Source organism: Plectrocnemia conspersa, unplaced genomic scaffold (assembly GCF_051122295.1).
Source record: "Plectrocnemia conspersa isolate PC_06_02 unplaced genomic scaffold, ASM5112229v1 ptg000013l, whole genome shotgun sequence".
Taxonomy (NCBI): domain Eukaryota; kingdom Metazoa; phylum Arthropoda; class Insecta; order Trichoptera; family Polycentropodidae; genus Plectrocnemia; species Plectrocnemia conspersa.
Genome location: NW_028277177.1, coordinates 29,643,399 through 29,931,756, shown reverse-complemented (window position 1 = coordinate 29,931,756; position 288,358 = coordinate 29,643,399). Strand labels below are relative to the sequence as shown.

The 288,358-nt window shown below is 28.7% G+C and overlaps 6 protein-coding genes across 13 annotated transcripts; 3 read left to right on the top strand and 3 right to left on the bottom strand.

Moving 5' to 3' along the window:
• Positions 1-58,936: 58,936 nt before the first annotated feature.
• Positions 58,937-192,256, top strand: Eip93F (Ecdysone-induced protein 93F). Of its 3 annotated transcripts, XM_088201434.1 has the most exons (8): positions 58,937-59,533; positions 113,108-113,263; positions 175,422-176,062; positions 179,198-179,344; positions 181,964-182,100; positions 182,175-182,372; positions 188,126-188,343; positions 188,408-192,256. In XM_088201434.1, exons 2-8 carry the CDS (start codon positions 113,170-113,172, stop codon positions 190,342-190,344), a joined length of 3,372 nt encoding a protein of 1,123 aa, XP_088057560.1. In that variant the 5' UTR covers positions 58,937-59,533; positions 113,108-113,169; the 3' UTR covers positions 190,345-192,256. The 3 variants fall into 3 exon arrangements, with proteins under 3 accessions (XP_088057560.1, XP_088057561.1, XP_088057562.1); XM_088201435.1 differs by lacking the exons at positions 58,937-59,533; positions 113,108-113,263 and adding an exon at positions 125,152-125,246; XM_088201436.1 differs by lacking the exons at positions 58,937-59,533; positions 113,108-113,263 and adding an exon at positions 125,152-125,601.
• Positions 192,257-205,573: 13,317 nt separating this feature from the next.
• On the top strand, positions 205,574-212,685 carry LOC148227814 (cilia- and flagella-associated protein 206). 2 transcript variants are annotated; one of them, XR_015811908.1, is made up of 13 exons: positions 205,574-205,749; positions 205,830-206,240; positions 206,372-206,502; positions 207,267-207,393; positions 210,259-210,474; positions 210,540-210,778; positions 210,836-211,013; positions 211,073-211,440; positions 211,526-211,841; positions 211,903-212,045; positions 212,105-212,229; positions 212,287-212,396; positions 212,462-212,685. XR_015811908.1 is itself a non-coding variant. In XM_088201437.1 (12 exons), exons 1-12 carry the CDS (start codon positions 205,967-205,969, stop codon positions 212,597-212,599), a joined length of 2,319 nt encoding a protein of 772 aa, XP_088057563.1. In that variant the 5' UTR covers positions 205,845-205,966; the 3' UTR covers positions 212,600-212,685. The 2 variants fall into 2 exon arrangements, 1 of the variants encoding a protein (XP_088057563.1); XM_088201437.1 differs by lacking the exon at positions 205,574-205,749 and having other exon boundaries at positions 205,845-206,240; positions 211,572-211,841.
• A 1,170-nt stretch (positions 212,686-213,855) lies between these two features.
• On the bottom strand, positions 213,856-217,139 carry LOC148227812 (uncharacterized). The gene is made up of 3 exons (XM_088201439.1): positions 217,002-217,139; positions 214,582-214,970; positions 213,856-214,514 (listed from the first exon to the last, which is right to left on the bottom strand). Exons 1-3 carry the CDS (start codon positions 217,081-217,083, stop codon positions 214,326-214,328), a joined length of 660 nt encoding a protein of 219 aa, XP_088057565.1. The 5' UTR covers positions 217,084-217,139; the 3' UTR covers positions 213,856-214,325.
• Positions 214,995-216,652, bottom strand: GatA (glutamyl-tRNA(Gln) amidotransferase subunit A, mitochondrial). The gene has a single exon (XM_088201438.1). It carries the CDS (start codon positions 216,556-216,558, stop codon positions 215,035-215,037), a length of 1,524 nt encoding a protein of 507 aa, XP_088057564.1. The 5' UTR covers positions 216,559-216,652; the 3' UTR covers positions 214,995-215,034.
• A 720-nt stretch (positions 217,140-217,859) lies between the features above and the next one.
• On the top strand, positions 217,860-224,329 carry alphaCOP (coatomer subunit alpha). Of its 5 annotated transcripts, none has more exons than XR_015811906.1 (14): positions 217,860-217,918; positions 217,977-218,247; positions 218,305-218,421; positions 218,485-218,718; positions 219,698-219,999; positions 220,066-220,866; positions 221,005-221,401; positions 221,462-221,659; positions 221,731-221,912; positions 221,976-222,382; positions 222,452-223,080; positions 223,140-223,315; positions 223,380-223,595; positions 223,663-224,329. XR_015811906.1 is itself a non-coding variant. In XM_088201431.1 (14 exons), exons 2-14 carry the CDS (start codon positions 218,020-218,022, stop codon positions 224,124-224,126), a joined length of 3,690 nt encoding a protein of 1,229 aa, XP_088057557.1. In that variant the 5' UTR covers positions 217,860-217,918; positions 217,977-218,019; the 3' UTR covers positions 224,127-224,329. The 5 variants fall into 5 exon arrangements, 2 of the variants coding, with proteins under 2 accessions (XP_088057557.1, XP_088057558.1); XR_015811905.1 differs by having other exon boundaries at positions 222,448-223,080; XR_015811907.1 differs by having other exon boundaries at positions 217,959-218,247; positions 222,448-223,080.
• Positions 224,330-227,442: 3,113 nt separating this feature from the next.
• Positions 227,443-230,758, bottom strand: Nop56 (Nop56 ribonucleoprotein). The gene is made up of 5 exons (XM_088201430.1): positions 230,686-230,758; positions 230,241-230,445; positions 229,999-230,166; positions 227,885-228,855; positions 227,443-227,823 (listed from the first exon to the last, which is right to left on the bottom strand). The coding sequence occupies exons 1-5, from the start codon at positions 230,689-230,691 to the stop codon at positions 227,683-227,685; spliced, it is 1,491 nt and encodes a 496-aa protein (XP_088057556.1). The 5' UTR covers positions 230,692-230,758; the 3' UTR covers positions 227,443-227,682.
• Positions 230,759-288,358: the final 57,600 nt, after the last annotated feature.

Here is a 288,358-nt window from a genome sequence, read left to right as displayed (position 1 = left end):
CACAAATGAAAATAAAAAATAAAACGCAAAAAAAATCCTATGATAAAAAATCAACTTTAGCAAATCACGATTTCGATGAAAATCACAATATAAACTTTGATACAACTAAAACTTTAGGTAAAATTGTAAAAAAATATTGAGATGCAATTGAAATCGAAATTAAAATAAAATGGCACAAAATAAAAGAGACGATGCGAAAACACTTTGAAATACCTGGTTACTGGATTTAAACCAAGCATAATTAGATTCTAACAAGATTCACACAAATATGAATACATTTAAATGTACCATTTCGAAAATTAATGCATTTGTTGTTCCCTTAGTAACAAACAAACAAATAAATAACAATAATAACAAATTACAAGATCGAGTTAAAGACGACGTAGTTGAAAAGTCTGTGGCGGCTGAGATAAGATCCAGATTACACCCAAGATGATGACCCCAACATCGATGGTGCGAGAAAGACAAGGCGCGATACACAAGCCCTCACACTTCAAAAAGCTAAGTAACGTGTTAATTAAATCCGTTAAAATTTTTAACAAAAGTATACAAATACGCGTTAATTTAAAATTGATATATATATTTATAAATATATACGTTTTTCTCTGCGTTTGAAGTTGATTTTTCTGTTGAAACTGTCTCTTCTGACATCTTCAAAAGTAAAAAGCTTGTTGTGGAACGCATTTTTAACAACGCATGGAAAATATTTTTTTATAAACACAATTCATAATTATTTCTTTTTAATGGCAATAAATTTTAGAATTAATCCCGAAAATACTTTTTTAAATGTGATTTCCGTAAAATCATATCGAAATATATTTTTATTGGTAGATTTAATTTTGGGATTGAATAATCTGTACATGTATATGAACAAGGTATACAACAATCTGCACAGTCTGTTAACCCTAATGAATTTTTTTCGATCAGGAGAAAGCTGTAACACACATGTGTTCTGTGTTACATCTGTAAAATCCAAAGTTTGTTTATCTATATATACTACATATATAAAGTAGCGGTCAATGACAGGTGTCTACCTTGAAAAATCTACATTTCTTTCTATTAAAATGCTGAATATATTCTTTTATATATTTAATGTGTTTGTGATATTTTTAAGTAATTAAACTTGCAAAAGCTTTAACACATTTTGAAATAAACAAATTATTGAAGTTTTTCGAAATCAGTGATATTTGGGAAAATTTAGTAGTGCAATGAAAATTTTTCGCTGTTCGACGAAGGTTGTTTCTTTTGGGTTCTTGCTCCTAATATAGCCTAAAGGTTCTCGATGGGGCTCTGTTATTTTTTTTCTCGATAGCTTGCAATTTTTTTTATTAATAATAAATTATAAATACTGGCATAGAAATATTAGTAAGAAATATGTATATTTGTGAAGTAGGCTTAACTAACAGATTAACCTATAACTTAGGCATAAATGTATATAATTATACTAGCGTTAGAACAAAATTAAAAATATGAATATTTATAAAGAACAGTTTTCAGAGTTACAATTTAATTGAATAGTTTATTAACCGAAACAAGTAATTGTATATTTTAAACCGTTTTCCGAAACATGCATGACTGCCATATGATTTTGCCGAGTGCAACATGTCCGATTTGAAATAACTCAACACTTAACTAACGGGTTATAGTGCGTTAGTTAATTATCTGATTTATTGCTTGCTTTATTGTGTGCTTCGTTAACACAGCGTATGTAAACGTAGTTACTTAAAATTATTATATAAACCTAATTATTATGTTTACAATAAAAAAAACATTATATAAAACTTTGGATAGTTCATAAAATATTGCTTAGGATTTCGCGTAATATTTCGTTGTTTTTTAAAAATATTTTTCGTTTTGTGCTCGGTCGCTTTATTTTTCAATAATGGTCTTGGGCTCTTAAATATTAAAAAGCTCAAACTTTTGGAAATGTTATTCTAGATATAATTTAATTCCCGATTTCATTTTTAATAAAGCTTGTATAAAGCGTATTTTTAATCTGATTTTCAAGACGTAATAATTGATCTTTGAAAATGCACAAAAAGGGTTTAAAATTGTGGGTTAAAAATACAACAAATATAGAGTAATTGCAGTGTTGTCAGCTACTGCTAAATTATAAGAAATAATTATCCAAAGTTCTGTCTTCAATTACTTTCGGCAAGTTTTGTTGGACCAACTGTTTTTTGTCCCACTTATTCCACTGTTATTAACATCGTGTTTTTTATTTTACAGTGGCAAAATTTCCTGATAAGGTAATATAAGTATACGTTGTATTTATGCATTTTAATATATCGGTGATTTTCTTTTCTCGAGAAATGAGAATTATCGAATTCACTTCTTAAAAAACTCGAGATCTTAAATGATTTTGAAGAATAACTAAAGAAGTCATTATTTTTTTGACTGGTACAAGATTCTGGATTTTTGAAATAATTAATTAATGACATCAATGTCTGGTTTCTTCGATTATATAATTTCTCTTTAATTGCCCGTTGAAATTTGGAGCTTAGATCAGAATTGATATTTTCAAATTGTTTTAACAAAAAATTTAAGTCCCCTTCGGCTGTCAATAATAATCGTGAGACAATCGTCAATAACAGCTATTGCTACTTTACTAAAACAATATAAAAAAACCTTTTTGGATTATCGAAAAATAAAAATAGGCCTAAATTGTTTACATTTTGCCGATTTCCATACGTTATTTATTCTTATCGGAGTGGGTTCTTAGATCTCCAAAGCAAAGATAAAGCCGCCGGCCGGTTAGAGTAATATAAAATTGCAAAACAATTGTTTGTCATTTAAATACCTTTGATCTTCCGAGAAAGTATGCATATTTTCAAACATCTGGCACGAGCACATTCGGGAAGGTTTCTTATCTAAGTGTCTTTTTTTATTACTTAAGAAAAAATAAAGTATTGAAAAATTGCCATAAATTTTTTGTTTATTTTTGTATATCATTACTCGCATATGAACTTGCCTTTACTTATGCAGCATTAAAAAAGGGCAGTGATTATAAACCTTCTAAAAATATTTCTACAAATATTTTGTAAAATATGAAATATTTTATAAAATTTCTCGAGAAATGAGAATTCTGGATTTGACATTGTTTTTAGAGAAATACAAGTTGTATATAATGATTTAAAAATGCTTTTGAAAAATTATTAGTAAGATTATTGTCAGATTTCGGTTGTTCAGATGATCTTTCTCGATTATTCTTGGGTTATTTAAGTTCTTAGAGAGTCCGTTACATATGGCGTCAGATTTAAAATATATTATGCCTTCAGAAGTTCTTTATTTTATTGTTATTCATTATTGACATAAATACTGATGTCGATGATATAAAATTGCCTAAAATAGTGATTTTTGTAGAATTGTCTTTCATCAAATGTCGTAAAATATCATAGTGTTATTTTTATCAAATTAAAATATTCCTATGGTCTTGGTGGAAAGGCTTTGTCTATTGAAACTTCCACTAAAGATCTAAGAATTACTTTAGAGAGCAGGTGAATGTTCTTACTACTCTCTTTTAATTGAAAAAAATCAGAAAAGCTTCTTGAGATTGCTTTGTGGATATTTAGTTATGATTCATTTTTTTATCCTAGCGCTTTTATTTTAGGAACGTTTGGATACGATTCGCTGAGTTCTCACGAAAAGTTTTAAGTCACCAACCATTTATTTAAACTACTGAAGAGTGCTATTAACAAACCAATTATTCTCGAAGATTCGCATATTTCTGTCGTCATCCAGCTCTTTTATAGCTGGTCCATATTTTATGATCTTTTCTTCTTACATAATATGTATTATTTTTAGTGGGCCTAATTTAATTTAGAAAAATACATGATGGAAAATCTGATTCATCTTAAGCATTTTCGCACATTAAATCAGATCTAATCGCATCAGTATCTTATCACATACTAAACAGCAATAAAGTGGACGTGCGTGCGTTTATGTCGTCAATTAGGTTCGATGCAATTGAAATCTACTTATCGAGTACACGACGATCGAGATTCTAATTGTATCGTTGTAATTCAATTCAAGGACTATAAACATTGCGTTCAACAACTTGAATGTCTTAGAATTTAGTCTTGCATTTTTAACAGCTAAGGTCATGCATTAAAGATATTAAGTAAACATTTTTTTATTGAATATCATGAACCTGGAATAACTTTAAAAGAGTCAAAAATATATTATTTTAATACTCTATATATGATTTCTTTATCTTTGATGACATAATACTAAGCAATAAATGTTCAAATTTATTGTTCTAATGATGTCCATTAAATTATAAAAAAATATTTTTTGAGTGATAGTAAAAATCACTTTTGCTCTTTATCTCCCCCAAATTTTCAGTATGTATTTTTTTAATCTGTACAAAAATCTTTTGTGTTTGAGATCAGACTGTGACCTTGTCCTTTCACTTGCATGCATTCGAACAATGGCGATGCAACGGCAACTGCATATGATTACGGGCCTCGGCGACTTTGACTCTAACACAATTGTCTTTTGTCTTCCAACTGCTTCCAATTTTTTTCGCTACCTCCAAATAAGACCTTGGTTTGCTTCCAGAATTGTTTTCTACATATGCGAATTTTTTTGGTCGCCTGCACGAGCCGAGCGAATGCATTACGCATGCGCATTAATTTTCACGCGTTTGTTTTTCCTGTTTATGAATTTGTCACGGAAAATTCAATCGAGATTACTCATCGATTTTTATTTACGTCATTATTATCATTGTCAACAGTGCTTGTTAACGATATAAATCGAATTGAAAAAATGATTGAGGAGCTGTGTGTTTGGAAACTGCAATTGCATCATTGCTAATTTGAATTCTGCTAACGCAAATCATTACTATTCATGATCGTTATTAAAGAAAAATAACATAATTGGAGAATACACATAATCGTTAAAGTATCGATGACTGAAAAATGCTCTAAGAATATAAGTGATATATTGCAACATTAAAAATGTATTTAATTAATATATTATGACGATAAAAATAATTTATCAATCAATAGAATGAAGTCAAAGTTATATTAAATTATATATGAATATAGTGGTTTTTCCGGAAAAATATTTCTGAATTTAAATGTAACTGCAATGAATCGCATTTTCTAGGAATATACTTAAGTACAATATTTTCAGTGGAAAATTGATCTTGTTCAGTTAATAAAAATTGATTTTGAAATTGAAATTGGTACATATGTTTAAGTTTAGTTGAGTTACAGAATTAAAGACTAAGTTAATTTTCAGTATTAAAATACATATTAATTTTTAACGGGAATATACATTTTATATAAGATTGTTTGCTTTGACAAAAGTTTAGTTTAAATTATTTATTTAATTAAAATGTAACTTGAGATAATTTTTATATATATAAATAATACCGACATTATCTTCTCACTTAGAAATTTATCTCGTTCAATTTACTCTACTTACTTCATAAATTTGATCTTAAGATTTCAATATTTTATGCAAAAATGTTAAAATATATATCTGGCACGAATTTTTTCTATGGATGTATGTATTTTTATTTTTTAATGCTTTTATCAACAAAATAAAATATAAATATACATAATATTTATGTTAAATTAATTTTAAAAGCAACTAATTATATTCATACTTCATACCCCTAAAAAAACATTTTAAATCTTGAAAAGTTTTTATCCCCATCGTGTTTTATATGTGTTTTTAATTAAAAAAAAAATATTGTATAATTTGAGAATTTTCTAAAAATATATTTTAATAAACCTATAAATTTAAAGGTATAGATATTCACAAGAATTTATAAAACATACTAATAAAATTTAGTGAGTATCGATTCATAAGCTTATAAAAATATAGGCTTTTAAATTTTATCCTGCATAATTAGGAATTTATTAGGAAAAATTTGATATTTTCAATTTACGTTAATAATTTTTACTTAACCAAAAGTAATATATGTGATATATCCAATAATCCATTATTGAATAAATTTGATCCATAAGCGAGTCTTAATCAAATACAAAGTCTTATTAAAATATCTTTCCTAAAATATAAGATGTTAGATTCATACACAGTCGTCTTGTATTGCTAGTAATATTATGCAATATCGTGTCTTAGTATTTATATGCTAAAGCTCGATTTCTCTAGTCTCTGTATAATTAATATTCTAAAATTTACATTGCCAAAATCTAATTGCAGTCTTTGATAGATTCTTTCATAGTTTTTTCATTTTAAAGAATAGTCATATCATTCACAAATATAGAGTTTTTTATTTCAACACACTACTTTTAGGTAAACAACTGATTTTTTCTAATGGATGTAAATGTTACTATTTGCTTATCTTTAAAGTATTTCGCTATTATGTAATACTTAAACGATAAATTTTATGGTTAAGCTAAAATTTCTTTGTTTGAATTTGAGTCCTATATGCCACATCTTATAAAAGGCGACGTCAAGAAATATTTCTGAACATATTCTTTCTTAAGAATGTTGTGTCCAGCACTTATGATTGCAAGCTTTTGATTAGTATTACTAATTTATCGAGAATTCTCGAAAAACATATATATTAATATTATTACATTATATATTTTTGTATATAAAAAATCTTATGACTGATTTAATTTGCAATTTGGGTATATTATAAAAACGAAAAGAATGCTAAAACATTAACAAGTTAATTTATTTTAAATTCCCATATTTATTATGATTCTTATTAAAATCTTGAACGCATGTTTAATTAACACTCACTTTTAATTACATTATATTTTTACTCGTGTTTTGAAAAAATCACAATATTGTGTTAGCGTTTATCAGAAATCTTTGTCCCTTTTTTAACTACCTGCTCTGTATGCAGCTGTAAATTTAGCAGATTAAAACTAAAAAATAAAAATTATATGAATTATTTATAAATGAGATAATAATATATATCATTAGTTATTGATAATCACATTCTATAGCATTTGTGTAAGGAATTAATAACGAAACGAAATAATTGCAACTCATTATTCGTAAAATCAGTCATAATTTTATTTTTTATTTTTAATAAAATGCAGAAGTGCAAAAGAAAAATATGCTCTATGGAAGCAGTCTCTTAATTTAGTACAGGGTGCTAAACTGGTCAAAAGCCTAGGTTATATCTACGAATATGGTAGAATATAAATTGCTTCTGCAAGCAATTAACGCGGTGGTAAATTGCTGACGGTGAATTGCGGGCTAAAACTTTTTCTTTGAGATTTTTAAAAATTGTTTTTTTCCTTTGAAGAGGTGCATTTAAAATAACATTAATTTTATTGTCACTATTCTGATCGGTTGGTAAATGATTTAAATTGTATTAAGTAAGTGATCGCCGAAAGCTTCTATTTTATTTTCCGTTATTGTTTGATTTAAATGCAGCTGTAAAATTATAGGATTAAAACCATTGCTTGTTTTTAAAATTACAGTATATGCAAACCATTAAAAAAATATACAAATACATTTAAATTTTGACAAAAAAACATCTAATGAGAATTTTTGAAAAACCTTGAAATATTATCATTATGCATTTTTTTAAACATTTTTTTTGTGCTATTATGAAGTAGTTTGAGATAATTTAGGTAATGAAATATATAAATGATATTTTCTATCTTTCAATGCAAGTTCTACTAAAATTGCCATACAGACGAAATTTCAATAAAGGGGGTAAAAATAATCTATTTTGGATATATTCAAGACGAATATTGGAACCACACACTAAATATACAATAAATGTCAGGATTGTTTCAAAATTGTTTCTTTATGTCCGCACATCTGTTAGCTCCATAGTTTAAAAATACCGTCATATTGCTATAAACGTAATCTTATTATTATAATTATTCTTTAAGCCTTATATACAAATCTTGTTACATGAGAAAACGACATAAACTATACTAATGTTTTGCATTGACTTTTTGCTTATAAAATTTTATATGCAATCTTGTACAATTCCTTCCACACAATTTAACGTGTTAAAATCAATTATGTTATCGTTGTGTCCAAAGTGCGCCAGTGCCGGAATCGTGTTCATCATGTTCATCATTCGTCGCCATGATGACCGTTCGTGTTGGTCTTGCGCTTAGCGGAAACCTTGAACCAGATGCAGAACGTATTTGTGGCCGAGCTCTGGACGTTTGGCCCAGCTCGAAAACCGGTTTCCTCGTTCGGCTTTACAATCGACTTTTTTTTATTCGCGTTACAAACGCGAACACTCGTCCTATAGAACCAATGACGGAGTGTCTCTATAAAAAACGTGAGGCGGCCATCTTGCGATGGAGTTTTTCCGCCGAAAGTAGGAAATGTACAAGATAAAGCGCAATACAACCGTTGCATGGACGTTTAAAATGAATTAGAATATTGGCTTGAGTGAAAAAGGTTATATCAGCCATATTGTGACAATGACAATAAAAAGTAATATACGTTTTTTTCATGTAAGATATTTTCTATGAGCAGAAATTTAAATACCTAATATGTAGGACTTAGCTCAATTTTAATTAATCATTATGATATTAATTTGTGAGATTAGGAAAATCTATATATGATCTTTGCTTTGATTATAGCAATTAGCAAACAAAAGTAACGATTCCTGGGAATTCCGGTATTTAAAAAAGGCCGAAACTTAAATCAGAACTACATACAACAATTCGATAGCTTTAAATAAAAATTATAAGTTCATAATTCAATACTTCTGAATCTCTTAAAACAGCTTTAAAAATATGGGTACCGCACGAACTGAATAAAAACTAAAATAATTTATGTAATGAAGTTTTGCCTGCGCTTCTTTCACACAACAAAAACGATCCAATTTTTGATCGCATTGTAACATGCGAATAAAAGCTTTAAAAATATAATTAAACAGAAAAATTAAAACTGTTTCATTGTATGTGCTCGGTATTATTTACTATTTTAATAAATAATTCTGGCGAAAGAATAATTTCTAATCTCTGGATTACATATTCTTGTAATTAAATTCTGGATGTGCTTATTTCTAAAGATTTAGATTCTGCTAGCCCGAGTCACGTTCGCCTATATCGATTTGAAACGTCCTAATTTTAGTAAGCACATGTCACGCTCACTAGTTTGTTTTCAGTTGTAATTGATAAAACCAGAATATTCATTAAATGGTGGATATCCGAGAAAAAATCCAAATCTTCTATGCCTGATGGAACGGTACTTTTTGGAATTAATTCAAATGACGGAAAATAAATCGGCTAACACAAAAAGGTGCGTCGTATGTTGTTCAAAAAAAATAAATAAACAAAACAGGAAAATAAATACAATGGGTAAGTTGATAGCATGGTTCTGACTATAACGTATGTTTAGGCTTAATGCTTTGTTTTAAAATTTACTATGGCAAATATTTATTTTATTTTTTTTAAATTAAAATATCTATTAAATTGATATATACCTATTAAAAATAATTAAATCAAACGTTAAATAATAATACATATTATAATTATTTTTACTTTCAGTATTAGTTATGTTTATATAATATATGCATTGAAAAAATATAGTAGTTATATCAGAAAAAAAATTAAAATAAAATCCAATAGCGCAATACTGCATAAGAATTAGCTGATTTTTGATCTTTAATTTCTGTACATCAATATTAAATAAAATATGGATGAATAAAAGTACTGCACAAAGATTGATGAAGTGTAGTATAATGATTTACTTAACAAATTAAAAAATAGTCTTCTATGTATTTAAACCATCCATAATCGTTGGGTTAAAATTGTTAGGTAAAAAAGGAACAAATATTATCTATCGCACATCCTAAAAGGTGCTAAGTTTTCTCATAAAAAATCAAATTGCATTAAGTAAATGACATATTAAATAAATTGCATTTTTTATGGAAGACATATATGTTATTTATCACAAGAATATGTAAAACTGTGACATATTAGCTATGTAGTTTTAGCAGTCTTGAGATAAACGTGTACAGAATTAGGTGGTTCATGAATTTATTTACATTAAATATTACTAAACCAAAATAATATGATAAACATACCTAAGCTTATGGTAACAATTTCCAATAAAATATGATATTTTGAATTTTAAAAAAGTGTTTTATATTCTAATATTTAGAATACATAGTATATTATAATTTAACTGTAGTTTTAAAATTAATAACAGCTAAAAAAGATATTATACTTTACAATAAACTTTTATATTTTTGTTCTGATTTATAAATATAATGTTATTTTAGTTAGCATATCATAGAGCTACTTTAAAGTGCTAAATATATTTCTTTGAAAAAAAAATTATTTTTCAAAACATTTAAATTTTATTCTTATACGTCTGAAATTACTCAAGGGAACTGAGTAAATTTAAAAATTACAATAAGCTTTGTGCAATACAACATCAAAGACATTAAAGCAAAAATTAAAAGCTTAAGAATAAAATTTAATAAACAGAAAAATATAAAATATGTGAGTGACGAAGAATCACATTTATTAATTTTTTTTAAGTATGCAATATTCTCAAACTGTTGTTGATATCAAAACGTATTATATGATTAGAATAGATGTTTTATTAAAAAAATAGAATACTTAACTAAAATATGAACTAAGATTATCATAAAAATGCCATAAAATTATTATAGTATATACATTATGTAAAGCAGAGTCTATTTAGTTTTTTTGTAATTTTATTAATCGTACCCAGCATCATATATTTTTTGCAATGATAATAAACTGCATTAGTTACGACGTAGAAACATGAATCACGTCGTCGGAAACTTCCAAACTCCATTTATATATAAATAAATAAACGAGATGATGAAAATTAATACAGTATCCACAACGTGACCGTGATCACAATTTGCATTAAATAGTAATCTAGCCATGTAAAAATGTAATACATCTACATACAAATACACACACATGACTACAAATAGACTACACGTGATATATGAAAAAAATATTTTAAAACTTAGTTTAATATTTGCGAATTAAAACGAATATTGTTTCAACTAAATCTGTGAAGTTAAAAATACGTATTTTCATTAAAAATCAGCGGAAAAGCTTATTTCTTAGAACTTCTATTTCGCTGGTAAACAACCTGTTTTTCTTAAATATAATTAAAAAACACAAGACATGGTAATATAAATTCGTTTATTTTTAAAGTGATAAACTATGGCTTCTAACCGAATTGCTTTTTATAAAAATATAAATAAGCAATAAAATTTTGCGACCAAATATACGTTTTCTGCGCAACGTAAATTACCCATTGTTTTGCGATTCACATTATATTTAAGGTAGCAATACACGTTTTGCATTTCATGTGTGCATAAACACATCTGCGCAAAATTACATGGGGTCGTAAATTACATAAATCGTCGTCACAGTGTTCGACACACGCGCTCATTGAAATTCGTCTTGGTTTGTTTTGTACAATAGAATTTCATTTTATTTTTATTTTGTATATAAATAAATTCAGCTCATTCTGAAAAGCAAATAATCTAGTAAAGAAAACCAAATATAATAAAGGCTTTGTTTGCTCTTTAAATATACAGTTTCGTGATGCAATATTTGATTGAAAACAATGCTGCATTTCATAAAAAATGATGTGTATTGTTAGGTTTACAAAATAGTCTTGAATACCATATAAGGCACAGTGGAAAATATTATTGACCATAAAAACTGTTAAATTTAAATTTATAAATCAGGTAAAACATATGTATCGTTTAAAGTACTGCAAGGCTGAAAATTACGTCCTTTATTATTTATTCTGTAGCAATGTACACCTTTTTGCGAATGAAACAATATTTCTAATTTATTTATATTGCATTATATTTCTGCAATGATTTAAATCAATGTGTCAAAGGTGTTTTTTTTGATACAAAAGGTTATTTTTGTTTTTAATTATTGTTTGTGCGAAACTATGTTATGTTGGATATTAAACAAGTTGAAATTAGTCCTGAAAATATGTTTGGAACGGCTGTTAAATTTTTTGAACAAATGTAAGATATGGCAACTTTGTGACAAATTTATTTGTTCTCACAGTATTTTCAGTTGTTATAATATAGAATTTTTGTGCAGAAAGTTCATTCCGCTTATTGTCACGTATGGTCTGCACAAGCTGACATGAAAAAATAGTGGATTTATGGCGCTCTTAATGCGTAAGAAGTTTTGTTTTTGTCAATTTCAATACAAGCTTTACACTCACAAGTGGTCACTGTAGACCCTACAATTTTATTAAAAAAAAAAACATTTATATTACCAAATATCATATTCTATCTGTAATCATCATTGGATGAGATATTTCGGAACCTTAAATAATAGATTAGTAGCACCTACTGTGTGTAAAAAATGTCTATTTGTTGTTCAAACCAAAACCTAACCTAATGAAAGTTCCAAAACTAATTATAGTTATAGGAGCCAAAGCATACGCGAGAAAAGCTAGTTACAATTTATTTTATGAACATATTTAAATTACACAGGCGGTGGAGTTAATTGGCAGTTGGAGAGTCTGCTGGCGAGTCAAGTTGCATTATTGTCAGCTGTGATTTCGTGGAGCAACTATGATTTGTAAATATATGTTCCCGTGATTAAATGTCTCGTGTCCATGTAGTACCCTGGCTCTTCTTTCCTCTGTGACAAAATATCTCATCACTTATATCGTTAGCTCGAGACAGCTTTAACGAATCACACATGATGATATTTGTGGATCAATTGCACCGTATTTTAAACACACCAATGAAATATGTTTACGCCTTAAGTTAAAATGATCCAGATGATAGTCACTTTAGCGATCGGTAACAAAAGAGTAGAGAAACAATATTATTTATTTAGCTAATATAGCAAAATTTTACACTTAATATTACAATTTATTTCTTAATGAACGAAAGTGTTTCTTTATTCAATTTAGAAAACCCGTTACAATTTTATTTTTTCGGATTGTCCTAGAAATATTATTATATAAATTCACATCTCCTTACATATTATGCACAGGATAGAACGTATATTTTATCGTGCATCCTTTCCAAATAAAGAGTAGCTATTTCAGCATTTTATTGTTAATTAATGTCTAAGGCTATATAGTGTTCCATGCAATATTTATAATTATTAAAGCAATTGTTTGGTCAAATAATCTCTCTTTTATTGTCTGTAACACGACTCTCTTTTTGCTTGTTAGATCGACCTCAAAATTATAAGAAATTATGTAGGTGGTTACAATCCTCATAAATCTCTTGACACATTAGAGCACATGTGTGTTTCATATTATAATGTAAGTGCTTAAAGATTGCCATAAATACTCGCCATAGGACTAGCCTGAATCAGTATTACTTATAGAGTTGGAATTTGGAAACTGTAAGAGATTTCTGCCACAGATAGACGTAAGTAAAAATATTTTGAAAAAAATAATTTATACGACTTACCATTTAAATGAAAAACAAAAGTTCCCTTAACACATTTTAAGAGATGAAACTACCAAGCAGGTTAATTATATGCAGCTATGTAACTACTGTTGTGACACCTGTAAGTTTACAGAGCGTCAAAGTCGTCGTTAGTTCTGGCATTTTTCTTTAAATCACTTGAATCGATTATTCAACATTTTTTTTATATATAAATGTTATTAATTAGCTGTAGTTTCTTGTTTACTAAGAATTGTATTTTACTTCAATTAAGATATTGTAATAAATTATCCAAAAAGATACGTTTAAAACTATATCTTTATAAATAAAAGTCATATACAATTAATTTTATTAAATTTTATATTTATTTAATGATTTTAGTTGAAGCTCCCAAATTAGATTAGGAACTTTATATTATATAGCTAGTCTGTATAAATAAAATTGAAATAGGAATGTCTTTTTATCGTATTTGGTGTTAACTTTTATTTTTGAGGGAAAAAACTAATGATTTAAATAGTTTATACAACTAAATCATTTGTGCATATATTAAATATATAAAATATATGATTGACTTATGTAATGCTTCGCACAGAACCAGAATGTACCCCCATAGTTGTCTCTACTTAACTTTGAAACCTTAATGACCAAGTTGCCTCTTTTGCAATTTAATTTACGACTCATTGTTAAATTAAAAGTTAAAGAATCGAACCCACGTCCAAAATCGTCTGACGAAACTCATGTGGGTAGCCTTTCATTATCCAGCTGACCCGCAAACACAAATAAAATTAGAAGGCAAAAGCTGCTCTTGATTTTTCTCAAAAGCTAGATATAAAATTGATGGCGTTACGTCAGCTGACACAAATTCAATTCGCCACTCGCGCCTGCTCATCTAGGATCACCTTGGCATTTATAAAAGTTTTCCTTCGGTTTCCACCTGTCCATTTTCTTAGCCACGCCGACCATGAAAACGTATCTAGAAGTTAGTAGCTAGAGAAAAATGCGGCTCGAAACGATCGAGCCTGCGGGCCGCATTCTAATCATCGATTCGTGCCTGCGGCTTTTTTTGGTTCGTTTTTAATTTATGCAACAACGCAATTCAAGGTGAGCAACGCGAAAACTTAGCTAGGAACGTCATCGTGAGCCTGGCTAAGATTTTCCGACCGAAGTAGTTTGAGATACTTGATGTGCAAGTATCACAAACTTCTTCGGTCTTGCAAGTATATTGGAATGAGCGACGTAGATGATAAAAGATGAAGGTGGAATTTTATGTTAAAGAAGCATAACTAATACACAGGAAAAACGTAAATTATCACGTCTTACCTATGTTATTACGTAGTTGGTAATTTTACTTACTAGGCTAGATTTAATTATTAATTTAAAACATACATACAAAAATAATAAATAATTTAAAATTCTACAAACGTATGAGTAAAAAAATTTACCACTGGACTCAAGTGTCATTTAGGTGGCAGATTGTTAAGCTTAAAATATATGAAAAATATGTTTTTTTGAATATTCTTCAGAGACATTTCTTAGTCTAGAAAATTGAAGATGTATAATAAATTTAAAAATTATATTTTCTGGGATTTTCTGAACATTTTTATTTCTTCTCTGTATGTGATGTTTAATAACTATTATATAAGTAGCGTGCCTTGGAATGTTTGAACTTTTTTTTATCTAATTAACTTAATATGCATCTTACTCATTTTTTCCCCTAAAATATATAAGCGATAAGACTAGAGTTTTTTTATTATTTATTTATTTACAATCTGTTTATAAATGTATATATATTTTTGGCATTTAAAAAAATATTTAATTTAATGCTTCTTCATATAAATTAGAACAAAAAGTAATTTATATTATACGTATATACTTATATATTTATTTATGTTAATTTACTATTTTTAATAAATTATTTTAAATGTCTGTCAGATAAGTAAAATGGTCTTAATCAGTGGTGTCAAACACGCGGCTCACAAGGTTTAAGAGTATGGCTCGTTTCCTAAAGCTTAAAGTAACTTTAAGCTAAGGAAACTTTTACTAAAATATATTTTTTAAATAAATAATAATTCAAGCTATTTAAAAAATATCGATTATATTTTTAACTTTGCATAAAATTATACAAGCATGTAATGACCACTATTTTATGGTCATTGGTAAATATATTTACCATTACATACCATATTATTAACAGAAAATAACAAGAAACGATACTTGATGAATGTTGTAATTAGGCATTATGGTTTTTCGATTTTTTCATTTCTTGAGAGATAATTTTTTTTATTTTCACTTCTCGTTTTTCTCGAGAACTATATGTAATATATAATAAAACAGTATATTATTGTAGATAGCATTATATTACTAATGAACAGAGAACTGAATTTCAATACAGTGTTAATTTGTAATAATGAACGCGAATATTCGAAGGACCAGAATCTACTTTGATTGATTACTGAGCATTCGGGCTCCTATATTTGTATCTGAATTGTCAATAACAGTTTTTGTTATTTAATATTTTTACGAACAAGATATACTGAAAATAATAAGGAAAAGTCGCATTGAATTTAAAAAAAATTTTAACGTATAAATAAACACATTTTAAAATAATGATATATGGTAGAATGTTCCAAGTGCGTATTTTTGCCCTACAAGTATATTATCTAGGCGTATAGGCTTCTTGGGAAAATATATACCCTAAACAGATGTTTATGGGACACCTTGTATATCGATCCTTACGATTGGCCTATGATTACGCTTCGTGTTTGTTATTTTTTATGGTTTCGTCGCCAGTGATATTAAGTGGTTATCAATTTTACTTGCGTGACTGTGGGCGCATCCACGTCCGATGCATTGAGGATGAGGAGAGGTTTCGAGGAGTGAGGTGTACCTATATAGGTGGTACCTGCGATTCTGCAGGCTGGCTGCCATTTGCGGGAAAAATGGCGCAAAAAAGCAATGTGGTCTAGCAACCACCTGCCGGCCTGTTCCTTGTGTTGTTTCTGAAACGACCACAATTATACCAGCATTGTCGGGCTATTTCATATCTTTCTATAAAGGCGCACTGCCATTGCATCGCATTGCATTGCCATGAGGTAGGTACTTATTTAAGTGCGATTTTTTAAGCTATTAAAATGGTTCGTGAAAAATAATAATGGTAATTTGGCGAGGCGGAACGAGGAGACAAATTCGTGTATTTGTGTGGATGAAATTATAAAGGGTCGTTTTCAAGAGTTTTATGGCGAAATAAAATAATGTATAAACTGTACTTTTTCCGGTTGTGTGACTGTTATTACTAACAAACAAATAAAATTCTATATCGTATATGAATAGTTATTTATAGAATAAAAATAGGGTTAAAAATCAAAATAAAATGTATATAGTGCAATTTTTATAAGTATTTTAGATTTTTATGTTTAATATTATATATGAAATAATTACAAAACCACCAAATAATTTTAGCGAAAATAGTAATATAATAGCCACCATTGCGACATATTTTTTAACATCATATTTTATGCAAAATATTATAAAAAACCGAGCGTTCCCACTGCGACGGCGTCGACACAATTTTATTGCTTTTGACGTGAATTTTTGACTTCTGAGAAGTGATAATTGTTTTTTCGCTCTTCTAATAACCAAAAATTAGTTTGAAAATAGTTTCATCAACCCTTTTATATTAGCTATCATATTTTTAAAACATAGTGTAATAGCAAAATGCAGACAAACTGTGGAGCAATATGTGAAATGCGACATCTCTCTGTACTTCTTCTTCCGCTTTTTTAATCCTGAGAGCTGAGTTGGTTTAGTTTGTATTTTGAACTTGACCTGATGAAAGTTCTAATTTTATAATTAGTTCAGGAACTTTTATTAGGGCAAGTATCGTTTTGTTAATTCGTGTAGGTTAGGTTTGGGTTTTAACAGCAAATTTTGTTACATAGACATTTAAAACAGCGTATAATTTTTTCTAGTACTAGCAATTACATTTTCGCTAGTATAAATATGTATTTTCTGGTTAAATGTAATTGGGCTTAACTAGTGAAATATATAAATATACTGAAAAATTCACTGTAATATTTAAACATTGCTTGAAAATAAATAATGATGAGTATGTAAATGTTTATATTTCTATATGTTGCTTCTTATTATTTTAAAATTTTATAATAATTATTTTAAGTGTACTTAATATTTATTTTAAATGTCTACGTATTACATTTATAATTTTAATGTAACAATTATAACCACAGAATGAGTTATTTCTTACTCATGCATAAAATACGAATAATATATTAAATTCCTATTTTTTATTTATTTTTTAGTACATCTTGTGTGCTTGCTGGGTGTGGAGTAACACTGTTTAAAATTTAAAAAAGTAAGGTCATTATAATAATACGCGCAATATTTTGAAGCATTTTTTTTATAAATCTAACATTGCTTATAAAATTTAGTTTTTAATTAGCAAAATAAAAAAGTGCTTAATGACATCAGTTAATTACGAGATAACGTTGTTTATGCAATAAATGTGTACTACTTAAAACAAATTAAAAATAGGATTTAATTTATACATAAACACAAATAAGAAAGTTTGTGCAGACAAGCAATCAGCTTTGTAATACACTTTACTGTACTTTATAATGTTTTTATGAAAAGCTTATGCAAACTATATATTTCATTTTATTCAACATAAATAATTCGCTGACCGTGCTTATTTTTTGATAAGGCTCAGTAATCTCCAAATTACTATTTTTATCATATGGTACATTTTAAGCAAGTTGTACCTAAATTAATTCCTAAGCTTAATTTTTAAATTTAATAGAGACGAATTGTATATATGGTCTTAACAAATATAAAACAAGCCAAGTCGAATCAAATATCAAAGTTCTTACTACTGTTTTCTTTGATTATTTGTAGTTTTCGCCACTGCTTGAACCGGCCTTAAGGGGTTCCTCAAGGGTTCACCCTGGGTTCTTTGATATTTATATTATTTATTAATGATACAAATACGGCAATTCTACAATTAATTAATAACAAATTTAAAGATTCAGTTTTCCATGTATTCTAGATGTGTATATTTGAAATTATATTTTTTACCTATACTGACGCTACATAATTCTATTATAGTATACAATTAAAATAATAATAATGAGCGGCTTTTGTGATATAGTACCATAACGGACACGGAGCATAATAGATTTCGATCAAAATCCCAACGATGGCCTAATAGTTTTCATGCGAAGATTCCGCACCGAGATAGCGAATCGTGTAATATTTCAATAATAATGGCTTTTGCAAGGCAAGATCGGCGTTTTCGAGCAATAAATCTCGCTAGAGATGAGCACTAAAAATATTCTTAGAACACCATTAATATTTTTATCTCTTTTACAAGAGTATCTAGACACACACACAATGAGACAATTACGGTGTCAAAGGTATTGTTTATGGCCTGAGTCCCGAAGGAGGCTCGTCAATGCGAAAGGGGGGGCCCATTCGAATGTCCTCACTCTCCGATTCGATTACCCGTCAAACGTTTTTCAGTGTTGCCGTATATCAAATGTGGTTTTCTCTCCACCATCCCATATATCCACGGTTGAGTGGCTTTGAATGTCGAACGGGTCAGGGTTATGCGAAGTTCTCTCGAAACCTTTCGTATTGCTCAAATGCCAACACTCGAACGATTGTTTTAGCGCCAATCAACATACACACAAAATGGCCGCGAACGTGTTCGATTCGTATTTTGTTAGGAAAAAACGGCACAAGGTTTTGCGAAAAAAACGTGAGATTGCCGCTGAAACATCGATAAGTGCTTAGATTCTAAGGTCGTCAATTAAATCATAATTTAAAAAATCATCAAGATTCTAAGTATTAACAAGCATGTGACCCAAATAACTTTATTTTAAATTTTAATATCTCTTTTAAAGGTTAAAATGGCATTGAAATTGAATTGAAAAATAGAAAAACTGATCATATTACACTCTAAAAACTATGACTATTCGATATAAATATGGAGTCTAGGAAAATTTATCGCCCACAATTCACTACTAGCAATTAATCGCTAGCAGTTTACCGCCACATCAATTGATCGCGTACTGTTTTTAGCTTACAAAATGATAGCTAGTATATTTTACCGTCTAGAAGCAATGAAATATGTTTATAAAAATTCGCTTATTGACTGGTGGCAAGTTTAAATAATTACATTTTTAAATCAATACATATTTTATGGGGTTTGAGTTTTATGCTGTTCTAAAATGCCTATGAAACGCAATTTTTATAAATTTCATTAAGTAAGGTTTAAGTTTGAAAAGCTAATGAATGGGGAATTTCCCCCCCCCCCCTTTGAATTTGACCAGTAAAATGCATGTAATTTAATTAAGCACTATGTATCTTAATGAAATTAAAATATTAGGAACAGTTAGAAAAATCTGAAATAACGTTACTGAAAAGAAAATCTAAAAAAACAGTCCCGAATCTATCGAAAAAATATATTTTTAAATTATATCATTTCGATAAAATCATATAGGAATACATTTTTACTAGTGAAAATGTGATTTATCTGGCATTTGCTAGTAATTTGTAATATAAACATTAACATATTAACAATTATATTATATAATGATTTATGTAGTATTTATTGACATAATTTTATTTGATTAAAGTTGCATAAATTCATTTAAAAATATTTTTTAATTTCTTTGCAATTATTCCTAAATAATTTTGATGATAAAGAATTTGAGACAAACTTTTTATAAATTAGATCTGCCGATAGATTTAATTTCATAAATATTTATATATTTCATTGAAAATCATATTTTACTCATTCAAAAAGATATAGAGGTAACATCAATATTTTTTATAAAAAGCATTTTTTGCAAAAGTCATTTTCATAAATACCATGTGCACAAATCCAACTGTTATCAAGCTTGAGCTAAAAAAATATTTTTCGAAGATATTAATCACATTTTAAATATAACTGGTTTTACCCATCTTACTAAACAATATAAAAAGTCCAGATATATCCGGATATGTCTGGATTTTTCATGATTGTTAAGTGTGGCATTAACCTAATATTCTGGCATTTAGTTACTTAGGTCTATCAAAATAATTTTCTAATAATAAAACCAAATATCTTATTAAATCAATAATCTATTGCGTTACCTAATATATGAGTTGTTTAATTATTTAGGTTTCTTAGATACCATTTTATTTAATGTCATTCAAAATATTTTTAATTTTATTATAAATATTTTTCTTCAGGATTTAAACTATTTATACATATTCATATATACTATTTTACATATATGTTAATATAAATATCTTTTTATCAAAATTTATATGGTGGTTTTAAGATCGGTGCTGCATTAGAACTTTGCGAATAAGTCAATTGACTGCTTTTATTTATTTTTAAACCTAATATTTTCATGATGAATAACCTTTGGTTAAGCCATTTTCTTTTAATTACTCGGTAATAATAAAGTGTCATTTGCGAATATAGTCCAGTGATTTCCTCATTATATATTCTCCGCTAATATACACTCTTTTTTTTTAAATAAGGGTTTTGAGTAGTTCTAATGTATGTATGTGTTTATGAATTAAGAATGTATTTTATATAAATTAATATTTATTATAAGAAGTTCATATTAATTTGTTTAAATATACATTTTTATTCAAATAATTATGCATTAATTTATTATTTTTAAAAATAGCAGTAATTAATTAAATTATCACGATTATTAATTATGCTTTAATCAATGTTTTGTATATTAACTACGACATTATGAAATACTTTTTATTTATATAACTATTTTAAAACTAATACTTTATACGCTTTTCAATTTCCAAAATTTAACTAAATGCTTATTTTAACTTTAGATAAGATCAAAGTCTAATTACAATAATCATTCACATCTTTTTAAGCTAAAAATCTTCTTTTTGTAAAATAACTTTCTTCATACTTAGTTGAATATTCTCATACACAGATCGATAGTCTTTTTTACAATCACATACATGTAAGGGTTATAATGGGACCCAATTGGTTAAAAACGCACCTATGATGTTCAAGGCTGTAACGTGTGCGTGTGTTTGTGTGTATGTGTCCAGTTTGATAATTGAGAATGCAGACTTCGTATGGCCAGTGTTCGAGTCTTTGACCGGGGCTACTCACGAAATATACACTTGTGTGTTTGGTATTATGTTACCGACAAAGCCGGCAACGTGGAAGATTACAGGAATGTCTGGACATGTGCGAAATTGAATGCCCGCATTGTCTAATACTATTAGACTCATTAGTTTGGCGAAAACGTCTTTCTGTTAGATCCTTTATAAGTTTTAACCTTTGTTATCACTTAAATTTGGCTTTGAGATCATTAAAAGTTTACTGCTGAAGCATTCATAGAGAGATATTGTGTATTCAAGAATTCTATTTAAAAAAATAAATTTAGTAATTTAAACCAAAATGTAGTTATTAAATTATTTTTTCGTGAATGCATTAAACAATTGGAATGTTTATTTGTTTTAATAAGTGTGGGATCATAGCTGATAATGTATTGGTTATGCCAGCACTCCTAATCTTGAGCTTGTTCCTTTCACTGACTCAGTTTCTCAAAAGCATTGTATTCAGTCTTCTGAGCGTTTTGTTAGAACAATATTATCATATGTATATTCTAACACAAGATTCAGCCGCCTATGCCTTTGAAATAAAGAAACGTTTAAAAGCTCTGTTTTTATAAGAAGTAATGAGTAATATTTACATATTACTTATTTAAATATTATTCAAGAAACAAGATTGTGATTTATTCTATATTATTTATATTGTATATGCCGATTCAATATTATTTTAATATTATAAGTACTGAAGCTATGCTAAAAACATTTAAAAAGCAAGTCATTCATTTAATATCTAATTTAATCATGTAAATAATATTTTATGTAAGCTATATAAAAGTAATATGATCTATTATTATAATATTATTTATTTTATTTATAAATTTACATAAAATGGTTTAATTATTCATGAAAGATTTTATTTATAGATTTTTAGATAGGACGATCGGTGGTTACGGACGTTAACTTTAATGGTAGGGGTGGATTAATAAGTAAATGCGTTAATAGCATAGAGTTAATATCATACAAACCGGTTTTGGTAGTGGATCATTGACGTTTATTTCGTCCAACTGAATTTCTAAATTAATTTTTAAACACATACGTGAAAGTATTTTTTAATAAATACTTCCGATAAATGGAAGTTTCTATATTTTTTGTCATGTTAAGTGAAATATTTTTTAATATGATTTTAATTTTACGAAAATATATTTATAATTTTTTTAAATTAATCCCGCGCTTTTTTGTCATGCATGCTTTTGACCGCACGCTTTTGCCGGCACAGTTTTGTTAATGCACATTTTCAAATACATATTTAACAGAAAAATAAATGAGTGTGGTTAGATACTGGTTTATAATTTATTTATAATATGCAACAATATCTAGCTTATTAGTGTTTACCCTTTAACACTTTAAACATTTATAATTTTTGCTTTTAACATAGTAAAATCAGTTAATTTTTCTCATTATTTTTATTAAAATTTTTATTAGTTCCTGTGTATTATATCGCAATGTCTTTATTTACCATGTTATTAAAGAAGGATTTTTAAAAATCAATTATTAAAAAGCTTATGAAAAATAAATGCGGCAAAAAATTGTGCTTGAAAATTAGTGGATGAAGAGACGCTGTTTTTAATATTTTGGCATAAATATTTCATGTAATAGGCAATAGGCATCTTTTTTATTTGCTTAATTGCTAACAAATTTTCATACTCAAAATATATTCATTCCAGTAAGAAAAAATCTGAGGTAATAAAATAGAAAATATATTTTTTATACATTAACTGTGACAAAAAATGTCGTTTTTAAAATCATTATTTTTAGAACATTGTACTTTATTTATTAAAAATGATTTTCTTAAATCGTTCCTAAATATTGTTTAAAGTACTGCATGCAATAACAGGAGTAATGGACAACTTCCCAATCAGGACAGATAGTGTGTTATACATTTTTCCAAAAAATTCCCAGCAGGAATTATTATTTTGATTATCGTTTACCGGGAAAAAGCAGAGAACTGCAAATGAACGTTTAGCAACTGGCAAATTAATTTTACAGACATTTTAGATCAGCATTTTTTTTAACCTACCTATAGTCAATTAACCAACGAATAAGTGAGTTTGTATAAACACATTTCACTGAGCATTTGTAGGCTATAAATTATTTATGCGATCAATTGACGCAGCGCTAAACTGCTAGCGATTAATTGCTGGCGGTGAATTGCTTGCGATAAATTTTCCTAGATTTGTTTGAAGTACTGCATGTAATAAAAGGAGTATTAGACAAATTCCCATTAACAGAGCTATCTAATTCTTAACCATCTGCCAAATAGTTTTGATTTGTTTTCATCCAGGTACTCAGTTTTTGGATACATTGTTTTGCAACCATTATTAAATATAAATATATCTATTTTTATTTGTTGTTTGGCATTAGCTGGTATGCCCTGCACGTGTATTTAAATAAACAAATAAATAATGATTTTCTGATTAATTCTGAATGCTATTATTCATTACTATTATCAATATTTTAGAGATTGTTATACTTGAATATATAATATAGATTCTACTACTCATATTGCATAAGAAAAAAAACAATATTGTGTCTTGGAAAGAAGTAAACCACTGGTATCTGCCGTTTGACCGAGTGATTGCCAAAATTGGATCAAAAAAAATCGAGAGTGCAAAAAAAATCGTTGGTCCGTGCAGCCGCAACTGTGAGTGCATGCGAGCGCATTGTTGCACCAAATGCAATTAGTATGCATTCCGGTGCAGCCGCGACCTATCCCAAAGCCGAATTCGTTGTCCAACAACGAACAAGCAACAGGTTCCGGCTGGCCCAATCGGCCGGCCCAAAACTCGCGGCGCGTCGCGCTCCTTTTTTGTCATACCGCGCGGAGCCGTGCAGAGGACGCGCGGCCGGACTAGTGCACATGTGGGTATGTTTTGCATTAGAACCGTTTTTGTTTTGGATCGTTAGGATATAATTTGTGTAATGGTATTTAAACTGACGCATGCAATATTTTTAATATTTTTTTATATATTTATATTCAAATATTTTTCTTGTCACATATAGTATAATAAAATCTTCACATAATACTACTATTTTATATTAATATACAATAATTAATTAAAATTTAAAATACGTAGTGAATTTACATTTTTAAGCTTAACTTAATTTACAAAATTATTATTTTATATAAATTATTGAAACTATTTATTTTATTTTATATTAAGCAATGTTATGAAAGAAGTATACCTAACAAGTACACAGTTATATCAAAATTTAGATACCCAAAATTAAATTAACGTAGTCCTACTTATTTTACATTAAAAATGTTGTGTAGATACCGAAATTACACCTATACACAGTTACACACCTGTAATTATATCATATCCCCAAACATACATTCATTATTTTTTTCTGAAAAATCATAACATATTAACGAGCTTTTTGTCGCACATTTATTTCATACATTAGTTGCTTGCAATAAATTAAAATATGTATAAAAATGTTGGAGTGGTCCAATTATTTTGTCACACCCCTTTACGTTCAATCTCAAGAAGAGGAAAGCAGAGATTTGATGTTTGTTTCATTTGAATATGTAACAGATGTATTTTCCTGACTATTATTTCCGTTTGCTTTTGAGGATTTCTCAAAATTTTTCGTATATTAGTAAGTTTTCTAAGAGCTATTATATCGTTGTATTCAAATCTTTTTTATTCGACGTAGCTTAGTAAAGTTTCAGACTAATGTAATTGTTAGTATCTTCTTCACTTGTATTTTTACTATCACTACCTTCCTCTTCTGTTTGAATGACAATAAAAAGAATATCATTTAAACATTAAAAAATTGGATTATTTGAACCAGCACGGTTAATTGTATTTTGTAGAAATCTGTGACTTACCTAATTGTCATGTTGAGTATCTCTAAAAGTTTAGAGTCGGCTTATCTAATAGATGTCCATTCATTTAAAGGCAAAGTGAATGCTTTATTGCTATGTTTATGCTGTAATATATTGCTGAATGTTAATAACCGCTTGCGAATTGTGTTTAAATATATTGAACGAAGATAGAGTAACTATTTTCGTATTTATGTTTTTATTTTTGAGAAATATAAAAAACAAGCAGGGCAAAGTTTATCTTTAGTTCGTGTTTCAAAAAGTAAGAAGCGCTTAAACAATTATCCTAACATTCAGGTACTTCTAAAAATACTTTTTACGCTGATCTTTATTGTGCTATCTACGAGTATACAACTGTATAAAAACCTATGTTTCCATTTATTTATTTTCTTTCATTCATGGATTACATTGTTGCGATAAAATATTTTTTAAAAATGCGGGTTACAACCCTTATTTTAGAACAATAAATCTAGTGAAACATTATCTTTGACAAAAAATCGTCTTTCATCGACCGCTTCTGGATGCTTCCAAAGTTCTTAAGCACCACTAGCCAATTTATTCCAATAAAATATATTCTTATGTCACTCATAATGTACCCCCCCCTCTTATTATGAAAATGGGGGGAGGACCAGCCTGGGCGGCACTTGCTTGGGGGCGGCATATTTGCGATGGACTCGTCTTGTGTGGTTCTTAATCCTGAATGCACTAAAATATATATAAATAAATGAATAGTATTTTAAAAAATGCTGATTTTAAGACCTTGCAAAAAATGTATGGGGGTGGGTGGGCAATTTTAAGGATCGCCCCGGGCGGCACGTACCCTAGCTACGCCACTGAATTTAGCTTTGATTTTTCATCTCTATTGCTTCAGATTTTTTTCCATCTTGTTGCTTCAGATTCTATAGCTTCTTTTGCGGTAAAATAAATTTAAAAATTATTTTTTTCTGATAATATTTTTAAAAACAGAATGCATGAAAATAAATTTGAAACAATTCATTTTATTTTGAATTCTAAGCACTTCTTAGCGTTCTGTTTTATTTTTCGTCTTTTCAGAATAAATTATAATTGCTTAGTGTAATAAAACATATCGTTTTTAGTTAAATTTAATTGCCCAATTAGTAAAACGGAAATATTTTTATTAATTAGTTTATGGTATAATAAAAATTACAGTGAAAGTAAGGATAAGATAACAGTAATGTGTTTTTGCATGATAACAGATTACTTTGAGCCTTTTTTTATGTTATCCTAAATAAATATTCTTTTTTTGATTATCTCACCTGAATTTACAATAATTATATGATAACTTTTTTTATTAAGCTAATTCAATTCAACTTTATATATTATATTTGTTTCCACGATGCATATACTACCGGTATTTCTCAATCTTGATTTTTGGCCGAAACATTAATAAATCATATCAAATGCGACTACATGCAAGTGCTTGAATATTTACACGTGGGTCGAAGTTTCAGCGTGTGCGTCGTTAGTGTCGGTCTTTGGTGTAAATTGGGTCAATCTTTAGACCTTTGCCTTTGTTAAATCTTTGACAAGTGGGTGCAAATGTTACTTTTCGTTATTAATACCGAATAAAAACCGGCATCGACCTTGAAGCTCAATAAACTGTTCATTAAACAGATACTATCTGGTGAACATTTGAATAACGAGGTTATCGCAAACTTTGCCTCTCTGTATAAATATAGTATTATATATACAAACGTAGCGATTGTTGCACTACGCGAATTAATTAAGCAGCAAATTGTTAACTGTATATGCTTTTTTATTTTAATTCATTTCCTTTCTTCTTCGTCGTTATTTCAATGGTGTTTTAAAAACATTCTTCAGCAACAATTCTCCACCATAAAAATTTTAAAAATGTATTTTTGATAAACGTGTTTAAAATTTTTCTCTACGTATAATTCTATCTCTACATATATTAAAGTATACGAATAATTCTATATCTACAGATGAATATAAATAAAAATAATAATTTTTTTACGTACTTTACATTTAAGATTTTTAAGTAGATAAAGCATTATAATATATAATAAAATAGCTATAGCTAATATTCCTAAATTAGGCACATATATAAAAAAGTGGTTTTAAAAACTTTGTTTTTAGCAATGTTTCGTATATATTTTTAGAATAAATTTAATTAAAAATAGTATTAAAGATTCTACTTTAACAGGTATATTTTATTTCTTTTCAATTTTTAAATACTTGACGTTCATGATTTTTCTTTTAGCTATAACTAGCGGCTGGACGTTTATTTTTATTGAAGGCAAAGCTATGTTTTAAATCATGTAAAAATTGTGTGATTATTATAAATACGTAATGTTTTCACAGCCATGTCTGCGTCGGTGTCAAAATTATCTGGTAAAAGTGTATTCCGGATCATGTTAGTTATGTATGCTGATCGAATTTTGCTTTGCCTACTATAGACGTTTGGGCTAACGTGACGATTTGCGGGTGGATACAGATTTGCTAGTGTCATACCTTTTCCGTACGGTCTTGTCTAATAATACGGAGGGCGCGGCAGCTAAGGTTCTCAATTATTCGTAATTTTCAACTATTTGAATATTGAATAAAAAATGGCTGAAGTATTCGAATATTCAAATATGTTCGTAATTTTTTTCTCGGTTTTACCGATATTAATTTATTCAAGCAATTAATTTTCTGTAAAATATTATTTCATTAAAAATATTTATAGGTTTTTGAGATAGCGTTAAACAATAATAAAGAGTGCGCCTTTCGAACATTTTTTTGTTCAATTCTGAGAATTTCGGTCATAGTAGAGACGGCCGTCTCATAGTTTTGAATTTCAAAAAATGATGCATTTTAATAACTAAATTAAGGGTAGGGCAAATACCAACCCCTTCTCACAAATGACGTCCCTATTTTTGGTCGTAGAATTTTTGTTCAAAAATTTTATGTACGATGTTTTGAATATACATACTTTATATTTAACATTTTGAATTTATGATACACTTAGATGTTTGTTTGAGAAACAGATCGAAAAAATGTTGAATGTTAGCTAAGCGACTGTTTGTCGATCAAATATTAGCAAATGGATAATTAATATAGAGGGAAAGAATAAAGGCGCACAAAGAACCATGGTTTTTGCGCGGCACTGTTGAGAGAAAAAATGACTACCTGCGTTGCTCAATTAATCGAATTTTCATAGTCTAGTAAAAAACACATTTTATTTAACTTTTAAGTTTATAGATTTAAATGAATAAGCACAAATTTAATAGATGTCATATTATATTATAACATAGTAATGCATATTATATATAGTTTCACGTCGATCATTCTCGGCCATTCATTAATTAACAGCGTATAACTTTACGATCCATCTTCTGGCAGCACAATGGTGTCGATGGGCATTATTATCTAACATATTGTTAGCTCCAGTTAAACTAACCGAGCGACTGCGTATTTTCGGTCGCATTATGCAGGGGATGCAATGTGCTGTCAAAACGTTATTCCATTTCAGACAGGGGATGACAGAAATCGATAGTTACAACACATCCATACCATCTTACTGACCAAAATATATTTAATAATATGTAATTTACTATACAAATCGAATTTGTTTACTACGTAGTAGTACTACATACAACCGATTGTATACAATAATATATTCAACCAAAACATACGTTACGTATCTCGCAACCTGTTGCGCTGCCAAATTTATTTTGGCTAACGTATCAAAACCCCCAAACGACTGAACTTATTTTAGGAATATTTTAAAAATAAAAAAATATGATTCTTAAACATGTAACTTCAATATTAAATTTATAAGCATTTTCTATAGTCTAGTTTTTAAAATAAAGAAATTTAGTCTTTGTTTATTTTTTAATGTTATAAATCACTTTACAAGTCATGTGTGCTAGTAAAGTTCTAGAGATATTTCGACCACGTCCACGGGTTACTTTTAAATGCGCCACCCTACACCGCTCTGCTTGTGATTCAGCAACGACTTGCACATGTATGCATACGTAAGTCGAGTAACTTAATTATTCATTCCTCGTTTTGAAATCGCATCGTGGAATCAAAAGATATAGTCTACTACTCATCGCAGAACTCAAAAAGTTTGCCGCTATCAATTTGAAATTGGAAAATAATATAATATATTAGTACTGTTGAGCCCAGTTAAACGAACTCTTGTGTTCATTCTAGACTTTACATGTTTTTATTTAGCGCAACTAAATCATCCAATCTATAATGTATATTATTGCACTAGTTCTATAAGTTTATTATTTTATTTTTATATATTTTAAAATTTAATATTCTTAACCTTTTTAAGATCAAACACATATTTCATTATTTCAAGGTATTCGACCCTATCGCAGTAAAATATTACTTTAAATTTGCATCGGAATTTGTAACTTGGTGTTTCTCCCCTTGATTGTGTGTACACGCAATTTAAAGCGTTTGCATACTATTTTTATTGCACATTGATTTACTGGTTCTGGAAATGTAGTCTCTAGCAACCGCTCAATCTGTTAAGAGGAAGCTTTCTATATATTATATTGCGTTAATTATCCGCCATTGTGGTAGGGAAAAAACTTTACGCGCTTATCATTCATCAATTGCAACTGAGTGAAATTTGCACAAAATTCTATCTATAAAAAAAGGGATTCCGTAAAAGTAGTCCATTTATCATTAAAGAGTTTGCCTCAAATTGCATTATGTAGCGGAATCGTTTACCATTATATAGTAGCATCACTTCTATGAAACAATTTTCGATTAGTGTCTTGTATATGATAAGTGGTTATTTTACGTATTGCATCTGTGCTACGAAAACTTATTATTATATTCTAGTTAGTCTATTTAATTTATGACATGTTGAGTTCACCAACGAAATTTATTACATGAAAATTGTATCATATTCTGAATGTTGTCACCATAGCACAGTAATAAAATTACATTTTAACTATAAATTAAATAAATAAAGTGTAATGATCAGTTGCTGGAACTACAGGATCATACAGTTGTATTATTCACGGAGTATCCTTACGGCGCAACAGACATTTTTATGTAGTAATGTTTTTATTATGATGATTATAATAATATATATAATTATATTTATAATAATGAGGTTTAATCTATGCGCATTGATAATTTTCTACATGTTCTGTTGTAAAAATATTGCGTAGTGACAGCGTAAGAATAATGAAAATGCCCACCGTCATTTTAGGGTTGTCGAAAAAATACTCTGACGATTTGGGCTGACGTGTGAATATGTACGCGTGTGTATATGTATGTATATGTGCGTTCATGAATGGAGCCGAGCAGTGTCGGGATGAATGGTCGGCGGCGGGCCCAAGTTTTGGCCAAAAGTTGATCGACCTGGATGCGCCGGGGTCACTCGGTTCGTTGAACTCTCGCCAACTTTTATGCAACGCGCATTTCGGCCGCCAAGATGACGTAGCGCCACTGCACATGCACACGGACGCCGAACAAAAGCCGAGCGATTTTGTCGTGTGTTGGTCTTAATTACGATATCGAACGGCCGGCCATAACCCCATACCCATTTCAAATCGCATTACACATCAACGTTGAAAACATATTTAAATTCAAATAAAATTCGCATCGATATATTTAGACTTGGATCGCTGGATCCATCAAGGATGCATTTTAAAATTAAAACACATTACTTCTTTAATTCCGTAATCGTTGATTGGATCTTTTAGAATTGTTTACTACTTATTTAGGGGAATGTATATATTGTTTTTGAATGATCATATAGCCGATTGACCGTCAGCATTCGTGATGAAAATATTTATAAAAATCGTCCACAATTTAGTGTGAGAAGAATTCGATATTATTGTGTGTTCCTAATTAGGTTATCGACAAGACATATTTTAAGGACCAATAATCAGTTCAAATAATGTGTGCAATAAATCGGTTTAAGGGTAAAAATAACAGTTCTTGGTGAAGATCGAGTAATACTACAAATATGTGATTTAATTTTAATAGTTGGTAGTAGCAAAACATTTGAAAAATATATTAATGTGGACAATTTTTAGACGTGTTTTAGAGGGGAGGGGGGGCGTATGCAGTCGTGCCAAAAGAAATGCGTCTAACACGCATGAAATGGACCAACAACAAACTATATGTAATATATGATATATAAAAAAACAGAAAAAAATAGATTAGATACTCTCTTTATTTATATTATATTATATTAATGAATTTTATCACTGTAATGTTTGAACAAGCAACTGTTGTTATTAAACATATTACATGGCATTTTATTGTGATATCTCAATCGTGACAAAAACGCTTGAATCATCAACACCGCTTGTGATTTGTTTAGTAGTCATCATTTTTGTTGGATGAAGGTTAACGATTCGCCTAACCTTTCGTGAATAATATTTTATTGCTATTATATAATAGTTTAATTAATATTCACATAAAAACGCCAACACCGAGTCACGGATGCAATTACTTGAAAAATCATTAAAATAATCAATAAACTGGAAGTTTAAATTGATAAATGACATTTAGTGCAAAACAAGCAATTATATTTGTATTGAATATTTGTATTTATTGCACCTGAAATTTTGATACTCATCAGATTTTTTATTACAATAATCTTGAAATAATACACGTGCTAAAAATGACTAATTTTCTATTTTGATTTTTTTTACCTTTGCCAATTAATTTTATTAATTAGTGTTTACTCCGAAAAAATAATAAGAAATTCACGACTGATTCATTATATCTAGATTTTATTTTAAAAACTATTATTTATTTTGCCCTCTGTTATAGAAAAATGAGCAATAGTTTAACACGTGACTTATATGAGATTGTGCAGTTAGTCATCTGTTAATCATCAAATTATCATACTTAGAAAAACATGTTTTATCATAATTAGCTCGATGTTTTTTTAACCATGACTTTTAAATTTGTATATGCTTCTTTGTCTTTGAAATGTGCAAACATATTTTTAAAATTCTATATACCTAGAAACTGTGTTTGAAATTATTTAAATTATTTATAATTATTATATAAATTATATATTAGCTCACCCTTTTTGGCGAATACAGTTATTTCATTTTTATTTTTATTAACGGATTGAAACAGATTAAAAATGTGCAAAATCAGCAGCCTTAAATTTATACGATAGCCTGTTAGCAATTTTTTTTTATCATTTTACTTTAAGCATCAGAACTAAAAAATGAGACAATATTTATTTTAAGTAGTGTCATCTCTAAAAAAAATTAGAAAAATGCAAAATTATGTTTTCTTATTATTTGAGAAATAAGTAGGTTTCTCGAGAATACTTAAATATATTTTTTCTTTTTTGTTAAAAAAAACACCCGCTGCAAATATCAAAACAGTTAGTAGTTGTAATCTGTTTAATTCCCAGCTGCGTACAAATCAGTTAGTTGTAAAAATGTATTAAAGGACAGAAAATTCCGATTAATACTACGAAAATAAAGTTCGCTAATGTAAGTTTTATGACCGACTCTAGGGATAACGACAAATTTTTCCGAAAAAAAAATGAATGCAATGCTAAATGTTTTATGTAAATTCATATAAGTCTTACGAGAATTGCTTGCCAAAATATTTAACGCGTTAATTTATTATTTTGGCAGGAATTAGTTTTGTCGGGTTCATTATTTTACCTAATCACTGATTTAACAATTGGACCACCCAATGAAGGGATTAAATCGGTAGGTCTCAAAAGTTAAATATTTTGCTATTACATCGCCAGTGGCAAAATTAGTTTTGCATGTGATATACCGTGACAGGTATTAAAAGCATAATATTAAAAACGCTTAGGTTTAAAATGGGACACCACCTTAAATATTTTTTCTAAGTATGTACTCGTCATAAATCTCAAAGAATAAAAGTACCTCTTGCAAACGTATTGAGAAAAAATAGCACGTGCAGTTGCACAAATATAAATCTCCAAGCATATGATCCTAATTGATCATATTCGTCAGCTGAAAGGCACATTTAGAGAATTCCGTTAGTTTATTTTCTAAAAATTTGCATTTTTGCATATCATCACTTTGCAGATTAATTACTTTCAATTGAAGGTAAAGTAAAAGTTTCTTAATTATACAGTCGAATGAATTTTTAAGAATAGAAATGTATTCTGCACTTATATTTGATTTAAATAGTCGATGTTTAGCACAAGTGTATGTGAAAAAATATGTTTTTAAAGATAAAAGTAAATACAATTATAATTTTAAGTCAGTATTAAATATTTGAAATACATTTTGACGATTGGTACTGAAGTAAAATGTCATCTACAAACAGCAAAAACAATATTTTCATAATTAAAACTTATTACTAGAAACAAGTATTTTGATAAATTAGCGATAGATGCCAAAATTCATTCGATTTGAAAAATAAATAAAATATGCAAATTTAAAGAAAATTACTTTTTATCAAAACTCACTTAAATTTTGCTTTCTAGTCTAATAAATATATAAGTCTACAATATTGTTTATTTAACCCTTCACAAAAAAAATGCTGACTCTTGCTTTGGAGAGTTGCTATCGCGTCCCTTATTCTTGACTGTCGCGGTCAGGATGTCAGCGCTTAGGAACGCTTCCCTTACTCGTGCTATCTTGTTTCTCAATGAACTTACCAAGAACAAACTATCTTCGGCGATAGTTTTAAGGAGCTAGAACAATTTGTGTATATGATTGTGCCAATATCTTTCAGATAAGCACCACAATTTTTTTTTAAATATTTATTGCTATAATTCAACATTTTTTGCGTATTTTTAATATTAAAGTGTGTGTGTATGTATACGTATGTATGTGTATAAAATGTTCAACGTGAAGTCTATCATGATGCATAGTGAAAACTAATCAAGGCATGACTGCCAGATTTAGGGGTACGGAAAATATTGTTTTTTCAAATGCGCGCTGATCAAATGAAGTTTCTATGATCATGTTTAACCACAATTAAGAGGTTTAACAATATTTTTTTTATTTTAATGCTTTGTAAATGATCTTTAAATAAATAAGTATATAAAAGCGAGTGCATTAAACATATGCTGTGTTCTCTCCGTGTCGGGGCCGACAACGTGTCTAACACCGAAAACGTTGTCGATTTCCCACGTCTGGCGACTGGCAATCGGCCAAAACAAATTCGTGTTGAACACGATATGAACCGAAATTTAATTGAATCATTGTTCAATGCTCTCCGTGTTCATTCGGGCCCGATAACTAACCGTATTCGCTCCAGTGTCCACCTGTTGATAGCGCACGTCGCGATTCGATTAATAAACGAGCGAACACTCAAATATTTACCTGTGCCCGCGTTGAACCGACCTTTTACTTTTATTTTTGCTAGTCGTGGATTTTATGGTTTACTTTTTTTTAGAGAATATCACAAACATGCATTCTAATTTAATTGTTTATAACTATTTTGTCGTATAGTATGTAAAATTGCACGCTTATACGCTTATAGTCAGTAGATGTCAAGTGACATGAGAAATCAAGACATATTTGAGTATATTAGTAAATAAGAGATGCTAGATATTTTTAAATGAAAGTTAGTAATATCATTCATAAAAACCATAAGGCAATCTAGAGTAGAACTTTGGATTGCGAGTAACTTGGTTTTTGTAATACGAACTTTTAAAAAAAAAATGACTTGATAAACGAGCGATATTTTGCAATACGAGCAGTACATATTGCGTCACTTTTTCTCCATCAAAGTTGATGATTCTTCTCGACAGTCGATGATACCTATTTGAAAATAATTTGCCAATCAAAATCTGCTCATCATTTATACCTTAATACAACATACTTAATAATTTTGAATTTATTAAGAGCTACGTCATGAGCTGCCTCATAAACATCTATAGAGTACGGGTTTGTGTGACAAAGAAAATCAGAAAAAAATACACATTGGTTTTGAAAAGGTTATTATGAAGGAAAAAAATAATTGAATATAAGGGAGTCCAAATCTTTGTTTAAAGAGTAAAAAAATTATTTGATTTCAAAATAAAAAATGAGTCCTCGATATTTAGCGATGGAGTAAATAATAAATAAATATAAGACTGACCCGTTAAAACTGATACTTAGCGCAATTATTAACGCAGATTTTAATTCTGAAACGGAAATAAAAATAATAATAGAAATGGTAAGGAATTCCTTCAGCAGCATAAAAAACGTTTTATGTTGTCGGAATATGGTTTTAAAATTACGTTTGCAAATTTTACGCTGCTATGTGTGGTCCGTATTAATGCATGGATGCGAAACGTGGATACTTTTAGTGGTAGGCATTAACAGGATAGTCTTTTGAGATGTGGTGTTACCGGAGAATGTTGAAGATTTCCTAAAAGGAACGCGTGAGAAAACGTACTTGCCAAAAATAAAGAGATTCTTAGTGCCGTAAAGCACAGTAAACTACAATATAATATTTTAGCCACATAATCCGTGCTCTCAAGTATTGCCTTTTACAAGTAATAATGAAGGAAAAACGTGAAGGCAAAAGATAAATAGTCTCTCTTAGTTCTGGAACTTAATCGTTTTTAAACAGTAAAAAATGTATTTTAATTGTAATAAACATTTAAAAAGATTTTTATCTCGTAAAGACGAGAAAATAGTTTTGCGTTACCTTGTAACGCAAAACTATTTTCTCGGAACTTAAATTAGGTCTTTAGTCTTGACTAAAGACCTAATTTAAGTTCCGCGTAGAAAATATAATGCGCTTCTTTTTTTTAAATATTGGTTGGAGGCCGCAATGGCAGCAAGCCTAAAAGACCTGAGTTGCTTTGCTTAAGTTAATTTTTAAATTTAAATAAAATAATTATTTGGGTTTTGTAAAGATTTTTTAAGAACTAGTTATGACAGCTTAATCGTTGGCGTACTATTTAAAATTGGAGTGTTATCAGTATATAAAATTAAAAGAAACGGTCCGAGAAATTACCCTGCGGGACTTCAGTTAGAATTTCACATAGTATTGAGAATTTAATATTTTGAAAAACAACGCTTTCTGGCAGTGTAAATAAATTAAACTTTTGATTTTATTATAATTTATAATATTATTGTGTATAGCATAAAATATTTATAAAATAAATATAACCGTGGTTACTCTAATATTTATAAGAGATTTAATATAATATATTACATAGCATGATTATTTTAATATACGCTTGGTTGCGATTTTCCACTCGACGTTTCGCCAAAAATGCATTCAGTATTATGAGGAGAATAACTTATATAATCGCCGTGTTTCAAAAAAAGTGGTTTTTATTAAAACTTGTATGTACTATGCGGTTAGTTGTGTATTAAAATGGTTTGACAGGGTTTATATTTATTACGTGGATATATTCTTATTGTTAAAGCATTATTTTGGTTTTCTTTATAGTATGATAGTTTTTTTAAGAAATTTAAAAATATATATATTTACATAATTAAAGAGCCAAGTAATGAACTTCGTGAAAAAAAATCACATTTTTCCACCCACTTTATTGATTAAAAAATAATGTTATCTTAGAAAAACAATTTAGCAAAGTTCAATATATTGAATAAAACTTTTTCCTAAAAAAGACAAAAGTTTTAATTGTTAACACAAAACTGTACAATAACTTCGAAAAGCGTTATAATCAAGTATAAATAATCATGTGTATATGATTAAATTTTTCTAATTATCTATAAAATAATTTGTGATTAGTGAGAGTTTTCTACTTGACGTTTCGCCAAAAATATCTTTCAGCATCGTCAGGAGAATAACTTTGGTTGCATAAAATTATTATAATCTGTTATATAAGAAATCAAAAATAATTGATTTCTTATATAACAGAAACATGGTTTAAGAAAACTTGTATTTACAAATATTCTGCTCTGTGAACCCATCACATTCTCACCTTTATTTGTGTTGCCAGTCTAATTTAGAATGGTTATCTGTCTTCATAAGCAATGCTATTCGTTTATGTTATATTTTTGTTTATTTTAATAAAAAAGTTTTATAAAGCGCAGTATTGTTAATGGAAATGGTTTATTATAATACGAAATTCATACAACCGTTGCTAATTTAATCTCTATTTAACCGAGATAAATTTCCTTTTGTACCGGGCAAACACTTGATTTTTAATTATTTATCATAACTACAACAAATTATTAACTCCAAACATGAATAATATACGTAACTAAACCATATAGATTATTTATGATAACTTACAATGAAGTATAAATAGGAAACGCTTATTTATTCCGAGACCGATTTAATTTTTTGAAATAAAAATATAGATAGACTATCGTAATTAATTCATATATACACAATATAAAACGGCTCCGCGTTTATTTATGGCATAAGTAACGAACTCGAGAAGGCTTTCGAGGGTCACCGAGTCGAAACGAATCCATCGTTAAATTTGTCGTTTAGTTTTAGAGGTCGATGCGTATAGTTGTTAATTCCGAATGACCGTGGCACTTTTAGCGTTGCATATGGACATGTCACTACTACATCAAATACCGTTATCGATCTCGAAATGTGTTTGAATCAACGGAGATCAAACGATACTTGGCGACGAAATGATCTAGCTAGAAAAATTGCGAGATAAATAACTGTAAAAACTCTATGTCTATATACTTTGTCTCCTCAACAAATTACTTATACCTTTTACGGTATATTCTACTTACATTTGTAGTATCTAATTTTGCTTTAAAGAAATTCTTAGGAATGACAGATTATTATCGACATCACATAGTACTACTCATGAGTGTATTAACTTATGTTATAAATTAAGGTTTAGCACGAATCAAAATCGTTACCTGGTCAAGTACTTAAAAGGTGAAATTTTAAATACTTTTAATTTGATAAGATGCTGTAAAGATTATGAGCGAAATGTATTATAAAATTGAGAACAGCTGGATTTGTTATCGCAAATTTACATCGTCGCCGAGTGACCAAAATCGGTCGATGCAGTTTTTTTGCGTTTATATAGTCACGGTCACTGCATATCATTATGTCTGTGACTGACGTTGAATATTTTTTTAGGAGAAGAAAGTAGTGATCAATAACCAAGGTAGCTATTTTCTCAGATAAACGTTAAATTTGTATGTATTAAATATTATGTTTTTAGTTTGAGTTTGAGTTAAACTTTTGTTAAGAATAAATTTCGATGCGATTGCAAATTTAGGTCAGATTCGAGATAAGATTATATTAAAATTTTATTGCAACTCAACTTTGCAGTGAGATTAACTTACATTATTAACAAAGTATTTCATATCATCTTTCATTCATGTAAAATCAATACTAAAAATAATATATTTAAGCATCCAATGGTTATTGAGGTTAATGCATTATATTGTTGCACTTCACATTTAATCCATAATAGATACAAAAAGTGATATCAGTCATTAGGTGTATTTGATATGCCATGCTTATGAAAATATGGAAATCGGATTGGCACACAATTAATTTTCATTTAATCCGTTTTTCTGATGAGCGTTCTTAAGGATTAGTTTTATTTATAAAATTATATTTATTATCTTACTTTTCACACTATATTCTATTTTTATTATATTTATGTTAGAACTTGATTTGTTTAAAAAGGCACACTATAAAATTATGATATACTTAATGTGAATCTGTTCCTTTAAATTACACTCTAATATATAACTCTATAGAGTATTGTTCTTTAACTTAAGAAAATCGTAACTTATTGAGAAATAATATGAATCTTGCTGTAAAATATGCACAGAAGTGAATGTCCTGCTAATGAAAAATAATATGTTGCTTTGCTTCATTTCATGCAATGTTTCAACTTTTCATAGCTATTCCCAAAAATTCCTTATGTCTGGCAAGCTCCTTAAGAGCTGGATTATTCATGTAAAGAATATTTTCGAGCGTCAACATTCTGACCACAATCGTCTAGAATAAGGGGTGCAATCGTGACTCTAAAGACAGTGTTGGTAAACATTTTAAGTTCGGTATGTCATAAATTTAAAAATATCTAGCTTAATTTGGGTGCAATTTACAGCTAAAAATATTTATTTTATTTTTGATATGTTTATTTATTTTTCTTGCTTAATCTTTAATTGATTAATAGTATATCGCGAACTTCAAGATCATGCAAGCATGTCAGTTGCTTTCTTTTATTGGTTTTAATAAAATTTAACGCTGAGAAATTTAACTGCTTACAAAAGTACGTACAGAGAAAAATTGTGAGTAAATCTAAAAGTGTCCGTAATCGGTTTTAATCACTCCAAATTTCTTGTTCGTTGTTCTTCTTCATTCGATTTTTTACAGATTTTTAAGGGTAGATTTCAAGTCGACAAACTCTTGCGTTCCTAGTCTATGATAATCTTTGACAATACCAATTCATAAGATGTTATTATCCATTTTAAAATGTCTATTCCAAAATTTTAAAATAAATCCTTATTCACAACAAATATAAATTTTTGTTCCTAAAATATATCATTAAACAATCATTAGCAGAAATTAGCAAGCATTTATCATTTGGCTATATAGTCATTTTGTAGCGTTGCCTTAACTTAAGAGCTGTTAGGCTGGTTTCACACGTGCCGGATGGATTCACCCGGCACCGGGCCGGCGCCGTGTAGTGAGGGTGGTGTTGTAAGGGCTGGGTACTTCTCGGGCACCACGCCCGCGTCCCGCAGTTTCAGCCCATGGGCAACTGAAATCAAACCCAGCCTGGCGTTCGTTCCAGAGTACTGCGCACTCCGGCGCTAGGCCAGACCTCCTTCCTTGGTTGTCACGATTGACGACCGTGGACGGGTCTACCGCCGCGAAGTGCTGTTGATGGTCTCCGGCATCACTAACCGTTGGAGACGGAGTTGGATAGTGGAAATGGAGGGGAGAGGGTGGTTTGCGGGAAGAGAATAATAAAAGACAACCTGAAAGAAATAGGGGTTCTTTTCATCATCTACTCTTTATTTTTAAGTTTCTTAGTTTGGCGGCTTAGGCATGCTCCGATCTAAGGAGCACGTGCGGAGGCCCTAAAAAGGGGCTGTTTTTGAAAGTGTCTCGCATTAGGACATAGTGAAGTGGTTAAAGAAGGTTTTAGTGGTTCTTCGGGTCTCCGGGAGATGTTCCTAGCGGCGCCCTGTTGAACCATGTATGAGCGCTGAAAGAAGAAAGCAATTAATCGGAAAAAAAATTGAATTATATAGTATTTGCGACGACCGCTCTAATGTGGGCGAACATCTTCGCGGGCATATTATGCCTCGCAGAAGCGCTCGAAAGCCCGAAAGTTCTTTTTAAACGCAACGAAGTCTTGATGGGTTAATAGTCCAGTCAAATAAGGGTTTAACCTCGGAATGAAAGATAACAAGCTGAAATTTTGCACAGACCATTGTTTTGGCGTTCTAAATATATGGTGAAAAGTCTCAAAAGATATCGTGTCTGCTAATCAAGATATTAAAGGTTAAAGGTCATAAAAATCGTTTTTTTGCAAATATCTCGCCTCTTTTGCGTCGCATGTCATTAAATGTTTAACAAAACTTATAGAAAATAAAATTTTTTACAAGTTTGTTTTAATTTATTTCTTCGTATGGTTAATTGTTTTCGAGATATAGCGCTGGGAGTGGGAAGCGCGCATCCGTTTATAGGATAACGCTATGTAAACTACGGAGCCAGAGTTACCTGTACATTCTTCCACAGTTTCGTAGAAAACATCGCAAATTGTTATCTGCTGAATGAACCCATCTAAAGCATTATAACTTTCAATCTCCATATCTTCAAAAATCATCATCGATAATGCAAAAAGTAATACGTATGGCCTCTGATACTTCTTGCAAAAGCGGGACCATCCAACATTTTGTCGACAGAATTCGATGCATAAATTGTACTGAGAGCTTCCTTGATTCCGCTTCCATTCATTATATACCCTATGCATCCAATAAAAGACATAAGCATATGAAAGCCTCCTAGTTTCACAACTACTCTGGACAAGTCTGAGCTAGCATCTGAAGCTGCTACGATTTCACGTGCTTTTATGTACAACGGCTGATCAAAAGTTATTAAGCATGTTCTTTGTTCATGTTTCTTGGCAGTGTTTATAGCACACTGTAATGTAGTGTAAATTGTGTCCATATTACTCACAGGATGATGAATAAAAGTAAGAAACAGAATCCGAGAAGTTACAAAGTTCTCATTGTTTTTTGTAAGTTGTTCAATAAATCCATTCCACCCTGGCAACGGTGAGATATTTTTCCACTTTCCGTACTTCCACAACAAATCAACTACATTAAATATTTGTTCGGTTAGTCCTTCTACATCATTAAAATTTCGAACTTGAATCTCTTGCTCAATCCGGGTACGACATGATTTTCATACACTAGAAGGGGTATATGTGATAGTGCTGCTAACTCCTTTGCACTTGGTTTTGTTGTAAATTTCTTTATGCGGTCATCAGATATAACTTCAGATTTTGGAGTTATTATTTTTATCATTCCCATTATATGAACAGTATTATAGCCTACAAGAGTATAAAAATTTTCTGCATTATCTGCTGCATACTGTACTAAGGCACTTGACTATGATGGTTGATTACGAGGCTGTGAGTGATAAACAGCTGAAATTTAACATTTTACAGTATCACTATATGAATCGAAAAAACCTAAACTTGACAAAACATCCAAAAGTCTTTTTGGATACAGATAGGCCAAAGCCTATCTGTATTTTTTCTATGAAGAAATACAGATAGGCCTATTAATAACTGCGAAGAAAAGGACCGTTTTCGTATGGAAGTCATTATAGCATGACTTATAGCTGTGTATTTCGTTTTAAAATGCCCCGTCTTTCCTTTTCTGTTCTTTATAATAACTTATTGCAGAAAATGTAATAAAGTTTTCGGAATTTCTTCATTAATATTTTACTCGAGGGCAGATAAGACTTGGTCTCAACAACAGAAGATCGAATATCTTCTCTAATCGCCGCCAGCTTCCACTACGCGCAAGTGTTCTTCTTCCGAAGTGCCTTTTTTATTTCCATACCAAGCTATGGATAAAACTTAAGCTTGAGCATCGCGAAAAGAAAAAATAGGGAATGATCCAATCTTCGTTATAACTATAATATCAGTTAAATATTTTTCTCTTAATTTGGAAATGATCTTCTTATCATCTGGTACATACTCCGTAAGGATATCTCTCAACTCTTTCAATTTTTTCGCACAAATTTCTTGTCGATCAATATTTCATTTTTAATTCTAAATAATACAATGAAGAAAGTAATAAAATTATGGTTCAAACGACTTGCCAAGACCACTTTTTTCACGATTGTTTACTTTTTCAAAGCTTATACCAAGTTAAGCAGGTAGAAATACTCGCTGGATTCTATAAACGGATGTACGCCTCCCACTCTTCGCGCTATATCTCAAAAACGGTTAATGATACAAAACAAATATTAGAACTAAACTTGTAGATAATTTTATGTTTTACAAGTTTTGTGAAGCATCTAATGACGTGCAACGCATAAAACGCGAGATATTTGCAAAAAAACAAATTTTGTGACCTTAGACCTTTGATATCTTGATTAGCAGACACGATATATTATGAGACTTTTCACCCTGTCCTTAGAACATCAAAACGAAGGTCTGTGCAAAATTTCAGCTTGGTACCTTTCATTCCGAGGTTTAGCCTTTATTTCGCCTTATTTGACTGGACTATAAGGGACTTTCGCCCTCTACCTCAAGAGCGGAGTGGAGCTGCGTACGCTTCTCGTCGAGGAGTGGGCAATCTGTTGTATGGGCTAGTACCTACCATTTCAGACGTGCCGGACAAATCCATCCGGCGCCGGCCCGACGCTGCCCATACAACACCACCCCCACTACACACGCCGGGCTAATCCATCCGATACGTGTGAAACCGGCCTTATGGCTGTAATGCCAGTGTTGCGTCAACTTTTCCATTGACAGTCATTTTGCATCCTGCGTACCTTGCCATGCTTGAGATTTTTTGCTGCGCGTATCATTTTTAATACTACAATATCTTATGATATTTTGGTTATATAGCGTTATTGTAATACAAATTGTTTAACCTTACAAAATTAAAAATAATAATAACAAACAGAAAAACTATTCAATTGTTTTTGAAAACAAAAGTCAATAAAATTTAAGTTTATTATAACGAAAAAAATTATAATAATATCTTAGCACAGAAACTAATTTTATTAATACTTAAAAATGTGTAGTAAAAATCAAACAAAAAAAGAGACTTTGTAATGCGTTATGATAAAGAGTATCAAAGCTAGTTTTTACTATATAGCTAAGGCAAAAACCACTATTTTATTGATAGATTTGTTTATTTTTTCGAAGAAATTTATGCATTGCTTAGTTACGGTTTAAATGTTTTATATTTAAGATCATATAACAAATACTTGCCTATAAGAAATAAATATAATATTTGACAAGACATATAGTTAAAATCTTCTTGCTATAAATTCGTTTGGATATCAAGACAAAATTCTCTATAGGTATAGGTAATTACATGATATTATATTATAGTTACTATTAAACATAAAAAGAGTAACCGCATTTTGGCACCCCCTAGGCATGTGCCCCCTTCTCCCCCCATGCTATGGTCCTGTAAGGCATGCAAGAGCAAATCTGTGATTTCTTCGTACTAGTTGAATTCAGATGGAAGGTTTAGCTCGATCCAGCGGTCGGTCACTATCATAGGCGTTCAAGTGATACTTCTCAACACTCGTCTATTCGGCTCGGCGCATCAAACAGGGTATTGAACACGGCGATAACTGTTTGTTGCAAAAAAGTGCATCGTACCGTGCGTTGACCCGGGCGCCATTTTTTTCCTATCTGTAGACCATACCATGGCATAGTGCGCTCAGTAGGTGAGCACAAACATTTGCGGCTTTTATCACATCGTATTGTGTATGTGTGTATGCACACGGATTTGGATCGGGCCAATTTGAAGCCAGCCGGTATAATTAGTCATACTCGGCATTTTGATAAAGTTCCGTTAACCCCGAAATGTGTTTACTGCCGACAGACCGACGACCGCAACCGAATAAACATAAGAGGCGAACAAAAAAATAATATGCAAACTTGCTGCTAATTGCGCTGGGAGCAGAGCTGCGAAGTTGGTGAAAAAGTCCTAGCTTCAAATCTACATCCTCGTGAAAATTCGACTCCAACTCGAATTTTTGCTTTACATTTATTTAATATTTTTTTTTTTTAAGAAACATCATTCACCCTTTGATGTCCAAAAGGTTGAAATTACACTACATATTCACTAATACTAATGAAGTTTCAGCAATGATCACTAGATTAGATTGAAAGGCTCGTCTTTTCAGATTGTCAACATTGCCTGCCATGATATTGACATGCTGTTGGAGCCTTGTTTCATACTTATTAGACAAACATTTCATAATATTGGTGACGTCTTTGACACTCATCTCGTGAACATTGACAATGTTTCGTAGGACTTCTTTTTGGAATCTTACAATCATTCTAATGTGGCAATTTTTGGTAAATCTACAAAGTATGCAATATATTCAAACAGGTTTCAGGATTTCGTTGTATATCTTGATTTTGTTTAATTTTGATAGTTAAGAGTGATTTCCAGTATTTTTTTCAAGTTTTTTTTTTTTTATATGTTTCTTTGACCGCAGTTTGGTGTCCAGAGTCATAACAAAGTATTTATCTGTATTTTCTAATGTATACTGTTGCCATTTATAAAAAAAATGCAATTGATTAATTATATTTTTATTAGTTAGTTTTTATAAGTTATTATGAACCGAAATAAAATTTAAAAAAAATTTGACAAAAATACTAAAAAAAACGGCAACTTAAATACAAAATTAATATATAAGAAAAGATTTGGAGAGATAGTGATAGTTATGTTATTTATTAGTTTTATTTTATTAATTTATTTAGCTTAATTGCTAATTTTTATATTAAACAAATTTTAACTGAACATACATATAATGTATAACATAAACAGAAAATAAAAAAATACTTAATATTATAATTTATTTATTAATGCACGAAGGTGTTTTTTTTAATCTATTTTGGAAACCTTTTATAGTTTTATTTTTGCGGATTGTCCTAAGAATATTATTATACAAATTCACACCTCCGTACATAATACCCCTAGTCGTACTCATTTTGTTATACCTAACTATCCTTAAATTTTCTCTATTTCTAGTATTAAATCTCTTATATAAATTAATCCAATGTAAATTGTAATTAAGGATTGCAGAAATACCGGTATTACTGAAAGAAAAAACAGTCAATACCGGTATTACCAGTATTACCAGTATTACCAGTAGTAACATTAATAATATTATTTTATTTAATTTGTAAAAAAATAATCCGAGTACATCTCGCATGTTTCACCTTGTTAAGTAACTATTGAAACCCAAACATTCAAACACCCCGGCAATTATTATTTAGATATATATATATATATATATATATGTATATTAAATATTTTAAATATATCAGTATCTCTTTCACTGTTTACAACTATCCAGCATAGTTATTATGATCTGTAAAAAAATGTGTTTTATACATTTTTTTACTTGACTATTACATTACAACTATACGTAATTGTAATAATGTGCTTAGTATCTTTAAATGTTTCTAAGTCGTCAAATCTGATAGATGTCCATTCGCTTAAAGTTTAATTTATGCTGTGATATATTGTTAATACATGTTTGCGAGTTTTGCGAAAAAAGCCAAGGATTAAATAATCTGAAATTTTATTTAAATATAATAAATAAAAAGTAGTATTATTGTTGTCTTAGTGTTTTTTTTTTTTTGAGAAAATATAATTTAGAAACAGCGCAAAATTTGACGTATGCTTCCAACATTTATGACCAATTATTCGACTGTCAATTTATGCATATTTCACGTTTTAAACAATAAAAAGCTTTTAAACAATCTTCCTTATATACTTTTGTGCGTGATTTTATTCTTGAAACTCGCGTTAATTGATGTGACCAAAAATGATCATTCTTCAACAACTAAGAAAAACAAGACAGTAAAGTGCAATGTATGGGACCACACAAAAGTCCTCGTTACGACTTGAAAAAATAGTCACATAAATAACATTTTACGGTGCATTGACAGAATATTTCTTTGTTGCGAAACAGTCACAGGAAACAATATACCACCGGAAAACAAAATGCACCATAAGGCTACAACATTCCCGTTGCACAATCCCATCAAGCAAATGTCACTTTCTAAAGGCGTATATTTCGTTGTTCTAAGAAGCGAGTGCAACGATTGGCTGAATGATCACTGTGTAATTGTGATTCGTCTGCAAGCTTTGCTGCCCTGAATATTTAGGGCTGGTCTTCAATGAGGAGAGAGCAGACACCCGTAGACAATCGCAAACATGGCTCGCCCGCGGACAGCAACTGACCTCCAGACACTGTCGCTGTCACCTACAAGAGCACTAAAGATCTTCCACTGAGATCATCCCTCCGCCAGTTTCTCCACCATCGCTCGGAGAAAACGATCTCGCCCATTATAATAACTCGCAATATATATATAACTTTAACAAATAAATTCTTACTAGTTTCCACCTGCGTCTTACTGGCTGCGAAGTCACACCCCTAAGAGTTAGAATACCCGAAACTTTATAAGCTGATCATTAGAATGAAAAATCAATAGGACTACTGTACACAAAAATATTTTTATTTAATTTAATTCTTCACTTTCATTAGTTTATTACATTGTCAGAACAAATATTTTTGAAAATACGGACGCTAAATATTTTTTTTTGAGCAAAAATTATAAAAAATATCAGATTTAATAAAATATCGTTTATAATCGACTGCTTCTGGATGCCAGAGATCTTAAACCAAAGGCCAGAGAACCACTCGCCAATTTATTCTAATGTATTTTTTTTTCTTTTACGAGTATCCTAAATGTGAAATAAGTGCCTAGAAATACATACATAAATTCATCAGATTATTTAGTTATTTGATTGAGATGTGATTTATTTATATAATATAATATAATTTAAATTATTGCACATTTAATATTTTTTTTAAAATATCTCAAAAATATTATGTTTACTCTCGAATAAAAATCGAATCAATGTTTAGGTAACTACATAAGAAGATTAAAAAAAATATTTTCTCTGAGATAGACAAACTAAGTAAATAATGTGCCATAATCTGTAGAGTATCTATATATAGTATAATAATAAATAAATAAGTCCAAGAAATATTATTATTCGAAATGTCTGAAAATATAAAGGAAAATCATCCTTAATTCATCTTAAGAAGCAAATGGTGTTACTATATAAATACAATCTATAAGTAGCGTTCGTTAAAGTTTAATAAATTGTAAAGAAATCGAATAAAGCAGTGATTATTTTAATCATCACAGGAATGACCAACTTTTAATTACAGCGTTCTATTTATTATTTAAAAAAAATTAAAATTGATCTATATCTAAAAAATATTAAATTTATTCACTATAATATTGCTTTATAAAAAACGTGAAATAACTTACACAAACTTAAGAAACATCTACAATGTATATGTTTATCGTGTAATCGTGTCAAAGCAATAGTGTTTAATTAGGGTGTAATATTTTATATAAATCAAGATATGTTATCTTTGTAGTAAAAATATTGTCATTATTGTTAATATTATATAGTTATTTTAATTTAAGTTCGTTGTTCAATAATATAATATTGTTTATTATGAACTACCAAAAAGATTTCCTTATTATTATTATTAATGTTTACATATAGTTTATTCAACAAAGCTAACCACAATTTCTCCAGTGACATTTCACATATAGAAATTCACATAAATAATAAAAAACATTATCTGAACGGAAATGATGCCAAGCCGCATATTTGGTTATTTATTTGCATAAGCCTGTTTATTTTTTTCGCTGCACATCTTCGATAACTCTTTTAACCTCCAACTCGATGAACTTTGATAAAAAATAATAACATCGTCTACTATTCCACGTTTCTTATAAACTAAATCCGTTTTATATTTTTATTATATGATAATCAGACAGACGGTTAGTAGGTCTACATTATGTACGTTTCTGGATTTGGGCAAAATGGCATAGCATGACATTCATTCGACACTAGGTAGTTGGCCGATAAATCTGACCTCACATCCGTTTATCATTCCAAAATGTGGCCGATAACGTATCGCTCGAATGGATGCACTCTATAACCGAAATGCAAAATTTGCCCAAAAAAGCCGCAGATAAGGAACGAAAATATTTGCACAACAACTAGACGTCTTTGAATCGTGTGAATTAAATTTTACCGCATAACTATATTTTATTTGTGTTGTAAAAGTAAAATGATATTTATTTGGATATGATATATGATATATACATATTTATAAAGTATTTTAAATAAAGATATCGATTATAAAAAAATATTTCACTATCAATAATGATCCAATAATACAAATAGAAGTATCAAGATTTTCATCTCGAGAATAAATTTACATTAGAATCTCGATCAAGCATTATTGATTTTTAGATATTTTGAGAATTCCGAGAGATAAAATATTCATCATCAGTTTTTACTGTATATATTAAGTTATGGTTTCAATAATTCGTGAATTAAGGATGATTTCATTAGAAATATTTAATATAAATAATATTGCAGTAATTATAATTATATATAAAACGTTTTTTTTACTAAATCCAAGAGGCTTCAAACTAGCGTAGTTTAAATCATTTTTATGTTTCTTAGCTAGATTAATCCACGATCCTGTTTTTAAAATGATAGCCCTTTAATAATTCTAGAAAATTAAGTAATATAATATAAAATGTTTAAAAAAAAGGAGTAGAATATGTCAGTTTTTGTGGACATAATAACAGCGGTATTTATTCAGAATTGATTAAAACCTTTTTTATGTTATTTTAAAAAGTATTCTATATAATATTTATTAAAAAAAAAAAATTACAAAAATCTTGCGATTTTGGTTAACCATTTGAGGAGTATCGCCGTACATGTACGGCGGTCAATCTTTCATTGTTTTGAGGAACCCCAGTTATAATTACTTATATAATTGAAGAAATAAAAAACATTATGATAATATCTTTTTTTTTAAATTTAAATATTTGTAAATGATTTCTATACAAAATAACACTAATAAATTAAATATTACGAAATAAATGAATATAACATAAATATATTTTATATTAATTTTATTAAAAATATTGAAAGCCTCTGTATGGATATAAATAAATCATATATTAAATAGTAAGATAAATTAAACAAATTTTATAACAAATAAGTGTTAAATTAAATTATTAAAACATACTAATTCAAAAATGTAGTGAAATAAATCAAAGCAAAACTAATAGAGTCACTTTTTTTTATTATTATTATTTACTATAAACGCAATATTAAATAATAATAAACAATATAAATAATTATAGAAATTAACATAAAATTAACTCACTCCCTGGCGTATACTAACAAATTTACAAATGCTTACAAATTAACTCAGTACTCAAAGGGTTAATGATATTTATATTAGTAATACGTATATATACCGTGTAGTTATAAATTCGCTTTTTAGAATATATTTTGAGCTTAAAATAAAAATATGTTTTTAAATGCGCAAAGTGCTAAATTATTTTGTTAGATAGAAAGACAAACTTAAACTTTGTTAATTGCAATTTGATGATTGTGCAAAATTGCAAATTTTTATCTAATTTACATCAGATACACCCTTTATGTACACATGAAAATGTGACATGCAATGTAATACTTATCTGTTTGAATAAGTTATATTTTACATTAAGCTTTATCTTATGAAAATATATTAAATATTATGGTTTGAGAAGTTTTAATATTTAAAAAAACATCAAGAAAAACTTGAGGGCATAACTTGAAAGAATAATTCATAGCAAATATAATCACTAATAATTTAAGGATTATCGAAATAGTTAATTATTATAGCACATATGGTTAAACATATGTTTTATAATAAAAATAAAAAGACTAAAATTGAGTGTAGAATTTAAAACAATATAAACGATAAGAGCTTCATATTGAGCTTTAAGCTATAATAAAAGCACACATTTAAATGGATAATGAATGTTCAAAGTAGTGACTAATTTTTTTTATAAGTATAATTTTTTAGTTAAAAATCTACCATTTTAATATATTTATTTTATTCTTTCATTTTAGCATCGATTCTAAACCACAACCTTTTTCGATTATTATTAGGGTGCGAGCGACTCGTACGACACACTTATTGATTGACTGAGTACTTGTTACTCAGAACTGCCATTGTTCGGTTTAGTATATAGTCTGTGTGTGCGCGAGTGTTTATTGACCCGAATGTTTTTTTGCGTCAAATATATTTTTACGCTCTATTGTTACGGAAAGAAGAACTCAGAAACGATGTCGATTTTTCACGAGAAAGAAACGCAATCACATAAAAGCGCTTTAATTATTTTCAATAACATCACACGCATACTAATTAAGCAATTGAACTATACGTCTATTCGTTTTGAAGCCAATTCGTTATAATCTGATGTAATGTTAATTAAATTAACAAGCATTTCGTTTTGCGTATGCAACTGAAAGGGTTAATGCGCTTTTCTATTGTTATGCATCGTGATGTGATTATTAACACTTTACGGCGCGTTGAATTTTATCGTACTTTCACGGTGACGCGTCTAAAAGTATCCTGCGAATAATAATATAGACGTAATATAATTTAATAATCATAGGATGAAATTAAACTATTAAGATTAATTATATATGTAATAAAACACCAAAAATTTGGATGTGAAACATTAAGATTGCCGTTTAAGCCGTTATTTTGCTGAAATAATATTGTAATTAGTAAATCTTATTAATATCATATATAGGTTTGTTTGATTTCCGGTTTTCTCTATTTAATATCGACGTAAATAATATTTCAAGTTTGGTTATTTAGGTCTTGTTTTAAGTCTAAATTTAATTAAAGTAGTAAAATGTTCAATCTAAATAAAAATAATAAAAGATTCTCAGTCTGTTTGTCTATGATTATTGAAGAATCAGATTGTTTAATTGTTATTTTGCTTTCCTAATTAAAATGTAAGTTTCATTATAGGCTTATTACTGTTTAGTGCTGCACAACATCATATATATAAAATTTTAAAAATATCAATTTTCAGTAACTTTTTTCAGAAAAATTTGCTACTGAAAATTTATCACCATTACTGGAGTATTTTACGTAGCACATTATTAGAAGACGCAGATCCTCGGCAACGCGCCACATAAAAGCTATTGTCGGCTAGATGCGCTCTGGTACTGTCATACCTCTGAGGAGGAGCTTACCCCGTATAAGTAAATCAAAAGGCCGTCATCTGGGTGGAGGCATTAAAAGAAGTAAAATCTTCAATGGAGAATGCCAGCCAGGAAGGCTTTGGTGCTGATCTGCTATGAAGTTCTTTCTGCTGCGGTTGACGACACAAGATCAACTGTAAGTGTGGCTTACAAGAACTTTTAGTATAAACGTATATTATATTTTATAGAAACGTCTCATCATGATTTATATATGTTCCTAGAAACATCGTTATTACTTTTCGATAGCAAACGGTCGCCATAATAATATTATTTATTCAAAATAATTAGTTGTTAATACTTTGTATCGTGATACACCATTGCTGTAAAAAATATAAAAGTATTATTGCTATAAAAAATGAGTGTAAAAAGTTTCTTTGGTCGGATGTCGGTCACGGCGACAGGACGCGTGCTCCAGGTCAGGATTTAACGGCGGGTTGCGTGCTTCGCGGCCCAATTGGGGAGGAGAGTGGGCGGCCCGGGAGACTGACCTGCCTCAACCGGCCCTGCATTCGGACAGATCGCGGACGCTTCCTTTCACCGTTGATGTTTTCGGCTTGAGCAAATTTTCGATGGGCGCACGAAAGCATCGAAAAGTTCTCGCATAAATCTCACTTATAAAACATTTATTATTTTATTTATTTATCTTAACAGTAATAAATACTACAAAACCAATTTAGAAAATGTATAATTTATTATGATAATGAACATTTTATATTTATTTGCTTACTATATTGCTTTATTATATTAAGCTTAAAATGATTCAGATTATTTTTAAGAAACTATATTTTATATTCAATACATATTTTCTTTACCATCGAACCGATCAATAGATTAGCATTATAATAACCGTATACTATTCATTAAATAGCAAATGCATAATTTTAACTTAATTCGTATTGAATATTTATAGCGATATGAGCATAATTTTGTAGATTATTCAACTATAATATTATTTATTTATGCTGTCTATAAAGGTTTTTTTATCTTATTTTCAATCTTTATTATCATAGCTACAGGCAAATTAATATACTGTATTATTTTAGTTGGCAATTTATTATAAAGCTTAATATCGCTGTTGAATTCCCTTCTTACATTTTCCGTTTAAAAATCCTCTTACTGTACTTTCTGGGGCTTAAACCTTTGAATATTACATATTTTTGAACAGTATACTTATCTTTTCTTAAAACACATCACTACTAATTTATTTTTAATGCTTCTGATACCAATTAATTTTTATTAAAAACTGTTCTTATTTTTTTAAATTTTAATTTAAAAAATTCTTTTTGCAGAAAATAGAATAAATGAGACCAAATTTTATGATATATAATATTATTACACTCTTTATTTAAAATAATATTTTCACAGTAGTATTTAAAATCAATAATAACACATAAATTATTTGTGTAAGGAACTGATCTTTTTTCTCTATTTTGCAGTTTTTAATTTTTTTTTTACATAAACTTCATTGAATAAAAATAAAATATTTGCACAATAAAATAAACGAGGCAGATTTTTTTTCAAATATAATCTTATACAGAATTTATTAAATAAAATATAATTTATCATCAATAATTACACTTAAATTATTTGTATTAAGAACTAATATTCTTTCTCTATTTGGCAGTTTTTGTAATTATTTTATACAAACATTATTGGCTAAAAATAAAATAATTGCACAAAAAATGAGGTGGAATTTTCTTTAATATTTTTAATAATAATACACCATTAAAAAAATTGATCATGGTGGTGATTATTAAAAATATTTACACATACATATCTATGAACTATATTTAAGTTACAATCTCCCATTTCTATTTTTAGTATACACTTTACTATATATAGTATTCTGACTGTCGGCACAAATTGTGTGAATACATGTGTTCATATAATATTTTAACACACATTATATTTCCTTCATACGATTCTTATCAGAAATTTCTAACTATTCCAAAATAATATTTAAAAATTAATAAAAATACAATTTGAATGATTAATACATTTTAATTCTATGTTATTGTAGATTGTATTTTTCACACGTAAAATATTTCTTTATCTGAAATAGAAAGTTTTATAACATACTTTGTACTTATAGGGCTAAAATTCGATTTTAATGGTACAACATTTAATTCTGTGAAAGAAGTCCAAAAACATTACTAAATGAGGTTTCGCCCTGAAACTTTGTGTAGGGGTGAGATTTTTAAATTGAGTAATAGACAGGAATATTTTATATATAAAATTAAAAGTTATATATTATAATAGATTTCTTTGCAAACATTAATTAACAATTTATTTTCATAACATAACATTGGTTGTAGTATATGAATTATTAAAGTTTATTTTGATTAAATTGCAATAATCAGAATTGTTGAATATTTCATTTTATTAATAATTAATATAACTATATTTTATCAACTGCCTCGGCTCTGAATTAATTTTGCGGGGGCCCAAAAGGTCCCCAAACATCTGAGCGGCGCGAATTGAGGTCACGCGATATGCAAATCGGTACTTTTTATGACGTTGCACCATTGTCGTCATCTGTTCCGAAAATGCAGTCATAACCAGGGCTTCCTAAACTATTATTTTTGGAGACTTTTCACTAATTTTGACTCCGTCGTTTTCTAAATAACGTCGTTGGTCAAAGTGTGCCGGGGGCCGCTTCTAAGGTCAAAGGTCCGACCCGACCCACGCGAAAAGCGGTTTCGGTTTTTGCAAAACGCGCGAATGTAGGCCCGAGCCAGTTCGGTACTTGTCTATATACCGTAAATAGTGAGCCCGGCCAATATAGGCTGTGAGAACCGGCCCTGTAGTTGTGTGCGCGCCTCTGAAATGCATCTACTGTGACCGTGTGCCGGCCTACGTTTGTGTGTTGTACTTTTATGTGTGTATGTGTGACTGTTTTTGTGTGTGTATCAGTAGAGCTACTGACAGACCTTCGTGCATTTTATACTCGCCGCGTACAGATTGATCAGAAACGAATTGAATGTTTTGACGTCGGGTGTCTATGAAACTTCGACCGCAATTTATTTATTTTTAGTTTTCAATATAAAATCAGAGTTTTTCTGAAAGATGGAAAATCTGACATTGATAAAAAAATAAATTCGTACATGTGATGAAAAATTTCTCGGTGCACAGTAATGTTTACATGAGCATCTAATTGCACATAATAAATAAATAGAATAAGACACCTTAGCACAATGTCCCAAAATCGAAACATTTTATAGTTCATTTAAAACGATGACTACAAAATAAATTCGCTAAAATTAACGTAATATTCGACAAAAACTGCATTATTAATAAAAAAAAACTGTTTTATAAATTAAGTTGAATTCTGCTGCTAAAATTAGATATATTAATCCTCAAAAGCAAGTGCAAAAATATTATTTAAAAATATGATGATTTTTGCAGTTTTATAAAAACATTGTGCAAATTAAATTTACGCTCCGTCGGCTCCAATTTATTATAAAAATAAAAAATAGGAAAAAACACTTTTTATATATAATTTTTTTTATTAATTCTATTTAGGCTATAGCAACTCAAAGTTAATTAGAGAAAAGCAGAAATAGACAGATAGTAAGCACTGTTTTATGAATATATTTTTGAGAAAAATGTACTTACGTTCTATTGACTCTAATCGGTTAAAGAAAAGCAGAAACAAGCTAAAAGTAAGCACTTACATGATAATCAAATTTCGTAAAAATTCTATATACACTCCGTCAGCTCCAATTAAATATTGAAAAGTAGATATGTATAAGCTCCTTTTATATTTTATAAAATTACTTTCCCTGTAGCAAAAATTTGACATTTTGCAGTCAAAGTTATGAAGCCTAAGAATGTACAAAAATAAGAGTATTTATACCATTATTGTGTAGATTGATAAAATCGTCATTTCTTTATTACCTAAAAAGTACAGCGTCTCTGAAACTGTAGTAAAACATAAGCGTTATGCCTAAAACAAATTGCTAACAACTCTCAGTTATGAATTAAATTCATGATTTAGAAAAATCTTAGATTCTTCGGCTAGCAATAAAACATTTTTTTGGTTATACTATTTACTGTTTTTTTTTTTTAAATATCTTTAGCAAGAATAAATGACTTAAGACAGGTCTGTCAAACTCGGTCACTAATATGAGCTAATAATATAAGATTCAATTTTATGTGAGCCGCAAAAATAATAAAAAAAGGCACCTCGGAAATTTATGCATGTAAAATGTCACGAAAAATTACCAAGATTACATTTTTTATCCCATGCTTGTGATTGTTTGGGCTGCAAAAGAAATTACTGTATGCCGCATGCGGCCCGCGGGCCTCGAGTTTGACAGGCTTGTCGTAGAATAATAAAACTGCATTGGTTTTAAAATCTTATCTGATTTTTTTGTAACAAAATAACATTTTTAATCGTTAAAAAGATGTACCAAAAATAATTATCACATTAATAATACACAATCGCTCTGTATTATTGCTTAAATGATATTTTTTGTGAAAGATTTAAAATTAGTTTGATAAAATTTCTAAAAAAATACATTTGAAATAATATCATTAAGTAAAAAAAAGGTTTGGTTTTTTTAATGTGTTTAGTGATAGTTAAATTTATTTCGCATATGCAATTATATGGATTTTTAATTTAAAATTATGTGTATTAAAATACACATTTTTTTTACAAAAATAAATCCCTGTTAGTATTTTTTTTATAAAACTGTTTTCACGAATATTTCGTATATATTATTATTTAAAAAAATATAATATCGCAACACAATTTTTTGAAAAAAAAAACAACATATAAGATCACAGGGTAGAAATTTAGAAGCTCATGATGATCACGCCTTAAATTTATCTTTAAAATATCTATAAAACCAAAATAAAAAAATTATAAATGATTATGTGAAAAATTATCTACTAACTACTTAGTCGTGTATACATAACAATAACTAACAAAATTAATACAAAAACTATATTCTAAAAACCACTGTAATTCTTAAATATGAATCTTTTTAGAATTCCTAATCCCAATACATACAATATATCTAGTTTTCAATTCTTAAGAATCTATAGTAATTGACAGTTTAATTCAAACAACAATATATATGTGTTGAATCATGTATTCAACATTTTTTATTTTTACATATTTTTATAAAACAGAACTCATCAATAAAAATATATTTAAAGACAATGCATTAATAAGACAAAGGACTTTTCAGAAAGATGTCCATAAAGCATTCAATTCTAGTGAAAACTTTTTTTAATTGCTGTTTACTAATTGTGATTTCTGATCGCTGTTTTACCAACTAATGTAGACTACCACCGTGTAAATATAAAAAAAAACAGCTAGATATTGGGTGAAAATAAATCATTAAAATTAAAATTATATTTTTAGTATCACCGCAAGCAAATTGAGTATCACTATGTGGCAAACTGAACATCAAAGTTTTTTTTACACTATAAGACATTGATCGACGTAGAAAATCAGTATTTTCAATGAGATCATTGCGTCTACCCCCCATGCAATCATTTAATACAAAAATCTGTAGCTTAATGCATATCTTAATACCCTTCACATGTTATATTTATTTTTATAAAAAATGACAATACGCGACGACAAAACGAGTATCAGTAAAGCAATGAAATTTTAATGAAAGTGACCAGTGGGATGGTTTTGTTGAATGCTGTTTACTAACTATGATTTTTGTTTTAGCATATAAACAAACAGCTAGATATTCAGTAAAAATAAATAAATAAAATTTAAAGACTTTTATCATTTTCTCCGCAGGCGAATTGAGAATATTTTTATTTTAAAAAAACGCATGCTGTCCACTGACTGTGATTTCTAAATCCACATGTTTTCTAAGATACAACGTATCTAAAATATTTGAATATTTATATTAAAATAAATGCTTTTTGTCATGTTTTGTGAATAATTTGTTAATTAAAAGTATTTGCTAATAAAAATTATTTGTTATTCTAAAGGTTACAGTTTTTAACCGTTGAATTGATTATACTATACATGTGATTGTATTTGTTACAAAGCTATAAACCATATTTTTTAATGATTACTAGCATGTAAATATTAACAAATAGCTAGATACTCAATAAAAATAAATAAATAAAACTATAATGCCATTATCATTTTCTCCGCAGGTGAATTGAGCATATATTTATTTAAAAAATGTATGCTGCCCACTGACTGTGATTTCTTAATCTGAATGCTTTTTGAAATATAAATATGTTGAATTTTTAAATATTTTTAATCAATAGTTTTTGTCATGTTTTGTGAATGATTTGTTAATTAAATTAAGTATTTGTTGTTCTAATGATTGATAAAAATGCTGGATATTTAATAAAAATAAATATATAAAATTAGAACAATATTTTCATTACTACCGCATACAAATTCAGTATAAATTTACACAAATATGAAAAAACCCGCTTAGTTTTTTTATATTAAAAAGCATTGATCGATGGAAAGAAGAAGTATTCTCAAATATGCAACTTTTGAGTATCTGTAAAGCAATGCAATTTTAGTGAAAAATGATTCATAGCAAAATAATCATAAATTTACTTAAATATTTAAAAAAAAGCAATATTTTTTGTTTAAAACAAATGTATACTAACTGTGATTTTTAAATCAAAATTCTTTCTAAGATATAAAGTATCTAACATATTTAAATAAATATATATTAAATCAATTGTTTTTCTTCGTGTTTTGTAAATAATTTGATAATTAGAGTAAGTATTTGTTATTCTAAAGGTTACAGTTTATCGCCGTTGAATTGATTAAACTATAAATGTGATTGTATTTGTTAAAGCAATAAACCAAATTTTTTTTATCGATTCACAGAACAATCTTTACGTCATCGGCTGAGGCGTTTACGATGCGACTCGCTCAATTTCTAATCACCGTGTAGATGGCTGCATACGTTGCTATGTACAACCACACACAGAGGTAAGTAGCGGTTACTTGTTTTGATACTATCGGGTGCATTTTCTCTAAGGAGAAAATTGCGGAACAATCGATTTTTCGATATATACGTATGAATTCATTCTTTGCCTAAAAGAATGCCGAAAAGAAAACGTGGTAGTGCTGTACATCTGTTGGCATTGTTTTGTTTTAATTGTTGCCATGAAGCAGCAGATGTGTTTGTTTTCAACGCGATTATTATTTTTATCCAAAGTGTTTTGTCATTTATAAGCCTCCAGGACACCTTTCCCCTTCCTTTTTATATACATATTTTAAGGTCAAGGGTCTTCAGATAGCCGCTTTGAGTGAACGAACCTCCTTGTCGTCCTATCTGCCGTTCGGTCGCCCCCACCGCGCGGCGTCGAGAAATTGCATTCCCATTTTTCCGCGTGCAACTAATATGCACAGTACAATGACGTGCAGTACACCGGGCTCCATGTATAATCTCAGTAGTACAGCAAGGCTAAAAATGGCCAGTCCACTATTTGTGCAACTCGAAGACGTCACTCAAAAATAGTGCGCCGAACGCAACGTGCGTCGATAACGAGCGACGCTAAGCGTCGTACCGTCAAACAAAATGTGAAACAGTTTAAAAACCACCAAATTTATTGATAAAAAGTGAATTTTGACAAATATATTTTGTGAAAAAATCGCGTTGTGCTAAAAAACAATAATCGATAATAACGAGAATTAACAAATATACCAAAGCGTCGAGTGATATATGATACATACGATCGTGTGACTAATAGTGGAATTTTTACCTAAAAAGAGGATCACGTGTCTGGTGTGTGTTTGTGTGAAAATTAATTGATTTTATTTTAAAACGATAAAAATCGACATTAACCGTGAATTGACCGACAATCGAGTGACATTCGTGCGGCTCCATAGATAAGGTTATAGAAAAAGTTGTTCGGCCATTTTGAATGGCTGCACTCTGGCGACACGGTGGCGACGGTGCGTTCAAAAATTCGGCAAACATCAAAAGTAAACCCACCAATCAAGTGAGTCAAAGAATTATTATTATAACTATATTCATAGAACCTCTAATTATAATTAAAACTTAAATAACCATACCTCAAATTTTTCTTAAATCAAAATAAAAAAAATCGCTCAATATTATTATTATTATAATTTATAAAACAACCTTAATATGATTAATATAGATTTAAAACATTAAGCGCCTTACGCACGTCATAAGTACGGCATTATGGCCGTTGCAAATGCTTAATTGCAAGTCCTTGACAGTTGCTCGAAAGGACTTTAACCTTGATTACGCCATCTTGAGTTCCATATTTTTATTCATTTAATAAAACAATTATTGCGACACTCTTCTATTAAAATTTAACATCATTGCAATAATAGTAAAGTCACAGCTTCACAAAACATTTTATTTTCCGCGTGGCTTCCATCCGATTCGCAGCCTGTTGCTTTGGCCCACAAGGAGCAGCGCTCGTCAATCTGTGTTGCTTTATTATTATCATCGAAATAACATTTCAACATATTAATTCAACGAACGCAATGAATCATATCGCAACTTCAGTAAAGTTCAATGAATTTTTTATATAAATAAATATTTTTTTATCTTCGTTTCCGCAGAACGTAAAGTTTATTCAACTCTTATGTTATTTTTGCAACTAAATTGATATGATTTTTTAATTGCGGATTTTTAATTTGAGGTTATCTATTGCAATTGTGTTGTACAGATATTGGGTCAGTATCGTATGTGAAATATTTTTAGTTAAACCGATGCTTTTATTGACTAAATCGAGCTAAATGAAAGTCTTATATATTATGTAACATAAGTTAACTTTTAATGAGATGTATTATTTATCTATAATATTTTATATTTTAAAAACATAAGGGTGTAGTAATATAAAATATATCTCATTATATTTTCAAGGATAACTATGCATATAAAGACAAGTAATAATATATAATATATTTTATTTTTTATTTGTATATTTTATACAAATCAGTATATAACATATTATCTATAATACTTCATAAAATACCTAATATAATATATTCATTTTGATTTGACAAAAAAATTATAAAGTCAGTATTTTAAAATAAAAAGATTAGTAATATTATCAGTTTGTGGTCAGTTATTATTATTAAATATCCAGTTACTATGACATACAAGTTAAACTTTCAGCATTTATTGTAAATCTATTTTTCTTAAATCAGTCAAAATTTAAAAAAAATAGTTTAACATATTACCTATATAATGAAACATTCCCATTAAATATGAATTCTATTTTTTATCAATATGTTTAACTGAAAAATATCATTATAAAAACTATATACTATTTAAAGTCAGTATCTTAAATTAATTTATTAAGCTTTTACCATTTTAATAAAAATTGTTTTTTAATTAAAGTTGATGAAATAATACATATCTTATATATTTATAATATATACATAGATTATCTATTATATTTTATATAAATATTTTTAATTGATATATATGTCGTTTACATACAAAAAATTAAGTTAAACGGTCAATAAAATGTCTGTGCTTATTTAATAATAATAAATGATCAGTAACTGTGTCAAACAAACTATATCAACATAATAAACTAGCAATATTTATTGAAAAATCTTTTTTTTCTTCTTAATTATATTATATTATACAATATTATATAATACTAAACCTTATATAATATATATTCAATATGTTTTAAGTAAATCTGTAAGTAGCATTATTTATTTATACTCGTTATTGTTAATTAACAGACAGTAACTTTCATATACAAATAAAAGTTATATAATTACCTTTAAATAATAACTATTTTTTTTTGTTTTCTTTGCTAATCAGTTTTTACTATAATATTAACGCAATATATTATATAATTTAAAATAAATTTTATTAAAAGGCAACAAATTTAATAATCAGTATTTTTAATGAAACGATCAGTAAAATTATTTATTTATGTTCAGTTATTATTAATAAATTGACAGTAACTTTAATATGCAAATTAAATCTATATAATTAAACTTAAAAAAATATTGAAAAGGTCTTTAAGCCATTTTTTTCGTTTTGTTAGGTACTAATCAGTTTTATTTAAAATTATTTTTCTATATATTAATATTATTTGATGTAAAATTAAAAATAAATTTAATTTTTATCTGTATTATTTGATTGACAAATTACAATGTAAAATAATTTATTATTTAACGGCAACAAATTAAATAATCAGTATTCTTAAAATTAAGTTGAATTAGTTATTATTAATAGGTGCACAGTAAGATTAGTATACAAATTAAATCAATATAATAAACCTTAAACATTTATTAAAAAGCTTTTTTTAAGTACGTTTCGTTTTCTTGAGTTATACATTTTAATTAAAAATTGATTCTAACATACTATTAATCTTATATATAATATAATATAATATAATTAGAAATGAATTCTTTTTTCTATCAATCGTTTTAATAGACAAATTTTGTCAATAATTATAAGTAGTTAGTAACATGATTTTTTTAAATATTAAAAATAATATTTTCCATTTTCTATCAATATTTTTAATTGATAAATTGCCAAAAATATATTATCAAAAAGCAACAAATAGTATTATCAGTATATGATAAATTATTAATTATAACTAGTCAGTAATTTTGCTAAAGAAATATTGCTTATTAATATAATAAATTTATTGTAAAGTATAATACTAAAAACGAACAATTTGTTTAACAACCGACTGTTAACTAACAATATTACTGAAATTCAAAATTAATTAAATTTATGAAACAATCAAATTAAATATTTATTATAAGTTTGAAAAAATATTCGAGCAGTGCAAACATTATAATATGATACAAAACAATTGTAGGATATGCTTTTTTTAATTATAAATTATGATAAATGTATATAGTATTCAAAAGTAACATTTTTTTTTAATATATAATATTTCTTTGTAATATGTGCTAGCCAAATCAGAGTTTTTAAATCATTGCCATATATTTTGTTTAGTATACATATCATATTTTAAATTAATCATAATGATAATTATTCGTGAGATTAGCAAAATATATAAAAAAGTCGAGCAAAATCAAATTAAATTAAAATCATTAATTACGATTTTTTAGAATCGATACAAATTGATAAATAGAAGGTATTCTATCAAATGCTATATAATAAAATATTTATTGTAGTTTTTTATTATTTTATAATTGGTTTCGCTACCTGCTCGGTTAAGCTATTTTGCTGTATTGTGTATGTTTCTGAGAAAAAATCTTAAATTATTTAATTAATTCGCAGTTTTAACTTTACCAGTCCATCAAAAAATCTCTATATAAGGAATATAAAAAAATATTAAATAATCCGTTTTTTTAAATGGGATTTAAACCCAGATATTTTATGTATTAGTCATTACTGATCTATTGATTAAATATAATGTATATATTTTCTTTAGACAATAACTGTATAGTTTTAAATAAACGAATCAGTACAATCGATTAAAGTTATTCTGTCAGTTAATTTGTTGCAATTATCACAAATCAAATTTTGTTGCAATTATCAATTATCACAAATGAAATATAAAAAAAAATATACCAAACAAATCTTTTATTTTTACTCATGTCAATATAATTTTTATATTAATATTGATGATAAAAAAATATATAGAGATGCTTATTTGTGCACTTTATAAGCGCATATTTCTGACTGTTATCGCATCTTGTGTTTATTGTCCTGATCTCTATGTACACTAGTTATAATAAGTTTATGTTGATGTTATATGCATTTCGAGCATTTAAAACAATGTTTCTCGCTCACGTTGCGTCTGTTTACTCAACAAGTTTTCCGTTTCTCGCGGCGGTGCTGTAAAGGGCGCTGCCGCTCATACAGTTTGAGGATCGCTGGCATAGAATGCAGCGCAAGGAAGTCGACTGCATCACGGTTTCCAGGTTAAGTTCGTCGACGACGACTTTGGTCTCGCTCATGGAACACTCCGCACGAACGTTCAGACGATGCAACACTTATACTATTATATATTATACTTGGAAATCATTCAGATCTAGATCCCCGTTTGCACGCGGAGAAGCCTAATTCTGACTGACAAAGTTGTTATGTTAGTTATGTGCCATACGGTATGAAGTACACGTTGTATATATATTTAGGTTTGATACATACAGGAGCATATTATTTGCTTACACAATATTCTCTGTTTATTTACGTTGTTGCTAAGGTAGTTGTCATAGCATATGCAAGCAAATATTATTACGTTATTCATTTAATAGACCCTATAGCAAAAACATGTTAACCAGTTTAGTTTATTTTTATATATTTACAGTTTTGTAATTATTAAAATGATACATTCACCAATATTATATTGCAAAATATTATAAAATATACACAACTGTAAATATATAAAATTAAACTAAGCTTATCTTCAAAACTATATATATATATATATATATATTAGAATTTTGAGGAATGTTATGTAAAATAATAATGATAATTATAATAGACTTGAATATCGTAAAATATATAAAGCTGTATATAGAATTCTTCTCTCATACACCACCACTTAAAAACCTGATTTTTACAGTTGCTATAATAATGCGTTTAGTTAGCTTTAAAATTGATCTTAAATTGTTAACTATATTTTATTTGTCAATTATTTTCTATAAGACTTATTTTATTTTACTTAAGTTGCAAATATAACAATACTTATTTTTTAGCAACAAATGTACGAAATAGTTTTAAAATCCAACTTTTTGTGGTACATGTTTTTAAATGGCTATCATATTTCAATAGTCATATGATCCTAAATCGAGTTTTACTTATTTTTAGTATTATAAGACCGTATTAGTGTAGTTCATTAGGCGCTGGACTAATAATTCAAAAGGTTCGGGTCTCAAAATTTATTTACAAAAGTGCGCTATTATTTAAAAAATATGCATTTAACTGCAAAGAGAAGTACTTATATCGATTGTGAGCTCTAGTACTAATTTTTTAATATATTAATAAAATAATTGTCACTGATTTACAGAAGCCTGGTCTTTACCACTTACTTGTACATTGATTGTGTTTATTCTGTTGTAACGCATTGGGCTTATACCTGTCAAGTTATTACGGAAGTTAGAAAAATATTGGATTATTAGAAAACAAAGAAAATCATATCTTTGCTGCTAATAGTGTTTTTAAATTTTAAGGATAGGTTAAGATTAATTGAGTTTAAATAATTAAACTTTTTGATAATAATAGTGCTATACTAATTATTAAAAATATATTCTGCAATAGAAAAATACTATAATATAACACATCAAAGGAGTCTCAAAATTAACGCAAGATTTGAATTAAATAGAAAACACATTTTTCAGTCATTAAATTGTTATTTTTTTATTGAATCATAAAGTACATAGGATAGGATTATTTATGGACAAATGGCCGATGTGTTATTTTTTTTATTTTGTCGAAAATTCAAATTAAAATTCAAATCTTGCGTTAATTTTGGGACACGCTTTATATTATTAATACCTAAAGTCTTATTATCAAGTTATTTAAGATGTCAGCAAATAGAAATTAAATTTGACATGACACAAATGTCGTTATACTGCAATGGAAAAACTATTTTGGTAATGATATTTATGCCATTGGACTTTAATGGGTTAAATATGATTAATGTAATTGTGTCTTTTATGGCGTGCATGAAACATTGATAAAACACAGCGAATTTCAAAACATGTTCAATAAAATTTTAGTATAATATACCCTTTGATGAGTTCTAATTAAATTGTTCGAAAACGCTGTGTAATTTTCATTCATAATTAAACTATGTAACACTTTGTGGTGGAAAATGTGGCTTGGAGCAGCGAGGCTGTAAAAATGTATTTTTAAAACATCACCTCTCTTATATAGGTCACCTTATTGTGCTCGGTTCTCCCTCAAGGCTTTCGAAAGCCGGTTTGGAAAAATTGCCGAACTTTGCCGAAAACCGACCGCAAAAAGCAGTTGGTTAATGTGCAAACGTACGTACGGAAGGTCCATTGCATTCGTCATACCCGACATCTGTCCTCGTTTAAAGTGCACATAATGATACCAAACAAAGGGGACCTTGGAAAGCTACTTGGATTCACTTCTCGAAACTGCAACTCTGGGATGCACTTTCGCGTGAAAATTTTCAATTCGAACGTTGAGTCACTGTCTAAAAATGCGCAAAATACTCGAAAATTTAATTGTAGACAAGTTAAACAAACATTTTCGTGTGTTTGCACAGACACTTCGATATGTGTGCAGCTGTTTGTTGCACTCGGCAACGACTGCATTTTGATTGTGTGTGGAAATTTTGCACAAAGTTATTAGATATATAGTGCAATGCAACTAACGGTAGTATGCGCGGCTCTTAACGTGTACGGAATGTTCGTTTTATTAGTTTCAAGGTGACCTTTTCGTGAATGAGACCAAAAAACAAAATGGCGGTTTTCGTGCAATCGATCCACGCTCGCTATAGCTCTATTCACGTGCGCCGCGATCTTGCTGCTATTAAAATGCGTTTTCAACGTAGTTTTAATAGCAATCAATTTAATAATTTACTTAAAATACTTAAGATTTTTAACAATGATATAACGATTTGTAGACATGAATTAAGGCTGTGTCAGGGTTAGCGTAGCCTCAATCGTGATTATAATGATTCCTATGACGGGTTTGATGCAATTATTTCAATGCATATAGGCTAAATTTTCATGCTATGTTTTATTTACGATTTTACTAATCTATTTCAATGACATTTTCTTTATATATAGAATATATGAAACAAATAACACAAATAACATGAAGATAAATATATTTTTTAAGTTAGAGGCAAATATTTTTTTGATATCTAACAACAAAAAATAAACACCAATTTTCTTTAGGAGATGATTTTTTTTCAAATATTTTCATAACTTCTATATTGAACATAAACCAACTCCTGATAAAGTAAAATATATAGGTGATTATATATGAAGCCCTTAATAAATACCCCAAAACCTAATTAACTATGTTTTTAAAACACATTATTTATATTCATAAAAAAACTAAAATAAAATATTTTAATTAAGGACATTTTCAAGAATATGTATTTCTTCTTAACACATAAACTATCTATTTTATAAAGTAAAAGTTAATTGTGTTTATTTATCAAGCCCTAAATAAATACCTCAAATTTACTTTTACTTTATAAATATACTAATACTATGTAACTTAGTTAAGAATACTTATAAAATGCATATTCAAGAATTTATATTTTTTTTTTAAATTATTTTTGCGTAATTTTAAAAATATATTTTACTAAAAGGTGTCATTTTTTACAATACTAAAATAATTTTAAATTTATGATATAATTATTACTTTGGCATGATATTTTTACATGCCAAATTAAATGGACTGTCCGTTAAGTTTTGCTATCACGCGAAAACGCGTGAACAGACCGTAATGTGTTAATATAAATATTGCTAATATAGATTGAATATAAATTAATATATTGAGCTAATATACACTCAACAAATTTAATCAAAACATACATATAAAACATAGCATAACATAAACGGAATATAAAAAACATTAATGTGTTTTTCTATTTCATTAAGAACATATTTATTTTTGCAGATCTTTCTAGGAATATTTCAATAGAAATTAACATCTTTGTTCAATATTCCCTTAGACGTACTCGTTTTCTTATACCTAACTATCCTTAAACTATTTTTAGTCTTAAATCTATGTATATATTAATTTTTTATTAAAGACTTATTAAAATATTACTTGCTACATATTTGTTTTTGCAGATTATTCTAGGAATATTAAGCTACAATTTAACACATACGAACAATATTCCCCTGGGCGTACTCATTTTATTACACCTAACTATCCTTAAATTATTTTTAATATTAAATATATGTACATATTTATACTTGATTGAATATTTATTAGAATACTGTAGTAGCTTATTATTTTCTAACTTATATATAAATAATGAAATAAATATCTTCAATATTTCTTGAATATCCAACCATTACAATCATACTTCTATTACTAGTAAAACTATATTTATTAAAAAAATCGTTTCATCTTATTTATTGTTCATATATAATATTTTCGTGCAATAATTAAAGAATGCCAATATATTATTACTGTATTTTTTTGTAATAATACTTAACATTCAAGATAATATCCACATTTTTATGTTTCTAAGAAAATATTTTTGTATCTACAATTATCTGTATTTATTTAAAACTACTCTCATGTATCTATTTTGTATTTTTGCAACATCGTTTTATCCAATTTATTAAGCATATATAATATTTGTGTACAATAATTAAAGAGGGCAATATAATAATATTGTATATTTTTTTATAATAATACTTAACATATTTCTCAACCTAGATAATATACCTATTTTTTTATTGTGAAAAACGTTTCTAAAAATTATTATTTTATCTACAATTATATATCTTGGAAAAAATTTTATATTATGAACTATTTATATAATATCTACAATATAAATATTTTTTTATTAATATTTAACATATCTTTATAATAAATAAACATACATTTAGTTTAAGCACTACATTAATTTTTAACTATCTTTCTATTATTGTACATACTTAATTTAATATTTAAGTTATACAACTTTTTATGAGGATTTTGGTCAGTGCAGAATCCCTTTTTATTGATTATTAATAAACAGTTTCTATCAATCGTATTCACTTTTGCTATTATATTCAATATATTTTGTATTAATACTATCTTTGGTTCAATACTAAGGCGTGTAGATCATAGTAAGCCAATATTATGCCTCTCTAGATTATCTCTGCTTTAATTTCTGATCCAGTCTATTTTTTATATTATCGTTTATTATTGCGAAATTGTTTAGCTTACAATAAAAAATTAAATATTAAGATACATAATATTTATTTAAGATTTCGCCTTGTCTCTCAATTAAATCTAAAAAGTATAGTTTTTCTACATTTTAATACGTGCAAATGCACCTATTGCATAGTTACAGTTTTCTTTGTTGGTACAAAGTAATAACACTGCCCGTTTTTTGATTGTAAGCAATATTTTTATTTTTATTACTTGTAGTATTTTTTTTATGGGTTAAGAGGTTCGGTGATAATTACGAAAACAAAAATTGCGTACAGCGAAAATTTCAATTTATAATTAATATACATATAAATGTATTTTTAAGAATACGTAAATCTATATAAAAAAATAGTGTCTATATATAACATATGTTAATATGATTATTATTTATTTATAACAATATTAAGCAGTTGGAATTAAAATAAAAATATATTTGACAATGAAACAATTACATATATTCTGAATTTTCGTGTGAGCAATTTTCGTCTGTTTAATAATCCGGTCACTGAGTTAAGGTCTATATGAATTGCGCTTTTAAAAAAATGAATATAAATGTTTAATAGGGAGAGGATAAAAGTGGAGGAAAGTGTTTTTGACGAATTGCTTAAAAATACTGGGATAAAATCGTTGAATAATGTGAATTAAAATTAACTTATTAATTAAATTGTTTTTTTACATGTATTAGTTATGTGGGATTTTTAAGATATTATGGACGGCATATTGTTTCAAAATGGCGGCCATTTTTTTTAAAATTTTAAAATGTAATTAATTGTAAAAAAAATGTGACGTTATTTGAAAAAATAGTAAGTTGAAAAGAAACTAAATTAGAAAAAATAATTATATCTGAATCATCCTGAAATTCGTTTAGCGTTATATTTTCAGTAGTATCATAAAAAATGTTAGATCTAAATTAGCGTATAAAATGAACTATGTAACTATTACTTTATTTATTCAAAACAATTTCTGAATAAAATCAAATCACTGTTTCTATTGCCAAATTTGATTTTATACTTTAAAGCTCTGAGCTTTGAGCGTATTTTTAAATAAGGAAGACTCTTATTTAAATTTTCTGTTTGAAAGTCGTGCAAAATACGACTAAATAAAGGGAAATCGTTGGCATCCCTGTTTTACAACCAATTGCCGGTCCCGATGCGTCGGCTACAGGCGCTCGTTGAAAATCAATTGATTTTTTGTTCCGTTCGTCGTTTCAGTCTCCTCGCCCTCGCTTTCGAGTCGACAGTGATCATCGCGATGATGATAATCACTATATAATGCATCGAATGACACCATCGTACATCTCGGCGCAACATCCTTTCAATTTTTATTATTGGGTCATGACGCAACAATCGGTGTCAAATATCTTCATACGCATCGATTCGATCACGTGTCTAATACGAACCGGTGATTGTTTACGGCCTTTTGGAAAATTTCGTTATCGCCAACGTGTGTTTTCGAATTTCGATAACCTTTAAACCCGTCTGTGATAAATTCGACTGAAGTTTTGCTAAATTGATAGCGAGCACTGAATGTGTGCGGTGTATCGTTTCAGCAGCTTGGAGACGAGCCAAAAATTTTCATGAATGAAAGCGTAAACCGTAACATGGACTAGTACAAATCTGATAAAGTAAAATGTGGGATGTAGTGATTTTGAATTAATTCTAAATGTATAAATGAAGAGCTCAAAATAAACATGTTCTGATATTTTTGTGAGAAATAAAATCAGACATAATAATCAATACATTAAGATTTGCGTGTTATTATAAAAATTATGTAAAAGCAACAAGTAGAGAATATTTTACTATCATAATAAAACATTGGTATAAGTCGGTATAAATCTGAAAGACCAAGGTTCGGTTTTTCAATTTCTGTCGTGTCTAGGAGATTTAAATTCCAATCGATCATCACAGACCTAGTTTTTCTAGATTTATTGATTGTAAGCTGTAATAAGTTTATAATTAATAAATGTATTTTTTTTTACTGGTTTACATAATTTTATTTCTATCTAACTAGTTACGTAGTGGTTGTTGATTGTGTTTACCTGGTTGAAACGTATTAGGCTAACGAAAGATTTATAGTAAATAAATATGGATGAAAGGCAAATCTATATAAATGTGTTAATACAACTAAAATATTATAAAAAACATCTACATATGTGTTATAATATTTTTCTCTGTAAGTTTAGACGTGTTTTATTTTTTGTAATTTATAATAAAATTTAGTATATTTAATTTAATAAATTAGCGAAATGTACTGACTGACCAATATATAAAATAATAATTTAGCTGAACTTATTTTAATTTATTGTAATTAAATAAACAAAATATATAAATTAAAAATAAACATAATTTCAAATACATCCTTTTCAACATTAGAATCAGTAAATATTTAGATTAGTTTGAATGTTTTTCTTTAGTATATATAATATATTAGTCGTATTTCTTTTATTGAGTTTTATAAAAAAAAATATTTTATTTAATTTCTCTATAATTAGAAATTTTATGTTTAATATCATATTTTATTTGTTATTCTTTAAATCAAAATTAAATTTCGAATTTGTGTCAGTGAAAATTTTTTTTTAGTTTATTCTTAGAAATTTTAGCATAAAAATATATCTTTTAAATTAAGAAATAGGAATTTCATATCTAATTTAATATATGATTTTTTAAATATCAAAAATAAATTGCAAATCCATGTCAGTTAAGATGTTTTTCTAAGGTATAAAGTAATATTTTTATAGAAAATTTTCAAAAATAAATAAATTCATTTATTTCCTTAGAATTAATATTTTATGTCAAAATCTTTATTTAACATTCCTTAGCTATCAAAACTAAATTGCAAATTTGTGTCAGTTCAACTTTTTTCAAGTATTTAGCTATGTTTATCTCAGGAAATTTATAGAGAAAACAAATCTTTATATTACTTATTTCTTTTAACCCTTTATGTGCTAGGTGCGGATAAATCCGAATCACTGTGTACCGCTCTAAAGTGGGTTCTTAGGATTTATTCCACGCTTAATAAAAAATTCAAGTGCTAAATTAATTTTAATAAAAAGTCACATAATTAGTCAATTATACAATAATTAATAAAATAAAAGATTTGATCTTGAAGGTGAATATAGATGCAGCATAGAATAAATATATATAAAAAAATCTTATGTAAAGAGTAATTACGTGACTTTATTTATGAAAATTAAGAATTACATTTTAAATATTAAAACTAAATTAAAAAATTATGTCAGTTAACATATTTTTTAAGTATAAAGTAGTGATTTTTTTAAAAAAAATTTCAAGATAAAATATTATTAATTAATAATTTCATGTCGAATATTTTATTTGACGTTCTTAAGAGATCAAAACTCAAATTAAAATTTTGTGTCAGGTAAAACGTTTTTGTAGCAGTATATAAATAGTAGTGTTTATGCTCAAGAATTTTATAGACAAAACAAATATTTATATTTCTGATTTCTTTGAATTAAAGTATTAGGAATTTTATGTAAAATATATTATTTTAACTTTTTAAATATTAAAGCTAAATTGCACATAAGATGTTTTTTCTTAAGTAGTGTTTATATAGGTAATTTTCAAGAAAAAATAAATTAATTTACTTAGAGAATATCAAAATTTCGTGTAAAATATAATATATTACTTGAATATTATAAATATGGATACTAAATTAAAAATTTATGTCAGTTAAGACGATTTTTCTTGAATATAAAGTATATTTATAGAGAATTTCAAAATGAAAACAAATTAAGTAATTTATTATTTCTAGATACCAAATTAAATGTCAGTTAAGATACTTTTTTCTTAGTATATGGTAATGTTTATTCTATATATTTATAAATTCTTTAAAAATAAGAATTAAAAATTTCATATGAAAAATAATATTTTTTTTTTAAATCAAAAGTAAATTGCTAATTCATGTCAGTTAAAATGTTTTTTCCTTTGCATTAAAAACTGATTTTTAACGAAAATTTTATAAAAAGCAGATATTTTTGTTCCTTATTTCTCTAGAATAAAAATATAATATTTGCCATTTTTCAAACAATAAAATATGTCAGTGTTTTTACTCAAAATTTTTATAGATAAACAAATCTTTTTATTTCCTATTCATCTAGCATTAAAAACGAAAAATTTGATGTTATCTGTCTATTTTACATAAATAATATGCAAGAATGTTAAAAACCATAGTTTCGATATTTAAGGAAAATAAATACAAAATAGCAATAGAATAATAAAAAAATACATGTCATATAGATAATCGTGATGTGTTACGGTGTAAAACTAAAGATTTTAATATCTCCAAAGCGACAAATAATGTCTTATCTACTATTAAATCCAAGTTTATTTAAAACTAGGGAAATATATTTTGCATATCATTTTATGAATAAAATCATTACTTTTATGAATATATAATATTTTAAGGCAATAAATTAAAATATATTTTTTTATTATTATTCTTTATTGTTTTGAGAATATTTAAGATTACATATGACTATATTTAGAGTGCTAAATTAAAAAAATCTTAAGAAATAAAATATGTAGAGAAATCAGAAACAATAGTGTAGTATTGAATAGTGTCATTGGACTCGTAAGAGGATTAGCTTAGCTGGAAAAAATGTTACGCTGATAGTAAAGTTTGCTTTTTGATAGTAATGTCTGACTTTCAAGATTATGAAGTCTCTTAGAACCTAATATAATAGAATGAAGCCTACAGACAAATCATATGTTTTTTTATTGATTAGAAAATATTTTTATTTTGGAAAATTATTTAAGCACTATTAACAATTCGGTGTTTGTTTAAAATAATATAGAAATGTACTTACGATAAAGATTAAAAAGTAACTCATGACCTAGTGGTGAATACATGAAATATATTAGAACATATTAAAATGCAGTATATAAGTGTATTTGAACAATAGGACCGACAAAAAAATCATAAGTAATACAATAATTCGCGATAATATTTATAACCACAGATTTTTTATCCATAAACAGTACCATTTGGAAATAATTAATTTTATTTGATTACTCATAATATCACATGACAAAATCATGAGGAAATTTTATCAATACACACATTTTTAAATGTTTAGAATTCCTTACACGATAAATAATGCATTGTTTTATGTTATTATGAAATTTGATAAAGGAAACTTTTATAAACACAAAGATAGGGACAGTTAAATTTATACATAATATAATTTTATACGCAGCACACACTCACACATAACTTTTATAATTTAAACAACAATTTTATTTATGTGTCAAGGTTTTATGGTATTATTTCGTTGTGAACAAGCGTGACTAACACATTTGTTATAACAAAATATAATATTTAACGTTTGTGCCATTCAGCGCTTATAACAATGTTTTATTGCGCTCAAATATTATTATGATCATGGCCAATTGTTGCCATGTTGCTTTTTTGTCGTCGGTATAATAATTATACGACTATTAGCTATCTGTGCAGTATGTAGCAGATTCAATAGCATCGTTGCCAAATCTAGAAAATAGTTTTGCGACTAGCTTTATCGGCGTTTCGCTATCAAAACTGTTATCAGGCATTAATTTTATATACATACCTATTTTATCTAATTAATTGCATTAAAACGCAGTCGTCATTAGCTGAAAATACAGCAAAACTACACGACGGAAGGTCACAGACGTAATGAAATGCAATCCAGTTTGGGTCAAGGCGTCGATTTTGCTAAAAGTTTTAGCCAGCAACACAAATGACAATTTAATCTTATTCATTATACTTCTTATTAACTACTTGTGAATATGTGTTAATTATTAACATGTGTTTCAGTCAGTATATAAAATAATATTAAAGGTACAATAAACATATTTTTAATGTCATGTGATTATAATATATTATAATAAAAATGTTTTTGATACTACTGTATCATTTTATGAGAGCTTTTGGTCATTATTTTTAATTTTTAAATTTTTATCTTGTTGTAATTTAGGGATGTTCTTGATTTTTACTTAGAATTTTCATATTTAAATACATATCGCTAATGTAAAAATAGTTCAAAATTAATTAGACACGGTTAAGCGAGTTCGAGCACGATAAAACCATTATTTGGTCAAAACAAGGCCATCTCTAATGCGAATTTATTTACTGTGACCCTTGTGCATTGATAAACTGCATAAATGCATTTCGGCCACGAATTTAAATATAATTGACCCACATACGCTTTTTTCAAACGCAAAAAATGGACTTTCGTGAATTATTTAGCGGCGCAAAATTTAGATTTTCCTAAAGCGGTACGTGTTTATTTTGCGCTTTTCTAATATTGAAACGTTAAATAGCGCTAACGAAAAAACAATAACGTAGACATGACAGAGGCGACCTCGAGATTTTATGTTTGTTTCATTTTATGTGCCATTGTTTCAACGTGATTTTTCACAAAAACTTATATGCGATTGATAGGTGCTGGACTTTTTAAGCATATGTATGTATTTATCGTATATTGATAATAATAAGTACAGCCTTTTCTATAAAACAAATTATTTTTAATTAATATTATCTCTAACTGTCTGCTTCTTGTGATTTTCTTATGACTATATACATTATTAAAATTTCATTATCATTTTTTATTTTAGTATTTTTATTACGGTAAGATAAAGAAATAGAAAATGTTTATATTATGTTAAAAAATACGTGCACTACTTATTTTTTTGTTACTCTTGATAAATCGTGCGATATCCATTTTATAAGTTTGAATACTGAAGGGTAGAAAAATATATGTGCTTACAACCTTGAATACCTATTATTCTAGAATAAACATTCTTATAAAAAAAGTCAATAAGACTTAACAAAACTAAAAAAGACTTAAAATTCAGCTTTAAAATCGGTTTTGACTACAAAATTAAGATAAATCAATTTTTACTTTATATTATGAAGTAGATGCAGTTTTTTTTATTTATATGTAAGTTTTAAAAATGTTTTGCAAAATTCGGGAACTCAATTCTTAATATTTAAATAGCGCATTTTAAAATAGCTGATTTAACAAAAAAAAATGTTTTTTTTTCAATATTAGTTATATTTTAATTAAATACCCATACAATAAAATTCAATAAAACTAAAAAATCATAAATATCAATAAAAATCTAAAATTGAGCTTCATATCAATTATTAATTTAATTAAAAATATAACAATTTTTTTGTTATGAAGATAAAATAAATCTATTTAAACATATTTTTTATTTAAATATCTGTTTTTTCTATTTTGTATATATTATATATATGTATATTTTAGTTTTGTACATATTCTGCTTATTAAATATTCAAAATGCACATTTAAAAATAGCTTATTGCGATTAATTAGGAAATATGACGATTATAAAAAAATAAACCATTAAAACTTAACAAAACTTATTTTCCTATTAAAAAATATTAATAACTAATGTGTTAAATTATTAATTGAAGTAATATACTGCATAAATATTTTAATCTCATATCAAGTTTATTTTATCACAGAAACAGTCAAATATTTTTTTAGTAAATATTTTGAAGACTAAATTAAAAAAATGTGGATATTAATTGTTATATTTTTCTAAAATATATATTAGTCAAATTTATTAATATTAAATTTCATAACAATTTACCACAGAAGCCAACTAAAACTATATGGCAATTACAAAACGGTATGTTTTATTGTTATTCATAAAAGTTGTTGCTTAAAAATACACAGATGTCATAAATACAGCTAAAAAATAAATTAATCGACTACATCAAAAAAGCTGCATTTACTTCTATATTATACATTAAAACCAGTGTTAGCTTAGTATATATTTTTGTAAATTTATAAAATGGTTATTTTATTGGAAATAATTTAAAAATGATTATATATTAAACATCTAAAGTATTACAGTATAAACAATTAGTAAAAATGTATGTTTTTCGGCTTATCTAAAATAAATGACATTTGTATATCAAATACTTTTAGACGTAATTAGTTAATAAACTAGTTTATTAGTTTTTTTGGTATGATTGTAAAAATAAGAACTGTTAAAGACAAATTACTATTTATACTATATTGTATTAAAATTAACTATCGAGAAATTTAAAAGTATAAGCAATGGTAGAAATTATTATGCATAATAATTTTTCAATTAAAAAAATATGTAGTTATGTAATATTATAACAAAGGTTATTAAATGTTTTTTATACATTTTTTATTGCATTGATATTTGTTGTATATAAACCTTTTAGCTATATTTGCAGAATTCATAGAAAACAATAAATAAAAAAAAATATATTCAATTCTTGGAAACAGACTCCCATAATAAAAAATTCAGAGAAATTTTAAATAAAAGCAATGAGATAAAATAAAGCAAAATAATATATAATAATATTTGAGGAGCCTGTAAATAATAATATTAAATCTGATTTAATATTATTTAAAGCATATCAATAGAAACAAATTAAATAACTGGTAAAAGGGCATTTTTCATTTCAGAAATAAAAGATTAATTAATGTTTATTCAATCTGTTTTAGATATTTTAGTTAATTTTTATTAAAATATATGTTTTACTGTTTACACTGAAATGTAAAAACTTTATTTTTAAAAATTAGTTCTTGAATTTTAATTATAATATAAAACTTTTTCTTCTATATATTTTTTTTATCCAAATTTGCTATTAATTCGATGATATTTAAAAAAAATTATTTTAAGGAAAATCTTATAATGCTTTTAATGCTGTAAATGCACAATTTCATATACAAACATTTTTATTTTATATTCGTGAAAAAAAATGTTTTTATGTATTGTATTATATATTATTATTTACATTTAATCGATTTTTTTTAAGATATAACTTAAATGTCTATAAATTATATTAGCTTATTAAAATAAGTTTTTAACTTCTTTAACATAATTTTTGCATATTTACATAAGTGTAGCAATTTGTTGCATTATTATTGTAATTTAATTTCACATATATAATATGTAACCTGGGTTATTAAAATTTTATTGCACAGTGAAATTAAGCAAAACTTTGAACACCAATACAATTCAATTCGAATCGCAATTATTTTAAACAGCACTGTTTGAAATGAAATTAACGAACAGCGCATCATATCGCTAAATAATTGCTTTATTGTGTCGTAACGTTTTACTGCTTTACAGCTAGGCTGGCTGGGGTAGGGTCACGGGTCGACATTGTTATGGAAACGTTTTAGAAGCGGCGATTTGTGTAGCGCTCATTGATTAAGTAATAGCCGACACAGGATCATAAATCTGCACTTGAAGGTGTTCACCTCGTTCGCTGGTCGAGCGTGTTCTGCGCATGCGCACAGCAGAGAAAATTTAGTGTAGCAGTCCATTTTTTGCATTTATTGTAGCTTTATCTGTAGGAATTTTCCAGTGCGAATTGATCGCGCTAAAAACTACCGGAAAATGGGTTGCGTCATCGTGTCGTTCCAAGGCCAAAATATAATCGCAAGCGCGATTGAGTGGTTCGTGCATGAAAAATTAGTAAATACCAACTCAGTTTTTAATGTTGAATAGATAGTTAGAAATGATTACAATAAACATGGATTTGATCATATTTTTAAAACACATATAATAATATAGCAACTAGTTAAATAATCATTTTTAAATAAAACGGTTAGTAATAATAATCAACAGATTAATAATATACAAATATAGTTTTAATTTAAATTTTTGTAGAGCTATTGTATTTTTTCAAATATAAATATTTAGTAAAAAAATATATACGTTATATACTTTTTTTTATAAAAATTTTCCAATAAATACAGGCCTATTATTATTTCATTATTCGATTTTTTCTTTCCTTCAAACGTATTTTATAAACACAGTATTAGTTGTAAAATATGTTTACAAAATCAATCGTTTATAATGATACTTTTCAACATATTACAACTATATTACATTATTGTTTTACAAATTTATTTCAATACTTAGTTATGCGCATAATTTTTAATATATTTTTTTCACATATAATTGTAGCACGTAATTGGTCGTCAGCACGTCGCTGTTCAGTTTCTTCATTGCTTTAATTGCCACGTACTGCAGTAGCATGTAATCATATTTAATAAATAAAAGTTAAAAAATGAAAATAGCACAGTTGATTTAAAAATTACAGCTATAATGACATATGCAAATGTCACGCCGCTAATTCTAGTAACAGACAGAAACGTGTATCTTCTGTTTTATAGTATAGATCATGATTTATAAATTGCATATATTATAATTTCAGTTAAATTATATCAAAAAACATTTTCATTGCGAGATATGTATTTCCACTAAAGAAAATTTAATTTATTTAACTATAGTTTTTGAACCATTATTAGGCAGATCAGCAAATGGACGTTTCGCAACTGTCAAATTCATTAACAAAAATATCATGTATCCGATTGGCGCTAGTGAACCTACCTGTAAAAATGTATGCGGATAGAATTTTACTGAAAGTGTTAGTGAAAATCTATATACGCTTGTAAAAATATAACCTCACTGATAAATATACATTTACTGTAACATATACAATTGCACTTAAAAAATAATAAGAACGACCGTTCCTATGCTTTTAGCTAATCCGTTGGAATTTACGATTGGTCATAAAAATTTAGGAATTAGTTTATGGCGCTTTTGTGTATTTTTTCGGTATAGATAGCTTTTTGACTGAAAATTTTATTTAATAAATTGGATAAACATGTTAATAAGTTTTTTTGTATTATATTTTATGTTTTTTGTATTATATTCATTACTTAATTCAATTAATTTATACTAAAGTATATGCAAAATATTTAAGTATGTTAGTTTTTTTAGCACATATATTTTATTAACAGCAGCATTTTTTTCGAATAAAAATAGTTCTGTAATAAAAAATTTAAAAAATATTTATACCAAAAATTACAAAATACTTAATTATATATTGATAATTTTTTTTATAAAAGTAGCTACAAAATGTAGCTACTTTTATATTCAGTTGTATAAGCTATTACAAAAAACCTAAGGTAATAAAAAAACTATTGATGTTAGATTTTATATGAAATCATAATAATAATCATTTCGTCTTAAATATATTATTTAAATGATGAAAATGCTTTTAAATAACATAATTATATATTTATTTCTTAGTTAGGCGTATGTTTACAAAAAAATTGTATTTACATATTTTTTTAGTCTAATAAATAATAAACATACTTCTTTTAAAAGCGCAATTTTATTATAATTTAAAATATTAGGTATACCTAATATTTTATATTATAATAAATATTATATAGATAATGTTTCTTCCGACTATTTAAAACTCACTACCTTGATTTTCTCATATATTTGTAGTAAAAAGCTACATAAATAAATATACTTAAAACATTATCTAAATTAAATATATTTATATATAAAATTAAGTATGTCACGTATTTAGTTATTCATGAATGTAATAATAAATATTTATTGTGGGTAAACATGTCACTACTTTTCGATTTTTAACATTCATGTAAATATATGTATATTTTATATAGAAATGACACTAAAAAAATATCCATTTGACAGATTTTAAACATTTTTTTATAATTACATTTATTTATTTTCAATACTTAAATGATATTTTTCTATATAATATTTGAGCTATTTTAAATCACTATTGTTATTCACCCATTTATCTATCTACTCAACTAGGTCACCCACAATCTGACCAACCCAAAAATTAGGTTGTTTTTGGTTCGTTTTCCGGCAACGAGATTAGACGCAAAGTGGGCGGTTTTGCGCCAAGTAGTAATCTCGCAGAATTACTGACCCAGACAGATGACCCACAAAACGACCCTTTGATATAGAAGATTGCATCAAAATTACAACACAAATGTATAAAAATAAAATTGTGAAGATTGATACCTACAGTTCGTATCAATTTCTCTGTCACTATGTGCGTTAAGAATTTGAATAAAATAGACTTTGAAACAACTGACCTTTCGTCCATAGTGTGCCATATACATTTTTTGCTGCATGCGCATATTTTCACTTTGTCTATTTCGTTATCAAATATATGGAATGGACATCACGTGAAAATGTCGCATGAACGAATGGTAGGATAATACAAAAACATTCGTTTTTTAGACTTAAAAACTGCACACGTGTTTGTGTTATATAATGAGTGATAATAAAACGCGTGATCAAAACGCAGCAAATGTTCGCATGAAAGCAGACTTCCGGTAGGAAACTGTTGTATTTTTTTGTGCACAAAAAACGGTCATTGAAAGTTTTTGACGCGCAGTGTTGACTTTTTTGTCCAATTTCCTGTCATTGATAATCTATTCTATTAAAAAAATAAATACGACATCTATGATATTTGTTTCATATACATTTATTGATAGAAAATATTTATCACAAAAAGTGCATACATACAAGATTAAAATAACTTATATCACATTTGCTCTTGATCATGATCTACTTTACTCATTTATTTATAATACGGTTTGAACTACATATTCATATAAAAAAATTGAATGATAAACTATAATAAACAATTATTAATAGATCGTATATTTCAATCAAAACATCATTAATATTATAATATCGCACACATTTTGCATTATTCATAAACAATAGACTTTTCTTTATTGATATTTTATCCAATTATTTTCTATAATGCTTTTTTAACATAACATTTTTATCAACGAGAACTATAATATAACAAAAACATACATATGTTTAATTACATATAACATATATAAGCAATGGATTGTAATGAGTAGCGATTTTTTTTATTATAACTAATAACACTACAGCAATTTTTTACTCTGCTGTATTACTACTTTATTAATAAGTTACTGCCTTATAATATGTATATAAGACAAAGTATCTTGGTAATAATTATTATTCTGTAACAATTTATGTAAGATCTAAATTTCACACGTTGAGCTGGTCTAGGTTTGACGTGAAGAGAGAAGCGACTGCTTCTTCGATCTTCTTTATCTGTCATATGTTGGCGGCTCATATTAGTTCAAGTTGGTACAAGCTCACGTGAAAATGCTTTAGTTAAAATTATTGATATTGTATCTACTTTTACACACATGAGCAAATTATTATGGCTTTGGGCTAGCTTACAATCACGTTAAACTGTGAGTGTGATTGGATTAGTTTTAGATAAAGTGTAGTAATGCGTTTAACAATTGCATGGGGTTTTAAGCGTGTGTTTCGGTATGCAAATTCTTATTAATTTATGACTGACACAAAGGAATTATTATTTCTAATAGCATCTTAAGAGTGCTGTTAATACAATATATACTAGCACTTACCATTTAAAAAAATTCAGAAATATTTGTTTTATGCGTCCGCTTATTGTCACGTACGTACTGCACCAAGCGCTAATCCCTTAAAATTTATACCGATTAATAAGTTTCTGCTTTTAAAGTTTACGCTTAATGCAATAATTTCATCAAAAGCTTTAAGAATTGCATAGTTTTGAATTTGCCATTGTACGCTGTGGATTTACATGGTAGTTTAATTAAGAAACTAGTGATTACTTTTACATGTATTTTTTTTTGTTTTCAAAGAAGTTCATGAATTTAGAGTGCATAATAAAATTACAATAATAAGTCAAAAGCATATTGTTATGAATAGTAATGTATAGGAAAATTGTAATGTAATGTTTTTGCACATACAATAATAATAATAAAATGTAGCACAAATAATCAGTTGTGTAAATGATATGCGATTATTTATTTTTCTTTTTCAATGCTTATTATAGCATTATTAAAAAAACGCTCTTTTGATTCAATTTTTTAATTATCTAAATAAATTAAATTTTCATGTTTTTTTATCTCTTCTTCATAATTTTTTTTTATTATCTATAAAAAAATTAAATGTCCTTTCCAAATGACGATTAAAAAGAGCAAGGTCTAGAGTATATGGTGGATGCTTAGCAAAATTATATTCTTTCTGTTCACCAATTAAGAACAGTGTTTAATTTTTTTATTTATAAACAATCATATTCGTCTGTAATTCTTTGGTGGTGTTTATTACGCTAATATTATTACTGTACGGATTTACATGGATTTTACTTTTGTCACATTGTTGTAAGCATTGTCACATTGCTGTAAATAATCCATTTTTCTCTCCAGTTACTAATTAATACAAAAAGGGCAAGTACTTCTGTCTTTCACTTAAAGTAATACGGTCAATAAGATTTGCGACTCACAGCTGACGAGGAGTCCAAATATCGTACCGCAAAATTATTCCAATACCATCGAAATTCTTCAATATATTCAGTGCATTCTCCTTTAACATGTCTTTAAAATGGCTTTTAAGGCCCTCCGGTACATGATTAATCATCTTTAGATTAGAATTTTATAAACCACTTTTGTATTAGTTGATTTTTATCCTTTACGCACACATTATTTTTTTTATTACTACAGTGAAATTAGTGCTTTTATTGACAATTATTAAAAAAAATATAACAGCACTTCATTTTTGATAGTTAATCTTGAACTGAAGTGAAAAAAAGTGTCACAGTGAAATATGTAGTTTGAAAACAAATATTAAAAAATATCTGCGTCAAAAAATACATATCATTTTTTGCATCAAGCATAGATAATATAATTCCAGAAAATAATGCATATATAAAAATGGAGATCATAAAAAAATAAAGTGAATTAACTTTATTTTTACTTGAAAAATTATAATTTTAGTCATACTGTACTTAGTTTTGAATTAAATTCCTATGTTCATTGTATCATAGTAGTTTATAATCAATAATGTAAGCAAAACTATTTTTTAAGTAAAAGTATTAAAATACGATTTTTTGTGTCTACAATTTTTAAAAATATTAGGGGAAATTTAATGAACAGTTTAATTTACATATCAATTATGTTATCATATCTTTGTGGCAAGTCAGTCGTAATGTATCTTTTTTTCACCCCTTATTTATAAGACAAATTTATACGTGACTTTCCCTAAAATAGCGAGATTTTAAGACTGAAATATCACTACGACATTGTATATTTAAAATAGCCCTTAAAAATATTTTTAATAAGTTTACGTTTAGGTTTAATTGAATACAACTTCATGTTGAATTATCATACGTATATAATTATATATACATAAATGTGTAAAATGTAAAAATAATATAAACTGATAAGAAAACACCATTACTTTTAAAAAGTATTACCGGATATTACAATTTGACCTTATGGCTTGTTGCCGAGCATAGAAATTTATCAAAATATTATTTCCGACTTATCGTTTAATAAATATTTTTAATTTTTTTTGCAAATATATTCCACAATTACCGCAAACTGATTAGAGTCAAAGCGTCACTAATTTGATTGTTGTGCCAATTTGTCTGATACTGCACTTGACCTATGCCGTTTTTATCTACGAAGCGCTTTTAAAATATCACAAAAAATAATTTCACACGACATATAACAGTATGTGTAATATTATAAAATATCCTAACTCTTGTCGCGTAGCAAGTTTAATATTTATGCACTTGTGCTCAGGGTTTTCGCTAAAACGATATTAAATCTTCACGTATTGCATAACCGCGCTTTCGTTGCAATGCTTCACGAGTGCGCCAGATGTTACATCTTATTTTTTCCTATCCTTTTGTATCATTTTGTATTTTATTTTATCTTTGTTCTCTTAACGAGTGCATTAACTTGTTGCGACATTGTTTATTTCATTTTTTTCTAATTTATTTTTGTACCGAAATAACACAGACGTAACGAATGCGTCGGAAAAATGCTTCGGTTTTAATTACTTTTTTAATTGTTTTAAAGAGATAAACATGTTTAGTATTGTGCCTCTATTAAAACATGTCGTAATGTATGTTTTCTTTAAAAAATAATATGTGTATGTAGATGTATATGAAGTTGTGTAAAAACTTCGAGCTAACAACTACATACGCGGCTAACAATATTACTTCCTAAAATTCCCGTTTCACACTTTGTACTCCCGGTTATTTCAGCCAATCGTGCTACTCTCAAACTATGGGTTTGAAATATAGAATAAAAGTTACTTGAAATTTAAAGCAGATTTCAATTAATAACATAAAATAAATTTAAATTAGTTCCCTTATGTATTTAACTAATATTATTATTGAAACACATAAAACATATTTGAAATTTTGCTTTAACATAACCGTTGACATTGGAAAATAAAATTGTGTACATGTGTTGAATTTAAAAAATAAAATAATCAGCATTGAAATGATGTAGTCAATCATGGTTAAAAAATATATCATTTAAAATGAAATTGATATGATAGTATATTTACAGGATATTGTATAAACAGATAGTTAATAAATTGAAAAAAAAATTAAAAAATTGATATGATATTATTACAATGCAACAGTGGTATTATATCAGGCTTATCGATTATCCTTCGACGCCCTGTAATGTACATCAAGTGTACATGATATTAGTATGTAAAATCTGTGTATAAATGCCGAATAGTTGCTTGATTTATTTAATATAATCGCCATTTAACGTTTTAATTTTAATTAATAATAATTTGTAAAAAAATTCGCGTCTAGAACTATTATTTTTTTTTGTACACTGAATGTACATCACCGGAGCGTATTCATTTTTTGTTGCACTAAAATAAAATAGAGTGAGTTTGAACTCAATTTTTTCTTATACTTCAACAATGTGCTATTAGGCGGTCCGTGAAATACTTTAAATTTATGACGCAATTGTTTAGTCACAAGAGCAATTTTCAATTGTTGTAAAAACTTTCATAACTTTCGATATTAAAATAGTTATTGGAATGATCTCTAAATTATAACAAATTTTACATGTGGTTGAAACATTCACAGCTATATCAGTCTATTACCTGTTTAACTCGTTAGAACATATGCTTTGTAATGAAAATATCATATCAATTCAACTTAATTAATATAGACTAGCTGTACTTCACTGTCATGAGGTATCGAAGCTAGCAAGTGTGCGAGTACCGGATCATCAACTTTTGGGTTTTAAATATTATTTTTGCTTCGTTCTGATTTTTGTTTAAATTAGACATTTAAACTATAGAACTTACATTATAAATGTAAAAAGATCGCACGTGCGTGTAAATGAAAAACAACTGGGATTTTAATGGCGATGAATTGTAAATACGTGCTATATTGTACAGTAAATTAATTAATATTAGCATGTATATTTGTTTCGAAGCAGAAATTTATCTTTGAATATAAAAAACTTTCTGATATTCCTGATGACGTTTATATCCGTCATTGTCTAATATTTAATAATCCAACTGCACAAATTATAATATTTACATCTTTGACCACACAACATTCATGTGTTACTCTCTTGTGATGATTCGGTGACTGCCATTTTGGTCCTATAGTACCATGAAACAATGAAAATGTAAAAAATCCACAGCACCCCCTAAAGTTTGGCAAGTGCCTCGCGCGGCGATGGACCGTTTGGAAACTATTGATTCAATCTGGGGGGGCATAGCAACAGTTTGCAGTGTGCACATCGAGAATCGGGCGCACATGCACCCTACGCCCGTAGCAGTCGTAGCTACGGTCTACGGTCTACGGTCCTTAACGGCGCCGACTGTGCACGGGAATGCCACCTGTGGCGCTGTAAATTTCGCCTGCTTCTTCCACTCCACCTCCACCCACTCCCCCTCATCTACTGTCTTCTCCTACCACCAGCCATCTAGCAGGTCTCCTTCTTCTTCCAGCAGCCGACAGACTTTCCGGCGTTTCCGAACAAACTCGCTAAGGAGAGATGGCTGCCTTTAAGACCGCCGGGAAATTCTTAGCCAAAACAAAACGATGCACCTATGTGTGTATACACCAGCGCAATATCCACTCATTTTCTTAAAACTAACTATAATAAATATAATAAATATGCTTTTGCTACTGGGTGTGTAGTGTATTGGTATAATTGGATTGGAAGGCGAAGGTCACAAAATCGCGATTGCAGCGTAGCTAAATGGATCGGTGGATGTTTTTATTTACACGCTAGTATCGTCAACGGAGAGTATATAAAAGTATGTACTATAAATTAATCAAAAGCTTTTAATGTATGATACCCATTAAAATAATTAAATATATTTTTAAACTAACAAATTAAAAACAAAGCTAAAATTAAATTCAAACATCAAACTTGAGATAGTTTTAATATTAGAGATAAAATTAGTTTGATTAGAAAGTAGATAGTAAATTATTTTTAAATGTATGTTGCTACCCTTACTCATTAAAAATCAACAACAAGGACTTCAATTTGTTAGTTTTAAATATATATGCATTACAATAACTTTTTAAAATATTTAAATAGAAAATTTAGGCAATCGTGAGGCACATTTAATTTGATTATAAGTACAGTATGCTTGATGTTTACTAATACAATTGATTACTAGTACCTGTATACTTAAAACTTTGATTATTGTAAACTAAATAAATAATTCAGGTTTGATTTAAGCATAAAAAAAACCAAAATACATAATCTGTTTAATGTCAGCTACGAGGAGCTGGTCCAGTTCATAACATTTTATTTTAAAATTTATGATTTTTTATTGTTTCTTGTTATGTTTTATTTTTAATATATTTTTTGAGTAATAAAATAATAATGCTATGTATTGTTTTTGACGCATTGGGGTAACCTGATAGATCACAATATTCTTAATTTATATAAATAAATAATATTGTATAGATATATAGATTCACTATCAATATACAATTTAATAATTTTTTTACACATGTACATATATGATATATAGAAATAAAAAAATATATTAAAATACTAACAAAATAAATTAATTCAGGTCTAAATCATTAATTATTTTTTTTTATTATTTTTCTCAATGTTAATTTTTATATTTATTTACAATTATATTTCTGGATATTCTAAAAACATTGATTTATTTATTAATTAAGGAAAATTACATTATCCATTAGACTTAGAGAAATAATTTTAACTATAACGAATATTTTAATTAAATAAATGTATTAAAATTATAGTTCTTCTGGTTATTTTTAAAAACATATTATTATTATATTTGACGAGATTTAAATATAATATTATTTTTTTAATTAATAAATCTTAAGAATGTCGTTTTTATGATTGCCTTCTTATGAACATAGAATGCGAGATTATAAGCGTGTATTTGTCAGTGTCGATTATATTATAAAATTGGTATAATTAATATGTTAGGTTTTGATTATACTATAAATATTAAACTACACCAGGTTAGGTTAGATAAATACAATAGTCAAATTATTAATTAAATAAAAAAAAATTAAAAGTACAGTTATTAAGTTTATCTTTTTATGAGTGAATGATGCGAAATTATTGGCGCGTATTTTTAATACTATATATTTTTTTTTTGTGAACAAAACAGGAGAGATTACGTTGATTATATAATAAAATTGCTATAATATGATAGTTAGGTTTTAATTATGTTATAAATATTGAGCTACACGAGGTTAGGTTAGATTTTATTATAATAGTCAAATTTTAAATTAATAAAGAGTGAAAGATGTGAAAATATTAGCGCGTATTTTATATATAATATTATAATATATATAGTTAAATTTTAAATTAATAAATAAATAATAAATGCAGTTATTATGTTTGCTTTTTAATGAGTGAAAGGTGCGAAATTATAAGCGCATATTTTTTATGATATTATATACTTTTTTTGTGAGATTATAAGCGCGTATTTATCAATGTCGATTATTATATAAAATTGATATAATAGCTTAGTTAGGCTTTGATTACATTATACATATTTAACTACACAAGGTTAGGTTATATTTTAATATAATAGTCAAATTTTAAATTAATAAATATGTTTGCGTTTTTATGAGTGAAAGATGTGAAATTATTAGCGCATAATTTTAATATTATATATTTTCTTTTTGTGAGATTATAAGAGCATATTTATCAGTGTCTCTTATATAATAAAATAGTCTAGATTAAATAACTTTAAATTATTTTATAAATATATAACTACCAGTGGTTAAGTTATAATATAATATATAATGGTTAAGTTTTCAATAAAAAAATATATTCAAAATGCAGTTATTTTGTTTGCCATTTTATGACTAAAGAGTTATAAGAATATAAGCGCATTTTTTCAGTGTTTATTATGTTTCAATATATTTTTTATTAGATAAGCTTAAATTATTTTATAAGCAATAAACTACAATTAGGACAGATTTAAATTTTCAATAAATAAATATATTTAAAATATAGTTTTTATGAGCAAAGAGTGCAAGATAATAAGCGTGTATTTGCTAGTGCCTATAATAAAATTGTTTGGTTGTTATTAATTTAATAATATAAAACTATTCAGGGTTAGGTTATATTTTAAATGATGAGCAAATTTTAAAATAATAAATAAACAATAATAATTAATTTATTATATTCTCAATAAATTCATAAAAACTAGTTATTAAATATTTTTAAATTAAAAAAAAAATCCAGTCGACTTAGATATCAACATTATTAAAAATATGTAAATAAAATAATCATTCATAGATTTTTTTATTTTTAAATAAAAACTGTATCTAAAAGAACTCTTTTTTTAATAAAGAATCTATTTATTACCATATTAGATTAAGTTACTATATAAAAGATTACTAAAACTACAATTTATTATAATTTTACTACACTAAAATTTATTCTATCGTATGTTTATTGCAAAAACCTCTTAAGTAAATATCACTTTTACATTTTTTCTCTCAACTCTTAAACTCAAATTATATATTAAACTTTAGTAAAATTCATTTTCTATATTGAAAGCAACTAAACACAGACTATTATACCTTAAATGTTAATTCAAAATGAAGGTGTAACACAAATTCACATATACGTACAACTTATCTGGCAATGCAACAGGCAATAACAGCCTTGAGAGCATTATCCAAAGCGTTTCGTTGCCGTGGAAACGGAATTGCCTATATACTTTTTGACACGTTGAAAACCTTCTATATGAGTTTGCTTTTTCAGGAAACGCTCTCATATGTAAAATTATAAAACGTGACATTAGCAAAAGCTTTGAAAATCAATTCCAATGACATCTTGTTATATTTTTAAAGATTAAAAGATTAGAATATATATATAAATATAATAGTATTAATTTGATACCACTAAAAATGTTTGCAATCGATGCCACTCAAGTCCATTGGAACGGATGATTTAATTTAAGTTTTTTCTGAAAGCTCATTTGGTTAGTTGGTATGAACTTTGGGTGTAATTGAGAATCCGCTGGTTACAATGGCGGACGTAAAGGGCTAATCTGCAGCTGATGCGGTTGGCTTTGTGTGCGAATAACGACGGAATCGTTCCATACTGCGACTGAACAGTCATGCGACTAATCGCACGATCGATAAGTTGCCTTTGAGGCGTAGACATTTTCGGCGATATAATATGTGTATGTGTTGGGGTGTTATGGGACGTTCCGTCTGGCCAGACTTTTCTTTTAAGTGTGTGTGAAAAACGTGCTTTAGGAAGCTATAAAGAGTAACATCTGGGAAATATTGTGAATCTTACGCTTCAATATGCCTGATTTGTTACAACGACGTAAACACAATCAATGACCGTTAATTAAGAGTGATATATCAGTGACATATATTTTATTTATTAAAAAAAATATTTTAGCTTGCAATAGACAAATTCTAATATGCATAATCTATATTGAATTTACTTTAATTATTCGTTACAACATCTATCTGTAAAATTATAAAAATTAGAAAAACGTTATCGATTGGTATTATAACTATATAATAATCACTAATTTCGATATTCTAGACAAGATAGTGACACATTAAGTTAGCTTGTCAGGTTACGATGGTCATTATTTTAATAAATAAAAAATAAGATAGAAATGTAAAAACACTAAGGTCCATATAGGATTCAAATTTGCGTCACTGATTTAAACCAATGGTATTTTGTATCGGTTATGATAAAATGATAACAACATAATTATGTATTGAAACATCTGTGTCTGTAGTGTCATATTCTGTCACGTTTTTGGATATGTGAAATTTGAGATATCATCACAAGCAATATCTATTTTGTTCAAATATTTGCAACATGATACTTTTTATTTTGATTGTATATATTATAAATTAATGTATTGCTTGATAAAATTTAAAATAATATACATATTTTGCATATGCTTATATATATAAAAAAAACAGTTTTATGTCTGAAATTCATACTTCAAATAAATAATTGAAATATTTAGATTAATTTTCATTTTTTTCAATTTATTTATTTTATAAATTTAATATTAAACAAAGAAAACGATGCTTAGATTTTCTAGAAAGCTTATTTGCGGTGGCATCGGACCGTAAGCCCGAATATCCGACATTAGAGGTCATCGTTCCATTGACTCTGTTTTCTACACTCGAATCGATACTCAAGTTACGTCTCTTCGCGTATAGACGCGAATTTGCCTTAATTTTCAACCCGATTGCACAAATCTTCGTCCCATGACAATTTTTGCATAATCGACTTTACGATTTAGAAACGCACTCGCCAGAAATTCGAAACATTTTTTTAGAAATCGACAACGCCCGCATATGAAAGCAAAACTGAAAACCGATAACGGCCGGGAAAACACATTTTTCCAATTATTACAAACGTTAACGACGCGTTAATTTCAAAATATGATTTTTTAATATGTGACGTCACGATATGATAGTGTTGCTTAAAATAATCTGCTTTAGCTATCCTGACTCAATTATTATATGAAATTAGATTTTTATGAATAACGTTTGAAGCTTCATAGATATTAAATTTATTGAAAATTGGGCCGTCGAGAGCGAATTAGGGCCCTTGGAAAACCTCATGACAAAAATGGCCCTTTGTATATATTTTTTAACATCGTAATATAATTTCTTGAATAAATAATATTAGGTACGAGTTAACCCTTTCTATGGCGCAAAAAAATATAAAAATCAGCCACCGTTGCGACATATTTTCTGTAAGCATATTTTATGCTAAATATTTTAATTAGGCATTAAAAATTATTAAAATTATTAAATTTGCTACTCAGTGTTGCCATATAACGAATTTCTAGTCCAGGTCAAAAGCAATAAAATCGTGCCATCGCTGTGAAAACGCTCGATTATCAAGCGTTTATAGTAAGACTTTTTATAATAATAGCGCTTTCCTATTGACCAAAATTTGGTTTGAATATACCTTTATCAGCCCTTTTATATTAGAAACATAGTAATATCGGTTAGGATAGCTATCATATTTTTAAAACATAGTGTAATATCTAAATACATACAAACTATGAAGCAATATGTGAGATGCGATGTCAGTCTGTACTTATTCTTCCGCTTATTTTCCCCTGAGAGATTAGTTGGCTTAGTTTGTATTTTGGACTTCCAAATGAAAGTTTTGAAACTATAATTGTTTTTAGAACTTTCATTAGACTAGTTTTGGGTTTGATCAGTTAAATTGAATTTTTACTATTATAAATATATATAACTGGTAAAAATGTATTTGAAATTTACTAGTGAAAATATAACTTTACCAAAAATATATATTTACTGTAAAATTTATACCTCGGACGTAAATAAATAATATAATATTACATATAAAAAAGTTGAAATCATATAATTTTACTAGCACCTGCCAGATAATTTATATTTTAACTGGTAAAAATATATATCTACTAGCAAAAATATATTCCGATATGATTTTACTATACTATTATTATATAAGTGCAGGTTAGGTTTGGATTTGAACAGTAAATAAACGTTTCGCAACTGTCAAACAATACAATACAGTTTCCGAACAATACAGTTTCACCATAGTTATTACTACTAGTAAAAAAATAATCAACTGACAAATACACATATACTTCAGCAAGGGTTTTTTAGCTGAGATCCAAAATCAGTGATTTTAAAGCACGTAATAACGTTATAGAAAAAAATTAAATTAAATAAATTTATATCGGCTCCTTGTTTTTGTTCGAAAAAATGAACGAGAATAATCTTATTATCTTATTAAATGATCTGGTTTAGCTACTTATATTAAGCTTCTTAAATCAAAGTTATCTTAGCATTGAATACATTTGGATATTAACTGTACAAATTATTATTTTCATCAGAAGTAAAAATATACTTTATATAAACCTGTTCGCTTATCTACTTTATCATTGTTATCCTAATTCTCAATACTAACTAATTATTGCTTAATAATTTATTGCATAATATACAAAATATTTTCTAATGACATTATAAATTATAGCTAATTTATGTTAAGAACTTGATATTTTTGTAAAGGTGAGAGGCAAATAGTAATGGATTCTAATAGTCAGATTCTTTTAGTGCCTTCAAGGAGAGGCTCCATTTGCTTCTTTGTGTAATAACTAATTGTCTATTAAAACGTTCAAATAAAGAAGCGCGCTCTTCAATAACGATCCGACGTTCTCAAATTCATCCCTCATCGGAACAGGGTAGCGAGGCACACGCTCCACTTATGCACTTTTAGCCTATTTATCCGCCCATCGGATACACACAAACGCACACGCGCCCAGTAACGTGCATAGTAACGCGGAAGTGCAACGATAACGGTAGTCGAGAGAGAGAAAAAAAAACAACAAAGGTTTTCCCGGACGGCGGCCCCCGGCGGGCTAGATAGGGGGAGCCACCGAAGGCCCCCGACCACCCACCGCCACCGGGTCGGTTGAAATAAGATAAAAAACGCACGAAAAATTGATATGAAGGGGGCGGAGGGCGGAGGGAGGGGGGAGGGAAGAGAAAGGGGTGAGAAAGAGTGGGGGTTGAAGAAGTGGTGGTGCGAAAAGTGCAAGGGGGGCGGCTGGGATGAGACGGCCGCCGGGAAACTATTGATCGGCTACGAATTTTCGGTGCGCTTTGGTGGTGCATTTTCGTCTTACTTGCACCGGGCGCGGGAGGAAAAACTCCCGACAACCCCTTCCCCTCCCCTCCCCCGCGCCCCGCTCGTTCATTTTCAACCCTCTTCGTGCGTCTCCGGTGCCGGAAAACGGGTTTTCGGACTAGCGCTGGGGTCATTGGTGACCCCGACTGTGCGTGCGTGCGGCGCCACGTGGATATCCCTCTCTGTGTGCACGTGTCGGCCGATTTCAGCTGTTGCGCCTTCTCCGCGGCAGCAGCAATGCACGTATGCATGCATGCATGCATGCTGATCCGGCGAAACTGCTGCTTGCTCTCCTTGTGTTAAGTGTAGTTTTCGCTCTTGACAACTTGTTTCTAAATTTATGCTAAATAGTTAAGCCTCGAGTTTGACCAGCGCGATAGCTCGTGCTATATCTATACGCACTAGTTGCCAAACTGTATCCGTTTGAAACAGTGAAAACGATATTTTTAAATACTAGTTATCTCAACCTTTAAGCGTGAAACTAAATTTGTCACAGACTTTTAAAAAGCGTAATTTTGTTTATATTTATTATATAAGCACGCGTGCTGATCGCATATTTGTGCGGATTAGGACCACTTGAAAGTAGACCTTAACAAGATGTGTTTTTTTATAGGTATAGAACTTCAAAATGCAATAAAACACATAAAAATCACGGCAATGGGCATGGATATTATTATGCCATTGGGACTTAGGCGCCGCAGCTGCCTCAAATAAAGCGTAATCTAGAAGTCTATGTTTCGACCACTATTTCGAGCAGCTAGAGCCGTATATCGGCAATAACGTGGCGAATGTTGGCTTCCAAGACGATCTTGTAGACCAATTCACATATCCATTACGCGAAATTATGTACTCATCGAATGTTTCCTCCAATAAATTGATTGTAGCACGCACCGTGTGGCATTTTGCGCCGTCTTCTTTAAACCAAAGCTCTCCCACAATAATGCCATTCAATAGGGGAACGATAAAGTTAGTAATCATGGATCTATAGCACTTTCCATTGACTGTTACTTTCTGGCATCATTTTTAAAAAAAATATGGAGCAATGATGCCACTAGCCCATAAAATACACCAAATAGTGACTTTTTATGGATGTAATGACGTCTCTTCTTCTGCACTCTAAATGCGAATAACCATTCAACCATATATAAGCCTCATCGCTGAACAAAATTTTGTGGTGAAAATGAGAATCAAGAGTGGTATTATTTCCTCAAAGAAAACATATAAAAGTAGCTTTGAATAATTTGTCTGCATGCTTTTAAAAAAGGTGACTAGATGTCTTTCTTTTAGAAGGATTGTCCACCTAAAAATTTTTGTTTTTTGTCATTCTTGAACAAAAATTTCCAAAATTAGTTTTTAAGATCCCGTAGCAACTTCTCGTCTTCCAAAAAAATTCCGAGAAATTCCTTCGAACAAAAATTTTAGTAATGACCTTTTTTGTAAGCAGGCCTGCATATTTTGTCCTCCTTAAATATTTTTAAAAAGTGATCATTAATTATTCAAGACATATTTATCTTAATTACAATGCAAATTGATGGCATAATGTTCTTAAGTTTATAAATTATTTGTCAAATTAAATATAAATATAAGCATTTCTGAGATTTAAATATGTAAAACACTTTAAAAATTAGGTTTACACTACAAATATTTATTAAACCAATTAATAAATAATCAAATAAATTATTTTATGATAAATAATAAGCTACTTTTAGATCATAAAGGAATTTATTATTATATTAGTAAATGTGTGCTGTGACATAGATGCGACTAAATGAAACATTCGTGCAACAAGTGGCGCGTTTAAAAGTAAACATAGTACTGTAACACAATTATATTAATAATAGTTATAAACGTTACAAATCAAGTATATTTTATATAAAACCTTTTAAATATCTCATATTAAATAAACTGTTACTATATATATATGAGTATTTACTAAAAATGTTGATTAATTATATGTTACTTATATAATATATTATACTTACAGCTTAAAATTATTGAAAATTATATCAGTAATTGTAATGAATTTATATCTTAAGAATTTTTAGTTGATTCGAAAAATCGTAGTTTTGTAAATGAATTACAGGTTGCCCTCGATTTTCAGATAATTGGTTTCTGAATGTTAAATGTTCAAAAGTAGAAGGATGTAAAAAATCCAGCAAAAATTGTATTTTAAAATATTTATTTATCAATAATTTGCTAAAAATATTTGCCATATACATAATTAAGTTAACGAGGTATGTTTAAGTGCTTTCAGGTCTTTTCTTTATAAACTTGTTAGTTGTAAATTAAAATTTAAATAAAACCCTTTTTTCCTTTTCTTCATAAAGAACATGATGTGTCTTTCTCAATCGCCATATGTACTTAATATATACATACGTTCTCCATTGGGATCATATTCTTCAATGATAGGCATCAATTTTTCATTATTATTCTGAATTAATATTTTTGATTGTCAAAGTCTTTCCGATTTTATCAGCTTCTTTTACTCACTTTCATTGTGTATATTTTTAACTCTTGTTGTTTTATTAACTATTTATTAGATTCAATCAACTCATTAACATATTCAGTGTTGACATCCAAATTTATTAATTTGTTTCCAGTAACCTTTCATTATTGACTCTTTTATTTCAGCCCATGAGTCTCCAATATTGTTCTGTATAAAAATCTTTTAATGTATGCCCATCTTCCATGTCAATTGGCTTAATGACCTGATTTATTAGTTTCCTGATATAATATCGTTTATTTTTGCATTACCGACAAAAATCTTTAAAAAATTGAATTTTTAAAAAGGTGCGAAATAGTTAATTGTGCAAAAGTCGAGGGCCGCCTGTATCTTGTTGTAGAAAACATACTTTTCATCTCAAATCTAATTATTAAGAAATAATAACTTTAAATAAAAACAACATCTAAGCATCTTTACGATTTAGGTTCTCTATATTATAATAATATAATAATATGTAATAATGCATATATTGAAATAAATATTTCTTAGAATATAAGTAAATATCAAATTTTAATAATCTGTTCCTTAAAAATCAATAATTTTTAATTAGACAGGATATGTTAAAAGCCAAGGGATTGCTTATTTTTTTTTCATTCTCAGGATTATTTAAAAATAGTAAATATTTAAAAAAATATAATATGAAGTAAGAAGTATTTCTCAAAATATAAATATCAGCTTTCAATAATTTGTTTTCTTATAAATCAATAATTTTTTTAAATTTGACAGAACATCTTAAAAAAATATTTTTATTTTTAAAGTATTAGGTTCATTGAAAAAGCACTAAATATATTATAAAAAACAATACCTCTTAATGGAAATAACGCCATTTTATTAAAATATGTTTTGTCTATTAAAATATGTCTTTACAAAAATATTTTTTTAAATCCTAAGATTAGTATCTATACAAATCGACTCTTGAACTCCGACTAAGAATAGATTGAACCTTGAAACGTGATTTGTCACACGTTAGAACAAAATTCTTCTATAAAATATAATTTTGGAATTGTGAGCGATTTTAAAAATATTTATATAGAAATCTTAATATTTTTTATTAATTATTTCATATCCAAGGACGGAATAGTATAGTCAGTAACGTCTCAGACTAGTAACTTTGAGGTTGCGGGTTCGAGCCCCAGCAGCGGCACTCGTATTTTGATTTATAAAAATGCGCTATTAATAAAAAAAAACCCGGCCCCAGATGCAGTGACATGTATTGATTATAAATTGTATAGCACATAATAATTTGTAATTAATAATATAAATGTCATGAATTCCCAGACTTTTAGTCTGGCAGTTAATACTTACTTTTAGGTATTCATTATGTCTGTTGGTACAGATTTGTCTGTTTTAACGCATTGGGCTTACGTCTGTCAAGTGCAATGGAAGATTTAATAAAAAATAAAAAATAACATCAGCTCATAAAAATGTATCGTTTGCAATTTACCGCCAGCAAGTAATCGCATAAACAAGTTATAGCATACAAATGATCGCTAGCATATTTTACCGTCTAGAAGCAATGAGATGTGCTTATAAAAACAAGATTATTCAATAATTGATTGAGGATGTGGCAAGTCTAAAAAAATGAATTTCTAAATTAAGACGTAATTTAAAAAGTTTAATTTATATACTGTTCTAAATGTCTATGAAACTCAATTTGACATTTACAAAACGTTCATTTAATGTTTAAACCCAAACCTAATATAAACGAATTATTCCAATGTAAGTTCAAAAACTAATTAGTTTTGGAACTTTAATTAGGTTAGGTTTGGGTTTGAACAGCAAATGTACGTCAAAATTATTGTTTAGTTTACAACCATTTTATTATTTTCCATTTTTAATTCGATATCATAATTTGAAGCAAAATACGTAATAAAATATAATTTAATGTCCAAAATACAAACTAAAAAAATTCACATAATATTTATTAGATTTTTTAAGATGGGTTTCATCAAATTAGGTTAACCAAAAGTAACGAGTTTAAGCTAAATCGACCATAATAGCGAGCAGGTTCAGAGACCCACCCTTATAGATTTTTAAGCTATACCCCAATACGTTTTACATCTATCCGCCAAGAGTGTAATGAACCCCCGAAATAGTACCCAGACGATCTGCCGAAAAGCCGGCACGGGCCCTCGACCCCACACCCAGATCCACCCCGTCCGTTTTCGCCACCCGCCCACACAGCATCTCCACCTCTTCGTCCCTAACTAGTTTTTCCCACCAACACTTCCTTGGACACTCTTACACATCCAGCGTCTGGGCGCTCACATGCATCGGCGCCGCGTGCGTGAAATTGCAGTTTTCCCAGTTTCCCCCGGCCGGTTTGCCGACCCCGGTGTCTCTCTCTCTCTCTTTCTTTTTCTCCCACCTAGGTGGCTGCGATACCCCAGCCGGGTGGGTTTTTCAGGGGGTGGTGGCGCTCGAAGAATAAAGGGGCAAGAAAAATACAAAAAAAAGAACCGAAAGACTTTGAGGAGCGAGAGAGACGGCTTGTAGTGCACAGATGGTGTGCGTGATGCTTTTGATGCAACACGTAGAAGCCGGCTTGTGTGCGACTTTGGCCCGATATAACTTTACAATATCCTTTCTTAGAATGTAATTATTATATAGTTGAACATTCAAATAAATAATTTAGCAATAAATATATTAAATATTTTTTAAAAAAAAATATACATATACATTGCTTTTACTCAATTAAATTATTTAGTTGCAAATCATTATTATTGTACAACTATTTTAGAGTCCATACAATTTGTGTAATTACTATAAATACGCCAAAACATCGTAGTCTTGTTTGCGATTAAAGACGTGAAGAGGGAATCGGCTGCATTCTCTGTTTATGCTTACCATAGCTCGACTTGGTAAGAGTTCAGCTAAGCTCTTGTGTGTCCTAAGTCGGGAGTGACTAGTGTAACTTATTGCTTAAGCTATTGTTGGAAATCAACTCCGAATGGAAGTGAATGAAAATGTAAATATGATATGTATGCATATATACATATCTTAATCAAAATTAAGGTTACCTTAATCGCCCACTCTCAATGCGACAAGCTATAAATATTTGGGTCTGGAATTAGATTTGTTTATTGTTGTGTGTCCGTTGAAATTTGAACAGGTGTATATTTGGCAGCACCACTTTTCGTATTCCATTTACAAATCATTTGTAAAATTTTAATTGTCACGTATAAAAGCAGGTTATAAAAACTACTGGCATTTTTGTTTATTCCGCTTTTAACACGTTTATGTAACAAGTATTTTTTTCAGCCTATGCATTAATTTTGATAACATATTTTTATCTGACCAGATAGTCACTATGATTAATTTATTTTGTATTTATATATCATCCTGTTTTATTGTGAATTTATTAAATAGCATAAGCCTAATATTTCTTGTTTCCATTTCGGTGATTTTTTCGGATCAGAGTTTTTAATTACAAAACTTTATAAAACACTGTTTTCGCCTAAATTAACAAAATTTAGAATCACTTATTTTTATTTATTCAATTACTAATAACTAGTAACATCAGGATACTTTAACTGATTTTTGTCTGCTATCTCTTAAGTTAGGTAAAAACGAGTCTAATTGAACAATAATATAAATCTACGAATGTTTTAATGAGTAGTTATTTTTAATTTCCGTATCATTAAGCATTCTTAAAAAATAATAGTTTAATTCATATTTATTGTAACTTGAGAAAGTTAGCGGAGCGGTAACGAGTACTTTATATATTAATATCACAACGTATTATTTATGTTCAAGAGATCTAATTCAATTAATAATACTACAATATATAACATTTAATTTTAAGAAATTCATAATAAAAATTAAAGCTTGATTAATTAAGAATGTTTTAAAAAAAACTATATGGTATCTTAAAATATGAGTGAGTTCATATTGTTTTATTTATATAATATTTCTTTATTCAAAAAAATGCTTTGGTATGTGTATATAAAAATTAAATTAAATGAAAGTCGTGTTTCTTACTGTTATATAAGCATTTTTAGCTATAAATTAGCCTTAAATTAAATTTAAAATAGCCCATAGTAATATATAAACAGCCTCGAAAAAATAGCCCAAGCAAAACATTCATGGCATAGGGTTATTCTAAACAATCTCAAGACAATTTAATATATTTTCTTACTGTTTTATATATTAAAAAAATTAAAGCGTATAAACTATTTATATATATTAAAAATCGAATAATTTTGATTGAATTATGATATAACTAAATATATATTACATAACTAAAGAAGACTGGATATTTTATTTAAATAAAGCATAATTTTGTAGATAAATTTGCTTAATACATTTTATGCTGCGTACATTTTAATTTAGTAAAATATCTGAAAAGTTTGTAATGCATAGCTCAATGAAATTGATTTTAGTTGAAGCTAGGTCGCCGTATATGTACGGCGATCGATCTTTCACAGTTATGAAGTACTACAGATATATTTACATATATAAATAAGTAATACGAAATAAAAAACATTCTATTTATAAAATAAAAAATTGATTTAAAGTAAATGATTTTTATAGAAAATATAGAAAGTAAGGTAAACAGTACGAAATAAATAACCATAAAAATATATTTTATATTAATTTTGTAAAATATATTGAGAGCTTCTGAATTGATACAAAAAAATACCATATTAAAAATATGTTAAATATATTATCGAAATTTAATAATAATATTTTGCAAACATAATTATACAAAGGAAGAAGTGAAATAAATCAAAGCAATAAAACGTTGAAAATCATTGTTTTATTCTCTTTTACTATAAATGCAATATAAAATAATTATAAAGAAATAACGACAGAAATAATTATGGAAAAATAGGTAAAATTAACTCACTCCCTCAAATATTATTTTTAATGATTTTTACATGTACACTCAGTGTGCATCACCGGAGTGGCCGTAAGGAAAATTTACAAAATATTGATTGTGTGAAACTTATTTTATTTGGCTTTATACATCAGTTTTATTGTTAATCCATATTTTTTTTATCAAAGAAGTTAATTTTCAAAACCAGGTAAATTACTCATGGTTCAACGTTTCTTGTTCAAAATGGGCCCGTTAAAGATCTTTCATAAAGTGGAAGTTTCCGGTCAGGGCGTATCCTGGAAAATATTAAACGTTTATAATATATATATATACACAATTTATGCTTCCTGTTATATATAATATAATACACCTGGAATGTTGTTACAGTAAAATAAGAACCATTCAGCATGTGAGTAATAATTTCTAGGAATTATTGGTACAGATTTATTTTTGCGGGGATGTTTGAAAGAGCTTGTATTTATATTCAAACCTCGATCTTTTTTTGCGCTCTAGTATTTTTTTTAATATAAGTATATATATTTTTTTTAAATGTAAAATTCCGAAAAGAAAACGATGTGTCATATAAGTCTGTGTTTTTAAATTTTTTGTCGCATATGGTCGATACATATTTATTTAAGACCCATATTTAAATAATATATGTATATAAATAAAATTTTGAATTATTTAAATTATCATTTGTTTTTTCAGTATTTTGTTTTGCTTTGTATCACTTTATACATTTAATGTCGATGTAAAACCTTTTAATCTACACTGACAAAGCATCGAGAGTAATTCACGTGAGTGGATCTTTAATTTTAATTGTATTGACATAAATTTCGTTTTGTTTCTTCAGACGAAAAAATACAAGGCAAGGTCTAAAAGGCTGCCTTCGCTCCACAAAACCGCTATCATTTATGTAAAATGAGTCGTAAAAACATCGTTTGATTATGAAAAAATATAAATGAAGAAATAGAAAAAACGCAACTATATTAAGAAAAAATGCAAGTACTCTCTTTGTAGATTCAAATTTTTGTTTAATTAATTTATAAAAAATCTTTTCACACAAAGCCATGCACATCCACAAGCAGGAAACCGTTTATTTATTTTTACTTTTTTTTCGAGACCTCACCCTCGAAAAACGCTTTTAACTCCAACCCCCATCCCCCGTCGGTCGCTTCGAAGAAATTTTCATCGGCGAACACAAAACGTACGCAATAACGAACGCCCCAACCGTATAGCGCCGGTGGTATACAGCGATCGTAGTCATGTTCGTTTTTTAATGCATTTCAGAGAAGATCGTTATCGCGGTACGACAATATTGCAATATGGGTGTGCTGTTGGTGTTGGAGTGATTGATTAACTCGCGCAGTGATGACACACCAGTAGCGCACGCGCCCTGTCGCCGATTTTTTCCCTTGTTTCGTTGCAATTTTTCTTTCTGCTTCAGATAAGCCTTTTGTTCTTACGTGAGACAAAGCACGTTTTAGGGTTTATCTGTGATTAGTCAGAGTCCAAGTGATAAAGTCTGTAGATAGTCAACTTATCAGATGATTTGGACAAAGTTCACATAGTACACAATAAAGTAAAATAAAAAAATCACTATGTCATTACGAAACCTTTCATTGCGAAATATCAATATTAATACAATATAAATACTGTTTGGACTATATAATAAATCATCATTTCTATACACATTATATTAATTGTTTCGTCCATACTAATATATACATATATATGTATGTTTTTCTGCAGTTAAGATTAAAACTAAATCCAAGAAATTAAACAAAGGATTCTTACAAATGTTTTTATGTGTATTTTTTTAATTGATAATTTATTTAATACACAAAATTATCGCGATGTCTATAGCATTAATTATCTTTAAGTACTTATATTACAATAAATGACACGTTTTGACTTTGTCTATAATTATATTAACTATTAGGTAAAAATATTATTTTTATCTTACATGTACACTCAGTGTACATAACCGGAGTGTCCGATTTTTTTGGCACCTTAAAAAAATATGTGTGTGGAATATTGATTTTATTTTACTTTGAATATTAGTTTCGTTATTTATTCATATTTTATATATTAGTTTCATTGTTAAGTATAAAGTTGGAAAAATGCTACAGCAATGCCCTTAGTAATTATTATTTTATTTTAATATAAAAAACCTATTGCAATTAAAAATCATATAAACTTATCCAGGGTTTTTTTTAAATAAAAAAGGTGCCGGAACTCACTTCTTGTCTAGCGTTTTACTAAAAAAACAATATTCAAATATCATTTATATTAAATTGTAAGCAGCTTTTTCTATACCACAAAACGAAAATTTATATGAGAGATTTATTTATTTAAAATTTATTGCAATGAGAATATTGATCAAAGTGTATAAAAACCGAATTTTGGTCAATAGGGGAGCGAAAAAATAATTATTACTTCTCAGAAGTATAAAATTCACGCCAAAAGCAAACGGCGACGGCACGATTTTATTGCTTTTGACGTGAATTTTTGACTTCTAATAAGTAATAATTGATTTTTGCGCTCTCATATTGGTCAAAATTTGGTTTAGATGTTCTTCATTTGATTCTTACTCATTTAAAATTGTAATATTGTAAATAAATCGTAATTTAATTTGTAGCTTTATATCTTTCCATATTTTTATATCCATACTATATATAGCTTCTTATCATTGGTTTTCTTGGCTGAAACCCATAAACTGGTTTAGCTTCTGTTATATCATATTGGTTTAGCTTCTCCTCCATTAGATACATAGTTTGAGTAGTATTTGCTTTCATTTCTGTAGCCAAGACATCATCGTCTATCTGTGTTGGTCTTCCAAATCATCAGTATTTATTGGCAAGCCCTGGGTTGACAAAAAATACTTATTATTGACTACGGTATTCTATATTCTATTCAAGATTTCTTTAATCTAAGCCTAGTCATATTTTTTTTCTCTATAATCATTTAAAATTATCTTTTTCTTGTTAAGCTCACTAAATAATAGGATTAGGTTATTTAATATACCATTAAACCTTTATCTTTTATCTACATTACAATCGTAAACTTATATATATGTATATATATATATATATATATATATATATATATATATATATATATATATATATATATATATATATATATATATATATATATATATATATATATATATATATATATATATATATATATATTTTGAGACATACGACACCAAAATATTATTTCTTCTTCTTCTTCTTCTTATATAATACTTTCAATATTTATGATATTTACAACTTTTTCTCTTCACCTTTTTTACATGATTACTTTAAATATGAATTTAATAATATTAATAAAAATATATAGCAAAAAAACATTAAAATGCGTTATGCCCTCCGCTTCGCCCAGGCTGGGTTAATTACAAACATGTTCATCTTAACCCATGCTAAAAAATAAAAATCATACAAATTGTATGAACATATACAATATATATATTACTATTTTCAGAATGCATTTACAAGTTTGTTTAAATAAATTTATTAAATAGTTCGTTTATTTTTATACATATTAATAAAATAAGGAAACACCTTCGTATATTCTTCATATTTTGTAAGAATGATTTTGATGTTTTGTTATATTATTATAAATAATGTTTAAGAAATAAAAAATCTTGCAATCTAGTAATTCCAAAATGTTATAAAAGTCAAAACTCATAGTACCAACCTTTAAATATATTGTTAGAATTTGTGGTAGGCTTTCGTTTATTCCAAAATGATTATATATTTTTATTAAAACTTTATTTTTTTAATTAAAAGCGTATTTAATGTTGAGAAAATTTATTTGCAATGAAAATGTGATATTATAATAAAAAATAAAAATTTACCGATGTATATATATAATTTTTAATTTCTTCAATATTTATAATTAAAAAATAATGCACTAATATAAATATCTATAAATGATATAGTAAAGATAAATTATATAAAATTTAGTTGAATTATATCTAAGTACTATAAAAATTGATTTTATAAGGCACCAAAAGAAATCTCTTTTGCTTTTGCTCTATTTAAAAATATTAATGGTAAAATAATTTCTCAAACGTTTTAAATTAATCATAAAATAGTGAGATGTGCCTCGAACTTAATAATAAAAAACGACAATTTGCAGTAAAAATATAAATAGGTAATATTGATTGAACTTTATATTGCTTTAATTCAATAAATTTTGCTTTTTTGGATGTACTTGATTTTTTTGTTAGATTTATTCTAAATTTTTTGCATCACTTCATTATAAATTAAAGTCTTAAATATATAGTATATTAATTTCTCAACTGAATTTTATGTCTAGATTATTTTTATAAATTTAAAAAAAGTATTCACAATACTATTGTATTTTAATGCTTATAAATCATAGTCATAAAAGAATAAATTTTCGCAGCATTTAAATGCATAAAAATATTAATTTTAAAATGTTCATATTTTGAATTCTAAATACATCTTTCTCTGCGGTTTTTCCGGCTTTTCAGCCTTGTTCCACAGTCAATAAGCTGTCAAAAATATTTTCACGGTCTAAGTTTTGACTATAGTTTAATTTGTTGTAAACCAGTTATTTCATTATATTTTAATAAGAGCAATCACAAGTCTTAAAACTCTTTCCGAATACGTCTCTCACGTTTAAATTTATAACCACTAAACGCTTCTGAAATATCTGAAAACGTTCGTTCTGGTGGTTGGGCAATGGTGCTAAAGCCGTGATACATATTCTAAAAATTGAACATAAATTTCACGATCCATATACGATGTAATGAGACGTCTCAAATAATGTGACAAATCGTTTGCGTCATGATTCATACGATTGATATTTTAACTTTATTTGGGTTACCTGAGAGTCATCGTCGATGATGACAGATCAGCACGAAATTGGGTTAATGTAAATGAATAAAATATTAATAATTAAATCCTTGCTTTGATTAAATGCCGACTCATGTCCAAACGAGTTATAATGGGCTTTTATAAGTGCAAAATTTATTATTAATGTCTTAAATTTTATTGCTATCCGATTTGCATATCAATGTATCACATTCTAATATTATTTTTTTAGTATTTATCTAACTATTAATTTACATATTATGCTCTTAAGATAAATAATAATTTAATTTATATATTTATTTTTTATTTTATGTTTAATGCGTGACATAATATGATCAAAAAAGGACAACAATTCTAATCAATTAGTATTGATTTTATTGTCTTGGATTTTCAGGGCGCTTTTATTGAAATGAACTAACCTTTGTCTTCATTCAACAGTTATTCAGAAATTTCTTTACAATACTGATATATTTTTTCTGCTACTCCACAAGCCTTGTATTATAACAAAACATCTTCGCTATTTCACTGACTACTTATCAGTTTTAATGCTTTTTTCAAACGTTTTCTATGAACATTACAATAATTATACGACCTTAATGTGACTTTAATTAAGCTTTTTTACTACTTTTATTTTTTATGTATTTAACATTATTTATTTAGTCATAAACTTTAACGTAAAATTAGTCAAATTTATTGAATAAACTTATGCGCAATTAATTTAATTTAAAAAAATAATCAAAAACTTTTTATATATATTTAATAAAAAGTCACTTATTTCTATATTTAAATACTTTACAAATATAATTTATTAGATTAGGTATTATAAATGCAAATAATATATTACATATTAACCACTTTCATAAAAATAAAAAATTGTATATATGAATTCCAAGTATTTTCAATATAATTTTAATTTAAAAACCTTTTTTGATTAATTTTCTAAAATTGTAAATAAAATTCAAGATAATTTGTTAGTTACATATATTATTGCTGTGCATGATATAACTCATATTAAACCATTATATAATTATGCATAATTAAATTACTTCACTGGCCAATTTCGTCCTGATTAATGAGGTGTTATGTCCGGCGTTGAAAATTCTCGCGTTGGCACTTTGAGTGCAGTCTTTTATTGAAGATTTTTTAAGGGCATTCATTTGCATGTCGCGTCATTGTAGTAGGTGCGATACACGGAGAGGGCTCTCATCTTTTTGCACCACTCTCGTCGTTTTTGTGCGCCCGAAATCCTTTGACGTCACCTCCGCGAGAGAGCGGAGCAGAGGACAAGATTTTTTTGAGCACCGACTCGCCCTTTGTCTTTGGAACGCCCGTAGACGCGGGCGAAACTTAACCCAACCACCCCCACCCCCAAACGGCTGCCTCCACCGCCAAATGCAGCCTGCAGACACATACTTGTAATTACACTTTTATTTGGTCACATGCCGTAATTACATGGCTTGAAGTTGATTTGGTGACAAACTCAAGAAATTCGTGTACAGTCATAATATTTTTAATAAATTAATATTTAATTTTGATATATATTATAATTTTATAACTTAATATAAAACTATACATAACACAAAGAAAGCTTACATACATTAATAGTTTCAAAAGTCTATCTAACACTATTTGCTTAAATAAAAGCAATTAAATCACTTATTTTTTTTAATGTTTCCTTAATTTTTTATTTACTTTTATTTAAAATATTTTTAGCATATCAAAATAAGTTTTGATATTTAAAAAATATTTTTTGATTTTTTAAGTGCGTTTATTATAATACGTTTAAAAGCAAACCATTGAAAGTCCTCTTCAAAATAAAATAAATAAATTAAATTTAAATTGGAAACCACTATTTTAAAGATAAAATACTCTCCTTCTCTAGTGTTTTTCGAGACAGTATTAGCGAATCGGGGATAAAGATGTTTGCGAGCCAATTGCATCGCTTCTTAGACACCTTCCCAATGGGTTTACGCGTAAATTAAAACGATCCAGATCACTACTTATACGATCGGTAATCAAAGAGTAAAGAACAATAGTTTTCTTACGCACGATATAGTGTATTGTGTAGCGCGCGTCTTTTCCGAACAAAGGGTAGTTTGTCCACTGTACTTATGGGTAATTAACGCCTCAAGACTGATGTGATATTATGTATTTGCAATTATTTAGTTATGAATATACTGTATATGAGTACACTTTTTGTACTCATATACAGTTGAATTGATCTATATTTTCGTTTGTTCTAAATGCTTGTTAGAATGATCTCTAAATTAAAAAAATGTGTAGGTGGTTAAAATCCCCATATATTTTTTTTAATTTGCCTCTTAAATAATGTGACTTTTAAATGAATAAATTAATTTTCACTTTTAAATGAGTGAATAAATTTTCCAATTGAATAAAGCTCTATTTTTATCGGCACCTTAAAATTTTGTTAAAAATTTATAAAGCATTATTAACAAATAACCTTTCTTAATATGATATTTTTATATTCGTGGGTTTGTGATAAAAAGTATATACAATATAAATCACAACATTTGACTACGAAAACTATTAAATATAATTTGGGTACTATTTTTTGTGTATTATTTTAATTATATAAATATAATTATAAGCTCCAAGTTTGCTACGAGCTTTTGAATCTAAAAATTATATGCAATTATTACTATAAAAAAAAACGGAAAACGCTTTAAAAACATGTTTTTTAGGACAATATTGTATTTTTAAATATTTTATATTTATGTTAATATTTTCTTGTTATAAGTATTTTTATATTAGTAGTGCTTTACATATTTAAAATAAATTTTATATAATAATTTAGGTATATTTATAGCAATCATGTGGATTTTTCGTATATTTACTTTTGTTCATTGAATCTTAAGTTATCAATATGTGTATTTAAAAAAATAGGCGCCTACCCAATATAAAGTAATGATTATCAAAACATAACTATGAATAGATATTACTTATCAATATAGCGAATACATATTTATGTGATAATATCAGACACAAATGAACTTAGAGATTCTATTTTTTTATTTTATCTGCTGTTGTGAATTATCAATTCAAAACCTTATGGACTACAGTGATCCATTCAGGTATTTTAATAATAAATTTAATAATGTTTTTATCAATAATGGTTTTCATGTAAAGCCACAGCAGATATTTTTAATTAAAAGGCGTTGTAGAAACATCACTCTTATTCACTCATCATTGTTTCGGAAAATCTTTCTTCCATAAGCGCACACATTCAAACGGTGTCAAACTCTATCACACACATACATACACACACACACACACGTGACTTCAGCTCAAAATAGCGCCACATCCTATCCACCAGTATACATAAGAGAATCGATAATAAAATAAAAATAATGGCGCGCAGCGTGATTTCGCCAATACATTGTCGTGGCACCCACACACACGCCGGAGGAAAATTCTCGCGCGCAGAAAACGGCGCCGACGCCCCGGAAAAGCTCCGTACGCTCGTACTCAATTATTGCGCAAAGAAGCGCAAGAAAAGTGCAACAATCGCGCCGAGCTTTTCCGACTGCAGCGTCACAGAGCTGTGGCAGAAAGGGACGCAACTAGAGCTCGCTCGGTACTCGCTTCCAATCTTCAAAACGCCTTAAGTTTTTTACCCCGTTTGATGCACAATAATGTGCCCTAATTTTGATCCGTTCAAGTGCGAATTTCCCGTATTTTTCATCAACTCTTAAGGCTCACGATGCCGAGGCTTTTAGATAATGATTAAATGCCATTCTTGTTCAATTAGAACGTTGTTTTGGTTTTTGAGTGTCTGCGGTGTAAAACAAAACATAATAAAATATATGCTGAATAAATACATTCACATAGTGTATATTTGGGATTCTCTAATAAATTATATAACCAGTAGAATTATAGCCTTTAGCAACAGGTGCTTTCACAGTAAAGTCTTTGTATATCTAGAACTTAAACATATTTTTACAGTCTACAAGTCTAAATATATCAAAATACAGCGCTTCGCGTGAACCAAACAAATACCTGTATGAACCATTCAAAGTGGTTAACGCTTAGCATTATAAAATAGAACTGCGTATCAGAGAGTAGTGCATAATTTATGACATTCATTGATTATCTTAGCTTATCTACAAAAACATTTATAAAATGAAAAGTCATTTTGATATAAATTAATATTACCGTTCGATAATTTTTTAATCACGTACACTTTGTATTATTATAATAAATGATATTCTCATAGCCTTGTCTATGTTTGTCAAATTTACGTAAAAAGGGAAGCGGCTGCTTTCTTGATTTTCTACATCTCAGTTAATTCTTGCGTAGCTCCGCAAGAGTAACTAATATAAGCGAATTACGAATATAAGCTAATGATTAATGATAATAGACATTGTTGAGATAGAAGTTTCTTTTCTTTGCCTTCTTTTGACGTGTACCAAATGTGACGATTTGGGAACAGAATATAATTTATTTTTATCCATCGTCTGTCTTATAAGAATGATTGCTTATCATTATAGGGCAATTTGCTACACGAGGGCACTAAAAATAAAAATAAAACGTAAAACTTTCTTTAATGTTTTTTTTTAATATTATTGTTTAAATGTTGTTCACATCAGATATCACTTACAATTATTTTGATATTTAAAAATAACCTTTATTTATATAAGCCTTTAATTTTTAACACACCTAATTATACATTAGTAAAACCATAAAATAGTTGTTTTTATTTATTTTATTAATTTTTTTAAATACTACATAAAAATAATATTTTAGAATTTTTAAAAAAAGATTGCACTTGCATTAAATGATATATTTTTAATTATAAAAAGTGTAAAAAAAACATCTTGTAACCATAAATTTTATTTTCCAGCTACTGTTATATTCTTTGTTCTGTGGTTACCATACAGTTGTTTTTACCATTATTTTTTTGGCGTTGATCTTTTATGTCTCTAATGTGTAAATTTATTAAATTACTAAAATACGACAAACAATCACTATGTATTTATTTTAAATTACTATAAATTGTTAAGTGCATGTAAATTTCAAAAGATAATTGGTAGTGAAGTAGTATATGATTAATATATTTCATTGTGTTTTCGCTAATGTTTTTTATGTAATGGGTTAATATTTTTTTGCCAGGACCGGCTCTGCGTTGGTTAGCATATTCAAAAATCTGTCCACTTTGACTATACAATATTATTATTTTGTGATAACTAAATAATCGTCGTTGATGTATTTGGATAAAATAATTGATCATTACCTATAAATACACTTATCAGCGAGTCATAAAACCAAAATAACTTTTATTGCGCTTTTAACGCGTATATGCGAAGAGTCCTTTTCTCAAAATTAATGCATATTTAAAATAAAAATTTTCTACCTAATTGAATAGTACTTAAAAAATCTCCATAACTCCTTGTAAAGTATGTTTGAACAATATAATGATGTTGCTTATTGTAACATTAAATAATAAAATATGACATATTTTTTTTAAAATAAATAAAATAAAAACAAGCGGCTCTAAATTTAGATCTCAAAATTATTCCAATGGATCATTACAAATTATGTTTTCTTAGATTTTCTTAATCTGGCGGGTTAATATTGCGATGATTTAAATCAAGCTGGGTCTTTCATATTTTGTATTAAAAATTCAGCCTATTGAGATTATCATATATGTATAAAAAAATAAATGGGCTTGATATCTTTAATATTTTGTACGACAAACTTTTCATTTCTATATTTGCCTCAAAGATAAGATACCCATATCATTAATCATTCAAATTTTAACCATTGTATCCTAACAGCTTCACGATGTCCTAAAAATTGTCCATAATTATAAGTTCTTTGACTTATTGTTTATAAACAAATTAAAATAAATATATTATTACAATTTAATTTAGATTTATAAAATTGCTGATTTTTTTAGCAGATTTGTTTTTTAAAATACTGAAAAAATATTTTTACTTTATTTCAATAATTTATAATAATATTGTAGTTGCAATTATATTTAATATATTTATTAATATTTTTAAGTTTTGTGCTTTTCATGTAATATATAACAAAAAACTACATACAAAAAAAACATCATTATGTACTTAAATCTTTGTATTATATAATATATATTAAACATAATTCTGTATATTGTTATATACAAAGTGTTCAAAAACAAAAATTAGAATTGCCACTAAAAGCTACAAATAATAAAATATTACTATAGTTAAAATAATAACGAGTATTATTGTTGATAAATAAGCTTCATAATCAGAAGTCAGATCATAAGTTAAATTTACTTATGTTATCACTTGCTCCATTATTTTATTCCATGAAGTTATAACCACTATTTTTTTATTTTATATTTTTTATTTTTATTATATTGTAGCAAATAACAAAATTGTGAACGTAAAGATGGCCTGTAACATACATGTTTGTTAAATTATTTATCATTTTTAAACAAACGTTTTAATAATAAAAAATGAGTAGAGGTAAAATCCAATGTATTAAAACAAAATAATTTTTTTATTATTAGCAAAAAAAATTAAATGAAACTCCTCGAAATAATCATAATGAGTTTGGATTTATTTTTCACTTTTCACTATATAATGTAATTTATTCAAGATGATTCATATGACTCATAGCCGTTTTTAAGATCTCTTGCCATCGTTTATTACTTAATTCGTTAGCTTTCAATGTCTAATGATCACTATCTTTGAAACGCTAAATTAATGTATCGATGTGTTATACTTTGTAGTTAGTCATATTGGAATGCATTGTCAAATATTTTAGTTAAATCTTTGTAGTAAATTGTAGTTAATCGTATGCGAATGCATTGTCAAATTTAGTAGTATTTTTTATCATGATATATGATTATTAGAATATGCATAATTTATTATAAATTAAAAAAATTAACATATATGAGGTTTAATACGAGTTATAATCTAAAGAAAAAACATCCTTAATTATATTAAATAATATAAAATGTACATATAGTCTAAGAAAGTACCAAAATATTAACTTATATATTGTATATTTATATAAATATATAGAGACGCATTATTGAACATTTTTGTTGACACTTACGTTTACATGAAATAAAGCTCAAATTACCAAAGCTTTCATACAATGTTTAACGTCGGTTTTGATTTTACAGTATGTCTACGGCGTAGTCCCAAATGTGTCATTGTGCATGTATGTATCCATATGTGTCGGTGTGTTTAAATTTGATTTATCCTAGCGTATGAGCCGCTTTCGACGGACCAGGTGCTCGTGGCAAACACCTGTTGAAAGCCCTCTGTGTGGACTTTGCATTCGGAGCTTTTGCTCCGCTCTACCATGACCATGAGCTCGTTGAGCGCTTTATTGTTTTCCCATTCGGAGAAAGCCGAACGTGCGTTATTTTATTCTAATAATGTGCTAGAGCAGGAGTTCTTAAACTTTTTGTGTCAACTTTGCAAGATGTGTATATATTATTAGTTATATATACATATGTCGATTCAGATTTAAGCTAGCTCTATCTATGTCGTGTTTGAGTAACACCTGTTGCGTTCTCTCAATTCGGATCAACGGTAGCAATAGATTACCACAAAATTGCATATGTGTTTATTGCGACCAATGAACCTTACCGAATTGCTTTGCAAAATCATACATTTTTTTTGTAAATAAAATAACGATTGACTTATACAAATTGTGGCATTAAATTTTTTTTTCTTCAGATAAAGTACGCAAACGTCACTGCAGTAGCTGATGCTGCAGCTGATGCCCGGAATTTGGGCAGATGGCCGATTGCTCGTACGCGCGCTGTCTTCAAGAGAGACGCAGCATCAAGCGCGAGCTGCAGCGTTGGACCAAGAACATGGTCTACGTAGTAGGTGAGTCTGAGCACTATATTGAATCCTTATTTAAGTCTATCGACTCACTATCTTAATATATTTAAGATGACTATGTATCCCTCATCCTTGTGGACAGTCACAAAAATATGTTATATTGTATAGTAAATATATTTATATTAGAGCAACAATTTTACATAGATTGATCATAATTTTAGAAGTCTAAAGATTAGGAGTAGTGAGAGAGAGTAAACTAAAATATATTAGTTAAAATTTTACAACTTGTTGCTGAAAAAATATTTTCTTTTAAGGACTATTGAAATGTTTATTTGTAGAATATATAAGAATTTTTTATTGCGCGGCTTAGATAAAACAAAATTTGTAGTAAACAAATCCAAAAATTTCTCGCTATTTTTTCATTATAAATTGTATGATTTTTTAGTTAAATAACGGATTTATAGTAAATTATCTATAATAGAAATAACATAACCTAACTTAAAAGCATTAGAAAATAATGATTTATTTAACATTCATTTGTGAAAATATTTGTTCTACATATGATTTTGCTTACAACCCTATGGTAAATTTACCACTCACATGTCACGAGTTAGTCGCTTTTTTAAGTTCCTAATAATTCTATATTGCTTGATGGATGTCACAATCGAAAATAATTAATTTAATAGTTCGTAAATTATGGTTATCGTATGAGAGGCGTTGTGGTGCGCGTTTAGTAATACATTTTTAAAACAACTAGATAATACACAATCCAATATTTTTCGCCCAATAAAAATAGAAGGGGTTAGGTAAAACATTTTTGTTTAATGTTGTACATATTTTGCGGATAGTATTAAAAGCGTTATCATGTCCAGCTAGTAATACATTCTTAAAATAACAAAAATATATTAAGCACATTTTTTTTCTTGCATAAAAATAAAAATGGAAAAGTAAAACATTTTCGTTTAATATAATTCAATTCTTTTTGGGTAAAGCTTATAATATATTTTTAAATAAAGTGGACTATATATAATGCACTTTTTTTCCTGAATAAAAATTAAAGTCAGAATCAAACATTTTACTTAAATTTAATGCTATGTGCGGCTAGTAATATATTCTTAAAACAACTAGGCTATTCATATTGCAATTTTTTTCCTACATAAAAATAAAAGTAGAACGGCTAAGTTAGTTAAAATGTGAATATTTCGCCTAGTAATACATACTTAAAATAACTAAACTATATATAACGCAACTGTTTCGTAAATAAAAATGCTAGTTGAAATGTACAACATTTAATTTATTTGTGATGCAATCATTTTAGAGATATTATGAGAGGCGTTATAGTGCATGGATAGTAATACATTCTTAGAACAACTAAAATATACATAGCGTTATTTTTTTCGTATATAAAAATCAGAGTTGAAAGGTATTTTTTTATTTGAATGTAGTGTAAATAAAGTAAAAGTATTGAAGGCGTTATTAATGGCGATACATTCTTAAGTTAACTAAACTATACATTTTTCCTTAATAAAAATAAAAGTGAAAAGTTTAAGTATTCTTGTTAAAATTAATATGAAAATTATGATGTTATTATAAAAGGCCTTATCGTATGAGGCTATTAATACGTTATCATAACAACTAAAATATACACAGTGCGTTTTTTTCGTAAATAAAAATAAAAGTAAAGGAATTTAGGTTTTAAGTTTTAAGCACCTGCCAGATAATTTATATTTTCACTGGTAAAATTATATATCTACTGGTGAAAATGTATTCCGATATGATTTTACTTAAATGACATATTTCAAATAACCAGATGAATATATTATTTATTTATTTTTCTGCAATAAATCCAGTTGTCAAATTACTGATAATACAATCTATAGAAACATTTAATTTATATAATTCAGCTGGTACTGTTATTATTTTACGGGTTTTTCTTCAAATTGAATATCTAAATTTTTTGCTTCTAATTTAAATAATAATGTTTATTGTGTCTCTGTTCCGTTAAATAATAATGGTTATTGTGAAAGTACTACATATAAGGTGGGTGCTTTTGAAGGCAATGTTCCACTTCTTTTATTTATTGTATGTGTAAAAAGGACTAAATGAACTTATAACTGAAATATATCACTACATATATCTCAAACAATTATACTTTAGTTCAGATTCATTTCAAATTAAAATATACATATACCCTAACCTACAGTTGATTGACCACTAACAGTTCGCGAGTCGCTGGGTTTTTGGGCTTTTATTAAACTTATATTGCTAGAAGAAAATAATTAACTTTCGCCGGTGAATAAAATTAGAAATGGAAAGAAAAATCATTGTAATGCGTTATCGTACATGGTTAATGATACATTATTAAAGCAACTAGACTATGCATAATTCAATTAAAAAAAATTCTAGTAATATCATATATTTTTTAATTAAAGCTGTGCTTAATGATACATATTTCGATTTAAAATTTTGACGGAGACCTTAATTAATGTAAATAGTACTGAAATGCAAAAAAGAACATGAATATATATGTATAATTAAAGACAGTATCAAAACCTTATTTATAATAGAGAAATATATCAGTAAATTATACAAAAAACTTATCTGCACTTTACGAAGGAAAAATATATCTTAGTTCAATTAGATATTAATATAAAAAATATAAAAAATAATTCTTTTTAAAATAAGCTTTGATATCATCTTTAATGAATATTTAGGTTTTTAATCAAAATACATGATCTAAACTACTAATAAAAATATATGAAAAAATGGTCATCTCTTCGAAGTACAATGTGTTATATCTCAATGTTTTATTTCATGAGGGGAAAGTCTTCGTTTTCTATTCGGCACTCTCTCCCCGTCCGCCAGGACCTTTCTCTATCCCAAATATATTATATCCAGAGCCGGTCGCCATGACTACGGGTAATCGGCGTCTGGTACAGTAGGCGGTAGGTGTGAGAGTGGTGGATGTGGATGTGGCTGCGTCCCGGTCTCGTCTGTCTCTCGCCTCCTGTAGAGCCTCCGACACCTGTTGCTGGGCGTCCCGACCGACGCCCGTTCAACACAAACGCATTTCTTGCTAAACACTAACAATGGATATAATTCAATAAAGCGACCGACGCCGCTGCAGCCGCCTGCATGCCGAAGCGGCGTTTGCGTCCGAAAGGTGAGAAAGTTTAGCGGCTAACGGTTAAAATCGGGATGGATTTAAATGGGTTTATAAATTACAAGAGCATATATTATATTTTACTTATAATTGATATTTCCTGTGAGGAAAATGGCGAGAAAATTTTCTTAGGAAATAAACTCGTCAATAAATATAAATTAAATCTTCCCTTTCGCTTAGTTTACTCATTAAGATTTAGTAACTATATAAATTTTATTTTATATATTTATCTACAAAAAGGGGACTCCCAGGCAAAAAAACAATGGTTTATTTTTAAGTGTGTTATCCTTATTACTCCCAATACTTATCTTAATCTCTGTAGCTTTACAAATGGCATGCAAGCCGCAAGTAACTCAATTGTAATTTTATTATACTTAAATTTAATTTAACAATATATATAGTTAGCTAAATAGAATTTTGGATTAATTAAATTATTGCTATACATTTAATAAATAACTGTTCTTCAATATTTTACTGAAATGCAATATTTAGATACTTTTCATGATTTTTAATTTTTATATTTAATCATACCTACAGTTATATTTTTTTTATGTATATATATATATATATATATATATATATATATATATATATATATATATATATATATATATATATATATATATATATATATATATATATATATATATATATATATATATATATGTATATTTCTCATACTTTAAAAAAAATTAAAAACGCTTTTTCTGCATTTGAAGTTGAATTTTTACTTTCTTCGTTGGAAAAATTCTCCGAAAACCTATTGTGGTACATTTTCTTACATCGCACGGAAAATATTTTTTTATAAACACAATTCATTAATATCGGGTTTTAATGGCAAAAAACACGTTGAATGCAGGAAAACTTTATTGAAAACATATTCACATTTCATACACAGATGAAAAACTATCCAATTATTTTCCTGTTTTAAATATCGTTATTTTTGTTGTATTGTGAATACATTGCTGTTTATTTTTATCGATTGATATTGAGACATTTTATACATATATTTACACGTTAAGTACATTTTAACGATATTCATAATATCATATCATAAGCAAGCTAGACGTTCGTTCGATTAAGCATGAAATTAAGTTGCTTTGTAACGAGAGAGATAGACAAGTCAACTAAAATGAATAATTTACATCAACATTTAATTTGCGCATTTTAGAAATAACTTCCATGAGCAAAATTTGATTTAATATACAAATACAATTTTCAAATACGGTAATGACACTTTAAAATGAAATAAAATATATAGTGATTAACTATAATGTTGTATAACTTAATTAAAAAAACTTTATTGATATAACGTCACAGTAAAAGAAATAGTAGTTAAAAAAACATGTGTTACCTCTAGCACTAAAAGTTTACAAGTGACTTTAAAACTATTAAATAATACTAGCTTTTAAGTATAGTTTTCACTTTTTATGTTACTTTAACCATTGACAAAAGTTATGGTATGAATTCTTGACAGTTAATTTATTGATAGCTTAAAAATAGTTTAAGGTTAATAATAACTTAAGACATATAACAGTTAAGCTATGTACAAATACTGATTTAAATATATGCAAAAACTGTTTTTTTTTACTTCAAATGCAATACCGGTAGTATCGAAGGTCCATTTTTGACCTAATATCAGTTTTACCGGTATTGAAAGTCCAATCTACGCTTATCTATTGTCATGATTTAAATAGTAAATATTTATGATAATAGATAGGGATTTCAATACCGATAATACCGGTATTAAGTCTAAAATCGACCTTGGATACTACCGGTATTCCAAAATGAAGCAGTGATAGTACCGAATATTTTTTAATTTTTCAAATCCATAAATTTTATTTTCTGAAAAATATATAACTTCATGGCTCAGAACTATAAAAACAACGATTCTCATATTGTTTGTAAGTAGAAGCGGATAATAAAATAATGCTCTTTGTAAGTGATCAACCTAAATAATTAACGGCGTAGTACATAAATGTAAGAGTATATTAAGCAGTATATACGTATTCTATAATATTTACATAAAATTTAAATAATGTTACTTGTAATACGTGTAAATATATCTTTTAAAAATAAAAATTACTGCAATAAAAAATTAAGATTATAGAAATAAATCGAATTTTAGAAAAAAATATATCGCATTTTAAACAATTAAATTTACAATTTTCTACGCATTCGTTTATGAGTAATATAGGAATATATTTCATTAAAATAAATCAGCAAGTAGTGCTCTGGTAAAAAAATAGGAAGTATCCAGAAGCGGTCGATCATAAACGATGATTTTTTAGAATTAGATCTGGCTTTTTTAGAATTAGAAGTGAGGAAATACATGGGACAGAACGGTTTTTGTATACAGTCGTCTTATTGATTTTTATTAGTGTGATCCTCTACTGTGTTGTACACAGTAGAGGATCAGCGTATAAAGTATTTTTAAAAGTACCTGAATGTATGGAAGATTGTTTAACAGCTTCTTATTGTTTGAATAACAAAATATGCATTAACAGAGGGACAAATAATTGGTTATACATTTTGCCAACTTAATTTGAAATTTAATTGCTTGTCTATTATATTTAAAAAAATATGGAGATGCGAATAGTTTCTACGTCTTTATTCAATATCTTCAAGTAAAATGTTCCGACTCTTGAATTCCTAAATTATTTTTCCAAATTTTTAAGCATGTATGCACATTACACCAATATATTACAGCATAAATTTATCAATAAAGCATTCAGTTTGACTTTAAATGAATAGACATTATGTTTTTTTTTCTTTTTTATTATCAAAATAAAAAAATCCCTAAGCGTAGATAAATGTTTGTAATTCAAATTTTCGTTAATTATTTCGTTAATTCTAAGTGGTAGTGAAAATTGCTGCTCTAAAATACAGCAGATGGGTGAAATCATTAACAAATTTCTAACATCGCAGTACAAAAAAAATTGTCTTTGTCTCCCGCTCTTAGCTAATAAGTGTCGCGAAGTTATCTGCCGCATAAGCGTTTTTTTTTATTTATTTTTAAATACAGCTAAATTTGGCGTGTAATTTTATATAAAAATTGAATTGTGTCGTCTTTGTGGCATACATCTTGTGGTATCATCTGTGGCATACTAATCGCAGCACACTAGTTGCTGAGTTCTATCTTCGATATTAGAGATATAATGCATTATCCATGTCTTAAAAAGCATGCGAGTGGTCGATATATGTTTTACTGCTACTTATAATAGATTTTGTGTTTTATCTCTACCTAAGTCTATGTTGGTTTGTCGCCGAGCGTCGAACCGTACAAAACCGCGCGCCGTTCATCGTCTCTCAATTATCGATTGCGTTCGGACGCCCGATTCGAAATCGTCTTCTTCTTCGTGCCTCGGCTGCAATATGGCGTCTCCACTTCCGGTCGCCCAAATCGAGAAAAATTGCTAAGGACGAGTCTCGCGCCGAGCGGGAGAGGATAGTTTCGGGCGGCTGCGCGCAAGAAAGAGTCCGACTCATCCCGGCAAGAAGTCAACCCTGTCACCCAGGGGTGGTCGTGGAGGTGGCGGTGGCGGCAGCGGCAGTGGCGTGGTGTGGTGTTGCGGGGTGGTGCAGTTTTTCGCGGTGTGCGTGAGGTGTGAACCTCCAGTGCCATTTTTAAGCGCAGCCTTTATTGCGACTTCGCCTATGTGTGGGTGCACTTCTCAATTTCGGAACGGCAATTAATTGCGGTTTGGGAAATTTTAATTAAAAATAATTTGATGCGGTGTTTGTTTGTGTTATTGGTGTTTTAATGACATTGCTCTACACTGCTTCGGAACGATAATATTAACGTCAAAAATAGAACGCTGAGCTTGCAATGAATAATTAATTAGTACTTAAAATACAATGTGATTTTTTAATTTGAATGGTAAATATCACATTATTTATCTGCTATCGCGCTAACGTTGCACGGGCGTGATTGTTTTCTTATTCATCGTTAAAAGTAGATAACAATGGTTAAATAAAATACAATCTAGCGTCGTATCACAGTTGCGGTTTTTAACCGAAAATTATTTTTTATCATTATCCTCAAACTGCATTTCTTTAAAAATCTAATAACCACAAAGAATGTTTATTATCTACCCACTCATTAGCAATATTTAAAAATATACATAAAAATATTTTTTCTATTTTTTTGGGTGTTTCGCTTCATCCGGGGTTCAACCACATTATTACTACACATGTCATAAACTAAAAAGTAAATAAAAATATATTTTCTATTTTAATATAAAACACGATAAATTGGCAAAAAAATATTAAAAAGCAAAGGATATTTTTTTATGTTGATAACATGTTTCTTCCGTTCGCAGAACAATATTCGCTGAGACAAAATTCTCAGAAAAATATCGTAGAAAGGATGTAGCTTCACACACCAACGGCAAGATTCAGTACATGTTTTTTTCTATTCTTTCTCAAGATATTCATTGAGACAGATTTTTAAACTTTTATGTTATATTATAAGACATATTTTTGCATAATATAAAATAATATGTCAGAACTAAATTAATCAAATATAAACAAAAAATATATTATAAAACCATAAATTATAAAATACAGTCAATGTCTAATTAGAAAGCTCTTTAATCACCTGAATGAAATATGAGGATATCTATCTCTGTAGATACATATTTTATTTAGTAATCTGTGTATTTCAGTATAGAAAAAAAATTTTTTTAACCCCATAAATAATTATTTATATAAATATTTCTAAATAAATATACACCTATCCGAGTGCTCTTAAATATTCCTGTTAGAAGAATATATACATTTTATATTAAAATACAAATATCTTAGGATTTTTATTTGTAAGAATATTTCAACGTTTTTGTATTACTGTATAGTGCCTTTTTGTTAAGAGGATACAATTGGGATAAAATTCATTGCATTCTCGGTGTAGCGTCTACTCAATAAAGATTTGTTTAATTGCTTAGTATCAGTATCGAAAACCCGTCAATATTCGCTGAATTTCGGCTGCGAGCTTTAGAGGGCCCTTAAGGGTCGTGATCGCGTCCCTTGTTCTTACTTTTACTGAATTTTAGTGAAATCGAAATATTAAAAAAACGACCAAGTTTTGCCACCCCCTCCCCGCTGTAAAAATCAGAAATGACGTCCATAATGCTAAAACAAAAATTCACGCTTTATCCCAAAAAAATCTCGAATATATCTCTAAATTATTTTTTTAAATATTTTTACTATTAGAAATATAATTTATTTGGCAGGAGCTTTAAAAACTATATAATTTTAACTTTTCCATATACTATTGTCAGTGAAGTTATATTTTTACTAGTAAAGTCCAAATACATTTTAATCAGGAGATATATATTTCTACTAGCAAATATTTTATTTAAATCCTGTTGGTTAAAATTCGGTTTATCGATTCTCACTTATTGTAATTCGTAATATTGCTTTAAAAATCATAATATGAACTTAATATTTCACTGTTGATTTTATTGCTGGATTCTTAACGGAAAAATGCAGATCATGAAATACTATGAATCCTATTGAAATGAATATACTAAAAAAAACTCCCGGAAAAAATAAAATAATGACTGCCTGTCAAATCATGATAATCAGATTTGACAGGCAGTCATTATTATAAATATTTCTGATCTTCAGCATATAATATTATGTGCAAACTTATTAACAAAAACATACTCATGTATTATTATATACATAAATGTTGGAGTAATAAGAGTGAAATAGCTGTTAGTTATTATTAAATAAAAAAAGAGCACGTCGTGTTTAAATAATTAGTTATCGTTAATCTACAGAAATAATCAATATAAATATAAGATGTTTAGTATTTTGATCAGAATAAATATTAATTAGTGTTTATTTACTTTTTTCTTTGATAAAAACCATATTTAATTTATTGTATTCGTTATTATTTATTGCTTTAAACTTTTAATGCAATTTAGAATATATCTTAATTATATTTTATCTTAAATTGTAATATATTTTTTTAATTTGCCAAATTTATTTACATGGTAAATTTGCAATATTTATTATAAATAAATATTTTATTAATTAATAATGAGAGCTTTATCAACCAAATATTAGCTTTTATTTTAACGAGATTCTTAACTATCGCCCTATTAATATTATATGATGACGCTTAGCAAAGGACCTGTAAAAAACCGAGTGTTTAGAATAAGTATTAAACAGTAATTAAAAATACTAACAAGCTTTATAAAAACAATATAAAATTAGCGTAAACTACTGACTTTTACGCATTATTAATATAAAAATATAATTATCAGTGGGCAAAAAAGTTGCTCCTTGCGGTACTCCGTATCTTTTAAGTGTTGAGAAGCATAAATGATTTTCAAGGTAATATACACTTCATTAAAACTTAGTATAAATTTTCAGATATCATCATTTTCAAATGTTGTTGATTAATATATTATTTTTATGTTGTAAGTGCGAGTAATGTCTCTGCATTTTTAAATGTATATTATTAAATAGATTTTTATAGTAATCTGGTTCAGATACTATGCTTGATTGTAGATATCTATTTATTAAAAATGAAACAGCTTACTTTAATGCGTCATGGTGACCTTTAAACATATATTACATACACTCTTATTTTTATTTTAAATGCGCACAAAATGTTTGTAAAATAAAATAAAATATAGTATTGCTATCGTGAACTTGGAGCGTTTTCAAACGCTAGTGTTCTTTCCGGTAAGAATAAGGGACGCAATCGCGACTCTCTAGCTCGTAGCTGATTGTTGACACCACCCACCAGCTTTTATTCAATACGGGCTTAATCGAGAATACAATAAAAAATATGTGTTTTGTATCTTATCTAACAATAATGAGTACTTTGCTTTAATGTGATTATATATACTATAGTTATATCGAACGCGAATCTAAAAAAATAATAAAGCAACTTCTGTTTCTCAGTCAATCTTGTAACCTTTTTCTAGGAATTATTGTACTTGTCGCTCTGATTAGTAATTTACTTATTGTGGTGTACCGCAGTGATCCAATTTAGGTTTTTATTGAATGCAACTTTTTAATGTGTATTATATAATGATGACCTGAGCATTCAAACGAATGCGGATTTGCCTTATTTTATATAATAAAAATTACATACATAGCTAAATTTTTTAAATCTCTTTTCCATGAGTTTTAATTATAAATACTATCATTGAGGACTAGTAGTTCATAAGGTATCAAACTAGTAATCCAGAGGCCTCAGGTTCGAGCCACTGCAGCAGATTCAAATTTTTATTTATAAAAAATACGCCATTATTAAAAATCTGTCTCAGCTGTATAATAACATCTATTGATTATAATTTATGTTATACATGCTAATTATTTAAATCACCGATTTCCAGATTAAAAAGTCTGGTGGTAAATACTTACTTGTAAATATTCATTATGTCTGATTGACATTAGGCGTATGGCAGTCAGGTTACAACTGAATATGCATGTCATTAAAGCTTAAGAAAGACGTTCAAGATGCTCGGATTTGTTATGCGGAGCGCGTCATATGTTACTTTGCAGCGTTCTCGATTATAGCACATTCTCTTATATCTCAGTGAAGCGAACTCTTCTTTGCTGTTATCTATCGTATATGTATTTGTATTTTAATACTTTTTACTAAAAAGTAGTCTATATTTGTATGTGTCTTTTATTTTTTATACTTATTTATATACAATTTGTATATTACTGTCATCACACCTTCAGACGTGTATCTTGTTCTTCATCATCGCTGTGCTGTGCACGTTAAAAAAAATATCTGCTGAAATCTTTTTTATTTATTTAATTATTTATTATAAATTAAAACATTATGTCAGTTTTATCTGATGATTGGAAATAGTAACATTTCATATACATATAAATTATTCCAGATCCTCGTAGTTATGGCTGAAAACATTTTTATGTTTGACAAGCTGAGAGTTTTTGTGTGCTAATTTTCTGACCGCAACTGTAAAGAATATGGGACGCGATCGGGACTCATGGCACTTTTGAACTTCTCCCTTCGGAGAAAAGTCGAGTTTGTTTTCTTGTTGAATGTGACCTTGACCCTCGTGGGAAGGATATGAGATACGTTTTTATAATAAATGTGTTTACATGATTTTATTGCTTTTGACGTGATTTTTCACCTCTGTTAATCAAAAACATGATTTAAGTTAATAAAAGAAACAAAGTTTCAAGATTCTTAGGTTTTACTTTCGGATTGCAAACAGTTTAAAATATTCATGGCAATATTTATTAATAAAAATACGCGTTGTATTAATATTACGGTTTTATTTTTGAAATTAAATATTTATTTTTAATTTAATAGTGCTACTAGTGTTACTCCACACGCAGCAAGCATACAAGATGTAATAAAAAAATACGAATTTCATATGCTATTTGTATTTTCTTTTATCACTGTATGTAATGAGCATGTTATTAAAAATAATGGAGATAAGATAGTAATAAAATTACTAATCTAAAATATGCTTCATAATCGCCAAATTAATATTTGAATAAATTCAGATAATTTTAATAAATTTTGACTGATCGTGAACGCAGGGACGTCATTTAATCTTTGCCAGTCAGTGGTCGATTTTTTAATATTTTAATTTAACGTTAATTGAAAATATGAAATAGAGTAATCTGCGCGCTGAGAAAATAAGTGCGCTGCAAGTAGTGTTTCGGGGGTGTGTTCGGCGTCGGCGTTGGCGTTCGGTCCTCGTGCAGGTGCAGTCGGCCGCGCTCGGGGCTCGCGAGCCAAAGGTTGGCGCCGAGACGATGCAGCGCCAGTGGCGCCGCTGCACATCGGCCGGGCGGACGCGCACACGCAACGCAACAGCGAAGCCCGACGCCGAGACATGCCGAGACCGGGACGCCCCTGAGGTACGGCACGGCAGCGAACTCTTGTGTTTTCGGCGAATTTTTTACAACTTTATTTACTTCGCCGTTTTATTTTAAAAATATTATTTTAATAATAATTAATAAGTACAACAGTGATTTTAAAGCGAATTTGAAAATTAACAAAAGTGTGCGAATAGTGATACGCAAGGAGCCGGCGGGATCCGGCGGAGAAGGGGGCTCCCCACCCTACCCCCACCCCGAGCTTCGGTGCAAATTTCTTGTCCTCCCCCGGCGCCCCCTCCGCCTGGGAGTCCCCCTTCGTTGCATTCACGCACACCGCCCCTCTCTGTTCGTTCTTTTTTTGCCCTTAGACATTTTTCAAAATATACAAAATCAGGTGAGTTTTTTATTTTTTTGTTTTACTCATAGGTTATGTTTATTTGTATAGTACTGTTTATATTCGTCCTTGATATTCACAATTTGATTTAAATACTTTTTCCGCCTTATTATAATATTGTATTTATTGGATTTGTCCTTACCTGCTACTATTGAAATATTTTATTATCTTCTTTAACTTTCTCTCTTCTTAATTATAATCTCAAACGCTATTTTCAAATTATATAATAAGCGTAACGTTCATTTTATTAAGAAATGGTCAGTAATATAAATGTCTAGCAAATTTATTTATTTCCCATTAACACTTTTTCATATGGATGGAACTCACTATCACAGTCTATTGTAAACTTTTCTTACTTCCTCTTTTGTTTATTTATAATCACGAACAGTTTAGATAAGCTGTACTATTTTATAATACAGTAAATGTATCATATTTTTTCTATAGTCAGTTTTAATATTAATAAATGCTTTGTTAGTGAGTTACTTTGATGACTTGCCCCAAATATTATTCTCAATGCCTCGTATCTGTAGTAAGTGCAACGTCTGTTGTTTAACAATAAAAATAATATAAACATACGGTCAGTTAATAATGAAAAATGGTTAGTAAATTTATTTATTCGCCCTAAATATTATCATTAATTTAATTATTTTTTAATTGAAAACTTTTGTAAGCATTTCTTATTTCATTTTTTGTTTATTATAACGAATGGTTTAGCCAAGCTTTGTTCTTTTATAATACGGTAAATGTAACATAAGTTCTTTATAGAAATGGTCAGTTGTCATATTAATAAGTTAATTGAGTGACTCGCCCCAGATATTATTCTCAATGCTTCGTATCATTTAATTTATTATTGTTTCATTGAGAAGGACCTGCATTACTATTACTTTATATTGTGAAATATTTAACTTCCTATTCTGCTCAACTGTAATGGTATACGGATTGAGCAAGCATTATTTTTATTACAATTTTGGAAATCTCTATATGTTTAAAAAATATATAATAAGAAATAGTTAATAAATTTATTTACTCGACTTAAATATTATCAACATTTTAATACTTTTTCAACTGAAAATACTGTCACAATATTTTGTAAACTTTTCTTATTTCATTTTTTGTTTATTCATAATTACAAACGGTTTAGGTACACTTAGATTTTTTAGAATACAGTATGTGTAACATAAGTTTTTTATAGAAACGGTCAGTTGTAATATTAATATATGCTTATTTAATTAACTTTTGACGACTTCCAATATACATATATTATTCGTTTGGAAGAATCTACATTTCTATCGCAATTATTATCGCATGCGATTTAGACAAGCTTTATAATCGATTTGATATTTTATTTGCAGTCAATGCAAAGGTCAGTAATAATATAGTAATAAGAGCATAGTTTATAATTAAAAATGCTTAATAAATTTATTAGTACTTTTCTAATTTTTCGTTTGAAAGGACCTGTATTACTCGCTATGTTGGAATTATCAGCAAATATTTAAAAAAAAAATACTTTTTCCTTAGAAAGGACCTGTATTACTATCACAAGAATTTTTTTAATTGTAATCAGAAACGGTCTGTGCAAGCTTTTCGTAGATTTAGTATATATTTAGTTCTTAATTAAAAATGCCTATTAAATTTATTGGTTCGTCCTTAATATTATCAAAACGTTTTTAACGAATACTACTATTTTTTTAACTTCCTTCGCTGCTTAATTATAATTTTTAACAATTTAAACAAGCTTTAATATAAATGCGCATTATTAATGTATCATTAGTTTTTCAAGAAACATATTAAAAAAAATGTTAAGTCAAATTCTTGATTCGTCTTAAATATTCTTATATATTATTGAATAATATAGTAAGTGTTACATCAGTTTTTTTAAACGGTTCATTATTTCCTAAAATAGTTAGAGATACTTAAACGGTTAGTAAAGCTCTGATTGCGGCTAATAATAAAAGTAATATATTATACATATGTATTGTAAAAAGTTTATGTACAAATATTTTAAATTCTAGCAACGCATATTATCGTTAAACATTAAAATAAAAACGTAAATTGGGTCAGTGCTTTTATTAAATAACCATTTAATTAAACTACTGACCCAATATATACCATTTTTTTTACTTTTAATAAAAATACATATATCGGGTATTTATTGTTGTTTTTTTATTATAAAAATACAGTTAAATTAAATCATGATACTGTAAATATAATTTTTAAATGGTATTTATTATATAAAATATAATTATATAGGTTTTAATAAATATAGGTATTTTAATTCCTTATGGAACATACTAAGTTTAATATTGATTTTTTATTAAAAAACTACTTCTATATACAGTACATTTTGTAAATCTTATTTCTTACTAGTATTATAGTAGTATTTATTTTTTATTATAATTATATTAAAAAAATCCAAAGAGTTGCTGTTTTATGCTTTTGATACTAAAATGTATATATCGATATTTAGTTACGAAATTTCAAATTATTGCCTAATAAGAGTAATAAATTCTATTATGTTTTAAATATGCTTATAAATGCAAAAAAGTAAAAGTATTGAATAAACAAAGAGTACAAATTTAAGTGTGCATTGTGTAGAATATCAATAGGTACTCCAAATTGTTTTCTGCTGAATAGCCAATCTTCAAAAATCACATACTCCAATATTTATCAAAATAAAATATCTGTATATTTGGATAAATACTTTTTTGCAATGAACTGCGATTCTTTAATTAAAATAATTTTATTTTCTACTTCTTTGTTTTGGCCTAATTTTCGTCAAAACTTTTATAATAAATACTGCATCATGAATTTTTAATGTTCATTATAAATTAAAATATTTGTTATTGTATCTAATATGGCCATATTGATTAAAATTTTATTACATATGAACATTTTTTTTACATTTTTTATGATAAATTAGAGATTTCTAAATTCATACTTGATTTTAAGTATTTGTTTATTTATACTTAAAAAAACTGTAAGGCTATATAGTTTGAGAAAAAGATAAAGGTAAAATTGGAAAACTTTAATGTTAGGAGCATTTGTATCAGATTAGGAGCTTTTTACAGTATATAATTTTTTGCTTGGTTTACCAAAAATGTGAGAGACAGAGAGTGTATTCTTTTTTTATCGCGTTTCAAATATATAATAGGAAACGTGTACAAATTTTTACCATGAACATGTTCTCACAAAACATGCCCATGCTTTTTTTCGAATCAATTTTATAGTTGCTCAATACCCATACATACACATCACATCACAATGCACAAAATATATCATAAAATGAATGATTTGTATGCATTTCGCGCAAGTGCATGAATGAAAACCTGTTTATTGCACGACAAGACACCTATGGACGCACCTATGAGCGCGCGTTGCGAACCGGTAATTTTTTAAACAGTGTTATAATGTTCAAGGTCGGCAAAAAGCTGCGTCAGTTTAACTATATGTGCTATTACTATAGTACGTATAGTTGCACATATAAAATAAATCGGGGAGAGATGCATATAACACGTGTCACATCATATTATGTACTTAGTACTTAATAATATCATAAAATCTGCATAAAAAATTTGACGCTACTGATTGTTTTGGTTTTTAACAGATTGTCAAATTGTGAATATGTTGTGTATGTTATTTAATGTCAGCCGACGTCGGACTGCGGTTTCACGATATGCGGATGAGCCAATTCGATGATTCACTTTTTCGGTTTTTTGGTCGGAACGTGACGTTTATGTGAAACGTCGTGTATACACATGTGTGTGCTATGTGCATAGACTTGCTTTGGTTAATAAATCGTTTAATATAAGCAAGATTCGAGGATGTTCTATATAAACTATCTATAATACTAAATTAGATTCTGAAATAGTGAAATACAGTTATGTAATCGGGCTACTTTTAAAAGCTAACCTTGCTTTTATTAGATTAAATATAGATATGTATATGTTCTTATTCAGAAATTAGTCACTTTAAAATGATCAATTTAATTGAAGAATATTTTCTTTAAATACATTTAAGTTACTTTAAAATGATCAGTCATTGTTTTTTATCAGCTATACAAAAGAATATTAAATTAAATAAATAAGAGCAATAATTAACATTCTATTTAATAATAAAAAAATTCTAAATGCTCAATTTTAACTTATTAGGTTAAAATTATACAAAAATTAAAAAAATCCGAAATCTAGTGGAATCTTAGAAATAAATATAAAATCTTAAAGTAACATTAACTATGTTACTAAGATATTCATTAGGTTACAATTACGGGTCATTAGATTCAATTATTAAATCCATTAAAAATTGCCTTATTTTAGTTGATAGTTTTTTTGTTTTGCACTAAGTATTAGAATATTTTTTTTTGTATATATGTATATGTGATATTGTGAGTAAATTTTTAAGTTTGATTTTAATTGATCATCACAATATTCATCCGTGAAATTAGGAAAATGTATGAAGATTGTTAGGAATTGTAATTAATTAATAATCACTTACTTTGATCTTCTAGACATAATAGCAATAAAAAATGTGGCAAAGCAATTAAATTAAAAAATATAAATGAGAACACTTTTTAGTTTTATACAATATTGAATAAAAATTAGTTTTTTAAGGTGGCCTAATTTTTTAAACTTATTTATTAATAATACAATTTACATTTGAACATTGCTAAGCCATTTGATAAATAAACAATCATAAAAAATATTTGAACAATTGTTATTGACTTAAAAACGCTTTTTAGATTTATTGAATATTTTAAAAATATCTCGGCAATTAAATACCAGTTGGGCTACTTTTAAATGCACACTTTAATCTTAGTAGGTTAAATTGATCCTTATAGTACTTTTTATATTTTTTAAAGACAGGCTAGAACACTTTTAAATATTTTGAAACAATAAATTATTTTTTTAATCTTTATATAAACTTTATATAAAAATTAAAATTCAGATGTTTTTGAACCATTACATAATAAAAAATATTTTAAAAGTTAATAAACAATATTTATTTGTTTAAAAACAATTTTTATATTAATACAATATGCTTATTTCAAATACACACTATGATTTTGAAATTTTCAATAACTAAGTTATATATGTATATTGTTTTTAAGGTATGTTTCAGGTATTTTTTTAAATAAATAATAAAATTTAAATTAGAGCATTACTGAACTATTTGAATTATTAAAATATCTTAAAATCAGATTTTTATTGAACAATCGATATTTATTTTTTTTATTTTAAAACATTATTAATAATAAACTAAATATTAGGATTACCTATTTGATTAATTTAAACCTCTCAAAACAGATGCTTTTTATTTTATAGCGCTTTTTAAGTCAACACAATATCATATAAAAATTACAAATTTTAGGAAAAAAAATATAAGGATACTTTTATAATAAATGCACACTTTGGTTTTGTTAAGTTAAATTTACTTTTTAGTACCTTTAGAAATTTTCAATGGATAGGTTTAGATATATTTATATTTTTTTAAGCTTAATCCATATTACTAAGGCATTTAAAAAATAAATAATCATAGGAAATTGATGAAGCAATTGTTATTTAGTTTAAAACGCTATTTATATTTATGCAATATTACATATTAGAAAAATTATTTGACTACTTTTAAATTATTACTCTGGTTTTACTAGGTCAAATTAACACTCTTAGTACCCTTTGCTTTTACGATAGGTAGGCTCAAAATACCTCGGTGTTTAACTATTTGAAAAATAAATAAATCTTAAGAATAGATTTTGATGGTAAATTTTTATTTATTTTAAAACGCTTTTTTAGTTTGAACAATTTTACATAAAAAGACCTAGAAATTATCAAATATGGTAAATTATTGGGCTACTTTTAAATGCCTACTTAGGTCTTTAAAAATATATTAGAGAAATTTAGTTTTTTTACATCGTTCAGAGATGTTGTCTTATAAATATAATATTGTTATAAGAAATGATTTTAAAACATTTTTTTAAATATTTTTGTGTCATATTATTAGTAAGTAAAAGGATCAATTGCACCTAATTGTGGAATTGCTTCTTTGAATTTTCAATGGATATGTTAAAAATACAACAAAACATTATTTATATTTTTTATCGAGAAATATTGTTAAAGACTCATAATATAATGATATAAATCCAAAAAACACATCATTTCCTTCAAAAAATATATATTAATAAGACAAAATCTCTGAATGAGCTAAAAAACTAATTTTCTCTAATAATTTTTTAAGGACTTTATATTTATACAATATTATATAAAAATATTTAAGCAATAAAAAAATTAGATTATAATTATATTATAAATATTAAATAGAAACATATTTGACTACTTTTGAATTGTGACGGGTTTTATAAGGTTAAATTAACCTTCTTAGTACCAATCGATTTGATGATAGGTTAGGCTAGAAATAATCTGGAAAATAATTGTTTTCAACCATTTGATAAGTCAAAAATCTTAAGGATAGATTTTGATTGTACAATTTTTGTTTATTTTAAAACGCTTTTTAGGTTTAAATAATAATACCTAGCAATTGTAAAATTTTGGAAAGAAAATTATTGAGCTACTTTTAAATGCGCACTCGGGTCTTATTAGATGCAATTGAATTTCTTAGTACTATAGCTTTTATGAGATAATGACAGATATTGCACAAGTAAAATATGTTTTTAAATTATATTGAAGCATAACTATTTTATATATATAGTAAATAATTTTTTTATTGTTTTTAATATAAGCAAACCAACAAAATAGATATTTATTGAGTTACAACTTGTCTAACTATAATTTATACTCAAATGATAATTAGGTTAAAATTAAAAATAATCTAGATATTGATAAGAAATGTCAAAAAAATATTAATTTATTACGAAATTATTTTATCGATGTTATTTTAATTTTAAATTTAAGTTACCTTCAAATACCTAATTAAAATATACAGGATCTTTATTTTACATATTATTTTTAGTTAAATTTACCTTGTTAAATATTATTTGACTTTAGTTATAACAAATTATTGCAGTGAAATCGAAAGTTATTTCAAACAATTCAATCAGTTCAAAATTGGATGCGGTTAATTTTCACTCACAAGTTGTTTCAATATTTAATAGCAATTAAGTAATTAAAAATGTATGACTCGGCCGAGTGTACAGCACGACGTCCGAATCAAATTATTTTTCACTAAATACTAAATGACTCGATGCGTATGTGTGATTATTTTTTTATTATTAAAAAAATATATTTTTGGGTAATTAGCGCCTAGCACTCGAGACGCGCAATTAAAGGCAGACGTTTAGGGGGTTAGTCGCTCGCTCGGTCGAGGGTTAATTATTGCAGCAGTAGTACAGGGCTGACGAAAATATGCAACGGTGTAAGATGCAAAGTGCACTCCATTGCACTCCTAGGTGACGGGGAATACACGAATGCACCGCTGTAATAATTTCGAGTGAGAGGGCGAGAGAAAGGGACGAAGGGCACATCTTGCTGCAATTTGGCACAATGGGCAACTACTATGCATCCTTGAAACGTTCGACAAGCTTGCATAGCGAGGGCAAGAGTCATTTTTAATCAAAAATATCATATATGACAATAAAATCTTGGTAAATGGGTTAAAATTTTAAGCTACATAGAATAATTTGGTTCATACTATTTTTTTTAAATTGATAAAATATAAAATTATTACTATTTTTTTATTAATCTTTTAAATCGTTCAATCTTAACTAACAATCTATCCCATTTTTTTTATAAATATTTAGAGAATGGTTGATGATTAAAATTTATATACTGCACCTTTAGAGAAAAAATAACCTAAGTGCAAAAATAGTAATTTATTTTTATTATTTAAACGAAATCGCATTTTTTTTCTTAAATTTTAATTTCTTGTCGACCAAAATGTTTCTAAATAATAACAATGAATTTGACAAATTTAATTTAAATAAAATTATTCCTCCTAAAACATATTTTTTTTATCAGCAATAAGATTTAATAATTCCCGTAATAATAACCAAGAAACTATTTTTGTTGAACTATGTTTTTGACATAAGCAACCAATAAATTTGTGCGAATTTAAATCTATTGCACATCAAGTGGAAATATAGTTATTTATATAAATAACCATTTATATAAATAACTACATTAGATTTTTACACCATTTTTTTTAAATTACTGAAAAATTTGAGCCTAAATATAATTTATTTTCTAAAGCTATTTTGTTATAAAAAATACTGAATATAACGCCTTAATTAAAAAAAGAATTAAATACATTTGTAATGATCTGCACTTTGGTATTTGCTGTAAGATGAAATGTTAAATGCAAAATGTTTAGCAACAAAAGGGTTAAAGAATGAAAGAATTATTTTTGTTATTGTGGTGTTATAATATCTAGTTGTATCATGTTTTTTTTATATATATTTTTAATAATTTAAAAAATGTGTATATAATACAAATATCCATGTAAGTTTTGCTTCCATAAATTAGTTAAATAATATTTATATAAAATATTGTTACATTTACATAGAATTGAGTATAAAATTAATTTTCAGCTCTTACCATGCCAATAGCGTTATAACGCTTGCGAGAGCGCGAGTGACCGTCCTTGCTCCAACGTAAGGAGTAGCAGAACTAAAAGCTTAACCTAGCCTCTATATGTATTTTTAATCTTTAGAAAAAGTTTAACTCTTTCACGTGTATTTTTCTGCATAACTCAAAATGTGTTATTTATATTTGTTTTGAAATTTTTGACCTACTTTTAAAGTCCTTTAAAAAATTACAGATCTTAACAAGAATTGTTGACATTTATGGCTTTATTTTAAATTAAATTTCCATTCCTTTAATATGCATTAAGTTTAGATAACAATAATAGTAAATATCAACGCGTGTGTATTTTTATTTACAACTTATTCAAATCACGATGATTTTACAAAATAATCGATTTTTAAAATAACATAATTACTGTCTTTAAACCGATAGTATAAATTTTACCTTTGTGCAAAGTTGTCATCAGTATATGTAGTATAATGCGTGTTCATTATTACTGATATAATCTAATCAAAAGTGACTTCGTAGTTTTAATCGACACTGGGTATGTTATTCCTTTGAACTGCATTTTTTAGTTTAACGATATAAGCTTTGGTTAATGAGTTTGACATAATTTGTACACACAGGTTCGTCTAGTTTTCTGTGTGTGAACCTAAAAATTTAATACAACAGATTTTCAACGTTTAAATAAAAATAAAAATGTAATGCATATTCCATGTAATCTTTTTAATATCTTCACAATAAAATTATTATTTTATTTTCTTTATAGCATAACCATGTTACTACCTGGCCATATAAGTTTTTTGGACCCATGCATGCGCGATGCATATTAATATTAGAAGCGTTTATCGATGTCAATCGAAAACGAGTGCATTTTCGCTTTATGGCCATGAATAAATTATTGCCAGCTACGGTATAATCATTATATTTTCTGCGACTAAAACATAAAATAAAAAATTCACGGAGCCTTTAGTGTTTAATATTTTTTGCACTAAATAACATTTCACGTTATTTTTTGATCGCACGCTAACACGTGATTCGATCGATTTTCTTTGTTCTGGCGCACATTCGATATGCAGATAACAGTTTCGAAATAATTACTATTTTTTCGTTTCCATGCCTGAAACGACGCTAAAAGCACAGAAATGCGCATTCGTAAACACGTGGCGAAACGCCCACGCCATGTCGAAAGCAAAACCATCGATTGCGTTAATGTTCATATGAATTGTATGCGGAATTGGAAGTGAATGTAAAAAAATATGACTTTGTGGCCTCTTGATTGCTAAAATTCGCCACTTAGACCTTAATGGACTGTAGCAGTTTTTACATACACGTGTGTAGAGAAACATGAATTGATAATATGATGCATACTTTTATCATAGATTAAAATCAAACAATGTAGGTCGTAAATGCATTATATTTTTGTTCAAAGCTTAGTATTTTAGTATGACATATTTTTAAATATATATAATAATATAATTGAATATAAAGAATACTAATAAAATATTTAAATACAAATATAATTTGTCTTAAAATGAAAAATGTATATTTAATCATTTAAAATAGCTTGAATTGCTCATTTCTAATAGGTATCATTAAGTATTCTTGTGCAAACGCTGTTTTAGAACAATATTTATCAGCCTGTGATTATGTTTTCAGAAAAGTTTTACGGAAAGTGATTTGCCGAACTTAGAAGTCGATCGTTTATTATTCAAAGTATAATTCACTGTGCGATTCTATATAATTACACGTTTGTAAATTCTATGGCATTGCTTTGAGAACTATAGTATTAAAAATTATAATAGAAAATTAAATTTTACCCCATTTCTAATACTTTTTTAAACCTTCAACAAAAATGTCGTTTAAATTGTTTTATAAATATTACTTTTCTTGTGTAATAAATGGAAAAGCTTTTTTTTTATTATATTATTATAGCAAAAACTAAGTAAAAATGCAGTTTCTGAGGTAAAAATAACCATAACTTTTATAATAAGAAATACGCAAAAAAATATTTATTTGTTTGGGTAATAAGTAAAAAAATCATACTACTATCTTATTATAACGTTAATTTAGTTTAAGAAACTGCTATTTTATTTTTTCTTAATATGGTGTGCGGTATATTTTTATAACAACAAAGTTAAAAAAATATGTTCTTTTTCTTTAGAAATTGCAAATTTACTAATTTTTTTGATTTTTCGCTTTAAAAGGATAATAAAAAATTGAGAATATTTAATCGTTACTCAAAAAGTAACATTTTTTTATGTAGTGTTTGTTTAATTGACACAATTTGTGGTTATATTATTATAATAGCACAGTTTTTTTAAGAAACCGCCATTTCACAAGATAATAAATTTTTACTTTTTTAGTAATTAAAAACGAGTAATATTTTTTCTGTATATGTTTATATAACAGTGAAATTTAAAAAATGTTTTTATTATAAACTGATATTTTACTTCTTTTCGCTTAAGTAAAATAATAAAATACAGATTTTAATATATTACTTATAAATAGTTACACTTTTTTGCTTATGTTTAATTAATACAAAATTTATGTTTTTCCTCAAAAGCTTTCGCTTTTATTGAATGGCAATAAAGATAATAAAATAAAGACACTTTTTTATATTTTACTCAAAAAATGTAACACTGTTTCTGCACATGTTTATTTAACACAATTTACCGTTTATTTTTCATGACAGCGCAGTTAGAAAATGTTCTTTTCTTTTCTTAACCATTTGAGTAGCGAGTTAATTTATATACATTTGTAAATTTGTTAGTATATGCCAGGGAGTTTTAATTATATTTACTACTGGTGTTATTTATTTATTATTATTTTATATAGCATTTATTGTAAATTATAGAAAAAAATCGGTGATTCTCAACGTTTTTTCTTTGATTTATTTAACTACTTTTTTGTATAAGTATGTTTTAATATTTTATTTTATTATTAATTTTAGTTTTTTATATATTATTTAACTTTTGTGGATTTTTTTATATCAATTCAGGTGCTCTTAGTATTTTTTATAAAATTAATATAAAATATTTTTTGCTATTTTTATTTATTCGTACTCTCTAATTAATTGGTATTATTTTCTATAGAAATAATTTAGTATAAAATATGTTTTATTTATTAATTCTTCAGTTATATATGTAAATATTTAACTATCTGGTGAACCACAAAGCAATGAAAGATCGACCGCCGTACATGTACGACGATAAGGGTTAAAAAAGGAAATTTTACCTAATTTTTGTTTTAATTTTTACTCTACAGGAATAACATTTGATCTGCAAATGTCTCATTAACACAATTGATGTTTTTTTTTATTATAACAACGCAGTTGAAAATGTATGTTTTTTCCACTCAAACCATTTTTACTTTATGGCTGTTTTTTTTATTTGTTTCTCTAAAAGAGTATATTTATTTGGCACAATAACAGCGCAGTTTAAATTGCATTTTTCTCTAAATAACTGAGATTATAAAATTTCTTCTCATTTATTGCTTTTGCATTTTTATATTATATTTTACCCTTCATTGAAACCGCGCAGCGGTACATTCGCTTAAATTTTCGCTAGAATATTCAAGTAATTTTTAGTAATCAAATGGTTTTATCACATTTTAAGCTTGATAAAAAAAATTCTCCGACTTGGAACAAAATGTTGTATTGTATTAAACTGTATTATAACAGTATTTTTTTATTAAAACTAAATAGCTGCTCAGCACAAATTTTTTCCATTTTTGTTAATTAAATTTTTAGTAAAGTTTTTAAATGAATTTTCTTAACAAATATTTTAGTTTTCAATGTAAATTACCAAAATTATATGTATCTATTAGTTACGGATAAAAAATATTATTGCAAAAATTAAGAAAACATGTTTTGGGCATATTAATGATTTGGGCATATAACACAATTTGCTATAAATCAAATTAAAAATTTCAATATAACATTTCTTTACATAAAAGTATCGCATGTACTTATTTAGCTACGCCAACAATTTATTGCCGATAAACAAACTGGGCCACACAGTCAAAACGCGCTCCTTAATAATAAATGTTTAATAACGCAAATTGCACTTTTCAAATGGCCGTAGCTCGTATAAATTTTATCAAGTGTTTGTTTTTACTGCACATCAAATAAATATTTCAAACGATAAGCAAACAGCAGCAGTTTTCGATGCCGTAGAAAATTATTGTTGTGCTTTTCGCCAACGCAAATATTGAACGTTCGCTGCGATCGAATGACTTCTGAGAAGATTGGCCTTTTTAACGACCGAACCTACATCTCACGTCATTCTAAGTGTTTACCGATTAATTACACGTGTGTGTAGTATGACAGGAATTTTGCAAAAAGTGCAGAAGTATCAGAGCGAAAGTTGTGGTTAAATTTAACTGTGACGCGACCATAAAAAAATTTTTAGTAAACGTCTATGTGATAAAAATTGAATGTATATTGCAATTTATTTTATAATCATAATAAATTTAATTTTATAGGTGTAATCTAATATCTAATATATAAATAGAAAGTCTGTCAAAATAACCACGAAATTTTGTGTAGTCAAATAATCTTTTTAGTGAAATATATTTTTTTTATTAAATCGCATTTAAAATAATGAACATTATCTTTAAGTGTTTTTGAGGAAAATTTTACGAAATAATAAATAATTTAATTTAAAAAAATAAAAAACACATGTTCTAATATAACTATAGCTTTCTTATTGATTAAGATTTAATAAGTTATTAAATATATTTTATCTGGTATATTGATCATTTTATATGGTATACTGGATTCGTTTCATTTTTTCTTAACAATAAAAACTCTACTGTTTTCGGATCTATAGAAAAAAGATTCTCATCTTATCTGCTACCGGATGTGTTTGATCAGGTATTTGCACTGTCTTGTGTATTTGTATAGTCGTTTCGTCGAGGAAATTAAAAATGGTACTATGTACTGTCTTTCAGAGTGTTTACACGAGACTTTTTTGTTGCAACTTTATTTTTGTCAGTTTTTAACTTAATTGCTTTTTTACTACTGCTTCAATTTCGCTCGCTTCTCTTAGCTTCTTCCGCAAGAATATTAATTGAGTGCAAACAGCTTGCGACTTACGCTTCACATGCAACAAAAATTTTCCCAAAAAGAAAATGATAATGCTAATTAATTCTGCTATGCAATCAAATAGATGTTTTATTATGAAAGAATACTAAACTTTTACATCAAAACAAAATTGATACAATGTATTTCATATACAATAGCTAATGCAAACTTGATAGAATGTATTTCTTATATAGTCATAAGATAAACATATTCAAGTACGTATAATATCAATATTTATTAAATTATTTTTTTCTAAAGAAACACTATACCTAATAATATTAACGTAATATTTTTTAAAACAAGATATTTAGTAATTATGTATTCGAATACATTTAGAAACATTAGCTATTATTCATCATCTTAATAACACATAAATGCTTCTGTTATATTATGACTAAATTATAGACATCAGTACGTGTTATATACAATATTTATAACACACAAAGCCGATAGTGTTTCATGCCTTTTATAATTTAACTACGTGAGATTGTTTCTCTTTTGATTTTGTGCATCGAATAATATGATAATGAAACGCGATATAATATGAGTTTGATCTACTTCCGATGCAAAATTATCGGCAAAATGACGTCAACGAATGATGACATCATACCACTGATTGTTTTCGGTTGAACTTTGGATTCGAATTAAATGTTCCGCGAAAAACAAAGAACTCAAATGGTATTACTTTATTTTATTTGCGTTGTATAATGGTGTTTTATTACGAGATTGAATAAACGTTTACACCGAAAATTAATCATTACTTCCAAAGCTTGTTCATAGTTTGGGTTATTCAATTATACATTGTATTGTTTCGCGTTTTGTATACAATACAAAAGTAATATTATTTTATATGATCTTTTATGTAATTGTATATAAACAATTTGTGTGGTTTTCAATCAAGCGCTATTTTTCAATAATAAATGATAAATAGCCCTTTAAAATTAAATAATAATAGGCATAGAATTATTTAACTCACATGGTATTAATAATATTAAAAAATATATATTATATTTATAGCTTCTTAGGGTGCCATTATCTGTCATCAGATCGTAAGCGATTTACTATATTATATAACAGCAGTTACACAATAACCTTCTACGAAAATATTATAAAATAATGGATTTGTAGATCTTTATTAAGATATATAAATTATTTCAAGGCATCTAAAATTTTTTTCTTACAAAAATACTTTTTTTTTAATATATTTCATAATTATTGTTTTTATTATTCATCCTACTAGGGCCTTTTTTAACAAAAATGGTGCCGGAACATATTTCTTGTCAAGATTTTTACTAAAGAAAATTATATTAAAATATCATTTAATCGAAAGTTAAAGCAGCTTTTCCTATGCCACAAATACAAATACAAATACACAACTGAAGATTAAATGTAACATGTATTTCTCGTCTGACAAATCTTCTCGATTCCTTTTTTTTATGTTTGTGTCTATGACCGAAATAAATCTGAGAAACCACAGATCAACGTATTTTGAAGGATCGAAAAGTGGCAAATGTGGTCCGACAAGTTTGATTAACAAAAGTGTCGAAACTGTATTTGTCTTAAACGTAACTCTTTCCGAGGTTATTATTAGATTCATTTGCAAAAACCCGCGTTCATGTATTTGGCATTGAAAAAATGGAAATAGAATTCAGAGCGCATATCAAACGCAATATTAACATATTCCTAAAATCCATCCTTCTGAATTTCAACTGGACATCAATTTCTTTACATCAAAGTGTAAACTCAACATTTTTTGCTATCTAGCATCCTTTAAATTGACTCTTTCAACGAGGAATAAAATTAAGCATTTTTTGAAAAATGTTCGTAGTATAAAATGTGAAGCAGCTGCAGCACATTTATAATAGGGTCCAAAATCAGGGACGTTTTACGCCCAGAAAAATGAATGTCATAAATTTTATTAAAATCAAAATATTAAAAATAACTATTACTGACTGGTCAACTTTTATCCCCCTCTCTTTGAAAAAAGCATAAATGAAAATCTAAAAACAAACAATCTCGAATCTATACCGAATATATTTTTAAAATATGTCATTGCAGTGGAATCAAATCGGAATACATTTTCACTAGTAGATATATATTTTAACTAGTAAAATAAAATTTATCTGGCAGGTGCTAGTAAAATTAAATGATTTAAGCATTTATATGTGTAGTAATGCATACAATAACATATATATTATTATTTATTTACATTTGATGTATAAATGGTTGTATTTTTCAGTAAAGTTATATTTTCACTAGTGAAATCCAAATACATTTTAACTAGTAGATATATATTTCTAATAGTAAAAATATAATTTATTTGATAGGCGCTAGTGAAATTATATATTGTACTAAAATGTCTCTGGAACTTAATTTGACAGTTGCGAGACGCCCAACTGCTGTTCAAACCCAAACCTAACCCAATTATAGTCTAAAATACAGACAAAGCCAACTCAACTTTCAGAGGAAAATAACCGGTAGAAGTAATATAAACAGATGTAGCGTCTCGTATATTGCTCCATATTTTGTCTGCACTTTGATATTACATTTTAAAAATATAACCGATATTAAAACGTACCTGATATAAGAGTTTTGTTCAAAATGAATTTAAATTGCGCAAAAGCAATTATCACTTATCAGAAGTCAAAAATTTACGTCAAAAGCATTAAAATCGTGTCGGCGCCGTCACAGTGGGAAGGCTCGGTAACGAGCGTTCCCACTGTGACGGCGAATTTATACTGACGGAGGTATTTATAATGTCTGATTGACTTACTCAGTTTATACGGATTTGCCTGTTGTAACGTATTGTGTTTACGCCTGTCAGGTTACAACGGAAGATTTAATAAAAAATAAATAAATATTAATCAGTAATTTCGATCTCACAGATTCGCAAAAAAGTTTATATGGGACGCGAACCTAGGTTTTTCAGATATTAATCATTGACTATACTACTGGTCTATCATGCTAGTAAATGTAAGATTTTCATAGCAACTAATTTAAATTTAATTATATAAAAAAAATGTGTATATTTTATGAAATGTTTTATATTTTATAACTTTTTAGCTTTTAAGCTTTTTTGAAAATATACAATAATATTTTTTTAAATAATGTACAATATTTTTCTAATACATAAATTTATTAGTGTAACTTTTCAAACACTGGCTCATTGTCTTAAGTATGAGATAACAAAACTACAACATTCGACTGATATGGCGTACCGATACGCCGACGCCGACGGATGCGTTCTTCCAACGGTGTCGATGTAATTTCCGATCCGACGCCTCTCTTTTTACGGCTCTTTTGATTTGACAGTCTCACTGATGTTTATGCTATCGCAAAATAAGGCAAGCAGAATAAAGGATACTAATTTCATATTTCGCCACAGATATTTAATTATCTGTTTCAGTTAGATATGCTATATTTGAGTATGTAGATATTTTTTTATTGTTATTTTTAACATAAAAAATTGTATATCTACGCACACTTTTTTTGAAGTGTTGCTTTCAGTGATTATATAGCTACTTATGCTTTTTATTAGCTCTGAGGTAATAATGATGTGATAAATATTATAATAAATTCACAAGTCAAACATTGTTGGTATATTAAAATAAACTCAATCAAATTTATTTTATTAAAGCATTCCCAGCGAGGTCTTTCTTTGTTGTTGTATCCTTGATCCGATTACGCGACACTGGCTATCCTCGAAAGCTTGAAAAATGCTCCAAATAAGATAATAAACATACATATATTACGTTATTGAAATATATGTATTTAATCTGTACATCACGTTGTTCACAAATCATAAGTTGAATTAACAAATTACATACTTAGGATTATCATAAGCGAACACAAAACATAATTGAAGGCACTACTGGAAGATTATGTACACGCTTCACAAGCGCGTCATAACGTCTCACTGAATACAACGTTTATTATATGTATGTATTATATATAAACATATCTAACACATACAAACATATCGTAGCAAGATATCACATAAGTTTGCCCCCGAGGGAGGTGCTTTTCGCGAAAGCTCGATCAGACATCACATAGAGCAAACGTGATTACGTGACGAAAGGCCAAGTGCAGTTTTGTGGTTTTAATTGCGTGGGCAGCAGTTCGAAAAAGCACATGTAGGGAAACCATATTTTGTTGCTGTTGTTTTCAGGAAATGAGTTTGGCGGACGTTTCGCTCGGCTCAATTTCGAACGCAAAAAGCACACAATAGCAAAAAATAATTAAACGTCGTCAGTTATACCAATCAGGTCCAATAAATAAGAAGGTTTGCACACACACGAACCGTAAACCGAAACAACAGTCCGGGCATTTGCTAATCAGATTAGAACATTTTAATTAATATAGTGTAACAGTGAACTCTACAGGCCGTCACACTTGTTAATATGAAGTATATTTAAAATACATGTGTTTGTAAAATATATACATACATTATTACCGATGTATATAAATGCATATATTGTAAACGATTACTTTTTAAAAATATTAATTCAATGGCAGCATTCTTATTATTTTGATACATACTAAATATGTCTTATAGATTTCTCTCTGCCCCATTTTAAAACTGAGCATATATAAATATAATAATGATATCTAGTATTTCATTGGATTGCAATATTGTGCATGCTTTAAAATTGGAGCACTAAAATACTTTTTTTTAACTTGATAAGCAATAGAGGACCTTATTTGTTATGCATACAATAACAATTGGATCCCAATTACAGCTAGAAATAATAACATAACTGTTCTTACTGTTGATATTGTGATACAATATAACCAATTAGAAGAGTAATAAAATATATATTTTCAAACTACTAATAAGCAATAACGTATATATGTAGAACACAATTATATAACCCTAAAATATATGGTAATTAATTTATGAAAGAGAAAGACCAAAAACATATTTAGTAATGTAGCTGAAATAATTCGATATGTTCGACTAAATTATTATATAAAAATATCGATATTTCTAATGTTTTGCTTTAATCTTCCATTAGTTTTCAAAGCGCTAAAAATACTAAAACATATTTAAGCAAGTCTTTTATATATCTTATTTTGATACCTACTACTTCTAAATTCGATTACGATTTAAATTATTTTATACGTGTTTATAAAGATAGATGTTCACTATCTATTTAAGATTTTTATGGCAAGAGCAAAGGCATTTTTTTTCCTTGTCCAACCGATAAAGCTTGTTAGTTTATCATCACATTTCGCGATTGTAAAACGTAAAAGAAAAACGTGCAAATATTCGATACGGTTTATCGCTAGTTTTTCGCCGGTGCTCATGGCCATCGCTTGTACGTGGAAAATAGCCACTCGAAATTTTGCGACTACACTCAGATACCACATGAACGATAACTCTGTAACTATTGTCAATAATATTATTATTTTATATAAGTTTAACGTTGGAATACGACGGTATTATGTTCACTTACACGGGACGCCGTAACGTAAAAAAACCAGGTATTTTTATTTTTAACAATAAAATTTACCTAATTTATAGATTAATATTTTCCCAATAAGATTTTTTCATTTAAAGACTAAATTAAAAAAAATGTTAGCATTAGGGATTCGAATTATTTTACCGAAATACAAAAAAGTATTTTTATAATAGAAAAAAATGTGACTTTGTAATAAAATAGCTATAAAAAAATATAAGTATTTGTTTTAACGCATAAAAAACGTTTTTTAATTTTTAATATATTAGAAAAAAATAGTTTAGTATGGATTAGTTACGCGTTGATTGCTTATTTGTTTTTAGAACATTTATTGATTTATTTATGGTAAAAACACTAAAACAAAAACCATATTATAAGTAGTACTGTAATATTTTTCGTCCAAATATCTACTAAATTTTACTAAAAACTATTACTACATTACTATTTAAAGAAATAAAACTATAATATTGTTAGCTTTTTGAAATCTAAAATTATTTCTTATTTACACTTTTGCTCTATAAAAATACTTTTCATTTAAATATTATTTTTATAATTTATTACAATGATGGATATATTTTTTTCACTCACTTAAAATTAAAATATTTAAAACGAAGCGTTAATTTTATATCTTTCAACTAAGTTTTGTATCATTTGTAAAATAATTGTCAACTAATATGTAGTGATTTTTATACAAAAATACTTTTTCTTCATCAAAAAATCACAAGTACAACTACGAATTTCATCAAAAATGTAATGCCAAGTCTATATATGTATATATATACACATATTGCTAAAATAGCAGTTATAAAAATGTTTTACTTAGTTTTTATAATAATAATATAATGATTATCTTCAACAAAAAATAATAAACATGATAAAAAAATAATTTTGCCATATTTAAATTACCGTATAATTTTCAATTTATAGTAAAATCTTTGAAGCAAAAGCATTGGATAAATTCAGAGAAATATATATAACAAATACCTTATAAAAATGCTAATATCGTATTAGTAATAGCATTTTTTTGTAGTGATTCTGTTTAAGAAGTATTTTTTCAACTTCAAAAAAATCACAAGAAAAAAACTATCCATTTTAATTAAAATTAAATTATGTTCAGATTTATATATTGCTACAAAAACAATTTTTATAATAGATTTATTGAAATATAAAATTATTTATTATGTACACTTTTGCACTGCAAAAATACTTTAAATTTATTTTCTATAATTTATTGCTATAGAATCAAACAATTATTTTTGCCAATATTTTGAGGCAAATACTTTTTTATTCAGATTAAATAATCTCATTGAAATATGAAAATTGTAGCTAAATTAATTAGTCGTATACTTATTAATTATTTTTGTATAAAAATACTTTTTCTACATCAAAAAATCTATAAAACTATAACTACGTACTTTATCAAAGTCTTAATTATGTATATACATATATTGCTTAAATAGCAATTGGAGAAAATTTATTATTTATTTTTTTGGCAATAATCTAATTATTTCCTTCAACAAAAAATTATAAATATGACAAAAAAAATATTTCTGCATGCATAATTTTCAATTTAAAGTAAATTACCAAATGTTTGTGGCAAAAAGTGAATTCAACCAAATAAAAATTACAAATGCCTCAAAAAATTTATAATATCGTAATAGTATAATAGTATATTTTTTGTAGTGATTATGATACATAAATATTTTTTCTACTTCAAAAACTTAACATCTATTTTAATTAAAATTAAATTAGATGTTAAGTTTTGTTGCATTTGTTAAAAATTATAGCTTTTTAAACCTAAAATTATTTATTTTTAATGTAAAATGAATGATTGTCGAAAATATTACTTTGCCAAAATTACATTTTAATTGTATCAAAAATAGTTTCTTTATTAAAAAATTATAATAGACTAACTATGCATTTTATCAAAAAATAACATTTGTAAAAATATGTGGATTTTAAAAGCAGAAATTATTTTTATTTGAATCACTTTAATTGCATTTTTATAATTAATAATCATATTTTGAATCGATATTTTAATTTAATAAATTAAAGAAAATAGTTTAATTTATCATTTAAACTTAATTTTAACATAAGAAAATGAGCATTTGTAAAAAAATATAACTATTTTTGTATCAAAAATAATTTATTCTTGAAAAGAAATTATAGCAATAATTGGTAACTAGTTATAAGACTAGTTCTTAAGTATTTTATAATTCAGGTATTACTAAAGTTTAAAATTGTTTGACGTTTTATTTTTTCTGCCAAAAAAATAAGTCTAATTAAGTACCAAAAACCTTGTTGAAAAATAAATCATTGTATGTTTTAATATTTTTTTAAATAAATATAATTTTTTTTTACCTTTATATTTCTTATTTGGATTAAGAAAGTCATTATTTATATAACATATATAATTTTTAATGATTTTCCATGTAAACTCGTATCATATCAGTCCGATTGATAACGATTAGTCGCCCATTTGCTATTGGATATCACCTGTATGGCCATGCGCCAAAATTGTCCAACCAGTCGTCTTTTCGATAATACCTGACACGATAACAGATTGATAAGCGACAACTAGTACAATTTAGAATGTTTTTAACGACTAAACTAGAGTGTAAATACAAAACAATAATAACAAACAAACATCACTCTTTCTTTTGGCACTTGAAACGTCACACGAGCTCACCTTTCGCGGCTCACTCGGCTGGCAAAATTTGTGCCACTTTGCACCATATCGCACTATATCTCGATGGCAATTGTGGCAAAGCGTTCATTTTGCTCTTGCGAATAATTAAAATGTTGTTATGGAGCAATTAGAACTGTTCTGAGTGCCGTTTTTCTCTTTGATTTTTCGCGTGCCTCAAATTCGCTAACAAGGTTTACGCATTCCATAGATTTTCGTGAAAGTTTATAATGTATTTTCAGATTAAATCGATGATAATAATAGCGTCAATTATATTTATAGCCAGAACAATGCATGACTGTAATCTGCTATTGTCACAATGCTGTGACAAGGTTTCGTGGATTTTCTGGACAGTCGAATTTAGCGGTTTCGTCCCCGCAAAGCCGCAAATGTTCCGAAATTTACAATAGAGTGACATTACGTGTTCCAAAAATATGTCGGTTCGTTATTAGCAATTGTAATTTTAGAATGAAGCCTACGTAATTTTTATTTTATGGATGAAATAATTGTCAAACATTAATTAACTTAATTAAAAATATGATTCCAGTCCACGTTTAATTTAAGTATAAATGAATTTAATCTAAATATAAAGAAATCCTGAATGTGAATGAAAAATAATATTTACGCAAAGAGCATTTTATTTAATAACCATCCACTAAAATTAAATGACAAATTGCATATAAGTAAGCAAATAACAATGGTAATTTTGCATAATATATGTAAAATTACCAAAATTTACAGTTTTTAAATCAGCCTAAAATTTTAGGCAACAAATTAAATAGTCAGTAGTTTTTTTATGACAAATATATATGGTTAAAAACTTTTTATCAAAATATTCGAATGTCGCTAATAAACAGTTATAATTAACTTATTTATGTTTTTTAATACATGTATATTTATATTCATTATATATGATTATAGCATATAATTATTGTATAGCTAATTTTTATTAGGCAATTTAATAATGCAATATTTCTAGGAAATCAATTTTAAAATATTAATATTAACACAGTTGATAAATATAAACACAGACCATTGATAATAATTACTGACCGTTCAAGAACAGAACATTCATTCAAATTACTGACTAAAATTAAACAATATTTCTGATTCAATAATTTTACATTTAAATCAGATCATTGCATTATCTTGTTTTATTCTAAATATTTCTATGAATTAGACTTGTGTACTTATAATATTAGTGTTTATTAATAATAATAAAAATAGTATGATTTTTTCTAAAATTATTTTATTAAATGTTTCTTCTATTTTAAAAATATATAAATAATATTGTAATGTACAAAACATACCTTAAATATATTTGTAATTTACTATGAAACATAGTTTATTATTACACATTAATTAAAATGCATTACAAATAGATTTTGAGCATTTTGTAAAAGCACAAGTAATAAAAAATAATATCGATTATTATTATTATTTTACATATATATTATCTTTGTAGCAATATTTTTATTGTACATTATAAATGAAGTCATTTATTTAAATCATTTTAATTCATTCGTGCGTATTTTATTGGTACACGCTGTACATTTACGTTGCGTTGGTTAACTCATACCGTTTATATTTTTTTTCCATTTAAACACAAATCGACCCCAAAAGCAGCCCTTAGTCCATTGCAGCGTTGCTGCGATTTGCCCCGACCGCGATTATGCAACGCGCACCCCCACCCCCGCCACCTAGGGGTGGTTTTATGCGTCGGTTCGAATTACGTGCACACACGTGCACTTGCACGTTCTATTTTCGCCGTTTTCAGAAGCTCGTCTGAGTGAAAAAACCCAGTGAAACGGTTCGATGGGCCACTGCGTCGAGTGTATATTTGTATGTGTTTGTGTGCGATATAAAGTGATATAATGCAACCCTTTACCCGGGGTAGGAATTCGATATGTGCAAATGCGGTACGCCGACCGGTTTGTAAAACCGGATCAGTCAAAATTAACAAAAATATATTTTCAAAAGTCGATTTTATTTATTTATTTTATTAGATTTAAATAATTTGACCTTGACCCATTTACAGTGTCATTGTGGTCATGTTGTACAATAGCTCTTTTAATTTTATGACTTGTGTTTGAAGAATGTATTTTAAAATTTAAACTTGACTTTAATTATTTTTTATATACATTTAGTAATTATTTTCTGTATTTAGATTTGTTCAATGCACTCTTTGCTTTTTAATGTATTATAGTAGAATTAAATAAAAATGTAGATTTTTAGCTTTTTTAAATAAAATCAAAACAGCTAATAATAAAGCATTTAATACAATAGTACCAATTATGAGTTATAATATTGAAATTCTTTAAGACCCTACCTTTAATAATTTAAAAAATATTATTTTAATAAACACACGCAACACTAAAAACGCATCCTGATAATCTTGATTTAAATAATCAACGTGGTTTATTTATTTTAATAAAAACAGTAAATTTATTTTAATAAAAATATTAGAATATTTTAATTTCATATGTATTTATATTGCTACGAATTTTTAACAGCCGAATTTTTAGATAAAATACAACAATATTTGAGCAGTTATTAAATATTTAGTATAACGCATACTTCAGCAGTTTTTAAACTAGCTTAAAAATATTAGCACTCATGCTACTTTAATACATTTAATATTAGTTTTGTGTTGCATTTTTTAATAAATAAACCAAAAAATTAACATAATTTTTAAATTAGGTACTTCATAATAACTGTCTATATTATTAAAATTTTACTAGCCCTTATAATGAGTTTAGATGATATTTTATCAAAATTGAAAACGGTTCTGTACATTTTTTTATATGCATATGTTATAATAGCACAGTTATGAAAGGAGGCTAAATGAGCCATCCCCCTTACCCGGAAAGTTTTGGCATAAGATTCTTAGGAAGGTCAGATTTGGTATTTTATAATTGTATAGGGGGGGTGGGGGACAAATTTAAGGATCGTTTCAGGCGTCACAAATTTTAGCTACGCAACTGCTAATGGTTTGCCAGTTTTATTGTATATATTATAGTATACACACATTCAAATAATACTATAGGATTTTAAAACTACATTACATGTTTTGTTAGGTCAGCCACTAATTTATGCTAATTTTTATTACTTTTAAGTAGACTCAATAAAAATTTTTTTTTATTATAAAATATTTTTCTTTAATTATATTGCTAAATATAAGTAAATTTTGATACGTTTATCATACCAATACCGGTATTTTAATATTTTAAAATAAGTTAAAATATCGGTATTGAAAACAGAGCGTAAAATTATTATCGTTGCAAAAATTTGGTTTATATTTTGTAAAAATACAATGTAATTTTTATATTTTTTGTTGTGTCAGATGTTTCATTAAACACAGATTAGGCCATTACGATAGTATTTATTATTATTAATAGGTTATAGTTACATAGTTAATGCGTAAGATCGGCCGACGAAGCACAACCGGTCGTCGTCTTACCTTCGTGGTCAAGCAAAAAATAGTGTTGCTTTCGCCGCCGCGTCAGTTATGCCAGTGTCGCTTAGCTTGTGGCCATAAATCGCTCCCCACAATATGGTTCGGTGATTAATACGAAAACGAAAATTGCGCACAGCGAAAATTTCAAACAACAAAAAATCAGATCATGTTTTAAAAATATTCTACAATTATATTACTAATTTACATTGGAATTATACACCTAGATTTTCTATAATTACACAATGTTTTACTTAAGAATATTAAGCAGTTAAATTAAAAGTAAAATGTATTTGACAATCAAACAATCACAAATATTCATTTTTGGGTGCGTACTTTTCGTTTAAAATTGGTTAGAGTTTGAAAATTATTTAAATTAAGGGATTCTGACCCACTATTCAATACCACGGAATATGAAAAATTACGCCGTAATCTATTGCGTCATAAACATACTCATAAAATAAATTGCGACATTATAATGTTTTTAAAAATCCAATCCGGTCGCATATTTATTGGTCCATGCTTTATAACAGTAAATTTAAATATATTTATATTTTGAAGTTGCTTAGCAGCTGAAGAAAAAAATCATCATTATAAAAAAATGAATACTTTATATTACTACATTTTGGTATCAGCAAATCTCAAGATTTAGTAATTATGCATATCATTAGTCATAACTGATTTTGATCGGCAGGTGTCGAAGTTATTTTCCGCCGGCCAATATGACCTATATGCGCGCAACACAACTATTTATTTAGATCATTTATTAATTATATATAGTTTTAATTTCGTATTAAAAACTCGAGGCATCTTGGTTTAAAACGATCGTGGTTTTACTGTACTAGCTCCTATAAATCACTGTTTTCAACCCATTAACCATCAATGACAACCGCGTAAACACACCCACCCATCGATGTAACAAGCCCGTCGGTCCCATCCCAGCAACGGGACTAAAAGGGAACGGGACATGGGGGCATGTGCATGCCGTACGCAGCGGGCAGGTGGCACCCGCCCGCCGGCGGTCAAATTGGGGTAGCATGGTGAACATGGTGCGGCCAGTCCCGATTCGGGACTGCCGTTATTGGGTCAAGGCCGACGGGGCAATTGCACCGGGCCGCATTTAATTGCGGCCAATTGATCGCCGCAATTTAATGACGCGAAGAGCCGACTCGCGTTTGCCTTTTCAATGTGCGTTATGGAATACATAATGATGAATGTGTTAATTAATTTATTTGAAAGAATTTTATGAGATATTGGGACTTTATTTTTTAACATACACCCAGTCACTGTACACCTCAATGGTGCGCCAATTTTGTAAGACAAGTAACGAGTTTCTTTGTCTAATAGCACGGACGTCATTTGGGGGGGCACGGACGTCATTTGGGGGCGCTGAGTAATTAGGTAACTCTTAAACTCAGCGATAGGCTAGTGACATTTACATAAATTTGTCGAACCAGAATAACACCGAAAACATAAAAATTCGCAAAAATATTTATCATAATTGATATGCGAATAACACACAATTATAAAAATTACTTTTTTTTAATTGTTAAGTGATTTTTCTGCATTTTTAATGTTGATTCAAAAAATGCCATTTATTTTTTATCTATCTAGTAAGATTGATTCACAAAAAGAAAATAAATATTGAAAATTGGCACAAAATGCAACTTTAAGATATGTGTTTTAATGTTGTCATTTGAGGGAGGTTCCCTAGTCCCTTGAATTTGACCAGAAAATACATGTCATATAATGAAATACTATGAATCTTAATGCAAGAAAAATATTAAGAAAAACGACCACTGACTAACCAACTTTCCCCCCCCCCCCACTATAAAAAGCTGAATTGATGTCCCTGATTCTAAATCAAAAATTTTTGGGTTATCTCTTAAAGACAATCTAAAAATTAAAATAATCTCGAATCTATTTATAAAAATGTAATTTCAGTAAAATTAAATCGGAATACATTTAATTTATTAGATATAATTGATCTGACATGTTCTAGTAATATTATATGATTTCATCTTTTCCATACAAGTAGATTTACATCAGAGGCGGATTAGGTATTTTGGAGGCCATGGGCGCAACATAATTCCTCTCTACTCTTTTTCAAATGGCAAAAAAAGCGCCTTAAAATTTGAGATTTTCATATTACATACATAAAAAAAAAAATCTTTTTTTTTTTATTTCTTTTAATCACATATATCTCGTTATTAATGTCGAAAGCTTTTCAGTGAAAGCATTAATTATTTATTCATCAAAAAAATAAGGAATTTAAGAAGAAAAAAATAAATTCTTATCCAAGTTTAGACATTTTTCTAAAATAAAATCGGTATGTAATAAACAAAGCAAATTAATTTTATTTCACCTCCAATTCAATAATAAGTAATAATAAATGAATATGTATTTACATGCGATGTATAAATGTCACAGTGAAGATGTATTTTTCGGTGTAGTTATATTTTCACTAGTGAAGTTTCACTAATAGATATATATTTCTACCGCCGAAAATATAATTTAACTGATGCTAGTGAAATTATATGCCCTTTTAAAATCTCTATAAAAACTCTATTTGCCAATTTCAAAACGTACATTTGCTGTTCAAACCCAAACCTAACCTAACCAAACGCAATTTGACCTTGTAAAATTTCTAAGACCTATTACAGTTTTAAAACTTTTATTTAAATACAAATTAAGTCAACTTTCAGGGAAAAATAAGTGGAAGAAGAAATATAAACAGACTTCTAAATTAAAATATAATTTTAAAATATGATACTTAACGATTACTTTTAATCACGTTCCCACTGCGACTTCGCCGACACGATTTTATTGCTTTTGGCGTAGATTTTTGACTTCTAAGAAGTGTTAATTGTTTTTTGCGCGCTCCTATTGGTCAAAATTCGGTTTAGAGCTTAATTCTATTCTCAAGTCGGAATATTATCATAAAAAGTCCTAATATGAACGCTAGATAACCGAGTGTTTCCACTGCGACGGCACAATTTTATTGCTTTTGACATAGATTCAATGAATTTGGCTATAAAATTACATATCATTTAATGAAATACTACGAATCTTAATAAAAACGAAATATTAGAAAAAGCTGAAATGACCCTGTCTAATAGTATTTTTTATAGTTAAGATATAGCTTTTCTTTATGACTGTTTTATCCTTTTGCTAAGGAAGTTTGCATTTGATACCGCAAATATCTATTTGCGCGCACATTTTGAGAATTCATACCTTGAAGGCGAATTAACGTACGGTTTCCAGATTGCTAGTTTGTAGTATTGTGTCTTAATCCCCTTGGATTAATCTGACCTTTAGATGACAAATAAATATCCCACTATTTGTTTAAATATTCTGTTTGTTATTCACATTTCAAAATAACACACATCACATGGTCTATAAAAACTAATAATATTTAGAAATTAAATAGATATCACCGAATCCCAGAAAAAAATATGTAATATGTGCTGATCTTTACTTCGTATATACATAAGTAATAAGTGATATTTCAAAAATAAGTCGGTGACTCATATTTATTGTTGAAAGATCTGAGTAGAAATCCTATATGGACCATAGTATAATCCAATTGAAAACTCAGATCGTCTTCTTAACAGACATTTTTAAAGCTCTGCTAATTTTTTATGTATTTGTATATTTCAAATATTTGACTATTGTATAAATCGGTAACTAATACCTAAAAGATCTGATTTTCAAATCTCATATGAAACTAAGTGATCTTGCATCATTAAAAAATTGGAATCGTGTATCAGTAAAATCATTTTTCCAGTCACTTCTCGGTGTTTTCTTTAACATTTTTTTAAAACTCTCTGTATTTTATTTATTTATTTTAATTCGTATGTTTCGATTATTTAACCAGTAGTCATTAATAACCCGAAATACCTATCTTCGAATTCAATTGGTTTTTCAAAACCCTAATGTTTTTTTATTTCTATAGTATCTGAGAGATCAGAATTAGTGATTATTATAATATAATTAAAATTCTGATCGATCATCACAGAGTAAGTTCTCGCAATCTCATGTCTTGCTAATAAATTTAAATAAAATCTAGCTAGGCCATGCATAGTGACAAATTGTTGTGAGTTTTAATAATAGTTTAAATTAATAAAAAAATCCTTGATTTAAGTTTTGTGTTTCACTACTTATTAATTAGTTATTGATTGTGTTTACATAGTCGTTACGGGCTAATTGTATTATACTTTCGCTGTTTATGTTGCAACGAAAGATTTACAATAAATAAATATGTATATTAATGTATATAACACAATATTTATTTTATTATCAAGATCCAATATATATATATTGTATTATCATCTAATCCTAAAAATGTTTCACGCAACAGTTTTCTTAAACAATATTTGCTGCTTAGAAATTGCAAGTAAAATAAATACATTCAAGTAAATTAGAAAATTCTAAAATATAGTATTATAGTTGATAAAATTAATAATACTAAAATACCGTATTTAAAAAATATATTATATACAGTTATTAAACAGTAACAGTGGTATACAGTTATTAAAATATTATTTGGTAAACTTCATGCAAGGGTTCTTTTAACAAAAATGTAACCAAAACTATCAGGTTTTATTATTTTATATTACATTTTTATCGCATAATTTTAAAATAAAATAAAACACATAATGAAAAATGCAAAAAACTTAGTCTAATACAAAAAAGCAACAAATTTTGTTTTATTTTATTGTTACGCTAACGTGTTTCATTTGCTTAGTCTAAACGCGCGAGCGTCACTCGGGTTGGTGCAAATCGGCACATGTACCGCGCGCAAGTTTATCTCATTTAAAACCATGAAATGGTTAAATGTCTAATTTAAACCTAATAGAAGTCTCCAGATTTTATTTCAACAACCTACATAACCTACAACATAAAATATTTAAAATTGGAAATGTGCCACGGCCATTTTAAGCACACGCGTCGCGCAAATCTTTGCGGAAACGGAAATGTTACACATGGATACTGCTCATTTTGTATTTTCTAGCATTTTATTCTTTCTAAATTTTCTCTTGACGTGTCTCATTTTTTACATCCCGCAAATTTTCAGTTCCTATATCATAAAAAAATACTTGATTCGGAATTCTGTCAATCAAAGTCATCAATAACACTATTAATTATATTTGCAACTTTTTTCATTAAAGATTCATTGGCTAAATTTGTTGTATAGAAATTGCTATTTTTTCACTAGTGTTTTTATTGTTATTCTTTACTATTCAACTTTGACAGTTATACTTTAAAATAAAAACAATATTTCTCATGATCATGATCACGATCTACTAAAAACAATCATGACGTCAAAGTGCACTGTACGAGAGCTTATGTTACTTCAGAAAACAGATTTTTGCTCTATAGTTAAGACCACTTGCAGCGCGTATACAAACGCATGTGTTTTGACGCAAATATTAGTTGTTTTTCGTTGATTTCTTTAATAAAGCATATCAGTTGTATGACATTGAATATAAATTTCATGACGTCAGATCTAACTGTGCGAGAGTTTTTATTGTATTAACAAGCAGATCTTCTGCTTTATATACATTTTTTTTAACATTTTTGCCACAAAGAAGGAATTATAATATTCATACGTTGTTTTGCTTTAATTTTAAATTTCTTAATAATAAATTAAGCACATCAGCCGCATTAGAAAAAATAAACACAAATAAAAAATATACGTGCTAATGATAGCTTTAAAATGAAATGCGCATTAAAACTAGTTCTAGGTTACAAATAAATGTGAGTATATAAAAATATATACTTACATAAATTATAGATTATAAAAATCAATACAATAGAATTTTTTTTTACAGAAATTTTTTTTTGTGAAAAGAAAATAGTGATTTTAATTAATTGTTGAGAAAAAATATGAAACCTGAATCAATAAAGTAATCCAATAAATTATTGCAACATGTCAGGCGCTATCCCAATGCGTTACAACGGTTTAAACACAACCAACAACTACTAGATAAGTAGTGAGATACAAAACTAAAATTAATGTTCATAAATTGGTGAAATATATTTTATTTATGTAAAGCTATTATTGCAAATGTCACTATACTTTATTTTAATTATTCATTACGATAGTCATATGTAAAATTTAAAAATCTAAGAAAACCTAATTTTTTATGATCAATAAGATTTAAAATTATTTTGATATTCTTGATACAAAATAAAATAGTAACTTCTATGGTATTAGTCAGCGACTTAAGTCTATTTGTCAGAATATATTATATTTTTATGTGAATTAAATGCTATATTATGTTTTTTCCTTAAAAATATTGTTGATCCTTTTAAGCCTAAATTTACAGTTTAAAAAACAGATTAAAGCAATACTGCGACTTAGTAAAAAAATATTAATATTTTAATTATTTTTCAATATTTTTTATTCTTAAAAAAAATATTTTAATTTAGAAATTCACAAAATAGGCAAGAAAATTCAGTTTCAAATATTGTGACAAATAGTTACGTTAACACAAACTATTTTAGTACTAAGGTTTATATAAGACTGTGCTATTAATATTGACATAATTAATTGATTTATATACGTATTTGAGCTATCATACATTAATGCTAAAATAATTAACCGACATTTGGAATACCTAAATATAAGTGTAAATACTATGATCTAAAATCAACAATAATTATTGCTTATATTTTTAGGTATATGTACATTTTTTGTTATAGCTATGCAATGTAAACATTCTTTCGTGACAACCATAAAAACCGGAAATGGTTACTACTTTATATTTTTATGAATCACGAAGGAGTCATAAAATTATGCTATACATTTCAAACATTGCGATTACCAAAAAAAAAAACAATTCATATATCCATCACATAGTTTTAAAGCAATTTTAAATATTTACAGATGCACTTTTCAAAAGTGAAATTAAATTATCATCGTAACAATAAGACCAAGATAAAATTGACCATAAAATTGCACTTTTATCGGCGACCTATTCTAGCAAATTCGATCAAATTGTACTGCAGAAGAGTGCTTCTGTCTGAGTATAAACTCAATCTCGTTTATATAATTTTTAACGTTTATTTTCGCAAATGACTTCAACGTCTCGAGATATCGTCAATCAAATCGATCATCGCTCGAGAATCTTAAAACATCACGAACGTCTGTTCAAATATCTTAGAAGTCAATCCAAAGGCATCTTATCTTATTAGATTGAGAAGATCTAAATGTTTATAAAGACGCTCCATAACGTAAACTTTTCATCGATGTTTACTAAAACAATCCAATTATAAATCACTGTCGCGTAAACTATTTTTATAATACAACACATTCACACATATTAAATACTTATTTTTTCTCAACGCAATAAAAATTAGCATAGAATGTGCGGTTAGATTAAAGCGTATAATTATATCTTTAAAATGTGTATAGATTATTCTCATAATCTTAATAGGGCTATTGCCATCTTGATGAGGCCATCTTGAATTGTATATTTACAGTTATATATAATGGTAGTGATAAGCTGTACGATGAGCTCTTCTTATGGCGTATACATCGTCAATATTTATGGTAAACTAGTATAATATAAACATTTTGGTGTGATACATATGATACATATTAAATAAATAAAATTACATTCCAGTATAAATTATTACTCAAATATATTTTCACATTAAATTTAAAGTCAGCTGTACAAACGTACAGAGTTCACGGACAGTCAAGTTCACCCAATTTTGACAGTTTCAGCTGAACAGACAAAGTCTTTGCACACATCGTGTATTTTTTTAAATATGCTGTTCGTGTGTGTAATTCTATGTTTTAATTTAACCGAATCTGCATAGTTAAAAGCGCAATCTTACGATTTACCGTTTTAATTAGACGCTGCAAAAGTTTCGTTACGTCTGTTCCTCTTCAATTTTCATGTTCAATTTCAATGCTTCAATCATTTTATGGCGCATTGTTCACAGTTTTGATTTTTATATTCTAATAATGTACCGTATTATCTGTGTAGTCTATGCACAAACATAAATATCGATACGGTTCAGAGGTACATCAAAGATTTAGAATTATAATCGAATCAAATAATATTTTACCGATTTTTACCTCAAACAATAATGATACTTTATCTATTCTAGTTACATGTGAAAATATAAAAGGTTTTATAATCCTATTTAACTAAAAAGTTACGTAAATTTCAATTAAATACATCATTGTAAATTCATCAGAAAATTTATTTTGAGTTTTTTTATTATAAAAAGTACTATATATGTATATATATACAGTAAAAAAAATTTAAATCATTAATAACTATTTGTATGCTTAAAAGCGCTTTTTATTTAGGGTTATTTACCGAAAATTTTTATTTGATCATTGTTATTTTTAATATCTAAAATTATTTATTTTTTCAGTAAAATTGCATTTCTACAGTACGTAAAAATCTACATTTACTGTCTTAATAAATTTATTGAATTTCTTTATAAAATATTTTTTCTGAATTAGTTATTGTCTTATTTAGATATTTTATCTTTATAACAAAATCTTTACTAGTATTAAAGTTTCTCAATAATTTTTTTTAAATTTGTATCAATATTTTTAGTGATAAAAATGAAGTACTGATATATATTTTTTTATATATATTTAGTAGAAATAACCGTAAAATATTTACTATATGCAATGAAGTAACTTTTCTAGTTTTAAAATAGCAAAGCTAGCCTTCGTGGATTTTTTTGATATATTGGTATATGTGAGACATAATTAACATATGTTAGGGAGTGTTTTTTTTATTTTATTTTTAAATATAATATTGCTTTTAAGCAAAGTATAATATTTAAATATTAACTCTAAGAGTAATATAACCAAAACTAGATTTTATTTCTCGATATATGTATCCCAAAATGGTCGATATGGCAGTTAGAGGTCGATTAGGTCGATGAAAAAAATCATCAAACATCGCTATTTTATTCGCTACATATTTTTTTTATATATATTTTAATTGTATTTTTTTTTGGTAAGTCAATAAAAAACATTAATATTTAAACTTTTTTAGCGAAAAATACATTTCTTAAGTAAGTAGTGTTAAGAAAATTATTATAGTAATGCATCTGATTGAATAAAATTCTATAGTATACAAGCACAGTAAAATCAATAGCGGGATTTTAAATACTCATCCAATAACCTATGAGTTAATTTGTCCCTTAATATTCTAAGAGATTTCTCCGCAGTGAAGTGTCTGAAATATATATATTTTAGTTCTTCCTTAATTCTCAACGCTTCGTATAATTTTTTTTAATAATTTTCAAGATTCTCTCTTGATTTTATTTAGATCGAAAAAAATAAAAAGATAATTTCTAGCTGGTAGTTTATTATTCTAAAACGCTTTAATAAATTTATATTGAATTATATTGAAATATGCAGTTTTTAATTCACTTTTATATTTATTTTAATACTTCAATAACCTATGAGTAATTTGACTTCCTCAATATTTTTAACGTCTCAAGTGATTTTTTCAGTGGAAAATAGAGATAGGTCAATATTTTAAAACACTTGAATAAATTCGCATTCAGTCTAATATCTCAAAATGAGATTTTTTAGTTTGCCCTTAATATTTTTTACTTTTCATATGATCACAAAGAATTACTCTCAATACTTTTTGAGATTCATAACTGATTTATTCAATCATTAAATCGTAAAAAAATGTTAGTTTACTACGTTCTCAACGCCTCATACAATCTCTAAGGATTTTTCTAATACTTTTCGAAATTCTCTACTGATTTTTTTAAATAAAAATCGCAAAATATAATTTATAGTAGGTAGTTTCATATTCTAAAACTCTGATAACAACTTTAGAAATATGTTTTTTTTTAGTACGACCTAATTATTTGTTCTCAATGCTTCATATGATCTCAAAAGTTTTTTTAATACTTTCCGAGATTCTTTTCTATTTTTTTTGCTCGAATTTCTAGTAAGTAGTTTAATATTCTAAACCACTTTTTTAACTTCATGGTCAATTATCTTGAAATATGCATAATTCTATTTTCAATACTAAAAGGATTTATAAATACTTCCTTAATGATTTTAAGAGATTATTTTTAATACTTTCTTATATTCGCTACAGATTTCTTTTAATCGATAAATTGCAAAAGGGTAGGTTAATATTTTAAAACACAGTTCATAGTCAATCTCAAAATAACCCATATTATTCTCAACGCCCCATATAATCTCAAAAGTGTGTTTTAGTACTTTCCAAATCCACTACTGATTTTTTCGATCATGAAATCTCAAAACAGTATTTCTAGTATTGTAGATAGATTTGATATTTTGTTATAAAAAAATAATATAATAAAAATCAAATTAGTTGTTTTGTATAGTTTTTGGACCACCTTTTTATAATTCTAATTATTTATATTTCAATTACTTGCAAATCAGGAAAACAATGTATAATTCAAGTTTTCTTAAGAAAGCTATAAAAAACCAGTAATGTAAATAATGTGTTGATCTTTGATCGTAATAAGTATGTTTATGCTTAATACTATAAAATTGTAATAAAACACGTAATCCGCATGACTAAAACTAGTTTTAATCCAATTATGATTATTAATTCATATTTCGCCGACGAGCCACTAATGGCCTTCTATTAAAAAGCAAAATGACTTTTAACTCAACGAGCGTACGTAATCCTTAACTGACCTTGAACGTCTTCATATGTATATAAAATCAGTAACGTATCTGGTTGAATCAGCGATTCTCAACACGTTAAAGCATATTTAATTTATTGTTTCGCTATCTAAGGTCATCCGCATTCGCGGAGGTATATTTTTGCACCATTATTTCATATTCAACTAATAAAAACAGGTATTGCAATTAGACGGCTAGTTAGTTCACGGCCCGTTAGTCCAAGTCCAAGTTGCACAAGTAGCCATACCTGGCCACGACGAACAAACTATTCCCACGTTTTTTGAGTCAAGGTAAGGCGTTACAAGAAAATGGCGATCGTATTCGCCGGTTTGGCATTGAAACGGATAACTATTGGCTTCGCATCGATTTTTAACAATGGCGATAACGTATCGCATCGGCGATCGAAATATGCATAAGTATCGTCAAACGTTATATTTGTATTATATCTAATAAAGGAGGTGAGATATTGTGATGATGCTCTTGAGTTTTGGTTTGTGCGATTTTTACCATTATATTTTTTAACCTCACAATATTATATAAAAAATTCGCAGTTCTCATAATTAAATTTTAAGATATTGTAGTTTTCTTTATTTTATTTTTTTAAATCAGTTAAAGTAACAACTTAACATTTAAATGATTCAGAAATAAAAAAATATTTAATTAAATTTAATTGTCTTATTTTTTTCTAACCATTGCGCAGATCCTTTTCTTTTTCCCTTTTTTGTCACACATAGCAAATCTTTCGGTTGCGTCAAATAAGTTGCAGTTGATGCGGCATCCATTTATCAAACATTTTTGATTTTTTTTTGACGTTTTAAGTGGCTTAGAATTGCAAGCTTTGGAATTGTAGTGCGTGGTTTTGATTTAACTAACGCCTTCAATCGGTCGTTATCAACTGAATTAGGACACCCACGATCTTCTTCATCTTCAAGGCAATCATACCACTATTTCTCTGTACGTTTATGTAAAATTTATGAACTTATACAAAAAAGTGAATTCTGAAAATTCTTCTTAGACAAAGTATACATAGATTCAGACTTGTTAGAATACCATTACTAATTCTTACTATAATACTGAAAATATAATCCAATTTTACAATCTATAGTATCAAACTGTCCTTAAATAGCATAAATCCAATCGAACCGTTGATTCGTCACTACTTTTTCGACAAGCCCAATAGACAAATCTAACAACGCCCACCCATCATCATCCACTGGCACGACAAAACCTCACCAACACATCTATAAATAAACGTTCAAGGTCTCGAGGCGTATATCTGTGCCACTATTCAAAATGCTTCACCGCATACACACACACAAACCAACACAACAAACATTACATAAGGTGGCCGCGTTTGTGTGTGCCACCGGGCGTTTTTTTATTTTAAGTGCATGTGTGTGAGTCGAGTCTATGAGTGCAACTATCGGAGGGCGGGGCTAGAAAAGACCCCGCCCCGTTTTCCCCCGCGCACCGCGATTTCCCCACCCCCTCCGTTAGTAGTTTTTGTAATTAGACGCATAGGAACATTAGCGTCCGTCCGCGCTTAATTATTTTTTAATATGCGCCATTTTTGTATGTGTGAGTATGTTTTTTTCGCGACACGTGCTCGACGAGTGGTTTCGTGTTTTGCACCAAGTTTTTTTGTAATCATGGTTCATTGAGTCGCCTAGATGCATAGTGACTATTTATTAGTATTTTTCGGTTGTTTGCTGTATTGTGCTCATAAAAAGAAGTGACAGAGTAAGTTTTTATTGTTTTGGATGATCGATTTGAGTGGAGCAACTCTGAACATGAAATATCGGTATGAGGTTAGTTTAAGCTTCAAGCGCATAAATTTGTTTGATCAATTTTTCCAATATGCTATTTTTCTCCGAACTACTATTTTGCACTTACTTTTATGATGCTATATAATTTATTAAAAGTAGTGCTTTGGAGAATTTTCAATAAGTTAGTTCAAGCTAATGAATGTCAATGGATATTTTTTTTAAATACATACATACTTTTATCTAATATGAATTTTCTTTAGCTCTATTATATTATTTCATTCGGTTCGGTGTTTATTGCGCAAACAAAAATTACGCACAATGAAAATTCTGATCATAGATGAGCATTATGCACGTATATGTAGATTTATTTGGTGCTCGAATTTTTCCGGACACAAATTTTGCGGACAGGAACTTTCCGGACACTGATTTTTGCTGACACTGATTATTCCGAATAATTCTTCCGAGCAGAATTTTTGCGGACACTTATTATTTGAGACACAAATTTTTCCGGACACGAATTTTGCGGACAACGATTGTTGTGGAAACTGATTATTCCTAATGATTTTTCCGGACATAAATTATTCCGGACAAAAATATTTTTTTCATATTATATTATTAAAAAATTAAAGTAAACATTTGGATTACTGAATTTATAACTACGGAGTTCAATATAGCAATCAACACGAATTAAATATAATGTATCAATATTTTTACTTCGTGATGTTTTATTTGTTTTAATAAAAAATTAAACATTTTTTTTGTCCGGAATAATTAATATCGGAAATAATAAGTGTCCGGAAAAAATAGTGTTTCCCTTAAAAAAAATAATAAAATAATAAACATTTTTTTGTCTGGAATAAATAATGTCCGCAAAATTCGTGTCCGGAAAAATCATCGAACCGTATATTTAAGAATACGTCTGTAAATATCAAAGATGTCAATATGATTTTAATTTTACCATATCATGTTTTATAAATATTTTGCAATTATATTAATAATTTACATCAGCATGATACTTTTAAATTTTGTTAACGCAATAATCCAGTTAGTATTTTATTCTTATCTCATAGCTTAAATTTAAACTGTAGTCAGTGCCTTAGTGTAAACAATGATTTTTGTAGATTATTCTATTCTTGTATCCAGGTCCGACCCTAGCTTATTAAACTCCCTAAGAAAAACTATATTTCCCTTCCCTTCCCCCATATATTATCAATTCACTACATATAAAACATTAAAATATAGTAATTAAATACTTATTCATCATTAATTATATTTTGTAATCAATTTAAAATCATCACGATAGACGAGTAGTACAAGTCGCTGACTATTAACCTGAAAGACCTGGGTTTTAATCTATTATGAACATTTGTGTTTTTTTATAATTCTATCGTATCTGAGAGATCGGTTTTAATGATTATTATATATTTATAATTTCGATCAACCATCACAAATGAGGTTTATTTAGATTTTTCTAATCACACGGATGAATGATTAAAATCGAGCAAAAGCGTTTAAAGATTGTACTGATGCAAATTACTTTAAATTATTATACAAATTTACGCATTTAAGACCTAAAATACAAAAATCAAGCGCAAAAAAAAACAGTGGTATAAACAACTGTATGGTAACCACAGAACAAAGAACATTAGTTAGCAAAAGCGACGAGGTGCAATAAATTTGGATAGAAAATGCATGTCATTTAATTAAATACCGTGAATTTTAATCAAGTAGTAATATAAAAAAAACTAAAATGAATTCTCGGGTTATCTCTCAAAGAAAATCTAAAGCAGTCTCGAATCTATTCAGAAAATATTTTTTTTAAATATATCATTTCAGTGGGGTAATATGGGAATACATTTTCACTAGTAGATATATATTTTTACCAGTTACAATATAATTTATTTGCATACATTCACATACTTATAATTATTATTTACATACGATAAATAATATTATATAAAACTAGCTACATATGTGTACAAATAAATAATAAGTTATATTAGTTATGTTTGAAGAATTGATATAATTTGCAGTTGTTACATATGAATTATTAACTATGGAAGTTTATCAACCATAAAATCTTGCTTTTTGACTTAACATTTGTATTGTTATTTTTGAGAAATTTATAATTTTACTATCCCTATGTTGTTTAATTATAAAGTAGATTATTTAAACAATCGAAAATTTGTTTTACTATAGACAAGGCTAAAATATGCGCGAGCACGATTCGCAATTTTCATCTTAGATGTAAAATAGTCAAACAACAATAGACTCACATCAATCAAGTATGCGCATAAATTATATTGAAAGAATACGAAGAGTATAAGAACTGATTAGCTCAATACCTTGCACTCGCAATAATTTTAATACAATAATATCGGATGAGGGAAGAAGATTAGCTGACGAGGAAATGGCGTGCCGGCTCACGCGTACGTTTTTTCACCATTAATTGGTTATTGTGCATGAAAAAAAGGAGCAAAAAAATAGCACGGCGTGCGTGCGCCATTCAAGATGGCCGACGATGTTAAATGTCAAAATTTTGCCAGGAAACGGGTTTTGTACGGCGTTACACTTAATAATTTGTGCCGAGCGTTGAATGTCAAGCGGTTCGCACGGCTATTCCTAGGCCAACCGAGAACAAAACACGCCTACTTTGCGAAAAATTTTCATTTAACTCGCAGCCATTGTTATTGTTGTTGTTGCTGGCGGAATAGGCAATTAATATTTAATAGATTAATTATTTCGAGTATGCGCGCGCGAGCGTGTGAAAAAAGATTTTCCATATCGAAATCGAAATATGTATACTATTTATCTATATAAATGCTATGCAGGGATTGAACGGGTTAAACTTTTATGCTTGTTACAATCCAATGGTTGATCAACTTTGCATCAACACCAATGGAACCTGTACAGAAAAAAATTATGCATAAAAACATATTTCTTCTGATTCCTAACGTTGGCGACCATCTTGTTCATTAGTATCCCTTTCGATCATTAGCTTCACGAAATACTTTTTCGGCTGTGATTCCTGTTCATAGACATATATTTTGCAATCAAGACATTTTTTTCAATTTCTTCAATGAAGAAACTCATATTTTAGACCGAAAATCATGTTTACGATGTACTCCATCTTCAATGGTTCAAAGAAGTTCTCTGATATTTATTTTCCCTCGTGTCATACAGGTATCTGAAGAACTATTTTTTTTTGTTTTTTATATTAAAAGTGAGTCAGTTAAACAAATGGATTATACAAGGCAGAGTATTCAATTGATTAAAAGACAAATCCTTAGACGCATTAGAGACTTTATTGCGTATATTTACTATATGCAAATCTGTAGTCCCATTAAGCTAAAATTCAATTACCTTTTCTGTGTGATGAAGCACGTTTTTACTTATAGTATAATAAGAATAAGTCATGAAATAACAATTTTTAGTGCTAAAGAAAAATATTGTAGCGGATGAACCTCACCTAGATTTTCAATATCAAATTTAAGATTTATACAATCCTCAATAAAATATATTTTGATGCAATATAAGTATTATATTTTTTTATTTATTTAAATTAAAATATTTCTATATGTTGTAAACTAATAACAACTGTCTGATTTTATGAATAACCCTGATCATAAATTATATGTTTTATGAATAATAAACATAGACAACTTTCGGTTAATTTATACTATTATGCACTTTTTATGTATTTCTTGAAGGTTTTAATACTATTAGAAAAAAATTACAATAAAATTCCACATCAAATATTTTTTAAGATTTAAGTCTAAATAGTGATATATTTTATAAAATTATGAATATGTAAAATAGAACCTATTTTTAAAATAGTTTTATATTATGTTTTTTTTTAATATATGTAAATACTAATATTTTCTTAGCTTGAAGGAACTACTGTTTGTATTGGTACTTTTTAATAATAAAAATCGTTTTTAATGCTCATATTTAAGTGTAAACTAACATTTCATAGTATTTTAATGAGTTTAAAACATAACAAATCAATTGCGCAGTAAAATACTTTCTAGTATTATAATATTTCATTTATAAATAAATCAAACTTTTAAAGTATCTGTTGACTTTTGCGGTCATAAAAAATATAAATTATTTATTAATTATCAGCATTAAAAAATATCTTATAAAATCCTTTTAATTAGCAATCAATAAACTATAATGTTATTGACATTTTAATGTTTATTGTAACTTAACAATCATAAATTATTATTTTTTTAACAATATATTGTTGTTTAATTACCAGAAGTTTGGAAATAACTGCTTTATCAATACACTAATATATTTTTTTAAGAAACGGCAAAAGTCAGAGATTTTGTATATATGATATTATTGCAATTGGCGATGATATAAAATTTTAAAAATGCGATAATTTACTAAATGTTACAATGCTAATTTATATATAGAAAATCATAAGGGTTTTACTAATGAACTGTTATTTTTTAAATATATATTATTGCAAATGGCGAAGATTAAACATATTATATAAATACTACAGTATTTATTGATTCAGTATTTTTAATAAATAAACAGTAACTTTAATAAAATACCAATAGTTAAATGCTCAGTTGTTGAAATGTACAATTAATAATACTTGTTAAATAAAATATATTTTGAACAAAAAATAAATATTTCTAAATATTAAATTTAATGACTTGAGTAAATGACCAAAATCGACTATTATCTGTTTTTTTATTTTATCGTGTCACCTCAAATTAACTAATACGACACCAATATTATAAATCTTTGAGCACAAAGTGCGAATTTATGAGCACGTAGCGTGAAATCAAGCTACGTTTAAGTATTTATTTATTAAAAAATAAAAAATCTACATCGAAGCTTTATTGACTATACTTAAAAATACTAACTATTTAATTTTGCCATTTAATATTTAACTCACACGAGAAACATTCGCGTTAGTGATAATTTATGTATAATTGTAATTCATCAATTATCACAAATTAAGTTTTCTTATATTTTTCCTATCTCACGGATGAATAATTAAAATAAAATCAAGCATAGTGTCATATATTGATTATATGCTGTAATAATAGTTTATATTCAATAAAATGTATGTTATTGATTCACATTTTTTGTTTTGTTATTTAGTGGTTATTGATTGTGTTGTCCATGTGAGAACGCATTTTTTTTATTAATACATATATGATATTCTCAATGAGTTAAATAGGATTATTAATAGAGTTTTTTTATACTACTATAAGATTGGAATCACGATATTCATCCGTGAGTAAAACTCAATCTGTGATGATTATAATTTTAATTCAATTTCTATTTCATAGAGGTGATAGAAATTCAACCCTAGGTCTTTCTGCGACAAAAGATTTACAATAACTAAAAAATGTTTAATTCATCCCGTAGCTGATTGTTGATATTTACACGATAGGGACTCAAACAGCATTTACCAAAATTATATCCCAAGTTGCTTTAATTATATTTACATTTAATACATCAGTACTGGTTCCTTTTTTTAATTTACATATTATGTTGTGAATTTATTGTTGTGAATTTATTAATGTTTAATTATTGTATTTTATCAAATTAATAAACTGAGGTATTGAATTTACAATCTCTGCTATACTCTCAATTTAGTATATATTGAATTTTTCTGCTATTATATAAGAATCTTTATATATATATTTCCAGAAATCTCTATATTTATTATGTCGTTTCTCTGCGTAGAATTAATTATTCTTATTATTGTTTTCCACGTCTTATTTGGATTATTATTATTATCTATTGACTTTTCATATCATTTTTTAGCTATTCTTTAAGCTTTGACTGCCATATTCTTACATTGTTTGTATGTTTTCCATTTTTCATTTAAGACTTTATGTTTTTATTATTTTAAATATTTTGTATGTTTCATATTTTTCTTTAAAGCATTTTCAACATCATTATTAAACCACGTTTTTTTTACTATCTACAATATTCTTATAAATATTGTTCCATATCAGTTGCAAAACGTCTGTTTACTGTTCAAACCCAAGCCTAACCTAATGAAAGTTCTAAAACTAATTACAGTTTTGTTTTCTTTCAGTCCTAAGCTAAGCCAACTCTTCTCTCAGGAGAAAATAAGTTGAAGAAGAAGTATGGACAGACGTCACGTCTCGCATATTCCTCTATAGTTTGTCTGCATTTCGATATTACACTATGTTTTAAAAATATGATGGCTATCCTTACCGATTTACTATGCACTTCTTATACAAGAGAGCTGATCAAAATATATTCAAACCGAATTTTGGTCAATAGGAGAGCGCAAAAACAATTATCACTTCTCAGAAGTAAAAAATTCACGTCAAAAGCAATAAAATCGTGTCGGTGCCGTCGCCGTGGGAACGCTCGGTAACGAGCGTTCCCACTGCGACGGCGACGGCACGATTTTATTGCTTTTGACGTGGATTTTTGACTTCTGAGAAGGGATAATTGTTTTTTGCGCTCTCCTATTGGTCAAAATTAGGTTTAGTGCTTCATTCGATTCCCAATTATTGTTAGTTGTAAAAAGTAAAAAGACATGATCACTAACTGGTCAACTTTTGTCCCCCCCCCATCCCCTGGAAAAATCTGAAATGCCATCCAGGGCCTTAAAACAGTATCCAGCGTCCGCTCTAACCAGTGTCGCGCCAGATGAAAGACAGTGGATGATATAACCTGCCCGATTCGTGCCTGGCATGGTGATACCGTTGCCGTAGCTTCAAAACGAGTTCACGGGCCGCACTTGATCGTGTGTCCCCCTTTCTAACGAGGCACTGTGTGCATTTTTCTAGCGGTCAAAAGCGCGCATTCCGCCCAGTTTCCTTTCTCACCGCCACTACGAAAATGGATGTACGCACACGTGAAAAAACGGTAACGAGCACCGGTGATGATAATAATAAATGGCAATGAAAAAATCTAGGCGCACTAAAACGTCACGGTCGGTACGCAGGCCTGCCATAAATAATTGCATCACTTTTTCAGTTTCGCGCGGTCGCCGCCCTCGATCTGCTCGATGCGATCGAGATGTTGGATGATAGACGGGGATGAGTAGCCAGGGGCTGCCAACTAATTGTTAAATCTCAAAAAAAAATTCAACATTTTTTTTATAATAAAAATAATGCCACGTTGAATTATTTAATGTCAGTCTGTATTTAATTAGTCAGTTTTTTTATTCCATAATTTATTTAAACAGATTATACCAAATCTCAACATTGCAGTACAAAAAACGTTTCGTCCTTGTCTCCCGCTTTTAACGAAGAATCTCATTTCCTGCGCACAGCAAGTGCTAAAGTCGGCCTGAGATAGTTTTTATATTCCTTTCAGTCCATAATTAATTTAAAAGGTCAGTTGTTAAAATAAATAGTCAATTAGTGTGCGGTCAGTATTTAAATAAAATGGTTAGTCGTAATTAAATATTTATATATATTAAATGTTCTGTTTTAAAATTATCATATTCTCATTTCTCACACACAAAATGATTATTACCTTAAGTTAACCTCTACTAATTGGAGGTTTTCCAGCAAACTTTGTTTACAAATATTTATACTTGTAGAATTCTAAAACGTTGTTGCTCTACGTAGCATAGAAATGTCAAAAAATATAACTGATTCTTTTTAAAATATTTTTAATGTTTTTTTTTTCTTCCACATGCCGAATTTTTTAGTAGTTAATCTGAAATTAACAAATTTTTTATCAAACTTTGTTAATAATTGTTTATAATTATAGAATTCAAAAACGTTATTTTTTTACGTGGCATGTAAATTCAGGAATATCAAAAAATATAACTCTTTTTAGCTTATTTGTAACGTTTTTTTCCAAATGCCGAATATCTATTAGTCAATAATAAATTAACTATTTTTTTATCATACTTTGTTGACAAGTGTTGATACTTGTAGAATTCGAAAACACTGTTTCTGTATGTAGCATATAAATTCAAAAATGATAAGAAAATGTAACTGATTTTTTTTTATTGTTTTTTAACGGCCTAATGTAACTGAATTTTTCTTTTTTTCCACATTCCAAATTTTAAAAAAAAATTGTCCGTAATATATTACACAATAATGAAAAAAAAATATAAATTAATGCAAACATCCCTCAAAACTCATTACCATGATATATAAACTGAAAAACGTATATAAAAATATTTGAGTTAAATAAAAGCTAGGTTTCGAGCCAAAGCTCGATATGACGATTGTGAAATGCAAAAAAAGCATATCTTGCGAAACAGCCTAAATTTATAGTTAAAAATTGAACACATTTTCGACTTTCTATCGTGTCTTATTTATAGAAATGTATTTAATTTTAAAATATTAATTTTATAAATATCGTAATTAATTTAAAGCATAAAACTTGGTAACATATAACTCATAATCATACCTCATACTAATGAAATTCCTAGGAATATTCCAGTTAAAAAATTTTAATACTCCCTCATACTTTTATATTTATATTTATAACATATGTTGTAAATTAAATAGCATATTAAATGATATGTACATATACGTGCATTCAATAGTTTGTTTACCCCTGACGAATGCGTAAGCTCTTTGTTCACTTCCCATGAGAATACGCACAAAACTTTTATATACACACTCCATATACGAACATTCTCATCAAGGTCCGATAAACTATAATTATTATTCATCGCTCTATAATAAACTCCATTATGTAATATATTCCATCGAAAGAATTAAATTAAATGACATGCTATAAAAATAAAAAAAATGATGCATTTGAAATTAAATTATATCAATATAGTTAATTGATGAAATATTTTATCTCCAATGGCAAATGCAGCTTAATACATCATACTCAATTTCCCCATTGAGTAACGCCTTATTAAACATTCTTGCACGTGCATACATCATCGGTCGATGGTTGCCGACACCTGTCATTGTTCATATCCCCTATTGGCAGCAGAGACGGTGAACCTTGACAAAAAACTGACAGAGCAACATCATTTAGCAAACGTGACTTCGGTATGAATATGCGAACGGACTGTTTGTAATAGTACAACTCATAGCAGTGATTTGCTTATAATATTTCAAGTCAAAATACATATTTACAGTTCGGCGACTGCTGGTTATTTATTTACACGTTCTCGTTAGGTATAATACACGCCCGTTGATTCCAAAGCGATAATCTTGTTTTTGCAAAGACCAGTAATTGTTTATATATGGAGTATAGTCCTTGGAATTACGTAGATTAAAATTTATAATTTTGAACCAGTGATGCAATAGATTCCATGTTATAAGCTTTTTATTTCAATGGAAAATTATGATACAAAAATTTCAATAAGATTTTTTTCTAAATAGTCTAGTTTTTCATACTGATATAAATGTCATATCTAATATCTTAAAACAATACTAAAAGATCATTGATGATCAAAACAATGAAATTATGCTAGAGAAAATCTTGCACAAAAGCACTTTTAATATAATAAATACATAATTGAAGATGATTTTATTTTTAATAATTTTTACAGCAATTAAAAAAATATATAACAACTTTTATAAAAACATTTTTAAAATAAAATAAATTTAAATAAAATTATTTATGTAATGTATAAATTACATAAAATTAAAAGTATGGATTAATTCTCTATACCATTTGATTGATTTTTGCATAGTTGCTCTTTGGGATCAGAGCTACTTATTTTATGTCTTGTAAATCTTCCATTACAACATGACAGGCGTTAGCCCCATGCGTTACAACGCAGTAAACACATTCAAATATGAATTCATTGATATATATTTTATTACAGCTTACAAATTATATATGTTACTATGCTCAATTATATTTTAATCACCTATCCGTGAGATTAGACAAATCTAGGAAACCCAAATTAAGGTATAAATTTCTACAATCGAATTTAAATTTATATAATAATAATTATTTTTGATTTCACAGACACGATAGAAATTTAAAAAAAACATTAACCCTTTGAGAAGTAAGTTAATTTATATACATTTGTAAGCATACATCTGGGAGTAAGTTCATTTTACGTATTATTCCATATATTTTTCTGTTGTTATTTATTTATTATTATTTTATATTGCACTTAAAAATAGCGATTTTCAACGTTTTATTGATTAGATTAATATTACTACTTTTTTGTATTAGTATGTGTTGACAATTTCTTTCAACTCTTTTCTATTATTAAATTTTGGTTATTTATTTTATATATTCAGCTTTTGTGGATTGTTTTATATTATTTCTTAAGCTCCTAATATTTTATATAAAATTAATATAAAATATTTTTTTAATATTTATTTATTCCATATTACTATTTTCTATGGAAATCATTTACGTTAAATCAAATTTAAAAAAGATTATATACATATAATGCTCTTTATTAATTATTTCTTTGGTTAAATATGTAAATATTTTACTATCTGGGGTACAGCAAAACAGTGACTGCCGTACATGTACGGCGATACCACTCAAAGGGTTAATATAGGATTTGAACCCAGTTCTTTCAAGTATTTGTCTATTTAACTAAATGTTAATTTGGATTATGATTTTGTAGTCCTATCTTTCGTCTGCTAAGGATTATTCAGTTGGTCAAAAACTATATAAGTAAAATTCTCAATACGTGACTAACATTATTTTACTTGAATATTTAAAAAAAATTTAAATTGATGCAAATTTTTTTATATGTATTTAAAATTTTCACTAGAGAAAATATAGTTAAATATTTAAAAAAACGATCTGCGCAGAAAACTAAGGTATTTTTTAATATTGAACATAGATATGTGTATGAAGTTTTTATTAATTTAATTGTTATTATATATCATTATTAATATGTATATAAAATAAATTATTTTGGAGGGTGGATAATTTTTATTGCATGAAGTTGAGACAACATTTGAAGTTATATGATCGCAACAGATTATAGTTTTAAAATTAAAGTCATAGTTATTTAGGAACCACTTCTTTAGGAATAAGTAAAATATATTACAGTATCCTCTCTTCTAGACTACAGCAAATTTTGCATAAATCGAAGAGAAAATAGACCCAATTTTAATTTATATTCAAGATTGAGAATCGTTACTTATGAAATATAAAATCATTCATTAACACTTAGGCTGCTGAGCTTTTTGGAATTACTATATAAATACTGATATGTTTTTTTTTTCTTCTGAAGCAAAGGTTCTTTTATTCACATTAAAAATGCATTTAATTTTTATTAAAATAATGATGTCAAATCACACAACTCTCGCCAAAGTAACTAGTTAAATCTAATATATCATATTCTGACAATTAAAGGGTTAATTGAAATAACTTTACTTATCATTGCTTGAATAGGAGTAATTGCATTGATGTAATGTTACATACATATGTATACTTTTTCTGAAGAACTGCATGTATGTAAATATGACAAGAAAAGCTCTCTCGAGTTAATTTAGCGTTACATCAGCTGCTCGAAAATTTTGTACAATATGGCCATCGTTTGTACTGAATATTAGTTTTATCTCATCCTCCGCCTCGTACGTGCTTCAAAGTCACAGTGGATCTCTCGAGAGGAAAAGTACAAAATCTCGTCCGTCCACTTCTGGACTACGCCACTTTAAAATGCGTTATCCGAGCCGAGGTCGCTCACCAAACGTCCATTGTGCGTTTCGAGCGTAAACGTACCATTGTGCATTTGTGCAGAATGCACTTCTTAAAATAGCAACTTCTCGTTGTCGTACCAATGTTTGTTTTAACCGACGAAACAATGGCCCGCGACCGATCATCAAACCTTGAACATTAGCATACCCGCCTTGTTTCCACGTGTCGCATCACGTCATGCTTCAAAACTGAGGTGACCGTGTATATCTAGGAATCTAACTGGAACAAGATTTTTAAAGGTCTTAATCTACTTGACCCTGACTTTAATTTTATAAATTTACACGATAACTCATTCACCTCTAAAGTTATCGCAATACTTTCTTAGACAAACTTTATTTAAAAGATCAATTAAATATTCCATTAATCTAGTTCAGACAATCAATGTCAACTATTTCACTCATCTAGTAGTTAAAAATAAAGTTAATTCATAAGCAAATAATGTCTTTTTCTCGTACATATTGCCGTCGTGAAATGTTTTAAGCCTGTAACATATCATTAATAATAATGTGCCACTTTAAAAAGCATTGTTCTAATCTGTCTCATTTCTTCATTGCAGGTCTAGAACGGGTCGCTGAAGAGTTGATGGGTCGCAGGAAATGGAAACTCTACCAGGACGTGCTATTAGCCAGAAATCTCCCGTTGCAGCAGCCCGACGACAACGAACCTCTTTCGGACTCATCGCCGCCAGAGGAAGACGACCACACCCACATGATAGCGACCACGGAGGCTGTCCAGCGGCACACTCCAGCCGTCGACCTGGTCACCGACCAGCAAGACCAGTGTCAAAAGTCGGAGCAATACAAGTCCTCGGACAGCGACATCAGGGTCGGCTCGCCGATAGTGCTCGACGAGGAAGAGGCCAAAGCAGATGTCAAGGAAGACGGAAGCAGCCCGGCGCCCAAGGACGAGAACCAGTCGTCGAGTGTCGGCGTGCAGAGTGTGTTGAAAATAAAGACAATCGAGCAGATCAACACGACGACAGGTGTTGATGCGGGTCTGAACCCTAAAGACGGTGGTGGTAGTGAAGCTAGTGAAACTATTTTAGAGGGCTTAATCAAGCGCACCAGCTCGGGCCCACCGCGCAGACCCTTGCCGGTGGACTGGACTCCGCAGGACAAATGCTACTTCTGCGTGGATGGTGAGCTGGTGAGGCCTGGAGCAACCAACGCTCCAGAGCCAGCTCCTGAGCAAGCTGCGGTGAGTAATTGATTATATTTATACACCTAGCACTCATTAAAAAAATAAGCATCTGCATTAAGCTTCGCACTATACTACTAAAAATACAAAAAAAAACTATCTTTGCGTGGAAGCGTCCTTTTATAAAACTTTTAAGTTATACATTTCTAACATAAATGTTCCGAGAAGTCACTGATAGTACAAAGAGAGATGTAGACTAAGAAGCACCGTTCATGTGTACTTGAAATGTCAAAAAATATGTTATAAACTATATTTAATGGACCATATTATATTAATATCTTATTCATATTATGTAGTATTTTCGCCACAAATGTAGGATAGTAAAATTAAACGCTAAATATTATTTTGGTTAGCAAAAATGTGTATATTCAACTAATTATTATTTTTAATATTTGATTATATTAACTTAATTTTTGATAAATTTCTATAAAATTTGTAAATATTTTTTCTGCTAGCCTAATGAAAATGTGTTTCAAAACTGATACATCAGAATATTGTTCAACACATCTGAAGCTGATTTTTGTGTTTTACTTTATTTTAGATAAATTTCTGCATTTTTTTTGCTTCAACAGAAAAGTTAAAAGCAACTAATTCATTTTCTTGCCCAAAAATAATCGATTATAATATTCAATAAACGTAAAATATGTTTAGCTAAAGCTAAGCTTTGTTCCTTACTTTATTTTATATAAATTATATAGTATATTTGCTTCAACAAAAAAGTTAAAACCAGCTTATTAAAATTTTAAATTGCAGTATATTTTACAATATATTTAAAGCTGAGTTTTAAGCTTTTTACTTTATTTCAAAAAAATTACTGTATTTTTTTCTTTCAACAAAACTTTTTATACAAGCTAATATTTTTTGGCTTTAATGGCTCAACAAAAATGTGTATAACTAATTATTGTTAAAAACATATATTATCATTGGATTTAATATATTATATTTCAAGCTTAGTTTTGAGCTCTTTACTATGTTTTAGATAAATTTATGCATATTCTTTGAAAAGTATTTATTTTTTCTAGCTGAATTAAAATAGGCATAAATAATAAATATTTTTTAAGGTTGATCGTAATAAAATATAAAACGTATTATATTTTGAGAAATATAAAAAGCTTCTTTTAAGGTTTTTATATTTTATTTTTAAAAAAATACTGAAAATTTCTGCTTTAAAAATACAATGTCTTTTTTTTGTAATTATTTTTTCTAACTCAAAAAAACGTAATTTTTCTAATAAATATTTTTAGTATTTATTATCATAAAAAATAAAGCGAAGTAGAGTTTTAAATATATTTGAAGTTGGATTATGTACTCTTTTTTATATGGATTTCTGCAAAACTTTTCTTTTACATAAATGTTTAAAATCAACTATTTCTTTTTTACGCTCGAATAACTGTATTGAATTTTTCGATAAATATTTTTATTTGCATTTTTAAAGTTGATTAGTATATAATTAAAGCAAAAACATTTAAAACTAAATTTTAAGCTTTTCGATTTATTTATCAAAATTTTGCTTGAATAAAAATGTTTGTAAATATTTTATTTCTTGCTAGCTCATTGAAAATATGTTTAATTAACTAACATATATAATTTTAATTATATTTTTAGGATTGATCATAATTCATAAGCAGTGAAACGTATTTTATTTTAAGATATATTATATGTGCTTTTAACTATTTTTCTTAGTTCAACGAAAATACTTTTACCTAACTTAACTAACATGAGTATTATATATAATATTATAAAATATGTCTAAAGTTAAATTTTTAATCCCTACCTTTATTTTCAATAAATTTTTGCTAAAACAAAATTGTTTGAAACTAACTTATGGCGTAACAAAAATATTTATAACTAACTATATGTTACATTGAATTTTTATGATTTATTATTATTAAATATAAAGCATAGTATAAATTATTATATATATTTAAACCTAAGTTTTAAGATCTTCTTTATATCATGATTTTTAAAATAGTATAATTTTTAAAATATAACAATAATTTTATATGTAGTGACGAATAATTGTAATACGGGATTAAACAATAACTTTTTTATTTTGCAGCCATAATTAAAAAAACTTTCTATAGGATAATACTTATTTAACATCGAAAATATTTTCTCATATTTTTTATTAACGCATATCTTTGAAAATTAATAGAAATATTCATTCAGTGTATAATAAAGTAGAAAAATTAAACTAGAATGTTCAACATTACAAGGATATAAAAATGTATGGTTAACATTAAAAATATTGGTAAAAAATTTAGGTGCTCAAAAAAGAATTGTTGTTATTTCGTAAATATAAATAATTTTTGGAATGTTTTACAGTTACAATAAATTCGATTATGTATCAAAATGGTAAGAGGAAAATAATAACATTATATTATTCTACTTAAATAATTAGTAAAACTTGAATAATAAAAACCAATATTTTGAAATTAAATATTTTTTTCGTTATGAACTAAAATATTTATTATTTATATGTTTAATTTAAAAGCAAAACAGCTTTGAGCTAATTAGATTTTATAACGTGCATCGTATTTTATAAATATTTAATTATTAAAATGTTTTTAAAAATATTTTAATAAATGTTAAAAAAAATATATTGTAGCGAAAATTGTAACTAAAATGTTTGTATCAAATAACACATTTGACCTTATAATTTAAGATGAACTCAGAGTTTGGATCATTTCAAGGATTAGACTGAATTATATGACCTTGTTTGGTTCTTTATAAACAAGATTCGAACCCGTATAAATAGTATTTTAATATTATACAAGTAAACCACTCAATGTTTAACTTTATTAGATCTACTGCTCTTAAGGAGCGGCTTTATTTCATCGCATGGACATTAGCCGTGGCGTCATGCGATAAATAGCTCCACCATAAAATTTATTTTCAAAACACACACTTTGGGATCCAACAACCAAGGCATTATGGCATAAGTCTCAATTGCATGACCGCCCAAGAGTTAATTAGCTAACAAAACGCATACATCTCGCTCTGCATTTGACCTAGATATAAATATATTTTTAAACGTTAATTACATTAATTGAATTTCGTATTAAACTGTCACGTAGGGTGTAATTAAGTGCATTTTAACGGTGATAGTAAACACAATTTTTGCGTTTTTTACAGAGTCCAGTTGAATCCGAATCGGAGTCTAGTTCCAGCAGATCCGGAACTAGCCCACCTAGGAATCAATTTTTGCTCAATCAGCAAGCTCAAGCTTTGGCTCAACTGTTCCTTCAACAGCAGGCCAGACTCAACCCATCGATGAATCAGGTAAATATAAGATACTTAGACTATTTATAAATCTACTTGATAATACAACTTTACAGTCTTATTAATAATACATTTTAATATAAATGCAACACATTGATATATTTAATTTATACAACTTAAGATAAACATATGAATTGTTTCATACAGAGGTATTGTATTAATTAGCTTATATAAATATAATGCTCGTGTTCAAAGCTAATTATTTTTTTCTTTAGTATGTTTTTTACTTCACTTTAAAATTTTTAAACAGTATTATTCTCAAAATATTTCTCCAAATTTACATAACATTATTGACTAAATATTAAATTATTATGCAATGAGAGAAGTGAGTTATATATTATTTTATTATTAAAACTGTTTTTTAAAAAATGCTGTATTCTCACTTATTTATTTATTATTATTGAAATTTTAATGATTTGCTCGTTAAACTTTAATTTATTATCCTATAAACACTGTAATGCTACTCAAGTTTCTACCCAATGAATAAGCACTTACATAGTACATTAATGTATCGTCAGCAATAAATGCATCTTACAATAATTGATATATAATATAATATGAATTCATTATGGCGATAATAATACATATTTACTATGGTTAATTAGCGTATTATACTACAAAAAATAATGTTGATTTAGTTCATTATTTTTAACATTTAAGTAAAGTTAAAAAAAATAACCCATTTTCGAAAAAATATCAGTTTACATGTTTTTTCTTACGGTCTCCATGTATTATATTATGAAACATATTTATTTCATTTTTATTTTTAATATAATTCTTACGTTGCAATATGACAATAGTTACCCCAATGTGTTACAACCAAGTCAACACAATCAATAACTAATAAAAAAGTAGTGAGATATCACACTGATCAATGACATATTATATATTTTATGAATTATATACTAATATTATAGCTTACCCAATAAATAGCCCCGCTTGATTTAATTTTATTTATTTATTCTGATATTCATCCGTAAAATTAAGAAAAGCTAGTCTGTGATGATCGAAAAAAATTACCTATATATATATATATACGATAAAAAATTAAAAACATTTAATTTCATTTAAGATTTGAACCCAGATCTTTCAGGTATTAGTCACTGACTTGTGCGTATGACTCTTAATTCAATGCTCTTGAGACTTAAATGGTTTTAGTTTTATTAGTTCTAACGTATATTAAATAAGAAGAATTTCACTATATATATATAATTAGAATTGGTAAAAGATCTCAGTACTTGCTTTGATAATTTATTTTCGACGCCATATCGTAAATTTGCTTTGAAGTTACGCAACGTGACTAACATAAGCGTCGTCGGTTCGATTTACGGCGTGGTTTTGAATTTTAATTGTGCCACAAATTATTAGCAAACTTCTACCATTTATGGGTGCAAAAGTCACGTGCTGCTTTAAAAATTGTGGCGTGTCACGGATAATAAATAACCTGCTAGGTGTTACAGAGTGTCAGTTTTTCCAAAAAAATATTTAGTGTTATCAATATGCAACATTAGCGTTTATTACAAAAAAGTATCATTTTATCAGCAATATTATTTTGACTTATCGTTGTTGCTGTTGAAAGTAAAAAATCGTCCTTTGTCGTATAAAAGAAAGATCAATTTCAAAACCGTACAAAATGAAACTTAACTTAAATATGTTTTTGTAAAACAATGGTCAAATATATACATTATAAGTTTAATATAAATCGGTTTTAAAATTAACAAAAATAAATGTTAAACTAAACATTTATATTAAATAACGTTTAAGTATTTTTTTTTATAAATGGTCAGTAATTTATAAAGCAACGATTAGTAATCTTCCGATTGCGGTTTCCAATTTAAGAACATAATTTTTATATATATGTTCCTAAGTCTTAAAATAAAACTAAATAAATCTTGTAAAATTCTTTGCTAAATTCGTTATTCAGCTGTATCATTCATATTGTTTTAAATATTATAGAAAAATATATAGAGGTTAAAATTTATAATAATAAATATTAAATAAAAATTTAAATTACTTTAAAATAAAAAAATCTTAAAATCGATATAAAAATATAAGAGATTAAAAATGTTTTAAAAATATTTTTAATACACTTCTATATATTTTTATTAGCTCTATGTTTTTTATAAAAAAGTTATTTTAATTATTTTCTAACAAACCACATATTATACCGTTTTTGCTAAAATACAAACATTAAGGCAAAATTTAACTACTGACTTTTGATTAATAAATAAATCATTTTTTTCAAAAATATGATTAGTATAATAATCATATTTTTATTTGAGAATCGCTATTTTATTAAAAAATATTTCAACCTGTCCCTATCTCCGCTCACCCTAAATGTAGGTTAAGCCCATTTTTTTATTAGCAGCATTTTCATTTTTGATTTGAAAGTATATTATTTTTTCATAGGAATCCTTCTAAATCCTTTCACTTAAAAACATTCTATGGAACTCAAAAGATTTCAAAAAGACAGCAACTTTAAACTATTAATTAAAAAATATACATTGTTCTGTCCCTAATATTCTCATATTATCATAGAAATGTGGCTCTTCTTGACATTTCAATCGACGCCATGTTAGTTACAAATAAATTACCATCGCCACTCGATTTTATTTACAGGTGCAGTCAATGACGGCGTCCTTAGCGGCCATAGCCGCGTTGGGCGGAGGCACCAACCTACCCTCGGCCCTGGCGCTCTGCCCTCCGGCCCTCTTGCCACATTGGTACCTCAACGCTAGGGTGAACACGCCAGAACGGTAAGGAACCTACCCCAGTCGAAACAATCCGCACGCACGTTGCAGTTGCTAAACTTTATCAATTTTTTTCACAGGGGACCGGTGGACAACGACAAGTCAACAGTGACCGGCAACCTGTCGTCACCCTTGACCACCGAGCAGCCCTTGGACCTCAGCTCCAAGGCTTCAGCGCCCAACTCCAGCGAGGACCTCAAACCACCTCATGGAGAGGGATCCTCGTCGACGCTCGAGTCCAGATTGGCCAATCTGAGAGTACCGCCACAGCTATTCAAGTAAGGATGATTTCATTATCATTAATAACGTAACAATTATATATGTGTCATTTTTGTTATCATTATAATAGCTTAAATAATTATTTAGACTTGTTAGCAAAAAATGATCCAACAGAGCTCTAAAAAATATGGATATATGGTATATAAACAAGTGCTTTTTATATTAGATTAAGTCGAGTGCTTCTTTCAGTTTGATTAATTGTATGCAGTTCTTAGTGGAATCGATGGTTCGGTTCAGTGGCAGCTGCTCGTAGTAACATGATTTTTTTTGGATGCAATCCAGTTTTTGCCCAATGATCTTTTTCGAATAACGCTATTGTATTAAATCATTTTTTTTATCAGTAAAGAGTGTTTTAAAAAAATCGTTTTTACTGTGTAAACAGAAAATCGGTTAACTATATTTGTATTGCTTAATTAATGCGGCACCTAATAATCGAGCTTCTTGGTTATACCAAACATTAATAAATGTCTCTAAAATATGGTTGCCTCATTAATAGTGTAATATAAAGCTATGGTAAAAAAATATATTATTCTGATAAATGAAGAAACAGAAGTTTCGCTTTAAGATATTGTTAATCTTTACTGTATATTTGATACAATTTGTAAGAATCTTATAAATAATATAATAACTGCATAGGTTTTTATAGAACTCACATATCTGGAAAAGATTGCACTAAAATACATACAAATCAAGAATATTTTTGAAAAAATAACAATAATAAAAACACATTAATCGTCTTCTAAATGTCGATACACTGATTGTGTATTTTTATTTGTACATAATATTATCATTACTGTGTTTTTATCATTTTTTTCGTATACAATATTCCTGTTTTTATTTTTTTATATATGCGTGGCGCGGTCTGAGTTTTTCAATCCTAAGTTTTATTTTGTTAAGACAAAGATAATTTATTGAGCAATAATTAAGACGTGTTTCTGTGGGTGCGTCCGTAGGCTGCAGAGTCTCTAAAGTGGGTTCGCTCTGGATTCTGGAAGAGAGAAGCGGCTGATTCGAAGTTGAGTCAGTATTTTCTCGCTCTCGGTTGTAATTGTTCCAAGTTGGATGGATAATATGTGATGCCTTAGTAGTGATAATGATAGATTTTGTTTACTGATCCTTTTTTAGTGGGACGACTAATTACAGAAGGGTGGTGAGTGGCCGCTAAGGCAGGTCAAAAACTGCCATTTTAAGAATAAACCAGAATTCATGATTTATCTCTTCTTAGTGTGGCGGATATTTAATCCCTTTTGATTTATGGCGCGTAACTAAATTCATTAAGTGGTTTCCCACGGTGTTTCATTTAACCGAAGAGGCCCATTTTAAAAGACATTATCACAAGTCGAACTGTATATTTTAATGATTTTTTTCTTGCGCTGTTTTGTCGGCGCTATTTTGTCCTGCGCCGCTTTGCCGGGACAATGTTATATATTATCCTAAGCCTAATCTTTACAATTGTAAATATTTTTAACGAAATTCTATGTACCTCGATTTTTTTCAGCTAAAGAAAAGATTGAGACTTATTGACAAATTATTTTTTCTTGGAAAATTTGCCTTTCTGGTCTAATGGGCTATTTTTTTAAATATTAATGCTACAACATTCCAGCTGTATTATCTACAGTAGAAAATAATGAATTAATTGTTCATTAACACTATGCTGTATACATTGAATATTTTCTAGATAAGACTTAAACGTGGCCATCTTTGAATGAATTTTTGTTTTTTCTAAGTATAAAAAAGTTTAAAGTAAAATTATGTAAGACTTACATTCTGAATTGCTTAAGCATATATTTAAAAAAAATATGAAATAATATAGTGACTTTCGACTGATCTGTTTTATTACGTAGTGAATGATTTTTTATGTCAATGTGTATTTTTCTCAATATAAAATAGTAATACTAATATTTGATCAAAGTGTTACGTCATACACATACATAAAAGTCGTCGCCCTCGAATATTTTGCTACACATTTTTTCACACACTCCCAAAGTAAACACACACTATTATTGCATCACCGAGTTCAAAAATCTTAGCACGTAGAGTGCTAGCGATGAAGAGTGCGTTGCACTTTTCGTTTCGTACGATAAGAGCAAAAAAATGTGACTCATTTTGATATATTGCCACCGAAGCGAACTCATATTCTTACGAAAGTAGAGTATGCAACAAGAGCATCACAAAACGACGTGTAGCAGAATAAGACTTCCGCGACTCATTCGTCGTACTCTCGCGTATATAGTAAATTTATACAATTGGACTCATACACATGTGTGTGTATATTGTGTAACGATTCCGAGTCTGAGATCACTTACGTCACGGCCAAAGCAGAATTTATAACCAAAGTCGCAGTTAAAGTTGTCCGGTATATTGCACTAATGCAGCCTTTATGACCTTTTTATAACGAGATTTAACAGCGTCTGGACCGTTATGACGGAAAAATATAAAAGCTTAGATGACGGTGTGAAAGAAAGGATAAATTTTGCCCAAAGGATGCGCTGCTAACGTTGAGGCACTATTAAAATAATAATCCTTTTTATGTTATCGGACAATATTTAAATTATTATTTATTACCTGTTTAAAGATTTTACAACCACTGCTTCACTGGTTGATATTTACTTGTTTTAAAGTAGTAAAATATAGATTTAATTTTATAATAATAACTTATGTTTTAAATATATTCTGCACTACTTCCTCTATATAAAAGTATATTTGTATATACAGTAATCTCTCGGTGGTAAAATAATTAACGAGCAATTTGTTTTTCTCACTCAATAGACTTAAAGAACGCAACTTCAATAAAAATAAAAGCATAGATCTTTTATTGCTTGATATAAAAAATGCTTTCAATACGCTGTGACAAACTAATTAATACATAAAATATTTAAATAATAAAAGCCCGATTATTTTTATATATCAGGGTATTCGCCTATATCACAAATTTAAATTTACTTAGCATATAATTAAACGAGCGTGCCGATATTATGACCCTAAGACCAGTATTTGACGAAAAAGTGTGCTACAAATTATAAATAATATTCTACTGCTATTATAAAAAAATTAAGTAAACGATTAAACAATTATATTAATACCATACAGAAAAATCATCAAAACGTAATAAACCACTAATTTTAAGTATTAATTATTACTATAAAACTTAACTTTAAGTGTAAACATTAAATACCCATGTCCTCAAAATTCAATTTTAATAGCTCAATGTTTCAAATAAAGAGATATCAGCTAATTTATACTCAACTAAATGTTGTAAATTATTTTAAGTACTCTATTTTTTTAATTCATTAGTGAATATAAAACAGCGCCTAGTGTCTTAATTTAATATATGTTTTTTATATACTTTACGTCTCAAATAGGCGAAAACGGTATTAAAACATCTGATGAATATTGTTTTTTTTATTTAATTTAACTCATAAATTAACCAAAAAAGTGTAGAGAAAAAATACTTATATTTCATAGCAAGAGCTTTAAACTAGCTTTTTTTTAATGCATTTAATGTTTCATATATAAAAATAGCTTTAATATATTATAAAATATCTAATATTTATATCATTATTTTTTTATCTTTTATGTCTATATTTTACATAAAAAAATTAAATATTTAAAATAATAATGATACAAAAAATAAAATCTCTATAATAAAATTTTTTTTAGTTAAATTATTTAATATATGTAGATACATATAAACGCTTCAAGTCGTCTCAAAGATCGACTTGAGCTCTTGGAATCCATCTAGGCATTCTGGTTTCTTGATGTTTTTCATTTATTGATAAAAGAATTCTTATTTTCATATTCATTAATTTTATTAATGAGGAATAAGAATTTTTATTTTCACAACTCAAAATTTTGATAAATAAAAAAATATATGTAACATATAATATGTGATTATATTAATATTGTGGATATCACTATATTGTATATGTAATATATCTTCACGGTTTTTACATATATACAACATATTATTAAGTACATTACCAAACATTATTCTTAAAATATGTTTTTAAAAGGCACTTACCATCTTAAAATTTAATCGGCCATCCTTATGTTAGAAAATTTTTAGCGGAAAACCAATCTGTGATAAGCTCCCATACATTTTTGCAATCTGTTGATTCCCATGTAAAGTGTTTTTTTTTTTCAATATTAATTATTAATGTTGTTCTTAGATTATCAAAATAAAAGTAAGGTCGATTAGATTAGCTGAGAAAATCATAATCATATTTTTGCCATACAAATACTTTTTTCAAGAATATAGACATATTTTTAAGAATTAAGCAAAAACACAACCCTTTTATGCACTGGTTAAAAAAATGCAGAGGTTTTTAAATATTTTTAAATATTTGTACAATTTTAATTTTTAGCAATCTTAATTTGGCCTTCATCTTAAAAAATTCTTGAGATATAATACTTGAAAAAACACTTAATTAATATGATTGCTAGACGAGATATGAAAACTGCTATTTTCTCAGGACACTAGGATCGTCTCGGTCGATTCGGCGTTGTTCCGCTTAATGTGAATTTACTAATACTCTTTTAATTCCAATTCGGAAGCGAAATGGTAATTTTATGGTCAAGTATTGTAACGTTTAAGCTCATAAAGGTGTCCCAAAATTAACGCAAGTTTTGAATTTGCCGTCATTTGTGCATTAAATATTGAGAGCTGAGAGTTTAGGGTTAGTCAAAATAAAAAATAATCATATCCTATGTACTTTACGATTCACTAAAAAAAGAACAATCTAAAGACCAAAAAATGTGTTTTCTATTTAATTCAAATCTTGCGTTAATTTTGAGACACCCTATATATCATTAAGAAATAGGAGGAACTCAAACGTTTTTTTATTCCTCGGTTCTTTAACCTAAATAATAAAATATCGATTTCTTCTTCGTGTTAATTCGGCTGAACCTTAATTTATTTTAAGTCAGAAGTGATCTGGTATCAAATTCTTGATTAAAGCATCTAAAAAAAAGGGATTCATTATGACTGTGCTTTGGCTTATATATGCTTAAGAAAAAATAATAGTTTGCAATCAAAGGAACAAGACAATTTGTTATTGTATAATGACGATCTTGTTGCAAAAATCTGTCAAATTAGTAATTTTATGGAGTGATTTTTCAGATGGATAAAAAAATATTTAATTTCTTAAACCATCTATTGTAAAACTGACATGCCGTATACTGTCTGAACAAACATCCAGCCAAGAGTTAGGGCATCGCCCTCGCCGAATAAATATGAAATTTCAAGAAACTTTTTTTTAAAATACAGTCATTCCTCGCAGTTTTTATCGCGCCTCTTTCTCGCGAACGTAAGCATAAAAAAAAACTCCTCAAGTGATAACACAAAACAAACATTCGACAAACGACACGTTTAAGGACATTGATACGCAAAAAATAATTTCGAACGATTAATTTTCATTGTTATCTTGGTATTATATTTTTTTGTAAGGAAGACAAATAGCGTTATGTGCACATAGACAGGGCGTGAGCAATTCGCTCGTGAAATAAATAATGCAAAACAAACACGGTACCATCGAGTTGTCGCAAAAATGAATTGAGTGCAAACAAAATAATTGAAAATGAAAAAAAGGGCGGCCAGACAGACAGACAGACGCAGTCTGTGTTTGCTCAACATCTACGGAAGCCAGCTGTAAACAACTGTTTTGTCCCCGGGTTATGCAACAAAACTAATCCAATCTTTAAAAATACAGTTTTTATACAACTAGATATTTATTGTATCGTTTGTGTTCTGCAGGTCAAAGCCTCGGATAGTGCCACCGACTGGAAGGAGGGCGTATTCTGAAGCTGAATTACAGGCGGCTCTTAGAGATATTCAATCTGGAAAACTAGGAACACGCAGAGCGGCCGTTCTATATAACATTCCCAGATCTACACTTAGAAACAAGGTGTATAAACTAGAGAGAGAAAGGGAATCTCGATTGCCTGGATCGCTTCCATCGTCGATTGACAGAGGTGAGATTGATAGTATTATATATAATTGATTACGGTTTATAATGGTTTATATTTGAATTCGCAGATGATTCCAATGATATTGGAGATGAGCTCGATGATGATAAAGACTCTTTGATGGACGATGATAAGGAAGAAGATAGAGAGATGAATCGACCCCTTCTCTCGATGGAAGATATTCTACGCTTCTCTCAAATGGACAATACTACTGAGAACCTACAGAAGCTGCTTCAGAAAGGCGGTCAGAAGTTCTTCGATATGGAGAGTCCTAAGAGAGACGCTGTTCCGGATTTGTGGTCCTGCATGGATCCAAGTACTATGACTCCTTATATTCAATCGTTTTTGATGGCCAACGCTCTCGGAAAACCCGAAGAGAGTACGTTACCGATGCCAGAAATAGCCAGATTGCTCGCCGAGGAACAACGCAATATCCTCAAAGAGCAGCTACTTAAACACGATCACCTCAACAACGGCAAACCTTCTGAGCAATCTGAAGACGATACGCTCAATAAGAGATTGTTTTCTAGACAGAGCTCTTCGGCTAGCTCGGTTATAACTAAGAATGAAAGATCCACTCCTGGCAGAAAAACCGATTCGCCGGAAGAGCCCATGGAGATCGTAGATCAAGATGGTTGCGGGGAATCTAGAGACTCGCCTTCCAACGTTATCCTCAAAATTCCGTCCTTCAAACCGCTGGCGACGACGCCCAACTCGAACAAAAATGGAGGAGAAGCTTTTTCTGGACCGGCTACGCCTCCGCATCCGTATTTCAGCCACAGCCCTCATCCAGATCAGAGCTCTACGCCGCGCGCCTCCGATCACTTATCTCCGCCTTTAGTGCATGTTAAAGGGCAGTCGTTCTCTATAAAAGACGTCATAGCCAAAAGCATCAGCCAAAAGTTCCAGCAGCACGTTCCGCCCACGAACCACAATGACCTGAATCAAATGTCCAAGCTCGCCGCTCAGAACGCGGAAGCGATGGAGAGCTTGAACGCGTACAAAAGAGGAGGACTCACGCCTCCCATGGGAAGCCAGAACATATCCGTAATCAAGAACTTAGCGAGTCACGACCTCACTAGAAACTTCAGCAACTCTTCGTCGAATCAAAGTCAACAGAACAACGCGACGGGCGGAAAAGGCACGAGACCTAAGCGAGGGAAGTACAGAAACTACGACAGAGACAGTCTGGTGGAAGCAGTCAAGGCAGTACAAAGAGGAGAGATGTCGGTGCATCGCGCTGGGAGCTATTATGGAGTTCCGCATTCCACGCTAGAGTACAAAGTCAAAGAAAGACACTTGATGAGACCGAGAAAGCGCGAGCCTAAAAATCCAAATCCAGACGATAAACTATCGACTTCTTCGCTGACGAGCAAACCGTCGGAGATACCCGGGAGTGGAATATTGAGAGTCGATAAACCGAAACTAGTTCAGAAACCTCCGACAAAACCGACGTTTCCGACTAGTTCGCCTAATGGCTTGAAGATGCCGACTATGTTCGATCCTGCGTTGGCTTTGGGATATAATCCGGGACCTTTTCCATTCTGGCCGCATGCTCCGGCGTTCGCTGGATTGCCAGTCGATTTTCCACCTAGGAATCCGGGGACATCGGGCTCTTTTCAGCCCGAGTCGTTTTTCGCATCTCAGATGATGCAAAGACTGCAAGAAGAATCTTCGAGACATCCGAACGTCGGGTCGCAAAAGACGCCTAATTCTTTGCTGAAATCCGCGAGGGACGTGGCTGAGTTTTACGAGGGAGCCGGCGGTGCGAATGGATCTTTTTTGGAAGGAATCATAAGGACGACTCTAGATCAGAACAATCAAAGATCGAGGGCAGTTGACGATCAAGACGGGAATCGCAGACTGCGGCCAGACGACATGATGCTGGCGGAAGAGATGCGGGAAGCCGTTAGGAAAGTCAGAGCGACCAGAGATCCCACCCCAGCTGCTACCTCCTCGACTCCGACACCTGAGGCTGCGGGCAGTCCGTCGCCGCACCCCACTTAGTGAAATGACTCCCACTTGTGGCCGCGTCGCTATCGTAACCACTCGTGGTTTTTTTGAAAGCTCGATCGAGAGTGGACGAATAGTTGCCTTTTAGTGATTGTTTGCCATTAAAAACACGATCCATAGAAAAAGAGATTCGAACAAATTTAATATCGTTGACTTCATATATCATTAAAATACATATTTTATCGCTCACGTTTTTTAAGACTTTTTAAAAAAACCGATACATATCAAGCGTAAGACACAAAAATAAAATTTATTCTATCAATGACCAAGTATTGTTAATGGAGTTTTCTATGGATCATTAGTGAAAAACAGCGTCACCGTGGCAAAGTTTAAGCTTTAATCGTGTTTGGACTCGAATAGTTCGTGGCAGATTTATTATTATAATTATGAACATTTGTATAGGAGGCGCTCGAGTGCGTATTAAATCTTGCCAGTATTTGGTATATGTTTTTATAACGAAAAAATGATATAACAGACAAAGTGAGAGGTAAGTTGCATTTCTTCTATAAAAAGCCTTCAGACTTTTATCTCGGAGGAAATCAATGTGATAGTCGCTGCTAATTTGCGAGGATAAAATCCAAAATTTAACATATAAAACACCCTATTGATAATTTTAAATCCAATTTAAATATTATATACTTTGACGGGGCGCGAAGGGTCCCGCTCGTTGTTGAAAAATGTAAAATAGATGTAATTCATATAATGATGATTATATTTTTGACATGGTGTACTAATCATAAGAACAATCGACGCGTTTCGGTGAATGTGGACGAAAGCATTTATATTCAGAATTTAATCCAAAATGATTTACAAGATATTTTTGATGTTCTATCTCTCTTTAAAACATTTAATCGATATTTATGAAAATAGCATTGTGTTCTATATATTATTACATATGTGCATCTAAGTGTTTGGCGTTTCAAAATTGCATTATATATTATATATAGGGCTACCATACGTCCCCGATTCGACAGGGACAGTCCCGGTTTTTTAAATTTATGTTTCTGTTCCACGAAATTATGGTAGCCTTACATATGTATATTGCCTGAAATTAACTGTATTTATTAATCTTGTCGTTGTATTAAAAATATTATTAATCCTACGTTGATGTTCATGTGAAAATAATCTAAATTAATCTAAAAAAATATATCTTTGTGTCTTGATCGTTGCGTATACCTCACATCAAAATGTAAGATTAGCATTTTTCGTATATACATCTTTATATACATTATATGTGAATATGAATATTTAACGGGATGTGTATTTCCATATTTATATATTCGTGTTTCGTTATTTACTTACGACGGTGTCATTATTAACTTATTTCTAAGTGAAAAAACTAGATATGGGGTAATTCAAAAATTGTTTTTTTTTCTTCAAAATTTCGTCGTATCGTTTGGTGCTTTAAAAGCTCAAAGGTGTATTTAAATAGCGATCGAATGGATAAGGTATGCCACCCGGTTTATAAATATTTAATCCGCATTTCAATAACCCGAAAAATAAAATGATATCACTCGCCAGTAAAAAATTACATATCATTTCTAATATCATCTATCTATATACAACTTACATATGTGTTATGTATTATAAACGATATATTTATCCTTTTTTTTGTAAATATAATATGGGATTAATGCAATTTTAGTTTCTAGTAAATTGGATTGTTTTTTTGGAGTGACATGACGATGGTTTTTGAGTTACTCCCATAACTGTATTTTCGTGTGCTTTCATATGATATATTTTTACTTATAACGCGATAGTATTCGAAATGAAAAAAGTCATGAAAAGTAAACATTAAATTATATCTATCTGTGATTATCCAAAATTTTGAATGTATATTTTCTCTAAAGATATGTTAGATGAACACGGATGCATTGATCCGTAGATACTTATTAAAAAAACAAAATGGGAAAGGAACTTTTTTCAGCAAGGGAGAAGTTGATCGGCTCGGTATATTATATAAGAGAAATGATTAAATTAAAAATTAAAACAGAACTTTTAACTTGTTTTTAATTGAAACAAAGTGCAATTAGAACAATTTGTTATATTTACAACATTTATTATATATATAACATATATATAAAATAAGTATATATATTTACCTTTATATATATTTACCTTAAGAGGGAGATTGTTTTTCTTTATAAGGGAGAGAAATAAGATTGATTATTGAAAAATTGGTATTTATAATAGAACATATTATTGCAGTTTTCTGGAAAACAGCGCCGAAAGTGTCATCAGTTAAGAACTTGGAACAGTTTTTTTTTTGTTTTATTTAGATTGTCTCTGTTATTTCTTTGTATATGTATATACTCTTTTTATTGATTATTTTTGGAATCGGTGTTCCTTGATATCTAAGCGCTGTTTAAAACAAATCCCTCTTTCGACAAAGCCTCTCACAATCACAACCAACCAATAACCAAACCGATACCGACAGTTACAGAGCCATTCAATCCATTGGTGTTATGTTATATTTGGAGCTAAAGTTTTCTCGGCTCTAGATAGTTTTTCATCAGTGGACGGTTCGCCTTCTACAAAACCGGATTCAAAACAAAACCAACCACAACTTACATGCAAAGATACAATAATATACGCTACAAAATATTTAAAGAAAGAAATAAACAAATAATAGCAGATTTATAAGATCGTAACGTTACATAGCAAATTCGCCCGCGATCACAATATGGACAGATGCATATTTTCGTTGGACCAAATATTTTTATGTTATCAACATAAACATATCCATAGAATCGTGGTGAGATGTAATCAGTTTAGATGAATTGTTGGAATATAGTTATTTTTGGATTTATTGTTCTTTATAAATTGTGAATAACTGATATGATTAATTAAATGAAAAATGTGAAAAAATGTATCAATCGCGCAGCGCGATGTAAAAAAATAATCTTAAATGTTTGGTGCTTGTGGGAGTTAGAGCTCCCGATTTTTGGTTTCAAAAGTCTATGTAAAAAAATATAAATTATTAAAAAATCTTATTATATTGTGTGCTAAGCGTCACTCGGCAACAATGTTGTTTAAACTGTACATTGCAACCATTTGGATGTTTTTGTAAAATAATATTTTTTAACATTCCAACCAAATATGTGCCAGAAACATTTTTTTGTATTTTTCAAAATGCAGTTTTTTAGATGTTAAGGGCGAGGCCTCGAAAGTGAGACGCTTCGACAAAAAATATAAATCGACATGATTTTACATGAAAAAAATATATATATAGTCTAAGTGTATTAGATTTATATTAAGCGTTTAGTTCGTAAGTGAGTACCTATCCAAATGATTGACCTACGAGGTCACTATCATTTTAAATGTTTTTTAAAAATTAAAATGGAAAATATATATATATTATATAAATATATATTCTTACTCGTGCGATGGTTTACTATCAGTAGTTAGGTAAAATATAAAAAATATAGTAAGTCGAGTTAATACACAGCTAGGATGGTCAAACGTTTAGTAGGAGTATTGCGGCCATCTTGTCTCGTTCGAGATGACCGTCATACCGATTAGGTCCTCGACTTACGTGCGCCAAGTCGAAGACTCCCTAGTTTATAATTGAGTAATATTTTAAATAAACAAAAAAAAATAAACCTATTTAGTATGTGTTCAAAATTACGTGCAATTTTAACACCTTAATTTTTAACTTTTTTCAAACACATCAATTTCCATATTTCTCAATGTGATATCTAGTTATTATCTGAAAAATTTAATGATAGATACACTGTACGAAAGTCCAGTGCTATTGATTTAGATTTTGCAGAAGATATATTGTAAATATACGTATACATCCTTTGCGAAATCGAAACGATTAATTATTCTCCTTTTCTACCTTTTTCATATAAAAAAAATCACCTGTTTGTTATTTTTTGTGGTCCAAGTTTTTCACACATTGTCGTGAATGATATCTATATTTACAAAAAATGATGAAAAAATATTTATCTTTAAAATAAAAATTTAAGAAACACCCGTTCGATCGGATGTTGATGTATACGCCCTGAAATTTGCTAAAAAAATATTTTAAACATTCCAAAAAACACATGGAAATTAAATCTTGAAAAAAAACATTCCTCAACTCTTTCGGATCGATTAAAAAAAACCCACATTCCAAAATTGCCGTATTTTAAATCAAATTAAATACAATTTCAGTGTTTTAAAAAAAAAAAATATACGTTCGCACTTGAAATTATTTTTGCCTTTTACACAAAAATGTTTTCCTCGAAAAATTATATTAAATAAATGTCGGCTTATAAAGCGTGTTTCTTCTATGACTTTCACGAACAACTCTATTATTGTATACGTAGTATGGATAACATGTTTTTTATAACCCCCACACACCCACCCATTTTAACGATAGATAGCATTTAATAATTCCCATTTTTATTACATACATATTTCGATTCGTTCATAAGGAATTGACATTCCAATGTATGTAAAGTTATTGTTAATATTTGCGTTTCTTATCATTTATACATATATATATATTAATGAAAAGACATTTTTACCTGGTAATGTTTTAAGCGATATTGACGTTTTTTAATTGATGAGTATTGAATATACTTTGGTCATTATTCACACTTATTTTTTATACGTAGGGATTAAATTAATTAAAAATATGATACACAGAAACGTGCATGGTTTACTTAAGTCGTTTAGAAATTATGGAAAATTATTTTTTATATTATTCCTATGAATTTATTTAAGCGATTTTTTTAATAATTATTATTTTAGTATTATTATATAATACAGGTACAATTTTACAATTATTGAATATTGTTAAATGTTATCTTAGATAATTTATTGAAAAAACGAATCGAGCCAAAAAGTTTTTTCGTAAAACGAAGCTCTACCTGTACATATTCATAAAGTATTTTTTTTTACATCTTAACATTTTTCGTAATACGTAGTTTAAAAGGCAAGAACGTTATAGTTAAAACATCGTTATGATTGTATGCGTTTTTATTGTATTCGCAATTTTTTTAATGTATTTTCTTATTGTGTGTCTGAAAAATTATGTCTTTACTTATTTGTTGCACACGATTATCTGTTGTGAGTGTGTTTGTGTAATGTAATATACACATACATGTACGAATATAATATATTGTTTTCTTATTCATATATATATTTAAAAAAAATAAAAGTGTCTTTCTTCATTGAATATATTATAATTGTCTATTATTTTGTTATTAACTCGATGATGTTTCTGTTTTATTATATGATTATCGATAATTATTATTAAATTGTTCTTACTATTGGAATGATTTAGACAAAAGATTTAAGGCGATTGTGTTCAATAAATACAATATATATACGTGTATAACTATTGTTTAAGTTAGTGCAGGATTGTAAAAATAAAATAAAGTTAACATAACAAGGCAATAGAACGATAGTTTGGATTTTTTAGAAGCTAGAAGCTTTATTATTTTTTTTAGTTTATTATTTTGTTAATCTCTCGCCGTCTTTTTATATTTCCTCTCTACATAAAAAAAAGCTTTTCTTGTGAGTCAGAAAGCCGATGGTTAAATATATTTTTCTCTGTACAAAATCGATTACAGCTTGATTCGTTTTATATATAAAAATAGTGAGCAGGGACCAAACCAGTGTGAAAATAAATTTTTAAAAATAAAATCATATCCAAAAAACACAAATCATTCTAACTTTAAAACACAACAAACACAACACGACACACACTATTTAAAAAAATCTGTATCAGACAACTATTTTTAATCAAAAGGGCACCATGATGAAAACAAATTTTCGATTTTTCCATTTTATGTATATGTATTCTTTTCACTAGTGTAATAGCTAAAGAGTTGTATTATTACTTATTATGTATGTATTATTATTATTATTATTAAATAGATCCTTTTTGCCATTTTTTCATTAATATATGTTCAAACTGTGACCATTCGCTATATAGCTTTTGTTAATTATTTTGTAACGTTGAATAATGTAAATGATATATTAATTAAATGTATACCATTCCATTTTTGACAATATGTGTGTTTTGAATACGATAAAAGACGTTTTTTGAAATTTAAGTAAAAAATATGAAAAAAGGTAAAAATAGAAGCTTCTGATCGATGATTTAGTACAATATATACTTTATATATTATATATTTAAAAAACCTTGACTATTGTTCATCTTCTTCTCATTCTGAACGAACTGACGTATTTTTAAGTGTGAAAAAATATTTTCGTGTATCGTTTGTATTTTTCAGCGTTTTTTCACCGTATTTCATCATATATACATACATATTATATATATATTTGTATTTTTAAAATGTCGGCATTGTGGGGATTGTTATTTTCAGAGTATATTGAAAAAATATGTTATCATGAAATAATGAAAAAAAAATACAACTTGAAATCTGAAAATTATACCTAATATAAATAATATTGTACTATATTTATATTGTGACAATGGAATAACCAGTATTTATAATACTGTAATAAAAGATATATAAATAACTCATTTATTTTATTTTCAACAATCAACAAAATCCACTTATTTAACATATTATGACTCAATTCGGTAAGTCTTAAATTTTTCTGAATCATAAGTATTAATATATTACTAAGCCCATACCATATATAGAATCGTGAGTAATATAATATATTAATCATCTTCCGGTATATAGACTCGATAATATTCTGATCGAGTTCAAGAACAGTGACTAGTATTAAAAAAATATTGTTTGTAAATTTCTTTCAAGCATTAAATATCATACATTTTTATTATTTTTAACGATCAAGACTTTACAAGTTTCAACAATAATTATATAATTTTAATTCAGTTGTCAACTCCTACAATACGATTGTGCGAGCAAAGCGTCTGTGTGTTTTGGATTAAAAGTCGTGATGCTCACTGCTCTATATAATACAAAAAAAAGACATTTTTGTATAAATCAAAAGCTTTTATAAACTAATAAGATTAATATATTTATTGAATAAAAATCAATTAAACATCCTTCAATTTTAAAAAATAAATATCAATAAAAAAAATGTAATAATAAATATATTATTTAATTTCTAAAATTAATTCTGTCAAAATATAATTTATTTCAAAAAAAAAATATTCTTTTATTTCATAATCATTATATTATTAAATTAAATATATGAATTTAAAACGGCTTGAAAAATCTTTGTACCACAAAAGGCTAAATCAGCAGGTCTTAAAACGGTCAAAAATCTTTTAGTAAAGTTGTTAAACATAAACCTCTAAATTAAATCATAGACCTCGATGACATAGCCAGTGATTTTAAAAAGACAAAAATGAGCACCACCATAAAAAATCATTTTCGCAGATTAAGACAAAGTACACGCAGAAAGATTAAAAGGATTCTGTTGCCAGTTCGCTTTGCCCGCGAACTGGCAACAGGCTGCGTGTGGTAAAATTTATAAAACGGATATTAACATTATATTGTTTGATATTTATTATTAATAATTTGTATTAGATCATAATAATATAAAAACGTATTATTTCCAATTTGGAGCGCCATTTCAATACGATACAAGGTTAATTTAGATATGATTTTCTTATTAATAAGGAAAACGAAGTTGCAGGGTCTAAAATCTAAATCGCCTCAGAAACCTTTATTGAAGTCGTGGATTAACCCTTTAAAAACTTTAAAAGCCAAAACAGAATAATATTTAAATATTAATAAATAAAAATTTCTATATTATAGAAAAAAAATAGAAAAATGTGAACACATCATGACTTTAATGGATAACTTATTTTTTAATAGAACATGCTAATAATATCCCTTTTTAAAACATTATATGTCTGACAACTAAAACAAATATTCAATGTATTATGTATTTTAAGCAAGTTAGTTTATCTGAGCAACCGAGGTCAGAATTGAAATGAGAATTTTCTTACTAATAATTAGGGCTCTTAATTATTTTTTTAGTTTTCAAAAATCGACTATGTCAAAGGCTTTTTCAAAATATTTATTCTTGCAATAAAAAATTGTCACTGTTTTGGTGTGACATTTATAAATGGTATGGCTTATATTTTCTTTCATGTTTATATATTTTTTATTATCTGACCATCATGAATTGACAGCTATTCCTAATGCGTCACGATGGCCAATATTAGTATATGCTTATATGTAAAAAAATATTGATTAATTCAGTCTCTCAATAAATTAGGTTTTAATATCAATAAATATAAAATGATTAGATTTCATGAGACAATGTAAACAAATTTTACACAACTAACATAATGTATTTAAAAAAATATCAATGCACACTGATAAATACATCTAAATTACTATATCCTATAGAACTTGTTATGAATCACTACCTTTATACAACTATCAACTATTAAAACGCGTAAAAAATAGATTCCTTACTTATAATAATTTTAAATAAGAAAACTTTCGTTTTTTCTAGATTCCATACTCTTTACTAAACAATTTTAAACTTAATTTAATAGATGATGAAAAAGTTAGATAAGATTAGATATTTTTTTCTAAGTCTGTCTGTATTAATCGGTAAAGCTATTAAAAAATACTAATCACACGCAAAAACATGAATTAAAATTGTGTATGAAAAGAGACTAAATTTTTCAGTAAGAAATGTTTTTAATATATGCTGTGTCAGTCGTCATGTTTCAATATAAAAATACCTCCATATTCGTATGGAAAGTTAAGTGAAGTTTTTTCACACGCACTCGCGAAACGAATCCTTGAACTCGCGAGCTCGTAAATTCAGGATCAGCCGAAGAAAAATGAAAGTGGCCGCCCGCCGCCATTTTGGCCGCCATTCTTCGCATCCGCTCGAGGATATTTTCGTACCAAACCAAATTCGACCATGAAAACGAGTTTCTTTGTGTCCACTCGCACGCACCGCGAGTACTTGCACTTGTGTTATATTTTGCCCGTACTTGCACTAACACAAACTCGCGTTTCTTTTTTTGCCCATTTCGGCTCCTCGAAGGTTGTCTGGCTTTTCGGGATGTTGAAGCCATGCGAATGATGGCGGTTCAAGGTTCACCATAAAGACGAACAATGGAGCCGGCTTTAAAATACTGACCTTGGCAAGCAGACCATAAAACTCGACGAGGAGCGATTTTCGGCGACCTTCGTGCTGCGCTTTTTAACGACGCGATTTCGCTTTGCTGGGAATCGAGGAGGGTTCCGACGAACCAGCGTGACGGAAACACGGTGGAGGAAATCGCTTTCCCAAAATACACTGCCCAAAATAATTTCGTGGAGTTTTTCACTAAAGTGGCAGCACGTGAGCTGAAATTTTACTTGGAAAATCAAGGAGAAACAGATCATATACTATTAGGATAATAGGAAAATAATTGCGGTCTATGACCTTTGAGTTCGTATACAAACACTCGAAATACACTAGATTGTTAAGAACCTTGCCACGTAGTAAGTTATCGAAATGATTAAACACCTGATAATCTTTGGCTAAGATGTCTAGTGTATATTATAAATGCGCTCGTTCAACTTTTGGAGGGTCAATCGTATAATGTGTGATTGCGCTTTGTCATTCAAGAGAATTGGAATTTATCTATTGATTAGTGCGGGGACTAATTTTTGATTTATTATGTCAATCTCTTGACAATGATTATACCTATTATTTTACTTGAATTTTCGTTTCGCGAAATACTTCGGAACTTAATTTTCGTCCAATCATTGTGCAGTTATGTAGTCGTAAGGGGTCTACTTTCAGTCGTTTGTCACAATTAGGGATTGTAATAATTTCTAATACTAGTACCTATTACCGAGAGAAAAAACAGTCAATACTGGTAATGCCAGTATTACCATTATTATTATTAATATTTTAATTAATATTCAACATGATAATTGATTCTGATAACGTAACTCAGTAGGCATAAAAATATCAGTAATCAGCTATTCTAACAATTTCACAATGACTCTAAACCGCATTAAGATTAGAATTATCAAAAAATTATATTATTTTTTACATGAAATCCCCCGTTGATTCGTGTCAAAGTCCAGTCAATCGCACACTATCGCCAGGCCAATTTCGCTTTCGAAAACCAACATTTTGTGAGCGAGCGAGAGAGGAAAAAATGCATATGCACCACGGCTAGAGCCCGGTAATAACAGTCGAATTGACGAAATAATTGCGACCCTCGGTACGTTTTAAAATGTGCCGTGTTCCGACATTACCGCACGCGATCCGTAGATTTGGCCGGACAAAGGTGGTCGTTCGGCCCGAGATGCCTGAATAAGATAAGCGACATTCGTTTTAATTAAGACTGCAAAAAAAATTGCAAAGCCTTTGGGAAAATCGGCAGTCGCTTATTTTGTTATTAAGTTTTCTTTCTAGTTTCATAATACGCTAGTCTATGATTTCCTCCAAAGTGTATTAACCCATTTGTTGCCGAAATCCGATATATTAGATTTTTACACTTTAACGAGAATTTATGAATCTGGCGTCAAATACATTTTTAATGAAATGTGAGGTATTTTATTAAAAATAAATAATATTTTTAATAAACATATATTTTTTAATGTCTAATACGTTGATATTTAATAATAATCCCAAAAGGCTAGGCAGTAAATGGGTTTTTAAAAGCAAAGTATTTCTTTTTAGTTGGGCTTATGATTTTTAAGCCAAACTAATTTAATCATTTTTTTTTTTAATATTTCACTCTTACGAATAAAATTTAATCATTGCATTACTATTTAATAAATAAATGTGAGAGAAAATAAGATTTACAGTAAACTTTTACAAAAAATAATTAATTTCCCCTGCTTGTAATGTACATTGTTATTTTTAAATAATATAATTGTTTTAAAACAATAAATTTTACCGTTGATAAATGCTATCATAGTAAAAGAAAAGAGAGCGCGAATTTGGCATCTTATGGCCAAAAATAAAAATGATTGTATTTGACATTTAATAACAAAATGGCGCTGAATCGACGAATAAGATATCGTCTAGTTTGCCGTTTGAAAACAAAATGGCACCGGAAAAGTTTACAAGGTCAGTCAAAATTGAAACGCATAAAACGACGCTCGATTGATCACGGCTTGCATATTTTAGGCTTTGTCGATCATGCTTTATCCAAGGTTGAATTAAACAAGTTCGCTGCACTCGGAAGGTTCAGTTGAGGGTCGTTTTTTAATTCATTTTTTCGGCGAAAAATTCATAAACTTTTCACTATCTTGTAAGTTGCCGGTACGCTAGTTTTTCCCACACGTGCTGTAATTTAGCGGCGCATTTAATTCATGGGCGGAAGAAAATGGGTAATTTTCGAACAATTTTCGTTAATGTTGCCACTGTAAAAAATATTGCAGGTACATTTTTAAATCGTTTCGTATGAAAAGGTGCAATTCAAGCCTTGTTAGGAAATATTTTTTTAATTGAAATCTAACCGGTAATTTTAATTATATTTTGGTTCATTAATAATAATATTTATTATTCTAAACCATAAATTTGGTAGAATTAATATAAATGAAGTTAGATCCATTGAAACGTACAGTAACTTTATTGCTTGTTTTTACACTGATTTTCGATTTATTTACACCGTGACCTTTTGTACATCACAGTTTACATCGTAATATTTTAATATATATAAAAATAGCCATAAAGTTGTTTATATCAAAAGTTCTGCTTTAATAATGAAAATCCGATTAGCAATTTTTCTTACAAAATATAAAAATATATAATACAAAACTACAACTTTAAGAGACGCACTTTGACCGTCTTATAAGCAATAACAAAAATAATTTTTCAGCTCTTTTCTGCCCAACTATCTGAAAAAAATATAATTCTAACTAATTAAATTACTTCCATAAAAAGTGTAGATTTTTCTAAAAATAATTGTTTTTTGTGCTCTCTTATTGATCAAAATTCGGTTTATATGCTTAATTAAATTTTTGATATTATTATAAAAAGTCGTAATTTTGGGGTGCAAAAAAATATTGCATACTTATTTCAAGCTAACTACAGATGTTATTTATCGTTCGCAATTCACCGCCAGCAATTAATCGCTAGTATTTTACCGGCACGTCAGTTGATCACATGAACAATTTATAGACTACAATACAATAATTTATATAAATTTATTAGTCATTTAAAATTAAAAATATGGTTTTCCTATAAGTGAATTAATACAGTTTCACTGATGTTGACTAGTGGAATTATAAATCAATTATTATAGCTTAGTTAATAAAATTATATCCATACTATTAAAAATATAACTTTACTGTTACACTTGTGAAACGTCCATTTGCTGTTCAAACACAAACCTAACCTAATAAAAGTTCTAAAACTAATTATAAATTTTTAACTTTCATTAGATTAATTAGTTTAGGTTAGGTTTGGGTTTGAACAGCAAATGGGCGTTTCGCAACTGTCAAATTGAGCTGTATAGACATTTTAGAACAGCATATAATCTTAGTATGTGAAAATACTTTGATTTAAAATATATTCTTTTAAACCTTCCACAGTTTGTATAAATACATATTATTGTTTCCAGACGGTAAATATGCTAGCGATAATTTGTAGGCTTTAAATTGATTATGACGCGGCGGTAGCTTGCTAGCGATTAATTGCTGGTGGTGAATTGCGGCCGATATTTTTTTCTAGACTGAATATGCAATATATCCTCTAAGATGTTCGAATCAATTAAGGAGCTTGATGGTACTGTGCACCTAGTGCGAAGTACCTTTAAGTTTTTTCTCTGGTCTGGTTGATATCACTCTCGATATCAATATTTAAAAAAAGTTTTTCTCATACCTGTACACATAGGAATATAAATACTGTCTATTCTGATTTCCCACAAAGTTCTTACGCCGCGGTGTACACTTTACAAACTTGTTGCTAGAAGCGACTGAAGAACTATCTTTTATTAATAGTCTGCGAGGAATAACAAAGGAAAATATGTTTAGCCCACTTGATAAAGCATTTACAATGTTTAATTAGAAGTGAAATCGATTAAAATGTATTTGTAAAAATATGTGCAGAACGGGTTGAGGCTTAATTGTAATAAAATATGGCTTGTGAAAATGCAACGTATTTAAGGCCTCTGACTATTCACCAGCAGGTACTTTGTGGGAAATATTTCAATCTATCATGTGTTATTGAACCAGTTGTTTTAGCAATAAATTTCACTGTCGTCTGTTCTGTGACTTTTTTTATCAAAAATAAAAGCCGAATATTTTGATTTGCTCTACTATATAATAATATATAAACGCGATGGTTCAGTCATGAAAATTTTATAAACTTAGAGAAGCGATTAAAATTTTTCTCAACGGAACAGCTGCTGAAATTTTTTTAAACGGAAAACTTTTGCTGCATATATCATAGGATTTCTTAATGAATTTAACCAACAATTATGATTAAAAACAAGTGCTCATATATACAACTTAAACTGCGGTAAAGTAATTTCAGAAAATTTTGAAGGAAATCAGGTTTTTATATTTTATTTGAAGTTCACTTTAATTTTGTTTTTTGCCAAATATTTACAATACGGCTTTGCCAATACCTGATTTATGCATTGACATTTGAATTCTTAAGAGTCAAACATGGTCAAGAAGAGTCAAACACCACATAAACATATACTTATATACTGTTACGGTAGGCAAACTATATTTACATTGAATAGTGTATAATTTAGCAAATTGAAATAAAACAGGTGCTACTGAATATATATACTAAGCTTTTTAATTAAAATCCATCCACCATTAAATTGACGTTTTCAATATATTCTCTCAAGATTAATTAAAATAGATAAGGGCTCGTCTAGGCGCATCGTACGCATATAATGGACATTAAGCTTCTGTGACTTATTTTCCGGAACAAAAGTCGCCCGCGTATGAAGTGTTGCCATCAAATTACATCTCCTCGAGACAGCCAGTGGCAGTGCCGAAAAAAGCCATAGAGAGAGAGGAAGGCGTCCCCATTGAAAGCCGTGTTCGCAGCCCCCTAAAATATTATTACAAAGCAGCACCTGCCCCACTCGAAGCATCCAATTAGTCAACTCGCGTGCAGCGAAACGCCGAAGTAAAAAAAAATGAAAAAACACACAAAAGTTGCATACAGGCGGCGCATGCACCGGGGGGGAAAATTCTGCTTCCGTTAACGACCTACCTTACCCCGAAATTACGTGAGTGCATTTATTATGCGGTCTGAAAGATCTATATGCATTGGACGTGATGTCAAACGCTATATGTGACATATCCAACGATAATCCTATACTCAATGTAGTTATAGAGCAGAAATATATAAACTTTGTAGGGTTTAAATCTACTTGAATTGTGAGAAGTCTATTTAATGCGGAAAACTTCTCAAATCCTTCCTTTTATATTAAAAAATAAGCATAGAAGCTACTTTAAATAATTTATTTAATATGGCGAGATAATCAAAGTATTTTGTAAACCAACTCAACAAAAAGCGTTTTTTTATTTCATTATAATAATTCTCAAACTCCTAAAAGTATAATAGTTGTGTGTCATAACAGATTTATAATTTAAATAATCATAGATAACGGTTACTTTATATCAGATGAATGTGGAAAATTGATCAAAATTTTAACTAAACACGCAACGCCTGATCTCCCATACTTCCACCACTTAAAAACGTCATTGGCGGGTGGCCCTATATTTAAAAAAACGGTATTTTATTTCTTAAAAAATGAGATTTTTCCCAACATTATCGAATTCTTGAAATCGGACTTTGTAGCTGGACAAGGTTTGATGTGAAGTCGGGGGGCGGATAAGGGGGTGCCTGATACTTTTGAAAAAATCAATAATTTTTCAAAAATCATACTTTCACTCTACAATATTTTATCTCAATATTTACAATTTACAATTAACTATATATTACATAGCCTAGGAACGTCACTGGATATCTGTTTCTGTTAATTCTAAAAATTTCGGAATTTCCTTTTCAACAAGTAATTCTACAGCTTTTTTTATTTGTGTAATAAACTTATGCTTTGATCATTATCACAGTTACACTTATTGATTCGTGTTTCTCATCTAAAATTAATTTATTTAATGGCTATATTTTGCTATGATATTTCTTTGCATATCTTTTACATATGGAATAATTTAAATTCATCGAATTATGCTCAAAATTTTAATTAAAGTTTTTGATGATGGTCAGATTTGTAATAAAAATAAAATAAAATGATTAAACACTTTTAAAAAAAAATCTATCGACTCCTATTTGTTGGAGAAAACTTAAAATAATCAGAGAAGCTGTTTCTATTTTTCAGGCGGAGGTTTAGAGAATAAAAACCAATACTTCATAGATGAGATTCAGATTCGATTGAGAGCCAAGCAAGCACTGTTTAATCAAGGTTTAAGGGTCTACGCAGAGCTACGACGCAGAGGTGATCCAAAGAGACCAGCCTAAGACTGCTGTACAAGCTTTGTACAGCAGTTAAAAATCGTAAACCGAATTAAAATTTCTTTTCTCAAATACTAATAAATCTTGTGTTACTATTTAAAGCATTGACTATTTTTCGACAGAATCCTATGGCCACATACACGCGAGAGGTAGAAACGCCGGTGCATGTAGGGGGAAAATTCCGCTTCCGTTAACGACCTACCTTACCCCGAAATTACGTGAGTGCATTTATTATGTGGCCTAGAAGGCAGACATCGTAATGTCATCTACCTTTCGGCGATGCACGATGAATAATGCATTTAATGGCGGCGGGCGTTGCACGCTCGACAGAGCCGAAAAACCCGATGCCGTTTCCCCCATTGCGAAACTGGTCGGTTGGGCAAGGTCAGAAACGAACGGCGAACAGACAGGTTCCGAGCGAGGAGCTTTCCGAGCTTACCGACAAAGAAGCGTGGCGCTGGCGGATGGGCTGAAGATGCACCAAGCGTACTACTACGAGTGCGTTCACTTTCGGGACCCTCGTCCAAACTTCGGTAATTGCGTTTCAAGGTCACGGTTTCGTGCTGTAAAAGAAAAGCTTTCTTACTACCTTAAATCTATGTCTTTTCATATTTCCTCAATGCATAGCAATAAAGTATAGTCCTATTTCAAACTTTACTTTCAGAGGTCCAACGACAAGACATAAGTAGTTTTCCTGTTGCGGTCCTATACATGAGCGAAAAGCATATTTTATATTCACATTTTAAATCTTTCGTTGCAACTGGGTCAACACAATCAACAACTACTAAATTAATAGTGAGATACCAGACTTTATTTTAATAATTATAAACTATTATCAGATATCACTTTGCACGACCTAGCTCGATTTTATTATTTTTATATATTACGATAAAAATCCGTGATATTAATATTATCTAAAAAAAACTGTGGTGTGCGGTCTGTACTCTGATTTAATAAAAATTTTATTTATTATAATATAACTTCTTACGTTTAGATATAAATTAATTATCTACACATGTAGCTCTTGATTGAAAATATAAGTAATTACTTTAAAATTTATATATTCCTTAACGATATGTAAACATGAAAACATTCTTATTATCTAAAATTATATGTTATTTCATACGAGAGCAATATTTTTATAAATTTGATCCCACGCTATTGAAATATAATATTATATATTTATAACCTTTACCGATACTGCTATTTACGAATTTAAATATTCGAAAACACTTAGGGGACTTTAATTGTCAGAAGGATCAATTATTGGGAGAGCAATAATCGGTATGATAGATATGCCAATTGAAGCGCTGAGTATTAGGTAACTCTTGACATACATAAAATTGAAAAACCAGTATAATAAAAAAATATCTATCATGATTTCAATGCAGATAAGAATAACTAACTGTTCATTACTTATTAAACATTAATGAATTAATATTTAATGAGGTTATATGACATCAAATTAATTAGGCATTTGTGCATAGCGATTCTCAACTTATGCATATTTTGTAGTATTTATTAGTATGAATGTACACGTCTATATTCTCTTGTATTAGCCCGTACGTAGAGCTCTACACGACTACACGGGTCCCCAGGTTGCAAATGAGGGAAAACTCTTAGGAGTCAGCTATCGTGGCGACGCAGTAGCCCGGACAAAGAGCGATGAGACCAGAGCGATAACGGGTAAGCTTTCTTTATAAAATGTCACATCGCTATGACGATTTCGGGACAGCAGCGAATAAGTGTCGCCGCTTAAACTAAGAACAGCTTGACCTAGAGAGAGTCGTCGTTCCTTCTCGGATAGAAAGTACTCGTCAGCGTTGGAACGCCACCTTTATAGGAGAAGACAACTCCGAAATTGAATCTGAGGAGATAGGCCTCATAAGTCTTGTCAAATAACTTATCTAAGAGAATATAACCCTGAAAATAAATACCGAGAACAACCACTGTAGGTGGTCGCCTACATTTCGAAAATGACATAACACTAAAATAATAATGTCCTGTAATCAAATATCAGTATAAAGTTTTTTACTATGCTTTTTCATAACAAAATGTGTGATCAATGCTAAATATTGTTTTAAAAAAATTGCCGGGAATTTGTCCTTATATTTGTATAGTAAATAAACAATTAGCTATAAGGACACAAAAATAATACAATATTGCTTAAAAAAAATTAAATTGCTTGGCAAGCGTACATGCAACCACGTGCATACGATTAGAAACCACTGAGATAAATTTTTAGTTCTAATGGAAAATATTTTCAGATAACTAAATCGATTTTACCGTAAAACCACTTTGTGAAACACGTTGGCAAAATCCCGCGGCCATTACCGTGATTTTTTCATAAAGTAACATTTTAAATATGAAATGGTACTTACTTGAATTTTCACTTCAATATTTAATAAATAATAAAATAACAAAAGATATATTCACTTTGAAAAAAAAATCATTTTAAATTTTGTGTTATGTCAAGGATTGTTTTTAAAATATGTAGTCACGTTCACGTGAAATTGTATAATGATGTTAACGTACATGCAAAGTCCTGCTATCCATATTTGCATTCATAGGATCCAATCTTTGTTGAACTCTTATGTTAAAAAAATTATATTACATTAATTTTAAAAGTATCGCAGTGAAATTTAATAATGTATGTTTAATACTCACATATAAAGAGAGCGACATGTATAATCTCATTGTAAATATAAATATGCTTCACTCTCTGTACCTCGTCGTGCTACTTTGCGCACTTTTTTGGTTTTTTAGCAAATGGAAGATGACAAGTAGCAATTAAACACAGACTGGCCGCTGCAGTATATTTTTATTAAATTCAATAGTTACATGTTAGTTATTGAATGTTTTGTTGTGAGGCCGGTAGACGAGGCGCCACCGGCCGTCGTACTCCCGTTATGGCAAACCAAATAAATCTGCCTCTACACTTACTATTATATTCTTTGCTCTGTGGTTATCACACAGTTGTTTTCGCCACTGTTCTCATGGCGTTGGTCCACTTTTATGTTATATTATATTTATGTGTAAATGTATTAAATAATTATACTACGGCAAAAAACACTACGTAGTTAATTTCAAATATACCGAAAATAATTTTACATTCATTAAAAATGCATTGCACCGAAAATAGTATATTTTTTATTCTAGCATAGTAAAGAACTTAACACATTTGTTTAGCTGCCCTGAATAGTGGAGTGACTTGATAATGATAGCTAATAGTATAACAATCGTAAAATATTAACATGGTAAGCATTTACTTTACTCTTTGCACCTCTCAACGCTACCGTTATATTCTTTGCTCTGTGGTTACCATACAGTTGTTTTCGTTGCAGTCTTTGTGGCATTGATCCAACATATTTTAAGTTAAATATGTGCATTGACTGAATAATTATAATTCAACAAGAAAACACCATGTAGTTAATTTTAATTACTATAAATCTCAGAATGCTTTCTAAGCGGAAGAAGTTTAAACAGACGTCGCATCTCACATATTGCTCCATAGTTTGTCTGCATTTGGATATTATTATTTAAAAATATGATAGCTACCCTTACCGATATAAGAGTAATGGCCAAAGTGTATTCAAACCGAATTTTGGTTAATAGGAGGGCGCAAAAACAATTATCGCTTCTCAGAAGTCAAAAATTCACGTCAAAAGCAATAAACTCGTGTCGGCGCCGTTGCAGTGGGAACGCTCGTTACCGAGCCGACACGATTTTATTGCTTTTGACGTGGATTTTTTACTTCTGAGAAGAGATAATTATTTTTTTGGGCTATTCTGCTGACGGGTTAAGCATATTTAAGATTTTTAATTTTACTCACACTTGTACATAAACTTAGTATAAATTAAGCAATAGGATTTGAAAGGCTTTTTGAGTTTAGATATATGTATAGCATTGATTTTAGCTATATTTTTACAATTTATATTGAATTTTTGGAATGCTTATATTTATAAGTATAATAGATATTCGACAATTAGAATGATAAATAAACAACTGATTCTATGATAACTAAGAACTGTAAATTATTGGTTTAATCATTAACTAGATTAAAAATATTAAATGGATAATTTTGATTATAATTTTATAAATATTTGCTCCAAATATATTTTATATTATAGGGAGAATTCGTTGCATTAAGTCATTTAATGACATCTATTGAGTTAAACAGTAACTTTGATCCTTTAGTAAACTATTGTATACATATATTATTTTTAACTAATGCATATATTATTCCTAATTTATGTATGTTATCATAAATTAATTAAAAAATTACACTTATTAATATAGTAAATATAGTGTATAAATGTATATTATGTGTAATAGTTTTGTTTAACTTGTAATACTATAGTTACTTTATTGATTTACATTAGTGTTATTACTTTTTTATTTATTAACAATTATTGTTATTAAAACATCAATGTACTTTTCATATATTAGCATTTAATAATAACTAAATCGATTAGTAGTGTATAGAAACATATGTAGAATATATTACTATGGTTACTTATTCAGCTTATTGATTAACATTTTGACTATCAGTAAAGATGGCTTTCCCACCGGAGAACATCTTAAAATTCATTGTAGCAGAAGCATCTAAAGAATGCTCCAATCAAAATATATCAATTGACGCTGATTACATTGAGTATTATATAAAACATTGTGCTTTGGATCCCAACTACGGAAAGTATTTCGTTAAAAATCTCACTGAAGATAAAAATGCAGAGTTCGTCAAGCATTGTATTGAAAAACTATCAGGTAAAATAAAATCTTGTTACTTTAATTATAAACTACAACATATACAACATTTTTTTATCTCACAGATGAAAATGAACCTTCAAATCTTATGTTAAAGATGCAGTTAAATTATGAAAATGACTATGACTCACTAGAAAACTTAATTTTTAAGAATCAGGAAAGTATAGATAAAAGAACAGAACCGTTAGTTAATGAGATATTAGAGGCTCGTCCAAATACAAATGAAGATTATGAGAAGCTGTTGAGGAGAATTTCAATTTGTATCGTTCTAAAATCTGGTCTTGGTAATCCTGGAAATATACAGGTATGCATTATTATTACATTAGCATAAAGCCATACATATAAATAATGTTTTTATTAGGTTTTAAGAGAAGGCACTGCAGCTTTGAACAGCGTCTTTACAATGGAAGATTTAAAATTGTTCGTCGATCAAAAAAATCAATTTAAAGAGAAGCAGCTCGTTGAATTACTATGCATAGTATCTGGAATACGTATATTCAATAAAGATTGCAGAAAAGGAGGAGAAAGCATTCCTGAATGTAATATTAGCATAAAATTGAGCAATTATTATTATTTCATACATTTTTCTATATTATAGTGACTACTAACTTGCCCGAAGCCGCCGAAGCCACAAGTTTAGCTCTATCGCATTGTTTGATACGTATAATGGAACGTGTAAACCTCTTGACTACATCCATAGACGATTATATTCACGTGAACCCTGACACTAAATCGGTAGAAGTGACGATACCGAACAATAAGAACATCGACATGAAAAACTACAATCATCTATGCAAAATATTGTCAATATATAGACAATATGAAGTATTAGTCAGAAAGCTGATAGTAGATATGGATAGTCTACAAGTTGAAAATAAAGAATTGTGCGTCAACTTTTCTACTCATATGTTCGATCTGCACTCGATGGTTAGATACAGAACGGCTGTTCCTGCTGATCAAGTGTTTGTAAGTATCGTTAAAATATTTTGTCATATTATGATTGAGTCAATCACAGATTCAGTCATATTATATCATGGTACTTCCTCCCTAGCAATTTTTCGAACTTAGGCCTGAAACTCAAAATTACAAATTTGTAGCCATATTTCATTAGACTGTGGAACTTTTGGCGTCGGATGCAAAACAATATGTTTCTGATATCGGCTATCAATAATCTAATGTGGAATTTGGATTCGGTCCACGAGAAGATGGACGTGCCTTCTCCGGTTATCGATACATTCTTAAACGGAAGGAGAGTCATATCGGACGCTCAACGTCTCCAAAAGACTGAAGAATGCAAGATAGATCATGCGACTAACAAGTGTCAAGTAATTTTTCAAAACGATAAATCTGAAGACGTAATCTGTCAGGTGATAAATCTTATTATTTTGCTTCGCTAAAAATAATGTCTTTAAAGATTGACTGTTTCAGTACTTGGGATTCTGCGGATTGTGCATTTGCGTCGGAGCTCTAATACCGGCTAATCCAAACATGGGATTGCTGAAATGGGGAAGACGTTACTTTGCATTCTGCTCGTTGGATCACGCCACACAATTCGGATTAAATCCTAATCGGTAGATTATTGTTCAAATACTATATTATTAGAAAAATAATCACATTTGAAACTATTTAGATACATAAAAGAAACGCTTGAGTACGTCAGAAGCAACGTAGAGATGATCAACTTTTTACAGATATACGAAGACGTATATTCAGTCCGTCAAATGACAATTTTAACAGCAAAGCGTTCAGATATTGGTACTCAAATTATAATATTAATAAAAGTATAAAATATATTATCATGTTATGTTTTAGCAAAAACTGATGAGAAGGAGGTTCAGACGGAACTACATCCAATTCCATCTTATATCGATAAAAATTACATATGGAACATTTGGGAATATAAGAAAAGAGCTTGTCAAATGGTTTGCGTTTTATTGAAATATTATTGATTCTGGAGTTTTTTTATAATCATTAATTAATTTAACAGGCCAACATTGTTAACTGTAAGACTCATTCTACACAAACACACTTCAGCATCTCTAAACTGGACTTTGGGAGTCAAACCATTAAATTTGTGAGCACAGGATCTCAACATTCGAAGGATGTTGAAACAACCACACAATGAATTGAATTTATAATGTATTTTTCTATATTATATGTATTTTTAACAGTAAAATATGCAACTTAATAACACTGCACAAGAATTAAAAATTTTGCTTTCTCTTCACCACAAAGATATGATAACATAAAATAAAATTTTAATAAAAAAAGTAGTTATGCAATTTGACAAGATTTTTGTAAAAATTATGTTTAATAATTAGGTATATTTGAACTTCAAAATATTTTACTGTGGCTATTAAAAACACAAAAATATATAGCACTAGCTGAGTCTATAGAAATATGTTATTTACATTTGACCCAATATTATTTATAAGGAATAAAACAATAGATACAAATAATAGAATCAGCGCCAATTTAACGCACAGGCAGAGCAGCCGTCCGCCTATGGCGCCCTTGAAAAAATTTACATTAAGACCATTTTATAACTATATAATTTATAATTATACATACAATTAGGAATATTATATAATCATAACCTTTTTATGCATTACATTTTTATAAATACTATCACATAATTTTTTTATTATCACATAAGTAAAACATGTACAATAGCTAAGTTGAGGAAAAGCACTTTAAACATTTGTATAGATGGAGTTAAATGTTTTTTTAATAATGAGAATATTATTGAATAAAATATTATTCTTATTCTCTTTTCCATTTACCAAAAAACTTATATATTTAAATTAATTATAAAAACCGATTTTAATTCAGAATAAAATGCACTAAAATGAGTAATTTTAATCTCAGTAATAAAATATTTAAAATTTTAATTTTCAGTACATACGAGATATTTTCAGCTTTATGCAAGGCATTTAAAATAATAAAAAATGAATCCTAATGCAAATACAGTAGAACTCCCAATTCGGGATGTGCTATTTGGGGGCGTGTAGTTGGGGGACTAGAAAATACTGATACAATTTTTTGTAATACGTACATACATGTATGTATGAATCAGGCTAGTGTGGTGAGATATCCTCTCTTTAGCTCGCTCATACATAAAGTATTGGGCACCCAAATAGCAGATCCCCAATTTAGCGTGTTATTGGGGGGTTTACTGCATATACATACATATAATCTTATTTACAAAATATTAAAGATTAAATATTTTAAGAGAGTTGAGTTTTTTCAATTAAAATAAATTAAAATGTACGTACCGGATTATGCTTCACTAAGATTCCTTGAACACACTTTGAAGTGTCCTTGAACTTCACTGATGCTCCTCTGAAGATAAGACAGACTATGAATGTTGATGAAAGACTGTTTTTATATTGACAGATTTTATTTAATAAAAATATGCAAAGGTTCCAAAAAAAATTGTCATACAACAAAGGCAATATCGCATGGAATCATATTTTAGAGAAATTTATATCATACATTAAAAAACATCCTATATTTGTAAACATATTTAAAGTGATATACTTTATATTAGAATTGTAAATTTTGCCTAATTTCCTTGATCTTTCCCCTTTAGATTATCTCCTATTTAAATATTTAGATTTATTTCTAGAAATACGAAATAAAAGCCTTAGATGACTACATTAAAAATAAGGTACTACTTGTTTAAATGGATCATATTTTGATTATTAAAAATGTAGTTAAAAAATAGCGTTTTATATTATAACTCACTAAAAATATCAGGCACTTCATATATAACTGAAATCAGTATGTATTTCTAGATTGAGTTATCTCATCCTTTTGTTAAAAAGTTGTACATTATAATAGATAAATTATTATTTCATTGGAGTCTGATTTAATTTTAAATTGCGCAAATCTTTTTTAGCACTCATAACGAGAGTCCTTTGATCTATGATAATTTTGAGCTCGTCGCATTTGCTCTTCAAGTTTTGAAGTTCTATTTGATTCTGTTTGAAGCTCTCGGGGAGAATTTCAAATGGTATTTTAAATTTCGATAGTCGCATCTGAAATATTATATTTAAATTAATATTGGCGAATCTATAAGGATATAAAACTAACGCAAATACTTACAGTTAGCTCATTATATTTGGATTTATAATTTGAAATCTTATTATCTATCGAGCATTTCTTTTTGATGTGATCGTCGGTCTGAGATTCTTTGTTTATCTTTTCTTTCACGGTCGCCAAGTCTTCCCTGAACGTCTCCAGTTCGTCCGAGTCTTTCTTGATCCTCTTTTCTATACTTCTAGTGTTCTGCTCCAGTTCTAAAATAATCGGTTCATACTCCATCTTTTCCATTTCCAAATCATAATTCCAGCAGTATAAAGACATTGGATTTAAATCTCGGAGATTTGACGCTTTATTATACAAAGCCATCTCGGATAAGAGCTCATTGGTGCGAGGTGTTAAATCTTTCAGATCCAAATCGACGGACGATAACAATTCATCATTTTTTGAATCTAAAAATAATAAATAAAAACACATTTATATAACAACTATATTTATTCTAAAAATCGGTACATATTATTCAGTTTTAATGACAAATTTAGGAAAGTTGACTAAGCTTTCAATTTTTTTTGCAACTGTGAATAAAAGTTTTTCGGAAAAACTCGGTCCTATCAACTGTAACGCTATCGGTAACTTATTCTTAGATAATCTGACGGGTAACGATATAGCCGGTACTCCGGCCATGTTAGCAGGTTGAGTGCAATAATCGTGCTTCGCACATTGATCTCTATTGTCCAACATCACATAATCTCTATAATACGGAGCGTCTCCTAAAACAGTCGGAGTGAGTAATAAATCTACTCTATTACTATCGTTCTTATTGAAGATCTTTTTAAAATCGTTGCTGATCAACCGTCTGATTTTCATGGCTTTAACGAAGTATTTTTCATAGTTTTTCGTCAGTAGAAAATAGTTTCCGGCTAAGATTCGGTTTCGAACGACCATATTGAAACCTTCGGAGCGTGATTTTGCATATAGTTCATTGGTAGAACTGCAACTCTCCGGTCTCAATCCGTATTCGATGCCGTCATATCGTGCCATGTTACTAGCTACTTCGCATTGGTTCAAAACGGAATAAACGACAATAGAAGCCGACGTATGCGGCATCGAAACTCGCTTAACTATAGCTCCTTGATCTTCTAATAAATTAGCGACATCTTTCCAAGCTATTAAAACGTCTTCGCTCAATTCGTCGCACATATATTCATCAGGTATTCCAACGGTCAAGCCTTTTACGCTGATTTGATTCGGATCTTCGGGCGTTTCGATCGTCTTATACTTTTTTTTAACAGTAGTTGAATCGAAATCATCAGGACCTGCTATGCAATTATATATAATCACACAATCGTCAACATTTCTAGTCAAAATCCCAGGAACGTCCATCGAATTAACTAACGGAATCAACCCGTGCCTTGAAACCGTTCCATACGTCGGTTTAAATCCTACAATACCACACAAAGCGGCCGGATTCCTCGTAGATCCACCAGTATCAGATCCGATTGCAGCAAAACAACTCCCCGAAGCTACCGCTACGGCGCTACCGCCAGAACTGCCGCCCGCGATTCTCCAATTATTCTCATTGGTACAATTGGTATCGAACTTAGATCCCCAAATGTTCTTAGTCGGTCCGTATATGGAATCCACAGTACCCGAACCCATAGCGAATTGATCCAAATTAGTTTTTCCGATCATTATAGCGCCGTTATCTTTCAGTCTAGACACCACTGTAGCGTCATACGGCGGAATGAAATTTTTCAACATCTTAGATGCACATGTAGTTTTTACTCCGTTGGTGCAAAAGTTATCTTTGATCGCTATCGGTATTCCTTGAAGCGGTTTCGCATTCTTTATCGTCCTCTTTTTATCCAAACTCTCAGCCGCATTCATCGCCACCACTGGCAGAAACGTAATTATAGAATTGAGCGATTTAACTTGTTCGGCTCTACTCAACGACAGAGTCATGAGTTCACTAAATGAGATTGAGCCCTCTAAAACGGCTCTTCTAGCGCTCAATATGTTAAGCGACAGTAATTTATCCATCGCTTAATAGTTTTAATTGATAAATCGGCGTCAAATTTGAGCAATGCGTGGAGCTGTAACGATACGTAACGAACGCTTTTAGGTTATGTTACTTAGGTTGTCAAACGAAACGTCAAATGACATTTATAAAATAAACAATTTTTAAATGAAAATCTCAACAAAACATTACAATACCGATCAAATTAATTCAAATTAACAAGAAATAACTAATTTGCCTAACGAACTATATATTTTAATCCATTATTAACGACATAAACTAAATTTGTATGTTAAAATTGATACAAATACTTATTGCATACATGTGTTTACCATGCTTTTGTTCTATATATGTCAATGTACAACAGTTTTACATCGTGTACAGTTTAGATTTAGCTGTTTTAAAGCAGTCAATGTTTAAGCAATGTAATACGATCAATTATGGTATAATATAAGAAAAATGTTACCTTTAGCTAAAAGATCTTTCCTCTGACAATCTTTCGTAGCATTTACTGCTTCTTGAAGCAACTCGACGCTTCCAAACTCCATTTAGTTCGGTTGACAGTTAGTGAACCCAGTTTTGAAACTCGTACTTATTTTGGCCTAAAACACTTTATATTCGTCCGTGTCTAATAATTAAAAATAGAGAAAAATATAAAAGGATATTATTGTTTTGGAGTAACATTTTTATGATTTGCAATCAAATAAAAATACTCTTAAACAAAGTGACTATAATTTCTAAATTGTGTACAGAACCAGACGCAAATAAAAATAACTTGTAAGCTACTTCACTTGTAAGGTCTCTCAAAATCCTCCATTCTCAAAAATAGTGAAAAATGACATAAAATTGTTAATTCACATATTAAAAAAGACATAATAATATTAAAAATAGTACCTAGTAGCAGTTATAATAATAACAATAGTTGAGTAAAACCTCTATATAATAGATTAATGTGGGTGAAAGGGTATTTGTTAAAGCCAAAAGTGTATTATATATAAAAGTACGTTTTCGGATCGAATCTTTCATTTTAAATCAGATCACTTTCGCCATTTAAATATAAGTCACTAACTTGTTTAAAGTCCAAACTACGCCATCGAACACTTCCGAGAACTTTTTGACGTCGATAAGAATCATTCAGCACAGTAGTGTAACAAATACTGACTTTGATTATTTACGAAATTTATGTTAAATTTGCAAAAAAAATGTGATTGATAATAATTATTTTAGTATGTATGTATGTATAAATTAACAGTAATAAAAATTCGCAATTTGAATGTGTAATATAAACATATTGGCCGTATTTTGCTGACTTATGACCAAAGTGTTTTAGTGCATTGACGTGTCAGCCAGTGCTGTCATTTCGGCCGGCGGCCTGCGAAATAGGTAATTACACGTATAGACGATATATTGCCACTCCATATAGTTACTATTTGATTTACAGAATAAGCGACAGTGTGGGGTCGAACAACGGAAACGACTCAAAGATGCTGACTAAGTTCGAGACTAAGTCAGCACGAGTGAAGGGCATATCGTTTCATCCGTGGCGACCCTGGGTACTGTCCAGCTTACACAATGGCACCATCCAGCTGTGGGACTATCGCATGTGCACGCTGTTGGATAAGTTCGAAGAGCACGACGGACCCGTCAGAGGCGTGTGCTTTCACTCGCAACAACCGCTCTTCGTTTCCGGCGGAGACGATTACAAAATCAAAGTATATTTTCATTTTCTATAGACTAATCGACACGCGATTTAATAACACTTTCATCAGGTTTGGAACTACAAACAGAGGCGCTGCATTTTTACCCTACTGGGCCATTTAGATTATATCAGAACCACAGTGTTCCATCATAAATATCCGTGGATTCTTAGCGCGTCTGACGACCAGGTAAAATCTTATTCAAATACATTTAACAATCGTTTTATATATTGCTTCTTTTATTTTTTATAGACCATCAGGATATGGAATTGGCAATCGCGCCAATGCATCTGCGTCTTGACTGGCCACAACCACTACGTAATGTGTGCCACGTTCCATCCGACGGAAGATTTGGTCGTATCGGCTTCTTTAGATCAGAGCGTCAGAGTTTGGGACGTGACCGGATTGAGGAAAAAAGTTGCACCCGGTCCTGCAGTTTTGTACGATCATATGCGGAATCCTCAGGCGCCAGATCTATTTGGACAGGTTACTTTTCTATCCATTATAATATAATATATAATAAGGGTTCCTATATTATGTTGACAGCTTTAACATTCTTTTCAAAATTGAATATATTTTTCATTACAGTATGACTAATACACTCTGCACAAATTTGTGCATTTCGTCATTTCATAACATATTCATTTAGAGCTTTAGCCAAAGATGTTACTAATATTATATTAACTAACGTAGTGAAAAAAATCAATACCTGAAATTCTGGAGGCAGTGTTTACACATTTTTTTCTATAAATAAATCTCACATATTATATATTCATAATAATGAAATAAAAATGTATTTAAGTATTTTTTAACACTTTTATATTCTTTCAACTATTAAAAAATAAAACAGGAAGAATTGAAACGGTCTTTTTGCCAGGATTCAATATGACTTTGTAGAATTAGCCATTAGCAAAAGTGCCCTTTTGGTAAAACCTACAATATAAATGATTCATTCTTTATCATTATGGCCCTTGGAACATGTGCATCATATTTTCTCAAATTTCGTTACTATATAAGTACATGTTGAATTTTCGTAAAAATGTATTTTGAGACACAGGGACATCATTTAGGGCTTGCGTTTGCCCATCCGAAATTGTGCCATAAACATGTGTGTCATGTGTTAAAATAATGAGACACTACTAAAAAAAATCGTATTTGAGTTCAAATAAAATTCACTGCATCTCATTATTTTATGTTAACAATGCACTGAAAATATAATAATTTTCTGTCAAAAATCTAACATTCAATTAAAACCATTAGTCTTTACCTAATAAAGAAAGTAGCATATTTTTAGATTAACCCGACATATCATGTAAACACATTATAGTACACAATTTAGGTAATGTTAAACTTAAAAAGATTTTACCGCATAAGAAAAACGTCTCGTAAGCTACTTTTGACCCATGGAACACATTTCGCCGACCCCTGGTCTAAAGGATATATTATTTATGAATATTTATTTTAGGCCGATGCTGTTGTTAAACATGTCCTGGAAGGACACGATCGTGGAGTCAATTGGGCTTGCTTCCATCCAACTCTGCCTTTGATCGTATCGGCGGCTGACGATAGGCAAATTAAACTGTGGCGCATGAACGATTCGAAAGCTTGGGAGGTCGATACGTGTCGCGGTCATTACAATAACGTGTCTTGTGTGCTATTCCACGCTCGCCAAGAAGTCATGATATCGAACTCTGAAGATAAGTCTATCAGAGTGTGGGATATGAGTAAGAGGACGTGTTTGAATACGTTCCGTAGAGAATACGATAGGTATGATTAGTTTATATATTTATTTATATAAGTGTCGATGTTTTTGATAAATATTTTTATATATAGATTTTGGGTGTTGTCCTCTCATCCGACTTTGAATCTCTTTGCCGCCGGACACGATTCAGGAATGATCATCTTCAAATTAGAGAGAGAACGTCCCGCTTACGTCGTACAGGCTAACATGCTGTATTATATCAAGGAGAGATTCTTACGCAAGGTCGATCTCACCACGTCCGTTGATTCGGTGGTGATGCAGATAAAAGGAAATGGAAGAACTCCTCCGTACAGCATGTCTTACAATCAAGCAGAATCCTGCATTTTGCTGACTTATCGCCTTCAGGGAGGCGCTGAAAAATACGTGTACGATCTGTACATGATTCCGAAGAACGCCGAGAACTCTTCTTCGAGCGCACCCGCAGAAGAACCGAAGAGAGGAGCCGGAATAACGGCTCTCTGGGTGGCTAGGAACAGATTCGCCACTTTAGACAGAAATAATCAGTTACTCATCAAAAACTTGAAGAACGAGATCACCAAGAAAGTACAGACTCCGACGTGCGATGAGATATTCTACGCCGGAACTGGAATGCTTTTGCTTCGAGATCCTGAAAATCTTACGCTATTCGACGTCCAACAAAAGCGTACGATGGCTCAATTTAAGATCTGTAAATGCCGCTATGTGATTTGGTCCGCTGACATGTCTCTGGTGGCGCTCTTGGCCAAGAACTCCGTCACACTATGCAACCGTAAACTGGAATCGTTGTGTTCCGTACATGAGAATACGCGCGTCAAATCGGGAGCTTGGGACGACTCCGGAATGGTGTTCATATACACGACGACCAACCATATCAAATACACATGCACCAACGGGTATTTTGTTAATAATAGCACTGCATTTTTTGTCACAATGATAAAATAACTCAATTGCGGCAAAAATCTTATTGTAGTGTAATTTTTATTATATTTAATTCATAAGATTTTTTTTAAATATTTTTAATTGATTTTTAGGGATCACGGTATTATAAGAACCCTCGATCTGCCCGTTTACGTGACTCGTGTTAAAGGATCTCAAGCTTTTTGTTTGGATCGAGAATGCCGTCCTCGAGTATTGAAGATCGATCCGACGGAATACAAGTTCAAGTTGGCGTTGATCAATAGAAAGTACGATGAAGTTCTCACCATGGTGAGAACGGCGAAACTGGTCGGTCAGTCTATAATATCGTATTTGCAACAGAAGGGCTATCCGGAAGTCGCTTTGCATTTCGTGAAGGACGAAAAGACTCGTTTCACTTTGGCTTTGGAGTGCGGAAATATCGAGGCCGCTTTGGAAGCGGCTAAGTCCATCGAGAGCGCAAGCTGTTGGGATAGACTGGCCAAAGCGGCGTTGGCTCAGGGTAACCACCAAGTAAGTGTTAAAAAAAATTGTGTGACTCACCTTTTTTTAATATATATTTTATTTTAATAGATCGTAGAGATGTGCTATCAACGCACGAAGCGTTTTGAGAAGCTGACTTTCTTGTACTTAGTAACTGGAAATCTCGAGAAACTGAAAAAAATGATGAAGATAGCCGACATCAGGAACGATAAGTCTTCACACTTCCAAACGGCTCTTCAACTCGGAGACGCAAAGGAGAAGATGAATATTCTTAACAAATGTGGACAGGTTAATATAAATCTGTTTATTTTAATAATAAAATACAATACATTTATAATGATTTATTTTTTAATATTTAGAAAACTCTTGCATACATGATCGCTTCCACTTACGGATATGACAAAGAAGCTGAAGAAATTAAAGTATCACTACCGGAGAAGGCGGACAAGCTTCCGCAGCCGATATCGAATGCCAAAATCATCAGACCGCCACTTCCAGTTCACAACTGTCAGACTAACTGGCCGCTTTTGACCGTGTCTAGGTAATTCTTATAGTGTTACGCAATTGTTGATAGAGAATTTAATTAATGTTTGGTATATTTCAGAGGATTCTTTGAAGGTCAAGTGTTGACAAGAGGAGCTGCACAAGTCCAATCTGCTTTGAGTGCTCCTGGTATGTTAGCTGAGCCGATAGAAGCTGTTGAGCAGATCGCCGGTGCTTGGGGAGACGATGACGACATTGATCCAGATGAGAAGCCTAAGGTAATTCTCGCTGTAGTTTTAAATTAATTTTTGAACAGTCTGTCTTTAGTGTCTAGCTCTTCAAAGACCGACAAATCAATCTTATGTATTTTATATATTCTTTAAATATATAAGGCGTAACGTCTGTTTGTTGTTCAAACCCAAACCTAATCTAAACAATCTTGACTAGGGGTTCCAAAAAAACAGTTTTCGGTTTTTTTACATATCAAAAACTGGTTAATCAATTTTAACCATCCTCGGAAAAATTAAGGTATTTCGTATGTTTTAAATTTTTACTTTAAAAAATAAGTATGTAAAAATTTGAATTTTCATTAGCCAGCTCATCTCTCAGAAGATAATAAGCGGAAGAAGTACAGACAGTCGTCGCATCTCGCATATTGCTCCATAGTTGGTCTGCACTTTGATACTACACTGTTTTAAAAATATGATAGCTATCATTACTGATATTAATACGGACTTTTAATATAAAAGTATCGGTAAAAGTTTATTCAAACCGAATTTTGGTCAATAGGAGGACACAAAAACAATTATCACTTCTCAGAAGTCAAAAATTCACGTCAAAAGCAGTAAAATCGTGCCAGCGTCGTTGCAGTGGGAACGTGCAATGGCGCCGATACGATTTTATATAAACAAATGGACAAAGAGAGCAAATTTTACTAATACTTAATCCTTTTTCTCTATTGAAACCTGTATTGTATCTACAATATAATTAATTAAAATTTCATCATAGGATGATGCATCAGCAGCTCAAGGCGCCGGATGGGACGTTGATGACGACTTGGACATTCCTGAAGAGCTTCTTGCCAATGCCGATCTTGTTGCGGGATCCGAAGGAGAAGGCTACTTCACACCGCCTACCAGAGGACGATCTTTGCGTGCCATGTGGCCAGACAATTCACGTCTAGCTGCCGATCACATTGCGGCCGGATCGTTTGAATCTGCATTTAGGTATAAATCTATCAATACAAACAATCTTATACGCCATTACATTATATTTATAATTTCAGGTTATTAAACGAGCAAGTCGGCATCGTAAACTTTTCTCCGTTTGAACAGCTATTCATGACGTGCTATGCCTCCTCTGAATTGTGCTTCACCGGACTTCCGAGTTTGCCATCTCTTTCTACATATCCTCAGAGGAATTGGAAAGATGCGACGCCTAAGAACGGATTGCCAGCTCTAAGTAATATTTAAATTAATAATATATTTATAATAAATGTATTTTAATCGCTTTTAAATTATTTTAGCTATAAAGCTGAGTGATTTGGTACAACGGCTTCAATCTTGTTACTATATGACAACGCAAGGTAACTTCACGGAAGCTGTTGAAAAATTACGTCAAATAATGCTGGCGATACCACTATTGATCGTTGATAGTAAGCAAGAAATAGCCGAAGCTAAAGAACTGCTGCAGATCTGTAGAGAATACGTTCTCGGATTAGAAATGGAGACTTTTAGAAAAGGTTTGTGTTATTATTAATATTAAATTATTATGTTAATATTGCCTGATTTATAAATATATCCTTTTAGCTTTACCTAAAAAGACGGACGAAGAGCAGAAACGTAATTGCGAATTGGCTGCTTATTTCACACATTGCGGATTACAGCCAGTTCATCAGTTCCTGACCCTCAGGATTGCCTTGAACGTTTGCTTCAAAGCCAAAAATTACAAAACTGCATCGTCGTTCGCTAAAAGATTACTTGAACTGGGACCGTCGAGTGAAGTAGCGCAAAACGCAAGAAAAGTCGTTCAGTCTTGTGATAAAAATTCAAATGATGAACACCATCTTTTGTATGACGAGCACAATCCTTTCAATCTGTGCGGAATCAGTTATAAGCCTATTTATAGAGGAAAGCCTGAAGAAAAATGCCCATTGTGTGGTGCTACATTCTCACCGGAATATAAAGAAAGGCTTTGTACAATTTGTACTGTTGCCGAGATCGGAAAGGATTGTTCAGGATTGAAGATATCGCAGATGCAGTTCCAGAAGTAATTACAGAATTATTTGTTTCGATTGTTTTAACCTTAAATTAAGAAAGGCTTAGTTGAATGTCATATTGTATTATGTACGAAGATTTTATTTTTGAAGTGTAACTGAATATATTTAATGATTGTATGTTAAGTATTAAATAAATGTGAATTATTATAAATATTATAATTAGTTGTTTTCAACTTAATAAAGCATTTTTGCAAGTCTGATTTTATTTTATTCATATTGTAAGTTAAGCAAAAGATAAAAACTTATATCTAGTGTATGAAAACAATTGATTGTTTTATATATTTGTAAATCAAAATCCACAATGAGTTATTTTTGTAAAAATGAAAGAGGACTTTACACTAGCAATATTTTGCTTTTTTCATGCAGCACCATGAAATCTAATGGTAAAAGGTCATGTTTGTATGTGTGTTGACACAATACTCAAAAACTACTGGACCGATTTCGCTGAAAATTTCACAATTTGTTCTTATTAGTACCGAGAGTGTTTATAGAATGAAATCCGACAGATAACGCGCTGTATATTTTTTATAATCCATAAATTAAGTTTTAGACGCTCGCTGTCGTTCACGATGCAGCACTGCCGTATATTTTTCATTGTAACCCATAAATTAAGTTTTAGATGTTCGCCGCTGAACTATAATTTTGTCATCTCATCATGACGTCACATCACCGCTGTTGATTTTTCTTTATTTAAATACATCTTAATTTAGTATTACATATTCGCATCCTGTCACATACAACCCATAAATTAAATTTTAGATGCTCGTCGCAGTTCTAATTATTTAAATGTATCTCAAATTTCTGTTATAATGACATCACACTTTCGTCATCATGTATGTTAAACCCGTGTAAAATATGTATAAATACGGTGTAATAAATTGAACAAAACATGGAATCGTTTGGCCAGTCGGGCGAAGCTGAGCTCGGATTTTGAAAGTATGTTTCATGAAATAATACATTTTTCAATTGTTAAATATTAATTGTGATAATCAATTTTAGGCTGTTGCATAAAAATCAAAATAAGAGAAGCAATTCAAGAAAAAAATGGCGATATACTAGATCATTGATAAAACAAAACTAAATAAATCAATAAAAGAACTGAAAATCCTAATACAAACACAAAAAAAATTAATCAATTCAAGATTTTTTTTAAGAGCTTAACGCCAACAGAAACTACAGATTAGTCTTTGTGGAAAGTTACGAATAGGATAAAAGAGCCTCAATAAAAAATATCACCGATCAGACTATTTAACGGAAAATGAACTAGAGAAAACAAGGAGAAAGCTAAAGCATTTTCTGAACATCTAGAAGAAATTTTTTCTCTCAGTGCAATGACTTAACTGAAATGGAAAAAGAAATACAGGACTACTTTAACTCACCCCTTCAGCTTGACTTGCATATTAGGAACTTCACACTAATAAGACAATGGGTTATGACTTGATAAATGGAAGAATAAAGAAGTTTTTACCAATAAAAGTCATAAGATTTATGACCATTTTATATAACGCAACAATCAGACTCAACTACTTCCCAACCCAATGGAAGGTGGCTCAAATAATTCCACTAACTTGGAAAAGAGCCAGAAGACGTCACATCATACAGACTAATAAGCTTGCTACTGATAATGTCAAAAATATTAGAAATATTAATATTAAAAATAATGCAGCCTATAATTGAAAAAAGAAAAATCATTCATAATCACCAATTTGGTTTCAGAAATCAACACTCCACAGTGGAACAATTTCACAGACTCGCGAAATCTATCAACATGGACATGGAGGAGAAAAAATACTGTGGTGCTGTGTTTTTGTGGCATCCAGGGATTCTCTATAAAAGCAAGCGACAACTTTCCCATAATATATTTTTAATAATTAAATCATATTTGAGGGATTGTCACTTTCAAGTTACGGTTGGAGACTACTACGGATTTGTACCCGATTTCTTTTTAAAAATTGAAAATGAACTACCAATCATCTTCTTCTACATCATTAGAAAGTGATAGTCTTGTTGGAACGAAGCCAAAGAAAACTGTCCAAATGAGGTTTGTTTGACATTATATAATTACCTATAATTTGTCCGGATTATTTTCTTCTTATTAGCTATCATACCGAATGGGATTAGATTTAGTAAAACCCTTAATTTGAGATGCTATGGATGTAGGTTTTGGCGAACCTTCTTCAACACAGCAATTTTCTTGTCTTACCCTTTCGGCTTCTACAGTTTCACGGAGCGTTAAAACTCTTTCATTTGACATTGAAAGTCAATTAATCGATAGATTAAAGAGTAGTCGATTATTTGCCCTTCAAATTACGCCTAGGATTGACGAACTAGTTATTAATGATAAAATAATGTATCTGATGTTTGAAGAGGATATTGATTGATACTGTACAAAATAAGTTAATTGTGTAGTTACTCTTGTGCATCAGACACGAATCTGAGGTCCCGCCTTGATCCTGATGTTTGATTATTGTTAAATTAAAGTTGTGGTTGGACTGGATTTAAGGTAATGGATGGAGATGTGATTGGTAGTTGGCGGGTTAGGATAGCTTGTGAGTGTTTGTGTTTGGGTCTAGGCCCGGTAAGTGTTGTAAGGTCACCTTCGACCTCGGACTACATATTTGCTAAAGGGACTCCTTTGACCTTGGACTTACGCCTCGCTTCCTGTACGAGTGCAGTGACGCCTTCCAGAAGAAGATATTCATAAGGGTCACTTTGTACAGTTTGCTGTACAAACGTCCTCCACAAATTAGCAACTAACACAACCGAAAACATCAAAGCTACTACCCACAATCAGAACGCTTCAATTGTAGATGTTCATAAACGACTTAAAAATTGTATTTTAAAATATGTATATTTTCAGTCAATATATTTTCTATGTATGTAATTTGTATCACTATATAAAAAAATATTTTACTAATTTTTGAAATAATATATCATACATGTAACATTGTTATCGACCTCCGCTAATCTTGCCAAAGTATGCCGATACGCTGCAGTTTTGCGACAATAACCGTTATTGCAGCGCAGATAGAAACAAAAACAACATACAATCAGATTTTCGTACTATGTGTAAGACTTTCTTCTTGTGACTTAGGCTTCTAGCATACACAAATGTATGTGTAAAAGTTGGAAGCTGCGGTGTACACTGACATTGAAATTACCTGTATGATGGAGAAAGTACGGAGTAAACTTACACATGCTTTTGACTAGAGCCTCTGGCCTACGGAGTTCAAAGTTAATAAAAATAAAGCATACACTGCCTAGGCATATTTAATTTGAATGTAAGAATGTGTGAAATAAAAAAGTCAGATCATTTAAAACATATCTGTTTTATTTGATTACATTAAAAATATAGTATCAATACAACATAATCGATAAAATATTATAAAAAAGTAACGCATACAAACATGTGCTGCACTATTGTTATATTTTAACATGTAAAAAAAACATATTTAAGGACAAAAAAAAAATATATATATATAATGAAAAATAGCTTTGCAAAATTTTGCAAATCATGTTGTATAAATCGGAATGAAATAATGAATGTTTATTATTCCGTCACTGATTTGTCTTTACTCTTCTTCTTCTTTTTCTTTTTAGATTCTTCATTATTGCCGTTTTCTTCAATTTCACCATTTCCATTTTCTATTGTTATATCGGCTTCAGATACTTCAGATTTTCGTTTCTTATTCTGTAAAAGATAATAAATTAATATCATTCATTACATTAATAATTTTTATCATAAGATTTACCTTTTTCTTCTTCGTTTTAATTTCTTCCTCTTGCGTTTGATTAGCAATAATCAAAGCAGCTTCTTCCATCGCTTCTTTCATTACTTCGATGTTCTTCTTGGGAACGTCGCCGCATTCGTAAAACTTCAATCTATCTTCGACCTGTTGTTTTAGCTTTTCACCGAAGACTGGCATTTGAACGTCAGTGAAACAATCGATTCTACTAGCGATAGAACATTTATTAGCCAAGTATCTGGAAATTCTTCCCTTGTTTTTAAGACCGGCCCGTCCGATAAAGCTCGAATGATACAGCAAACCATATTTGGGAGTGTTTCCTCTTGTTTTCAACGCTCTAAACAGAGCCTTTTCAGCGCCTAAGATCTGAACAGTGGAAGCCGGGAATTTAGCGAGATTTGTTAAACTGCCCGCTTTGGAAATGAGCCTAGCTCCGACCTGATCTCCGATCAAGCACGCTAAATTCGGAGCCACTCCGTTCATCTTCTTATGTAGGTATTCGGAGATCTCTTTTCTATATTCGCTAAGCTTGACCAATCTAGTGGCAAACATCTCAATGTTGATTAAATCTATAGGCGATATGTCCATTCCCATAGACATTTTGGAAGCGTCTAAGATCGCTTGTGCTTTTTCTCCGTCCATCAAAATTTCAGTGAGAGGCTCTAGAGATTCTGCTGATAAATCTTTACGATTCTTGATGAATTCGGCAACCTTGGCATACAGATAATTGTCTGGAACGATTTTGACCAACTCTGGGAAATGATATGAATACCATTCTCTTATACGCATCGAAAACGTATTTATATCCTTATCGAGCTGATCGAGCAGAGCTATCGATTGAATGATCATGTTATCGGCTCTGTGCACGTTGAACTTGACTTTAGCTCTGGAGTATGAATGTCCCAAGCCCAATTGAGCTATTCCTGCAGTTTTAGAAGTGAATCCTTTGACCAACTTAGGGAAATGTTGACGAATACCTGAAAACATTGAGCATTATTATAAACACGAAATTTTTAGGTCTACTAATTATACCGACAGCAGAAGTTTTTTATAGTAATAATTTCAATATATTATTGCATAAATAAAAAAAACACAAACTATAATATAATCATAAAAATGAATTAACTTAAGATTCTTCTCTCATAATATACAGCAAAATTCTAGGAACTATCTATGCCCATATATTACAATTGATTTATAATTTCACTAGTCAATATTAGTGAAACTGTATTATAACATTTGTTAATTGACAATTCTAAACGAATATATAAAACTTAGTAATTTTTATTTAAATTAATTAATAAGCATGAAAATAATATATATGATTTACTTTGATAATTATTAAATGAATAATTTAATAAGCATTAAATACAATAATTATGTTAAAACTCTACTTCAACAGCTGTGAAACATATATTTTCTGTTCAAACCCAAATCTGACCTAAACAAATTAACTAAACCCAACTCGACTTAATGAAAATTTAAAACCTAACTATAGCTTTTGAGCTCTCTTAAAACCCAGATATGCCTAAGAAATTTTGCAATTTTCAAATTAGAAAAAAACCGCACAGCTTCACCAGACGACAAACAACACTAGACTTAACAATATTCCGGTTTTTATTGTTTAGGAGTTATTATTAAACCCTTTTAATGAGTTCATTCACGTTTTGACTCATGTAAAAGTAATAAAAACGTCATAATTGTAAAAAACAGTGGCACGATTTTAGTGACCTACCCATAGGACAGTGGGTTAATTCGCTATTTAGTCAGGTTTAAGATTACTAGATTTATGAAAGCTGTCAAATTGACAGGTTTCTGGTTTATATTTTATATAATTCGCATCGCAGTATATTTTTTTTATAACTTTATTTTTGAATAATGCAAATAAGGTCACTATATACATATTTTTAACGACACCCATCAAATTGACAGGTTTATAGCTGTAAATCTAGTGTTAACATTCTGGGCTCAACAGGTGAGAGGTCACCCAATACCTATTTTTTGAATCAGGGTCATTTTGAAGCACATTAGAAAAATAGAAAAAAACATTCTTCATAATTAGTTGACTTGAATTGAAAAGTATTTTATTAAGAGTCGTAATTTAATAAATGATAAACTACCTCTGATTATCTCGGGAACAGCGCCAATGTGCGAACACGGAATTCCAAGACTTTCGCTGATGGCTGCTCCCAGTTTGGGGTCCAAAACACCTAACGTAGACTTCTGCCGTTTGCCTTGTTTAGGTAGAGCACCATCCAAGAACAATTGTAAATCTTCCGGAACGACGCCTGATACAAACATACATCTGGATTAGACACGATGCATTATTATTTATCAACATAAAATGCATTCAAAGTAGTACCTTCGGATATACTATTGATGTTTTCGAGAGCCGATACGGCCGTTTTGAAAGGCTGAAAAGCCGTTAGCTTGACGATCGTATTAAATCTGTCCATTTCGAGGACAGACGATTCCAACTGAGGTAGAAACGTAGCCACTTCGTCGAACTCCTCGATTTTAAACAGCGAGTAGCCCGCGGCATGCTCGAACAATACAAGCATTTTCACCTGTAATACACAACAATTCAATTAAAACAGTTAAATCAGTCGCTTTCGTTAACATACAAAGTAAAAAAAAATAGCATCGTGGAGTAAGTTTATATTTATACAACATAACCTAAAATGTCATATGACACGTGTGTGTGTGTGTGTGTGTGCGGTATTCGATTAATATTTTATATCAATTAATTTATAGCTTCAATAATTAATAAAAAACATATATTGTCGATGTAAAATGAAATACTGTACCCCCATCGTGAAACGCGTGGGGCCGAGCCCCGTAGCACGTCCAGACCACGCGCAGATAGATGGACTAAACACTGTAATGTTTGGCCATAGGCACATGACGTTCAATTTATAGCAAAAGATATGTTCATTTTTAAATTATGGAAATAAAATTATTAATTTTTAATCTGGTTATTGTGTTTACAAATCAGTTAAGTATAATTTAAATATTTTAAAATAAATAAATACAAATTTCCCATTTTAACATTTTAATTTATATAAATATTTGTAACAAAATTAAAAAACATGTTTTACTATTTGAATAATTAAATCTTTATTAAATTATAAAAAAGAATGCTATTATAAAATGGTAAAAAAATATTTGCCTTTTGTAATAATTTATTCGATAAAAATAATCGATAGAGATTATTTTCAAATCAATGGACAACAAAAATCCCCAGATTTTAATCATTTAGTGTTATTGTAAGAATAATTAAATACGAAAGTTAGAGAGCAGTGGCTAAAGATAAATCAAAGTGATTTATTAACGAGAGTGAATTGATCGTCTTATTATTTTATTTATAAAATTTCATCTTCCCGTGTAAAGTAACTAAATACTAAGTATGTGTTTCACATTTTCAATAAATCAAATATGTTTATTAGTTATGGATGAACTTATACTGAAGCTTTTAGAAAAATTAAACTTACTTTACAGACGTTACTATACCTGCAAGTGAACCTACTACTTATATTGTAGTATATCTCCTCTTTTCCTAACACGCCGAAAAAGTATACCCAAATGAGATATTCAATACATACAGCTTTGTATATGTATCAAAACAATATTTTTTTGGTCATTGATTGATAACATTTAGTCCAGATTTACATCAAATGATGTAATAAACTTTATTACGAAATCTATTGAAAACAAATTATCTATTACCTGGATATAATTGTATAATTCTTATAGAATTAAATGGCATTTACATTTAAAAACGATCCAACGCATTTAAGAACGACCACTAAAGTCTTTTATCAGGTTATTATATTGGAATCATTTCATGGCTCGCATTACTTTCGCATTTGCAACACGTAATTTTAACAAGGAAAATCTTTCAATCTCGCTTTTCCGACCGTACTTCGCTGCTTTCATAATCAGTTCATCTATCCTGCATATTTTTCGCTCTTTCTTCAGTTCGCTCACATTTTGCGTTTTAACGCTCTGATTTCTACGACACTATGCTTTGCATACCATTAACTAGTAGAAAATAATTTTTTTCTTCATTATATACATATACATATATAAAATAACTAGCGATAGCTTGATTTAATATAACGAACAATATATTGTTGATTTTCTATTATCAAAAATAATGTAAATTTTAATACATTTATATTATATAATATTTAATAGAATAATTCCATTATATATATATGTTGCGATATAATATTTTACGGATGCAGTATTTTTTACAGGCAGCGTTTATCGCGTTAAAATTTATGTGAAAATCCTTCCGCATAAAGCGACCCATATACAAAATTAAATTTTTATATATAATATATACATATATTTTAATTTTTATTATATATGTGTGATTATTTCGTATTGTATTCATCATTGTTTTAATTTCATAAATTTACATGTATATGTAATATACGACTACGCTATTCCGATCTTAGATAACGAAAGAAAGTGCCACGTTTAGGATAGTGAAAATTTGATTCCTCTGAGCAGGTAGTAAAACCTACAAATTTTATTGTTGTACCTAAAATGCAATGTACCCATAAACATTTAGTATGATTTAATATAAATTTAAAAAATAGGTGGATCGTTGATCTCCTCCTATTTCTCAGATAAAATATTAGATGGAACGCTGCCTAAGAAAAAAATTACTTCCACTGAAACTTCTAACGTATCAAAGTTGCCTAAAATATACAGCTCTTAATTCCATCTAATGGAGCTTATTTTAAGTAGATACAGATGGCACCATCGAAGTCCAGATAAAGCAGCTGTTTCCATTCACCTTAACCTCTTATGTGCCAAAAAACTTTGCGTAGTACGTCATGCTAATGCCGCTTATTTTTAAGTCGTTACATACTTATTAAGGGCTTTCCGGTCATTTTAATTTAATTTGCGGCAGTTATAAATTGAAGTACTAAGGTTGTCACAACAAACTAATATTGAATTGGTTTTGCTTTATTAACAAACTAACATTTCTATACAAAGTAAAAAATTCAACGATGTATGATTATATTGCTTCATACAAATATCCTTTTCTAATAATATCTCATTCTAATTTTAATATCTGATTTTAATCTAATTATCAATTGTTATTAAAAACTACATATGGTATAGTATAGGCGTGACGAATAAACTTGTTCTGAAAGACACAGATACACAAATGACTTAAACAAGTTATTGCGACAAATTTATTCTCAATCTGGTCTGGACTGAATAAATTCATCTCAGCTGTTTTGACTACACGTGTAAAATATTTTTCTATTTGTTTTGATTGCGCACATTGCTTTAAAGCATATTTAAAAATTAAATTTGCATTAGGCAAAAGCAGTATGACTGCTGATTGAATTATTAACAAAGATCTTGAAGAAAGCTGGAGAACACAAATTTAAAATTTGTTTAATTTTTTGGTCCTGCGTATATATTTACAAAATAAATAAATATAATTTTTGTTATAATAAATTAATTATTTTTCAGACGAACGTGTATGGTTTTCCAGCGTCCTTCTTGGAAAACGCGCCGACCAAATGCGCATCGTGCAGGGGTTGCTTACAGAAAATGAGAAGGTTGGTTACACACGAGTGAAAACTCAGTTGTTGTCAAGCGCTCGGAGGGAAACCTCGTCCTTTACAAAGTCCTTCGCTTGACACGATATAAATCGGAAAATTTATTTTATTCAATATATTCCTAACAACAAAAAACGGTGCGAGCCGTAAAGAACCTATTTTTAAACTATTATAAATAATTAAAATTTAATTTATTATTGCACTCGATTGTGAAAATTAAAATATTTTCAATAAATAAAATGTGTGTTTTGATATAACATATTCGTATCTTCATCAATCGGGGGACGAGAGAGAGAAGGAAAAATATAAGGTAAGACTTTATTTAATTTAATTAATTAACATTTAAGTAGTAAGTGTAAATAACTAAAATTGTATTCGTTACAATGTACATAAGACATTTAAAAGCATTTCGAATTGAGCTCTTGAAATGTAAACAAAGTTGTATTTATATTTTCTTTCTCGTCTAATTAATACTATACACTTAACATTGAATAAAAATAAATATTAAATTTATCCATTATATTTTATCACATTCGCAAAAATGATTGTGTCTGCGACGTTCGAAAACGTAATGTAATCAATATTGTTATTGATCATACGTGACGATTGCTTTTATTAATTATCATATGTTCAATTCAATAAACACAGGATGTTTCAAAATAAATTTGATTACATTAAAAACAATGTCAAATAAGTTATAGTTACAGCTTCTGATGATGGCGCCTTTTATTAAATATTTTATAGTATGTATGTACAGTCTCTGGGGAAAACTGCTGTCTGTACGAACGAGATAAAAAGCTGAAAATGCAGTTTGGTAAAGTTTTAAACTAACAATCTGTCTGAGAATAAATATATACTACAATTATATATATATACGTTTATTAATTAAATCATTTTCAGCAATTCAACGCTTATAATTTCATTTAAATAAATAACTGACGTAATATAGCACATAATTGTATTAATGCTTTTGAAGTGCGACTTTGGGTAAAAGTTTATCGTTCCGCAGAAAAGACAATGAAAATGCTAACAAAAGTAACAAAAACGCCTTATTGGCGTATCAAATAAATATTAAGCATAAGGTAAAGACCTATAAATATATAAATACTACTTTTATACAGGTTAGAGCATAATTTTTAAAAATTCAATAAAAAAAACTGATATGATAATTAATGTTTATTTTACTGAAAAAAAAAAACTATTGAGAAAAGCATTTCTTAAAAATAATGCTGCTGGCATTCCTCGAATCTGACATCTAGGTTTTAAAACACTATTAAACAAAGAGCGTGGGATGCTGGCTATCCCTTGACGAATATTTGCTTTCAGTTGGGTAATTAGAGCTGATTTATTCAAATAAACACGCCTTTTGAGATAACTCCATTAAAATCATTAAGTAGTGTCAATTATTGGCTGCGGGAAGGCCATGTGATGTCATCTCAACACAATATTAGTCTGTTAGGAAACATAAAGTCACATTAAATGTATGTCAGATTGCCCAATCTAACACTAATTGAATCTTATAAAGGCGTAGTTTCAAGTTCATTTTCAAAATTCGACGCAAAGTTGATCGTGGTATGGCGCAACAGAACTAGCGCAGCAGAACGCTTACGAGTCGACAAGCCCGGATCTTCTCGTACAGACTCCTTTACTTGTGCGCCACTCTTTTCGCTTTTCCTGCTCCGTTGCCGCCAAGTTTTATTCTTATTTAGCATTTTACCAGTCTCATCGAACTTTCTGAGACGCGATTTAATTAATTTAACACACGGATATTGATTCACACTCAATCGTAATCAATAGTGAGCGCGTAACAGGCGCCGAGCAATCAAATAAGAACCGTTGTTTTTGTAAAACTATTTTACGAGAAACGCGTGTTGTTCCCCTGTGAAGCAAACCATTGCGACTAAATTTCTTCACGCGGCTCTCGCTCAGAAGCGATTTAAAAAGTGCAAAAATATTAAGATCCTGTATTTGCTGCAAATCAATTAAGATCTAGTGAAGTTTTGTCATTTTCAAAATTGATTTATTATTCTATTCTATTAAATAATGGTGGTAAAATTTAAAAGATTAAAAACTGTTGCTATTAATTTTATATACTCCAACTGTAAAATTAATTCCTTAATATAATGATTTTTAAATATTTAAATTATTCTACTTTGCTACAAATACAATTTTTTTTGTCAACCTATGGCTCGTGGGCCGGATCCGGCGTTCTACTCTAAATTATCCGACATGCATTTTCCAAATAACTAAATAAATCTTGGATGTATTCTAATTTCGTTGTTATAAAATATTTAAAAATTAGATGCACATTAATTTTTTATTAAATTTTTCGTTGTAATCTGACAGGCGCCCAATGCGTTACAATGGGGTAAATCTGTACCAACTGAGTTTGTCAATCAGATATAATGAATACCTACAAGTAACTATTATATTAACCACCAGACTTAAAGTCTGTGAATTGGTGACATCTATTGTATATTAATAATAATAAATTATTATGTGTAATATAATTTATAGCCATTAGGTTATTTATAAAAGCGCATTTTTTATAAATAAAAATTTGAGTGCCGCTGTTGTGGCTCGAGCCCGCAACCTCAGAGTTACTAGTCTGAGACGTTATGGATTACGCTATTCCGTCTTTAATCAAATCTCTCAGACTTCTTAAGAAATACTACCAATTACAACAATAATTCAATGCAGGTTCTACCAATATCACAAAGACACCACAAAATAACCAAAGGTGATCGGGTTACAGAAAAAAATATTATGTTCTATAAAACAAATAAAAATTGATGTTTTATTTAATTTCAAAATAAATTTTAATTAAAAAGAATCTTTTATTAAATTAAATTGATTAATTTAATAATAAATTATTTTAGGGATATAACAGTTTTGGTGAATACAATAGCTGCCATAGTTTTAATCAGAAACTTTTCTAAGAAAGTTTGTTAATTAAGTAAAATAATCATAAAGTTTTTAGTCAAATAATGCATTGCTATTTTAATTTCAGATATTAGCTGCATTTAAGTAATCTTAAATATATGATAGGAAAATAGTAATACTATAGTTTTAATCATGTTTTTTCTTATACTAGGTATTTATATACTTGAAATAAAATTTTATTGAACAACATAAAGATGTTTTATACAACAGAAAATCTGTTGGTTGGTTTGTTTATAAACAAAATTATTATTCCAGCAACCTTTCCAAATAATTTTCTTTTCACGAACCCGTTTCTTCGTATATATGCGAGTTTATTTCCTCAACGCAAACAAGCAAATAAGAATGAATTTATTTACGCACAAATCATTTTCTCTTTCATGTATCAAATAATACAAAACAGACATTCAATATTTAATCAACAAAGGCACTCTAGATCGTCAAGGGTTAAATTTTTAAATTCCAATTTTTTAAGGAGATCGCCTAAATGGAAATTGCGAATTTCCCTAAATCACTTGTCAACCTTAATTATTCAAGATTACGCAACATGAATCCTAAAACCACGACAAGTGACAACTCGGAAGGGTTTGATTTCCAAGATTTCTCTCTAAAACATAGTATCAGATGTTTGGGTCATAATAAATCCGTAACGTTTTATACGTGACTTGAAATTCCTAAGCATTTTTTGGCTAAACCATAAACGCGTTAGGGTATGAATAACACACGTGTCTATTTTTTTTCTTGCGCAATAGTGTGCAATGTTACGTATTGAATGTATATGTTGAAAATTCGATTTTCCTTCAAACACTTACGGGGTGTGTTCCTGTGCCAGTCTTGTGTAAGGGAGGAAATGATATCGAGAACAAGATAATATTTGCTTTAAGGAATTTATGGGTTTATAATCTGATTTACTACGCAAATATTGACGTTCGCTCCTTGCTTGATTTTAGAAAATTGGTTTATTTCATTACTATAATAATGCAATAATTATTATTATTATTCAGAGCATGAAAACTATGATTTTTATACCAATATTTCAATAATATCGAAATATAAGTGGGTATAAAAATTTACCCACTTTGGTAATATACAGAAATTTATAAAAACATTTTTAATGAATGTCTCTAGACAGGTCATTTACACTCACAATATAATTAAATTTTGCGTTCCTTCCGGAGTATACACAAAGGTAACATATACATATTTTAAGGTTAACGTTGCATTCAACAAGGTAGAGAATACACAAAAACACCCTTAGTACGTGACCAAATTCGTTTAGAAATAGCACGGAGACAAAAAGCGACTCTGAAGGAATCTGAAGATTAGCAAAGATGGCCGCTGCTAAGAGACGAGCATCTTTAAAGTTTTTCTCATTACATATAATAGCTTCAAGTGCATCACCTTTGTATGTATGTATTATATATATAATATAATATAATATTAAAAAATATTTAATAATTAGTAATATGTGCAGAATCTAACGGTGCGTTTTTTTATATAAGTAAAGTTTGTATATAAATTATATATACATATATCACAACTGTTCTCGTCATAGTACTGTGTCTTTATCATCAAGTCTCTTAGGATTAATGTGGCCGGATGGTCAAAGAAACGCGGATGTTTTTTTGTCGTTTTGATCGATTCAGCGTAGTTTAGCTAAACTAAATTAATTCCAAGTTGAAAGCGAAGTGGTAGATCTGTATAGAGGAGTGGGAGTAACAGAAGTGCGCAAGTGCGGCAGTGTTATGGCTTATCAATTTTTGAGGAAAGTACAACGTCTCTTTCAGCTCTGACCCCTCGACTAATGTTGATGATTCGGGGTGGAATCAGACTCTTTATTATTGTATAATACATATATATGTTATTGAATATAAATCTAAAGAACAAAAATTAATTTTTTTTTTTTATTATTTTAGCAACGTTTAGGCTTAGCAAATGCGTCAGTTATCACTGATGAACTTTTAAAACATTTTTAGTGTATCTAAAATAAATTACTACAAAAATACAATTTTAAATTTTGCATCTTTATCTCTCGTATTAATAAAATATATTTGGCTGAATATTTAATCAGTGTACGCTAGCAATACATTTATAATTGAGGTTATGTGAGTTAATATCACGCGTTATATATTTCAGTTTAATTGGTTCAATTATTAAGGGTGTCATCTATTGGCTTCAATCATTTCATCCCCATTATTTCACAACCGCCCTACACGCCTACGTATATATTTTTATTTGGAAAATAACAAATTATCATCTGCCCTTTACGAGTAGGTATCAGGCTTTGATCTCGTTAGAAGCGTCCTTTTATTTATTTTTCACCAATAATTACCGAGCGGATATAATGAAAATAAAAGTTTAGATTTACTTTTACCGAAAAAAATCTACTCGTCATGGTTTAATCAGACCACAGCATGTCTCGTTTTTTTTAATAATAATATAGAAAAATAAACTGGACGCGAATTTTGACGGACGTCAGAAAAGTTTATTGTTGTTGTTAGAAGGCCGAATTTTTTTTTGAACTCTAACTTTTTTGCAAAGACCAACCCTTGACGGATGGTCGACATAAGTTTTTCTCGTTTCAATCCTCCTGCCACTTTTGAAGGGTATGGATTCGTGTATCTCCCCTGACCAGCGTTTATTTAACACTCGACAGACCCCATTACGTTTTAAATCCGAAGAGTCGATTTTTTTTTATTTTTTCGTCATTTGCTTTTATATTCTCTTGCTAAAGAGCTAACATTTTAATGTGAGAGTTTCAACAATGCTATTCTAAAAAGTTAGAACAATGAAGTTTCAGCCTAACAATAAACGAGTGAATCGTTATTTAGAAACAACTAAGGATAAGCTCGGAATAGTATACTTTATTTTTTATAAATTTAACAGCAAAACTCCTTATTTATTTACTTTGAAACATATGCTTACAAAAATATTAATGGCTTCGCATAACATAGCATAATATGTGTCCTGTGTCATTATTGTGTCGTCCACAAATGGGCACCTGGAAGCGGAGCTAAGCAATGATGCTATTGAAACTAAAATTATCTTCTATATTATCCAAGGACTGATATAAAATACTTGGACTGATTTAAAGCTCTCAAGACACCAACACGACCCAGCTATGAATCAGAGATCAGAGAGACTTTTCACAACTGTTTTTTTTATTTCACACTACCACCAAATACCTGCGTTTTATTGTATTTACATATATTGAAATATAATCATAAAACTTTATCAAAATCCTACCCTGCCCAAAAAACATTGCAAAAATACTGCTGTTTAAGGTTAAATACTGAATAAATTTGATATTTTAAATTTTTAGTAAATATATTTGCAGCTTATAAGTATAAAAAGTAATCAACTCTTACTCTTATGTATGTAGTAATAATTGAAATTATATTCCTAAAGTATATTCTCAAGATTTAGTTTAATTTTGGTTCAGAAATTTTGGAAAATTACTAAAAATGAATTCAGTGTATATATAACAGTTCGTGTTTTATTGTCAGTATTACACAAAAAACGCGTGCGAAACATTTTTATTCTTAATGGTTTGAAAGTACTTTCAAAAAGAGCCGTGAACATCTGCAAGCCAAATGTTCGGTGCCAATATGTAGCTGAAGGTTCGGTGTATAAGATAAAATGCGCCGACAGGTATCTAGATATTATTGCCAATTTTACTGATTTTTAAACTACCGTTAACCCTTTTAACGCGAAGCCTATCATATGATGGGCAACAAATTCGGGACACCAGCACATAGCCTACTATATTATATAAAGTATCTATTTCCTAGTCTATGCCCTCTTAACTACTTATATATTTTTTATGGATGTTTCGATTTTAAAAAATCATGCCTCACTACAAAAACGGCATATTTTAACATCGCAATATAATTTTTTGAATAAATAATAATTGCTACAAGTTAACACTTTCTATGCTGCTAATAAATATAAAAATTAGCTACCGTTGTGACATATTTCCTGAAATAATATTTTAATTAGGCATTAAAAACTTCTACTCATGATATTTACATGATATTTAGTTGCGTTTTCTTTGCTGCTCAGTGTTGCCATATAGTGAAAATTTCCAGCCCAGGGAAAATGCAATAAAATCGTGTCATCGCGATGAAAGCTCTCGATTATCAAGCGTGTGAGAATCAAATAAAGCATATCTAAACCAAATTTTGACCAATAGGAGAGCGCAAAAAACAATTATCACTTCTCAGAACGCTCGTTACCGAGCGTTCCCACTGCAACAGCGCCGACACGATTTTATTGCTTTTGACGTGAATTTTTGACTTCTGAGAAGTGATAATTGTTTTTGCGCTCTCCTATTGATCTAAATTCGGTTTGAAAATACTTTGATTAGCCTTCTAATATTAGAAGTGCATAGTAATATCGTCAAGGATAGCAATCATATTTTTAAAACATAGTGTGATATTGAAATGCAGACAAACTATGGAGCAATATGCGAGAACATAAGTGCTTTCACCGCAATAGCATGATTTTATTGCTTTTGACCTGGACTATATAAATTCACTATATGGCAACACTGAGCAGTAAAGAAAACACGACTAATTATCAGGTAAAAATTATGAGTAGATATTTTTAATAAATTTTAATGCCTAATTAAAATATTTCGCATTAAAAATAATTCATAAAATATTTATTTGTATATATATATAAATTAGAAAGGGTTAACTCGTACCTATTATTATTTTATCAAGAAATAGTATTACGATGTTAAAAAATATATAAAACGCCATTTTAGTCATGATGCTTGGAATCATTGTTTGCCCAGGGACCAGATTCGTTCTCGGCGGCTCTGCTAGGTACTTTGCCCTATTTTGCTAATCTAGAAACTTGTTATACGTTTTTATTTTCACTAATTTATTGACAGCTAAAACTTTCTTTCTTTCTACAAGTAAACTACTGCGACGCTTCTAGTGGGATTTGCAGTGAATAGCCATTTATCGAACCATTTAACAATCATTTTTATTCTGTTTTAAAGTCTATCTACTGCTCAATGGGGATTTTTATATCATGAAATGGCCATATCATCCGCGAATTAAGCACTGAAGTTTAGTTGGAAAATCACTCATAAATACTGTGAATAGTAAGGGTCATAAAATTGGTCCTTTGAGGACTCCAACAAATAAAATTTTGGAAGTAGACAAATAATTTTCAAAAATTCTACTGCTTAAAAATGAAAGCAACTCAAAAATATAATTTGATTAGCTTAAACATATATAATACCTGCGTGCCAAACGCGATCGAAAGCTTTAGCAATGTCCAAAAATACTGCTCCTGTAGTCATTTTTCTGTCAAAGCTCTCTTGATTATATTTCATGACTCGATGTAGTTGCTCCGTAACAGAATGAAAATATCTGAAACCAAATTACTCATAAGGCAAGATGTTATTATTATTAACATGTTCTAGAGCTAAATTTTTAATTATTTTTTCGTAGATTTTGCTCGCGACATGCAGTAAACTTATAGGTCGATAGTTGAAGGGAAGCGTAGGGTCATTACTCGGTTTTAGTATTTTAGAATAACTATTACATCAGCCTGCTTCTATGCAGATGGAAAATATAGACAAGCAAGTGATGAATTTATAATATTCATAAAGTAATCGATGGCATTCGGTGAAAGTAGTTTAAAGGCTCTGTTGGAAATAAAGTCATTTTCGGGGCCCTTGCGATTAGGAAGTCGTTGAATTATTAATATATTATATTAGCTAGTTCTTGGGTTATTTGGATATTTATTTTTAATGGCTTTTGTGACATAATATCTAATTGATTTATAAATTGTATTTGTATTTCTAAACTTTTTTAATATCAATCGTGCATTCGACTATCTGTAATAGCTTCAGCTTTTTCCTCAACGGTGAAAACAATATTTTGTGATAGTCATGATTTTTTTAATTTTTAAGGCTCGCGACGTAAAATTTTTGACATGTTCCATAGAAAATTGTCATCTGGTTTTAAATCGTTAAGTTTGTTTTCCAAAGATAGATCGTTTGCTATAATAAGTCGTTTGCTTACTAATTAATCGCGATAATTTTGCCACAGGCGTTTTATTTACTTTTTAATAATTATTTTATTTCGGTTGCTAAGGAGTATTTTATATATCATATCGCATGTTTTTTTAACGAATTTAAAGAAAGAGAGTTGTCAATACTTAATTAAATCGAAGAACAGCTTTTAACTGTTTCGTTTATTATTATTTAAGTTAGACCAATGAAAAATATAAAGTAACCAAGCCTTACGTGTTTGATTGAGTATGTGTGTATGCCACTATTGATTACTATTGATTCCAACATTAATTGTTTTATTTGTGTAATATTGTTTATAATAAAAACAAAAGAGTTTGTTAGTTGTCATGTAAACCCTTATTATTTTTCAACAGTGAAATTATGTTTTTTACCCGTAACGGACATTTAAAAAGATTGGCGCTCAAAATCGTGTTTAGTTGAATATCACAAAGCGTCGCGGCGAAAGCGTTAATCAAAAGATAGTTTAAATATATATTGATTAGACATGATCGTATTTGATGGACCATCGAGTACCAAAAGAGCGAAGATCTTCCTCTAATTCTCATAGATTATACATATAAGCTCGAACTCGTCGTACTGAACACACTTCAGCCAAGACTTGACAATTCTACTACTTCCCTTCCGACTTGAAAAAAACGTGCACTGAGCGGAGCTACGTCGAAAATCGACCGAGATGATCCTTGAAGGCCAGCGTTCCACAGCGTTCCACTTCCAAGTTAGACAAGTTTTTTTTTATTTAACCGTTGTTGAAAATCGGGCGAATAATTAAAATAATCTACTAATCGATTAAAAAACCCTAATTAAAACTAATAGTTAGTGCATACTTTGCCTAGCCATTGTATATTAAATCAAAATTTAATACGTTAGCTATTACATATGCATATATAAACAGGCTGTGAATTAATTGGACCTTTGTTTATATAGTTTTCACTGAAAATTTATAACTTTACACTATAAATACTTTAGCGTGCGGTTTACCTTTACATTTTATGCGTTTATCATTTTAACGTAAGCTAGTTTAGTTATCTTATATATAATATCTGTGAACCAAATGTGATCGAATGCTTTAGCAATGTCTAAAAACACTGCTCATGTAATAATTTTTCTGTCAAAGCCCTTTTGAATATACATATCTCACAACTCGATGTAGTTGATCCGTAGCAGAATTAAAACATTTGAAGCTAAATTGCTCATTGAGCAAGATGTTGAGCTAGCGTTGATCAGAACAGTGAACACCCCATAAATAATTCTCTATAACGAATCTATTTAAAGGGAGGATTATTTTAATTGACAACAAGATGTACCTAACATAAATAATTTAAAATACCTATTAAAGATAATAATTATTTAATACATATATTACAATAATATATCAGATAAAATATTGCTTAATATTTATATGTTTATAAAATATTTAAAACTGTTTGTGTGAGATAAAATTTGTTGCCAATTTATATAATTCATTGCAGAGAGTTATTCATGGGGTGTTCACTATTCTGACCAATGCTCAATCGATGCCAGTCGCTCGCACTTAACCTGTCCAACGCTAACTTTTTTTATTAGCTTCGCAATTTTTTTGGATGTACAAGTGATCGCATTACAGTTCGTCTGTCAAGTCTTGTTCGTTGACGATGTAACTAACTCACGTCGGAGAGTTCACACAATCACTAGTTAAGGCATACACGATGCATGCATTATCTAGTAATAGTATACACATAATGGTGCATTGTAAATAGGGTCCTCAACTAGTCGTAGTTTTCAACTATTCGAATACTGAATAAAAAAATTATGAAGTATTCGAATATTTTAATATATTCGTAATTTTTCTCTCGGTTCTTACCGATATTAATATATTTAACCAATTAGTACAAAAAAATCAATTGTTTGCCATTTAAATTTTTTTAAATTAAAATATTGGTTATTAACGATTATTTTCTTTCATAAAATATGAATAACAAAATAATGCTTTGTTTATTATTACGTACTTTTTGATCAGGGAAGTCATTTCATATTTTTCAAATTACCATAATTTTGATCAGCTGCAATTTAATTAATTCAGCAAAATTGATGAAACATTTCAAATACATATTTTATCGAATTTGTTATATATACAGTAGCTAATAATGTTTGGAACGAATATGAATAAAGATTGAATCTATATCCGCGTGTTTTGTGCGGATTTGCATATAAATTAAATAACTAGAAATAAATTAAACGCAATCGAATTATTAAATTGATTGAAATAAAATCATTTAGTTTTGAAACAACAAATACAAAAACGTAACACAAACTTTACAAAAAAATGCGTCGTATACTTGTGTTTTTGAGATAAACGTTAAACGATAATAAAGGCCTTTCTAATGTTTTGTTTCGTGCAACGAACGAATTCTGTGAATTTCTGTCATATGATATACGGCCAAATATTTTTAAATGCGTTACAACATTTTTTTGTTGAGAAACAGCATCTAATTGTCTCGCATTTCGAAACAAAATAAAGACGCATAGACCACGAGCCTACCCTTAGCTTTATTAACAGCTGAAACCCTTTTTGTGTACTATCAACTAATGACTTGCAGGTGGACGGAGGTTTTTTCCATTCCACTTGCGATTTTTCTCTCAGTAAAATTTTGGATTTGCAATTGTGTTAGACAACCTTTCCTCTGAATTTTCCCCATAAATTCTCTACAGGATTTACGTCTGGTGACATTTAAAAGCGTCAAACCATTTGACGCAAATCAACTCCTGTTTTTTAGTGATGTATGGCACGAAGCGTTTTCATGCTGGAATCCGATGGAGGCGTGATCTATGCTTGGAAATATATTCCAGTAGGATTCCGTTAAAGTGGATTCCAACATTGAAATATAAATGACACGTACTACCCTCGCAAATGTACAATTTTCCTATCCTTGTTGCTGCCATGCTACCCCAGACCATAACGCTTCAGCCACAATATTTGACTTTAGGTACTACGCCATCATCTGGATATTCTATTCCGACTCTTTGACGCACATCTACCACACCAGGGGTCTCAAAAACTTTAAAATATGTTTAAAAAAGTATGTTTATTTTAAAAAATTATTGCTTTAATCATTTTTGAATAAATAATGTTTTTAATATTTTTTATGTTAACCAATTTTAATTTAAAATTACTTTAAATTTGGATTCATTGGACCAAATAACTTTCGCCCAATCTTCAAATGTCCAACCTCGGTGTTTTCGGGCCTATTCTAACCTTCGAGTTTTATTTATTTCTAAAAACCACAGTTTGTGTCCCACATCGTTGAGCCTTATTACCGTCCGCTTGCAGAGACTTGTAGACATTTTTCGACGATTTTTAAGAGACTCGGGAACCAACATTCGATCTTTCTGGTAAGTTGTTTCTCGTTTTCTTCCAATTCTTGGCTTTGATTTGTAAGAATCACATTCGTTGAACCGTTTCAAAGTATTTTGAACAGCGTGTCGTGAACATTTAACGTGTTTACTAATTTTCTATTGATCCAGTCCTTGCGAATGCAATAAAATTATATTCGCACTTTTAGCTTCACTTAATTCGCATTTTAATAAATATTAAAATAAATTTTGAAATATATTTTTTAAAGACAAATAGAGGTCAAAATCACGCAACTGAACATAGGGTCACGTAAGCGAGACTGAACAATTAGACCTGCAATCCATTTTAAAAGCGAGCAATTAAAAACGACAAATTCCTTTACATAATTTTCAGAATTACGGTTAAAACTAACTGCTAAAATATTTCAGTCAAACTATGCACATGTAGAGTTACACACCATTTTAAGGAGTGTTCTATTATTATGGCCAAGGCTGTATATTATTTCATTTTATTTTTGCTTGTTTTTAGAAGAGGAGAGGGGAATGTTTTTTTTTATTATTAAAAAATAATTACGATTTCATTATATTCTGCGGGGTAAGAGGGGGGGTTTTAATAATGTATTAAAAGTATGAATATAATGTTAGTGCAAGAAACAATTGTTACGGGCGTTCGATATTACCCCACGGAAATATTTATTATCATTTATTTTAACGCATTATTAAAAAGTCTAATACTAGATAGTTAGAAGTTAATATTATATTTATTGCTATCGTAATTTATTTAAAAAAACAAGTCACATCATGATGACATATTATAATAGAGTGGTTTTATCACCTTACAAATTAATTATATAACACCAAACAATTAAGTCTCAATCAACAAATCGACGTTTGATAATTTGTAAAAAAACACGAATTTGTCGCCGACATGCGAACGCCACCTACCTCCCCGGGGAGGGGTTTTCACCCGAATTGCCCAGCTAAGCGTTTATTTATTGCACACAAACCACCTTCGTGACCAAATTAATTAGCTCACTTTTTAGTGAAGAAGCGCCGGTGCATTATGTGTCCTGAGCAAGGATGTTGTTTCTTTTGTCGTCATATCACACCATTAGACGCCTTAAAAGCGGAGGCGTACATGGCGAAAATGGCCCATTAGTACATTGACGATCGCGCGTCAGGCTATTAATAATAGGTAATAATTATTAAAACATTTGTTCGTTATTTATTTCCGTCTGGGATGGCGCACTCGCGTTTAAGCGATTGCACGTTTAATTTGAATCATGAGTGTATTTATAAATCAGACCGGAACCGAAGCTGTTATGGCCAACGTGCGCCAAGTGCGCCATCTTAATGACTGATGAAAAAATCTGTCAAGTATTTTTAAACCGCAAAATGTTGTCAGCATTAAAAAATATTTATTTTAAATTAAGTATTATAATTATTATGTGCCACGCGTCCCGTATTTTACTCTCCTTTATAATTTGTCAAAGTACGACTGGAATATTTAGTTAGTTTTAATGATTATGTAATATAATAAAAAAAATGTAATTTTGTATCTGCAATTCTTATATGTATATTTATATATTGTAAGAAAATATTCGTAAATATTGACATTCCCCCCCCCCGTTATTTCATTTCACGTAAATCTTGATATATTCAGTAGCGGCCGGTGAAACCCTGTATTTTAGTCGCACGATTATACAGGGGGAGGGGCAAAAGTTTGTCATTCAGTGATCATTTTTTAATATTTCTATTTCATAAAATTATAAGGGCGTTCCTATTTAGAATCCATGGCAAAAGCAATAAAATCATGCCGTCGCAGTGGCAACATTCATATTGAGGCTTTTATGAACAATTTAAGACTTACAATAAGTAAGAATAGAATGAAGCACATATAAACCAAATTTAATTGATTGTTCGAATTAATATTTTTTTACACTAACCAAAGGTTATTTAATCAAAAATGCCAACATACCAAAAAATGCAAATGCGTAAAATTGAAAGGCGAAAAGCGTGCGATGAATGTGGATACCCTTACCGCGAACTTAGCGCATTAAGGCCCATTCACGCGTTTTTGCGTGATAGTGAAATTTTACATTCATTCCGTTCACAAATTTCTGAGGATTAAAAATATTTTTTTTGTCTAGAGATAGCAATATATACATATAAAATCCCGCAAAAATAACGGACCGTAATCTGTTAATGGGTTGCACTAAAAATAGACATACGAAAGACTCAATTAAGAACGAACACCTTTATTGTGTGTCAATGTTACAGTGAACGGTCTTACTCATCATATTTAAAAAAATATACACACACACACACGTAAAATAAACATTCATACCCCCATTTAAACTGTCATTGTTTATCGCTTACAAATATTAAATGTCAACATTTCATTGTGCACTTCATTACAATTCATTCATGGTTTCAAATAAATTGGAAAATTGCGTGACGATTCTCACGCGAGCGCACGTCTAGAGACACATTTTTCGTTTCTTTCTCTAGCTCGTAAAAAAACATCGCCATCGATTATTATCATACATCTGTTTGCGTTTTTGTGGCGTAACCATAAAAAGTTTATCAGAAAAATATCTTCAAATTAATTTTTCGTACTTTCGTAAAATATTTGTTTTTAATAAAATTATTTTCACTTTATTTATGACAGTGATGAGACATCTAAGACCAATTTTGTTGTGAATAGAAGCCCTTGTTATCTGACGCTTTTTCTTGTGGATATTCCCCCTAGGGACTATGATGTCATAGCTATCAAAAGGAAATTTCTCTTTAATTTCCGGCTTTTGTCTGCTGTTAACTGAATCGAGTATTTTCTAACGAACGTAGTTTTATAGATTGCAAGCAAAGGAAAAAAGTAGAAAAATTCATATCATGCATATAATGTGATTATATACCATCTCACATGCTCAGCATATTCATTTTCTTGCTCGTCTAAAAGAACAACTCCTGAGGGCAAAGATTGGTAAACGAAACGACTGAAAAGAATGGGAAGAGAGGAAATATTGCGTTTTTCAGCGCTCGGTGTTATCACCCTTTTTCATAAATAATCGAAATGGCGATTTATCACCGTCAATTTTGACGTTTCTGAAGAGATGCTGTTGATATAATATTCAATTATTAGAAAATGATTTTATATGTGTATTTATATATTTAATTTGCGAATAAATATGAAGATATATGATGAAATCTCATAAAATAGTAAATATACGCGTATATACAAACCTACAAGATATAAAAATAAAATAAAAACTATAATTGTGCGAGATATTTGTTTGGTGCAAGTTTTTAAGCATACGTGATTTTTAATTTTATGTTTTATATATACTTATTACTATTTATATACTTCTTCTTTAATCTAAATTTTCTCGGTATGATGAGTTGGCTTAGTTTGTATTTTGGTCCTCTTATAATATGGCGGAGATATTGAAGCTTTCTTATATTGATATTCCTCAGCACTTCTCCTTCTTTTGACATTCGTCGTAGTACTTAAATAGTAGTGCCCAGAAAATTTTAAACATATGTCTTTAGATCTACATCTTAATACTCTCTAATTATTATTTATTTTTTATTGAGTTATTCAGCTACTATTGCTAATTTTTTATTTATTTATTATTATATTTTATTTTCGGATAAACTCTTCATTTAAGTCTATATGGGAAAGGCGAAAACATGACAACTTACCGTGCGCGTTCTTAACGGAAGTCTTAGGTCACGGTTAGAGAATAGAGAAGTCGTCTCGAAGATCTAGTTGAACTCTTTTGATAATGAAGAAACATTGGCAGCTACACGTAGCATAAGCCACACGAAGTCCCAACTTCTTTAAAAATCACTTTAATAGTAATTTGACAATTACTAAGTGCACTTGATTTTTTTTAAATCAAATTTTATGGTGGATGTGCTATATTGCCTATCTACTTTGTCTTCTTCACGAATCTCTTGGAAACGTTATCTCGTTTAAACGTTAAATCCATAAACTCTGTATTTGCAATTAGCATACTGGTCAAAAGTATTATTTAACATGTACACTAATTCAGGGGACACGGTCAATTGGGCGACGGCGATTGGGCGACGGTCAAATGGGCGATTCAAAATGGGCGACGGACAAATGGGCGATGGTCTTTTGGGCGACGGTCTTTTGGGCGATGCAATAATAATGCATTACAAATAAATGTGATGAAAATCATGATCTTATAATTAATTAAATAATTACCATAATTTAATAAATATTAAAATATATACATACATATACGTACATACGAAAATATAAGTAATATTTTTTAGAATAGAATTAAAAGATGAAAACATTATTTGGTCTAAGCAAAATATATTATACATACATAAGATATAATATGTATATATTTACTTATCATTTGTGCTTATTTAATCATTAAATATCACTTAAACAGTTTGATTTTTTTTATTCAAGAATTTAGGAGAGTTACCCGATATCATAAAACGCTTAAAATACACGACTTAAGTCGGTAATTTTATTATAAATACCTACCTGATAAATGTTTATAGTGGGCCCTTACGCGAATTTTTTTATGTTTTGAGCCTTGGAAACTACTGTGAGAACAAACTTTTGGAATTTCCAAAAATCGCATATTTTACAGTTATCTATTATAAATTAGATAGGATAGTTATATATAAATATAATAACACAGAACTAGCACTGATAAGTGTTTATCGTGGATTTTGCCCTTTATGCGATTTTTTTATGTTTTGAGACTTATAAATTACTGCGAGAACAATCTTTTCGAGTTTCCAAAAATCGCATATTTTACCGTTATCTATTTTAAACTAGATAGGGTAGTTATATATAAATATAATAGCCTAGAACTAGCGCTGATAAATGTTTATCATGGATTTTGACATTGAAGCGAATTTTTTTTATGTTTTGCTCCCTGGAAATTAGTGTGAGAATAAACTTTGGGAATTCACAAAAATCGCATATTTTACAGTTATCTATTTAAAACTAGATAGGGTAGTTATATATAAATATAATAACCCATAACTAGCGCTCAGTATACTTTTGAATTTTTACTGAAAACGTTCGCAAAAAGTTTCGTTGCGTCTTTGAAAATTATTTTTGTCGTGGTTTTCAAACACTTTGTCACAGTGTCATTGTGTTTTTGGTAAAAAAATTCAGTACAGCAAGAAAATAAGTATGTGTCTTTTTATTCACATGTGGGTTATATTTTATGTGTTATTTATAGATAATTGTTTTTATAGATCATTGTTGAGAGCGACTAATTTGAGTTACCACAGTTTATATTCTTCATAAATAGATAATTCAGGCATATTAAGTCAAAAAGGCAAGGAAAAATATGTTTAGAATGGATATCTTAATAAAAAGAATACACCAAAGAATTTTTATAAAAGTTTTGAGGTACAATAGAAAAAATATCATAGAATATTTACGTGGTATTGCATATAATTATAATATGAGTTTAATATTTTGAAAATAAAATTGCTTTTCATTTAAAATACTTTTTCGTTTTAATGTATATTTTATTAATATTTACAATAAAGCAAAGCGTGCAAGTTTTTTTAAATTTCTGTCGCCCATATGACCGTCGCCCAAATAACCATCGCCCAATTGACCGTCGCCCAATTGACCAGAATCGCCCATTTGTCCGTCGCCCAATTGTCGCGTACCGCTAATTCAGAGCACTTTATTTAATATTTAATGTAAAATTTCAAGCAAATTTTTAGTCATTTTCAAAATAATAAAAAAAATGCTGAGCGTGACAAAATGCGTTGAAAATACTAAGCTGTCAAGCACAAACTACGCGTCTAATTTGACTGACAATTAATATGCGCATCACATAAAGTTGTTTCAACAAGCACAATAAAAATTCTAGTGCAGTGATATCAACATTATTCGGAAATAGAAGTATATACTGATTTTGAGAAGGCCTTTGACAAGGTTTGCCAGGGTAAATAGTAAAAAAAATGTTGGCCCTCAGATGATCTAACTTGATTTTTCCTGAGTTGGTTATTATATAGACAGTTCGTAACCTATGGAGACCGATTGTCAAAATAGTATTTCACCCCTTCAGGGGCTCCTCAAGGATCCAAACTAGACCCTCTGCTCTTTAAATTATTTGTAATGACACAATGATTTTAAATTGTTTAGTTTAAATATGTCGCAAACTCTTTTTTTTCTACACAGTGATTTAGGTTCTCTATGGCTTTCGGCAACCTTCTGCCATTAGTGTCACACTGTGTCATTTTTCCGACCTCATTCATCATCAAGATAATTCCTACGATTTCGGTGAAAATGTTTTGGCTTGAGAAACATCCACTGAAAATCTCAGAATCACTTTTAAGAGCAATTGGAGATTCTCTCTACACGTAAATGACGTCCGCGAAAAATTTTCTAAGACGCTCGGTTTTGTTATGAGGAACGCGTTTTACTTTGACGATCCTTTAGTTATTAGTGTTCTTTATAACAGTGATACGCTACCTTTTTTAATTTTCGAGCCCCCATTTTGTTTAAAATTGTGACCTGTGGATTTTTTATGGGCTTATGATCGTTAGAGGTCTGAATAAAACAATGATTTTATTTATGCATGAGGGTAAAAATATATTTTTAATATAAAATACTTAAAAAACTTTAATTATACGAATTCAATGCGAGGTATAGAATTTATTCTATATTTGTATCAGTATCAGAAATTGTGATCGATCATTTGTTTGAACAGCAACTGACTTGAAAAGCAGGTTTACATACACAAGTCGATAAAAGACTGAGAGAGTACGCGTTCTGCGTCGTGACGTTTGGCACTCCATCTGGCGGCTATTAAGGTGTGTTCACTTCTACCGTCGTCATAAAAATAAATATGAATTTTATTAATATAATTTTATTTCGCTAATTAGCTGATACCTGATTATTGAGGAATAATATATTATATTTTTTTGTTAAATGCAGTTCTTTGAATTTTGTGTTACCAAAAATAATAATGTAAGAATGCATTGTGCTATACATACTAGTTCTAACGGCTGATATGCTTCTTTATACTGATGAAATTCTTAATCCGCTGTAATATACTGGTGTCTGTGTAATCTCTTTTGAACTTATGAGAGATTATTCGGCAATTAGCCAAGAGATGCAGAAGTGGTATTCTCCACTTAAAGTATGTAACGAAATAACTTCTTATTGAATGCTGGTTTCAATGGCAACTTTTTTATTACTTTAAATGGTTTTACAAATAATATGTGAATAGGAAAACCACTTTGGCGAATGACAGGCGGTCTTAAAATGGCAGGTTCGTATTAAGGTCGTTAAAAAGTATACGAAAACGAATTTGTAAGTATAAACTTAGACACCCGTCGCGTATAAAGGGTGTAAAATGCATTTTATGGGATCTAGCAAGTATATAGCTCACGCGCTGGGCGTTAAGGCAAATACGAAATACCCACGAACTCACGACCGTATCGGATAACCCGAGACCTAGAGATATTCAAAGGGGTGAATCGGGGTCGAAATAAGATTTCTGAAAAACCAGATTTTTTTTGTGCGAATACCCAAACCGTTTACGATCCGATCATTATTTTTTATCTCATATTAGTTGAAAAATAAATATTTATTGCACAATTTAAGATATTTGCAGTACTTTAGTGTTGTTTTTATTAAAGACTATTTAAAGCTACAATTTATTTTTGTATAAAATAGGAAACATACATACGTGATTGTTCCGTAAATTTGCATACTAAGCAATACAGTAATTAATTGTATTTAATTCATCAAGTGTCAGGTGAAGAATTAAGATAGTTTTTTAGGTATGTAAGGATGTTTTCAAATACCGTTATTATGGCTGATAATAACGGTATTTTAAAATTCCTTACATTAGCACGCTATTTTAAGTGCGGAAATAATATAAAAAGTATTAGTAAAATCGCACTGAATTTTTTAATTTATATATAAAGAAAGTGAACTACGTAATATTAAATCAATTTAAGTACAATGTCTTTTTATATATTTTGACGTGTTACTCGAAAATATCAGATATCTTAAAATCAAACACATTTTTACCCTTGATCACTGTAACTATCTTTTCGTTGATAAATAACACGGATTTGGTCTTTTATACCTTTCACTGCCACCAAGGGTTTGATAAAGTGAGCTATTCCATCTGAAGTAACAAATTTATCAAGATTTAACCATATTTCTTTGAAAGTTTTTTGTGCTCTGCAAGGTTCAATTCTTAATCTATTGCTCAATCTTCTGTTTATAAATGACAATCACAGAAATTGTTTAATCGGACTTTTTGTGATATACTAACTATTAAAAAATAATCAATGCTTCCTTAAAAGGTTAACAAACGATTGGATAACACGTTGATTTTAACCAAATTAGAATGTGGATCAATACTATGAAATCTTATAACTTTAAAATATTTATTATGTTTAGGACAGAAACAGTTTTTTTATTTATTGATATTTTTGTTTGAACCTCTATAAATGTTATACATTGTAATAAATTATTAAAAGGAATCACGCACTACACTTATTATAAGTGGAACGGCCAACAACCGCAGGGTCATGTTCGGTGCTTTTTTTTCCAACCGCCTGATCAATGCTTAAACGGCGTTTTTGTTTTGTATTTTACTGCCCATCAAATCTATTCCAGTAACACACTACATTATTGAAGTCAAAGAATTTTATATTGATATATTTTAATTCATTATAATGTGTATTTAATTGCATAAAAAACTACTTTAATTATTTAAGAAGAATTTATGCAGATATTACATGAAAACATAACTATGTATTGTATATGTATTTACTTATCGGCTGTTACCCGATAGCTTACGTGGGAGCGTTTTAACTACCACTTCCATTGAGTCTTATGTGTGGCGTTCGAGAAGGGATGAAAATTCGAAACTCTCATCTTCAAAGTTTGCGGTATAGCGTTGAGAATGCTCGGTTTTGTTATGCGAAATGGATGTACTTTAATTTGTATGGTACGCTAGTACGTGACTTTTTTGAATCTGGCTCTATTGTCCAGAATTTAACAGGGCAAAGTACTCGAAGGGTTGTTGGAGAGGGTTCAGAATATTCAAAAATTCTGTACACCCTCACATATCATACAATAATCTATATTCTAAGTTTTATATTAGTGGCACAATTATGAGGAAAAATCGTTGTGCACTTTCTAAAGTTGTTTTTATTAACTTTTCTGGAAGAATTTTTCAGAAAAAAATCTTCAGTTTTTCCTTTAATTCAAAATGTTTCTGATAATTAATTTGTTTGTGTAAAAAATATGGTTACATGAATACCAAAGTTTGCAAAGCTTTAAACATAAGACAAGAAAAAGTTTAAGCTGTGGATATTTAAGGGAAAAATACACACATGCTTGAGATACATATAAATTATCAAGTTAAATCCTCAATCCTTGGTTATAATTCTCAGAATTTGTCATCACTCATTTAAGTGTATGTTTATATTGTTTTGAAGTGATAGGAATTTAGCTTTCAGTGTGATTAAAATATTTATAAAAATGATTATGCCTATTCGTATAAATTTTAATTTGAGTGAAAATGCGATATTATTGTGCATTCATCAATTAGGTTATTTATTATTAACATTTTACAGTCTGTCGGTTATAACTTATTAACAGTTTGAATATATTTTTATTGTTAAAATGAGTTTAGGGTATAATAAGCTACCATTGGTAAACCATGAGTACAGCTTCAAATATGCTTACGCGATATTCATTAAAATGACCCTTAGATATGGCTTAGGAAAGGGAGAACATAGCGTCGTATTCCTGCCAAAAAACTGTTATTGACCTAAAAATTCAGCTAAAATGCATGAAATTGGCTAATCAACACAAAATCTGAACTGCTTTCGATCGAAGAAAAAAAACTGTCTCAAACTATATAGGGGTGCTTCACATATTGCGGAATGGAAGGTATCCATTTTTTGTCATTACTTTGATGTTAGTTGAAATTTTAACTGGAAATTACCGGATATTGTATCTTTTCATTAAGTATTTTTTTTGTAAATTAGATCAAAGTTAGTTAACATTAAAAAATAAATAAAATTGAAACTTACAAAAATATTTTTGGGGCATAATTAATAAAAATATTCGATTGCACAACTCTTAAATCGTTAATTAATTATATGTCTTTCCGTGTTGTAGTGTTAAAAGGCAATTGCAATTCTAATAAATGTTTTGATTAGTTAAATTCACATATTTATTATTCTCATAAATTAATAATATCTTAATACATTTTCACCGGTAGATACATATTTATACTAACAAAAATATAATTTGTAATGCAGCACAATAAAATTAAATGCTGCTCTAAAATGCATATAAAGCTCAATTTGACAATTGTGAAACTTCCATTTAATGTTCAAACCCAAACCTAGACTAAAGGAATTAATCAAACTTAGCTTGACCTAATGAAAGTTCTTAAACGAACTATTTTTTCTGAACTTTTAATATGTTAATTAGTTGACAATTTGAGTTTATTTTAATTTATTTTTAATATTGTTATATCCTGTCTAACGATGTAATGTCACGATATAACTATCTGGGTTAGTAAAATTATAGTTATACTAGTGAAAATATAATTTTAATAGTAATATACATTCACTGTAACATATTCAACAATTCTTTATTTTCAAATAAATGCTTAAAAACTTTTTTACGAACCCGGTTTTTTATTTTTTTTCTGTATTAAAAATGACGATATAAAATCTTATCTCAAATTGCAGTAAATTTATCTTAAGTAATTTTATTTTAATAATAAAAATATATTTCGTGAGATGAGGTATTCTACGTGTTGTTTTTACACTCCAATATTACTTACACTCACCTATTTCATGCGTATGAGAGAAAGGTAAAAATACCCCCAGGAACTTACGACTGTATCAGATAACCCAAGATGCTTCAAGGGTTATGCTAGAGGGTGAATAGGGTAGAAACAACATTTTCACGTATACAGATTTTTCTGTTCGAGTGCCCAAACTAACGTTGTATATTCATATACATATATAGTATAGAATTGAATTTACTTCATTCGTTACTTATTCATGAAACTGCGACAAGAATCACTAGCACAGATGATTTTTTTTTTATTTTACCATAAACGATTATTTTGTTTAAGCAAATGTGTGAATTGTTATCAAAGTGGAAAAGCCTTTTATTGGAGAAAATAAAAGAAAATGTGGTAGGGATTTATTTGAATGCTTCCGCAGAGCCACGTAAAAGAAATGTCGTTGTTTCTTGTGAGGTAGTAAAATTGAACAATCGACAAGGAAACGACCTTTTTATTAGATAAACGATTACTTTAGTTTTTCGTTCCTGTGCAAATAAAACAGCTTTTAGTAAATTATCTCAAGGAGAATGCGTCGTATGCGTCGTTCTAAAAATACGTTAAAGGTTTTGGGCTACAAAAATAATTATCTAACAGAATTCGAGTTGATGTTTTATGTTAATCATTAATCAGTTTCCATTTAATTAGTCTATAAATAAAAAATATTAGAAAGAATAATTAATGGTGTTGCTATATTTCATCTTAAGAAAAAGTGTATTATATTTTCTTGTATATCTGAAAGCTCATGTATTTTCTAGTATTAGATATTGTCGATATGTTTTATGATTTTCATCCTGTTTTATGATGATTATAAAATAACATTAAATTATGCTATGACATATGCTATATAATACACATTTATTAAAATTAAACGCACGATTTATTTCTGTTGGTTATTTTCATTAATTTATTTTGATTAACATTATTTAATTTAAGTATAATTAGTCGAAATAGAAATTTCATTGCGAGTTAGATGATTCAATCTTAAAGTTTTTTTTAACCCTTTAAACGCCAACAACTAATTAGTGGATCATTTGTTATTTCTCTTCACGCGTCAGTATCTCTTCCTTATAATAAATATAAAATACTCGGTGTACTGATAAATGTTGCTAGTACAATAATAATAATTAATTAATATAATTTAAACAAATAAAGTTTATCTAAAAGTGAATTATTATTTAGATGCGAAAAATATTAAGAATTAAATTTTTATAACTATTTGATAAAAATATAATATAAAGATAATAACGGTATTCCAATAAGAGTTATTGTGATACGCATATCAGAATAACGCATGCCAGATTTAATTTGTGGCCAATTTAGTATGAGATGGGTCCGATTTTTTTTATAAAATATTGCATTACGCAATAACACCCCATCTCCATTTTACCCACATATTTCACACCTTACCTCTCATGAATTCACATCGTTTGAAATTCGTAAATAATTGATCGTCGTCAAAATATTCGTCGTCGTAAAACGGGTCGTAAAGTAACCAGACGATCTAGAAGTGTAGTAAATTTTCATTGTTTGCTATGAAAATCAATTAAGCATGCGATCTAACGATTACTACCTGTTGTCCTTTAAGATGTCGCCCCTTGAACAACAATATGTTCCATTGTATCCGACCGACACATTTCATGATAATATGATATGTATTTGTTTTCTGGGTCAATTGTTTGTTTTTGTTTGATGTCGCTAATTTGTTTTTCTTTGAAGGGCTTGGCCATTTTCAGTTGAAAAACTGTTTTATTCGTAAATTCTGACTGGCATACTTCCTTCAATTAAATCTTATTTAAATAGAAACCAATTAAGACTTCGCCAAACGGGTTGAGTTTGCGTGACGGAATAAAAAGCGAGGGTCGCTTTTATTGACTTAAAAAAATTTGCGCCATCTAGAAGCAAATTTAATTTAATGATAGAGATGTTTTTATCTCAATTTTTTTTTAATTATTTAATATGAAATGAGCTTCATATATTTGATTGTTTTTCCTACAGCAGATTAGGCATGTAATCCAGTAAAAATAATTACATTATAATACACAATATTTGCGCATATAGGGCGCCTAAATCTGTCCCGCATAAAACACGTTCCATCTGTAAATAAGAGGGAAAAAGAAATACGCGGAGAAGTCACCGAAGAACGAAATTGGATTTCTTCTTACATGTAATAATTTAATTAACTTCGTCACTGGGATGCGACCTTCCAAGTTCGCGTGACAATGACCACTTTACGCTCCTCGGAGAAAGACGAGAAATTTGTGACAATTACTTCTTGAAAACGCTCCTACACACACAAACACACGAGGCAAACTGCGACCCTGGGCAATTAGAGCAAGTGTCATAATTTTTGACATTCTATCACGATCGCACCCATCCCCTTGGGTATAGGCGCACGGGGGTGAAAATGGATTAATGAACATGTCGCTCGCTTCTTATGAGACATAGGGACAAAACTATCGAGGGTTCAATTAACCTTCCATTAATTGCTTCTCGATTATGATTAGTCTCGACCCGGATACAAAAAATAGGCTTATGCCCTCCTTTTCAATGTAAGCTTTTAATGACTCAATAATCCAATCTGTATATAGGTTACCTTTTGTCATTTTAATCTGCATGGGAGATATTCATCCTTTATCGATGTATCAATTAATCTGCTGACAATAAACTATAAATAGGGCACTAATCTGAATGAATGAATGAGACTATAATAGATAAATGTATGTCACGTAAATCGTGGCAATAATATTTCTATTAGAGCTTTCAATATTGAAGTAGGAAATACACTAATAAATATATCTTTCTCTTTGCAAATCTCATGCACTTGTAATATTTTTTATTTATTTTGTCTACCTGAAATGCTAAAAACGAAAAAAAAATTTGTTGAACTTAAAATATAAATTACAGGCGTGAACCCAATGCGTTACAATGGAGTAAATTTCGAGGCTGCAGATTTATGATGAAAATGCACATTATTAAATCCGGTTTCAGCTGAAAAGTGACATTTATTGCTTATAAATTATTTTTCACATATACTAGTGAAAAAATAATTGAGGTTTATAGAAATTTTAGAGCAGCATTTAATAGTGCGTATTACTTAAATTATGTTTTTGCTAGTAGAAATATATTTCTACCGATGAAAATGTATTTTGAAACAGTGTTTTTACTAAAAATATACGCATGATTTTTTTTATTCGTTTATCATTTGTGTCAGTGTATAGGAAGTCAAAAATTCAAAGCCAAAATTTCAGCACTTTCCCGATTAATATTAGTTATATTTTTTTGTAGTATGTATAAGTATTTATTTTTCACATATAAAATTTCGGTAATAAAAATGTTGTCATACTACGAGGGATTCTGAAGTCTCGGGTTTTTTCGATTCCCGGGACTCGAGACCCAAATTTTTAAAGTCCCGGGAATTCCCGGGAATTTTTCGTATAATCATGAAAAACAATTATGTTACAAAATTAACTTATTATTATTAACTTTTTTCAACTTATTATTATTAACTTCAATTAATTTATTATTATTAACTTATATTATTTGTGTTATAGGTACGATAGGTGAAAATTTATCGAAATAAATTAAAAACACTTTATTCGATATTTATTTAAATTTAATTTATTACAATTTTTTTAATCGAAATATTTTTATCAATAATTAGTTAAGCCCTTTACTTTTGTAAGGAAAAATATGTTTTTAAAAAAACCAAGGCGTTTAATGATGAATCACATAGCCTGTTCCTGGTTTTTGTGGCAAATATTCCAGATGTAGAAAAAACTCTCTCGCTTTCTGTAGATGTTGGCTTAATTGTAAGCAATGATTTGAATAAAAGCTCTAGATTCGGAGTTCACTTGATAGTTGAATCTAATATCTGAAACTCCTTTTTTAAGTTGAATTTTTATTTCTAGTCGTTGAAATATTTTGGTGGTTCGTGCGACAGAGTTGTGTTGATTTCAAATATTTTTTTTAAAAGGAAATTAACAATAATTTTAGAAGTTAATAAAGTGGCATCTCGACGACTTAGAGCTTCAACTGCCAGTTTTATAGGAGTGAGTACTTCACAAATATTTTCCAATACGTGAATGTTCGATTCATTCCAAATTTGGCCAATGCCAAGATCAATTAATGATTTTCTAATGCAATTTCGTAACTTTCAAAAGCTCGAGATCATGGGTAATAAGAAATTCCACCTTGTCTTCATATCGAGACATAAATTAAGCTTGACATCAAATTCTCTCTTTACATATTTTTGTAAAATTGCACTTCGGAAAGGCTCGAGTCTCGGGTTATTAATTTTTAAATTCCCGGGACTCGAGACAGCAAAAAATCTTTGTATTCTCGGGAATAAATTCCCGGGTTGTCTCGACACAGAATCCCTACATACTACAATGTATCTACGCTTATTTTTATTTTTAAATCTTTCAGGCGTAAGCCCAATGCGTTACAACTGGGTAAATCAATCAGACACTATGAATACCGCTAGATTAAAAGTCTGGGAATCGGTTATATTTATATTACACTTAACTTTCACTTTCACTTAACTCTTTTCGTTATACAAAATAATATTTTTTTTTAAATATACAATACTTATTTTTATTGAATTTTATTGATATGATTATGATTGAAACATATATTTGTGGGGACCACACATTTAGGCGTTTGTCTCATTTTTAATGACCGTGACCAAAAACATTCATTCAGACAAACATCATGGCACAAGAGGGATTTCTTTTGACCACACAACACGGGTCGTTAAGAGTGGCAAAACGGTACGGACGCAATCAACCACCACAATGCAAACCCTTAGAATTCGAAAGTCTGGAGCCAAGCAAAAAACTGGCTTTCGAAATACACTTTCGATTTCTCGAATTCTATGAAACCACTGCAGCGATTGGCTAGGAGATCGATGCACAATCGTGATTGGCCAGCTAGCGTGCATCCCCTTAAAGGATATAAGCCCGGACTCAGACGAGGAGAGAGCAGACGGCTCAAGGCAGATGGAAGAGACGGCTGAGGCACGAGACAAGTGACGCAGAGTCAGTGACGCAGACAACCAGAGAGCTAAGATCTACCAGCAGACATCCGGAGGAACCTGCCACGCGCTCTAACCGACAGACCTGCAGACAACACCTGACACTTGCCGCAATCAGACACAGAGCCCTGAGACATCATCACCTGCACACCTTCATCGCAAGACACGTCACGCCGTAATCGTCCATAGTCCATAAAAAATCGAATAGAATTTACCGAAGAGTCTCATTCAACCACTCCTAGGGCTACGCCCCTACATATTTAAAAAATACATAATATTTTCTGTAATAAAAATAAGTCTAAAAATAGGATCCTATTTCTTTACCATAATTATTAAAAATACAATTGTTTTAAAATGTATAATTTAGATTTCGGTTCTGGTTTTCTGTTGTTTGAATTCAATGGAACAAAAACATTTGCTATTGTGTGGAATCGAATAACTTTGTCTTCGATTCAATATAAATTGAATAATTTCCTTTCGGAAACGAAGGCGTTTGATCGGACCCAGTTCTCTTACAATTGTTATAATATATTCTTTAAGAATTAATATAAATCCACCCTTTGTGTTTTGAGTGGGTTGTTATATCGTAAAAATTATATAGCATTTCGCCCTCTACAGAAAATCAGATTTTATTTTAACCGATCAGAAATTCGAATAAAAATCGGAGCATAAAAAGATCCAATTTAATCGTAAAATATTATTTTTTATTAATAATATTTAATTATTATATAGGAAATTTAAGTATTTGTTACTGTTCTCATAGTAATGTTAAACTTTTCTATTATTTTGGTATTCCAATGTGTATTTTAATTACAATAATTCAGAGTCGCCTTTAAAGTGTGCAGATCCTTTAAATTGTATTCGCTCTTGTTTTATTTCACTTGTAGACAATGTCTCCTATTTTAGTATTACATACGTGTCTTTTTCGTTATACATATTTATTTATTTAGAACGGTCCTTGTTTATATTATCAAAATAATGACGCTGTGTATGAAAAAAAATATATTCAGAGATAAAAAGCCTTTGAATCAGGTCGCTCAATCCTGCGAAACATACCTGAATCTATTTAAATATTAAATTGTATATAAAACTCATTTTTCATTGATCTCAACAAAAGACCCATCAGAGCTTTCATATCTTTTTTGTCTCGCACAGACGCATTTGATAAGCCAACAATTTGATAGGACGAATTCGGGTCAGGCTGAGCTCGAATGGCCTGGTTTAGTTGCTGTTTTATCATTATTATATTTTTCATCAAATAATAAATAAATGGCAATTGGTGTCGTTTGGACGGAGCAGCTCGTAAAATCCTTATTACATTACAAAGATCTACAATATAACGAGCTGCTGGGATTTAATGAGTGTATCCCGTTGATGTGAACAGATTTGTTCACTTCACACGTGAAAAATGTCCAATTCCACGAACACCAGATTTCGTTCATACTTTATTATACTATACTTATTTGCATAAGGCGCCAATGGCTCACTGGATAATATCATTGAAACGTCTAGATCATTTTACTATTTGCATTTATAATAAATAATTATTATAAATATAGATATATTGTTATTTAGTTTAAAATAATATATTATTGCTCTTCTTTTTTTAATGTTAGTTGTATGTCTCATTTGAGGTATTCTGTACATTTTTTTATCGGTGCGTACGGCGCGTACGGTGAGATACATTCCCTTTTAAGTTAAGTGACGAGAATGAATGAGAGATAAGGGCGCGCATTACATGCGTTCCGCATGCCTATTTCATCTCACTCACTCTCGACACTTAACACGCGAGCGAGGGCAAAGGAATGTATCTCACCGTACGCGCCTGATTGTGGGATTTATTTATTCATTCACTTCTGATAACAATTCTGATAAAGCATTCAATGTTCACTCTCCAAGCTTATGCTTATATTATTTTCAATGACCACCTTCCTACTGTCTTTAATAAAAACTAAACTACTTATGAGACTACTTAATGTGATGCAAATAAAAAATCACAATTTTATTTATAAATGAATTTCATACTTAAATATATATTTCACTTAAACTTTTGTGGGTTCATAATATTTTTAATTATATGTTAAAAAAATAGCATTCACACTAATAACATAACTGTAAATATAACAAAGGAGAGTATCGTAAAATAAATTACAAAAGTATTCTGCCGCTCGACGTAATGCAATATATAATAAATTCCAAAGCGTAATTGTCTTAAAAATGCGTAAGGGCGCAATTAAAATACGGCATTAGTCAATTCACATTACGAACTGCTAAGTGTTTTTGTAATACACACGCACACTGACAAACGGAATGCGAAATAATAAGTGCAAGTGTGCCAAATTTTAACTAATATTGCAACGCAAATATTATATTTAATTTATAAATAATAATAATAATCAAAATATTCGCAATATACCGTCACGGATAGTATGGGAAAGCAATAAACATTCCCCCAGTCAGATAAATACCATCTACTTGATTTTAAATTTAGAATTTACTACCATCAGCACTTTATCTAGACATTCCACTTGATATTTTCGATTTATGGCACAATAGTTTATCTTATTTCATACAAATCGGAGCTCAAATCAGCCGCTTCCCTCTTTACGTTTACCCTAATCCAGCTTTTAAAATATATATTTTCACATATATATATATTCCGCACGTTTCACTGTTACTATTCTTCTGTCTTTCATCAAAACGGTAAAAAAAAATCGGTGCGGGAATTCAAGTAGACGTCGTATATACGGATTTTGAAAAGGCCTTTGACAAGGTTTGATATAGTACGATACTAAAAAACAGTGTACCTCAGTTTTTTAAATGATTAAACTCGGTTATTCCCAAATTATTTGAGCGATTGAAATACACAATAATTATCCAATATGGACTCAAAAATAATATTTATTACTAAATAGCTTTGATGTATATTAATATAAACTGACATTAATATATAAAGGACAGTTCTTTTTTATCATTCTGAGATTTTTAAAGATATAATTTGTTGCCATTTTAATAATTTCGGCCTTGAATTTATAATTAAAAATTAAAACCTTCTAATTAAAAATCAATGACTAACGACCTCTGCTCTATTTTGAGATTATATTATACATTTTTTAATCAAAGCTAATACAATGCATAAAAGTATTTGCTATTTATATTTAAATTATTTATTATCCTTTCTAATAAATATATTTTATCTTCCAATTATTATAATATCACGTTTCCCAAGAGTATTCGAGCAAAATATTAAAATTATGTTGTTTTCGTATTATTTATATTGGTTACTATTATTAAATTACATTTTTTTCTAAATTATTTTTTATATAAAGCAAATTTTGTCTATTATCATTTTTATGCAATATAACAATATAACATTTCTATAGAAAAATAAATATAATAGACAAAAAATTGGGAAAATTTTCAATACAATCGTGAAAGGGTCCGATATAAACTAATTTTGTGTTTTCGCTTTGTATTCATGTACATGTATACATTAGTATATAAAGTTTATTTGATCTAATATCAAGTTTTGATCATAAGAAATATATTTTGCTTGCTATAAAATTCATATTATGTTGACACAATAAAAATAACAATAAATTATTTACTCCACTAACTTTAATGGTCTATGCTCTATGCAATGGAATACAATCTGTTCCATTAAAATTTCAGCAATGAAGACGAAACTTTTCCTTTGCTCAGTAAGATAATGAAAATGCAATAAATCTGTAATTAAAATTAATTGGACTCTTAAAAACTTCTGTGTCTTAAATTCTGGAAGCATCGTGTATTTAGTGTTGAGGTTCTAGGATTGTTTAAAAGGATTAAGATTGTAATTTTAGCAATATTTAGCAGCAATAAGCTTTTTTGTTTATAAATACTTGTAATATGATTAGTCCTAATTCTCTTTTCAAAATTATTTTTATCAATATCAAAAGCTCAAGGACAAAACATGTGTAAATATTTTAGCAGCAGATTTTTATAAATTCGCTTTTTATATACATTATTTATTTTAACGTTTCGCTAAAACTTTTTTAAGCATCATCAGATATTCAGTATCACTTCAATGTTACAAAACAATATTTATTGGGCTTATATAAAAATAAATAAATCGGTACCTAACTATGGTAGATGGAAGGGCTTGCGTATCGCGCTTTTTCTCTCTTGCTGGCGTTTCCACCTCGATGTTAGGTTCCATAAACAAATATTACGGAAAAACGATTTTATTATCCCTTTTTAATAGGATAAAACCGGGAACATCAATTTTTTCATCACAATTTAAACTAACTAACTACTTTCTTGATAAAGTTTTAATCAATATTTAAATAAAATATACTATTATTATAAATGAAAATGTCATTTGCAAAAATGTGATTCTTTACAAAATTATATATTTTGTTATTGTTGTGAATTATAGAATTTATTACTTTTATTAATTATTGACACAAATAGTTTTTAGTTATGAGCAATTTTTTATGGTAACTTGTGATGTGTAGTTGCTTGAAATATCTCATTAAAATGAATGATTTATCATAGGTCATTGTTATCTAGCAAAAAAATGAATAGTCTGTTTCTAAAAAATAATAATCATTAAATAGAATAATCCATAAAATATTTCTATTTCTATCAGATTGTCAGTTAACAATTTTAAATATTAGTTTATTTTGTTATTAATATTTGATAGTTAATAATTGTTTTTTAAGGCATTTTAAATTTGAAATAAACATTAAACGACACTAAAGACACAGTATTAAAGCATATTATCTGGGGGCGCAGACCTTTGACGACGCGCCATCTAGGAGATGCTATCGGTGGAGTGTGTTTTTGTGTTGTAGTCTTAAAGAGAATGAAGTGGCAAAGACTCATAATTAATACTGTAAAGAGTAGCTCTAAAAGCTGCCGTATTAGTGGAGAGTATCGTTGAAGACCTTCTCAAAAGGATACCTTCAATAGGGTTAACCGGTCAAGGAGCTTAGCGATTCGATTGTTTTAAAGCATTCAATACAGTTAAAGAAACCCTTAAAATTTCGTTGTTACCTCTTCTACGGTTGACGACCCAAGATAAACTATCCATCTTGTTTTACAACTGCTACTATAACTGGCAACTGGATTCTAGAAAGCATTAAAAAAATAAGTGATAATAAAATAAATATTTTATTTCTTACTTATATCAACTGGATTTATTTTTTAAAGTCGTTCTGAAAAACATCGGTATCGTCTTTGCATGGAAAATGTTTGTCATACATTTGTTTATGTTATATTTAATTTTTTTGGAGCAACTTCATAATGCATATTATCGTTCTCTGACTAAATATTAATATTTAGTAAAAAAAATAAGTACTACTTAATTTAAAAACATTTTTTTTGCATTAATAATCATTAGTTTTAATAAATGGCCTGGTTTATATTTTATTAAAAAAATTAAAAACTTAACTTAAATATTATTGTTATAAAAATATTTTTATATAAAATTTAAATTATTTATGTAAAAAAATACATTTAATTTTGTATTGACGATATGAAAGTTTTTTATACGACCACACCCCAGGTTGCAAATGCGGGAAAACTCTCGGGAGTCGGCTATCGTGGCGACGGGTAAGCTCATAGCAAGGCTTTTCATAGAAAAAATCACATTTATAAGAAAATATGTTTATTTTTACTATTATCTTATATGTATTTTAAATAAATATGTAACAAAATACACTTAATTAAAATATAATTTAATTTAATATTTCTAATATTTCGTAAATACTTTCTTAAGTTAAATTAACATTTTGCGTTTAAAGTAAATTATTTACTTAATAAGCTTTAAAAGTACTTTAAATATTACACAATTCATAGAATAATCTTATTACAAGCGTTAATTAAGGTGTAAAAATTCATTCGAAATATAAATCATATTTTATTAAATCAATAAAAAGAATCTATATATTATATTTATTTATTTTCAATTGCATTGCAATCCTTTCTGTTTAAATATATTTTGTAAATTCTTGTATCAATGAAGAAAAATCTTACACCATTTCCCGGACTTTATCGCTTTTCTACCGTCCGGGAAAACCAGCTTTGACTTCAATAAGTGATTCCAAACATTTTCAAACGACGTTCTACTAGGATAAATTCCACTACGAATACTGCAACTAATGCTTTACAAACTCATTTGTATCGAACTTCGTACATAAAGGAATCCAGCTCGTGTTAATTACATATAAAAACGTACAGTAGTAACTTGACCGGATTACAGCTAAATATAAACATACATAAAAAAATACACAAAAAACATTTACCTTCCGAGTTTCCATGGCATCAGTGTTGTTTTAATTAATTGTCCAAATAAAGTTAAAGTGTATTTAATTAACATTTTAATGGCGAAAAGCTATACAGAAGAGGATTACTGGCATGGAAAGTGAAATTTATATTTAAAGGATAATTTTGTTGGTTTGCGGATTATATATAATGTTTTAGTTCCGGCTTATTCAGGCGATAATTTTAGATATTTCTAAAGAGGAGGAGAGATATTTTTTTACCTAAATGATAAAAGTGAAAGCTGAGCTTTTTATTTAAGAGGGGCGTTAAAATTATCAGTGATACAAGTAAGGAAAATCAAGTGGTAGCGTAGTCATTTTCAAAGTTCGTATCGGATGTCTTTTTATATCACACTTCCAGTAAATGATTCTGTTTTTATATTAAATTATTTTTCATTTTGTATATAAGTATTAATTTCTTTGAATTATTCGAAAGCTCAAATATTATTATAAAGCGGTGAAAATATACAAATTTAATATTAAAATATTCGACATTGTAAACATATTATATAATATATATAATATCCTGTGATATTATATTTTAATAGGGTACTAAACACTAATTTTCAATATGAACTGAATCAGTATAGTAAAAGCAATATCAATAAACATCATATTGATCTGACAATACCAACTATTTTAATTACTTAGTATTAAACTTATTTATCTTGACAATTTATTTTATTGGGAATGATAAGATTTACATAAAGTACGATACTGAAAGGCATTAAATCTAAATTGCTGGTCACTGGTTCAAATTAGAGTATCCAACCAGAACCTTTAAGTTACTAACTTTAAATGCTCGTTACAGTAAATCGTTAGGTCAAAATGTATTGGATATTTTTCTGCAGCGATACGAAAGCTCCGAGCTATTTCGTAATAAAGCTCTAGCAAACTTTTCATAACGTGCCACAGGGTGTTCGTTAATAGTTTTCGCAGAAGTCACGAATTAGTATGTAACATATGGATACCAGAAATAGCAATAAATTAAAATGAAACGTTAATTTCTATAATACATACATACATGTTCCAAGCAATATTAATTAAAAATATTATTATCCTATACCTCATTAATTTTACACGATAGGAAGACTTGGATTTAAATTTCATATAAACACTGATTTGTTCTTAAATTTGTCTGGTGCTTTAATATTTGCTGATAGGTGTTGATTGTGTTTACCCTGCTGAAACACATTAAACTAATGCCTACTATGATACAAAAATAAATATATTAATACAAAGTTCAGAATAGCGTCATATGTAAGGTCTAGACTTGTAATCCGCAGACCACAAGTTCGACTCGTATTTATTTTTAAAAAATGCACTATTATAACAAAAAAGTAGCATCATCTATTGATTATGAATTATAATACTTTAAAATTAACTATACACATATTTAAGTCTGGTGGTTAATAATTACTTGTATGTCTGATTGACTTACACAGTTGTTACAGATTTATCCTGCTGTATTTAAAACATAAATTTACAATTAAAGTCAATATTATTAATATTAAAATTTTCTGAAACGAAAATTACCAAGAATATTTTTTTAACTTTATAAGAGGAATATATAATAATAGATATTATTGCAGAAAGGGAGAAAATATAATTTAAAAATTCAATGTAAAATTGTAACATAATCTAATTTATACAGGACGAAAAAATAAAATAAGAAAATGATAACATGAAAATAAATATTAGCTCAAAGCCTTTTTAATAATTGTATATAACAAAAAGGATTTATATTAGCTTTGTTTTAATTAATATTTTGTACCTTTAACAATTTACGAGATTGACTTTTATTGATATGTTTTACTGTTGTACTTTGAATATAGTTGTGTAATATTGATTTGTTATTGTGTAATTAATTATGTAGTATTAAAAATAAAGCACGTTTTAGGAATGCCGGTTAAGGCCAAAAATTTACATTAACGACCAACGAGTGCGTGGTCTGGATCGGCATTATTTTTTCCAAATGATTAATTAATATTTAAACGACACTTTTGACTTCTATTTCGCTTCCCATAGGAGCCATTTTAGTAAATACCATCAAAAAATTTAAAATATTTTTGATGGATCAGATTTTTTAATTATTGTATAATAAATTATACATATTTTATTGAGTTTAATATTTTATGTAGTGTACTTTTTCTACTATTATATTTTTAGGTAAAAGTAAAAAAATAAATATATTTACTATTTTAGAATTAATAATAAATGTCTGCATATTATTACCAAAATGATTTTTTAACTTATACGAAAGATGTTTTTAATTTTTACGCTATGTAAAAAGTACGACATTTTATTGAAAATAATATCACAAAAAGTTAATCTTTTTAGATATCTCTAAAACCGTTAATAGCACAACCATAGCCTTTAATTATAACATTGAAAGAAAACCTGATTCAAAATTGCCTTTAAAAAATTTTAAAAATCATAGAAAAAAAATTGCAAATACGTTAAAAATATCATAAAAATTAAAATAAAATCAAAATATAAAAAAAGGTTTTATTTATTTATTTTATTTATTTTTATGTATACAAAATATTTATATTGTCTGATATTATCAGCAAAAAAAAAACTTTAAGGGGTAAAAAATGTTAAAAATAAAAATAAAAAATATATTTTCATTAAATGGCTATAATATTCGCTTAAAAAATAATCTCGGTTAAGAAAAATCCTTTTTACATAATTTTATTACATATAATACAATAAATTTGATTTTATTTTTAATTAAAGACACTACTAAAATTTATATAATTTCTTTACATTGAATTATATATTTTTACCGTAGTAATATTTGTTTAGATACGCGTAACGTGTAGTTAACTATTTATAGATATTGTATTTTATTTATTATAATAATTTGTGACGCATAGCTGTAAGTAAATAAAACTTAAAATTATGACTGAATTACATTATTCATTGTATCATAAATATAAAATGTTCCTTAACTGTAATAAAAAGTTAAATTTTTAACCGCTGTTTCGATTACAACATCAATTTAAAATTTAAAGTGCACATAAAAATAACTTTTCTTGCTTCTTTCATTGCTTATTGTTTTTCATTTATATTATATATATTCTAAAACTTCATCTCAACTAAATTATTTGTTCAAGAACGTTACGTTATCTCATATTATATATCTAACCTAACTTAACATTTATTAACCTTTCTTAAAAAAAACAGTTAATCAAACAAGTATGTTATTGACCAAATAAATATATTTAACGAAGTCTGGAGCTTTTAAGTTATTTCCTAAGTTAAAAGTTTGCTTAAGCATAGTAAATTATCTTCAAATATATTTAACCAAACTTCGATACAAAGTTAATCTTACTGTTTTAATTTAAATTTAAATTTAACAATATGGACCTAAAAAAACTTAATATGTTATACCACTATTACTTTTCATATCTCATTTATATATTTTGTTATTGAACTCATTAAATCATGAAAAATCTGAGCATTTTAATTTTATTAGAATATATAAAAACCTAACATAACTTTAATAAAAAGTTAGCATAACTGTTTCTATTAAATCGTAAATAAACCTTAATTTTATTGCATATTTTTTTTTAAATCATTTTTGAGATATTTTAACTTAAAGAGTATCTAACTGCTTTTTCTGACTAATTTATATATTTTTTAAATGTTTTTAAATTTCTAAGAACTCAACTAGTTACAAAATTGTATTTATTTTTGTTGGAATATTTTAGATATTCTCTTCAATATTAAAAATGAATTATTTTTACTTTATATAAAATTTTTTTTTTTTTTTTTTTGCTAAAAATATAATGTAATAATCTAATAAATAATTATATATCTGAAAGCATACATTTAAAACACCCTATACTATCTTGAATGTATCTAGATCGTAAACCTTTGTTAAGTCCCCTTTGCCGAAAACAGAAACACACAGTACGATATATCGAAGAGATATAATTTCCAACAACAAATTGCACAAATACATACTTACACACAAATAGTTCTTATCTATAGCTTTGACTTTATAAGAAACAGAAAGCTTAATTCGGTAAATCATTAGTTGTCTATTTCAGTAGACAAATAATTCGTTAAAAAACTTTGACCATCCCACAAATCGAACTAATAAGAACACGAAAAAAGAGCAATTAAGCCTTTTGACATTGTGTGAAGCTTTATAATAATGGATCATGCTTTTAATAAACTATTCATTATGTAATAATTTATTAAATAAATAATATGCATGAAGCATTTCTTAATTTCATTATATTATATTGTAATATGACAAGCGATAGATTAAATTCAGTAACAGCTGCGATCTACACACTGTTTACTAATATAAAATAAATATTTATCAAATAATATGGTATTAACTAATAATGCAAATACAATTTAATTTTTCAACAAGTAATATGCCAATATTACAATGTAAATATTTTCTACATTTATTTATTTTTGCTGATACAATACATGTAACTTTATATTTTTTATTGTTTAACATAGTATGTCCTTAAATAAAAAAACAATGGATTTGTCGATATTTATATTAAAAGGTCAAAAATATCACGTAACTCGTGTTTTCACGTAGCGTTCATTATTTCTGAAAGGGTTTACTTAATTATTATGAAAATTTAATATATTTCGTATACGTAAATTAAATTAAATTTGTGCTGTAGATAAATAAATTTGTGTGGCGCATTAAAAGTAGCCTAATCAACAGAAAGAGCAGTTAAAATAATTAATTACTTAATAAAACAAATATTATTACAGCATACATTTCTCTTAATCTAATAAGCAATTTTTATTCTTATTACATATATGCCATCAAAAGCTTTATCTTAAGAATAAATCGTTTTCCAAAAAATCCTTATCCGCGGGAGCTTTAAATTTGTGATCTCAAAACAAACTTTGGGTTGTGAAAATGACCTCGTAACATCAAAAGATCAAAAGATAACGACTGAAAGCTTTGTGTGAAGTATTTCTTTACAAACCCCCGGGGTCAAGTTTATTGTACTTTATAAATACACCTAAATTTTATAGTACTTTATACGTAACACAAATGCGGCAAATAAAAAATGTATTTTTTATATAAGACTATACGGAAAAATATTTGTCGTTAACGATGAGAATTTTCCGAAACGTGCAAAAATTTTCATTAAAAATATATTGAAAAAATGCTTGTTGAAAAAAAAATATGTAAACATCAACATGTTTTACAAAATATTCAACAGATACGATGCTATAATTTTTTTTTATATATTATATAATATACATTGAGAATATTTAAAATTTTAATATGAGGGAGATCAATTAAATATATTTTATTTAATGTAATTTTTATTTACTAAATCTCTACAATTAATATTTAATTGATTATATTTTGTATACTTATATACACAACCCACTGGCTATATTTCCCAGTTGAAAAATCAATAGGCATATAAAACTTCAACCTGAAGACAGCAATTCCCTAGTCGTATTTTTCGAATAAAACCCAAATCTGTAAAGATAAATCCTGGTGTAAATTTTGTCAAAAGAATTCAAACGAATATGTGGTGTAACTGTGCGTTAAATAAGAGTCATTAAAGAAGTGATTTGTAGCGTTTGTTTCAAATTATTGCGAACCCTTTTATACATGTCTTTAATGCGAGCAGCTTTAATGAATTGTAAGCTTTTAAAGCAATTTGCCTATATAATCAATCTTCCGTTATCTATAATGAACACCTGTACTGATTACTCATCTATAAATGAGTAATCATGCCATGAAAATCTTAACTGCACGTCATATTGTTCAATGGTGACAAACGGTTATAGAAACTTTAATTACAATGATTAATCTTTGTTCACTTAAAAAATCTGTGGCAAATTCTACTTTTTATGGGTTTTTGTGTCATGTTAGTGAAAATAATATTTTTTAATTAATGATTATAGTTTTTTCCTCACAATGCTTATTGTTTATTGTTTTTAACCATCAACTGCTACGTTTTCGTGAAGGTCACTTGACGTCTTATGTTTATGCTTCTGAAACGCTGTGCTGATTTATAATGCTGGGTGTTATTATTAAGTGATTTCTTGTTCTTTGTTTAAACGATGCTTACCAACGCGGAACTGCGTAAAATTCTCTTCACGATTTATTTAATTATAGCTTATTTTTAATTTTTTGAGTTGGTAAATTTATTCCGCACAATCTTCTAAATATTCTGAAGAACCTGCTTTATACAGGTATGGTTTCATTCGACTTAAAAGATTTTTTACTTATAAATAATGATGGCGATTACGGTTTAAAACTATAAATAGTTATCCTGCCGCTTTACTCAACATTTTCCACCCGCGACAACTTAGGTAGGAGGTCAGTATTATAGCTTTATAAGATATACTTTTAGAACTCTTCCAGTAATTTCGCTTTTGCCAAGATTTACACTGAAATAATGAGTTGTATTAAGTATTTATTAATAATATTTTTAGTTAAAATTTGTACAATTTTTAATGTATTTTAGAGAGTAACCAAATAGCAAAGACATCTGCTTTTATAAATACATATTATTGTGTGTGCAATTTTTTTTAAGAATCAGTGGGATAGATGTTTATATAAAATAGTAATTAATTTAAATTAAATTTTATCACTACCAAAAAAGTTTTTTAACATTATATTTATTTAAAAAAGTTTTTAAATTACCTTTATAATTTAGGCAACAATGAGTCTTATCAAAATTATTTTATTTCTTATACTAAAATAAATCTATATGACTAACAATTATAATACTATATTCTTCCATTGGCATCTAAACGATTTTAGTCACACTAATTTCAAAAGCTTAGTCCTCTTCAGTAATCTTTTCAAATTGTCCTCATTGAGGATATTGCTGCCTCAATGTTGACGTGCTGAACGTGCGAAGCATTGTATTATGTAAAAAAATAAAACGTTTCATAGCACTTGTAATATCTTTGGCACCTAGGTAATGATTTATATATTTTTTCATACATATAATGAAGCATTTACAATGTTTTGTTACAACATTTTATGTTAACGGAATTTAAAAAAATGACAGGGAGGTGAAAAATGTTATATCATTAGAATGAAAATAAAATACACATTTAAAACTGATTTCTCAGTTTTATTAATAAAATATAAATTAATAAAATAATAAAAACTAGATTGTAAAATATTTATTTACTCTATTCGTTTTTATTTCCAGATGCAAAATGATTGGCATTTTAATTGATTAATATTTACTATATTATTTATTACTAAAATAGTAATAAATTTTATATAACTACAAATTTCAGTATTTACATATTATTTAAATAAAACGTATTTGTTCCTTCCATATCAAAATCAGAAATATATTACCGTAGTATTTGATTATAAGTTAATATACCATTCCAAGAATTATGAAATGTAAGCAATATTTTAGTACTTGACATCAAATACTTTGTCTAAGCCATAATTGAAATGTTATTATATCAAAATATATATTTTTGATCTTATATTTTTATGACTTATGATATAGATTATAATATATTTTTTATTAAATAAAAGCTTTCTACGAAGTCAAATATAAATTATGTGTTCTTATCAATTTATATATATTTTCTTATCGTAATTATTTTCTAGAATTGTTTTGTGTAGTAATTTTTCTGAAACAGAAGGCAAAGTAAAGTGAGCAGGTGGTCTCAGAATTATGCCGAGAAGGGTTAAATGTCTATTTAGGAATGCTTTGCGATGGCAATTAAATTAGAGTGTGCCATTGTTAATTGCGGAAACAGTGCTGCATCGTAATTCATGGTTATATGTACATACTTTGTTCTATGTGACTGTGGTGATTAATGATGTTGTTATTTAATTGTAGTTATTTTACATTTTAAAGCCAAAAATATATTTTATATTATTCATTACAAGTTGATCAATATTTATTTAAATAGCCTTAGTTAAATCTGTTCCTCTGCTTCATTATTAAATTTAATTTACCACGACTTTCGGGTAAATCTCGTGGAACATACAAACATAGAACAGATAAGACAACGACTCCCACTCGAGTGTTCAATTCTATTCGTCGCATAAACTTCAAAAGTCAATGCAGTGAAACACAATATTCAATCTAGACTTTTGATAAGACGAAAAACTTTTCCAAGAAAATATATAGTTTTCACTCACGTGCGAGTTTACCCAGACAGTGAACTCAATCTTAAAAATGTGCATTGAGGATCTAATTTATTTAGATTAGTATCTGTTTATCCACATGCTAATTTAATAATTCAACAGTAAATGTATTTATTCTAGTGTAAGCAAATCGCGTAAAGCTTGCATGGGAGCTTTCAGGTTGTATATTGCGAAATGTTTATTTCCTTTGCAAAACAAACACATTCAATTCTTGACGTTCACATTTATATATCACAATAAGAGGAAATGGCAACGCTAGCGCCACAACCATTCAATAAAATCAGATAAAAGTAATAGTCTGCGTACGTTTTCTGGTAAAATTGTACAGCAACACTCGTCAGGTGGTGTATTGTATAAATAAGTTAATATTATTGTTAAGAGCAACCCAAATCATAGCTCTTTGAGTGTGAAAGTTACGATTAATTCCAGGAAGGTATAAAAAAAATTGAACAAAATTCATATAAAGACTTTTCCAAGAAAAAAGACTACGTGACAAATCAGCACAAAGGATTTTTAGGACGCTGTATCAAATATGTTAAATGAGCTTATGTATTTACAATAATATTATAATATATAATATAAAAAAGCTCGTTTTATACTTTAAAATAAAGGATTATTTTGAACAAGTTAACTTATGTGTAATTTATGGCTTTAATAACTTTTTAATTGCATTTTATTAGGTTAAATAATAGTTTTTTTTACCTTAAAAAATGTGAAAAAATCACATAAGAAAAATATCTGCTGATATTTATTATTTTATTATTATTAATTTATTTATTCAGCTTAATAGCTAATCTTTACATCTAACAAATTTAGTAAACATATATAAAAATATATAAAAAATACATAACAGAAAGAAAAAATAAAAATATACAATAATAAAGACTTAATATTATAATTTATTTCTATATGTATGAAGGTGTTTTTTTATTCCATTTATGAAACCCGTTATATTTTTGCTGTTTCGGATTTCTCTTGGAAGACTATTATATAAATCAAAACCTCCGTACATAATTCCCCTAGCCGTACTCGTTTTCTTATACTTAATTATCTTTAAATTTTCTCTATTTCTAGTATTATATTTATGTACATCTTTATTTCTTATTAAATACTTAATAAAATATTCTGGTAACATATTATTTTCTAACTTATATATAAATACTAAAACATTCATACTCAATATTTCTCGAACATTCAACCATTCTAATCTATCAATCATACTTTTACAATTAGTTAATCTATTTTTATTTAAGATTACTCTCATTGCCCTATTTTCTAATTTTTGCAACATTTGTTTATCTAATTTATTTAACATATTTAATAGTGTTGCACAATAATTAAAATGGGGCAATATTATACTATTGTAAATTTTTTTTTTGTATTTATACTTAATATATTTCTTATTCTAGATAATAAACCTATTTTTCTACTAATTTTTTTTAATATGTAATTACAATGTTCTTTAAAATTTAATTTTGTATCAACAATTACTCCTAAATATTTTATATTATCCACTATTTCTATACTAGAGTTATTTATTACTATTTTGGTACTATTATCTAACACATTTTTATAATTAATAAACATACATTTAGTTTTATTCTCATTTAATTTAAGTACATTATTCTTTAACCATATTTCAAATATACTTAATTCATTATTTAAATTATTTACAATTTCTTTAATGTTATCACCTATGCAATACATTAATGTGTCATCCGCAAATAGATGAATTTTACATTTTTTCACGTTATTAACTATATCATTAATATACAAAACAAATAACAATGGTCCCAATTTAGACCCTTGTGGTACTCCATAAGACACTAATTTCTCTTCAGAATATACATTATTTATTTTAACTTTTTGTTTTCTTTTTTATAAGTAATTATTAAACCATCTTAAAACTATATCACTTATACCTATACTCTCCAATTTCTTTAACATTATTTTTCTGTCTATTGTTTCGAAGGCTCTCTTGAAATCCAAGAAAACTGCTCCAATGATTTTGTTTGCATCCTTAGCCAACAGCCAATCATTTATCACTACTTGTAATGCAGTTTCAGTGGAATGCTTTTCTCTGAATCCCGATTGTTGTTCACATATTATGTTTTGAGAAGTAATAAATTCCTTTAATTGTTTGATTACTACTTCTTCTATTATTTTTTCTATACACGGTAGCATGTTGATTGGTCTCATTTCTTCAACTTTTTTACTATTTTTTATTTTAGGTATAGGTACAATAGTAGCAATCTTTAAATTTTCAGACATTTCTCCTAAGGAGAGTGCTTTATTTATTAAATAATTTAATTTAGTTCCTATTATTTCCCATGTTTCTTTAATTATATTTATATCTAGTTCATCAGTACTAGTTCCTTTTTAAAATTTACATATTATGTTATGAATTTCATCTAATGATACTGATTTAAATTTACTAAATTTTACAATTATTGCTTTATTATTATATTGTACTAAATTACTAATCCTTGGTATTGAATTCACAATTTCTTCTATGCTCTCAATGTAATATGTATTCATTTTTTCTGCTATTATATAAGCATCTATTGATTTTAAATATATTGATATAAATATATTTAAAATCAACTTATTTATGTTATGTTGCTATTTAAATATATATAGCATTAAAAAATCTTACATTTTAAGCAATAATCGTATTAAAGCAACTGCTTCCAAGGGTCGTTTCGGTCGATTATGCGTAGCTCCGCTTGGTGCAAGTTAAATTCTCTCTTATTCCGAGTCAATAGCGAAGTGGTAGTTATGTGTCAAAATATTTAAAATAAAATATTATGTACAATGTCTTCATTTTAATATATCAATGTTTAATGTATAAATATTACTAAAACATATTTAAAACTAATGAGGAACAAATCATAATTAACTAAATTTAGTTCAGTATTAAAAACCATTGTTTATATTTTATGAATCGATATTGCCATAAAAAATAATTAAAATTCAGTTAACAAAACCTTTTACATATAAAATAAATTATTATTTACATTTTTATTATATAAAAAGGTAGGATACTTACCAGGTGATTTAATCAACCTTCTCCGTAATATTTATTTCTAAATTCGGAATCATTGTCCGCACTTTATATTGAATGTCACTTTTTTTCATACAATCCGACCGAAATAGGATAAATAGAACACCTAACAAAATCTGTCAGTTTTCTTACAATGCATTCCTTTGACTTGGGTCTGATTCAATAAGTCCCCGACATGGTTCCTTGATAATAATTTAGACACGATCTCGCATCTATTCAGGGAACATTGAATAAAAACGTCTTCCTTCTTTACCTCTGAAAGACCTACAATACATAAACATTTGATACATTTCGTTTCCTCTTCTTAAATATGGTAAATGAAATATATATTAGGTACATTTCGCACAATTTCAACATGGCTATATAAACATTTCATATTGAAGTTTCAATTCTAAAGCAAATTTAAACTGTGGTTAAATAAAGTAAAAAATTTGACGCTGGAATATACATTATTAATTCTTTTAAACATATACTAACTTATGAATAGATTCAATATGATATGAATGTCTGTGTTAATCTTGAGATGATAATGGATGTGCGATCTGAGAGAGCAATAAATATCTGCAATTTAATTAAGGGAAGATCGATGAGCTTTTATTTTATTTGTGAGTATGGTAGAAGTCAATATAATTCAAAGAGAATTTAGCGAAGCATACATAATGTAATAATACTTCATTACCAGATATTCATATGAAAGTAAGGATATGTCTAATTAGTCTGTACAATTAAATATTATCCTACATATAAAACATTATTATTATCTAATAAAGATTATGTATTAAAAAAGTCAGTTGTTAGATCATTTTTAATATAGTTTCTAATGTATTATTTTATTTTTATTATTATATTTTGTATGCATGCTATATCTTTCGTCTCAATTATAAACTTTCTCCATTAAATTTATACGACCTTTGAACGTTTGAAACATCACGGACGGATTCACTTTGTAAATTCATCCCTGAAACTGAGCTTTACATTTCACAAGTTTACGACGATATAAAATAAAAACTCACAAATTCATTGTTACACACTGACAATTTGCTAAATCGCTAATTTAATATTCGAACGAAGCGTTTAAAAGTTTAGAGCTTTCGTCGAGACGCTGAAGCGATGACACAACTTTTTGTATTCGCTCGAATCTCACCACTCACACGATTGAAGAAAAGGGAAGGTTTTACGAAGAAGTCCTCGGGAATGGATTAAGGTTAATACCCGAGCCAATGAAATCCTTTTGATTGCGAATAAACTCTGGAATAACCACTTTTTGCTCTAGATAATCCCTTCGCCAGCCAACCGCTATTATATTGTTACATTCTAGTCAAAGCTAGTTTTCTTAGATTAGTTATTATTTAAATATAGTATTAAATTGTTGGTTTTTTCGTTCATAAGAAATAATGTCATAGCTCAAGAGTATGGGTCGAGTTTCAAACGAAAGCTTCAATCTCTTGGTTAGTTTGATTGAGAGCTGCGTTTAAACTCCCTTCGGATTTGATATGTCAATTTTATAATAAAATATTATACCCCACGCTAAATCATAAATCAAAGACAAATCTGTTATAAAATCAAATCAAATACTCAATAGATATTTTTTTCAATGCCTATAGTAATGAAGACAGATGCTATTCACGAGTAAAGTTAAATATATTATTTATCAAAATGATTTATCACTGTTTTACAATAAAAAGTAGCGAGTTTAAATCTCATATAAACACATATATCATAATTAATAATAACTTGTAACATAGTTAAGAAAAAATAAAGGAGTATATTGAAATTAAATAAATAACCCGAAAGTTTTCTACGACATTTTATATTCACATAAAAATATTATTGATAATAAAAAAATACGTATGAACTATATGTTTCTGTTTATAGATTTATATCAATATAAAAGTAAGTTACTTTATTATTTTAATATATATATTTAAACTAAATTATATATAAAGAATAATAAAATATTTTTTTATGTTTTACAAAAAATATAAAAAAAAGATATAATACTTATATGAATGTAAAATATCATAAAATATGTTAATGGTTAGTGTTAAATAAATATCAAAATATACATTATGTAACATAATATTAATTTATATTTTTTTACTCGAGCATTATTAAAATTCGGTAATATTTTTTTCATTCAGTTTAATTAAACAGTTAAAATAATTACTTACAGTTAAGAAATAGCAACTCTTTTGAAAATAAATATAATTTTAGTAGAAATGAAAATATTTTTTTTATAATTAAGTGATAACAGGTATACGAAAAAAGTTTTTTTTTAATGATAATTTTTTGCACCATATTCTTGTTTGTATAAAGAGCACTATGTACCAAAATGTATCTCAGTGAAGGCTCTATTCGCTGGTTTTATATTCAGAGCGTGTTGCCAGGTGACAATATTCAAATAAAGACCGTCTGCGAGCTACTTTTTTTTTCTTTTTATAGCCGTGGCAATTTTTCTTATTAGAATAATTGCAAACCAACCCTTGCTTTATTGCCAGTGTGAGTTGTATAGTGAATCATACAAATATATATAGTATATAGCTTAAAGCTCCACAAACTAATTCTTAGAATATATTGGCGATTTTTCTCGATTCTGCATTATGACTGTTTGCATAAAATATACATAGACTTTTTTTGCGTGTAATCAAATAATATTTTTTATATATATTCTAAAAGCAGTTTGTGCTGACATTGAAAAGCTTAAGTTGAAATTATCACTGTTTTTATAATAAAATAGTTTATGGTTATTAAGAAAACTACTATATCATACAAAGCAAGTTATACTTTATAAAACTTGTTACAATATCTCGTAAAAGTCGTTTATTTTATATTGTGTATCATATAAATAAATACAAGGATATGACTGAAGGCAATCTAAAGTCAAGAGAGAATATAAAGTGTAGTTGCAATTTTACAATTTATATTAGTGTCAAGGCTGTGAAATTTATTTTTGAGCTATTACATAATTGAATCTTTGTAACGCTATTTTCAATTAAATATATTAAAAATAAGCTGCTATTGTCACAAATATATATATATATATATATATATATATATATATATATATATATATATATATATATATATATATATATATATATATATTACTTTGCGTATTATACTGCTTTCTTTGTCAATTTTAATTGTATTAATCCTTCTCTTCCACTTATTAATAAATCCATTTATCTCAATTGTTAAAGCCAGATTTTTTCTTTCAGCAAATCTTGTTCGAAATCTGAAACATCCTTTCACTGTCATGATTTATTTTATAAGCTGTATCAAAAGCTTTTGATTCAGCTTCCGAATTCGAGCAATCATTTGCTACAATATACAATCAGTTCGGATGATTGTAAAAAAAATATTTGTAAAGACTGTATCGATCGTAGCTTGTATCATAAATGTGCTAGGATTACTTATTCAAGCATGAGTAACGATCTGACATTGTAATAAATCAGTATTTGCGACTTATTTTATACGACATTGTGACGAGCGTGACGATCGGAAACAAACGGATTACTTAAACAAATTAATATGTCAAGATCTATAATGCTATCGACCAAATATCATATTGTAAGTGCTGATATGTACTCACTAGGCGCGTACGTGAAATACATTGCCTTTCGCTCGCTCACGTGTTAAGTGACGGGAGTGGGTGAGAAGAAGTGGACATGCGGAACGCATGTAACACACGTGTTTAAACCAAGCAAAATTTCATTTTAACTAAATTCTCATCAATATAAATATATTTAAACGTAATTATTTGAAAATGAATGCATTTGTTATTTTATTAGTAACAAACAAATAAACAAAAAAATAATAAATAATAAATCACAAGATCGAATCAATACCGAGTACTTGTTTAGCAGAGATATTTTCTCACTGGCCGTATTCTTTGTATTTCTCACCGACCATCGCATTATAAAAGTAGTCTTTGTTATTTTTTTAAGTGATTTTGTCCGCTCAGATATATTCGTTTGTGTAACGCATAAAATAATAAATCTTTGTACTTTAATCAGCTCAAATCTCAAAAAGTTTATCAAGAAATATGTATATTTGACAATATTAAGGGTTTTTATATTGTCATGTTTAATCTTAATCACCTGGTTTAGTCAAAGCAGCAGTAACTATAAAAAGGAAACTTTCGCTTTACTTAAAAGTAAATAAGCCAAAACACTGCTAAACTCAAGTCATTTTCGCTTTCCATTATTTTGTTTCTGGCATATACGTAATTGAACAAAACCAGTGATGCTCAAACGATTTTTAATTGTGGTCCCTTTTTTGTTTTGCATATATTGCCTATTTTTTGCCACCTTATGTAATTAACACAAGCACTGGTCTCAGTTCAATACCTTGAGATACTCCAAGTGAAATATTTATTGATTTATCCTATACTATCTATCTATGATATAAAACTATATGGCTTAGGTAAAAGTTTCTTTATTAATAATTCAAGGGTTATATTCCAAAAGTACTTCGTTAAAAACTTAAGCGACTAGCCTTATATTTGATTGTATTTTTCGAAAGCCAAACTTGTGAAACGGAATAAGCTGCTTTTCTTTAAGAAAATTATATTTTTTCAGTAAAAAATTAAGTCAAAAAATAGATATGCTTTCATGCTCTAATATTCATATAAGTATGTATTATTTTGCATTTAATTTTATGCAACGTCAGTGCTTTTATATAACAATATTTATAAAAGCTATATTATTTTGAAAAAAGTTAAGCTGTATTTTCAGATGGTTTATATAAAGTTTTTCTAGTTTTTGTTCTATTTTACAAAAGTATGTTCTATGCTTATATTACATATTTTTTTAGTACCCTTTTTTTAAGATTATGGTTTGTTATTAATTTCTAAGATTTCTTTTGTCAGAAACCATATTTATTTATTTTCTATAACACAAATGAGTCTCAGTCGTATGTATGCGTTCTAAATATTGGATCAGTCCAGCTATGGCGGGGCGAGGGGGGCGGGCCGCCCCGGGCGGCACTTGCTTGGGGGCGGCATATTTGCGATGGGATCGTCTAGTGTGGTACTTAACCCTAAATCCACTAAAATATATATATATATATATATCCACGAATAGCAAGAGCTTAACAATAACCCATTAATTATTTTATGACCATTCTAAAAATATGGGGGGGAGGGGCAATTTCAAGGATCGCCCCAGGCACCACATACCCTAGCTACGCCATTGGATTTCAACCTTTGGTTTTTGTAGATACTTTCAAGCTTCTCAAGTTGGTTTGTTTGTTGGTTAATGATATGATAATTGAAGTAATTACAACCTTCTTAACAAAATTTTATGTGTCAGTACATTGAAATTAGAAAACTTTCTAAAAGGTAAGACTTTATAAAACAAATTGATTTTTGATCCTTAGATTTTTTTTAAAAAAATCAATTTTTTAGTGTAAATAAACGATATTGCGTAACCGAAACGAACTTGAAAAAAATCAAAAGCATAGAATGAGAAGTTGCTATTATTTTACCGATTTTTATTCTACCACAGATGCACCCCAACATGTCTCATAATATTGTATTGGACAATAACAAAGTGTCTAGTTCATCCAAGTTTGTCAAGATTATCGAGGAGTGTACCGAATTTGACACAAGAACTATCACTTCGCTTTCGACTCGGAACAAGGAAATAGTCAGGTACTCAGAATTATTATTAAATCTAAAGGGTATTCTTATCACAAATATATTAGTCAATAACAAATAATATGTTTCTGCCCCAAATTATCGCGTTAGCCAGTCAATGAAAAATAGGAAAAGCAAAGGAGCTCTCTTGATTCTGTAAGAGTATATTAAAATAAACATGATATAATAAACTCACTTCTATCATAGCTTTTCTACCGCTTCGCTATTGACTTGTAACAATAGTTCATTGACTGAAACGACTAATATTAATATTGATTTTTAATGTATACTTTCAAACTAGCTTCCATTCCCATACATAATTTAAATATGCTGTGATTTAAATAGCTTTGTACTTTTAAAAATAAACTAATCAGGTATTTGATTTATAGGGTTGTTTGAGCAACATCCTTTCGTGTTAGCCAAAAGTGATCCTGGGTAGACGTGTTAAGCTCTAAAATCTCTATTGCTCCCTAGAGTTTAAATAAATGCAAAGTAGTCGTCCCTTTTGATGTTTTGCCTGTGTGGGCAGTATGTTGTTATTATTTTATATGTTATGTTATCTTTAACTATAACAGCAGATCTGTCATAGATTTTACTGACTGAATAAATAGTATCATCCTTTATCAGATAAAAAACACAAATGTGAAATATTGGTTTTCAAAATAATCATTGAATAACGCGTACCTTTTTCAATTAGAACAACAACACATCCTTTGCATATATACATTATTTAACCTTTGCTTACTGGAAAATTCTAACCCTATTTCCAAACTTGAAATGGCCCAATTTACAGGCTTAATCTGCGGGACCAGAATTCGAGTTGGCAAACTAATTAAACGCGCCAAACCCTAATCGTCAATGAACACAATGAAAAATATTTAAATTAACCCTGCTCTCATTGTTATCGTGGTATAAAGATACCCCGGAATTAAATTACACGTACGAATATATCTAGATTTACATCTAATAGATATAGAAACAAAGATTTACCCAAGACGGAAATTGAATTCGTCACACGTAAACACGTTCATTACACAAGGAGCAATTTAATTAGAGCTTAATTTAGGTCTTTGTATAGGGGTTACTATTGTAAGCAATTCAAGCATATATATATTCTAAAAAAATACAATTATATTAGTATATGTAATGAAACTACTATGACAAATATATTTTTTGCAATAAATTCACTCTTTTATTAAGAATTGAATTAAAGTCGTTTTAATGAAAATAAATACCACAATAAATGGGTTTGGTAATAAACCGATAATGTACAGTGAGAAAATAATTTTATTTGTATCACTAAAACTAGCAAAAAATGGCTTAATGTAAAGTATATAAAATGAGCTTCCATTTAATGTTTACTTTACTTTTTATTTGCTGTCTTAAAAAAACCATCTTTGTTGCGATACTTAAATGATAATACGACATATACATGAGCTTTTTTACTTATTATATAGTATATATTAAAAAAAATATAATTAGTAAAACGTTATATCTTCGGTAAACATTGAATATATTTTGTTGCTTCTTCATTGATATATTTTTCCGAATATATCAATCTAAAATCAAATTGATGATTTAATAAGAGATTTAGTTTATCTATTACCGTTTTTTTTCTAATGTTTTGACATAACTGATTTTTAGGAGGCAATATCGTTTGATTCTTTATCTGGTTTTAATAAAATTACAGTTTGAGCAACCTTTCATTGCGTTAATCTAATTACTGAGTTTAATATGATGATTTTTATTTCAATTAATCAATTATATATAATATATTTCTGTTTTTTCATTTACGTAATAAAATTACTTGTAGTAAACAGTTTACATGTTATCGTTACAAGTTTTATATATTATTTTAGTGTTGTCATAAAAATACGATACAGACATTAATTTGACATCGTAAATGTTATCTTTTTATTCTTCTGTAAAATAATTTGATTGCTTTTCTCATTCATAACAGCGTGCTTTTCAACGATTGTCTATTAGCCGGAAAACGCACGCTTAGGGGATAATTCGACAAGGTCTAATTGACCGGAATTATTTCGGCATATTTTTTCAGTCTTGGTACGAAGCACACTGATTATATTCCGACGAGAGATAAAAGCGGTTGTAATTGGTGATTTATACGGAAAAAGTTCGAGCCTAAATTTCCGGCACCGAATTAGACCACCTCAGAGACATTTTCTTCCCGTCCGGGAGTTTTCCTATTAGAAAAAATCGATAGATACAAGAAAAGAAAAGCGGACATATATTTCCACTTTCGATGAACTTTGCCAGAATTGTTCTTGGTGCGAATTTCGTAATATTTCATAATGTGACTTTGACAGGACTTTTACTGTTTAGTTTGTGTAGCACGCGACGAAGTCGAAATTCGTTTCGTTTAATTAAAACGAATTCGAGACCTCGGGTGAGACTCTATGGCGTTTGTAGATATATATATATAAAACAATCCAGAGTTAATTTTGTATATAGTCTCAATTCAACGACAGAAATACGAAAAGAAAGGTGGTGTTTTTTGAATAAACTCTTAAAACAATTGGAAGTGAAAGAATAAAACTTTATAATGAATAATACGCTAAATATAAATATATTACTATCATACGCAGAATATTTTCTTTTTTCAACAACAAGGGATTAGACGTTTTTTTATGATTCTGATTAAAATGTGCCAAGTATGCCATTTCTTTCCCCCATAAGAATTCAGTTTACAAGGTTGACTTCAATAGGGAATTTCGTATGCCTGAATTAAACGGTGGATCAATAACGTGCCTCTATTAGTGCTTTTACGTTGCATTGTTTTTTATATCGTTTTTATGTTTTCTAATAAGATATATTAAGATCGGATAAGTTTTTGATTAGTAACCCAGAGGCAGCGGGTTCGAATCATGACAGCTGCAAAGTGATTATAAATTATAATAATTTATAATCCTAGACTTATATATCTGGTGCTTAATAATTCATAATCTGATTGATCTTAAGTTGGCGCAGTTGTAACACATAGGGCTTACGCCATTTAGGTTACAACGAAAGATTAAAAAAATATGTTACACATTATTACCACAAAAAACAGAAGTATAATTATATTATATATTTTTTTTTAAATATTTTTAAAAAGGCCCCAACTGCTAAGTGCCATCTATTAATTATAAATTATAGTTAAATAAATAGAGATCACCGATTCTCAGATTGGTGATTATTCTGCTGCAGATTTATGCAAGTTCCACTAAAGGCGTATGCCCAATGATTTTTTATGAAACTAGAATCTCTGTTTTTGTTTAATATATATATAATCAGATATTATGTAACACTTGTAGCAATGATGCTGTGATTGGCAGTTGCTTCGAGTAATTTTTTTTTAAAGTACGGTCCAACGGTTTTAATATAAATTGCTTTGATTTAGCACTAAAAATGTATGACTGCTCTATTGTTTTTAAGCAGACAATGATGTTATTTTTATTGAATCTGAAGTACGCAAATCTATTAGTTTTATGACACTTTTAACAAATCTTGCATGATGGTCTTTACAATAAAG

Bases quoted from the DNA above. Each gene is read 5' to 3' on its own strand.
- Eip93F (XM_088201434.1), top strand. From the start codon at position 113,170: ATGGCCGATTGCTCGTACGCGCGCTGTCTTCAAGAGAGACGCAGCATC. The intron at 176,063-179,197 runs GTGAGTAATTGA...CGTTTTTTACAG, and splicing joins CAGCTCCTGAGCAAGCTGCG to AGTCCAGTTGAATCCGAATC. The intron at 182,373-188,125 runs GTAAGGATGATT...TGTGTTCTGCAG, and splicing joins GTACCGCCACAGCTATTCAA to GTCAAAGCCTCGGATAGTGC.
- LOC148227814 (XM_088201437.1), top strand. From the start codon at position 205,967: ATGTCATCTACCTTTCGGCGATGCACGATGAATAATGCATTTAATGGC. The intron at 207,394-210,258 runs GTAAGCTTTCTT...TTTGACTATCAG, and splicing joins TGAGACCAGAGCGATAACGG to TAAAGATGGCTTTCCCACCG. The intron at 211,842-211,902 runs GTGATAAATCTT...TGACTGTTTCAG, and splicing joins CTGAAGACGTAATCTGTCAG to TACTTGGGATTCTGCGGATT.
- GatA (XM_088201438.1), bottom strand. From the start codon at position 216,558: ATGGATAAATTACTGTCGCTTAACATATTGAGCGCTAGAAGAGCCGTT.
- LOC148227812 (XM_088201439.1), bottom strand. From the start codon at position 217,083: ATGGAGTTTGGAAGCGTCGAGTTGCTTCAAGAAGCAGTAAATGCTACG. The intron at 214,971-217,001 runs GTAACATTTTTC...TATTATTTTTAG, and splicing joins GAAAGATCTTTTAGCTAAAG to ATTCAAAAAATGATGAATTG. The intron at 214,515-214,581 runs GTAAGTATTTGC...ATAATATTTCAG, and splicing joins CCAAATATAATGAGCTAACT to ATGCGACTATCGAAATTTAA.
- alphaCOP (XM_088201431.1), top strand. From the start codon at position 218,020: ATGCTGACTAAGTTCGAGACTAAGTCAGCACGAGTGAAGGGCATATCG. The intron at 218,422-218,484 runs GTAAAATCTTAT...TATTTTTTATAG, and splicing joins TTAGCGCGTCTGACGACCAG to ACCATCAGGATATGGAATTG. The intron at 218,719-219,697 runs GTTACTTTTCTA...TATTTATTTTAG, and splicing joins CGCCAGATCTATTTGGACAG to GCCGATGCTGTTGTTAAACA.
- Nop56 (XM_088201430.1), bottom strand. The intron at 230,167-230,240 runs GTACTACTTTGA...TGTTTGTATCAG, and splicing joins CATCAATAGTATATCCGAAG to GCGTCGTTCCGGAAGATTTA. The intron at 228,856-229,998 runs GTAGTTTATCAT...CAATGTTTTCAG, and splicing joins TGTTCCCGAGATAATCAGAG to GTATTCGTCAACATTTCCCT.